Here is a 288,358-nt window from a genome sequence, read left to right on the forward strand (position 1 = left end):
TCGAGTCCACACTGATTCAAATTGCATTGAGCAGATGGACAATCGTTGCCTATCAAAGCAGCATACAATCTGTGTGCTTAATCCTTCCTCCACTGTTAATCTCTCAGATTCTGTTTCTCTTTCAAAATTATTTTTAACACAATATCAATTTGTAAACCATTTAAAAGCCATCAACGAGTTAATCGGTACCTAATCGTAAATTAATTTTAGGAAAATTCCTAATTGTGAGGAGAAAAGAAGGGAGAGATGAACATGTTTTCCCACTCTTTCAATTTATCTTCTTGCTCCAACCCCCTTCTTTTGTACTTGCAGGTCAGACATAGCTGACACCCTGTTGGGAGAGTTTTATGGGTAGGGACAATTTCTTTGGTGCCATGACATCACTTCCTGCACAAAACCAGAAGTGACATCATCAGCTGGGGTGCTACCCTAGGATTTACCCTTGAGTGACTCTCAAAGCATCATGCCAACGCAATGACATCACTCCTAGGTTTGCACTGAAAATGACATTGTGAGCTGGTGCAATGCTGAAGAGACCCCCATTTTCTCTCCACTGTCTTGCCCAGTGATGGTAGGGAATAGTAGGCTTGGGACCAGAAGTCCTCCTGCTAGAGTGGGAGGCCTGCCCCCCATAAGATGCCCAGCATAGCCTTTTGGTGGTCCAGTAGACTCATCCTATCATTTTCAGCAAAAAAATAAGTTGGGTGGACCCAACCCCATGGGTCCATTTCTGTGTTCCCTGAAGGAACATGGTGGATACAGAGATGAGTCACTGCTCCTTGAATATTCCTAGGCTTTTGTGACTTCCATTTCTAGGCCTTTGTACTTCTTTCTTCCACTGAGGAGAATGCTGAGAGGACTCATCCCACAGGTACAGGAGATGATGACCTTGTTGAAATAGCTGTGAGGGGCTAAGATGTTTATTATTTCCGAGAGCTCCTGGTCAATCAATGGGGCTAATTCTTCTGGCTTACATTGATGGGAAAGCTGCCATTTTGCAGCACGCCTAGTCAAAGATTTAGTGCAAGTGCCTTCAAGTGACATGTCCTGACCTTATGTGGATGTTTATGTCTATTGTACATGTGGGATTTACAACATAAAAGTCATTTATAGACAAGGAGGTTGTCAGAGCGGATCGAAGGATGGATTTCATTCATTTCTGTTCATTATAAAATGCCCAATTCATCCATAGATGGGGTGGAGGATTATAAAACAGCGGGGCTTAGCTGCTGCTTTTCCTACTGGATGTTTGCATTTTGGATGTTGACTGAGCTTTGCTCTAGTTCATTTCTTAAACCCCTTTCGCTGACATTTTCATCAAGCTGTTTGGCAATTCATGTCACTGGAGAGGTGCTTCTTCGCTCTTTTGTGAGGTTCAATGTATGTGAGAGCAGAATTGCAGTGGGAGCAGACAGACTGGGGGCGGAGGGGGGCAATGGAAAGGGGTGTCACTTCAAGTATCCTTAAAGAGGGGAAAGTGGTGAGGAGAAAGGCTACAGCCCTGTTCTATGGGGGGGGGAGGTCCCTGGAAGGGCAGGGCCCATAGCATGTGCTTCATGGATAAAAGGGTTGTGCAATTCGGCTGCCAAATCGTTGCATTGAACTATTACAGTTAACATATTGTAGTGGTTAAGTGTTGGTGTGGTTAATTGTTGGTGTGGTTAAGTGGTGATCAGGATAACTGGGCATGATTCCCCACTCCTCCTTCATAGGAAGCCTGCTGGGTGACCTTGGATCAGTCACAGCTCTCTTAGACCTCCCTCAGCCTCAACTGCCCCACAAAGTGCCTGTTCAGGAGACTGGGAGAGAGAAAAAATGTAAGCCACTTTGAGAGCCCTTGCTAGGGAAAAGCAGTGTATAAAAAACCCTGGTCATCTTCTTCTTCTGCAGTAAAACCTGGCATATATATTGGTTGCAGGGATGGGCTCGAACCACATTTTTGCCATCCAGTTCATGGCTCAACCAGGAGCCAAACTACAAACTGATGTGCCAGTTCATGGCCCAAACTGGGGTTAAGATTTGCACCTGACTTGATGTCAGTTGCATTGAGTTGTCGTAGAAATGTTCCAAAGGCAGCCACCAAACTGCCTAACCCAGCCGTGATGTCACTGCCGTATGCCTCCTGCCTTTCTGAATATGTTGTTACATTGGTGCCCAACCTGAGTTGACAGGTAGGCCCAGGAACCAGCCAAAACATTTTATCTTGTCTTCTAGCAGCTCAGAATAAAAATAAAACCAGAGGCTTTGCTGCAGCCCTGGACTCAGCTGCCAGAGACGACATCATACTGACATTCCCATCTGTTAGCTGCCAAAGTGCTTGTAGCTTGCCAAAGGAATTGCTGTTTCTGGTGGACCCAGAAGACTAGCAGGGTGAGATATCACTACCATACCATTCTCGGGAAATACGCTGCCAGAGCAGTTCTGCAAATCAAGCAGCTGAAGTACCTGGTTGTTGATGGCTGCAGTTTCCTCTCTTCTGATCCAAGTTTGATGTGTCTCAGTGCTCTAGAAGTTAATTCAATTGGTCCCTGCCTGACCTCAGGCCCTTATCAGGATGGGGCCAGTATAGCCAGACAGTCCCCTACATGCAATTTAGATCAATACCCCAATTCTTAAAAATAGGATTTTAAAATTTATGGCATAACAGCTATCATTTTTTTAAAAAGATTTTTTAAAAACTGGGGGAACTTTCTGATTTTAGGCAGTAAAATGGCTTCACAAAATTAGTATCGCTCCCATCTCTAAGTGGTACAGCTCCCGTCTCTATATATCTATTACAGGTTTAGTTCAGTTTTTTCATCTCAGCCTTGCTCCAGAAAGCTCAGATCTGCACGCTTGGTTCTTTTCCAGGTTCTTTTGGTATAGTGTTTTACTCATGGGGCCCTGTGAATTCCTAAAATACTATGCAAAAAGAGTTTTAGTATAATCTCGTTATGATTTCCCTTTTCAAACCTTTCAACAGTGTTTGTATGCACATGAAGAGTACATGTGGAAGAGTCACCAAGGGAGTAAAGAGAGTGGAAAGCATATGTGTGGGATCAACAGGGTCTCTTGCCCTTTAAGGCGTCTAGAAAGTCTGGGGGTTTTAGCTTCTGAGGTTGTTGCCTGATGGAGCCCCTGGGATCTCTTGAAGGCTTTGTGCAACTTGATAACAGGTCTGCGTGGAGTCAAGAGGGAAGTTCAGTGGTTCGTTTTGTATGGGTCATCTAGTGGTTGTATTCTTTGTTGCACGCTTGTATGTTGTATGTCGCCTTGAAAGGGAGAGGATCCCACGCTAGAGTTTCCCCTCCATTACAGCGGAAGTTTCACCAAAAGATAGTAGAGAGTGTAAGAATGAGGAATTTGAGTTATATAGGTTAGGCGATTCATGGAGATCTGGAGTTGGAGTCTTAGGAGGAGAGAGACCTAAGCGTGATATAATTCAACAGAGTCCAATCTCCATCTTCTTCGAAGGGACTGATTCCTGTAGTGCGGCGATCAGCTGCAATTCTGGGACTTCTCCAGGCCCCACCCAATGATTAGCAACCATATACTTAGTACTCTAAGTCATACTTTTATATGTGGGCATATAAATATACTGTTCTCTGTCTAATTGGATCTTTAAGTCCCTAAGAGTACTGATAAGGACACATATATCAGTAGAGGTTACACATACCAGAACTAGGAAAATCAGCAATTCAGATCAAATGCATAACTTCCACTTGAAAAACAGAACCCATTAACTCAGTACTCCAAAATGTGGGAAGAAAAGTGTGCAAGGAGAATTGTGTACAGAACTTCAGTCTCCCCTGAGTTCATGAGAAGGACACTGTTGGCAAAGTGCACTCATAGAGCACTTCAAGGGAGTAAGAGCATTTTAACACATGACAGCCCAGCTATCCATCAGTTTATCTAACAAAGAGTCAAGATACTGCAGAAATCTTTTTATAATGGTTTGTGGGGGATATGAATGGTTTCCTGATCAAGCATATTGTGCTTCCGCTCAGCCCACCCCACAGGGTTGTTGTGATAATAAAATGCAGAGACGGCTGTTTGCCCTGCTCTGAATCCCTGCAGATGAAGGGTAGGATATGTAATAAATAAATCTCTATTTTTTACTTATGGTTCCTGCTTTTAGTATCCCTTAAATAGCCTGCTTTGGCAGTGAGACGGCTCAGTGAAACCCAGAACTCCCTTTGGGCATGTTTGACAAAGGATTTTGTAGAGTCAGCTTTTTGGTCAATAATACCGGATCTAAGAGGAGGCAGCTTAACGCTATTTCCAAGGCTAGATTTAAGTTCTCCTGGCCCAGGTCAAGGACAGAAGACCTTTGAAATTCCCTTGTTCTGCAGACAGTATCCTGGCAAGGTCTCTTAGTCAACAGTTAAACTATAAGGATGTCTATGACAGCATGAGGAGAGAGCTATGTCTCCCTCTCTTTTCAAGTATCTTTATTTATAGCAGCTATGGCCAACAGCTAGAGCTGAGTCCAGATCCTTAGTCTTTACATGCCACTTTTCTCTACTCAAAGTCGCTCACAATCACCTTCCCTTTCCTCTCCCCACAACAGACACCCTGTGAGGTAGGTGACGCTGAGAGAGCCCTGATATTACTGCTTGGTCAGAACAGCTCTATCAGCGCTGTGACCAGCCCAAGGTCACCCAACTGGCTGTATGTGGAGGAGCAGAGAGTCAAAGCTAGCTCGCCGAATTAGAAGTGGTTCTCCTAACCTCTACACCAAGCTCTTAACCACTAACCCCAGATATTGTGGGTCCTCTCCTACAGGTCCTCTTGCAGAGATGTTTCATGCTCCCTTCTCTTACTTGCCTGTCCTGCCACAATAAATTAACTCTCCTTCTTTGCCAATTCCATTATGAGGCTTGGCATGATGGACTTCTTAATAAAGTGAATATTACGGGCGGGAGGTTGATAAAAGATGTGCCATGTCTAATCACGGTTAATGAAGATGAAAGCTTTTGGGCTTTGGTGTCCTGCCCGCCACTTAAGTGCAGTGTTGCTTCCTCTCCATCGCTCATGATGTCAGCCCAAACGGTGTGGGTGTGGGGGGGGATTATATATTTGGTGCAGAAGACGATGCAAAGGTTGCCATGTACAAAATCCACCAAGCTATGAATGTTGCCTCTGCAGGCCAGGCAGAACAGAATTCAAGCCAGGGGTCAGTCACAAGTTCCTAGGAGACAGGAAGAACAATATTATGGCCAGGAGAAAGATCAGTATCCTTGGATGGGAAGGCTTAGGCTGCCCAGAAGCATGGTTGATATGAGAACTTACAAGGCAGCCCAGGTGAGAAGCCAAGAGCAAGACTATCCATCGTTAACACAGCCTTCATACTACACACAAGTTGTGTGTCCTAAAAAGCTCAGCATGAAGGCACTAGCTTTATAGCGCCAGCCTAGCACATATTGGGCCCTTCCATCAGCTCGTTGGATCCCTCCATGTAGTGTGGGCATTTTCCATTGGCCATCTTTGGGAGGGTTGTGTGGTTCAGAGGGGGCTGGGCCAGCCGCTCTTCCTGTAAGTGGGCAGATGACAAACAAACCTTGGTGCAAGTGAACCCAAATGTGGGGAGCTGAGTTCCCATGGGGCCGGACAAACCCGTGCTACCTCCTCCCCCCAAAAAGTTCACGTTGTAGCTGTTGTCTGCACAGGCCAAATGGAAGGCACCACCAAAGCTAGTCTGCCAGGAAGCCGAAGCACTTCCCCTCATACACTCATTGTCCGTGTCTAGAAAAATATTTTGGTAGAAGTGCATTTAATCTTGCAAGGCTTCATGGGGGATGAGGGTTCCGGCTCACTTTTATTAGTGAGCAGAATGTTCTTGTCTTCCTCCTTCCACTCCGTCCCTTTGATCCCCCCCCCCCGCAAGGCTCCTCCTGGGGGACAGGAACAGAATAGGAGGCAAGTCAGGGAGAGGTGAAAGGGTGCAGGGGTAGTCAAACTGCGGCCCTCCAGATGTCCATGGACTACAATTCCCAGAAGCCCCTGCCAGCGAATGCTGGCATGGACATCTGGAGGGCCGCAGTTTCACTACCCCTGGGTTAGGGCAACGATTAGTTTGAACCAACCCTTCATGTAGTCACAGGCGGGTTCCCTGCCTCATTGAGAACAAATCCTTAGTCCCTGCTAGGTACACGCCCCTGAGCTTTGCACTGCAAACCAAAAACTGGGAGTTATAACGTATCGTATGCTCAGATATTCTCATAATAATAGTAATAGTCGCTGTGGTGATTACCATGTTCTGCCATTTTTCTAATTTTTAAGGCATTCCCGCTTTCTCGTGTTTCCTCCACTACAGATGCTTAGCTCGGTCGGTCTCTTGCGGTGATCTGCACACTTGTACTTATTGAAACCCAGCCCACCAAGGCCATTGTTCTGCTCCATAGCTGATTGGCAATTAAGTGGCAAGATGAAAGCGCTCAGACAGGTTTATTGCTGGTTGCCAATCTTATTTCTTTTCTTTTTTCCAGGAGAAAATTAGATATCCCCCTAATTGAAAATAAGCACAGCGTTTAAAAAAAAAAAAAAAGAGGTTTCCTTGAACAAATGAAGCATGATTTACACATCAGGTTTCACATGACTGAACTGTAAAGGAAACTCTAAATGCCTCTCAAAGGGGAAATGAAGGAATAAAATAAATGAGTCTGTGTAATGAAAAGTAAGACACTTCGACAGCCCCTGGTGTGAAGCCCTGGGGGGAGGGGGCGGAGTCCTCACAGCACACCCTTGCGACATGCACAGCCACACCATATGCGCATCACTTCACTGTATGTACATAGAATTTGACTTCCCTTCTCAAAAGCTGTACTATCCATTTTTGTGGGTGAATGGTGCATGCAATATGACTCTTGTGCAAGCCGAAAAAGCACTGGATTTAATTCAAAAGACTGGCCATTTTTAATTGCTTGTTCTGGATGGGGAGCCATGTTAGTCGGTAGCAGCAAAATGAGGTCTTAAATGCTTGTAATGTTTATTTATCGAATAACTGGATGGTTTAATTGTTATAGAATGGTGTTCATTTATAGTTTAAGGTTGTACACCACCGCGGGACGACTGGCTTGAGAGGGGCGGTATATAAATATATAAATCAATCCCAGGAGCATCTAACAAAGATTCTTCTAGCACGAGTTTTTCTGCATCAGGGGTTACTTCATCAGATGCACTGAAGAGCATCTAAAGGTATCACTCTAGTGCATCTGCTGAAGCAATTCGTAACTTATGAAAGGTTTTCTTTCTTTAATTCATTTTTCCTTCATTTTTTGGTGGGGTGGGATGTGGGACTTCTTAGTTCAAAGATTTGTTACACCAAGGGTGGAATGTGCCTGTGTTTCTAAAGCACCCAGCTTTTTGGCTTCTTTGGGTTGGGTTTTTCCCTGTTCCTTTGTCAGGACCACAGCCACAGTTCACATTAAGACTGGGGGAAGGGGGGGGTCTGATCAGAGATCCATGCTGCAACAACATGAACATTGATTTTGTTGTGGTTGTTGCTTTGTGTTTGACAAAAGCTTTGTCCTGCTGGAACTGAAACAAAGGGAGGATCCATTAATCTGCTTTAAAGATGTGTAACAATGTAGAATTTTCATGTTCACAGCACACCAGTGCGGTGTTAATGTTAGCGTGTCAGACTTGGACCCCAGTTCAGATTTTCACTTCTGCACCCAGATGCAGAGAGCTGTTTTTCTCCTCTCTGTGTGCCAGCTGACCTTCCACAGCTCCCATGTGCAGAAATGCTTGCGCACAGCACATTTTTGGCACGTGAGCATCTGTGCAATGGTGGGACAATCTGATTATGTTTCTTTTCTATGCACACTGCTGTTTCCTCATAAAACTGAAGGTCACCCTGAATGGAAAGGTGATTTGGCTGGCTTATTTCAATAGTAATGCCTTGCCTTTCCCCAAGATCACAGATCCGTCAGTCTTTTGCAGTTGCACCAGGACTGTTCTGGGACAGGAGAGAGAAGGTTCAGCCCCTTGACTGCCACATGGCTTTGCAAATCGAAATGAGCCACTCCCTCCCACATACTGTTGTTGATCCTTCAAAAGAAAAAAAGAAGACGTTAGGTGTTTTGCATCCAGGTTTTTACTACCCAAAGGAGTCTCAAAGCAGCTTACAATCACGTACCCTGCCTCTCCCCACAACAGACACCCTGTGGGGTAGGTGGGGCAGAGAGAGTTCTGAGAGAACTGTGTGACTGGCCCAAGGTCACCCAGCTGGCTGCATGTGGAGGAGGAGTGGGGAATCAAACCTGGTTCTCCAGTTTGGAGACTGCCACTCTTGCCCACTACTATGCCAAACTGGCAGCTTGGTGTAGTGGTTGGGAGTGCGGACTTCTAATCTGGCGAACCGAGTTTGATTCCCCGCTCGACTGTGAGAGTCAAATCAGTTAGAAATACAATGCTGGTAGTTACTCAAGACACATTTCTACTACTTTGGACTCTCATATTTATTAATTAAGAACATTTTCACACAGCCTCTCCAGCTTGGTGTAGTGGTTCGGAGCGCCAACTTCTAATCTGTAGTGGTTCGGAGCGCCTCTTCCACACTGCTGCCACTGCAGCCCAGTCGAACTCTTCAGGGAACCAAGACCTTTTTAGCCAGTGCTGGTTCAGGCCATGTGGAGTTTGGACGAGGCCCAGTGAACAGAAATTTCAGGGCAATCTTAAGCAGAGCTGCACTGTTCTAAGGCCTCTTATATCACTGAACTCAGCATGGGGCAAACCCTGCTCAGGACCGCATAGTTAGAAAGGTTGTTTGCATCCCTTTGTAATTTACTTGCTTGGCACCTGAAAAACCATGAGCTCCCTTACCCAAGCGAGCAAGCAGGCACACAAAAGCGGTTCCACTCTTCGACCTCAGAGCCTCACGGTTTACGATGGGATACTTCTCTGGAATCTGTCTGCCTGCTCTGCAGACAGCTTGGCAGGGCGTCTGCATTGTATTCTCTTTTGTTCCAGGAGCGGCCTGCCGAATACTCTCTGCAGCATTATTTTTGGCACCCATCCTCGGATGCAGCACTCCGTCTCCTCCCTGCATGCGTAAGCGGGAGCTCACACACGGGGTTGGGGATTGGCTGGCAGCATCCCTGTAAGGTTTAGGCCAAGTCTCCGGGGGCTTGATCTGGGGGTGGAGGGAAGAAGGGAAAATGTGTCCCCCATTTGTCATTTTAACTCTAGGTCTTGTGTAGCCCAACAGTCGATAACTCCAGCTAAAACGCTTTGCTTGCCTTCAATTAAGCTTCATCACACAGGCAGAAAATGAAGATGGTAGAACTAGAACCCTTTCGTGTTTAAGCCCAAGCCATTACGTCAGAATGCAGTTTTTACAAAAAATCATTGCAAACTTGAGTTTGTAAGAAGAGTTAGATTCCCTCAGTTTTAGAAGGAGCTTGAAGTCCTTAATCCTAAATACATACTTGGGAGTAGAATAAAGCCAGGGTTCAGTAGCACCATAAAGACGGACAGAATTTGTGGCAGGGGTTGACCACTCATGTGTCCCTACTCACCACTGCTATTTGAAGACCTGAGCTCCTCCCCTGTCACAAATTTGATTCGTCTTAAAGGTGCTACTGGACTCTTTCTCTCTTCTGCTACCAAGTATGGGTTTAGGATTGGGGTCTTTAAGCTCCTTCTGTAGCTGAAGGCGATCTCACATGGTTACTATGCCTGGGATAGAGGGCAAAGTCTGGATTCAAACTCCTGCCTCAAAGCAGGGGTAGTCAACCTGCGGTCCTCCAGATGTCCCTGGACTACAATTCCCATGAGCCCCTGCCAGCGTCTGCTGGCAGGGGCTCATGGGAATTGTAGTCCAGGGACATCTGGAGAACCACAGGTCGACTACCCCTGCCTCAAAGCACCTCTTTTCTCCCCCCCCCCCATCCTCTTTGTGTGTCACAGAGCAGCACGGCCAGCTGACATCACTTCTGGCCCAGTTCCAGGGCTCCTTGAAGCCTGAAAAATATTTCAGGGGCTCCTCACAGTCAAAAGGTTGGAAAGGCAAGATTAGAGGATCATGTCCCCGTCCCCACCCAGTCATGAAGCTCATTGACTGGCTCCAGATTGGTCAGTCGCTCCCTCATCCTCACCTACCTCACAGGGTTGTTGTGAGACTAAACGGGAGGCCGAGAGAATGTCGTGTGTTTCCCTGAGTTCCTGCAGAGGGGGTGAGGATGAAAAAAACAATAGATAAGCAAGTCCAGTCGAGGTACTGATTCCTAGTCAGCCGTCCTGATCTCAACACGGAAGCGGTTTGCATACACATCCCCAGCTGCATGATGGGAACGCACATAGGTGCATCCCGGGATCAGTGCTCAGAAAACTAGAGTTAGTGTCATGTAGTTCTTCTGAGAAGGGGGAAGAGAAAACCAAAGAGCTGATTGAGGCAATTGCCAGTTGCTTGACAGTTCAGTTCCCCCCTCCCACACACAGCCGCCCTCTCTGCATTCAGCTAATTGCTGCTATTACCAGTGTATTTGCATAAAGCACCGTCTCCTGCAAATAGGCATCACCAGAGTGGGGGAATGGAGCTATTTTTAGCTGGGAGTTAGTGAGACTGGCCCTGTTTGACAGGACAAAACACAGTGACCTTGCACAGGCTGACACGGAGGGAAGCTCTACTGACCTGCAGTTCTGTGTAGCCCTATGTAGGGTGGACAGGGGCCCTTCCCTTGGAAACCCTTCAGTGGAAGTTGAAGGACTCCCTCTAGAGGCAAAGTGGTGGAAAGACGAGGTGCTTTGAGCGGTTTGTATAGGGAGCTTCTTGCTGGGAATAAGGAGAAAGGTATTTTTAATTTCTCCAGATGAAGCATAGAAGCCTAGCAAAATGCAGTAGGCTCAGAATGAGTCGTGCAGCTGAGCATTTGATAATTTTATTCCTTTGTACATCTGCACCAGCTCACGTGGGAGGAGAGACCTGCAGCCAAAGTAAGATTGCTTGTTGTTGTTGTTAGGTACGAAGTCGTGTCTGACCCCTCACGGCCCCATGGACAACAATCCTCCAGGCCTTCCTGTCCTCTACCATTCCCCGGAGTCCATTTAAGTTTGCACCTACTGCTTCAGTGACTCCATCCAGCCACCTCATTCTCTGTCGTCCCCTTCTTCTTTTGCCCTCAATCGCTCCCAGCAGCAGGCTCTTCTCCAGGGAGTCCTTCCTTCTCATGAGGTGGCCAAAGTATCTGAGTTTCAAAGATTGATTGCTTATCTCACATTACAGTACAATTCCTCACCTCTGCAGGCCCCAGCTATGATATGCACCTCTCCTTTGCCCTTTCTCTTGCTCTATTTTCCTTCTCTTCTCCACCCACTCCCCTCTAGGCCATTTGCTACTCCTCTTGTTCCTCTGGACTACTCATTGTCTCAACTCACAACCACCCAAAGCCCCCATGTTCATTGCACCTGTTGTCTAGGCATGCCCCCATACATCACAACTTCACCATTTCTACTCAAAAATTCCTGCTGTTTTTGTGCTCCTCCCTTGTCTGAATTGCTCTCAAGGCTCTTTATTTTTGCAGTTTTCTCCTTCTTGGTACTGAATTTTCACATTCACATTTTTCAGTGTTTGGAAAACACAGTAAACCAGTAAATGCAAGGTTTCCCAGCGTACTTAACTTTAACTAGGTGCCACTGTAAAAATAATGAATTTATCACAAAAATTACCTCACAGCCCTTCATAGATACTGCCACATGCTTCCAATATTAACTCTATTGTTCCCCTTATTTCAAATTATTTTTATTATATCCTAGAAAGTAATGGACCAGAGTAGACATCATCTTTATTGATCTGTAATTCAATTGAGCTTTAATGATATGTAACTTCCTCATGTTATCTCTTTGCTAGCAAAGCTGCGATTTTGTTCCTCATTAAAGCTGTTCCGACCGAGTGGTGATCTCAGGGCTCTCTCAGCCTCACCCACCTCACAAGGTGTCTGTTGTGGGGAGAGGAAGGGGAAGGCGACTGTAAGCCACTTTGAGACTCCTTCGGGTAGAGAAAAGCAGCATATAAAAACCAACTCTTCTTCTCCAGTACAACCCTATGAGATAAGTTAGGCTGAGACCGAATGATGGCTCCAAATTCATACAGTGAATTCAGGGGAAATGTGAACCCAAGAATTCCAGGTCCAACATTCCAGCGTCTTGTTCAGTTCTTTAAGAGACAGTCACCCACAAGAAGCAGCTTCAGTGCTCAGTTGCTTTAGTCCAGCGATGGCCAAACGGCATCTCTCCAGAAGTCCATAGGCTACGATAACCATGAGCACATGGTGTAGTCCATGGGCACTTGGAGATACACAATTTTGACAATTTTGCTTAGTAATCCCAGAGCCCATTCCGCACACATAGGATAATACTCTTTCATTGTGCTTTGGCAGCTGGATTTTCCTATGCAGAACAAGATAATCTACTTCTAAAGTGCATTGAAAGTGTATTATCTATTGTGTGCAGAATAGGACCATGTTGGAATAATTGCTTCAGTTAAGGGAGGGATCATTTCCAGACAGAGCACAAGAACTTGCAGCTTTCTTGCTGGTTCTGGACCTGCTCAGTAAATCAAGGGAAGCCTTTGACACAGAAAGGAGGAGGATTGTTGACTTTCCCCTCCCTGCCAAGTCATCCTAAAGCCCAGGAGGGAACGACACCCACCTGGCCAGGAGAATTTGAAGCATAGACCTCTGGCTAGTCAGAGTGTCTTTGATGTAAAGGCAAATACCAGAGCATTAGACCTTCTTCCCTCCAAGCTGAAGGACTTCGATCCAGCAGGGGTGGTATGTCTTCCCCCCTGCTGAGTTGTAGTGAATCATCAGCAGCCCACTCACAAAGCAGAAAGAAATCTGCTCTCTGTAAACGTACAAGAGAGGAAGCTGGATGTTCCGCATTCCTGTGAAAATGTCAGGGTCCCGATGCCATAAGGAGGAGCTGCCCCACTCCATAACGTGAAAGAGAAGGTATGCAGAGTAGGGATATGCAAACAGCACTTTCGTACCCAGACCTCTAAGTGCGTCAGACTAGTAAAGTGCAGACAGTCATCCCACCCACCCCCACAAAGGGAGAGCTGAGTGTCCAAGCAAGATTCCGACACTCAATGAATGTAGCATCACATCTGACTGCATACGTGTATGTTCATGTCACACTACATCTCTGGCTGTTGCCACCTTCTCTGGATGCCTCTTTGGATGCAGAAAGAGGCATGCAACAACTAGTTGTTTTTCTTCTTGCCACTATATTACGCTTCATAGAATCATAGAATAATAGAGTTGGGAGGGACCTCCTGGGTCATCTAGTCCAACCCCCTGTACTGAGGCTATTAATTTATTTAATGTGTTTTAATCTCTCTCTTCCTTAATAGCGCATGGTTTAGTAGACCATTTTCCTGGCTGCTTTTATCTGCTGCTGTGCACATTGTTTCCCCTGCAGCGTTAGATCTGTGCTTGACTGCTGCTTTCCTTGCTTGCCTCTGTTGCTGATGTCTGAACTTGTAAGACACTTTGAATACTTGTTATGGGAAATTCAGCAAATAAACACCTCCATTTGACAAAGGATCAAGACAGAATTGTGCAGCTACAGCTGAATCGAGGCCAGCTTGCTTTTTTAAAAAAAGAGGTGCAGCACTGGGGGGGGGGAAGAGTCTACCCCCTGCCCCCTTACCGGAAATCATACCCCAAAGTACCATTTCCATGGCTCACAAGTCCGAGCCCCACTTTCCTTCCTGTTTCCATTAAAATAATTATTTGCAGTTCTAAGAACAGATGAGACATTCTTGCAAGGGGGGATCATTTGCAGGGGCCGCAGAATGGGAATTGGATGGTCTATTCTTTCTCTGTCCTCCCAGGTGGCTTTTATAGCCAAAGGGCTGAAATACATCTCAGAAAAATCCATTCTCCTTTCCATCTTCTAAATAAGTAATGAGAAGCTTCCATTCCCTTGCTTGCATTCCTGCTATACAGGGCAGCGATTGCAAGCTATGTTTGAATGTGGATTTCAAATTGGATGGAGCAGATGAAGAAATGGAACAAAGGGCTGTTGGAAGGGGAGGACGCTGAAGATGACAAAAAGGATTCTCCCTGTTCAGAGCCAGTTTCCCACTGAACACCAGTTGTTGGTGGCCTTTGAGCCTTTGAGCCTTTGAGCCACCCAGTTCACCACTCTGTGAAATGGACCATTGTTCACAACACTTTTCTTACCTTTGCTAAGAAAAGGCAATCAAGTTACAGGGGGTGTGCATATTCATTGTTTTCTGGTGTTATTGGGAGCCTTATTTACGCCAATGGCATTGTGTTAGACCCATTATTATCCCCACAGTTGCTGCTTCTGACTCCCTCCTAGGAAAATCAGAAGTGATTTGTGTCAAATCAGGGATTGACCCATCGGATGTGTAGTGTAGCCTGTAGATCCAAGGGATGTTTGGCAGCCAGGCAAGGGATGTCTGGCAGTGGTTTGGCATTGCCTGCCTCTGTGTCTTCATGCAATCAAATGTCCAACGCCATCAAGGTTCCTTTTGGGCAGTGTTTTATCAGAAATGTAAGGGGGCTGCACCTTAGTTTTTAGTATGGAAAGCTGCAGTATGCCATCCCTGCTCCAATTCCAAAATACATTCTACAAATTGCCCTAGACTGGTGAAACCAGGACCTGAAGGAGACTGCAGTGCAGAGGAAACCAGGGATGCTTGATCAGGCTTCTGTTCCAATTGCAATTGTGTCCCAAATTGTAAACCACACCCATGGGGGGTGGGGGGGGATATTGCCTGTTGAGCAGTAGAAATCAGATCTTGGATGTTTTTACACATCACATTCTTGCTTTCCCCCTCCCTGACCAGTTGCTCCCTGCACCAGACAGGGGAAAAACATTATGTATGTGTAAAGGGCCATCAACTTGCAGCTGACTTATGGTGAACCCCCAGCAAGGGGCTTTCAAGGCAAGGGGGAAGCAGAGGTGGTTAGCCATAGCCAACCACTTTGGTGGTCTCCCTTACACATTCCATGATCTGATGAGCTCAGGCTCTACAAAGATACCTTCTCTCCCCGCCTCCAAAATATTAACTTGTGGTGGGTGGGAAGGCACTTTAATTATCTCAGTCTTGTTTTGGGTGGTGGTGGGGAGACAGCTTGTCCCCCTAGCACACGGGGGTTTGTTTGTTTGTTTGTTTGTTTGTTTATTTATTTGGGTTTATATACCGCCATTCCCAATTGGGCTCACGGTGGTTTACAACAACAAAAGAATAAAAGCTTAATAAAAGTTCCCTTAATTACAATACTAAAACTAATAGCTAATAAGATGGCAGGTGGAAAAAAAACATGATTTTATCGTGCTTTTCTCCAAGAAACATAGAGCAGCATCCCTGGAACTTCTCACAACTCTGTGGGTTAGATAGTCTGGGAGAGAATAACTGTCCCGATGTCACCCAGAGAGCTTTGCGGCCGTGGTCCCCAACCTGCGGGCCGCTGCCCAGTGCGGGGCCGCGAAGGCGGGCGCGGCCCGATGCACAGGCGTGGTCCGCGCGGACGCGGCCCGATGCCCTGCCAGTCCCCAGCCTCAGAAAGATTGGGGACCACTGCTTTGCGGCACAGTAACAATGAGAACCCAGATCTCCCCAGTTCTATCCCAAGTCCATAACCGCTATGCTACAGTGGTCCTCATATGTCTCTCTCATATTCCAGCCATGCTAATGTTGGCTTCCTGGCTTGATTGACAAAGCCAAACACGTTTGCATTCATTTATTTGCTGTTCTTGGATTTACGCATTCTTGCCGTGCTAGCTGGGCACTGCAGCGTGAGCCCCTGAGAAGGCCCCGGCATTAGGAATGCTGCTGACTGATGAATGGAACCCCCCACAGAGGTGCATAAACAGCACCTGAGCTCTCAAAGCAAGCTGATCCCAAACCCTGAAATGTTTTCTCACACGGGCGCCTGTGAACTGAAGTCTGATCAAGTAAATTCGGAGCATGCGTCAGCATGATTAATGCCTCCAGCTGTGCAGGCACAGCATCGCCCCATTCATTCTGATGTGAAATGATACAGAACTTGCCCAGGGCTATACATCATCCAAGCATGCCAGCCATTGGGAGCATGCCTCGCCAGCCCCAAAGTGGCCAGCCACCACGCTATATGCTGCCACGTTTCCACAGCTGGATTTTTCATTGGCTGCAGAGATCTTCCAGAAAGAATACAGGGCAGAAATGCCCTCTGGCTCAGTTTAATCTCTCCTGCCACTAACTGGCTAGGGTCTTAATCATCATTATGGATTTTCTCCAGAAAACTCTACAAGAATTGCAAGAAATCGGCTGCTCGGTGGTGTGATGTCTTGACATTTCATCTTTGCTATCCATTGAAAAACAAATGATCAAAGATTTCTGTTGGTTCTTTCAAAGAGAGAAGGACAAGCCCCACGGAAATGCCTCTTCTCTCTCCCCACCCCCTCACAGTTGCTATAGATGCTACTGATCAATACCCCGTCTTTGTATTCCTCCCCACAGACCCTTAGAAAGGGGAGGTCATGCATTACAGGGAATTATTTATGGGTCTCATGTCAGTTACAACGTGTCAATTTCCTGGTCGGTCTTCTGAGAATTGCTCTAAAAGCATGTTGTGGGGGGGGGGGTGTTCCTTGCCTTTTGCTGCCTGTGTCCCAGTGCGATCCCTCACCATGCTGCCTTGGAGCGCATCAGTCTCCGCATGGAGATGGTGGTATCCATTAAGCCACACAAGAGATGCTGCCAATAAGCCAGCAATTAGCTATGAAGGCCCTTTGCCTACAAGCCATAAGCAGCTAAATATGCCAGGAGGCAAGACAATAGAATACTGGGAGGGATCGTGACCCTTCCGGCTTCTGCAGGAATTTTCAAGGGGCATAGGATTTTGAGTGTACATTTCATAATTCCCCTACCTTCGTTTCTCATTCAGCATTGCGTAATGGACAGTGCTGAATTTAGTCAAATCCTCACTCTGCCAAAAAAATACACTGACCCCCTTCCTTCAAAAAAACCCGAAACCCTAGAGCTACTCTATAAGAAGTACGAGGGTGACATACCGCCAATCGTACTGTACTTTGAGAAAGTAACTTGACAAACAGGTTCAAATTATTTGCGGACAGCTGAACTGATCGATGAAATATTGGGCGGGAGGTACCGGAAACCACACCTGGGTCTCCATTCCCAAGAATGGCTGGCCTTCTGCTGGGTGTGCAAACCAAGCCAAGGGTGCAGTTACATGACCCTGCCATATACATGTCCTTCACCTCTGACAGCCCCGGTAGGGATGGGCAGCCACACCTATGCTTGTTAAGACTACACAATTCCTGTTGTAAAGAGCAAGCAGGGTGTAGTGGTTACTTTAACAGACTAGTGTCAGGGATACCCAGGTCTGAATCTCTGCTCTGTCGTGCAATCTCCCTGGGTGACCTTGGGCCAGTTCTCTCTCTCTCTCTCTCTGCCCAGTCTACCTCACAGGGTTGTTGTTGGGTAGATAATACAGAGGACAGGGAAATGATATTGTAAGCCACCAGGGAGAAAAGTGGGGTATAAAAATAAATACAAAACCACAATAAAACTGCCGTTGCTGCATTCCTACATTTGAAGAACAGAATCTCACGCTGCAGAGTGAGAGAAGCAGGGCAGGCTGCAGTTCCCACTTTACCTGCACAGCAAGCCTGAGATCAGCCAGAAATAGACACCAAATGCAACACATTTAACTGATGGTCTGTTATCTGGTGGATTTGTCCTGCCTATTGGCTTTCCCACCTTGAGCATCAGAATGTCTCTGGCCACCCCAGCCTTTGCTTCTGGCCACCTTGCTCCTAATGTTGCAACTAACAGGAAGTTTGGAGTCCAATTTTACTTTAGCAATAGCTCGGAATTGTGAAATGAATCCCTCTTTTACACACACTGGTCTTGAACCTCTGATTTCTGTGGCGATGCATTACTGGAAGAGCTGGCCTTCCCGCATTGATTGGTTTGGGCGCCAGACTGTCTAAGGCTTTCGGGGGCTGCTAGGTTAAAGCTGCCGTGGTTAATGTATGTGTCTGAATCAGGAAATGGACTGAGATTCACAATTAGTTAGGGATAAGTGAAGCCTGTAAGGAAAAGTCAACCTGAAACCATAATGTAATATTGAGTGCTGTTTTTCCTTGCGTACTGAACCAGAATCTTCCTCTTGCTCCCCCATGTGGATATATCATAGAATGCAGAAAAAGTTTTACTATAGCTGGGGGGGGGGGTCCATATTTATCCAGCCCTTCTTCCCGAGAGTTCACAATGTCATGATTCAGAATCACAGAATCACACAGAGCTGGAAGAGACCACATAGGGCCATCCAGTTCAGCCCCCCACTTTACTGGGGACTTAAAAAATCACACACTCCTTCTGCCACTGCTCAGATGGTAACTGTCTCCTCCTATAAGCTCCACATCATAGGCTACCTCTGGCTACAGGGTCTGCTCATGAGCTTATTTTCCAGGGTTTAACTCTAGAATAGCAGAAAAGCCTTGAACTTCATAAGGAATTTTATAGCAGATTTGTTTGTAGTACACATAATCTGTGGTTTTAAATCTTTTTTCCTTTTAATTAATTCCTATAAACCCCTTCCCCCCCCCAAAAAAAATAACCCCAGAACTACTCTAAAAGAATGCATGTGCATGACATACTGCCAATTGTACTGTACTGTGAAAAGGGAACTTGACAAACAGGTTCAAATTATTTGCAAACAACTGAACTGAGCAATAAAATACTGGCTCCTTGTGCATGACTGGAGAACAGAATGGAAACTGATCTGGCAGGTACTTGAGCATCCAACAACATATTTGTCGGGACCAGCACAGCATACAACAGGCACATGAAAATGTTCAGTAATATGTACCATATTTAGTCAAAAAGTAGGCAATTTTGAATGCAAGAAGACTCTCTTTAAACGTTCTACATTTTTTAAATTGAACATAATTTCAACTTGTATGTAAATGTAAGCTGACTCTGGGGGGAAGGTGTTTATTTATTTGTAATTTGATGGCATACCCATAAAACCCTACTCTTGCTTTTAGAGTAAATCTGTAACTTAAATAAAGTGCAACTTGGGTGATGGGAGGAGTTTCAGCAGCCGAGTCCTACACAGAGTCTTCATGTCCATTCATCTCTTTGCACAAGCATGCACTAAGAGCAAAATATGTCCCCTTCCCACTCTGATATTTCACTGCTTAACACTCTAGAGAGGGAGCTGTAACTGGACAAATGACAATTCCAGCAGCTTTTGTTAACAAAGCATCCTCAAAATACAAAACTAGGAACAAAACTAATTACCAGAAAACAGGGAACACTCAGTGAGTTACAACGGGGTTGCATTTGACCAGAATGATGAACTCTTTTTGGCTTGTCTGTTCCATTGCCCTGAAGAGAGAGCCTCTGAACAAAGCAGGTTTACTCTGTGCTTTGTGCTCAGAAGGAAATGCACTATAAAAAAGAGCGGTGCAGTTGAGGCTGTTTAACAGGAGATGTCAGGTTTGCATCACAGATATGGAGAGTCAGATCAGGGTGGACTGCGATGGCAAACCTGTTCCCATCTGGAAAATACCTTGATGGCTGCTGGGCATCGTAAGTTGTATTGGCCTGTACACACTATATACAATATGCCTGTTCCATGTTAATCATGCATTGTGTGCAAAGGGGGATATCAAATAAAAGGGGGCAGCAGAAAAGAAGAATTTTCCTGATAGCATTTGTGGCCCATCTGCTCCAACCATAGACCACACTGGGAGGGCTCCATTCCCAGGCTGGGTGGACTCATGTTTGCTCTGGGGTCCTCAGTCCTCCAGATGTTCATAGAAAGAATCATAGAATCATAGAGTTGGAAGGGGCCATACAGGCCATCTAGTCCAACCCCCTGCTCAACGCAGGATCAGCCCAAAACATCCTAAAGCATCCAAGAAAAGTGTGTATTCAACCTTTGCTAGAAGACTGCCATGTTGCAGCCTATATACATCCAGGAGGTATATATAAACAGGAAAGACAAACTAATGCTTTTTTATCCAGGAAAAGTCTGGACTTTATATAAGAACATTTTAAATACAGGTACCTTTGCAAATATATATTTTCCATACATAATAAAAATAATGTTTTAAATGTCCATTCGCCAAATGCACACTCTCTTATATTAAAAATAACGTCTCTAAAGGAAAAAACAGAGTGGAGAAGAAACAATCATTTGGAGCATTGGTATTCCAGTGGAAAGGCACGATCCAACAGGAGCTGGCCTGCATGGGCCCAGTGGAAGGAGGCGCCACGCGCAAGCAGGCACACAGCCTGTACGCCTTTGGTTGCATGAATAATTCTGCATTTGCCCCTGATTTGCATCTTTATGGAAGAGGAGAAAGGCATGAGAAGGAAAGTGCTTAGGTATTTGCTGAAAGCATTTCTGATCCACCAAACACTTCTGCCTGGCAACCCAAATCAGTATTTCTCTCATCTGATCCAGGACTCAGGGGGCCAGTGAAATGGGAAGAGAGGGCTGAGAGAGAAAAGCTGAATGGGGGTGGGGGAAGAGTTGAGCACCCTTGACAAAGTTCTTCATCCCTGACTCTTTTGCATGGCAGAGCCAAACACAGGTTAGGGATGTTCTGTATTCGTGTCTGTAGGATGAGCAGATTCTGTTCCGGAAGTACAAAATAGCATCTTTGTGCCGCTAGTCATGTGGGCTGAGAAGAGCAGTTCATCCAGAATGGAGCTCCGCTATAGAAATACTTTGAGGGCCATAGCAAAGGTACACAAGTCAGGTATACAACATAAGCCATGAATGCCAGGCCAGGAATAGGTATGTGTTACGCACACTTTGGACCATGTCTTGCATGACATTCTCATTGCTGCATTTCGGTTGCTACGTTTACCGTCCTTTCCGATATTTCATACCTTTGCATCCTTCATTCAAGGGGATTTTTCAAAATAACCATGGATATGTGAAAAAATGCATCAAAATATGAGAAAAAAATGTATCTTCCTTTCTAGGTGAAAAATACATTAAATATAAATCTTTAGTACTTTCCCCTGTGCTACTAAGGCTTTCCCATGACTGGATTTTCTTACCTGTGCCCCCCCCCCCCAATGCATTAAAAAGTGCATCTGATTCCACAAGCCCTGCACCAATTTTCTACATTAAAACACACCAAAGAAGATATAGATTGCTCTTTGGGATTATGCCCATTGTGATGCATTACCATTCCATGTGCGGATCAGAGGATTCACGGATCAAGTGAAAGAGGTCTTTGGGGAGTAGTGTTTTCAGGGGACACCCTCTCAATAGATAGGCCACTAAAAAGGAGCCTCAGTGAAATCCCGGACCCTTCAAGTGCTAACAAGGATGCCCTTTACCAGGTAAAGTTTGCCAGCTGGTGTGAGCCAGACCTGCTCCCCAACCAGCGGCTACTGTGGAAGCTGCAGACATCTGCAAGCAACCTTTTTTCACAGTGTAGAGGAAAGTATGATCCCCTGCAAAAAGCTGGAGGTCCAACCTGTAAAAAATGCATGGGAGCAGGGGTAGGTCAAAAGGGTGGCCACCATGACACTCTGTGGCAGCCCCTTGGCAACAATCAAGGCACAAGAGGATCAGAATCTGGACTTTGTTTCTGCGCTTCCTGAAAGCGAGAGAGCGAGAGAGGTGTCTTGGAGAAGGCAGAATGTGAGGAGGAGGCTCAAGAAAGAGGACACTTCCCCTCTAATTCAAGCAACCTGCATTCCTGGAGTCGTGGTGAAGGGCAAGGTCACACTCTTGATCCATGGCAATGCAAAAGCAAGTCCACTAGTTAGGAAGGATTTGTTTCCAGTAGCATTCAGCTTGGAGAAGCTCTTGGAAAACCCATGGTCTGGTCCATGGGAAGTATACAGACCAGGCATAGGCCATTGCTAAAGGACCACCGAAGCTTTCAGACCTTAAAACTACATGGCTCAGTTCCGCACTTCACAAAAAGCTCCCGATGTGCCAGGATCAATCTGGTCATGATTCCGTCACTATGGATGTAACAGAAGCGGGCTGAAGAAGTTCTGTCCCCCTACCCCTGAGAGTCAGGATTCCAGATGGCAGCTAGGAAACGCCACCATTTCTTTTGCCGGAAAAAAGCATTAGAACCGTAGAAAGGTCAGCCGTTCTGTTTCCTTCGCAGATGGAGGAACCGTGGGCAAAGAAAAGCCTCCTTGACATACGAGAACAGTATTTGGTCCGGTCCTTCATACTTTGGGGTTAACTGGGGGTTTCAAAGCCTATGGGAGAAACAAATGGTCAAAATCAAACCAGGTTGCAAGGGATTATGGCACTCTAAAGGTACAATCCTAAAAAGGGTTCAAGCATGCTGGGGGACTGAGCTTTATTTGAGGTCTAGGAGGACCCAGACCAGGAAGGATCCATTACTAGGGTTCCCAGCATCCAAGTGGTAGCTGGAGATCTCCTGGGATTACAACTGATCTCCAGGTTACAGAGATCAGTTCACTTTGGAAGGTGGCCCCTGGAATTATAGGTTAGACCAGGGGTAGTCAACCTGTGGTCCTCCAGATGTTCATGGACTACAATTCTTATGAGCCTCTGCCAGCAAATGCTGGCAGGGGCTCATGGGAAGTGTAGTCCATGGACATCTGGAGGACCACAGGTTGACTACCCCTGGGTTAGACTACAGAAATCAGTTCCCCTGGAGAAAATGGCTGCTTTGGAGGGCAGACTCCATAGCATTATACAACGTTGAGGTCCCACCCCCATCCCAAATCCTGCCCACTCCCGGCTCCACCCCCAAAGTCTCCAGGTATTTCCCAACCCAGAGCTGGCAACCCTACAAATATCCCTTACCGGAGGTGGAGGTGGAGGAGCTGGTTTACTCTTGAAGGCAGGATAGGGAACTGGCTTAACTGCAGCTGCCTGTAAGAGAAAGGTCATATTGCTCTAGTTAGAAACCTGTATGTCAAATGACTTTAATTATATTGGCCTAACCAGAAGTAGAAGAGTCTTCAGGCCAGGACTTATTCTCCTCCCTGCTCCCGAGGGGAGTAATTTCTTACAAAGCGCCTTCCATAAAGACTACATCCCACATGACAAAGGAGGCTTTGACTCTTAGGTGTGGCACCTTCTACAGCAGTGGTCCCCAACCTTTTTATCACTGGGGACCGGTCAATGCTTGACAATTTTAATGAAGCCCTGGGGGAGTAGTCATTTGCCGAGGGATGCTGATGCCAGCGCTTGAGCCCCTGCTCCACTTGCTTTCTCGCCAGTGCCCCTAACTTCCCGCCGCCTGTTGGGGGCGCTGCCAGCAGCAGCTGCGCAGTGCCATGCCGAGGGGAAGCCCCAACCATGGCAGCTGCTGGAGAGCACCAAAGGTGAGCCAGCAGCAGAGTGGCAGGGCAGCCCCTGAGGCAGCAGCCAGGGAGGAGGATGAGGAAGAGCTGCATCCCGGTACCGACTGATATACGGACCGGTCCCGGTCCCTAGACCGGGGGTTGGGGACCACTGGAGCGGATTTCTCCTGTTCCAATCCAGTATCATTCCAAAATCTTTCGCTGTCATGTTTCTCTCCTCCTTCATTCCAGTCCAACTAGGAACATTTTCCAAAATCTATGCCAGATCTGGAATATGTGCCATTGGCTTTCTCAGATTCTTTTTCTGTGGTGTTTTGCATTCACTGCTCTTTTGCATTAGTATTCACAGAATTCGAATGCATGACACAATGACATCACAAGGTTGCTTTCTGCATTGTTGCACAGGTATTATCCGGGGAAGAGAGATGCCCTGTTAGCGGAAGGGATGGAAGAAGCTGCAACAAACTGCACATGCTCAGCATTCTGGAGGATTTCTAAAGCTTGGGGCTCCACTCCAGAAATGTGGTGTCCCTGCAAAGTTTGGAAGGCAAGAGACAAACCGACGTAGCTTGCCTTTGCCTGCCCAGAACTATAGCAACTCTGGACATCCTTTGTTGGTTCCCATCCAAGCACTAACCAGGGCTGACCCTGCTTATCTTCTGAGACATCCAAGAGCAGGCTAGAGTAGCTCAATCCAAAAGGGACTAGAAGCTACAACCCAGAGCAAAGCTTAAGCCCAGTGGCACCTTTAACACCAACAAAGTTATATTCAAGCTGTAACCTAGGAAGGCAACATTTTATGAGTTCCAGGCTAACTAGGAAATCCTGCAAAGAAGACCACAATAACCCACTTCTGACTTTAAATAAGATCTGAGATGTTGGGGTTATTGTGTCGCTCCTGTCCCCTTGTCTTTTGCAGGATTTCCCTTGACCCCAGAAATATTTGTGTGTAGGGAGGATTTCAGGACTATTCAGAAGTCGACTTACTGAACTGCCTGTAACAGGAGAGAAAGCCGGCTTGGCAGTTGGAACAGGAGGAGGTGGAATATTTGGTTTTGTGATGGGCTGGAAAAAAAGAAAGAAATACATGGACTTACACAACTACACTCGCACCTGATTTAGGAGACGACAGCAAGCGTTATCTGGGCTCAGCCTCCGTCTTAGAAGGCCTGAAAGCGGTCAGCTCCTTGAGAAAGGTGAGGCCCTGAATTCTTCTCCTCCCATTCCAAAGAACACATCTGCAGCGGCCTTCAGCTAGCAATCCTCACTTTCCAGCCATATCTACATCCCAGACTTCACTTGGTTTAGCAGCCAAGTGTATCTTCATGGGTTTCTCTAGTGGAGCTACCAACACTATCTCCAGGTCAGGAAAACAGTACAAGGGGAAAGCTGATGTCCTTTCTCCTACAATCATGACTTCAATCGTGTCACAAGGTGGACTTTATTAACTATTCATATATAACTTACAATGCAGCATCTGAAGGAACAAGATGACCTGCTGCTTTAGCCGTGATGCTGCTTATCTGCCCCAACCGTCTAGGACAGGGGTAGTCAACCTGTGGTCCTCCAGATGTTCGTGGACTACAATTCCCATGAGCCCCTGCCAGCAACTGCTGGCAGGGGCTCATGGGAATTGTAGTCCATGAACATCTGGAGGACCACAAGTTGACTACCCCGGGTCTAGGGTCTACATTATGTTAATCGCCACCCATTTAAAGTTATACTGTCCTCATGCTCTACACATGAGAAAGGAGTAGATCCTGCACAAGATCTGGAACCTTAGCCCAAACTGCGTCCCAAGGAATCCTGGGCATTGTAGTTCTGTGAGGAAGGGTTAAGGGTTTCTAACCGCGGGTGCTGAACTAGATGGGCCCATGGTCTAATCCAGCCGGGCTCTTTCTATGTTCTTTGATCACACTCAGATTCTTCATGTTCTTACCAGTTTTGTATTCTGGTAGCCCCCCAAACGGTGCTGGGATTCTTTGTCTGGAATTTTCTAAGGGATGATAACAAGAGGAATTAGAGTTATTGAATAGGAAGATTCATGCCAACAAATCCAAACACACACCAACACATCCTTGCATGGGGAAACATAGCATGTCAGGAAGAAGGGCTATACATAGTTGACCTTTCCTGTGACATGTACTCTTTTTAATCTGCAGGGGCTGATTATAAACCGCCCTGAGCCTCCGGGAAGGGCGGTATAGAAGTATGATAAATAAATAAATAAATAAATAAATAAATAAATAAATAAATAAATAAATAAATAAATAAATAATGTGGCCGTATTCTTCCTCGCTTGAATTTTAAGACTAGGGTTCAGTAGTGTCAATATACAGACCGACAGGTTGCACATCTCTTTTATCTTTTATTTCACTTATTCTATTACATTAGCAATATTTGTTACAGTTGACTGTAATGTAAGTGATGAAGATTCAATCCACTTTCTACTTACCACACAAAGCGGTGGTTTATTTGCTTGCGGTGGAGGCGGTGGAATCAGTAAACAGGTAGGGTTGACCTGAAAACAAGACACAATGGGGATATTTTTACTTGTTTCTTTACTCTTTCACCCACCAGCTATTTAAACAGCGTGCTGTTTCTTACCCCTGGGGGAGCAGGTGCAGGACTCAGATGCGGCCTTCTCTTCTGCTCTGGTCCTGAGAAGCCAAGGTTCGCAGACCCATTCATGGTCTTGTGGACGCTGTCAGAAGAACTCGAAATATTAGCAGGGCATAAGGAAGATCTTGTGGTTCAGTGACAGAGAAGAAGAAGAAGAAGAAGAAGAAGAAGAAGAAGAAGAAGAAGAAGAAGAAGAAGAAGAAGAAGAAGAAGAAGAAGAAGAAGAAGAAGAAGAAGAAAAGTTGGTTTTTATATGCCGCTTTTCTCTAACTGAAGGAGTCTCAAAGCCTTCCCTTTCCCCTCCCCTGTGAGGTGGGTGAGGCTGAGAGAGCCCTGATATTCCTGCTCGGTCCGAACAGCTTTATCAGTGCTGTGGCGAGCCCAAGGTCACCCAGCTGGTTGCATGTGAGGAGGCGTGGAATCAAACCCAACTCACCAGATTAGAAGTCTACCTAACCACTACACCAAGCTGTTTCCCACCTTTACACATGGAAATCTGGACTGAGGAAGTCTAGATATGTTGTGGCAACACTTAGAAGAAGAAGAGTTGATTCTTATATGCTGCTTTTCTCTACCCAAAAGTGCATCTGCTTCACTGGAGTTGCAGGGCTTCAAAATATGGTTGATTTGCAATGCAAACAGACAGGTTCCTTTTCTAATGCAAACTGTCCAAGGTCACCCAGCTGGTTGCATGTGGGGGAGCGCAGAATCGAACCCAGCTCGCAAGATTAGAAGTCCGCACTCCTAACCACTACACCAAACTGGCCATAGCATGTGCTATGGGCCTCACGGTTCCAGGGGAACCACGCAGTGCCTGGATTAGCGCAGCCAGAGCCAAGAGCTGTGACCCATCTTAACTGTGACTGCCACAACCAAACCACGTATGGCACGGCCCTTTTGGCCCCCAGCCACCCACTGGGGGCCTGTTTATGCCAGCCACAAGCTGATTTTGAGGCATTGTCCATGGACTACAATTCCATATATGCCTGCATGTGCTGGCAGGGTTTCATGGGAACTGTAGTCTATGGACATCTGTAGAGCCAAAGTTTGCCCCCCCCCCGCCTTACTGCAATGAAGCTTTGTCTTGTGACTGCAAATGTCAAGGTTTTGAGTCAGCATTAAATGTGCGCATTTTAAAATAGGCCATCACAGCTGTTGCATCACCATCCTGAGGTCTGACTTCCCAGACAGTTCCTGCTTGAAGAGTGCTTTGTGGAGGTGGCCTCTAGAGAATCAGTTGCTGAGCAACTCTACCTTTGGCTTTGTTTTTTCTTCAAAATCTGGTGATGGTACAAGACAAAACCGATGACTCCTGAGGCAGCAAGGGTTACCAACACAGCCACAATGATGATGATATCTGCAAGGGGGGCGGGGGGGAGATGAAGAGTTCTTAGTTAATTCAGGAACAGTTATATGAACAATATGTCCAGCATTCCTCCTTAAGAATTTAAATTGCAGGTTTTCATCTTGGACATATAAGATGTAATATCGAATCAACCACTAGAGGGAGCAAAATAAAAGTGCAGAACAGGAAACAGATCTGCCATATTAGGTGTAGGCTAAGGCCTGAAACAGTCTAGCCTGCCAACAGGACCATTGAGAGGGTGGCGGTGGGGGGGTTCATGCACACAGTAATGAGATTTTTGAACAAGGATGGAATTAAAAATGGAAACTCTTCCCATATGAGGCACCATCCTTGATTCTCTTTTCAAAACGAACCATCTCTCATGTCAAAGTTATGACTCACAAGGCATGCACCTTCAAACATAAACCGTTCCCACCAATTGCAAAAAGGGGGAGTTTATCTTCTCAACAGCCATTTGGGAGCTAAGTGAGAGTTCAACAGGATTGCATCCAACTGGTCTGGACTGAGTACCCTTGTTTTGATCCCTGATTCCTGGGTTGCCTTTCTTACACAACCTCGTGCTTTTCTGTAATCCCTAACAATGATTCCCCCCTCCCCCCCCCCCCCCGACAACAACCACAAAAGATTCTCCTGCAGAAGAAATAAGTTGAAGAAGAAGAAGAAGAAGAAGAAGAAGAAGAAGAAGAAGAAGAAGAGTTGGTTCTTATATGCCGCTTTTCCCTACCCGAAGGAGGCTCAAAGCGGCTTACAGTCGCCTTCCCATTCCTCTCCCCACAACAGACACCCTGTGGGGTGGGTGAGGCTGAGAGAGCCCTGATATCACTGCTCGGTCAGAACAGTTTTATCAGTGCCATGGCGAGCCCAAGGTCACCCAGCTGGTTGCATGTGGGGGAGTGCAGAATCGAACCTGGCATGCCAGATTAGAAGTCCACACTCCTAACCACTACACCAAACTGGTCTTGGGAATTGAACCAACCCTTAAAGATGGGACTTTGGTACAGTCCAAGAATGTTTTACACTACAAGTAAACTACGATCCCCACCCCACCCCACCCCACACCCCACAGACATTCAATGAAGAGAAAAATGAGATCTAGAAAAAACTTATTTTATTTACTTCAAAATTATCCACACAAACTTAAACATTGACATTTGGTTGTTTTTTTTTTTAATCACTGCTCCAAACAAAATCACACTGCATGAAGAAAACAGCCAGCAACTGACACTAAATTTTTTGAGCCAACTTATGGCAAACCTACAGGGTTTACAAGACAAGAGATGTCCAGAGGAGGTTCGCCATTGCCTTCCTCTGCATGGTGACCCTGGAGTTCCTTTGTGGTCTCCCATCCAAACACTAGGCTGACCCCGTATAGCTTCCGAGAGCTGATGAGAACAGGCTACCCAGGTCAGGACACCTTAAGCCTAGCGCCATGGGCGACCCCCTGGTTTGTGTGCCTTGTCAGGCTGGCCCTGATGCAGTAAGAAACAAAGGACTGTCGCTAAAAATAGCAACCCCAAGGAGAAGTCCTCTCCCCACAGGTTAGTACAAATTTGGCCCCTTCCCTGTCCGGCCATCGGCACACCCCACGTTTTCCCTGTGTTTTCCCTTTAGCAGTAGCCAATTACACGGGTCAGGGAAACATTTAGCGTAATCAGGTCAGGACACAGGTCAAGTAGCCCTGCATTGTTTTTAAACTCACATTTGTTTGTGGTGGGGCCGTCACAGTTTGGCGGTGCCCATCCTTCTTCACATTGGCATTGCAATTCGTGGTCACAGACCTAAGGAAGTACAAATCTCACATTAGTCTTCATGATGGAAACAACAATAGCTTCTCGCATCAGTTCTGAGCTCCTAGCTCCTTGCTTGAGCAACTTGAAACTTTGTCCAGATATCTCCTTCCATTGGGCTGGGGGTTTTGGAAACACATCCTGGTTCAGGGGATTTTTCCTCTCTCGTACCCATGACTCTATAGCCTGCAGGCCTCGGATGCAAGTCAGATTACAAAACGTAAAACAATGCAATAGGGGCCAGTATTAGGCATAGAATAAACCACATCATAAGATTAGATTACAAAATTAGATATTGACATTGTGCCTTTCAAGCATTTGGTTTTAAAGTGGCTAACATATTTCTCAAAAACACAGTAGCCAAACAACCAATGCAGTATTCATAACAGTTGCACCAGCAGCTGTGAACTACTTGTACTACCATATCCAAATGATTTATTTTCTGATTATTAGATTTTTACCCTGCCATTCACTAAAGGTCTCATGGTGGCTTAACGGCAGAGTAAAAATACACAGTAATTAAATATAATTCTGTTTTAAACATCTAAAATTCCATTTTGAAAATGCTGGCAAATTGTAATGCTGAAATTAAAAAATATATATTACAATACTATTTTTGTGTTATATGCATTCTAGGAAACTTTTTGTTGCTCCATATAGACCAAATCAAGACCCCCCCCCCCCCCCCGGTCAATGGTGTCCCGCTTTGCCAATGTTAAAATCTGGTCACCTTACTATATGGGGGCCTTGGTATACAGGTATACTTGGTATACTGTTTGCAGGTGGCCCTTTGAACAGGGAGGCCAGCGTCTTCTTGATGTTGTTTCTGACCTTAACGACAAGCCTCTGGTGGAACTTTCCTGTCTTCCAGGCCCTGCTGATCTGGTTCCGGTCCCACAGGGCCCTGATCTCATTAGACAGAGAGTTCCACCAATTCATATTTCCTGGCCTCAGAATATAAGCCCAATACAAAGGTAAATGTTACTGTTCCCAAATCATGAGCCATTCATCTCTAACATTAGTATATAAAAAGCCTTTTGGTGTCCATTTTGCTAAACGTCTTGTATTTATTTAGTCCCATGGTGAGGAAACGGACACGCCAAGTGCCTCTTCCCTTAGCAGCAGTCTGAATGCACGAGTCCTGTGGGTACCAAGCTGGATGTCATTTTGGGCTGGGATGGAGGAAGATGGCGGTGAGGACCAGAAAAGCCAGAAGCTGAGTCAGTGAGGCTTCATAACCCACTGTGGAACCTGACAAATTCAGCTACATCATGCGGTGCTAATGAGGGGATGGATCAAGGCCTTGGGATGTCAATAAACCTCGTCAAAAATCCATGGGCATCATTAATCTCCTTATCTGGATGGATAATAAATACGTAACTCTTACCGCGTGTCCTTGGCACTGGGCAGAACAGTTGGTGGATCTGTAGGCTCTCTCAATCTCCATGCATTGTCCCATGCTGCAGACCTGAAAGTCAAAGACCAGGTGATAAAATTAATTGCATATAACATTTTAGAAAAGAGCAAGCTCTTTTGGTGTAGTGGTTAGGAGTGCGGACTTCTAGGAGTGCGGAGCCAGTTTGGTGTAGTGGTGCGGACTTCTAATCTGGCATGCCAGGTTCGAATCTGCGCATCCCCACATGCAACCAGCTGGGTGACCTTGGGCTCACCACGGCACTGATAAAACTGTTCTGACCGGGCAGTGATATCAGGGCTCTCTCAGCCTCACCCACCCCACAGGGTGTCTGTTGTGGGGGGAGGAATGGGAAGGCAACTGTAAGCTGCTTTGAGCCTCCTTCGGGTAGGGAAAAGTGGCATATAAGAACCAACTCTTCTTCTTCTTCTTCTTCCTTCCAGGGCCCAACACCAGGGTGCTAAAAAATCTTGCATACAGCTACAAAAATTTTCTCCTTTATAGTTCCTAACTTTCTTTGCCCTGCGTTTCAGTCCTCCTAAATTCTGGTTTACATAAGGAAATTTTTGATTCCTGATCTAGGTCATTTATAAGTTGACAGAGTTTCCAGTTTTTATATGTTTTGCCCTCCACTCTGTACATTATAATGTGGAATAAAGCACCAAACAAAAATAATCTCAATAAGCCATATGAATGAGTACATCATTTATTTTCTTGGATGCTTTAGGATGCTTTGGGCTGATCCTGCGTTGAGTAGGGGGTTGGACTAGATGGCCTGTATGGCCCCTTCCAACTCTATGATTCTATGATTCTATGATCAAGATTTGCAGTCATTCTTTCATAAGGTCACCATAAGTTGGAAGTGTCTTGGCAGTACATAACACACTCTCACACACACATTATAGAGATGGCATACTAGGCAGCAGTAGCCCCCAGGCGGCACATCTGAGCTAGGTCTTTCAGAGGGAGTCATGGATGACGCTTTACTAACCATGTCTTCTCCACATTTGGTCCCCTGGGCAACCATTCCATTATCTTCTTCACCGTGGCTTGGGAAAGTGCCTTTACAGGAATCAAACGCCACGAGGCTTCCCATCGTAGGCATTCGGGAGCCTCCCGTGCAGTATAATTTGCCACACTTAAGGTCTCTGGAGGGGAGATGAGAAGTCATCACTAATTTGAAGCAAGAGCAGAAGAGCAAAGGCAGGCCGACATTTTCATTTGCTTGGAATCGCTTTCTATCAGATTAGCCTTTATCAAGAAGCCCACAGTTCCAGGTGGTAAAGAAAATAAGAAAACCTCTCATTGCTTACTTTTTTCCGCAGGGAATGTAGGTGCCGTTTGCTTTCCTGCAGTGTCCATAATACACGCCATTCTGGTTTATGTTGTAACAAAAATCGGCAGCTACTGTGGCCCCTGGGAGGAAAAACATTCATTTATCAGGGAAAAGAATTAGATTTGTATGAATTGCATTTGTGTATTGATCAGAAAAATATGTTTGCCACTATGGTGTCCAACAGCACCCGGAGCAGCTTACAGAAATCACATTACACAGTCGATAAAACACATACTAATTACCGTCCATGATAGCACCTGCAGCTCTTGGATTCAGTCTTATATTTCAGGGGTAGTCAACCTGTGGTCCTCCAGATGTCCATGGACTACAATTCCCATGAGCCCCTGCCAGCATTTGCTGGCAGGGGCTCATGGGAATTGTAGTCCATGGACATCTGGAGGACCACAGGTCGACTACCCTCTATCTTTGGAGATAGAGGAATTTCCTTGATATCTATGGTTTTAATTATAGAGCTTCAGGAAAACTGCTTAGCTTATTTAGTTGATGATTTTTTTTTATTTATTCAATTTATATACCACCCGGCTGTGACATATGCTCTACAACCCTGCTTGAGGCAGCTCACAATTAAGAACAGTACCATAAAACATCATAAACTGTCAATACAAAAATTTTAAAAAATTGCTAGAAGCCATTAAAAATCAATTAGGGGGCAGAAATACAGTATAAAGCAACCATTGAACACCCATAAAACAGATCTTGGGTCAGAAGCAGACCATAAAATAGACCGTAAAAGTTATAAACCACTTAGTTAAAACCTTGGGTAAAAAGAAAAGTTTTGGCCTGGCACTTAAAGGACAGTATGTCAGGCACCAGGCAAGCCTCATTTTGAAGGGTATAGCGAGGTGCTACCTTTGAAAAACCCTAGCTGCTAGCTCTGAGGGTGGGGACATAGGGAGCAAGGCTCAGGAAGCAGGTCTTCATGAGATTTCTCAGCAGCTTTCAAAAAATTCAAAGTGGTAGAATTCTGCAACTTTAGAAATCTCTCACCTGGTCCCCAAAGAGCAATGCATTGGCTTTCCAGGATAGGACACTGCCCCATGTAGCAGTAACCTTGGCTGTTTCTGCACGGGTGTCCATTCACACGGAAACGATCCACTGGACATTGATGGGAGAGGCCTGTACACAGTTCTGGCAGGTCACAGTCATGCTTCGCTGCCCGGCATACTGCTCCTGCTCTCCTGATCTGTTGGACAAAGACAAACGTCCTCCATTCACTCGTTACTTGTTACATTTATCTCTAGATGGAAAACAGAGACTAACATTCAAGGCTTCTGCTGATAGGTCAAGTAAAGAAAGATGAGCATCCCTGTACTTTGGCCTGGGAAATTCCTGTGGGAGGTGCCTGGGGGGAGGTGGACATTGTACAAGGGAAGGAGTAAGGATGTAATGCATAGAGTCCATCCTCTGAAGCAGCCATTACCTCTAAGGGAATGTATCTTTGTAGTCTGGAGATTAGTTGTAACTCTGGGAGAACTCCAGGTCCATATGCCCTTGGTTCCAGTTCCCCACTCACAAGAAACTGAGAAAAATAATGTCCAGGAAACTGCCTCCATAGTGACCCTCTAGAAATTTATCTATCTCTCTATGGTTTACCGTAGAAACTAGGGAAATTCCTAGGGCAACACTTGGAAGTGACATCACATCCTTTCTAAACTCCATTCTCCCCAGACACCATTTTCAAAATGTCCCTGCGTTTGCTGAGGCTATACTAGAGTCATTTCCTCATCTATACATTGTTTATAGATAGTTGGGGGATGAAATGTAGGATTCATTCCTAATGAGGAAAACCAAGGCAAAAACTTGAAGGGCCCCTTTTCATTCGTGAACATCAGTCCCTGCTGTGCTGCAGTAATATAATAGATATATGCCAGGACCTGATCTAAATAAATTTTGAACCAGAAACATCCTATCCGAACTGCACAGGTATGGATTTTCCAAATCCAGGTTTGGTGGAATTCACTGAAGTCTCTGTTACAGGCAGGACCACATGGTGTCAGTACAAGTACAGTGCAGTTCCTAAAGATTACTTTATATTCTGCATCAGCAGATCAAGACATAGCAAAATATCAGTTTTTATGGAATCAGAAGAGAAGATTAACAAACATGTTTCACAATACTTGTGGTTACCATAGGTCTCAGAGATATGCAAAAATTCCCAATCCTCATCTGTTTGAATTTCCTAAACAACAGGGTCGAGATGGACTCTAGACAGTGTTTTTTGTAAATTCTAGCACGGGCAAGAATTCCCAAGTTCATTATGAGTTGAACCAAACCCCTTTTGAAAATCAGGGACTGCTCATAATGGGTTTCCTGCCAACCACCTCTCTCTCCCCCTGTGAACCTCATTTTCAATGATTGGAAGGAAAAAGATAGTCATAGGAAAAGAAGGTCATAGGAGAAGCTCTGCAGGAATCATCGTTATGGGGTGGGCCCTCTTGTGCGTATTCCAGACCATGTATGACCTTTATCGTTTCCAGCGCTCTTCCTGTCTATGAGAAAGCCCACACAAGAGAGGACTATAAAGCCAAGACTCACCTGGCAATTTTCACAGCATTCCCCATAGCCACACTTAGCACCTGGCTTCAGTTTACATGTAGCCGCATCACAGCAGCTGTTTGAACATTCCTTAAAAGCAAAAATGGCAATAGTATCAGCACAGTACAATGCTCTTTGCCTGGCCTGTTCCAAACAGAGTTCTTTTATAGCATATGCACAAACAATGTATTGCTATAACACCTACCATCATATATGGTTTCTTAACACCAATCATTTACAAGCTGATGTATTTATAGTCTACTTTTCTCACCAAGACTCAAAGCAGCAATACAGTGTAAGCTGATAAGTCCCCTGGGCTAGAACAAGAGCATGTATGTACAAAATGTTGTTAGATGATTTAGGGCTCTTGATAAACAGCCAGCACAGCTGCCATCTGTGATCAGAGATTTACATAGTTGACTGTGAACTGTTAATTTGATCTCCAGGAACAAGCTGTAGTGATAAAATAGGATTCAAAGAGAAGTCACAACTTCCAAGATATCAAGGGGAGTTGGCAAGGTGTAATACAAAACTGGATTCTTTATGGAAAAGTCCCACATGGACTTTTCTAAACAGGACTAATCAAATCCCTATAACAATTAATAATTAGCCCACTGGCATCCTTGGTTTCAAGGTGATACTTTAGCTTAAGGCAATGGCCAAACAGGACCTTAGCTTAAAAAGCTGACATCATTGTGGCCTGCACCAACACTGGGTCAAATTCTCATGGGTGTTAATTGAAGAAAGCTGAGCACCTTATCTCCAAATACTCAACCCGCCACTAGCTCCTAAGCTTCAAGGGCACAGATGCAAGATTCCCCAAGGACAATTCACTTTAGGGCTTAACTGGAGGCACATACTTTGACAAGGAGATCAACTTGAGGCCTGCTCAAAGCTCAGGCCTGAACCAAAGTTTTAGAGACAGCAGAAGCAAGCAGGTTGGCTACGTTAGTTCAAAAGCATACAGATACACTATGCAACAGCCAATTGTCAACAATGGCTTCCCACTTCAGGAATGAGAAGATTCTAAAAGAATATCACCTCTTGGTATCTTCCTTTCATAGCATACCTCAGGAGACCCACAGTCACACTCTTCTCCCTCCTCCACAAAGTTGTTTCCACAAACTGGTGTTGCAATGATATCTTTTGGTGATGGCATATTGCTTATACATGCTGGTGTCCGATCCATAATGTACTTCTGGAAATCCTGGAAGCTACAGGAGCTGAAATCCCGGGGAGTTTGGTAGCTGGTAAGATGAACACATGTATAATATGTTATATGGACTCCTCAAGGCAGCAAAACTGCATGGGTAGAGCTACAATGCAAAAGAACGTGATCGGCAAATCAGCCCAGTTCATTCAACATGTTAACTGCATTTCAGAAAACACTGCAGATAACTGTTTAGATCGAAGTCCTGCAAGGTTTTTTCGAAGACGTGCATGTGTTTGCTACCTCCTTCCTGTGTTCCTGTGTTACGAACCTTCAGTCTCTCCACATGTCATATATAATCAGTTCAAAACCACCTCTTGTGCACTACGGTTTTGAATATTATCATGAAAGGCAAAATCCAAAAGGCCAAAGGACTGGTTTCTCTAGGCTTAGCCCAAAGATTCAGGGCCCAGCCGAGATTAATATCAATAAGAAGCCATAATGCTGAGGTTTCTGACACCATTTTTCCATGAGCATTCAGAAACTCACTTACAATGCACCACTAAAAGCACTTTCCTAAGAGCAGGCTCCATTGAAGAACTCCCTGAGCCACTGGCATTCGGCAGATCCCCTTCAGATGTGGCTCAGGGTTAACAATGTGACCTGGTGAACTTGGTGACCAATGTTCATTCGCTAGAAAGCTGCACATACCCTAAGGCAGGGGTAGTCAACCTGTGGTCCTCCAGATGTCCATGGACTACAATTCCCAGGAGCCCCTGCCAGCAAATGCTGGCAGGGGCTCATGGGAATTGTATTCCATGGACATCTGGAGGACCACAGGTTGACTACCCCTGCCCTAAAGGGCCACCACTCTACGCTCTGCAAATTCCAACTGGAAGATAGTCCCTGGCCCCAAGGAAGTACATCTGGCCTCAGCCAGGGCCAGGATGCTTTGAGTCCTGGCCCCTGCTTGGTGGAATGATCTCCCGGAGGAGACTCATGCCCTGATGGAGTTGATACAGTTCCACAGGGCAGGCCATGATGGAGCTCTCCTGCCAAGCATTTGATTGGGGCCAGTGATCCTCCACCATCAATTGCCCCCCCTATAAAAAAACACTCCCACATCTGAACTGAGATCATACAAGAAACATATTTAATTTGACACTGCGGCTAACTTACGGGATGTGGTTTTAAAATCATTTTATACAGTTTTAATGTAATAATATTCTTAATTTTAATCTCCCTTATTGTTACTACCATTGTTGTTCACTGCCCTGAGTTGGTTTGTTGGGAGGGCAGAATACAAATCAGACAAATAAATACAATAACATGAGAGGCCAAATCCAAAACTGTCCTGATTGGTGACTGAAGCCTGTATCCCCCAGAGCGGAGACTTGCATTGCAAAACACCGTCCATCCCCTCTTTCCCCCTGGTTGATTCCATTGCAAATAGCAAAGGAACGCTGAGTCACTACACAGTATGTTACACTTCAAACACATCAGCTAGAATTTTCTCTTTCATCTAAGCACCCTTTAAAATTGGAGAGAGCAGACAAATGGTGAAGTGGAAGGTGCTGTGATAATGGAAGAAAGCCACATAGGCACGCAAATTCATCTGGACACATACGGAGAGCTCAAACTACCAGCCTCCCAATCGTGTCCAGCAAGCAAGATGTGAGACAAATTGAATGCGTTTTCAAGCATGATATATCGCACTGTTTTATTCTGTGCACACATGGCACAGTAAAAACAGACAGAATGGAGAAAATATGCTCCTTCGTGATGGGAAATCAAACTAGCGTGAAATAAATTATTCAAATTATTGTTGCATTATATTACCATGGGAAATATGAGCGACAAAAACCCATTCGAACACTGCCCTATTGTTTATCAGATTTGCAACACAACAAAAAGCAATCAAAATGAACCGTGGTCACCCGGCCACACAGTGAAACATAAGCAAAAAAGCACAATGAACCTGCAAAGCACTACAGGTTAGCAGAAGTGAGTTTCTCAAAAGGTCAGTCAAACTTGCGCCAGAATCCGCAGCACCTGTTGCTTCTGAAAGGAGATGCTCCATTAGCAACATCTTCCATGTGAAATACTAACTAAAGGATGTAGAAGTACATACCACAAGTTCAGTTTAATCAATCATGCCCTGGGACTTGAGAAAGTTACAAACCCATTGCAGAAGCATTCTCAAGGAACTTTCTTAAAGCAGGAAGCCATGGCCATTGTGCAAAGCCACAGAGCACACAAGACCATCAAGACATTACATGTTGCTCAAAGGCTGAAGGATTCTTGCATAAAAGATCACAGAGATTTCCAATGCCTGAAGAGCTCTTGGGTGTTCAGGCAACCATGAGTCAGAGAATGAACATTTCGCGGTTTGCTGGCTTAGATGATGGGGGGATGGAGGAACAGCCTCCCAGTGCAAAATGTCTTCACAGTGTAGCTTGGCATTCCTGACAGCATTCCCAATGTATAGCAATGAAAAAACAAACACAGAACTAAATGAATGACATTCAGCCATTCTTTCTCAAGGTCCATAACCTGCTCCATGCATAAGTTCAAGCCTGCTACATAACTATGATGGACAGAAGAGTTAGGATGCTGGGAGATCTACAACTGGATCTCTCAAATATTTTCCCTTGAAACCAGGGGAGAGGTAGAGGTTCAGACTGCAGCAACAGTGCAGGAGAAGGGAAGGTTAAACCCCTTCCCCCAAAACAATGTTTGGACTTCAAGTTCCTCCCAATAGCTGCAGTTTTCCCCTACTGGGGGGATCAAATAAGTATCTGAAATCAGGATTATAACATTTGGGGTGGGGGGGTTAAACCTGCCTGCCATGCTTTGGCTCTGATCAAAATACCCCTGAAGCTACTTCCGACAGAAGACATCAAGTATCTCATTCCACTTGTCCCTAGTAATAAAGTCAGAATACTTTTACCCTCTGCACAGATAACAAGGCCCCGTCTGAGTTTGTGTCCTCTGCTGCAGCTCCCTGTGAAGCTTGATTAAGTCAGCCCCTTCTTAGAAAACAAGCAGGTTTTCTGGCAGACTCCTTTTGCCTGTCCCCTGCCAAGCACCTCACCTGAGCTGGGCCGCCATGATGCAGGAGCCTGAACCGCACGTACAGAAACTGCTGTCGTGATTCATGCCAAAGTTATGGCCCATTTCATGGGCCATGGTGGCACCGATAGCAATTGGGTTTGTGTTGTGATCCTGCAGAAAGGAGAACAGGGAAACTATTGTTAGATTCCCTGGAAACTGAAAAGGGCTGTTATTTATCAGTGACACATACCCACAAGAGATAATATTCTGGCCCACGTTTAGCTGTTTGTATTTGACAAGGTTCCATGCCTCTCTCGGGTGAAAGCATCCAGGCAAAGCAAAATGAAAGGGAACAGGTAATAAACAGCCAAATAAATGCATTGGAGGAAGATCAGTCACATTTCTTTCCCAGGAAGTTTCATTATGAGGAAGAATTGCAGCTACCAAGTGCCAGCGCTGAGGCCAAGCAAGGGAAGCAAGGCAGTAACTGAGCACCCCCTGAATCGTTTCTGGACCCAGGGATGATGGAAAACCCACTTCCTGAAAGCATTTGTGTGACATTTTAACTTGAACTTTGTACTGGATGTCAAGTTGGCCAAGCTTCTTTTGAGAGTCACTTTTTGACCGAAAAGTTAGCTCAAAATGCCTTCCCCGTGTGAACCTGAGACCTGCAGCAGATACCTTTCTCTAGGCCCCCCCATCAACAGAGGCAAGTTGGGTGATGAGCAAAGAAAGGGCCCTTTCTGCTGTTGACCCATAATTTTGGAATGCCTTCCTGCAGGAGATCCCCTTATCATTGGCACTGGAGTATCTGTGTCCTTTCTGTGTCCTTGGGAGATTCTGATTCCGAGTCCCCCATCATTGTGTTTTAGAATTACTTTTGAGTTGATTACTTACTGCCTCATCTCTATGCTATCAATTTTTAACTTGACAACTGGAATTTGGTCCGACTGATTCTTTAGTACAGGTGCTATGGCGCCCACAGACATCTTTCCTGGTGCCCACCAAGAGTTTTTAGACAGTGGGAGGGGCTTGGTGGGCCTTTTGCCCAGCAGGGTTTCTGATAGGCTGTAGAATTTTAAAAAATATTTGCTTTGGCAGAAGCTGCTACCACGGCCCAAGGATCTTCACCGTGGCTCCCACTCCTGTGGCCACCACTTGGTGACTTTGCAAACCACCCTAGGCTCAAAACACCTATGGGTCATAACAATTTATCAGAAAGGCAGGATATAAATCAGTTAAGTGTATCAATTAAAAATGCAACAAGCAACCAACTGTGACCTAAGCCAAATATAGCCCACCAAAGTAAGAGCTGTAGCCATGGTTCAATAAACCTACTTTGGCTGCCAATCAGAGATTGCAAAAGGAGTGCTTGTCAAATGTCTGACATACATTGCAGTACCTGGCTGGTAGGCTGCATTTGTCTTGGTTTATCACAAATTTTGCCAGGCTGATCAAGATTCAGAGACCATTATGCAATGCCAGAATCCAGAACAAAGGGAAATGCCACATAGCCAATTACAAAATGGCTATAACATATACAACTTCAAACTGAATTTACAGAACTCAATAATGTGGGGCATTTGGCCATCCCTCCCCTTTTGTAAATGTCCATCATCCACGAGGGAAAGCCATGTATAATACTTTATTATTTTAATAAAATAAACAAGCCGGCAGAATCTAGTTCCCATATCCAGGGGTAGTCAACCTGTGGTACTCAAGATGTTCATGGACTACTATTCCCATGAACCCCTGCCAGTGTTTGCTGGCAGGGGCTCATGAGAATTGTAGTCCATGGACATCTGGAGGGCCACAGGTTGACTACCCCTGCCCATATCTATGCTACACACTAATTCTCTGTCAACATCAACTTGAGAATTCAAGTTTTGCAAGGAAGAGAAGATTGAGGATTATGTTACATTCTCATGCCCAATGAGGCATGCACCCTCATCCACCAACATGCAAACTAAACTTCCCATGGTTTTGCGGGAAGATGGAGCCATGGCAGTTGATTTGCTTTAGGCTGGTGATACAGATGTGCCTTCTTAGTCAAGTTCTTGTGCACTAGCCTGCGAGAACCGACCTGGCCACTGAACTTTCCCATTCCAAAATCAAAACCAACCTGAACAACCCCTGCGGAGTGGGCATCACTGCAAATGGTTCCCACATAGGCCAGCCCTACTGTTGGTCCTTCAAAGTCAATCCCCCTGGAAGGAAAAAAGGGTGGAAATCAGATTTGGGGGACCTGTGACAGCCATCTCGATTCTTATATTACTTGTAAAACCCATGAGTGCCACCGGTTCTCTACTACTTAAGATGTAGAATATCTCTATCTCTATCTCTATCTCTATCTCTATCTCTATCTCTATCTCTATCTCTATCTCTATCTCTATCTCTATCTCTATCTCTATCTCCTATCTCCTATCTCTATCTCTATCTCTATCTCTATGTATATAGTTATTGCTAGTGTCATTTCTCTCATAATTATGTGACATTAAATGATGATCACAAAGAAAGAGAAGGGAAGAGTCAATATTTTGCCTGTTTCCCCCTACTTTCATTTCATGCTTATGAGCGAAGCAGGAATTCTGTTCTATTGTTTGGGAAGTCCTGTTAATTAAGCTCAGGGTTGCCTGAGTTGTGAAATCCAAGTTGTGAAATTCCTGGAGATTTCGGGTTGGAGCCTGAGGAAGGTGGGGTGTGGGGAGGGGAGGATGCTCGTGGGGTATAATGCCGTTGAGTCCCTCCTCTAAAGCAGCCTCTTCCCCCAGGGGACCTAATCTCTGTATCCTGAGCTCAGTTGCTATTCCAGATCTCCAGGCCCTATTGGGGGATTGGCAATCCTAATAGTTCCCGAGTTCCGTCATCAGATGCATGATATCATTCTGCAACTGGCCACTCCCACCCCCTGTGACTGCCGTGAGACATACGTGAGTAACTGGGCATTGTCATTCCTCTTCCGCTTGAGCAGAACCTCCTTCCTCCACTCCGAAAATCGGTCTAAAGTGGTCCCGGCAGAAACGTCCACAACAATCTTGTCCCCATCGGACCAAATTTCTAAGCCAATCAAAGCTACGTGAATGTTTAAAGCTTTGTAAACCTGTCGGAGCACAGAACATGAAAATCATCCGTGTTGTTTAGATGCATATGAAATCGCACACCTTTCCAAATAATGGTGTTAGTTTTCTAATTTAAACTGTATCAGCCAGCTATGCTTGAAGGGGTGCATTTCCTGGCTATACCTCTCATGGGAACTTAGCCTGAGACATCATTCCCACCTGTGTCCCCTTCAGGCACAGAGTTTTTGGAACAATTTTGAGAGCGAACTGATATTCCCAAAGCATACAGAGACAACTGCCCTGACCTGGATAGCCCAGGCTAGCCCAATCTCATCAAATCTTGGAAGATCTTGGCAGTTATTTGGATGGGAGACTTCCAAGAAATGCCAGAGTCATGATTCAGAGGTGAGCAATGGCAAACCACCTCTGAACACTTCTTGCCTTGAAAACCCCATAAGGGGTCACTATAAGTCAGCTGTGACTCAATGGTACTTTCCACCATCACAAAGGCAGCTAGATCTAGCTTTGTTCTACTCTTTGTGTAGGCTGAGTTCTCACCCAGATGGTCAGCCAGTACTTGCCACAGTACTTCAGAATGCAGGTAGAAGCTCATAATGGGGGAAAAAATGAAATTAGCATGTCAGGGAGAAAGCTAGGCTAGAACCTTCCTCCCTGGGCATCCTGGCGTTTGACATGGTGGGATATTTTGCTTATCTGGGAAAGCATTCAGTTACGTCAGCCTCTACTTGTCATTGGAAAGTCCAGTAAATACACAGGTCATGTTTCCGCTGTACCAGTGTGTGGTTTAAGAAGCGGTGCTGGGGAACATTTTAATCAATTTGCTACTGCAGTTTGTTGGCACCACAGGGATATTAGATAGCAGGCTGAGAAAAGACTTGGTTCAATTTCTCAGGGGATTACAGCCACTCAGAATAAGAAGACGGGTTGGTTCTTCTATGCCTCCTTTCTCTACCCGAAGGAGTCTCAAAGCAGCTTACATTCGCCTTCCCTTTCCTCTCCCCACAACAGAGACCCTGCGAGGTGGGTGAGGCTGAGAAAGCCCTGATGTTCCTGCTCGGTCAGAACAGCTTTCTCAGTGCTGTGGCGAGCCCAAGGTCACCCAGCTGATTGCATGTGGGGGAGCCGGGAATCAAGCCTGGCTTGCCAGATTAAAAGTCCACACTCCTAAACAATAAACCAAGCTGGCTCTCAGCATAGATGGTAGTGAACTTCCAGCCCCCTTTATTCAGTACTGCTGAGTTCTGCTTACATAACAATAAAAAACCCCAATCTTTCTGTTTATTGTAAGCGTGGACAATGTTGCCCTTCCCCATAGCTGATGTTCACTGAATGGTCATCTGTGCAACAAAGGAGCTGCACATACACAGTACTCATCTCAGACTACACAGAGTTAATAACAAGGAACATTAAATACTTCTTAAGTAGTTCTCCTTTTAACACAATGGTGGCAAAGTGACAGGCTGGATACAGCCCCTGAGCATTAGTCCTAGCAAAGGCATTAAATTCATAATAATACTCGCCATCTCACCCTATTTATGTAATTGAATATTTCACATAAACCCAACACACAACGATAACGTTCTGAAATAATAATAAATGAATCATCCAAAAGCCATCTTACCGTGTTAATATAATTGACTATTTCAAATACTCTCATCCGTACCCCAGTAATGTTGCGGCTGTATTTCCGGAACTGCAAAAGCAAGCATTAAGAGATGCCAAGAGAGAGAGAGAGAAATAGGCTTAATGATGAGAGAATCTCATTGAGCAACCACATTCCTTACAAGGGGACATCCAGACTTAGGCATGGTATTTTTCAGGGTGCTATTTGTGCAGCTTTCTTCGTTACCTCAAAATTAGGACTAAGTTTGCATCCAGTGGCAACTTTAAAACCAACAAAGTCAACTTTGTTGGTCTTAAGCTTCCCAAGGCCTCTGTGAGTTTACGTAATATGTTTATACAAAAGGAAACTGGATTCATAGACCCAACTGAGTCTGCTTCAAAGATCACAGCAGTCTTTAAGCTTCTTTGAACACCTCTGGGAAAAGAAACAGGTGATCTTGTGAAAATTATTTTAAAGAGAATTGGTTTGGGGTTAGATGCCATTTCCACTTCAGGCAATCATTTAAGGGTTAGTCGCTTCCTTTTGACAGCTCTGATCACAAGGCCAACCCACAGTCATATATAGCTACATTCTTGTCTTGCGGGGGGAAAGCTGCTGAACACAATTAAAAAGCGAAAGATAAAGTTTAATGTGCACCTCTCAGTTATTCAGCCCAATGTACTTATAATGTGACCGAAACCAACTCATCCAACTGGTTTCAGAATAACGGATAGCATTATAATCAAGCATAAGCAATGACTTTCTAGCAATATACAACAGGAATTAGCCCTGAATTTAAAAAGGGAAAGGTATCCCCTGTGCAAGCACCGGGTCATTTCTGACCCTTGGGGTGACGCCCTCCAGCGTTTTCATGGCAGACTCAATACGGGGTGGTTTGCCAGTGCCTTCCCCAGTCATTACCGGTTCACCCCCCAGCAAGCTGGGTACTCATTTTACTGACCTCAGAAGGATGGAAGGCTGAGTCAACCTTGAGCCGGCTGCTGGGATCGAACTCCCAGCCTCATGGGCAGAGCTTTCAGACTGCATGACTGCTGCCTTACCACTCTGCACCACAAGAGGCTCTTCAGCCCTGAATCAAACAGTTGTAAATTACAGTGCAATTGTAAAGTTATATCCTTCTAAATCTCAAACCAAAATCCCTGTTACGTCTTGGGATTCCCATTGTAGAGGACAGGGATGTTGGTTTCTTGTCTCACCAGGTATGCTTAACCTCATTCAGTCCTTACATCTGTATTACCATGAATCCCCCTGAAGGGCCGTACACCCTCTTTATTTTATTACTTATTTGGAACAGTAGATTGTAAGCTAATGTAATGAGTAGTCAAATGTAATGTAATTAGGAAGGATAGACTGGAATGGATTTCTCTGGTCTGGGGACAGAAGAGATACACTACACAGCCAATCACCCCACCTGAAAGATGAGGATGCTATGAAGTCACACACATGCTTGAAAGGAAATGGTTGGAGTGTAATTGCAGAGTCTCAATTAATTACTCTCAGCATTCCACAATTAAGGATACATCTGATCAACCTCCAATTTTGATATATTTATTTCCTTCACTTTGTTTCCCCCCAGATTTAAACCCAAACAAATGGCAGCCATGTAAACAAAGTTTGTTCCTCCTGTTTGGTCCCTGAATCTGTTAAACGTCTTCAATATATTGAATGCTAATTTGCTGCTCACCCTCTACCTCTTTGTGTGGACTGGTCACTTCCATTTCAATGTCTCTGAAGAAGTGTGCTTGCACATGCAAGCGTATACCTTGGATAAGACTTTGTTGGTCTTAAAGATGCCACGGACCTGAAGTTTGTTCATTTTTTTAAAGTAATAAAGACAGAAACGGTGCCTATCTATTAACCAGATCAAGGGAACCTCGATGTAAAGAAAAAGTGAGACAGCACAGGAGGGAAGGGTGTTGGACTAAAATTTGGGAGACCCATCTTCAAATCCCTACCCTGCCAGGAAAGCTTGCAGACAGGCCATGGGCCAGTCATTCTCTCCTTAAAGGTAAAGGTAAAGGTATCCCCTGTGCAAGCACCGAGTCATGTCTGACCCTTGGGGTGACGCCCTCTAGCGTTTTCATGGCAGACTCAATACGGGGTGGTTTGCCAGTGCCTTCCCCAGTCATGACCGTTTACCCCCCAGCAAGCTGGGTACTCATTTTACCGACCTCGGAAGGATGGAAGGCTGAGTCAACCTTGAGCCGGCTGCTGGGATTGAACTCCCAGCCTTATGGGCAAAGCTTTCAGACGGCTGCCTTACCACTCTGCGCCACAAGAGGCTCATTCTCTCCTTACTAACCTACTATCCTACTGCTGCGAGGGAAAAACAACAGACAATGTACACCCTCCTGGGTTTCTGAGATGAAGGACAGAATAGAAATGTACCCAATAAATAATCCTAGAGGCTAAGTTAAAAAGCAGCAAAAGAAGGCAGAATCTGGGATGAAATGGTCTGATCCAGCTGGTAATTCTTACATTGAGATATCCTCCCCATTAAAAATGGCAACCCACTAATAAAGAAAAAAAAGAAACTATTCAACAAAATCTTTACCACGGTGTTGTCCACTGCTATGTAAAGTTCCACATACTTTCTGGCCTTCAGGTACTCTTGCTTCTAGAGAAAAATACAAAGCAATGATTGTTGACAGGTGTGCCATTGCCCCCCCCCCCCTCGCCAAACTAACAAGGAATGCTGAATTGTCAGAGAATCAAAAGATTATTGTTTTACAGCCTGTTCAAAACACATGAACATGGAACCACTGGATTGTTCTATTTATAAGGTTGGAGCTTGTTAACGGTATAGAATGTAAAGAGTGTTAAAGTTTTCACTTCTCATTGCTGAATGAATAATGCAACGGAGCACAGGAAATGCATGGTGACTAGCAAGATGATCCCCCCCCCACTAACATTATGCCCAAATAAGGTGTTTTTTTCTAGTGAATCACGTGGAGCATGTGTAAAATTACATCATGTTTAAATATTGCAAATTCTGTCCAGTTTTATGCAAATACAGAGAGGTCTCAGAGACTTCTGTATATATATATATAGACAAGCATAACTCTGTGTGTCACTGTAAGCCGGGAAATGATATTTTGCGTGAGGAAGTATCGTCTGAAACAGTGGTCCCCAACCTTTCTGAGGCTGGGGACCTGCAGGGCAACTGCCCCGCCCACGCATCGCGCATGCGCAGGCCGCGCCTGCGCATCGCACATGCGTGGCCCTGATTCCCTCTCCCCGCCCTCCCGCAGTAAGAAGCTTCCCGGGCCGCAAGCTTGCGGCCTGGGAAGTTTTTTACTGCAGGGGGGGCGGGGAGAGGGAGCCGCGGCCCGGCGCCATGGCCTTCGTGGCCCGGCACCGGGCTGCGGGCCACAGGTTGGGGACCACTGGTCTGAAAGAAAACTTGTCATTTGGGGGGGGCTAGTCCTCAGCTTTCTGCAGCCATTGTTTCAACTCTCTGCTGCTGCTTTGGTGTGGTTGTTCCTCCCACTGCAGACTGATCCCTGCTGCAACACTGCCAATGAGATCCAGCTACCTGATCCAGCTACCCTAAGAGTAAACAAAGCTAGCTGAGGAAGCCTTGCTATAAGGAGGCAATGCTGTAATGCTTCCTTCCTGTATTGCTTTGACCACGCTCCGAACGCATGAATACCCTTTTCCCATTTTTCAATGCAATGCCACAAACGCTACTAGTTTGGTGTAGTGGTTAGAAGTCTGGTGCCAGCTTGGTGTAGTGGTTAGGAGTGTGGACTTCTAATCTGGCAAGCCGGGTTTGATTCTGCGCTCCCCCACATGCAGCCAGCTGGGTGACCTTGGGCTTGCCACGGCACTGATGAACCTGTTCTGACTAAGCAGTGATAGCAGGGTTTTCTCACCTCAGAGGGCGTCTGTTGTGGGGAGAGGAAAGGGAAGGTGAATGTAAGCCACCTTGAGACTTTTCCGGGTAGAGAAAAGCGGCATATAAGAACCAACTCTTCTTCTTCTTCAGTAATATCAGGGCTCTCTCAGCCTCACCTCCCCCATATGCTCCTTTTCTCGACCCAAAGGAGGCTCAAAGCGGCTTACAGTCGCATTCACTTTCCACAACAGACACCCTGTGGGGTGGGTAAGGCTAAGAGAGCCCTGATATTACTGCGCAGTCAGAGCAGTTTTATCAGTGCTGTGGCAAGCCCAAGGTCACCCAGCTGGCTGCATGTGGGGGGGGGGGGAGCAGGGAATCAAACCCAGTTTGCCAGATTAGAAATCGGTGCTCCCACCCAACACCCCAAGCTGGTGTATAATTTGTTCCACTCCCCCCAAATATCATTTGGAAACAAACTGTGCTGATATTACAGTGCAGGCATGACTCTCAAACCATGTCCCACGTTTGAAGCTGTGCGGCAAGACTTACTTCCACGCTGCTACTCATCCTGGAGGTCTTTTTGAGGGGACCTTCCAATTCCCAAGTAGTGTTGGTAACCCCACAAATCTTGGGGGTCTCATCATTTTCGAGATTTTCATATTTGTAGACTGCATGTGCTTCACTATCTGTGGACTTCAAGGGTTCGATGAGATACCTCTTGCCGCGGATCTTGAAATACCCTCTGCAAAGCAACATCGTAGGCGTTTCTGTCTAATTGATCTAATTGGTCTAATTTATATAAGTACATTAAATATAATTTACACAGTACAGCATGCAGTAAAAAAAAGTAAAAGGGCTTACAATGTGGAGATTATCTGATCCACACACTGTGATAAAAATTACAATGGCTTTTACAAAGCGCATGTTGTATGCGTCACTTTGTATTTTTATGTTTCAGTAGGTCAGGCACGTTGCCAGATTTCCAGCAAATAAGTTATCTATCCTTCTACCCTCTGATTCATATAACAGCTGCTAATCTGACCCTGGAGGCAACATCCTACACTCCTCTAGTCCAATGGGAAGGACCCCCCAACAGCACTGTGAATCAAAACACATGATACAGGAATATAAAACTATCAAGTTATCACCTCTATCTAATGATCTCAGGATTGCATACCCAAAGTGGCAGCATCTCTCCAGGATGACAAAAAAGGCTCCTACTTTCCTTCTACCTGCTACCTGAGATACTTTGGAAACCAGAGAACTTTGGCATGCAATGCTTATGTGTATCGCCAAGCCATGGCCCCATGTCAGATCATGTAATTCCTGTTTTGTTTTGTGCAGGTTGCATATATCCTGGTTCAATATTTAAATTAAAGAATCTAGGGCAGCAGTGCTAGGAACGGTCTTCTGCTAGTCAAAGATGTCAGTCCTTGCCTGCCTAGTCTGACTCACACTAAAGCACCGCCATGTTTCCTTGCTCCTCAGTTTTATTAGCCAAGCCCTCTCCCTCTCCTCTTCTGCTCTACTTTTATGCTCCACCCCCTTTGACCTCCAAAACAAGGAGGTACTCTCAAGGTCATCCAAAAATGCTCTCGGGCCTATTATTCACGGCCACTGAAACAGCGGCATGGAAAACGCGGAGGAAATAGAAGCGAAGCAAACTGCTTACGCACGGGACAGAACGCAACGGCAGCAAAACCCAGAGTATCCTATTATGCACGCAGCTACTCCGGAGCCACTTCTGGTTGCGCCCTGGTGCGGGAAGCTCCACTTTCTTCCGCATCTCACTAACTCAGCCTTTTCGGCGGCATACATTGACTCTGCGCCCGGTTACCGCCTGCAGCGTGCATAATTGGTGATTTTAGCCGCCGCCATTCCACCCCCAATGCGGACCTTCGTGCATAATGGGCCTTGGAGCTGCTGCTGTGTATTTCCTGTTTTAAGTTGTATATCTCACCAAACTTGGCTCTTTTGAGCTAACGACCCATACAAAACGATGAAAATACTTTCTAGTAAGCCTTGGACACATCTTACCTTAAACCACTGCACACGCTGATGCTCACAGTAGAGCCACTATCATTTGGGATGTGGCCTTTATAATAGCAATGGTCCTATAGGAAGAAAAAGGAGAACAATGTTAGACTAGAATTGATTGCTTTTCGGGGATCATCAGCACAGTTCCACTCTACAATATAATGCTATTGGCCCATGCCATGTCAGATTCAACCCAAATCTTTACCATTAGTCTAGCCAGCTCCCCTTTGTATACCATGTTCACACCATTTTATGCCATGTATGTGAACAGGCAGCACTTTAGTACCCAATCACAGGATATGGGTTGGAAGAACAATCTCAACTTCATCATACTAAAGTCAACCACTCAGGACAAAGGTCTACTAGTCTGAGCATCCTTGTCTTTGCCCCCTCCCTTCCCTATTGGGTAGCCCTGTTGGTCTGAAGTGGGATAGCAAAATCAGATTCCAGTAGCATCTTTAAGACCAACAAAGATTTATTCAAGCCATAAGCTTTCGAGTGCATGCACTCTTCCTCAGACTGTCTGAGGAAGACTGCGTGCACTCGAAAGCTGATGCCTTGAATACATCTTTGTTTCTCTCTATACAGTTGACTAGAACAGAATTAGCAGTTAGAATAGCTGAAGAGTCCTGTTTTTTAAAAAAAAAAATCTGCAAGGGATGGGTGGAGGATGGCTGATCACCCATATATGCACTCCCATCCCATTAAAAAATTTCTGGGTCAGGGTGTGTGTGTGGCTTGAGTCCTGCTTCCCCTATAATTTCTACCCATTGTATGCCAATAAAGGTTTTCTGAGTCTTTCTACCCCGGTAGGAAGCTTGTAAAGGCCAGAAGGTTAAGGATCCAGCTTCCAAGGCAGAGCACCAGGGAAACAGGCAAATCCAGATGGTGCAGCTCTCTCTCCGCATATCTGGCTCTTTGTGTTTGCTCATTAAAGCTTGGCTGTTATGCGGCATTTCAGCTCTTTTCGCAACGAGCTATATCTAAAGAAGGCTGTTTCTGCACAACGAAATGTCAGATCTCTGTTTGTTTCCAATGACTTCTTACGACACAGAACCAAACAATGGTGAGAAAGAAAAGAAAAAGAATGAGAAGGCCATGAATGATCCGCGATCCATGTGAAAAGCCACACCTTTGCCCCTGTGGAAAAGTATCCCAAACAGGCAGCAGACTGGGGAATGGCATCTCCAGAGTCATACAGTGACCCCAAGTAGGGTGGCCAGCTCTGGGGTGGGAACATCTGGAGACTTTGGGGGTGGAGCCAAGAGTGGGTGGATTTGGGGGAGGGAGGGACCTCAGTGGAGTATACTGCTATGGGGTCCACCCTCCACAGCAGCCATTTTCTGCAGGGGACTGGCCTCTGAAGGGGTCATAGCTTTTCCGTATCTCACCACCCTTCGTGAAACAAATTTCCTCCCACCTCCATACCTCAATATTTGGCTAAACATTGCTGTTTGGGTTTTGATCATGTGAAATTGTTCGAGTAGGAACTGCTAACGACAACGAAAACAGTGGTAAGACAGGCAAATGTGGTCAAAAATAAAGAACAAAAACAGCGCAATTATTGCTTAATTTGTGGAAGGACAGAGAATGTTGTTTTTCATGGGATTTCCCTCAGAGTCACAATCCCTGGTTCACAGACCGTATGAGTGGGAAATGAACTGTTCATTTCCCATATTTCATGTGGCTGGATTTTTTAGTATGGTATTTGCTAATACTAGTCAAAATCTATTTGTTTGTTTGTTTGTGTAAGGACTGTGCTGCCTCTTCAGAAGCCTGTTCCAATTTAAAAACTGGGCTTTCTTTTAGGGTTCATAAACACCAACTGAAATTGCAGTGATCCTTTTACCAGCAAAAATAATGAACATTGATAGTAATGCAAGCTAACAGAGCATAGGAGAGAAAGCAAGAGGCAGGAAACAGGAAAACAAATAAACACTTATAGTGCCATTATAGAAATTAAAAAAAAACAATAGTGTAAGCCTGTCAAAATTAAGCATTTGACCAAGTTCTACTGATGCTAAGGCCAGAACTAGCATCAGCTTTAACCACAAAGAACTAACAAAGACCCTCTTAAACAGCACACAGAGGAACACTAGAAAGGAAGGGTCCAAACAGACCTCTGCTGAGAAAGCATTCCTCAGATGAGGTACAGCAACTGAAAACAGCCTTGAGGTTGCCCAGCTGTAACTTTAACCAGGGGGCCCCAGGAAGAAAAGGACCTACAGTGATCACAGGGGACTCAGGTATGGATGAAGGTGATCCTTGAGATGTAATCCCATATGGTCACAAACAGCTCTTTAAATTAACTAGCAGGTGAACAACTAATAAGGTCAAAAACAGCCCTTTGAATGAACTAACAGGCAACCACTCCAGTTGAAATAAGATGGGAGTAACAAACTCCTGCCTTGCCTAGGATAGTCCAGATCTCCTCAGATCTCATCAGATCTCCAAAGCTAAGCATATCTTGGTCCAGGTCAGTATTTGGAAGGAAGACTACCAAGGAATATCAAGGTTGATGTGCAGAACATCTCTTGCCTTGAAAACTCCAAAGGATTGCCATGTCAGCTGGGACTGGACAAGAACAACAACAAAAAGAACCTCCTGGTAACTAGCTCCTACCTGAAATCTTGCATCTGCATTTTTAACCAATTGTAGCTTTGCAGTCTTTAAAATCAGCCCCACGTTGTGCAGGTTCTCACAGCCTGACCTGAATGTGGCTAATTTGACTCGATGATGTCATACATTTTTAAAAGGATTTATGGATTATTTTAGGGAAGGTAATGGCTGAAATAAATGCTTAAAGCAGAATCTGTCCTCCAGCATGCCAAGAAGAGAGGAATCACTGGAGGCCTGCAGCTAATTTTTTTAAAAAGGAACTTGACACGGTGGCTGCTTTTATACTGTGTAACCAATTCTAACTGTGTAACCGATTTTAACTGTGTAACCGATTTTTATGGGCCAAGGAAACCACCCGGAATTACCCGCAAAGCATCTGCTGTGGGGGGTACCCCCAGGGGCTGAATATCTTATTTTAGAGTGTTGTGTGGGTTTCTGCAGCAATATTTAGTCATAATCGATTCCCTGGCCTTTCTTCAAGGAATTCTAACTGCAAATAAACATGGTGATTGGCAGCCTCTGAGCAGGAAATGTCTCTTTTGACGAAGGACGATTTCTTTTTAGCTAGCCAGTTTATATCAGTTAATTGGCCTTCAGCTTGATAAGGGATTAGGAAATAATGCAGAAGCTACATGGCCCAGCTTGCTTGCTGGGGGGTAAACGGTCATGACTGGGGAAGGCACTGGCAAACCACCCCGTGTTGAGTCTGCCATGAAAACGCTAGAGGGCGTCACCCCAAGGGTCAGACATGACTCGGTGCTTGCACAAGGGATGCCTTTACCTTTACATGGCCCAACTCAGTACTCATGAGTTACACTTGGGCCGTGCGGAAATCAATAGTACTGACTCCTAAGCCATTTGTCCCATCAACCCCAGTGGGGCTTAGTTGCTCTGGACTGGGGCTAAGGCGATGGGAATGCAATTAATATTTTCAAGACCAGCAGGACTCATATCTTGAGTATTCTTGTATTCGTCCCATCTCAGATTTGACACAAGGTTGTAACTTGCATGAAGCTCAGCCTACTGAGTCATGAGCCCCTATAGAGCTGCCGCCCTTTTTTGGAAAGAGAAAGTCTTCCCTGCCTCCTCCTTGCCTTGGCAAAGAGCTAGGCAAGGTCACTTCTCCCTTGCGTCCTAGGCAGAGGTAACCTTTAGCACAGGGAGGAATGGAAAGCCTCTTGGCTTCTCCCTAGTTCCCTCCCCCAATCTGACCATCCACCTAACTCCCGCAAATAGGGTTGCCAGGTCCACCAGCACTGCCAGCCAAGTGATCAGGGGCACTTTCCAGGAATGAGGAGGAGCTATATGATGTGGTGAGATCACACAGAGGTAACATCAGGGGGCGACACTCTGGCTTTTAGGCAAAACTTTATGGTTTAATTTGCTTCTAACCATGGTGTTTTGCCCAAAAACCAGAGTGTCCCCACCTGGAGTGTCACCTCAAGGTGATGTCAGCATGTTGTGTTAAAATATGGCCTTCTTCCAACTTGGGGTAAATTTGGGGGGAGTTTGAGAGGGCTGAGGTGTGTCTGGAAAGTGGAGGACCCTTGCCCAGGCTGCAGGACCTGGCAAACCTGCCTGCAAATCAGGCCTTCAAGTAGCCCATCCATGTCCTTGCAGTGGAACACTCGCTCTCTTCAAGAAACCTAACCCATTGCAGGAAGTCTGTGTGTCTCTGAACCTGTAAATACTGGCTTGTTCCTCATTACAGCGCACTGTTTAGTGTTTCACTTATGCTTTCAGGAATTCTGGTTTCTCTTCTTTCTGGCATGTGTCTGATGTCACATAGGGTTACCAGCCCTGTGTTATGTCATTTGACAGTAGGGAGAGGACAAAGGGATTATAATTACAATGCTAAAGAATGGGAGCAAGAACAAAAGACATTTGAGTTTGGTTCGAGATGCCCTTCCAAGTTGTAAGACCAACCCAGTTTCCATATCCTCCGGGAGATGAAGACACATCCTGATGATGAACATACACATACTTGCACATACATCAGTCTATGTCTAGCTGAATCAGAATTGGTCTAAACCAGCAAGGGACCGAATAGAAACTAAAACAAACATTCGATATGTAGAGGCCAAGGGACATTATTTATATATGGTTTCAATTTATTGTTACACCTCATAGCCAGCGGTTATGTAGAAGAACAGATTATCCATGAGGAGAGAATATGACCAACAGAGAGCCACCTGAGGCAAACTGTCCAGTTATTAGCGAAGGGCAGGAGATCAAAGAGGAGGGAGTGTACAACGTTCCCTTCAGCTAAAACAAACCGTTCTTATCACCAGACTAGTCTCCCTGGAGATCAGCAACATCTCAGTATCACATGACCCTTGGGAGAAATTTTCAGACATGCTTCACCCACACAATGATACCCTGTTTAGGAGGACATAAAACAGAGCCTCCATATTCATCCGCCTATTCCATGTCATGATTTTTCTAAAGCCCCCTTTAGAAAGGTTTACACACACACACCCAAAGCTGTAGTTAAAGCAATAACTATAGAACAAAAAGAATATCGAAGGCACAACTGTACCACCGTGTCCAACTAAGAGAAAAATGGGACATGCCAGGAGCAATTTTGAGGTAAATTATGTATGCAGATGCGAGGTAAAATGTTTGGCCTTTCTGTAGGGATGCATTTTAAATTCCAAATGCTCTAATTTCAACCCTCAAACACCCATTTTCTTCCAAACACACCAATTGCACATAATTTGTTCTCCCAAAACCCCAAATTATTATACATGTATTAAATATATAAGTAAAAAAAAAATGGTGTGCTAAAAAGATGCAACACGCAAACATACAAGAAAGGAACCGACACATTTAACGGCAACAAGCTGCAAAAAAAACCCCAACAAATCAAAACAGGAAACAGTTGCTCACCCATACACATCAGCTGCGAGTGAGCAACAAAACGTGTGACAAAGGAACCATTTGGATCCATCAAGCTGAGGACAGGAAATGCTCGAGGGAATGGAACATACGACCCAAGGGAGAAACTGGGATAAGCATTTTCATATTAAAACATCAAGGTCAAGAAATGCAGAAATCATCTTTAATGTGCACACACATGACTTCCTTGGTAGAAAACCTTCTGGACTTTACCTCGATTTGAGGGCTGGTTGTAATTTCTGTGCCATCGGAGGAGTAATGAGTCTCAGTGTAATCTTTGGAAAAAAGATCCCTGGAAAGAATACAAGGGTTTTGTTATTCAAGGCAAAATTAAGCTGAATCAAAGATAATTACATGTCAGGTCAGCAGTCATCCTTTGCCAATAATACTGTCCTTCTGTATTTAGCCAAAAAATAAAGAAGAGGGGCAGGCATTAAAGTTTCTGCATGACATACAATGAAGCGTAAAGAGAAGCAACTAACAGATTTAAAACGCACACTGATACCTTGTGGGCTTGTTACTTGGTGGTTTACCACTAGCAATAATTTGTAGTATCTTTAAGGTCCACATGCATCTAACCTTTATAGGAGCACCTTTAAGACCAACAAAGTTTTATTCAAGGTCTTAAAAGGGGCCACTGGACCCAAACTTCGTTCTGTTGCTTCAGAGCAACATAGCTACATGCCAGGATTTATCAAAGCAGTGAGACCTTTCTAAAATTGTACTCATCACATTCAGATTCTTCTTCATGGCTTATCGGGGGGGGGGAGGGGGAATGCTTCTGCAAACATCAAGCAGAAGCACTGATTGGCTAGCTCACATAACGTCATCAAAGCACCTCCTTCCCACAATCCCCAGAGCAGTTTGTTTGGCTTTTTACCAAATCCTCTTCTTAAAAACTTGATAGTGGCAAATATACAGGTAAGTTTAGAGATGTCCAGGTGGTTCTTGTCGTCAATAAAAATAAAAAGCTGCAAGAGACCACCTGACTAAAACACGGTGGGTACAGTGGCACTGGTGTGGGCTGAACCAACTACTTCCCAATTTCTTGTAAGCAAGATTCTCTCGGCCAGGTTGCTAATCTTGCAGCTGAAAACAAGGCTTCCGTTTTGACCACAACAGAGCAAGGTGGCCAAATAAGACAAGCTTGATTGTATCCAAGACATTACTTCAGGGCATGCCTGTTCTTTGAATCTAAATTACTTAATAAATTACTTAATACAATGAGACGCCCTGGCCAATCTAAGGGACCAAGAAAGCCTGTTTAGCTGGTTAATTATTACACAAAAATACTGGCCAAGCAGCAATTGTATTTCTCATTCTCATATTTATATCTGAGTTCACCCTATCAGATTATAAATACTCTGCTGGGAGTCGGGGATTATTTAGGCAATTGGCAATGCTGCTTTTCACACAGCCCTGAGTAAACCGGCAGAGTTAACCTGCCTACATTCTGTACATCTTTCCAATCACCAAATTTCTGTATTTCCCCTTCCCCCAAAGACAACATACATGACTCTCCCTCTTCCATTTGATCCTCAAAACAACCCTGTGAGGTAGGTTAGGTTAGAGGCCTTGTAAAAAAGTGTGAAATTATATTTGAAGCAAATTCCGGTCACGGTTTTCCAAAATAATCTGTGAACTCTTTGGACAGCAAATACAACACCATGTCTAGATAAGCTTGACAGCTCTTGGTTGGGAAATACCTGGAGGTTTTGGGAGTGGAGTCTGGGAAGGGTGGGGTTTGGGAAGGGGAGGGGTATAATGTCATACAAGCCACTCTCCAGAAGAGAAGTCATTGCTGGAGTCTGGTAACACTCTGGAATTCTGGGAGATCTCCAGCCACCACATAGAGGTTGGCAACCCTGGGTTGACTCACACCAGAAAGCAATTATCTGGAATAGTTCTTGACCATCTGGAGTGAATGCCCCAGCTCTCCTTAATTACCAGAAGCAATCCCTACTTTCTGCTCATCCTCGGTGTGTCATTGTCCCTATTTGTCCCCCATGTGAGGGATACTTCATTACAATAGGCTAACCCTGGCAGTGTTCCGCTTTTTTTTCTTCAGGAAGCGTCTAGAAATTAAATTTCTGAACAAGTAGCAAATGTTCCTCATCTCTGCTGCAGATATACAAAAAATGAATGGATACACACAGATATACAAATGAATGGATGCTAAAATGTCACATGATGGGAGCACGACCAATATCGTAGGGCAGTTATGTGCCTCTTAAATATGTTTCCCACACTTGCTTTTTTGGTTTTTGACTCAATTGCAGACAGGCTGGCACAGAGCTAATGAAAAGCATTATTCTACTCAAATGAAAGGTAAAAAATGAAAGCCTCTTTACAGTAACCATATCAGTAGAAAAGAGATATTAGCATAGGAATGAGATTAATAAGCCTATTTTCTGCCAGCAAAAATTTGTAATCTTAGAACTTACTTATTTTTTTCTAGGTGAAGGACCACTTTTGTCCCGTTCACTTTAATCTCATACTGTACAGCATCTTCATACTTGGCCTGTATGTAAGAGTATTAATGTGAATGAGTAACAGTTGCTTACATGTGTAAAATAAGAGAAAGAAACCAAACAAATAGAAATAATTACTATGTATTCTGAACAATTTAACCGCTGTGCAGATGTCACAACCAGACAGATGGAAAGAATGCATGTGGAAGAGGGGAAAGGACTGAGCTTGTTCTCTCCTAGCCTGTGGTCTCTCACCCAACATACCTCATAGGGTTCTTATGAGGTTCAAATGGAGACCCAATTGTGCAGTGTTGTGAGGTCCTTGGAGGAAGCATGGTATAAAATACAGTTGTTAGAAAGATGAACAAATTAAATGGGCTGCTGCTGCAATTTGCACCAAATCATCCTTGAGTACAGTTGCAGGATCTTTGCGTACAATCCTAAGTGATGTCACTCTAGGAATCTCTCCAAATGTCTGGTAAGAATCATAGAGACTTGGAGGGGGGAGGGAGAATCCTAGAGCATATCCTATAAATTATGCACTTCAGGATCAGATGACTTCTCCATTTTTTTCCACCCATTGCGAACATCATGGCGAGTGCAGCAGTAGGGGAACCGCCTGCTGGAAGTGGGCATGTGGTAAGCCTACCCTTTAGGGTGGTCTCCTTTGAAGAAATTAACTATTCCCCAGAACCTCCACCCTCCTCAGGTTCCACCCCAAAAATCTCCAGGTAGAATCTTTCCTGGCGTTGTCAACCCTCTGAGTCCCAAACTCAGGGTCAAAACTTAGCAATCCTAATGACTGCCCCAAAACCTAGTGGAATGGCTGATGAAGAAGAAAATAACTATTAACCCTGCTGGGTACACAAAGTAGGTAGTAATTCATTTCCCTGGACTGTGGCCCAAAAGCCTGAGTATAAACTTTCAAGGAGGAGGTCAGTTTTCGATCTCAGAAATTTTGTTTTGAAAAGTTTTAAAAAAAACATTAGCTCCCACGTGCGCCTTGACCAGACCTATCAAAAATAAAGGGATGGGATGGGAGGAAAAGGCAGCCTTTTCTTACCTTATGGTGGGAATTCTGACTTCCTCCGACACTCCTTTTCTGCAATGCATGAATTTTTTGTGGATATACTACTTCATAGTCCTTTGCCCCAGGCAGTTTCCTCATCGAGCTCCCTTTATAAAGACATTTTTAAAAATGAATTGTTTGCTTTGTTATGAAACGCTGCACTTTCTAACGTGCAGTAGGGCTGGGTCTAATTGCAATTCAATCAGCAATGCCACAGGAATCCGATTTCAAAAGGAAGCCTAACTGTTCTCTGAAGGTTTTGGAATCACTTGCCTGAAGCTGGGAGCTCAGTGGCTTTCGTGGCTGGCTGAGGAAAGGTCTAGCAGCCAGCGAAAGCAAGCCAAATCCCCATTTTGCATCTGTTTGATAGGACATCAAGCTTCCTGGGCCCAGCATCTCAAGGATCCTGATGGGTCAGAATTCACGCCAGCTGATGCTGCAACCATTCTGTGAAATGGAAGCGCTTCAGAGAAGGTGCCCAGCAAACTGGACGGATCAGATCTCAGTTCCATCCCAAGATTGGTTCGCTCTGATTCGCCCATCCTGTCTTCTGCACTAGGAAGACCAGCTCCATGCAAAGTTGTGAACCTCCATGGAAAGCCTCGAGATAACACAGAGTTCAGTTTCCTGGTAGGAAATGGCTGCTTTGGAGGGTGGACTCTATGGCATTATACTGCATTGGGGGTCATCCCTTGGCTCCATTTCCAAATATCCAGAATTTCCCAACCTAGAACTGGCATCCCCCGGCTTCTAATCTTATGGGAAAACACTAGCATGGACAGACACAGACACAACTTCAGCTTTGGACGCTAATTTTTGCATTTTTCACCTTTATATTTTTCTTACTTCCCATTCTCAGGTCTGACAGGTCAAGCTTGCATTTTCTTTCTCCATTCCTGCCTTCTACACATAGAGCAAGTGAAAGTTCTCTGAGCAAGGATATATGATACTGGGTCTCTCAGGATATATGATACTGGGTCTCTCATTTCACACTGGAAAATTCAGTTGCCAACAACTGCTCTTTAGTGCACCAAACGTTACCCAAGGATCATCTGGGGCCTCAGCCAGTCTTAATTCCACCCTGCCTGGGGTTGCCCTCCTCCAGGTAGTTATTATTGTGTTTATTTATTTGTTTCTTAAATGCTATCTTCCCTGCACTGGAAATAATTAAATCCAGGTGACAAAGATCAGTTCAGCTGGAGAAAACTGCTACTTTGGAAGGTGTAATCTATGACATTATTCCCTCTGCAGTCCCTCTCCTCCCTAAATCCTGCCCTCTTCAGGCTCCACCCCCAAAATCTCCAGGTAGTCCCCAACTTGGGGCTAACAACCCTAATTCCGCCCATGGGAATGGATTGACTCACTTCTATGATTTGTCCAGCATCTTACACAATATTATCAAAGTAGATGTTTGGCACTTGGATTAACCTTTGTTGCATTTGGACCCTAGGATGCTGTCATTTTTGACAGACAGAGGCATGAGATCTTTTTTATTAGCTTGGTGTTGGAGCCAGTTTGGTGTACTGGTTAATGTGGCAAGCTGGGTTTGATTTCCCAGTCCTCCTCATGCAACCAGCTGGGTGACCTAGGGCTAGTCATAGTCCTGTTAGAGCTGTTCTTGTAGAGTAAAGGTAAAGGTATCCCCTGTGCAAGCACCGGGTCATGTCTGACCCTTGGGGTGACGCCCTCTAACGTTTTCATGGCAGACTCAATCCGGGGTGGTTTGCCAGTGCCTTCCCCAGTCATTACCGTTTACCCCCCAGCAAGCTGGGTACTCATTTTACCGACCTCGGAAGGATGGAAGGTTGAGTCAACCTTGAGCTGGCTGCTGGGATTGCCCAGCCTCATGGGCAGAGCTTTCAGACTGCATGTCTGCTGCCTTACCACTCTGTGCCACAAGAGGCTCTACTCTTGTAGAGTAGACCCTCTCAAAGATCTCCCAGAGGAAGGAAGGCAGTAAGACACTTGGGGAAGTAAAAAATGGGGTATAAAAACCAACTCTTTGGGCCTTTTCGCACGGGGATCTTTGTTGCAAATTGTTTGCGGAATGAAAAATCGCCATTTAAAATAGTGGAATTCGTCGTTATGCATACCTGCCTTTGTAGTGGAATCAGTTGCGTTTTTTAGCGTTTCCCACAGGCTTCCGGTCTCGGCAGAAATCGCTAGAAAGGAAGCGCTATTGCCAAGCTCGTCCCGCCCCTGGCCGTCAAGCAGCCAATGGGCAGCCGTTAGCATGCTCCCAAACAGCCCCTTTCCCTTTAAGAAAGGTTTAAAAAAAAAAAAAACAGACCCATAGCAACGAATCTAGGTAGATTCGTTGCAACGGAGAGACCCATCCAGCTGCCTAATGTGAGCTGTCGTTTGATTGTATGATCGTTGGCACGCTGCCTCGAGTGATAAAAAAAAATCCCCCCCCTTCTCACGGGCCCGATTTTCGGCTGAATTAATGTGTAAAAAATAAAGGGACTTTATTTCAGCAAACGGGCTTTTATGTGGTTTGTGCTTAGTGACTAAAGGTGAAGGACTGAAGCCAGGGAAGCCTCTAAACAGAAAGAGGCTCGCTGGTGCGTTTATCCCCACTCGCTCGGAGAAAAAAAAATGGCGATCGCTTCGCCGGAAGTTTGGAGGACAGGCTCAGGAGGAGGGACTTTGAAGAACCCGCAACAATGGTAACGCACAGGTCTTTAGCGCTAGTGTTGCAGATTGGTTGCAGGAGTGTATCGCTATCCGGAGGGTGAATCCACTTTTCTGGATTCCCCTGAAAGCGCTACAACGAAGCGCTTTTTGCTGATTGGTTTCAGGAGTGTTGCAGATTGTCTGCGACGTCGTGCGTTAAGGCAAATTAGTAGCGTTTTCAGTTAGCAACCATTGTGCTATTTTGAAGCCGTGCAAAATGGCCCTTTTTCTTCTTCTATTGGAAAACAAGCTCTGGCTAAGTTAAGTGAAGGACTTGTAAAGTTAATGATCTTCAGGCTTTGTCACCCAAATCATGTGCCCCAATGCTTTGTGGCTGCTTCCAGCTCTGTTAAGTGATCCCACGGTAATTACTGTTTGCCTGCAGGTAATCTCAGATTGTGCCTTGAAAAGAATTTTAACTCATTCTTCTACCAAAGGATGATCTGTTCTAACTGCGCATTCTCCTGGTTTTTGTCGATATTTCATTACTGACCTCCTCATTAGAACAAGTCTAGATTCATTGTAGCTTTTGAAGTTTATTCCCCCAGTTGCCGTTTTAGGACCAAATAAGAGAAAATGAAGGAATCAGAACCTTCAACATATTTCTGATAGCCAAATGGCAACAATAGGATAATTTGGCACTAAATGGTGGGATAGGTGAAGGCAGGATTAGCCTTTCCCACCTCCTTTCTTCTCACCTTGTTCATTCTTCCTCCCAAGGCACTACTTATCTTGTTGGGTGAAACAGAAAGGTGACCTTAGGTTGCCTGTGTGCCTTCCCCCTCCCAGCCTGTATCAGCCAGCAGGTTGGCTGGCTCTTGGGCCTAATCCAACTACCTTCCTGGATTTCACTTTCTTTCGACATTTTCTTACCACAAAATTATTTAACAACTTCTTACCTAATGATGCAAAGTTCTTTTGACTATGAATTTTTTTTTAAACAGGCTATATACGTCAATAATAGCTAGGCTGTAAAAGTCCTGAGCTGGGTAGCCCAGGCTAGCCTGATCTTATCAAATCTCACAAGCTAAGTAGGGTTCTTCCCCACCTGGTATTTAGATGAAAGACCACCAAAGAATACCAGGGTAGGCAGTGGCAAACTACCTCTCCCACTTGAAGGCAAAAAACAAGGCTCTGAAAAGCTGCTTTAAGGTGTGCCCAAAGGCTAAGGTGTGCCCCGTGGACTTTCTGATGGCACATTGCCATTCCATGTTTCTATTTCTTGGCTCCATCATCAACCAAAAGGGACATTGCAACCTAGAAATCAGAAGGAGACTAAGGCTGAGAAGAGCAGCCACATAAGAACTAGAAAAGATTCTGAAGTATATGGAAGTGTCACTGGATACCAAGATCAAGATAGTCCATGCTATGATATCTCCTAATGTATGGATTTAAAAGCAGGACAAGAAAGAAAACTGATTCATTTGAAATATGGTATAATTTTGTGGATACCACGGACCACCAAAAAGACAAATAAGTAAATCCTAGATCAAATCAACACTGAATTCTCCCTTGAAGCTAAGCTGACTAAAATGAGAAGATGAGACTCATCAGAAATGACATTAGTTCTAGGATAAATTGAAGGCAGTAGGAAAAGAAGAAGACCCATCATGAGTTAGATTGACTCCATAAGGAAGCCATGGCCTTCAGTTTACAAGTTCTGAGCAAGGCTGCTGATGACAGAACATTTTAGAGGTCATTCATAGAGTCACCATAAGTCATAAGCAATTTGGAAGGCACATAATACACACAAAAATCAGTATTGGCAAACCAACATTCAAGTTGGCAACTTAGCTAACAGACATACAGAGCCCTTGTTCTAGGTCCCCTTCATAGATATTTTCAAGCATACGGATCATCTTTTATCCATGTAACATCAATAAAAATATTAAAACAGATATGAGAAACTGACAGTTAATCATAAGACCAGTAGCAGAAAACCCCTAAAACAGAAGAACCCAGCAATCTTAGGGGGTAAAACCAAACAAAGGACCTCCAAAGTAAGGCAGTTTCAAAAATATCTGGAAAGCCAAAAGTGAACAATACAATGAACTTTGTGAAGTGGAAAATTACACAGAAGGGGTCTATGACCAAAAGAGCCCTGTCCCACATATCCAGTAACCACAACTCTAACAATAAAGGTACAGAGACACACAGTTAGTTACAGAGAGCTCCTACATGGCCAGAAGTGGTGTGCTTTTAATTCCCTTTGTTATGGAACCATGGCATCACTTGACCTGAGTGTACATGTGAGCACCCCTTTTAATGGATGGATCATGAAAAGAAAATTGCACTGCCTCCAGCTTTGGTAAAAGATGGGATTGGCCAAGGTTTACTGAGGGTTGAGTTATGGGTGAATAAAGGCTGGCTTAGAAAGGGCTGGCTGAACAGCGAATGATGAATCATCTTCTCCTGATATAGCATTAATAATATTATGTGTGATTATGTTTTACACTCTTTTAGATTAATTCACCCTTTCCACAGTCGTGTTCTAACAAGGACAGCAAAAGAGCCCTACATTCTCAGTGAGTTTGTGCATGACACAAGGTTTAAACATTCCAAGCTGATTCACTAGACCACACTGAAAGAATCCCATATAGAGAAGAGAACAGCTGTCCCATGACCTTAATTTTGAATTACAGCTGAGTATATAAAGAAGCAATCACAAGAAAGGGGCTTAGCAAAACTAACTGGTTTTGTGGTATTCTGGGATAGTCTGAGTTTTTGTTCAGGCTTGCTGGGTTACACATATATGCATAAACAGATTATTCTGGTATCTAGGCTGCTAATTGGTTTGCTTGATCCCATTTGACAGCTGTTCTCTGTGCATTTATGAACAGACGGAACCACTGTATGCAGCCCAAGCCTGAAGGGCAGCTCCAATAAGACCTCCCGTCCCATTTTTCTGGTGTCATTCCAATATGGGTAAATGGAATTTAAACAGAATATCCTCAGATGTATACACCTTGGGGGGGACACACTACACAATAGATTTGATCCCACCTAGGTTTTTGTGGACCCAAGAAGGAGAAATAATTTTCACCAATCTTCCCTCCTGCAGGAGAAGCTATTCTTACCAGTCCCCTGTCTAGCAGGAGGAAAGGGGAGGGATGTTTTACCTTCCTTCCTTGTACCCACAGGAATCTAGGCAGGATCCAACCCATGAACTGGGCAATACTGACTATAGCAGCACCAAGGACAAAGACACCACAGATCCTTATGGAATTCTTCTCCCAGAAAGACTGATATATCAGCTTTACCTTTGAAAAGACCTTTCTCTTCCAGAAAGCTTTTAGAATACAGAGGGTTGTTAGATCCTAGTCATTAGTTGTGGCATTTTCAATTTTGGGGGTGTTGTTGTTGTTGTTGTTGTTGTTGTTGTTGTTGTTGTTTCAATTTATTGCCTGCCACTCCCAATTGGATTGTGGCGGGTTACAAAGGTCTGAATAAAAACCCCAGACATAAAACACAAGTCCATACACAATCAAGGAAAGATACGGCGGAAAAAACAATGCAAACTACAATCCATTCCCCCCACTAAAAATCCCATAGGGGGAGGAGGGAAGAGGGGGCAGATTATATGTTTATGGTTTTACTGATTGATTTGGGTAGCCTGGGGAGATCTTATTTGTAGCTGCTATGGGAGCCAGATAAAAGCATAGCAACCATGAGAAAAATGTCTACCAAATGGAGAGACTGTGTATAGTTCAGCGGAGATGGTATATTTCTCACCTTTGTCCATGTAGCTTGATTCACAGCCCATAGCTTTCAGGTTTACTAAGGTTGCCAATCTTTGCCTTTCTCCATAGTATGACTGAAAATGGTTCTTGAATTTCCAAGAGATTGGGAGTTTCCTTCTCATTTCATATATCTGGCAAAGCAGGCCTATCAATACTTTTCCCCTTTATCTCACCCTGCCTCCCAAGAGATTATCTACCTGGCTGAAGCCTAGATTTCAGAAGTGATTTATGGGGGGGATGGGACTGGTGTGGTTTCTTCATTCCAAATTATGGCTCAGTTTAAGACACTACTTTATTAAGTAGGACATGCATACACATGTCTGGCAGGTAGATATGCCGGGAGGCACCTGTATATTTACAGCTCTCTAGACATAACACCAGCTTGAGGCTATGCAATGTTATTAATGACTCGTTTACAATCACACCCTTGCAGTGGAAACAGATAGGCCGTGAACTTCCATCTCCTGCTTGAAGAAAACTAATTGGAGAGCAGAAGGGTTTACACAATTAGTCAACAAATAGGAATGCCAGATAACAATGCACTCACATCCTTCATTGGCTCTTGTAGGACTCCTACACAGAAACTGTTTAACTTGTAGAAAGAGGGCAAAGTGTACCTGGTCATTTCTGTCTTCTGCTGTTCAGTGGCTAATAATGGACTGTTTCAGTTGTCCAAGTGAGGATACAAGGTACAGGCTTCAACAGGTCTTAAACTTTCTTCACGGAATTGTATTGTTATGAAGGAGAGTTTTGTGACTTGCTTGCAAAACTACAGTTCCACAGTCTTCCTTGAGGGTTGCCATCACCATTTCCAATGGTCAATTGGTTGTCTCGGTCTGGCATCCCCCATTACCCTGAGCTGGTTGCATCTGATGTGACAAGCAGTGTTGTTGTGAGAGACATCCTGGGTCCTGAGGAAGTGGCAGCATATGAACTAACCATAATGTACATTGCAACAAATATTAACTTTCCATCATGGGTTTTACTTAAGATTCAATGGGAAGGGGGGCAGGATTCCCAAGAAGACTGAACTCCCAATTTCTGGATATAGTCAACAATGTACCAGGGAAAAAAGCAGTCTTTAAAGTCAATGGCTGCATACCCAAGAACACTTTCCTGGGAGCAAGCCCACTGAATAAAATGGAACTTGCTTCTGAGTTGACTCGCTTGGAATTGTTTCCTTTGTTGCTCATAAGAATTGCTGTGAATGCTTGTCATTTTATTCAAGCAAGGGCAAGTGTACTTCTAAGATGCATAGCTAGTACCTGGGTCCATCCAATTGTTTAGAAATTTAACAGTTTGTGGAACTAGTGAGTTGCCTAGAAATATAGCTGCTCTTGAGGAAAGGTCACATGGTCTAAAGCAGGGGTAGTCAACCTGTGGTGCTCCAGATGTTCATGGACTACAATTCCCATGAGCCCCTGCCAGCATTTGCTGGCAGAGGCTCATGGGAATTGTAGTCCATGAACATCTGGAGCACCACAGGTTGACTACCCCTGGTCTAAAGAACAGAGGTGTGGTAACCTCTTATCCTCTCTAAATAATGTTGGGGTTTTGTGTATTTTTAAAGTTATGATTATAGTAGTAAGCCAATTCAACTTCGTTTTTAGTAATAAGCAAACACCCAAAATACATTAAAATGTACAATATTCATCATTTCAGAGAGATCCAGTACGGCATTCCAAATTTCCAAGGTTCTTACTCTCTGCACAGCCTAGCTTCACACAATTACCATCAGTGCGGACGTGGCGAAACATCACGCAACGAGATTGCACCACGCAATGTGTTAGATTATCCACCGCTAGGAAGAGGGGAGAAAGAAATGCAAAGCAGTAGCCGTACATTTCTTGTGACATCCTGTTCCACTTCAAGATTTGTGATGCAATGCTACGGTCTTCTCCCTTTCATAGGTCAGCAGCTTGGCATTGCCAAAGCCGGTCAAGAGGATGCAAGGCAAACAGGATCTGCGGTTTCTTGTCTCTTTTTCTGGCTGTGAAGTTGCTGAGAAGCAACTACCAGAGGGACGAGCGGGTTTCTCTGCCTCTCCTGTGGACCTCTTGGGAGGACTTTTTAAAAGCTCCTTGTTATGCACCTGCTCTTTTGCTACATGAAGAAAAGGATGGGCTCCATATAGCCTGTGGATGGTTTGCGGAGACAACCAACCATTCGGAACTTTCATACAGCAGCCATAACAGGGAGCTCCAGTGTGCTGTTGCCCGAGAGCATTTGTGAGGCTTTCGCTGTTGTGCACGGGAAATCCACCTCTGAAAAGACTCAACCACAAGCTAGCCTTTAGGAGCTTTAGGAGCTAAGGGCTTTCTTTCCCTCCAGGTCTTTCAGTGGTTCTTTTCATGGCTTGTTTTTTAGTATGTTGGTTATACTGATCCTTGTCAAGTGCTTGCAACGTTTATCAAGAAATTATGGACTGGATGGGTAGGTTATGCATGTCAAAAATAAATTTTAAAAATCAACCTTCATAGGGTTGAATGCAAACTACAAGGTTAGATCCAATGATGCTCTTCTGCTTGCAGAAGAAGTCTTTCTGTTCACACAAGGATTAATGATTCCATGAACAGAAGGACTTCTCCCATGAGTGGAAGGGCATTTTTGGATCCAATCCAATTGCTGACTCCCTAGAGTTGTAGAATCCAATAGCATCTTTAAGACCAACAAAGATTTATTCAAGGTGTGAGCTTTCTAGTGCATGGACTCTTCCTCAGACTAGTGCACGCACTCGGAAGCTCACCCCTTGAATAAATCTTTGTTGATCTTAAAGGTGCTATTGGACTTTTGTTGTGCTACTTCAGACCAACACAGCTACCCACTTCAATCTATCCCTACAGTTGTGTTTCTGGTCTGAATCTTTTCATTGCTGAACTGAATGTGTTAAATATTTGTTACATGAAATGATCACCTACATCTCTCAGGCTTCTTCCCCTTTCTTTCGTTATTTCACAAAATGAGAGTCAGAACAATGACTTCACACAGTTGCCTTTTACGAAATCACCTGGCTGAGTCAATGCACATTAACAGTTCTTAACACTTGCACATTCTCCATAAATGCTCCATTGTGATCCTTAAACTTCTGAAGATTCTGGACATGGCTCTTCCTTACTTGGTGGTCTCTGTTCAATGCCAACCTGGCCAGTGTTCTGTAAATAACTTCCTGTGGTTATACCAGGCTTTGTTTTTTCACATTGTTTTTTTTCCCTAGCAGCATGCTTAACTTTATATTGCTGCTCAGTGCTGTGTCCTTCAGAGGAAGGAAGGAAACGCAAAAGCAAAACAGATGGCACGGAATGACTGCAAGTTATATGAAGATCCCCCCCCCCTAATGTATCCCCTCTCAGGGCCCAAACGTCAAGCTCAAAGTTGCCCTCAAATTCAGACATGTTTCTTTTCTTTCTTTTCTTTTCTTTTCCTTTCTTCTTTCTTTTGGTAAGATTTGGCAGCTTGTATTTTCTGCAGTGACCTGGATCTCTGTGGATTTCTGAGAGGGCCTGTTCCCTTTTCTTGCAAACCGCTAACAGTTCATTGCAATTCCAAACCAGGCCATGCATGTGCATGCACACATAAACACACAGTATGAAAACTGGGGCAGGGGGAGGGCAGGGAATCTTCTGCATCATCTCAGTGGAAGAGAATGGGAACAGAGCTGGCACATGACAATGCAAGAACATGGACTTGAACAGAAGAATAGCTCCGTGAGACCTTTTATGCACTGGGAATTTTTCTGCCCCAGCTCCCATGCAGGAGCACAAATCAGGGGCGGATGAAGTGCACTGGGCCAAATTCTCCCCCATGTGAGTGCAGGCAGAGGTGGGGCAACCTGCCATGACTAAAACTCCAGCCTGCAGCCTGGCATGAAACCTCCAGTGCATAAACGGTCTGAATGGCACTTTTCCGTTGCAATCCAACACACACTTGGAAGACAGCTCTCAAATTCCAACTTGATGCTGTGGATAGTTCTGAGAGCAAGATTCCACTCACACAGATGACCCTAGGTAGGAATTATGCACACAAACAACCCCTGTATGCATCATTTCCCAGCCTTAGCCAGCAGCTGGTTTGGATCACAAGCGGGGAGGGGGCTTAATCTTGTGCCATCTTCTCCATGCAGTTCTCAATGACCCACGTAGAAGTGCTCTTTGCCCCATACATACGGACACCTGTATGCTTTCTCCTTTGAGGCAAAGAGCTTTCCCTACAGCTCCACCTTCATCCAAACCAACTGCTGGATGATGCTGAGATATGGTGTGTACAGTGACCAGTTGTATACCCAGTTTCCCATCCTGGCCAGGATATGTGTGTGAGGAGGATTATTAGGGGTGTAAGGTGTAACCCTCCCCTCCATACACCATTTTCCATACAGTCACCTAAAAAGGGCAGAGAAGGGTTAATCACTCTCGGACTACAACTCAGATTCAGATCAGGTTCTGTAGTTGCTATGAATACTTCTACAAAACCCATGTACAGAAATCCACCTTTAATGTGACCTTTGATAAAGGGAATTGATTATCTCAGGAGTGAGATTTTAATCCCTTTCCTACTAAGAATGATCATTTGAACTTAAACTTTTCATACTTGGGTATGAGTTCACTCTCTTTTATCAAGACCCAAAAGATTTACTCTTAAATAACTTAGGGGCTGGGGTACAGAGTTAGGTTTTTTAAGAACACACACACGCATGAAGGTTGAAACCGTACACAATAATCAGATAAAGGTTCCTCCCTTGGTTTCCTCTCCCCTCCTTCAAACCAGCTGCCCAGACTACAATCTTCAATAGGATATTGGAAGGGGAGGGAAGAGAGACATCCTAGCAGTTTCTTCCCTGCTAGGTTACCAATTCCAACTTGGTTCCCTGCTCACAAATTTGTGCCTCATGAAGGGAAAGACCCAGGTCATACGTATGTTTCCTCCTACAGTTAACAATGGTTAACAATGGCTTAGATCACAATCATATTGTGCCGTGGGAAAAAGGACCCATCCAAATATTGATTAACTGTCTTGGTCTCCTGGCAAAAAAAAAATGTTAACGTTTGCATTCAAAAAAGACAAGTGGCTGTTGCACAACATCTTAAATGAGGTGTGATCCATTCGACAGGGGTAATTCCATTACAATTCACTTGCTGCATCAATCCTATGTATGGCTATTCCAGTGGGGACTTGACTATCCCCGGCCAATTTTCTAACTTCACATTTGACTCTTTTCCCTTCCTGTTGTCATTCGGCCACAAAGCAGCCACCGACGCAACTTTCCGACCAGTCGTCACCAAGTCATTAAAATCTTTCCTTTATCCTGAAATGCCCAGAACCACTTTAATACCAAGCTTCTGGAAATAGTTTTCAAAGGCATCCCTTCACCCTTACGAAGCAACCTTGGCATTGGCTCGTTAATCATTACACAACTCACAAAAGCTATAGAAACTGATCCGAAGCCGCTCTTTGCAGGTGCTGATAGAGGCTAACGGGAAGGGGGGGTGGAAATACAGCCCTTACCTTGGTGCTGAAAGAGAAGCAGGCAGGTAGTAACACAGAGGGCTTTAATCATTTTGGACCGAGGGTGACAGCAGCGTAGCCCTCCGGCTTGAGAATGTCAGTACCGACTTGAGCCGGTCTTGGCGCTGACTGTGAGAGGCGAGGAAGGGGTTCTCCGGCTTTATTCTTGTTCCTGCATGAGGAAGTGTTTACCAAAGGTGTTGCACAACTCTTTAAGTTGCAACAGTGCCACTGCCGGCAGAACTTCAGGCTGATTTTGGGAGCGTCGCTCCGAGCATGACATAGGAATAGCCTCTTTGGCGGCTTTGCCCAAAGTGGAATTGAAGGCGGCTGGTCGGTTTGGCTGTCGTGGGACGTGGGGAGGCGGGGAAGAGGCTGGGTGTTGGTAAAGATGAGGATTTTGTGTGGGTGGCTTTTTGCCCCTCAGTGGAGGGAGTTTTGAAATATATTTTTCAAAACAGGAGAGAGCAGGGAGGTTTGATTCCAGTTTCGTTCAGACAGCGCCACATGCTTTCCTGGAAGTGCACACCTCTGGATGCGTTCAACGAAGTTAGGAACAAGTGCTAGGTGACGTGTCATCTGGACATCCTAAACAGCATCAGGGTGGAAAGGAGCAGTTTGGATCAGGGCTAAGGAGCTGGCAAAGAGGGGGATTGTTTTTTCCAACCCACGCTGTTTCACCCACCGTAGCTTGACTCCAGCTGCTTGAAGTCCCACGAGGAAAAAAGACAGAGACTGTACAAGTGACTGTCTTTTTTCCTACCCAGGCTTAAAGTGGCTCCAGAGGGAGGGCATTTTTTTTGTCAGAAAATGGCACAACTTTCACCGGGCAGAGTCCACTCATCCATCTCCTGACAGGCTAGTTCCCAGCACATTTTTAGGATGCCACAAAGCACTGTTGTTTTGGCTGTCTGTTGTGGCTATTTCTCTTTAAAAATGCCAGAGGGGTAATAGTGTCAGTCTGCTGTAGCAAAACAAAACAAAAATCCAGGGGCACCTAAAAGCTTAGCACCCTTTATTCCGGCATAATCTTGCATGAGTCAGTGCTCACCTGAGCCCTGAAGGTTCCACTCGGCTTCTCTTCCTTTCCTCCCCCCTCCCCCCTTGAAATAGCCTGTGCCTTACTCAGAATGAGTGTGAGTTTCAGTTTCTGTTGATTTTTGCTAGCAGTAGCAAAGAAAGGGGAAGGCCCTGAGCTATCGGCCTGGGGTGAGGGGCGAAGACGCAGGTGAATCATCTACATCAAGTATTAAATCTGCGGGTCCGGTAAACTCGGATTCCCAAGTTCTTCGAGAACAATGGCTCTTTATTCAACGCCAACTCCAAACACCAAACAGAGAACCTAGGAACAACATTCTGCTTTTTTCTCCTCTGTGTTTTTACATTTGAGACACAGACATAGAAGATTTATTACGGTACTTGATCAGAGTCAATTCCTAGAAATCCCAGATCTGAATACTTTTCCAGTATTGGAATCTGGGTTTTTTTGAGAACCCTGAAATTTTTTCAGGCCCAATAAACCTGAACCAAAAAATACCGAGAAGAAAAAATTGCACATCTCTACTGGAGACCCCCAGGAATTACAACTGACCTCTGGACGACAAAGATTAGTTTCTCTGGACAAATGGCTGCTTGGGAGGCTGGACTCTATGCTGGAGTTCCTCCCCTCCCCTCCCCTCCCCAGGCTCCACCCCTAAACTTCCAGAACATTCCTCATTCAGAGCTGGCAACTTTACCTATGACTCAGTATGAGGCACCTTTGCTTTATCAGCTCGGAATACTTTACTCAGTATAAGAGAGAGATTGCTCGGGGTTTAGGTGTTACATTTTCTGATAAGCAAACATGGCTGCTGAAACAAGAGTATTGTCACCCGTTCTATTAGTCTCAAAAGATAAATCCACAGATCACAGATTTCAAATGACTGGGAAATCTAAGGTGACCAGATTTCAACATTGGTAAAGTGGGACACCATTGACGGGGGGGGGGGGGGTTCTTGATTAAAATTTTGGTCTATATGAAGCAACAAAAAGTTTCATAGAACACATAGAACACAAAAATAGTATTGTAATATATATATTTTAATTTCAACATAAGTACAATTTGCCAGGTGCCCCCAGATGTCCCTCCAAAAGTGGGACAATCTGGTCACCCCTTAAATCCCAGTATGAAATTTAACAGCAAGACCTGGGGGGGGGGGTGAAGTGAGGTCACCTGGTAGAGGAAGATATCTAGAGCCTGGCTTCCACCAACACCAGCATAAAAACTGCTTAAAACAAGCAACCTGGCCTCAGGGACGATTTGAACTCAAAGCAAATCTGCAGAGGAAGCCTGCAGGCAGCGGCATCTCAGAATGGCTTTTAAAAGCTTTCCCCCTGGTGCTCCAAGGACCCTTCAGTGACCTCAGGCAAAAAGGAGGGAAACAATCTGGCTACTAGAGAGGACCTTAAGAAAGGCTAGAAAGAAAGCTTCAGGTGACTAGTCAAGTTGGTCTGAAGGGGTAGTCAAACTGCGGCCCTCCAGATGTCCATGGACTACAATTCCCAGGAGCCCTTGCCAGCATTCGCTGGCGAATGCTGGCAAGGGCTCCTGGGAATTGTAGTCCATGGACAACTGGAGGGCCGCAGTTTGACTACCCCTGAGCTAAACCAAGTGTGAGTCCAGTGGGATGCTTAAGCATCAGCCCTGATGAGTATTTGGGTGGGATAACTCCAAGGAATATCAGGGGCGTGGCACAGAGGCAGGCAATAGCAAGCAACTTCTGAATGTCGCTTGCCCTGATAGCTCTGCAAGGTCATCACATGTCAGCTGTGACTGGACAGCACATCCCACCACCAGAGTGGATATCAGCCTAACCCAGGAAGTTCTGCGTATCTCTCAGTTCTCTCTTTAAAATGCATTTTGCTCACATTTATTTATATTATTTGTGTAAGCTACTTGGTTCCCCATTGGGGAGAAAAGGGGATTAGAAACACGCTAAGAAAATAAATGAAAAACTGCACTACTGGTTAAAAAGAGTTAAAATATACTTTAAAATAATAAGCTGACCCAAAAAAGCCACACTTCTCTCTTTCTCTCTATCTCCCATTCAGCCAGGGAAGAGCCAGAAATGGGAATCTTCTCCCCAGAATACCAAGATTTCTGAGGACACTCTACTGAAGTTCCTGACAGTTCCAAACCAAGGACTTTCCTGCTTCTTACGCCTTACACCGGAGCCCTTCCCAATATTAGAATCTCCTGGTCCCAGAAGGCTCCAAGGAATTCAATGAATACACAAAATTTTGCTCCAGTATCTGAATGGCTGGGACACTCACCCTTATGAATTGCTCTTCTCCTAGCCAGGCAGGTTGGAAGGTTCTACAGATGGAAAGGTGATGCTAAATTAGCATCTGATCACCACCAAAGTAAAAAAAAAAATTGTGACAAGCATTTGCATTTGCCATCATAATTTATGAAAACCACTGCCCAGAGGGATCATCCAAACAAGTTTTAGCTGACAAAATAATCTTTCATTGCACATAAGTTATGTACAATAAATTCCAATATCTAACTGACAAGACAAGCTGTGTTTGTGTTATTTCGGGCAACACTTCATCCAGCCTAACGTCTGATAGCAAAAGCACTGTGTCATTTGAGGTAGTTCTTGCATGTGAAGGTGGAGAGAAGCATTTCTTTTCTTTCCTCCTTGGTGTTCATGCCTTGGCATGCTTGCCACATTGGAAACTACTTGCTCAGTGGTGGATTGTCTGCAGCATATCTCCTCTCTGGTGTGGCATGCTGCATTCCATACTTCGCAGGTTATCTGATCTTGCGATGGCCTATGATCTAGTGCAATAAAGTTTGACTTGACTTGACATACTTCACAGGCTGATCTGTGAGGGATGTGAACCATAGATGATCCTTCTACTCAATCGGATGACTATTGGTGGCTGGTCCCCCCCCCCAAACAGGCATCCTAAATGCTTCATCATCAACTCTGTCAAGCCATTCAAGCCTTTCTCATCTTCTGAACCTGCACAAGATATTCTCATCTGCCTGCCACCAGTTCCACCAGCCAATTTCTTTGCATGTTTTTGAAAACATATTCCAAATTATTTCCAACAAGCTCTACACAAGGATGTCCTACCTTCTAGAGACCAATAGTCACAGGCTGGGGCCTCGTTTCAGATCCAAGAAGTAAGTTCTTGATATCCTTCCAATCCTATTCTTAGGTTGATGTCTTGGGGTAACGTTCTGTGCCCAAAAATAATGCCTCAATGTGACCTTTGCTTAAAGATCGTAGATAACTGCGGTGTCACTTAAAAATCAATATATGCACAATCCATGCAGACCTGGCCACTCTCATGTCCATCCTGGCCTCATAATTCTTTTCTGTAATTTAAAATGACAACAAACTGTCCTTTGTGAAGTTAAATGAATAACAAAACACAAACTTGAAAGGCAATTTGGGGCACTGATAAAACAGAGCAGGCCCAGAAACCACAAAAAGGAACATGTTGCAACGAAGAGCTTTGATGCGATGGAATGTTGTTTAGATATCACCCTTTTACCTAGAACAAGGCATTAGCAAAACTTAAATGAAAGCCTTTGAACGCACATGAAATGCTTTGCTATGCACTCTGTCTAAGGCAAGCAAACCATGGATTTGTATTCTGCTCGCCAGTCAAATTGTTTGTGGGTTCCTATTTCCCTTCTCAATCCTTTCTCCTGCAAGAGGCCCTTCCAACTTCCCCAAAGGGGTGCCAGTTTGGGTCAAAGATGCAGCAAAATATTAGCTTGTAAATTTAGTAGAAGAAGAAGAAGAAGAAGAAGAAGAAGAAGAAGAAGAAGAAGAAGAAGAAGAAGAAGAAGAAGAAGAAGAAGAAGAAGAAGAAGAAGAAGAAGAAGAAGAAGAAGAAGAGCCAAGAGATGACCATTGCATCACCATGATGTCATAACTAGGTGCTGGTGCAGAGCCAAGAGGAAGGGCCAGTTACACATTCAGTTGCCCAGAAGCAACCTGCAGCAGCCACACAGTGATGGCCTTCTGACCAACTATAATGCCATTGTCAAGGCCATGCTGTTCCATGACCAGGCATTTAAGGCAGGCTGGGTAGGGGCAGAGGAGGTCCAAGATGTATGAGGAAAAGTTGAGGCACCTTGGTCTGTATAGCCTGGAGAGAAGATGACTAAGAGGTGATAGGATAGCTATCTTCAAGTACTTGAAGGGCTGTGACATAGAGGATGGAGAAGAGTTGTTTTCTGTTGCCCCAGAGGGTGAGACCAGAACAAATGGGTTAAAATTAAATCAAAAGAATTTTCCGCTAAGCAACTCCTCATAGACAGGAGCGAGTCAGGAAGCTGAAAACTGAACAACAACAACAAAAAAATACAAATATTTATGACACAGCATGCATAATTATATAATTAAAAGTCACACACAAAGATACCATTTAAAATCTCGGGTATACAGCAACAAGATTTCAAAGAATCATAACAATGGTTACACATGGCAAGAATAATGACTATGTGCTCTTCCCTCCGCGATTGATATTTATTGTACAGGATCTCAGAAGATGTCCTGAGAGCACATGATGCAGCAACCTTGTTTAAGCTAGGCAAGCCTGACTCTGGTCACCGCCTGGATCAGAGACCCCCTGGGGAATACTGATGCGGGGAGTGAGAAAGAGAGAACATTTCGTGTAAATGTCACTTTATAACAGGGGTAGTCAACCTGTGGTCCTCCAGAGGTTCATGGACTACAAATCCCATGAGCCCCTGCCAACATTTGATGGCAGGGGCTCATGGGAATTGTAGTCCATGAACCTCTGGATGACCACAGGTTGACTACCCCTGCTTTATAACCTTCACTGGAAACTTGGTTTCCCACATCCTAGCCTGAAACGTTCACCATGACACTGCACAGCAGATATAGCTCAACAGAGAATAAAGGTAGAAGGCTCAACATTGGCCACCAACTTCAGGTCGATGGTGGGTATTCCAGGGCCACCATGGAAAGGCATGGGGAAATCCTGGCCCAGGGAGGACAAACCACAATCACTCCATGCTATTTGCAATGGAAGCTAAAGGGTCTCGGTGTGTGGCAGGCATAATTCAGAAAAGAATTCTACATGTTTGAAAACTGGCCACCAACCCCAGAATGATGATGGAAGTTGCCGTGCCAAAAATGAAGGGAATTGAAACACACGACCTGAACCTGGTTATCTTTAAATGCACTTCATGATAGTACGTTTTGTTGCTCAGCAGGATAGGAATGAGAAGGATCTGAGACTAAGAATGGGGGAGAAATGGGGGGGGGGGAGATACACAAGTAAAATAGGTGGAGGGAACTATAGAAAAGAATTAAGAGAAAGAGAGGCAACGGTTGCTGGATCTGGCTGAGCTGGGTGGAAGGAAAGGAGAGAGACAGGCTAGACTATAGGGGAAATGTCTGCAGGTAGCAGTTACTGTATCTGCCATCAGTGTGCTGTCTTGTCTCACTCTAGTGCTGGATTGGTTGACAGTTGTGTTAGCGTGAACTGTTAAGCAAATTTGCTGCTGTCTTGGAGAAAGGCAACTGTAGCCGATTGTAGAGTGCATTTTCCTGTGCTCATTTCCCTGAGCTCCTATTGGCTGCAGCATTAAAGAAATTGAAAGATATTCAACTGGCTTAACCATGATGCTGGCTTTGATGGCCATATCTGGAGCCTTGGGGGGGAGGCAGAAACAGGAGTGGGTGGGATTTGTGTCAGAGTGGAACCTCAGTGTTGTATGATGCTATGGAGCCTACCCTCCACGGCAGCTATTTTCTCCAGGATTACTCATCTCTTTAGTCTGGAGATGACCTGTAATTCTGGAGGATCCCCAGATACCACATGGGGGCATAATGATGGGGAGAGAACCTTCTCTGGCAAAATGCCACAAAGTCTGCAACCATTTTTCTTTGGTTGAGTCTTTGTTTTTGACAATTGGGCAGTCAGTCGATAGAATATTTTTAATACCAGGGCCCTTTCTGCATATATTGGATAATGTACTTTCAATGTGCTTTTCCAGCTGGATTTTCCTGTGTAGAACAAGAAAATCTATTGTTAGTGCATTGAAAGAGCATTATCTAACTCGCGCAGAATGAACCCAGTATTTTTATATGTGTTGGAAGTTACTTTGAGTCTAGGTAAAAGCAGGGCCCAAATTTTGAAAGCACCTAAATCAATAAAGTAATGGATACACAAGGAAATAACAACTACTGTAAACTGGCAGGCAGAAAAAACAACTTTCCAGGAAGTGTATCAGAGATGATGATAAGGAACTGGGCAACGATCCTTGACAAGAGCACAGGAGTGTAAGCTAAGAAGAGAGTTTCTATTTTCAGCTTCTAAATTCCAGAGGACATGGCATTTTCTGCTATTAGCATTTTTCCCATGCCCAGTTCCTCCCATTTTACCTTCTGTCCCATTCTTGCAAATCTATGTACTCTACTGAACAAGGTACTGGGGAAGCCAGCAATAGCAGGTGTTGATTCACCCTTCAGAAAGCCAAGCAAACATTTCAATTTTCCCACACCCACCTTAGACACCTGCTTTCCTTCTTGCATGTGCCAAGTCACAGGGGCTACCTGCCAGCCTCATTGCCCTCCTGTTCTCCAGTAGCAAACTCAGCAGGAACAGCAGGTATATGATGAATGGAAGAAGAGCTTATTCGAAATCTAAATCTCACAGGCTCTCCCTTCCTAGCATTATTATATAGTTGGTAGCTTCACATTTTATGATTCTTATACCACCCAACAGGTCTTATTGTATTATTGTATCATTATATGTGTGCACATGCTTTATTTGGCCACTGATAGAGTATCTCTGGGTTGAAACGTGTTTGGTCTATGGTCATACCTGTCTATGGACAGGTAGGTTAGGATGAGTGGGTGACTGGCTTCAGATCATACTGGCAGCTGCATGGCTCTACAAGGATATTAAACCAGGTATCCCCAGACTTAAAATGACCCTATACTGCACTGGTCAGATCAGACCTAAGTCCAGAAAATATAATGCACAAAAATTGGCATCTGTCCCTTGAGCAGGGAAAAAAATCTAGAAATATGTTTCTTATCATACTCCACCCCACACCTGCATGTCCTTCTGAAACTTTGCTTCAGGTCCTTCTGTCGAGATTCTGTGTTGGTACAGAGTTGCCGTGCTGCTGTCCCCGTCAGTGCCTGCGTCATCAGTGGAAGGAACAAAGGGCAAGACTTCTTTATAAGATGCTGCCGGTTATACCTGAAGACTCCAGGAAGGTCCAAGCTGCATAAGTGGATGACGTCTTACAGCTATTAGGAATGAATTTCTTCCTCTCCAAACCACAGGATTCCGGAACTGATGGTGCCAGCTTGATGTAGCGGTTGAGAGTGACGACCTCTCATCTGGAGAGCTTGGTCTGATTCCCCGCACGCAGCCAGCTGGGTGACCTCGGGTCAGTTACAGTCCTGTTAGAGCTGTGCTCACAGAGCAATTCTGTCAGAGCTCTCTCAGCCCTGCCTACCTCACATGGTATCTATTATGGGGAGAGGAAGGGAAGGCAATGGCAAGCCACTCTGAGACTCCTTCAGGTAGTGAAAAGCCAGACATAAAACCCAACTCTTCTTCTTCTGCTTTACTATTTTCTGACATGTAACATGGAAGTAGGAAAGTGCTTCGAAAATAAATAAGTAAAGAAAGTTCTAAGGGAAATGCACTCACAACTCTCTTGTTGGGTAGGGTCCATTTGTACCAGCAGCAACTTCAGATGCTGAGGGCATGTACAAAGCAAGGACTTCTGCCTTTCCCCTGCATATCCTGGGTACAGTCACACCTCTCACTAAATGAAAGAAACGTGTGGAGTTACATGTCCTTCCACAAGGCTGACTATAGAAGTAATTTCCCCTGAGGGAGGGATTTTCTCATCAGCAGAATGTGTCTTTCATACCCAGTCTTGCTGTAGCCTGAAATGCCCCGTGAAATGCTGCTCCTTTGGGGACAAGGGACACGCCAAGAACAGTAAATATCCAGGCAGTCTCCAATCTGGGTTTGGTGACCCTAGCACCATGGCTTCGTGATAGACCATCCCAGGATAAGTGCTGGGGATTTCCAGTTCAAAGGATCAAGTAGCAGCCAATGTGAAAGAGTTCTTCTGGAAACTCAAGTACAGTATTTGAAAGGACCAGGATCGATTTCAGTTTCCAGTGAAAGCCGCTTTATGTGTTCATGCATCTGTGTAAAGTTACACACGTATAAAACAAAGCTCCTGAAGGGGGGGGGACGCATACTTCATTGGGATTGTTTTGATGATGCCTGCCAAGGCACATGTGCAACAAAGTTTGAGTCCAATAGCACCTTTAGGACCAGTCAAGATTTATTCAAGGTGTGAGCTTCCGGGTGCAGGCACTCTTCCTCAGACATGCACATGGAAGCTCACACCTTGGATGAATCCTGGTTGGTCTTAAAGGTGTTATGGGACTCAAACTTTGTTGTGCTCCTTCAGACCAACACGGCTACCCACTCTAAAGTCACATGACCTCCTTCTCCTCCACCCCCCCTTTTTTAGGAATGGGGGTAGGAAGGGGATCTTATTATTGTGCCGCCATGTTGTGACATTTTAAAGTCTTTTAATGGGAGTTTTAATGGGGTTTTTAAGACACTGTAACCCGCCACGAGCCATCTGGGATTGGCGGGAAATAAATCGAAATAATAATAATAATAATAATGTAGGTATTGTTGCAAGAGGTGTTGTCTCATCTGTGCAAGAGAAAAGATGAAAGTCCTCTCCCAATATGTGTCCTACCATACAGGTTTTGTAACCGTTTGTTGTTATGTTAAAGTCCAATTCAATGGAAAGGGGATCACGTTTTGGGGTTAATCGAAAGGAGAGGTCTGACATCAAAGCGCATGAACTGCTTGTCAAGTAAATGTTGCAGCTCTATAAGTAATTAATTCCCTTGTTACAGTTCTTGAGACTGGCCAGAATAGCACAGGAAATCCATCTACCACCACACAGGATACATAGCAAACCTGAAGCTGCTTTTTATAGTTGTTTACAGCTGGGCAGGGTGGTAGATTGTGAGAATAAAGAGTTCAGATCTCTGCTCAGTCATAACCTTTGCCTAGAGATGTACAAATATGTCCTTTGCTCCTTCCCTCCCCCCCCCCTCCTTTTTGGTACATTGTCATTCTGAATTTCTTTTCAGTACCTGGAGTACTGTGTGCAGTTCTGGAGGCCTCACTTCGAGAAGGACGTAGGTAAAATTTAAAGGGTACAGAGGAGAGCGACGAGGATGATCTGGGGCCAAGGGACCAAGCCCTATGAAGATAGGTTGAGGGACTTGGAAATGTTCAACCTGGAGAAAAGGAGGTTGAGAGGGGACATGATAGCCCTCTTTAAGTATTTGAAAGGTTGTCACTAGGAGGAGGGCAGGATGCTGTTTCCGTTGGCTGCAGAAGAGAGGACACGCAATAATGGGTTTAAACTTCAAGTACAACGATATAGGCTAGATATTAGGAAAAAGTTTTTCACAGTCAGAGTAGTTCAGCAGTGGAATAGGCTGCCTAAGGAGGTGGTGAGCTCCCCCTCACTGGCAGTCTTCAAGCAAAGGTTGGATACACACTTTTCTTGGATGCTTTAGGATGCTTAGGGCGGATCCTGCGTTGAGCAGGGGGTTGGACTAGATGGCCTGTATGGCCCCTTCCAACTCTATGATTCTATGATTCTATGATTCTTTCTGTTGCTGACATTTCAAATCTGTTTTCTTTTTCTTCTTCTGTGGGTTATGCCATCTTTTTCCATTTGAACACACAAAGCTGCCTTCTGCTGAGTCAGCCTTCTGATCCATCAAGGTCAGCCTCCTTGACGTTGCCTGGAGGCATCTCTATGAGGTCTCTTTTGCACCATCTTCTCCTGGATCCTTTCAACTGAAGATGCTAGGGCAGCCTTTCTCAACTTTCCTACTGTTGTGAAACGTCTGAAACAGATGGTGTGTTGGAACAGGCAATGTCTGGTGTACAAAGAACAAGAGAAGACACTGCAGGGGGGGGGCGACAAGAAGACTGTTAGATAGGATAGTGAGATCAGGACCTTCTCTCCCGTTAAGTGTCATTCCTTGTCTATCTACAGATTGCTACTCTTAGGGCAACATCCTGCTTCTTCTCGGAAGCCACAGATTATCTCTCTTAAGCAGTTTCCACAAGGGGAACTTTGCTGCCCTGGTTCCCATGCAAGAGCACAAATCCAGGGCGGACGAGGTGCACCAGGCCAAATGCTCCCCCGTGTGGGAGCAGGAAGAGGTGGGGCAACCTGTCCTGGCTGAAACTCCAGCCTGCAGCCTGGCACAAAGCCTCCAGTGTGGAAACGGTCTTAGGCATGTAGTCAGCTCCTATCTCTGTCTCTCCTCTGTAATATCAAGTATGGTAATTCCTGTATAAACTTTTACCTACTCTTAAATCAGAGTGCAACCTCACTGCCTTATTTACTCTGCTAACAGAAACATTCTTCAGGCTTCAAGAAACGCCAGAAATGGCACGATTGTGCAGAATATGGTTGAGAAGCATGGCCATGTACTCGCTTGCCTGTGTCCTTTCCCTTCCCACCTCCTCCAGGCCCATCATTGGCCATTAGGAGGGCAGGACCACATGACCATACGTGATCATTTCCCCTGATAAATGTTTAACAAATTTTTAAAAATGCAAAAAAAATAACTCTCATCCATTCATGAAACCTTTCCAGGGACATCAAGAAACCCCAGGATTTCACGAAACCCTGGATGAGAAAGCCTGAGTTACTGATATAACCCGGGACCTTCTGAATGCAAAACAGGTGTTTCACCACTAGCCACAAACCTACATTTCTATTTTACAAGTAGGGGACCCCCAAGGACTTGCAGGAGGCATCTCATTTTTCCATCCCTCATTAATTTCCCCAGCCCTCCCCTAAAAGCCTCCATGGAATTTCCCCATTTCCTGCTTCCTTCTCTCCATCCCAGCTATTAGTCAATCTATCTGTGTCTGCCATCTTCTTCAACTTTCCCTCTTCCCCTCCTTCTGACAGCCTCTACCTGAAGAAATATGGCCTAGTGGAGCGATGCCAGCTGCCATGGCACAATGGAGAGCCTTCAAGGACTCATGGGGGGGGGGGGGATCTCATTTTCCCCTCTATCAACATCACATTTGCTTTCAAGGGCGGCTGCGGTTGAACACTATTAAACACCCATTTCTGGGGGAAAGTCACATGGTAGCAAGTAGCCTGCTGGTTGCTGGAGAGTTGGGGACAAAGGAGGGGAGGAGAGAGAGCATATCAGGAATGGGATGCCTTAGAGCAGGGGTAGTCAACCTGTGGTCCTCCAGACATTCATGGACTACAATTCCCATGAGCCCCTGCCAGCAAATGCTGGCAGGGGCTCATGGGAATTGTAGCCCATGAACGTCTGGAGGACCACAGGTTGACTACCCCTACCTTAGAGCAAGGGTGGCCAACTTGTGGCTCTCTAGGTACTGGCAGAGAGCACGTGCTGGCAGAAGCTCAGGGGAATTATAGTCCATGGGCATCTGGAGAACCCCAGTTTGGCCACCCCTGCCTTAGAGTCTACCCACCAAAATGGCCATTTCCCCCCCCCCCCCAGGAGCATTGATCCCTGCAGCCAGGAAATCAGTTGTAATTCCAGGAGAACGCCAAGTGCCGCCTGGAGGGTGGCCACCTTATTCACAGAGTGCTTGAGAAGATAAAAAGGGGGTTGAGGGAATTGTGCAAACTGCTCTGGACTCCTTACCGGAATGGATGGAGAGATTAAAATACAGTCAAGCTAAGCTGTGAATAAGTCAGCCATACGTGCTAGGGAATGAACTCCAGTGCAACCAAAGGAGGAAGAGAAAGAAGGACAAACAAACCTTAACTTAAAGCCTGAGAAAACCTGCCCGTTTCCTGACATTCGAGAGCCCAGGCATTCCATAACAGCAGCACCTCAGCTAAGGTCATCTGCCTCGGCTCAGGAGGTAGGGGCCCATTCAGCAGATCTTAGCTGGCAGGCAGGTTCATGCAGGAGAAGGCAGTCAAGTATCTGGGACCTGGGCCATCTTTCTTGTAATAACTTCGTGTTGAGCCCAGAAGTGAATCAGCAATCTATGTGGAGCCTTTATATCATCTATACTTTCTGTGTTTAACGAATGTAATTCCTTCTCCTCGTTCCTTTGTCTTGTGTCTCAGTGTTCAACTGGACTGCTCTAGGCTAGCCTTGAAGGGCCCCAGGAGCCAAATACAAGAGGCCAGGGCAACCGAGAAGAGACTTAACCCCAGGACATAGCAAACTAGACCTTTCTTGGTGTAGAGCCAGTTTGGTCTACTGGTTAGGAGTGCAAACTTCTAATCTGGCATGCCAGGTTCGATTCTGCGCTCGCCCACATTCAACCAGCTGGGTGACCTTGGGCTTGCCACAGCACTGATAAAACTGTTCTGACCGAGCAGTGATATCAGGGCTCTCTCAGCCTCACCCACCCCACAGGGTGTCTGTTTTGGGGAGAGGAAAGGGTAGCTGCTTTGAGCCTCCTTCGGGTAAAGAAAAGCGGCATATAAGAACCGACTCTTCTTCTTCTAGATGGTGGCAAGCCACTCCTCTCTACAAAACATTGTCACACTCTCCTCCACATGTTCAAGCCCAAGGGTTTTCATAGCCAGGCTATGACAAGTCACCCTCAGTGAATGGATGTAGTGTACAACAAATGGAAAAGATCTTTCAACAGTAGGTACCGATGGCAGATCTTGGGTGGCTATGCTTTGTTTTTAAAGAGAGATGTTACAAGCATGTGAATAGATTCAAGTGTGTGGTCTTGTCAGTCTGAAGCAGCAGAACAAAGTTTGCTTTCAGTGGCACCTTTAAGACCAACAAAACTTTATACACGGTAGAAACTTCCATGCGTATCTGACAAAGTGTGCATGCCCATGAAAGCTTATCTGTCCCACTATATATTTCTGGTAAGACCCTGGAGGAGGAGTGTGTCTCATGGCTTAAGTGCCACACACCCACTCGAGGTGGTTGTCCCGCCCCTGAGTGCCTCCTCCTCCTCCAACCGGCTGACCTGTTTGTCCAGTGGCCAGCCAATCACCTAACCACCCACCCCTAACCACCCCTAACCACCCCCTCCTCCTTCCACTTCCATCTGAGGCTCGGAGGCTGAAGATCCCTGCTGCGCAAGAGCTGCCCCTGCCGGTGAGTTCCCTAACAGCTGCCTGCAGCCTTTCCAGGTCCTAAGGGGAGGGGGAGGCCGTCTGCAGAGTTCTTCCAATCTAGCACCCGTTGTATTCCTGAATGTAATGGGCTGGGCCCCTAGCACCTTGAATAAAGCTTTGTTGGTCTTAAAGGTGCCACTGAACTTTGTCCTACATGCATGTGAAACATTGGAGCACAGGCTTTAGCTTAATTGGGACCTAGGAAGCTTATTCAGCCGGCTGAATCTAAGATCGATAGTGTGTAAGACTCGGGTTCCATTCCATGGAAAGGGCATCTGAAACAAGCTAAGACATGAGAGAGGAGTGCATAAACTCATTCCTGGAACACAGTTTCAAGGATTCCTCACATTACACACAAAAATCCACTTGGCCTGCCACTCCTTTTGTCTGCTTCTTTGCATTCAGAGCCAGATTCTGGCAACAGACCAAACACAACAATTATTAAACAGTTATCAAGCTCTCAGCATCAGGTAGAGGCACCTCCTTCTCCAAGGACACAAACCTACTAGTCAAAAAGCTATTGTATGAAGACGGTGCTGAAATCACCACCTTCAGTTAATGCTTCCCACTCACACGCACCCAGAGACGGCTGGAAATGCAGATAGATCCTTGAGCATGGGCCACTCTGCCAGCTCCTTTTGGTTATACTTGATGAGTAAGGCAAGCTGGTTTGCATTCCATTTATATCTGCCAGGACCAAAACAGGCACAAAACAGTGGGGAATTTGTAGTTCCTCCTACCAAGTAGTGGGAGATTGCCCCCAAAGACCTCTTTAGGTTCCAGGGGACCCTGGAATGAGCTCCTAGTTCCTGGTCAGAGGGATGTCTAGAGGAGATAGCATAGCACATGGATTCCTTCACTGCCTCCAGGCACTTAGGCTGGCTCTGCACCTGCAGCTGACAATGCAGGTACCCTATCTTGCTGTCCCTTGAAATCAGCCCTTTACACACACACACACACACAGGACTGAAGGATTGAAGGAGAAAGGGAAATAGAAAAGGACACATAAGAAGAGCCCTGCTTCATCAGACCAGCAGCCCATCTTTGTCTACACATTGGCTAACCAGTTACTAACCAGTTACTCTAGAGGGCCAATAACATGGCATAGAGGCCAAGTCAGAGATTTAATGCATCTGCATATGGAGGTTTTGTTTACTCACCAGGCCCACTGATAGACTTATCCTCCATGGATCTGTCCAATCCCCTTTTAAAGCAATCTATGTCTGTGACCATCATCTTATCTTCTGCTAGTGAATTCCATATTTTAATCATTTATTGAGTAAAGAAGTACTTTGTTCATCCTGAATTTACTGCCTGTCAACTTTGCTGGATGCCCCCAAATTCTATATTTTGGGAGAGGGAGAAAAAATATCTCTGCTCACTCTCCTTAAGAAAGGAGAGGCATTGTGACTTTATTTTGATTTTTTTGCTCTGTTTCTCTTTCACTTTTCCTTTCTGCTCAAAGCACTTTGCAGTAAAATTCAGTCGATTTATTACCATCCCAAACCCAACACATTAAAAAAATAACCAAAATATACAGTTCAATTTAGGCAAGTTCCCAACATTGTGACCTTGATCCAAACTGAGCTCCCATGGGGCTACTCTTATTGTTTTGTTTAAATACACTAGTACAGGGATAGTCAACCTGTGGTCCTCCAGATGTTCATGGACTACAATTCCCATGAACCTCTGCCAGCGTTTTCTGGCAGGGGCTCATGGGAATTGTAGTCCATGAACATTTGGAGGACCACAGGTTGACTACCCCTGCACTAGGAGATCTTCTAACGGCTCTGTTTTGTCCAGGGGCACCCTTAACATGCTGGGTAACATCTTTTAATTTTTGTTTATAATGTTAGTCCTCAGGGTAATAATTTCATGAGACCTGGCTCTGGGAAACAGGGTTTCACATTTTGTGTCCACTGTTATGTAGCCAATCTGCTTAGAAGCAAGATCTGTCCACTCATCTCCCGTTTGCATCCCCTGGCAAACCTAGAACACCTTCCAATGTGTGTATATTCCATATATAACTTACTGTGGTACTGCATTACAGGATACTATGACTATGAATTCAGGAGACGGAAAGCTAATGCCGCTTTGCAAACACGATAATCTCCAGCAGTCATTTAGTAACAGGAAAAAAACATAAGAAAGGAACATACTTGCCTTTGATCTCTTGACAGATTAACTTCTTTTACACAGTTCATATCAGCTGTTCTTACAATGTGAGATCTGTATCGGTTTTTGCAGTGTAATTACTTCATGCGACAACATGTAAGGTGACATTCAGGGATGGCTGCAAATGTTTGTGGGCCCTTGGCAGGAGACCCAAGGTGACCCCACCCATGACACTGCGGATAAACAGTCCTGAACGTTTTTCTATTGTGAATGCTGAGTGTGGGTTTGGAATGAGTGAAATGCCTAAGCCTTGCTGAACACCCCTATTAGCATTCCGTTTCTCCGCCGTGTGACACCATTCCTTTATTTTTGCAATATTATCTGCCTCCTCTCCTCCCATCAGACTCTCCCTATAAAACGTACATTTTCCCCAGTGTTCTTTGTGTATCAATAAATCATTTTACAGATTATGAAATAGCCTAAGGACAGCCCCCATGCAGATCACAAAGTCTGCACAATAGGGTCAATCAGGGCTAAGATGTTTGCAGAAAAATCTGTCTCTTTGCAATGGAAAGCACTCCCTTAAAGCAACAAATAATGCAACAGTCTTCTCTCCTTGCAGAAACTGGCAAACCAAAATCAAAAGTGAGTATCAAAAAGAATGCACTACTCCTCCCAATTTGGTGTCATCTACATATTTAATACACAATCCTTCCACCCCCTCATCAGAAGAAGTAGAGCTCTGGGATAAAATCTACAGCAGGGGTAGTCAACCTGTGGTCCTCCAGATGTTCATGGACTACAATTCCCACGAGCCCCTGCCAGCATTTGCTGGCAGGGGCTCATGGGAATTGTAGTCCATGAACATCTGGAGGACCACAAGTTGAGTACCCCTGATCTACAGCACCTAAAGACTGGTATTTGAGCTTCGTACTTACTCAAGTTGGTAGCATTCACACATGGCTTCTGAATGACTGAATCTTCCATTCTTCATGTTGTTAATTATTGTGATGTGCCCTGTAGAAACAAATAATGCAATGTTCTTTGCTTCTTGCTTTGTTTTCGGCTTGGGTTTGTTTGTTTTTTACTGTTTCAACCCTGTCACTCTCAGACAGGATATCGTAAGTAGAGGAGAATACTCGGCATCCCCATGTTCTTTTCTATAGGAATAAGAGAAAGTACTTTTCAAGTGTTGTTGAAAGGGACCAACAACTGGGACCAGCTTTAGGGGCTGGCAATCTTGGGCAGCTGCTCTGGGAAGGCCACCGACCAGCTGCCTGAGTTTGGGAACTATCGTTGCCAAGCATTCCTGGGCCGAAGCAATGATAATTTGTGTCCACTTTCTCAGCTATGCATATATTTTTATATATATACCATTCGTACAAAAAGGACTCAAAAGAATGCGAAAAAGTGCATGTTCCTTAGGGAAAATTCAAGACAAGGACACAGAAAACAGATTGAAAAGAGAAGATTCCAGGCTTCAATGATACAAGGGAGAATTTTTGAGCCAAAGCAATGCAAAGTGTGGCAGCATTCCTATTTTGAATCCTGTGCTTGCTTAAGTTCCTGGAAACTCTTGGTCCTCTCTAGATGTTTAGCTTGATGATGCTTTTGCCATAGGAATCATGCACTGAGGCTTACTTATCCTCATTGGCCCTCATCAGTCACCTGAAAGTACCTTGAAGCCTTTAAATCAGCCACCTGCTTGCTCTTTTGCTCACTGGAGAAAACCAGAACATCTGTACCTGAACATTGTGGTTGTTTACTTCCCACACTGTCCCTTCATTTACTGGATCCTCTTAAAATTTCTAGGTTGCGTCACTAGACACGGACAGCCCACACTCAGTGCAGCGAACCAGAAATGGATAAAAGATGACATCGCTGTTACTGAACTGTCTTCGCCGCTTGGCCTCATCAGCAGCTGACATCCTCCTTTGCTGTTTGTGCAAACAGTTGCGCCTAGCACTGCCCTACTGTTACTCTGCTGAAAGCATGCATGCTCTGGTGCTCGAATGCCTGCCCTCAGCACTAGTCCTTTCCTCTTCCTTTGTCAAGTGTAAGGAGAGGCACAAAAAGGATGCATGCATTCTTACTTCTCATCTGTCAGGCTCTTCTTCTTCTTTACCTACTCTCTGTCCAGGCACCAAAGCTCTCTTCTTGGGTCCCTTCTTTCTTTCCTGGACCCTTCTATCTGCTCTGAACATATGGAAACAGCTTGGGTAAGGGGACCAGATTGTCCCACTTTTGAAGGGACATCTGAGGGCACCTGGCAAATTGTACTTATGCTGAAATTTAATATATATATATACTAAAAACACAAAAATAGTATTGTAATATATATATATATATATATATATATATATATATATATATATATATATATATATATATATATATATATATATATATATATATATATATATATATATATATATATATATATATATATATATATATATATATATATATATATATATATATATATATATATATATATATATTACAATACTATTTTTGTGTTTTTGTTGCTCCATATAGACCAAAGTTTTAATCAGTGGTGTCCCACTTTACCAATGTTAAAATCTGGTCACCTTCAGTTTGGGAAATAAATGATTCTGAGTTACCTTATCACTTCACAATTACCCATAAACTACATACATGACAAGAACTGGTATAGTGTAGTTAGTGGCCTTCGTAATTGAGCTCTAGCTCTGCTGGTATGGTTTGTTCTCCCACACCCTTCCTCTCAGCAGTTCTTTCTGTCCCTGGAAACATTCTCAGATTCAGAATAATCCATGTGGCCTTTAAAACCTCATGGTTTAGATCAGATGTATGGAGGAAAGGGAAGGGACCGAATTATCCCTCTTTCCCCTTTTACAAGCCCCAGATCTGCTGATGCAACAGGCAGGTGCGGGATTTCACCTGTTTCCCTTTCTCCCTTTCTCAGTTCAGCCTCTGACGCATCTGGCTAATCACGTGGATCCCATGATTCTGCAACTCAACTTTCCCAGAGTAAAAAGGGCTGGTGGGGCAAAATCTGCAGACATCAAATACTTTCTGAAGATAGATAGCTGAATCCAGCCCTGAAAGTCTGCAATTCAAACCCTCTAGCCGGTCTTACACAAACCATACAGTCTCAGCTCTTCATCAGCCACCAATGAGTACTAAGTATTGATCAGCATATCAGAGTTTTCCTCGCCAAGATTTTAAGAACATACAAATCCTTTGAAAATTTGAAAACTCTATACAGAATAATTTATATATCACTATCAGTATTCATGGCAAGAGCCTCTTGTGGCGCAGAGTGATAAGGCAGCCGTCTGAAAGCTTTGCCCATGAGGTTGGGAGTTCAATCCCAGCAGCCGGCTCAAGGTTGACTCAGCCTTCCATCCTTCCGAGGTCGGTAAAATGAGTACCCAGCTTGCTGGGGGGTAAATGGTGATGACTGGGGAAGGCACTGGCAAACCACCCCGTATTGAGTCTGCCATGAAAACGCTGGAGGGCGTCACCCCAAGGGTCAGACATGACTCGGTGCTTGCACAGGGGATACCTTTACCTTTACCTTTATTCATGGCAATTCACACACAGTATTGCGGTGTAATTACCTCTAGCATTATTATACCTATATTGCAAAGGGGGAGTGGGGACTTTGAAGAACCCGCAACAATGGTAACGCACAAGTCTTTAGCGCTATTGTCGCAGATTGGTTGCAGGAGTGTATCGCTATCCGGAGGGTGAATCCACTTTTCTGGATTCCCCTAGAAGCGCTACAACGAAGTGCTTTTTGCGGGTTGGTTTCAGGACTGTTGCAGATTGTCTACGACGTCGTGGGTTATGGCAAATTAGTAGCGTTTCCAATTAGCAACCATTGTGCTATTTTGAAGCCGTGCGAAATGGCCCTAAGAGTTACCTGTCAAGCTCACCTAGTGATTTCATGGCAAAAGCTAGATTTTAATATGGGCCTCCCAAATCCCAGTTCCAGCTCTTAGCCAACCATCTAAACCTGCCTCACTTGTGCCTCAAAACAGTCCTGCGCAGTAGATAAGGCTGAATGTGTGATTTGCCCAAGATGGCTGAGTAAGGACATGACTCCATCTTTTGTCAGTCCAAATTCAACATGGTGTCCTTGTCACCACATCAGCTGTGGTGCTTTAGTGCTGCATTTGCCCCACATTTCATATTGAATGAGGATTTGAGAGATTTTCATTGCAGCTTTGATTTTTTGTTATCATGCATTTCAGAATCGGTTGTTTAGAATTCAGAAGTGTGCCACGTTTGGTCGCCTTTAAATCCACATTGGGGATGGTTCTCAGAACAGTTAAGAGATCGTGACTTGACTGAAAACCTCATGAGAGGAACAGTTCAGCTTAAGAGGTCCTGTTCCCCTTTCAGTGGTGCAACACATTCAAAGGTCAGCAATGCGGTAAAGCTGAACTTCTTTTATGTCTGCTCTCTCTCTTTTTTAATCAAGAGAAAGCTACTTGGGTTAGGGCAATATTTGGATATGTGATACAAAGAAAAGAAGGTATACATAGGACATAGGAAATTTGTTTCATAGAGCTGGGGTAGTCAACCTGTGGTGCTCCAGATGTCCATTGCTGGCAGGGGCTCATGGGAATTGTAGTCCATGGACATCTGGAGCACCACAGGTTGACTACCCCTGTCATAGAGAATAGGACATATGAGCATAAAACAGAGACAGATCCCTGGTTCATATCTATCTCTACCAGTATTTGTTCATATTTTTGTCATCTGGATAAGTTTTCAGCTTTAGTGTTTGCTGTAAAATTTCTTTTGAAGATTCATTTTTGATGTGTCAACACTTGGTGCTGAATTTATCTATTAGATGCATTTCTACCCTGCTCTTCTTCCAAGGAGCTCAGAGTGGCACATGTGGTTCTCTCTTCCACAATGCAAGAGAACAGCATACGACAAAGATGATAGACAGATCAACAGGGTTTCAACAGTGTTTCCAAGGCTGGAGAATTCTGACCCCTGTTGCTTTGGAGCGGAGATAGCCTATCTCGAAATGTATCCATTCGCCAACCAGCACAAATCTCCACAACCTGCTTGAAAGTTCATGGAAAGTTCATGCCAGTTGACCTGCCACATTTGTCATAAAGTTTAGTTGGCTACCTGGTTCGGGCCCATTCCACTCTGATTTAGCTGCCAGTCAGAAGAGAGGAAACGCAGTAATGCCCATAGACAACCGACCAATTGGCAGTCCATCCCCCAAACTCATTTGCCTACTCTGAAAACCGACCTCAACCACAGTAATTTTTGCTGCACCACTGCATTATGTAACATTAAAATGTGGATATCATTGTCACAAACTTGTTTTTCCATCTCCTTTTCAGCTCTTGAACAGCCAAGGTTTTCAACAGCAGGACAACCCTAATCCTAGAAGAATGGATGGGATAATCTACCAACATAAATCCCATCTTTGTTAAATAGCTTCAATGAATAACTATCCAGTATGACCTATAGAGTTTCCCATAGTGCACACTGGAACTTCCATTTCTCTGAAACTCTATGCTAGGCTGTAGAGCAGGGGTAGTCAAACTGCGGCCCTCCAGATGTCCATGGACTACAATTCCCATGAGCCCCTGCCAGCATTTGCTGGCAGGGGCTCCTGGGAATTGTAGTCCACAGACATCTGGAGGGCCGCAGTTTGACTACCCCTGCTGTAGAGTCTTCACTCTGAAACTGACATTTCCTCCTGATGACCCCATTGCTGTAATCTGTAGATCAGTTGTAATTCTGGGACAACTCAAACAAAGTATGCAAGGGATGGCTTTCCAATCTCCCCAGGATCTGGGACTCAGGGACACACACCAACTCTTCACAGAGGTTCCGTTTGGTTATTCCCCAGGCCAGGGATAGTCAACCTGTGGTCCTCCAGATGTTCATGGACTACAATTCCCATGAGCCCCTGCCAGCAAACATCTGGCAGGGGCTCGTGGGAATTGTAGTCCATGAACATCTGGAGGACCACACGTTGACTACCCCTATCCCAGGCAATATTTATTTATTTCTCCAATGTCTACACCTGTTGACATACATTCCAGCATTTCACAGGCAAAACAAAGACACATGTTTGTAATCCCTCAATTCTCATCCCAAGCAGCACTGCCTGCTTGTTCCCCCCTTCTTTTCCAAGGATGAAACTTCTGCACTGCATGATTCAAATGAGTAGCCAAAGAGTGCTTGCACTCGAAAGCTCATGCCTTGAATAAACCTTTGTTGGTCTTAAAGGTGCTGCTGGACTCTGATTTTATTCTGCACTGCATGGTTCACATTGTATTCGTTGACTTTGCAATCATCGCCCTTGGTACATGACTGGAAAGCCTAAAGAGGAATTACTTAATTGGTAACAAAGATCTGCAAAAATGGCACTTGTCTGAGGATATGAACGCACCTCATCATTTGCAGGGCGCAACCTGTGAAATGGCAGACTGTGTATATCGCATGATGTTTTCGTGTTCATATGGACACATTTGTAGTGTAGGCATGGTGTGGCTGAAGGTTTGACTTCAACAGATTGTGCCTAACAACTGCAGCATCTTCCTATAAAAGTGTTACTAAGGCACCCCTTAAAATATAAGGACGGGGATTTTCCAGTGATAGAAATGAGAGCCCCTCCCTGCTAATACAAATGGATGTGTGTTTTTAATCCAGGCCTTCTCAACCAGGCTTTCGTGAAACTGTGGCGTTTCTTGATGGTCCTGGAAGGGTTTCCTGAAGGGGTGGGAGTTAATTATTTTTTAATATATTTTTAACATTAGTCGAACACTTAGCAAGTGATATGACCATATCGACACCCTCCTCAATGGCCCATGATGGGCCTGGAAGGGGTGGGAAAGGGAGGGTCCCTGGGTGGGTGTGTTCACAGCTGTGCTTCCCAACCACATTTTGCACAATCATGCCACTTCTGGGGTTTCTTGAAGCCCGAGAAATATTTCAGGAGTTTCTCAGTGGTAAAAAAGCTGAGAACGGCTGGTGTAATCTAACCACGGGTAATTTTTTTCTGTGGTTTAAAAGCCAGTCTGTGGCCTGCAGCTTTCTGTTAGCAAGCAGTTTCATCCACTGGTGATGTCATATTACAGATCTCTTTATCTTAGTGTGTGTGTTACTTTAACCACCTCATAAAACCAAGGCGGATGAGTGTATGCATGAAAAGCAAAGGAGAAGTTTCATAGATAAGGGCTAATTCAGTTCACTTGTTCACTCGGAAATGCAAGAGCCCTGAATCATTTGACTTCTGACTTGTGATCACAGGAATAGTTCTAAAACGAGTAGTGGTTCACAAGAAGTTATGCTTAACTCTTTCAAGTGCAAACAGTCTTTGTTCATGTGTTCAAAACTGCATGTGTACAGGATAATCGGATAACACCATGTGAATATAGCTGTATTCTGCTATATATATGTTCAGCAGGTATAGCTGAACATTGACAGCAAACCTCTATGTTGGGCTTTCTCAACCATCCCAGAAGATTTTTGCCGACTGGGTGGGAGTTAGTTAATTTTAAATATATATATTACATTTAAAATAAATTATTGGGTAAGATGACCATATTTTGTCATATCAACCCTCCTCCCAAAATGACCAATTATGGCCCTAGAGGGGTTGGGAAAAGGATGGGACCCAGCCGTACAAATCCTTGCTACTCAACGCTTCTCGCATGTGGTAGTGACTGGAGTCCAGAGAGGCAAGGACTCTCATTTTAATGTAATTGTTGTTAAGCTGTTGTTAAGCTGTTTAGGCAGCCAAGCTGTATCTGTATGCTCACTAGTGGCATCAAGTGGTCATAGGTGAGCTTGCAGGGATGAGGAGTGAAAAATCCCTAGCAAATGCTCAGGGAAATCTCCTTTGTTTAAGGTAGGCTCCTGCCCACTTTCTGCTTTTTCAAGAAGAGCAGCACAGCGTGCCCTTTTGCTGAAGCAGGCAAGCAATCTCCTTTTAGGCTCAGCTCTCTCCATCTGCTGATATGTGGGATGTAGTCTGCCTGCAGCCAAGCCATAGGTGTTTGAAATGTGCTGCTTTTGTAACTACTCTTTAAGCTTTTGTACTCTACTTCCATAAGGAGACTGAAGCAGGTGAATATGATATATATTTGTAAATCATCTTTTCTAGTAAAGATTTTCTGTTTTAAATGTCAAAGCACTGTGAGTCTGGATCTGTGCCTCATCTCCAAGGGTAACTAATAACTGTATACTTTCAAAATGCTCTGTTACTCTGCAGCTCTATTTCTCTGGAGGGCCTCAGGACCCAGCCAAGTTTGAAAGTCTCAACACCAGGTTTGGAACACCAGCCTGATCTCATACCCTTGACTACTTTTAGACTATACTATTATACATTTTAATTATACATTTTACTTGAGGGTTAACCCTTACATGAGACCAGATAAATTCATTTTTTTATTACCAGTCAATTAAGAATTTGCTATTTGATAGCCTTTCTGTTATTCTTTTGTCAGTGGCTTGTTGACATTTCATCAGTTCTATATCTACAGTCTCAGGTCTGATCAGGAAAGCTTACATATCACATAACTTTCAGGCTTTGTAATGAGATTTTTATTAACTCTGTATATCCCCATATCAGCATTTGTCTCACCTTCTTGGTCAGTTAATCTATTGCAGGGGTAGTCAAACTGCGGCCCTCCAGATGTCCATGGACTACAATTCCCAGGAGCCCCCTGCCAGCATTCGCTGGCAGGGGCTTCTGGGAATTGTAGTCCATGGACATCTGGAGGGCCGCAGTTTGACTACCCCTGATCTATTGTCTGGGGTTAAGTTTTCTTCCCTAGATTTGGTTTCAGTCTGCCACCGAATCTAACAATATAGTTTCATACCACTTAAGTGCTTTGCATAGCTTTGTCTAAAATCAAAACAGATTCACCTCCATAGGTGTAGAATGTACAAACATTAAAAAAAGAAATGAAGAATGTTCTCATTGCTACATTTTGAAGTGATTTACCTTCACAACAGGTTCTTCATCCGCAGTGTGAACCTGATTTCAGTCTGCACTTTCACCTTGCTCTGCATGTTATCAGTAAATAGTAATATTCAGTCTTGGCGCTCTTGAATGCTTCAGAGGGGCTGTGCAACTGTATTTTTTAAAGAGGTACATACACCTTTATCCCTTTATCAGTCGTTTTATTAAGCCAAACATACTGCCAGGTTTTTGAAAAACCTAGCCCTCTATCTGAAGAGCTTAGAACTTCAAATATGGTTCACCGAGGAAAAGTGACTGACCCAAGATCGCCCAACATGTATCACAGCAGCTGGGGGTTCCTACCCAGATACCTCCAGCTCCTAGTTCAATACAGCAACCACTTCTCCATTGGCTGGTGACTTTACTGTCAAGTGTGTGCAAAGGATGAAAGACCTTCTCTTGAAGTAAGCTTTTAACCTGAAAAGGATAAGGGACGTGAAGGGAGTGACACATTATTTATAGCAAGCATTTAAGGACTGTTAATGTTGGTTTGGGAAGCATGCATGTTCACCAGTGGCTTAGTTCTACACTGTTGAATTGTTATCGGTTTATCTTTATTATATGAGATCCCCGGAGTGCAAGGAAAGGGGGCAGGGCATAAATCCATAAATAGAATCTGACACTAAAGAAAGTGACACAAGTTTCTTAGGAAAACCAAATCCCCCTTTCTTGCATACCCTAATGGCGTTCACACACAGTGGTTGCAACATTCTGCAAATGTGTTTGGCACAAGGCAACATCATTGCTGGGTGTAGGGGGTTTTGTATGCGGTTAATCGCAAAATCAGACTGCATACAGAAGACAGGAAGAATAGGATGTGAATACTGTGGACATAAAACCACCGTCTCGCTGAATGGCAACTTTAGTTTCAGCCTTTCTTTCATTTTGCTGACAAGTCCCATGACTATCTGTTGAGGTCACCTGGTCAGTCAGAGGATGCATTGCTCACAGCCCGGAACTGAATCTACAGGAGGTCTGGAGGGTAACTGGAAAAGGGGAGAGGAGAAGGTGGTGGTTGAGGGAGGAAGAAGCTTCTGGCTTGCTCTAGGTCTGGCAGGGGCTCATGGGAATTGTAGTCCATGAACATCTGGAGGACCACAGGTTGACTACCCCTGCTCTAGGATATGTTTTTTTAAAATAAAGAAGTATAAAGTGGACAGAAGCCCTCTGCAAAGCAGAATCCTTCCTGTAGTTCAAGTTAGGTTTTATTTCAATACAAAATCATCTGTGGAGAGTCATTATTAACAAAGAAGAGAACAAGCACAAAAAACAAAGAAAGCAGATTAAGAGAGGGGACAGAGAAGCCAATACCCTCTTCCAATGGACAGGCAAAGTTACTGGGTCTAACAAACTGCCTCATCCCTCCCCAGATGGTGGCACAAATTGCAGTGGGTCCCCCCAGAAGGACTACTTCTGCCCATCCCTGAAACTGACCTCCCTTGGCATGTATGTCTCCACCACAGGTAAAGGTGATAACACCCTCTCTCTTTCCTAGCCGCTGATCAAGGAACAACTAGAAGCATCTACAGATGCCACTGAGAGTTGCTTGTGTCTACTTGCATCCTTGCTTCACATTTTTGGCCATGATGCATAGCTGGACTTGGTGCAGAAGACTGCAGAAGTACCCACTCCTGTCTGCCATGAAGGAAAATAAGAGGAAATAATCTTAGTCTACCTTTCTTTTTGGCAGTTTTGCAAAGGCCACCCTACTCTCAATTGTGCCTTCTCCTGTCAGATCCCCGTGAATCACTGAATAAATTCAGAAGGATCAGTTCCCACTGTGATTAACAAAGGGAAGAAGAAGGGGAAAATAACCATACATGGACTTTTCTTCACCAAAGACAGCTACACCGGAATGTTGGTTGCCCTGTCCATCTGCCAATGCCACTTGGCCCAAATGAGGAGACATTAAAAAAAAACATTAAATCAATAAAATACATTTAATATTGAATAGGTCATGTTTGCATAGCTTTCCTTTTATTTTAAAAAATAATGTTTCTATTCCTGTGTAATTAATCAACTCCCATCCATTCCGGAAACCCTTCCAGTGCTGTCAAGAAATCCAGGGTTTCACAAAACCCTGGTTGGGAAAGCCTGCCCTAGGTGCTCAGATTTCCCATGGCAACGTTCAGGAACATCCAGTGGAGAGGTGGAACTAGACGTCACCTGTATGCTGCAGCCTCACTCACTATGTAAGGTAGTGAGGAAGTGCGTGTGCACATGAATGATTATGCCTCAAATAAAACTTTGTTGGTCTTGAAGATGCCACTGGACTCAAACTTTGCTCTGTGCCCTGTGCCACACACAAACACCTGCCATGCATCAGTAGTTTGACAAAAAATAACACTCTCTACTTCAAGGAAATGCAAAAGAACAGCAAGCGAATCTCCTTCCACTTAGCATATGTATTTGCAGCTCTGTATTTGCAGTTCTCAAGCATGATGGGACAGAATGAGTGGACACAAGGGCACGTAGCTTGAGGGGGTGATTCCTACCAGCCAGTATTAAGTAAGAGCTTAGAAGTAACTAAGCCGTTGCAGAACCAGTTTTAAAAGCAGAACCAGAGTATATCCTGAAAGGTCACCCATTCATTAGACAGGAAGATGTTCCTCAAGTTCACCTGGGTACACAAACATGCACTCAACCAACAGCCCCAAACTATTGCCAGCTGTGTAACTGCTGTGCCATCACACACAGAACATTCAAAGTATTTCTCCAGTGTTGGAAGGGAACAGCCTTCCAAGGACAAAAACATAACGAGAACAAAATGTCCTGAAATGGCAGGGATGTCAAATGTCCTGCTGCAGGAAGAGATAGCTCCAAATTTATTCTCCAAATTTACTTCTTAAGTACTTTGCACATTACAGCAGGGACTGCTAGTTTCTCTGTTCTCAAGAACCATTCCCCAGCCACTAATCTGTCAGGTCCCCCTTGGTCACCGATGGGGATGTGGTAGTGGGATTGCCAGATACAGATTGGGAAATGCCTCAAGATTTGAGGATGGAGCCTGGGGAGAGCAGGGATTTCAGTGAAGTACAATGCCACACGCTCCACCTTCCACAGCACCCATTCTCTCCAGGGGTACTGTTCTCTTTAGTCTGGACGTGAGCTGTAATTCCAGGAGATCCCCAGGCCCCACCTGGAGGCTGGCATCCCTATCATTCAGCCTGTGTCCCTCACATGCATTAATCAAGCTGGCACCACGGAGTAGTAAGCAGAACTGGTAATGCCTCCCATGAAATAAGTCAGGGCCAAAATGGTGGGTGAGGGTGTGGGCCATTAAATGTCCTCTTGGGGAAAGAAACCCAAACTATTCCTCCATATGCTTTTTCTTTGACTGTTCTCAGCCATATGGATCCACGTCTCTACTGTTCATGTGATGGCTTGTCTTGTCCCTCACTGCATGAAACAGCTTAATTCAGGATCATCTAATGAGTGATGATGTCATGCAGTTGTGTTAAAGATTTGTTGAGGGATATGACTATATATGGTCATGTCAACCCACCCACTCCTCTCCAGATGGCCAATGATGGGCCTGGAGGGGGTGGGAATGGGCGGGGCCACGGGTGGGCCTGTACTCAGCTGTTTCCCCAACCATATTCTGCACCATCATGCCACTTTGGGGGTTTCTCAAAGCCTGAAGAATGTTTCAGGGGTTTCTCAATGTAAAAAAGTTGAGAAAGCTGGACTACAGAGATCAGTTCCCTTGGAGAACATGGATGCTTTGCAGGGAGGACTCTGTGGCACTGTTCCCCACTGAGTTTCTTCTCCTCCCCAGGTTTCACCCCCAAATCATGAGGCTGTCCAAAACTACAAAAGCCAATGCATGTTTAAGGATACTGAAAAGCATGTCATAATTCATCATTAACATAATCTTGCAGGTCATTTAACATAAACCTTTTGGAAGCCATAAACCTAAGAATGCTGCCATCTAGAGGGACTGGAGAGATTTTGAGGACAGCGGCAGCAACATTTAATGATTGGTTCCCTCTGAAGGAGAAAGAGTGAAGGGACCTGGGGGGGGGGCGTCTGCTGAGGGGCCGTCTGTTCTTTGAGGAGCTGCCATTTGGTGTGGAAGTCCCTATGGAAGTGTGGTTCATATTCTGATGTGAACCATTCTTTCCCATCATCTTGCTACAGTCACCACTGACTAGAACAGGGGTAGTCAAACTGCGGCCCTCCAGATGTCCATGGACTACAATTCCCAGGAGCATTTGCTGGCAGGGGCTCCTGGGAATTGTAGTCCATGGACATCTGGAGGGCCGCAGTTTGACTACCCCTGGACTAGAACAATGGTTGAACTGCAGAACTCCTCAGAGCAGAAGGATCTCTGACTACACACCAGACCATACTCTATCCATAGAGACAATATATTCAATTTGTGTTAGCCCAAACAGGGCCATTTGTGTTAGCCCAAACAGCCAGGACCATTGTTTCATTTTTCTCAGTATATACAAGTTAAATTCTAAATGACCATTCCCTTTCTCATATTTAAATTAAGCTTTAGGCATTATATTTTGGGTTTGGAAATGGGGTTACCAACAGCCTTGTGACCACCCTTATGTACCAAGAGCGCTCCATGCTGGCTGCCACATAAAATCAAGAAATAAGTACAATATGTCAGCCCACCATTCTGAAACGTCATGGGTTCAGATGACTCTAAGGCTAGAGATTTGCAATTGTTCTCAGGCAAGTTGAAAACGATTTGAGAGCATTGTCTCATTGTTCCCTTTGGCCAGACAACAGGAAACCTTGCAAGATCTGTTTACGCAAAGCTAAAGAAAGAGAAATGCACATAGCAAATGCTTTTTCACATCGCTTTCTGCGCTCAATAGCCACCTGTCTCCAAACTCACTCTGTTAACTGTATATATGCACACCGCTGGCTTCACTTTCTGTTTCTTTTTATTAATGCAAACTGGTTTTGTAATCGGTTTGATCAGAAAACCAGCGCACGTTGGCTCAAATCCTAATTACCATCGTATCAATGCAGCAGCAGTTCCACCCAAGGCATTTCTCCCGTTGGAGCAGGGAAGGGCAATTTCTACTGATTTCTCCCTCCTACAGCAGTCCTTTATTTTGCTGCCAACAATGATGATCATTCACCGCCTTTTCTCCACATTCAGCACGCCACCTGTGTGCGAATACGTCTTACCCTGATCCAAAACTTTAGCACAATTTGGAAGCAAATAAACCATAAGATTCTTCCTAAAGAAATCGCAACCAACCAGGGATCAAGTAGCCAACTTAACAATATCATGTTATGTCACAGCCGATCAGGTATGGTTACAAGATGACATCACAAAGCAAAGCCGGAGGGCAGAAAGAACTGCCATCACCCATCCTATGAAGTGCTCCTCTGCCAGGCATTTGGTTGAGGCTGACCGAACCAGCAGCATCCACTGGGGGCCCCAGAAACCCCTCCCCATGATCTGAATTCAAATGGACAACCTAGAGCAGAGCTGGCAGGGGCTCATGGGAATTGTCGTCCATGGACATCTGGAGGACCACAGGTTGCCCACCCCTGCCCTAGAGGATCGGGGTTAGAAGTTCATGTGGTTGATGCTGTTATTATGGAATGTTATAACTCTTGTTGTCTTCAGTTATATTATCGTTGTTCTGATGTTATGGGATTATACTATGAATTTACACTGTGATATCTCTACATTTTATGCAAGCCGCACTGAGCCTCAGGGGAGGGCGGTATAGAAATATAAGTAATAAATAAAATAAATAAATATGCAGTCAGTGCACATTTTCCCATGCGCTGACTGCTGTGAATGAGAGCAGGGAAAGCCATTTCCTCTTAGCAAGGTCTGACAATTTATTGCGATGAACCGGCAAGAAGAAGACAGCTTGGCTGAGACAGAGATCAAATTATCAATAAATTAAAGATCTGATCAGGTCCCAGATCAATATGGGGTAAGAATAATGAATCTCTTTGATATGGGTAGCCTTAGCCTACTAACTAATAAATTGTGGTGGGCTCAAAAATCTAGGATTCCAGAGCCCAGGCAATAATCTGTGTGCATTCATACATCGATGGCTATTGCCCCATGGCAATCATTCACCTTCTGGGTTGTCTTGTTGTCAACAAAGGAACCCCCCTGTTGTGAATTACTGTTATTGGGTAATGATAACATAATATCCACTGATGTTTGGATCCAGCCCTAGTTGGGAATTTCCATTGTACTGAGTTGTTGACAAAATAAATACCATTCTTGAAGGTGCTGCCAAGAAGGTGGGGAGGGAGTCGTTGCAAGCCTCTCCCTTATCCAAACGTCCTTCTACCCCAGCCTATCAGCCATGTCGTAGAAATGGGCCTCCACATTCGGAGGCAGTATACTTTGAAATGCCAAATATGCAGGAGAGAGCAGCATCGTCTTATTGTTGGAGGCTTCCCCGACACATCTGAATGTGCTCCACTGGAAACAGAACAACACACTCCCTGCACACAAGCGACTTGCCTAAAGCCACAAACTGCACCAAGCAGAGGCAACGTCTGCAAACTACGCCTCCAGACTTCAAAAGCATTTCCTTTCATTAATTTCCTGCAACATTCACTGGCCATACCAATTCTTCCAGACCAATTTCCCTTGGAATTCACAACCCAGCATTTGTGTTCTAGCTAAATTTGTGCTTCTGGAAATTAATTTCCCACTGAGATTCCCCCTCCCCCTGCTTCTTCCCCCCCAAGATTGTCCTCACTTTCTCTTCTCAGGCACTGGTGTCCTGTCAGGTTTATTTTCTTAATAGCTGGAAAGATTGAAAGATCTAAGCTAGTGTGGCCCTAAGAAAGCATCTATTCCTGGCCAAGTTTGCGCTTTCTCAGGGGCTGCCTCTGAGCTGTGGAACGGCCTCCCCAAGAACGTGAGAAAGGCCTCAACCATGCAAAGATTCCAGATGGCTGGTGTGCGCAGATTGTGGTCTTCCTTCTCCTTTTCAGAGCCAGTGTAGTGTAGTGGTTAGTGCTGGACTGTGATCTCAGAGATCCAGGTTCAAATCCCCCCTTGTACCATGAAAGCTTGTTGGGTGACCTTGGCCCAATCACAATACTTTCAGCCTAGCCTACCTCACAGGGTTGTTGTAAGGATAAAACAGAGGAGAGGCAAATGGAGGTCACTGTGAAACGGAGAATCTGACAAAGAAGCCATTCTGCTCTAATGGAGCACATGCTCTCTCTTGGCACCAGGGGTAGCATTCTGTATTTTGCTTGCTGTTGCGTATGTTTCCATAATCTTTGTCAGGGAATAGCTGTAACAGTAATACCTGAACTTGGCTGTAAATGAGTGGGCTCAAATTCTCGGTGGGTGAGAGCAGACTTCAAGAATCTCCCCCAGGGTCAAGGCTTCTAATAGAAGGGGATCCCAGTTACACCTGCTGAGAAACTGCCTCCAAGTTCCTGCAGTGTTACTGTGCCCCCCAGTGGTCACTGGTAGCCATGCACAAAGAATAACCTTTGGGTAGAGATTGAGAACATTTGCCTCCTGCTAGTCAAACAGCCAGTGATTTTCTTGAGATGGTTTCTGTTTCCTTCCCCCTCTCCAAAGCAATAGAGTATTGGAGGCTGCGACTAAGAGCTGGAAGGTGCTGGGGAGAGGGGAGGGCAATCTCTTTAACTCTTTTTCTCTTGGTGCCCTTTGACAGTTCAGAATGATCATCTCCCCAGGCTACGTTCCCAATCACGAACAAAAAGATATGCTCAGTAGTAGCAAGCTCCAAACAGACTGCTGGGGGGAGAGAATCACACAGTTGCCTCCGTATATTGGTTGTGCCAGTTTTGGACAAGAGAATTAATAAAACATCATGAGTGAAGTTAACAGAATTCCGAAATCTGAGGAAGATGATGATATGGGTTTGTGGGTATGTCTACCTGTGAAGGTGTACCTTGCAAATGAGCACCATAATAAGATCATGTGGCATCAAGACCTAGCAGGATCAGACCAGCAGCATCTGTTACAGGATCCTACCTCCCATGGCCAATAGGGACTATGTGGGCCCAGAAACCAAGAAGAAGAAGAAGAAGAAGAAGAAGAAGAAGAAGAAGAAGAAGAAGAAGAAGAGTTGGTTCTTATATGCTGCTTTTCTTTACCGCAAGGAGTCTCAAAGTGGCTTACATTCACCTTCCCTTTCCTCTCCCCCAACAGACACCCTGTGAGGTAGGTGAGGCTGAGAGAGCCCTGATATTACTGCTCGGTCAGAACAGCATTATCAGTGCTGTAATGAGCCCAAGGTCACCCAGCTGGCTGCATGTGGAGCAGTGTGGAACTAGCTTTTCCACCATGGAAAAAGGGAGGAAATAATCCACTTCAACCATCACAAAGCTAGGGATGCCAGTTCCCAGGAAGGACCTGGGGATACCCTGGAATTATAGTTCATCTCCAAGCAACAGAGATCAGTTTGCCAGGAGGAAATGGCTCCACTGAGATCCCTCCCTACCCCAAAACCTGCCCACTCCAGCTCCACCACACCACCCCCTACCCCGAGTCTCCAGACCCACAGAAACCAAAGCCAAGTGGGATGGCAATCTGGAGCAAGGAAAGGAACTAGCTCAGAGTGAATTGAAAGGCTGGCTGGATCCAAGCCATATCATCCAAAACCTACATCTATATCTGTATCTCTGTGTGAGTGTGTCTATGTGTGCTATCTGTATAAATGTACTATTTCAATTTCCTTTTTTGGTACATGGGATTTGTGAAAATCACAAAGAGAGACTAGCCACAGGAGGGCACCAAATCCATTGCACAGGCCTGGCTTTGGAAAGAGGACCAAGCCTACACAAGAAAAATGTCAGGATGCTATTGAATTCCTTAAGCTTCCAGGATCCATTTGAGGCTACTTTTGAATGTGTTCGAATCGAACCCACCAGTGTTTGCTTTTGTGTCCCCTTCCACTGAGTGACCCCCACCCCCATGTACTGGCATTTTCAATGCTATTTGTGCATCAATATATTTGCATTGTGCATTATGAATATACATCATCCGTGCTCATTTCTATATCATTTATCCCAATGAATAAAACAAACAGAAGAATCCTTGGGGCTCCCAATAGGAGGGCCAAAACCACAACATAGAGAAAAAACAATATCAGTGCGGCATAGTGGCTAGAGTAGTTTATGGCCCGGGTTCAAATCCTTGCATGCTGTGAAGTCCAGTAATGAGTGGGCCTTGTTCCACCCATTCTCTCTCAGCTTAACCTTCCTTGCTTAGTTGTTTTGGATTTCTATGTAAATGTTCTGAAATGTTTTATGTAAACCGCCCAGAACCGTAGGGAAGGGCGGTGGCATAAAAATCGAAAGAAAGAAAGAAAGAAAGAAAGAAAGAAAGAAAAGAAAAGAAAAGAAAAGAAAAGAAAAGAAAAAAGAAAAGAAAAAAGAAAAGAAAAGAAAAAGAAAGAGGTACAAACCAGGTATGCCACATACTCTTATTGGATTAAAATGCACTAAATAAAAACAAGAATGCATTTGTTCTTCTCTAGAAAAGATCACTTCGGCAAAGAGGAGCCTTCAGCGAAGGGCCGTTCCGGATCATCCAGTGATCTTTGTGGCTAAGCAGGGACTCAGGTCTTCCCTAGCTCAGTCTGACAATGCTAACAATCACACCAGCCTCGCTTCATGGTATTTTGACACCTGGATATTTCAATTCTTCCCTCTCTGTTTACAGATCCAGGATACAAAGCCGTTCTTCATTATGACAAATTGGTTTAGAATGGTTTTTCATTAGGGTAACGAAGTTTGAGGCCAGTGGCACCTTTAAGACCAATACAGTTTTATTCTGGGCATAAGCTCTCATGCACATTTCTTCAGAGACATGGAAGGTTATGGCCAGAATAAAGCGTCTCTAGTTCTCAAGTTGCCGCAGGACTTCCGCCGTTTCAGACCAACATGGCTCCCCACCTGAATCTTTTTCAATTAGCATCTAGTAATCTTATCCATTTGGTGCCTCTTAATAATTATGAAATAGCCTTGGGGGACAGACTGTCCGGCCTCTGCAGGGCCAATCAGGGTGCAACCAGACAAACTGATTTCATCTATTGGGGAGAAGAGACTTGGAGATGGTCCTCTTCGGAAGAGGACCTTATTAGACAAGAGAGATGTCAGAGGGGCAGGTGCTCTCCAAAAACGCAAGCCACAGGTCTATTCAGCAGTTCATTGCTGTCAGTAGAGCCAACAGCAGAACCCGAAGGTGACAGCTGAGCCAACTTCAGAACAATTTTGTCGAAGGAAACACACGTGAGGTAGAGGAGTCAATATGATGACATTTCTGGGCATTTATTGTGAGTTCTAATAATACTGCTTAGACTTTATATAGTGCTTTCAGCACTATATATAGTGCTTTTTTTTTTTATATAGTGCTTTTAGGAGAGTTGAGCTAGGATCTGGGAGAGCCAGGTTTCAATCCCCACCCAGTCATGAAAGCTTACTGGGTGACCTTGGGCCAGTCTGACACCCTTTAGGTCCCCATTGGGGGTAAAGCCAGGGAATAAATGACCACATAACTATAAATGCACATTGTTTTGTTGACATCCTTATGGCAGACCTGTGTGGTAGACCAACACAATTGCCATATAGGGGAGGCGGGCTGAGAGGGGATTGTCTGAGGCTACCTAGTGAAATCCCAGCAAAACTGAGATTTGAAAGAGGGGCCTTCAGAATCGCAGTGAATTCACAGCTTGGTGTCGTGCTTAAGAGCAGTGGCCTCTGATCTAGAGAGCCGGATATGATTCCCCACTTCTTCTCCACATGCAGTCAGCAGGGTGACCTTTGGCCAGTCACAGTCCTCATTGAGCTGTTCTCATAGTGCTGTCCTGTCAGAGCTCTCTTAGCCCCACCTACCTCACAGGGTCTATTGTAGGGAAAGGGAGGGAAGGTGATTATAAGCCGCTTTGAGACTCCTTCAGGCAGTGAAAAGCAGGATACAAAAAACAACTCTTCTTCTTTGGACTGATCCTGTGTTGAGCAGGGGGTTGGACTAGATGGCCTGTATGGCCCCTTCCAACTCTATGATTCTATGATTCTATGATTCTTCTTCTTCCTCTTAGCTGTTACTACCCTATTAGCTTTGGTCATTCACAAGCCTTGGTGAAATGTATCATAGCACTACAGAATACAGGTACATTATAGGATAGGTCCTATGCAGAATTTTCCTGTGCAGAACTGGAAAGCCTACTTTTAAAGTGCATTGAAAGTGCATTATCTAACGTGTGTGGAACGGGCCAGAGCTCAGTTCCCCTGGGTGAAATGGCCCTTTTGGCTCCACCCTCAAAGTCTCCAGATATTTCATAACTCCTAGCTGGCAACCCTACTTGATACCCAACAGGTATCACAACAAAACAGCAGTGAAGTGGGAAATTCCTGGAGACTGCATTCATCCTAGGAGGAGAAACAGACATACCGAAAGAGAATGTCGTGTGAAAACGAAGAGAGGCTTGTTCCCTTCTCATTAGGGACAGACTGCATTAAAAGGGGCTATTCCAATCAAACCAGCTTTTGAAAATCTGTCTTGTCCTCAGCAGGAATCCTCCCCTGCCCTTTTCAGGAGCCTTGTCCAGGGCAAGATTGCAGCCACGGAACTGTCTAGACCTCTCTGGCTGGAGGCCCTGCCTCCTTTGCAAGAACCACAGGCCTTCTTAGTAAAGTGCTCTTGAAGTGGAAGAAGCCACGTGAATGGAAAACGTTTCCCCTCATCTCTCTCATCCCCACCAACAGTGCGTAGGAGCACACTGACAGTGGCATTTAAATGACAAAACAAATGCTCTCTCACACAATTATTTGATCAGCAAGAGGGATTTTTTTCTTTAAGGGGTAAAGAGCTCCACTGAGACACCCACATGCCTAAGAACAAGCGACAAATTTACGGTATATAATTCAGAACAGCTCCGAGACAAAAGGAAAAACAAAGGCATTCCAGACAAAATGTTACGATATTTTCCCTTGGTTTTTTTTTTTGTTTTTTGTTTTTTTAAGGATATGAATTCCTTTCCTCCTGTGCTGTGAGTTAACGCATTTGCCCAGGCTCACGTTTTTCTCCTTATGATTGCTCACTTTTTAAAGGTCATCAGGACTTTGACATTTGGCCGGGTTTCCCGCCTCCCTCTCCTGAATCCAGCTAATAAATGTTATTCCTACAGCCAATTTACTTGAGCTCCTAGCCAGAGGAATGTGTCTTCAACCTGCCAGCCCAAACGTCGATGTTTCAGAGATCACCCAGAAACAGGCTAAGGGCACAGTCCACTAAGTACCTACCTGGCCCAAGCCCCCATTGCAATGCCTGGCAGCTGAGCAAGAGCCCTGCTTTCACGCTGGTATTCTTCAATGGCTTGCAATGAACAGCAGTGGCTAGGCAGCGCTGCCTAGGAAGAAAAGAGAAGATGGGATGCTTGCTTTCCCCAGTCAAAAAGAAGGGAGAAAAAAACCTAACACAGGAGCATGAATTAAAAACCCAAGGGTTAAAGAAATCAAAATATAATAAAGGCATAATAATTCACATTCACCACATAGAAAGTTAAGGACGAAGAAGAAAAGCTGGAGGACAGCCTGCATGGTGTTGTGATTTAGAACAACAGCTTCTAATCTGGAGAGCTGGGTTTAATTCCCCACTCCTCCACATGCAGTCAGATGGTTGACCTTGTGCTAGTCACAGTTCTGTTAGAGGTATTCTCCCAGAGCTCTCTCAGCCCCATCTACCTCACAGGGTGTCAGTTGTGGGGAGAGGAAGGGAAAGGTCCTCTGGGTAGTGAAAAATGGGGCATTAAAGAAACAGCTCTTCTTTAAAGTTAAAATGATCAATTATAAGAAATATATATATATATATATATATATATATATATATATATATATATATATATATATATATATATATATATATTACAAAACGATTAAAAACAATATATAGGCTCAAAAGAGCAGAATGAAATTGTTTCATATTATTTAAAAAAGGACCATATGCAAGCCTGAGCAAATACGTTTCAGCCCAGTGGCTTTCTTCAGTGGTCAAATATACAAATTACACATTACACATTGACTCCAGAGATTAAGAACAAATGCACAAGTTTTTAAAAGTTGAACTGAACTTGCTTTAAAATAAATAAATGTGACTCACGTCAGAGATATAATGTAGATATAATGTAGATATAATGTAGAGGCCTATTTATTTATTCATTCATTCATTCATTTAATCTATATGCCACCCTCCCCGAAGGCTCAGGGCAGTTATAAATAACTTTCTGCCCTGGTTAAGGATGGTAAATGTATAATGTACCTTCCTATCAGGCTCCAAAGACAGGGAACCCCAGATGCAGTAGGGAGCCAGCAGTATATAATGGTATACAAATTTGCAAGCTCTCCAGAACTTCTCAACAAGTTACAAGGAGCAGAAAGGACAGAAAGGTGCTTCAGGCCTTCTGTCTGTATCTTGAGCAGGATGTGATGCAGACCTGATTAGACTGTGATGCTTGGGAGGGCTGGTTCTACTTTAGCCTGGAAGAGAGAAAAGAAAATGGGAGTCTCTAGTTAAACTAGCAGCGAACCAAGTGTCTCTCCAGCACCAAACAGAAAGGGCAGATTCGTTAAAAGGTCAGTATTAAGACAAAAACATGATGCTCCTGTTTCCCTAATGTGGTGTGAAACAGCAGTTTCAGACTTCAGGTTTCAGTTGGGATATTTTTTCTCTTGGTCCACAACACAAAAATGCTTCCCAGACATTGGCTGGAGAGGTTTTCTGCCTTAGCCGTTCTTTTTTACTCTACAGGCACAAATTCAAAGTTCCTCTGACATCCTCAGCCCACAAGATTCCAAAAGGAGGGGGAAAAAAAGGATATGAGGCCTGGCTTAATATTTGGCTTCACTAAGGATGCTTCCAATTAACCCTCCTCAACTCACTTTGCACATATTTTTCCAGGGAGTGCTTCCTCCAGAATCCTGTACGGCTGGTTTCAATGGCCTCCAATCAACAGCCCACATCCCAGCTGGATTCGTCCAAGCAAAACCCCCAAAGTTATTGCTTGGGATGGGCAGGAACTGAGGTGGTTCAGTTCGTGATTCACAGCCTGCCAGGTTTGCAGACCACGAACCATCACAGATTTTATGCACCAAATGAACCAGTTCAGTGTGTGAATTGGTAGAACTCACCCCCCCCCCCCACACACACACACACATGCTGGAGACACCAAACTCACAAGGGGTTTTCAGCAGATTACCTGCCTTCCAACTCTGGTAAGGATTAGATGTACAGGGTCTGAGTTCTGACCCCCTGAAAGAAGGAGCTCATAGAAAAGTACTTTCTGGGGAAATAACAGGTGCAATTTCTGGGGGGTTCAGGAATATGTATAACAGTTTCAAGTTAGAGACATCAAAGACACAGAGGACTTCCTTAGGATGCTCCTCTACGTGCCTTCCAGGTTCTGCTTCCCTGTTGCCATGACGTTTGGTAAATATTTAGGCTGAGAAGAGAGTCTGTTTGGAAATGCATCCATTCATGAACCGTCACAGAACCACCTTGAAGTGTCTGAAAGTTCAGGGAAAGTACGTGCCGGTTGACCCACCACAAACTTGAGTTCGTGAACCACGAACCAGCAAAAATTCATTAGAACTTTTGTTTTGGAGGATGGAAGGAATAAAGGAAGAAAAGAGAGCTCAATACAAGCAGCTTGCTTTGGCTTCAGTTTTCTCTCTCGGGCTAACATTCAATGCTGGAACACTGTCATGCGTTCACTCGCATCAGGAATGGACTGCCACCAATTCAGGTTCCATTGGTATCCTAAGTGGATCCTTGCCAGTTCCTCCTAGCAAGGCAGCTAGAAGAAAATGTGTGAGGGTGGGGGGGCGTTTGCCATCCCAAAGTAGCAAATGCCTCCCTAGGAAAGAGAGGCTGGCAGATCTTCCTCATCTTGTTAGGGTTTACATTCCAGCATGCTTGAAAAACATTCACTCCAAGAGTTGTTTGTACAAATGGGGACTGGAAGAGAAGATGTTTGTTATTTGGAGAGGACAACAGCCTATGCTTCAATTCATTCTTTAAAAAAAAAGATAAAAAGCAAACACTTACCCTCTCCTGTAAGGAGAAAGGAATGGGGAAGTATTAAAATACATGCTGCGAGATAAAGCGTGATCATTCTAACAAACCACATAAACCCATTTCATGTTCAATTGCATTTACAGTATCTTTGCATGACCATTCAGCGTGAAGGTGGTACTGGCTGCCCTAAATACTGACCGATGCTCCTTCATGCATCCTCCATATATGTGGGAATTCAAATTCAGAAGAACAATGGCGGTAAGGCCAACAGGTACACACACACACACACACACACACACACACACACACACATACATATGATGCAGGCATTTTGGTAGTGGTTGAACTCCTGGTCTCACAGCGACTTGTATCATTAGGCTATTGATCTTGAGTCATGGTGAATGTTGTAATATGAAGGGTCCACTGGACTGCGTGGAAGGTCAAAATAAGAAGGGTCCATTGGACCATAGTGAAATTTGGATAATAATATTGCACCAAAGAAGGTCTAGGACTGAAATGTCGGCATCGTTTCTTCATTTTGTCATCGTGAGCTTCAAACAGTTATTTCAGTCTTCTATGCTGCAAGTAGGATCTCCAAGCAAAAATTTTAAAAAGACTTGAGTTTGGAAATAAGCACGTTATTTTATGTATATCATAAGGATAAAGATTGTGGTAGACTACACAGGCTACATCCCTTGTTGAATTCTCTCTGCTGTATTATTACTTTCTTTGTTGCTAGCGACTAGGAGGTAGGCAGTCTGACTCCTGAACTGAAAACGAACAGCAGAGAAAAGGAAAAGCAGCCCCAATGCTCTCCCCTCCACCACAACTCCAATTTCTTTTTATTTTAAAATAAGTTCAGACTTCATTGTGTTTAGATGCTCTGTGCTCTTCTCTGGGTCCCGGCCAGCACCAGTAACACATTTTGTTCTTCTTCATGTACTTGCAAAGAATGGCAGCACACAGCCAGCCGATGGAGCTAGCAGCACCCTTCAGTGGCCAAGACATCCCCGTCCATCCTGCTGCAACTGCTGCTTAAGTTACAATCCCATTGTCCCAACACCATTCAATATATCAAATGCTGGATTCAACCAGAAAAACACAGATTCCATATTACTGAATATTCAGTCTAATACCCCATTCTCTCGTAGCACAACAGAGAGGATCCTGACATGCGTGGCTGCCTACTGTCAATCCCCAAGCAGTCAGACATTCCACTGCAGCAATACTAAGGTTAATTGCCTCCGGAAGAAGGAAAGGAAGACTTGCAGTGTCTCCGTCAGATCGTCTTTATTTACAAACATACAAATCAGCACCTTTCGGAAGCTGATTTCCAAAAGACTTCCAAAAGCAGGCAGCAAAAACTCACAAAAGCCAGGGGATAACTAGCAAGGTGAAGTGCAATACATTTGACATTCGGCAAATTGTTGCGGAAAAGGAGTTCCGCAGTGAAGGCGCTCCGGCAGAAAAGGCCTGTCTCCAGTACTTAGCAACCTTATTCATGCAGGAAGTAGAGCTGACAGCTCCTGAATGGGCCTGGAGATCTCCTGACATTACAATTGACCTTCAGAGGACAGAGGAGAAGAAGAAGAAGAAGAAGAAGAAGAAGAAGAAGAAGAAGAAGAAGAAGAAGAAGAAGAAGAAGAAGAAGAAGAAGAAGAAGAAGAAGAAGAAGAGCTGGTTCTTATATGCCACTTTTCTTTACCTGAAGGAGTCTCTAAGCAGCTTACATTCGCATTCCCTTTCCTCTCCCCACATCAGGCACCCTGTGAGGTGGGTGAGGCTGAGAGAGCCTTGATATTACTGCTCAGTCAGAACAGAAAAAGAGTTGGTTCTTACATGCCGCTTTTCTCTACCCGAAGGAGCCTCAAAGCAGCTTACATTCACCTTCCCTTTCCTCTCCCCACAACCTCTCCCGGTCTTCGCTGCTTTTATATAGTACTTTAATAATTATTTTACTTATTATTGGATTTTTATACTGCCACTCCTAGGCCAGCCATTATGGTTCACAGCATAATGATAAAACCATTAACCTCATAAGACAGCAAGCTATGCCCTCTTGCCAACAATGAAATCGGAGTCCAGTAGCACGTTTAAGACCAACAAAGATTTATTCAAGGCGTGAGCTTTCGAGTGCAAGCACCCTTCCTCACTTGCCCTCGAAAGCTCATGCCTTGAATAAATCTTTGTTGGTCTTAAACGTGCTACTGGACTCCGATTTCATTGTGCGACTTCAGACCAACATGGCTACCCATTTGAATCTATCCTCTTGCCAACAGTACAACATACTAAATAGAAATAGAAAAGACTTGTATTGCTTAATTTTAGTTTAATCAATAAGATAAAGATAAAAGTATCCCCTGTGCAAGCACCGGGTCATGTCTGACCCTTGGGGTGACGCCCTCCAGCGTTTTCATGGCAGACTCAATACGGGGTGGTTTGCCATTCCCTTCCCCAGTCATTACTGTTTACCCCCCAGCAAGCTGGGTACTCATTTTACCGACCTTGGAAGAATGGAAGGCTGAGTCAACCTTCAGCCGGCTGCTGGGATTGAACTCCCAGCCTCATGGTCAGAGCTTCAGACAGCATTTCTGCTACCTTACCACCCTGTGCCACAAGAGGCTCTAGTTCAGGGGTAGTCAAACTGCGGCCCTCCAGATGTCCATGGACTACAATTCCCAGAAGCCCCTGCCAGCATTCGCTGGCAGGGGCTCCTGGGAATTGTAGTCCATGGACATCTGGAAGGCCGCAGTTTGACTACCCCTGCTCTAGTTTAATCAATACGTTTAGATTAATTGGGAGATGGGGGAGTTTGTTGGCTGAAATTACCCATCCTGCCGCTAGCCATTCCTGCAGAAAAACAAAGCCATCCCCACAACGCACATTCTGTTGCACAACCCTTCCACAAGCTTGGGGGAATGAAATCTACCATGCTACAATTTCTATGATCAAGAACTAAGTGCTCTCCAAGGTCACTCTCAATACAAAGAAGGAACATTTGTAGCGGGGGAAAACTCAGTCCTCACAATTGAGGATTCAAAATGAAACACTAACAACTAGCCAAGAGGCCGTAAGCAGGACTCTCAGGAGAGGCTGGAATTGTCATCCTCCGCAAAGGCCTCTTGCGCAGAAGTAATTATGCCCAGGGTCTTTCAAGGACAGGTAGCAAGTAGCAAGGCGCATGAACATTTGATTAGGTGTGATTGCGGTAGGAGAAGCTTGCCAGTGGAACTTTTCACTGCTTGTAAGGGGCCGCTTTAATAGAAATGATTGTCGTTCCATGAAGCCGGCTTGGAAAATGTAAGATGCTCACACATACTTGTCACTGGATGGTTTCACGTGAAACAGAAAATACATTAACCTTAGTGGTATATGGCAGTGGGGGGTGTTTCAACCATGCTTGTGTTTCTTTGGGGTTTCACTCGGCAACACCCCTGACAACTACCATGCAAGGGCCGTGCAGCTGAGAGAGACTGACTAGCCTAAAATCATCCAGTAAGGATAGATTCAAATGGGTAGCCGTGTTGGTCTGAAGTAGTACCATAAAATCAGAGTCCAGTGGCACCTTTAAGACCAACAAAGATTTATTCAGGGCGTGAGTTTTCGAGTGTCTGAGGAAAAGTACTTGCACTTGAAAGCTCACACCTTGAATAAATATTTGTTGGTCTTAAAGGTGCCACTGGATTCTGATTTTATCATCCAATAAGGTTCCTGGGCAAACCAAGATTGGGTTTTCCCTGTGCTAGTTCGATCATCTAATTCAGGACTGCCCAGCCTTTCTGAGCCTGTGAATACCTTTTGAATTATGATGCAGTGTGGTGGCACAGCCACAAAATGGCTGCCATAGGAGGCAGAACCAGCTGCAAAATGGCTGCCACGGCTTACTTGCAGTCACACAATGAAGATCCTTGTCCTGCGGTAGCAACTGCTGCCAAGCAACGTTTTTAAAGATCTGGCCCGCCAATCAACTCTCCAATGGCCAATCAGAAGCCTTGCTGGGCATCAGCCTCACCTGCTTTCAAAAAGCAGGAAAGGTATCAGCAGGCTTCATGGCGCCCAAGGGCACGATGCTGGGGATCCCTGATTGAATTGCCACACTGCACCCAAGCCATTATAAGTAGCTCATCTGCATATTGTTATGCAAGAACAGGAAAGGTCGTTTCTGCTGCTCCAAACATCTGTTGTTTCACCTGTCAGCTGTAGGACCAAAACTGCTCTCACCTTAGATCATAGTGACATCAACAACAACTTTGTTCATCGCCCACCGTTCCCTGGTAGGCTCAGGGTGGGTAACAATGCAGTTGGGACATTCAAATACAACATTCCAATAAAGAAAGAAACATAAAACAATAATTAAATAAATCTAACTCGGTTAGAAGAAGAAGGGGACGACAGAGAATGAGGTGGCTGGATGGAGTCACTGAAGCAGTCGGTGCAAACTTAAATGGACTCCGGGGAATGGTAGAGGACAGGAAGGCCTGGAGGATCATTGTCCATGGGGTCGCAATGGGTCGGACACGACTTCGCACCCAACAACAACTAGGTTTTCAAAATTAGTTCAATTGTTTAAAAACAGGTACAAATCCTTCTGAGGGGAGGGGCTTGGTTGGTGTTAGGCCAGATTTCTGTGGATGGTTCTTAAGTTTCCAGATAATAACCAGATATTACCGCCCACAGGGTCCTTGTGCCACTTTCCATGTGGAAAGACAAGCATCAGGGAGGAAAATCACCCTCTAAGAAAGCATACAAGTCCCCTGGGCTTCCCCTAAGCCACAGCCAGCAGGCAGTATAAAGACAAAGGGTAACAGCTTTGCAGAATGAGCTTACAGAATTCGTGGCTACCAGACAGTTCTCTATTTTACCTGTCTTTGAAAGGCATTCAAAAAAGGACAGCCTGGCTATGAACGTTAAAGGGGACCTCTGCTCAGAGGCAGTGTTCTGCCCCATGCTTATTGCTAGGGGGCAGCAGTGGGAGGAATTCATCACACGTCTGGCTTGGAAAAATCCCTGGCCTAATCCGGCATTGCTTGTCTCAAACGATGTTCCCTGAGCCATAACCAACACAGCCCCACCCCTTCTAGGTTATCACTGATACTGTGTGGCTCAGAGACAAACATGCGTCTAAGGAGTGCCTCAAAGGAACCCTGGGTGTGGGATCCGAGCCCCGACGGCACCGTTCTCACTGACTGAAACACGAACCCCGGCAGCCGCTGCTGTTCCAAGCAGAGCTAGCTAGCCAATCTCGGGCTGCCAATGCACCAGGGCTGACCTGCTCTCGGGCTTTCAGAGCACCTCGCGGTGCCGACAGCAGCACATACAGCCGTCCCCAGCATGAAGACAAACATGAAGTCCTGCAAATGGGCTCCTGTTGAAAGCACAACATCTACACGGGTCGCTTGAGAAATCAGCAGCCTCCGCATGACCCAAAGAATCTGTCCTGCAGTCTCCATTTCTTTTCTTGGAAAACAGACCCCCGAAGCGTCAGCTTTACAGATTCTTCAGTGATTGCTTTGACCTCGTTGTCATCAGGCAGCTTCCAATGTCACCTTGGGCTGGGCCAGGGATGGAGGCCTTGGGCAGGATCAGGGCCCACAACATACCAAGTCAAAGGACAGTCAGCCAGAGAGTATAGTTGGAACAAGCCAGAAGTTAAAGCCAGAGATCAGACAGTTCTTGGCATTGGACTTGGAGCCAAGATTTGTATGCCAGAGGAAAGAATCCAGTGGTAGCAGACAGGAACAGACAAAAGAAGCAAAAGGCTGGAGCCGGCAATGGGAAAGGCTCATGGAGCGAAACAGAATTCTCCCTATCCCTCTCCCCCCCCCCACTCCTGCCCAACACAGCTGGAATGTAGCAGCAGCTTTTCCAAGAGCTCCAGCATGGCTAAGTGGTCGGAGTCTCTCACGGGAGACCTGCAATGAAACCCTCTCTTTGCTCACTGCTAAACCTCCACATGTGAACTTAGCCTAGGCATCCTTAGCCTCACCCGCCTCACAGGGCTGTTGTGAGCTCCTTGAGGAAAAGTGGGGTTTTTCAATTCTTTAAAAGAAGAGCTTCTTTACCTAAGTGCTGCATGACAGACAAACATTTAGCAGAGGCGAAGTTTCCCCCATCACTTCACAGCCTGCAGCATAACCTACCAGAATCCAAGCCAGCAAATCAGAGAGCCAGTGGCATAGGCTGTGAACTAGAAAGTGAGTCACTGGTTCGAATCTAGCCTTCGGCCCTGAACTCTCTAGTGCTCTCTTAGCGTTCCACCTTCAAGGAGCAGATAATAATGTTGACCTAGCCAGTTTGGTGTAGTGGTTAGGAGTGCGGACTTTTAATCTGGCATGCCGGGTTCGATTCTGCATTCCCCCATATGCAACTAGCTGGGTGACCTTGGGCTCGCCACGGCACTGATAAAACTGTTCTGACCGGGCAGTGATATCAGGGCTCTCTCAGCCTCACCCACCCCACAGGGTGTCCGTTGTGGGGAGAGGAAAGGGAAGGCGACTGTAAGCCGCTTTGAGCCTCCTTCGGGTAGAGAAAAGTGGCATATAAGAACCAACTCTTCTTCTTGTTCTACCTTACTGTTCTAAGACAAGAAGGGAATGTGGTGTGTTATCCTTTCCACACTAAAACGTTATCTAAACACGTAGTGGTATCCTGCAGACAAGCCAGAGAGAGCACACAGAGCACCACAGAGGTGAGGATGAGCAAAGGCAGTCGGGCCAGGGAGATAAAGCAACTGAGGTCTTGAAGGACGGCATGTTAACAGCCATGGGATTTCCAAAACACTTGGGGCTGAAAGGCCACTCTCACTATCAGGTCTAAGTGGAAAGGCTCCTGTAGCCTCTATTCCATCCCCACTTCAACTCCAGGCTAGCTCAATCAAATGGAGAAATGCATCAAAGGAGAGCCCCCCAGAAACTGGTGGAAGTTTTTTGTATTCTGCAATTCTGAGTCTGGTCTCAGTAAAGCAGGCCCCAGGAAACCAAGGACTTGCCTCCCTAACCTTACTCTTCCACCTCTTCGCCCTTCAGATTTTGGGTACCTGATAGCAATACCCCCATTGTATAACCCCAGACCTGCTGGCCTCTAGGCTTCTCATAAAGTCCAACTCCTACTTGTCCTCTGACCTGGATGGAAAAGTTGGGTATATCTATCTTAAGATGGCAACCAACCCACCCTTTTGGATCCCTGCAAGTCTTCTGGTTACGTGTCTCTGCTGATCTGAAGAGTCCTCATTTTTCCCCCTCTGCTCATAAAAGATAATTTATTTGTCAGTTTCTTGGTCAACAGACTTTTGATTGTTTTCCTTGTTGGTATTTGACTTTTTTTTAATGAGGTTGTGCTTTATTCTTTACTTAATGCCATAACTATTCATAATTTCTCTGGTTTGCTGCCTTGGGAGTCAGGTAGCGATTCAGCAGGATAGGATTTTTAAAAATACTGAGCTGTAGGGGGTATGTATTCGGCATAAACCAAGCTGAAAAAATACCTGAAAAATACCAGTAAAGTATTGGGGAGGGGAACTATTTAAATTGAATGCAGATCAGAGAATCTTATCAGCTCCCAGTATAGCCGAGAGAGTGGAGCTTTAGTCCAGGGGTAGTCATCCTGTGGTCCTCCAGGTGCCCATGGGCTACAATTCCCATGAGCCCCTGCCAGAAAACACTGGCAAGGGCTCATGGGAATTGTAGTCCATGGACATCTGGAGGGCCGCAGTTTGACTACCCCTGGTGTAGGGGTTAGGAGAGGTGGGCTCTCATCTGGAGAACCAGATTTGATTCCCCACTCCTTCACATGAAGCTAGTTGGGTGACCTTGGGCTAGTCACAACTTTCTCAGAGCTCTCTCAAGTCCCACCTACCTCTCAAGAGGCTTGTTGTGGGGAGGCAAGTACAATTCCACAGGGCCTGAAAGACAGAGCTCTTGTGCCAGGCCTACAGTTAAGGCCGGCCCACAAGTTGGGGGGGGCATAATTAACACCATATGTGCTTCCCCTGCAGGTACACCATCTCCCACTGGTCCCTCCCTTGACTGAGAGACCTAACAGGTAATTAGCTGTGTATAAACACTAATTAGTGACTGTGAGCTGCCAGTTTAACTACTGAATATATTGGAATATTTAATAAAATTGTAAACTATTTATTGTTTGTTTTATACTGCATTAATATTGTCTAGATGTACCCCACCCTGAGATGGCAGGACCAAGAAGGGCAGGCTATAATTGTAATTATAAATAAATAAGTAATCTGCTTTGAGACGTCTTAAGGTAGAGAAAAGTGAGATATAAAAAATGTTCTCTTCATCTCCATTATCTTATTTCCATCACCCTGTACTGACCCATCCGTTCCAACTATTTATAATACTTTGTTTAAACCCTTTGACTGATTCTCCAGCTGCAGTTACTTTAGTCTGTTCCAGCATTCATTTCATTCATTCATTCATTTATTCATTCAAGCAAAAGAAGTTGCTGGCATAGAAAATGATTACCAATAGGTTCTTTAAAACAATAACCATAACTAATACATAAGGCAGGCTAACTGGATCAGCAGCAAACTTGAATTAGCAGTAAAGTTCACTCTTTATGTCCAGGATAAAAAATGAGTCCATTGAGCAGTACCCATTTAATTTCATATAGTCACAGCTGACCTATTTTCTGTCCTGACAGAATCACAGACATGCATCCGACAAACAACAATAAACTTTATTAACGGTCATTTAGACCAATACAAACTGTAGTATAGTGTTGTGTCACCACACATGGTATAAAATACTAGCACAAAATCCCATTGTATAAAAAATACAATATGTTCTAGGCTCCAACCTCCCCCCCCCCCGGCCCAGCAGCTCTGCCAAGGCTGTGGCAAGGCTGGTTGGGACGGGGGGTGAGTGCTCCCTGCCTCCCCACCCACCCAGGCAGCCCCGCTGAGGCCTCACCAGGCCACGGCAAAGCTGGTCGGGGCGGAGGCCTTGCCTCCCTCCCCACTCACTCACCCAGGCAGCCCTGCTGAGACCTGGCAAGGCTACAGCGGGGTTGCTCAGGCTGGGGGCGCCTTATCTGACTGCCACCTCTTTGTGCAGGCGGAAGGCGGTGGGGGAGGCAGTTGGGGACAGTGTGTCCCCTGCCTGATTGGTTCCTTGGGGGAGCAAGTGCCCTCCCAGGGGGCCAATCATGGAGGTGGAGGCAGTTATGGGCAGGCCATCTGCTGCCTGGTTGGTGCTCCAGGGCAAGTGATTCCCCAGGGGCCCAATCAGGTAGGTGATGAGTCCCAACTCCTCCCACCATCCTTCTCCAGCTTTATTTATGGTACAGATATAGATACACACACATACACGCATACACACACAAGATGTACATCAAGATAAATTATTTAAAAGTTGCTAGAACATACAGGCAGCCGGCTCAAGGTTGACTCAGCCTTCCATCCTTCCGAGGTCGGTAAAATGAGTACCCAGCTTGCTGGCGAGTAAACGGTAACGACTGGGGAAGGCACTGGCAAACCACCCCATATTGAGTCTGCCATGGAAATGCTAGAGGGAGTCACCCCAAGGGTCAGACATGACTCAGTGTTTGCACAAGGGATGCCTTTACCTTTACCTTAGAACATACAAGCAATAAAACAGAGACCATAAAACCACATCACTATGTGTACAAATATTTTCTTATCCTCTGAGTTTAATGCATAACTTAATACTGGCCACACACAATTTAGCAGTATAAACTGTAATTTGAAGTTTCTCATCACTCTTTCCTACTGAGGACAGGCCTGAAAATCGTTCCAATGCTGGTTGACAAACAGACAAAAATTCCAGGTGTGGCATAGCACAATCTGGATATTCTAATCTTCAGCTATTTGGGTTCGCATACACCATACTAAATGAAGGATTCAAATGTTGGTCTGAAGTAGCACAATAAAATCAGAGTCCAGTAGCACCTTTAAGACCAACAAAAATTTATTCAAGGCGTGCGCTTTTGAGTACAAGCACTCTTCGTCAGACAAAGAGTTTTGCACTCGAAAGCTCACGCCTTGAATAAATCTTTGTTGGTCTTAAAAGTGCTACTGGACTCTGATTTTATCAAACTAAATGAAAAGTAGGGAGTGCCAGGAAAGGCTCTTCCGAGCTACTTGGATCAGCAGAGCATCTGCAGGGTCTCCCACTTCGGAGTGAGGCTGCAACTCAAGGGGAAGGGACTTTTAACTCTGGAAGGGCAGAGTAGTGGTAAGAGCTTCGTATCTGAGGGGTTCTAGGGCCAGTTTGGTATAGTGGCTAGGGGTGTGGACTTCTAATCTGGCATGCCGGGTTCGATTCTGCATTCTCCCACATGCAACCAGCTGGGCGACCTTGGGCTCGCCATGGCACTGATAAAACTGTTCTGACTGGGCAGTGATATCAGGGCTCTCTCAGCCTCCCCCACCTCACAGGGTGTCTGTTGTGTGGAGAGGAAAAGGAAGGCGACTGAAAGCCGCTTTGAGCCTCCTTCGGGTAGGGAAAAGCGGCATATAAGAACCAACTCTTCTTCTTCTTCTTCTTCTTCTTAGGTTCAAGTCTTCATTTGTATGAAGCCCACTGGGGAACTTGGGGTCAGTCATTCTCAGCCTAGCCTACTTCAGAAGGCTGTTGTAAGAGTAAAATAGGGAAGAGAGAACAATGTACTCCACACCCAGTTAATTGGAAGGAGGTGGAATAGATATGCTTTAGAGATAGATTTTCTTTATGCCGTTTTCCTGACCAATCCTAGGGCTGTTATTTGTCCCGTTGAGGAAAATGTACACATTGCCTTATTTGTTTATGTTTATCCCAATATGGCAAATAGCTCCAAAGGGCCATATGTGCTTAGTCATAATAATCCTTGTAATGTGGCTCCGATCTGAACCAGTGTCTCCTGTGGAAGCTATTTACCAATATGGAAGTTTATCATCCAGTCTGGCCCATGAGAAGCATTTGAAAATGTGAATTCTAGACTTACATCTTTTTTTTTTTAAGGATGAATCCCTATTTTTTTTAAGGATTAAATTAAATTTTTTTAAGGATGAATCCCTTTAAGGATGAATCCCATAAACCAGGGGGGGAAAAATAAATGCAAATAGGAATTCCCATGCTTGCACAGTATAGTCCATATTTAGTGAAGGAAACATGTGTTCAAAACCACAAAGGATTATGTAAAGGGAATTCTTGCATGTGTGAAACTTGGACAAAAATTAAACGTCCTTATGCATATTTTCAAATTCTTGCAAGCCACAATGTTTTGTACAGCAGTGGACGTGGATATTATTTATTATTATGTGTTCTGTATCAAGGATTTAAGCACCAAAGGAAACCGTAAACTCTCTTTAGATGGAGTTAGGCAAAGTACATATATTTGCATAGTATGCTTCTTTTGCATAATTTCACAGTATTTTTCCCTTACATTTAGGTGCTATTTGGGTGCTATGGATGTGGAAATCTGCTATGACCTGGAACTAACAGAAATTCCACCCTACACTTGTTTAGAATCCATGCAAACAGGCAATTTTAATTTCCCCTGTATCTGAAGGACCAGATGCTCATATCTGGGTAATCATAGTCTTTCTGTTACATTTCTTATCTCACTATTCTTCCAAACAGCACAGGGAGGCACATCTGTCTCCTTTCCTTTATGCATCCTCACAACAACCCTGTGAGGTAGGTTAAGTTGAGAAAAAGTGACTTAACTGAAAGCTAACAAACAAGTTTCATGGCAGAGGGGCATTTTCAACCTGGGTAGTTCAACCTCCTAGTTCAAAATGCCAACAACTACATCACACTGGCTCTCTTTTGAAAAATACATGTCAGGAAGAAGAAGATTATTGCTTAGCCATCTCCCTGAGGGCTGACATTCTAATGTGATATTAAAACTACATCGCATTAGAGCATCTTGTAATCCACACTGGAGAATCTCAGTGTATCCCCGAGTGCACTTTTCCAGAGATGTTTTAATCATGAAAATGCACACTTAGGGTATCCCGGTGGCAGGGTTGGTGTGTGTGTGTGGGGGGGGGGGGGACCCATGCTCTGCAGTCTCCAGGGAACTATACAGATGTTTTTGTTATGTCCGCTAAATTAAGGGAACACAGAACTGTATGAGAAAAGCACTTAAAAATTCAGCAGTTTCCCAACCACTGCAGACACTGGAGGTGATGAGTAATTTAAAAGAACAGTGCAGCAAAGGGAGACGGAGTCTGGTCCTCTCCCATTCCTCAGTTCACAAACTCGGATGGAAGTTCATCACAGCAAACCTAGAGAGAAGGGAATCAAACACTAAATGAGAAGGAGCTGGAGGAATCCACCCATCCCATGTTTTCCATGCGCAAGGGTTGTTCTTCTTACACGGAAGAACATAAAGTCCAGGAAGACTTCATCTGCAGTCTGAAGCAGTTCCGTTCAGCTGCCACTTTACCATCTCACTGATAACTGGGCCAGAATAACAAAAATGTATTGGTTTTATACCAGTTTAATTCTCATGGTTTCTCCCCCCCCCCCAAAAAAAAAAAAACAAACATCCTGGGGATTTTACTTGGATTAGGAGCTGCCAGCAATTCCTCACAGGAGAACAGTGACCTCGGAAAAAGGAAAGGCTGTTCTAAAATGTGCTAGGTGGGTTCCAATAAGAAGACACCTCTTAGTTGTCTTCCTTCCAGGCTAAACAGACCAAACTTCCTCAGCCTTTCCTCATACGACTTGGTCTCCAAACCGCCCCACTATTTTTGCTGCCCTCCTCTGGACACATTCCAGTTTGTCTACATCCTTCTTGCGGTGCCCAAAACTGAATACAGTACTCCAACGTAACACAAATGCAGCAGTGTAGGACACTGTAGCTTCATGGGGCCACTGTACCTGTCCATCTGGATCGCATAAACCATCAGAGGGGGATATGACTTATGGTCGTGGTGTCAACAGAAGGAAAGGATGGCAGCACAAAGAACAAGAGATGTTTGTTCTAAGGGGAGCTTGGAAGTTCCAAAGTGACACTGGGCCTGCTGACTCTCCCGGAACAATGAAATTCCAAATAGTCTCCATTTTTGATAACTGGATGTAAACTGAAACTTTGAGCAGGACAGAACAGAAAATGCTTAGATCGGGTACATATCCACTGGGTTTGCTCCTGGATGGTGTCGTTCTCCTTTCCCCAGCAGCAATGGCTTCTGCTGCCGCCATTTTGCTCTCACACAGGAAGTACCACTGAGTCAGGAATCACACACTGAACATGGTGACAAGACAGCATCCGGTAGCCAATAAGAGTTGGTTATGTGATGGCATCCCCAAAGACAATGAGGAGGGGGGCATGTCAACAAAGACGCAAGCTTCTCTCAAAGGATGCCAAATAGTCCTTAGTAGTCCCAGCCTCCTAAGCATAGATAAACCCTTCTGAGTCCATGGAAGTCAGCAGGTTTAGGAGGTTGTGCAACTCTGCTCAGGATGGCACTGTCAAAGGGGATAGCTTTTGTGAGGCCATAAAGACCTGTGAACTCATGGATATATGACCCTTGTTTGGGGACCCAGTCATTCATATATGGCATAACTATCATAAATTAATGAGCTGTTTACTGCAAGGGTTTATTACTGCTTGTGGCCCCTCCCGCACGTGTGCTGCTGGTTCCTTTCCTAAACATACTCCAGATGACAACTTTATGACACATTTTCAATAATTTATCAATGAATCTTTCACTTGACAAGTAACCACAATTCTCTGTAGCCCAAATGTCCATCTGGAATATCTCAGATGACATGTTGGATCACTCTGCTCTGTCAGACCAAGCTTATAAAAATTGTTCCTCTTCCCGTTGGCCGTGAAACAGGAAGTTATAAATTTGATTTTCAACTTGTTCGGCCCTGGAGCCTTTAAAACACTGTATTTGGGAACAGGAAAAAAATGTCTTTCTGCAACGCCCTTTTGACGGTTTTCCCGCATTCCCCATTAAGTGTCCCTTTTCTTCAAGGGACAGGGAAGCTTTATATACCATTCACAATAGTAATATTAATTCCCAGACTATGCCTGCAAGATTTTTTTTTAAACTTTGTAAATATTAGCTCCTTTATGTTATACCTAGCGAAAAGAAAGCCAAGGTGGGAAAACTATGAGTGGTTTCCATCCATTCATGTTCCAACATTTAATTTTTCAATCATTACCTTCTATCGCCGCATTTACTTCCTTCCGATTGTCCACTGGCATTTAAATGAAGCCTAAAAATAACTCCCGTCTACTAAAAATAGCAATCAGCAACAGTGGAAATGCCACTTATTAGCAAAGGGCAGCTGAGCAGGTGAGTGAGATGATGCCATTGATAACTGAAGGGTCTTCAAGTTCTTGAGGCAATAAATATTTACACGCCGTGGGCAATAGCTCTTGTTACAACCCTGGAACTGTTCTGTGTTTTCAAGGTGCCTAAGAGAATTTAGAAAATGGATCCCGTGGGAAGGAAAGCAAATGCTGGTGTTTAACTTGGACCATTTTTAGAATCTCTGTGTGATTTTTTTTAAATCCAGTTCTTCCCAAGTGATACCCAAGAACCTCAAGGTGTGCTACGCCCTTTTAGCCCAACAATAACCTTGAAAGACAGTTTAGGCTGAAAGAGAAGGACTTACCCAAAATCATAGAATCAGAGTTGGAAGGAGCCATACAGATCAGGTCATCTAGTCCGATGCCCTGCTCAATGCAGGATCAGCCTAAAGCAACTATAATAAGTATCTGCCCAGCCATTGCTTGAAGAATGACAATGATGGGGAGCTCACCACCTCCTTAGGTAGCTGATTCCACTGCTGAACTACTCTGACTGTGAAAATATTTTCCTGATATATAGATGTTCATGGACTACAGATGTTCATGGACTACAATTCACATGAGCCCCTGCCAGCAAATGCTGGCAGGGGCTCATGGGAATTGTAGTCCATGAACATCCGGAGGACCACAGGTTGACTACCCCTAGTTTAGACCACTGTCCCTAATAATTTGTCCAAATCATTTTGTGAATGATTTTGTATAACCCATTTTCTGTATAGAGAAGCCCTCTTTTGATTAATTCAGTGTTAAATAGGTTGCAAAATGCTAGGAGACTGGGAGCCTTCCTGAATTTCTCCAGGCAGGGCATACCATAGGTTGGGGGTCAGAACAGAGAAGGCCCATGTACACGACAGCCGATTGATTTTGCCCGCCTGCATGGTGGCACTCACAGAAGGCCCTGCTCAGATGAGAGAAGCTGTTGTGGCAGAACATTAGGGGAGAGATTGTCTCACGGATATGGGCCCTCAAGGCTATGGGCAGTTAGGGCCAATATTCAGAATTGAGCCCAGCAACCAATGGGCAGCCATAGGAATGACTGCAAAATCCAATAGCGTCCCCCATGTTCCTGCCCCCCCCCAGTTCTCCCCCTCCCCCAGCAGGTAGAGGCAACCCTACCTTGAGATCATTTCAAACTGGGAAAACAGCACAAGGGAGATGGTTAAACACTCTTTCCCTGCCCCCCAAACTCCAATCAGGCCCCTATGAACCTGAGAGATGCCACCTTCCAGAACATAACACAGGGGGACATACCTGAGAAAAATGTATCAGGTTCTTAGGCCCCGAGTGTGGGTTTGGATCTAGTTCTCCCCTATCTTCATCTGACATACTTAATGATCTGATTTACCCAAAGTGGCGTTTACACTGCTTTTTGCATGTCTTGCACTGCGATTAGATCCAACAGTAACGATGCTACTGAATATGAAAGGCTACAGAGACCAAACAAGAGAATGTAGTGAAACATCCATAGAATATTTCCCTCGGCAGGGTTTTTACTAGGTGCGGATGGCCAACAAAATCACATATTTTCTGGTTTAATCTTTTAAAAATAGCTCTTTGATTTCGTTTTACAGCCTGTTGGAGGAAGCTCCCATCAGCCTGACGGCCCACTCTGCTCCAAGGGCTTGATATGCTTTTCATTTATGACTGTAATGCTTTGCAGCCACTTGGCTTCTGTTGAGCTAACTCTGAATCAGAGGTTGGTTATGGGAAAGGGAGGATACCGAGCACGGTCTGGAAAGGGAAGAGGAAAATCCAAAGAAGCTCAGGTATTTAGTCAAGTATATATGGGCTTTGCTCTCTTGAACGAAAGGAAAGCAGCTTCCAAACAATTAAAAAACATGACATGCAAAATCCAATAAATCAATAGAGCAGCATAATGTTTTGTTGATTTATTTAGGGGATTTACATGCCTCCCCTCCAGAGTCTTGCTCCAGCTGGCTTGCAAGTAAAAACAATGCCATAAAATCATAAAGAACGTTATAAATCATCAATATCAAAACAAAAGCCTGGGCATAAAAACAACATAAAACCACCATTCCGTATGCCCCGAATCCATAAAACAGACCTCAGATCAGAAGCTAAAGTGTGGCTACAAAGAAAAGTTTTGGCCTGGCACCTGAAAGACAGCATGGTAGGTACTGGCAGAGCTTCAAGGTGATGGGCCACCACTATAAACATCCTTGCCCCAGGCAGAGGCACAGAAAGTAGGGCTGGGAGGCAGCCCTTAACAACACCATAGGGCCAGCAATTAAACCACAGTCAGCCAAAAAGAGAACCTCAACAGTGAAGTCCCAGTCGCCATTATTTCCCAAACAGACCAATCTTCCCCTGCCTCATCAGTTAAAATATTAAAATATTTATTCTTCAAAGCGCCACCCTTATTGAAGCCCTCTCTCAGCCTGAATGTATTCCCATGTGTCTCATAAGAATAAATATGTTAAGGGCAGGGGCTCCAAGAGATATATTTAGATACGTTTCATTAGTGTGGGAGCCTCTCCATTCATATTGTATACCACCTTATAGTCCCCATTATTACATCACATGCGTGTATTTAAATACTAGACCACTGAAGAAGACCCCAAGGGGGGATTGAAACGTGTTTGGTTTTTTGGTTTCTTGCTATTTACCCATGTATCAAAAGGTTTTGGATTTTTTGCAATAATTCGTGATACACGTTGAAATTTTTAAGTTTTTCATGTGCACGTGAATTGAAATTAATATTTGCATTTTAATATTTAATATATATATATTCTGCTACTGCTCAACCTTTCTGGTTCCTAGCTAGTGTATGCAGGTTGGGTTATCTTGTTCCCTCTTTTGTTGCTTCAATCTTGTAAAGAGGGCCAGGATTCATTTTGTAATGCAGCTACAAGTGGGGCTATGGCAGAGACGTTGGCTTATCCGAGAAACACCCCCCTCCCCCCAATTTCAGTGGACAAATTATGATTTGAACCAGGGACTCACGACCTCACTCTTGTCGACTTTCCCCATTAAGAGTTTCCAATTAGTTTAAGTACATTCTAATTTATTTTTAATTTAGCTTTACTTACTCCTCAAGTACTACTGGTAACAGACCAAATATTAAAAGCTGTAAAACTTGTTTCAAGAGCCTCACTGGGCAGCCGATGACAAGACATCTTTCCCCCTTTTCTGCCCTGTGCAAAGAGCAACATTTTCCCTTAAGCGCAGAGGGCACATTATGTTCTAAGAGCAGTCTGAAGTTTATAAATGCCACTAATTTTTTATGGATTTCTCTGAAAGCAAGAAAGCTTTGAATTGACTCCAGGAGTTAGTTAATGGGTAAGAAGCATGCATGCAACCCAACTATCCCTGCTAATCACAAGCAGGCCTCAGAGATGGGGAGGCATAGGACTCCTTAGGAAGGACTCCAACCACCCACCTCAAAAGGTGCAGATGTCAGTTGCATCACAGAAGCCACAGGATTGGGCAAGGTTGCATTTTGAAGAGCACAAACTCCTGCGGTACAAGCACTGGAAGAAAAATGGCTTTGAATTGTGGAGCTTTTCCTGGTGGGAATGGCCTGTTTAGCAACATGCAATCCCTCCTGCTTGAATCTTGCGGGGAAAGTGCAGCTTTTACTGAGTGCTCAACAGGGGTAGTCCAACTGCAGCCCTCCAGATGTCCATGGACTACAATTCCCAGGAGCCCCTGCCAGCAAATGCTGGCAGGGGCTCCTGGGAATTATAGTCCATGGACATCTGGAGGGCCGCAGTTTGACTACCCCTAAATTGTACTGCAAGTGTTCTGCACGCATGCACTCTCATACTGCTTTGCAGTGACTGTCCCCTATCCAGACGGGGCGGGGGGGGGGGGACATGCTTACTTACACAGCACGTGCTTTCTTTGGTTATCCCTGCCATACAGCAGTAGAGTGCTGGAGTTCTATAGCTTGCCTCCCCAGACTCCGAGACTTGCTTATTTTGCCTCCCTGACTTCTAAAGCTGAGTTTGATTCGCTTGGCATCCTAAATTGGCCACAAACAGTTTGTGCATTTTCTCACTGCTTCCCGGGGAAGATCATTCAATCCACTAAGTTGTAAACATGTCCTAAATGATGAATCATGACGACTGAGGGGTGCAGGTGCAAAAGGAGTCTAGACGCTGCAACCACAGCTGGACTGGCGGCAGCAGCTGGGATCTGAGGCTAAACCGCTGCAATTCTCAAGAACCCTCTTATTGCCCTGCCGACCTAGAAAATAATGCTATGGAAAGTTGAAGGCAGCAGCGGGAGCAGGAGGAGGAGCAAGAGGAGGAGCAAGAGGAGGAGGAGACAAAGAAGACTGAGACATCCAAAAAGAAGAGCTTGCTTTTACCCAAAGGAATCTCAAATTGGCTTACAATCAACCACCTTTCCTCTCCCCACTACAGACACCCTGTAAGGTAGGTGAGGCTGAGAGAGTTCTAAGAGAAATGTGATGGGCCCAGGGTTACCCATGTGGCTGCATGTGGAGGAGTGGGAAATCAAACCCAGTTCTCCAGATTAGAGGCCACCACTCTTAACCATGACACCACACTGGCTAAACCCCAGGATGGGTTGACTCAATCAAGGAAGCCATAGCCCTCAAGTTTGCAACACCTGAACAAGGTCACTTTGGAGGTCATTCATTCATAGGGTTGACCACAAGTAAATAAGTTAAAAGTGACAGCATTTATCACACACATCCCTCAATAAATTTACAACGCGGCATATAGCTTGGGCCAATGAGGCTCCCCAATTCCTATAAAAGCTTCTGGGTCAAGTGTTCCTGCTGATCTGAGTGTGCAGGAGACCTGCTTTTGCTGATCAGACTACCTTCTCATGGGTACAGAAGAAGGGGGCCTGCCAGTCAGGCACTAAATTGCAGTGTTTCTATCTGCAACTGGAAAGGAGTAGGTATGGTCTAAGTAATTCATCCTTTTGAAAAGCCTTTGGAGGGGATAGATGAGATTTAGCCTGGGAACAAACTAAGTAATGCTTGCATCATGGAATGTGTGTTGAAGCTAAAGGGTGGCATGCCAGCATCCATCTGGATGACATTTGTTGCCACTGATTTTAAAAAGTCCAAGCTATGTAGACGGGATGAAGGTAGGACACATCCCTTGGAGTTGCAAATGCGGTTCCGTTGCAGTCGTTGCATGTCTCTGCAGGTTGTCCTTCCTAGAAATGCTTCTAACTAGTCCACAAGATCTACATCCCAGGAAGAACATCTACATAGAAGCACGTTGTATGAAGCCTTGTACGAGTTGATGTTGCTTTTGGGGGTGGAAGTAGGAGACGTCAATGTCTACAACCTGGTTTGGCAAGAAAACCAGCGAGTTCCTATGAACCTACTCCTAGTTTCAGAATAAAGTCCCAGAAGTTAAGAAGGGATGAAGAAATAGAAGAAAGGAAACAGGCCATAAAAGGAGAACACAAACAAGCCATGAATGGGGAGAGGGGCTAGGAACATTTCCACACTTTGTACAACTATAAGCATTAATTTTGCTGCAAACAAATTAAATAATAAAGTTGGTGATATCACAACTGGGAAGGCGATGGTGCAAATAGCCCTGTTATGAGCCACTCTATCAGCTCCTCCTTCCCAAGCCAGCTAACTTTGCAACTGGGAAGGAGGGAATGACAAATGCAGAGGAGGGAATGACAAATGCTGCCAGGAGAGCATTGATAGGCCTTATCAATAAACCCAGCAGTCTTCTGCATTATCTGTTGAAGAGCCAATACAAACAGCTTCTTGTCATACTAGGATTGCCAGATCTCTCCTGGCAACTGGCAGGGGATGGGAGGACTTACAGGGAGCAGCAGGGAGGCCATCCAACATACAGCAACATGTCTATGTCATTGACCATGTGACTCAGAAGTGATGTCATCACAACCAGGACATTGGGGCAACGTTCTGGCAATTGGGCAAAAATTCTATGGTAAATTTGGTTTCTATCATAGAGGTTGTTTGCCAAATACCAGAGTGTCACCCTGATGACCTGGACATGACATCACATCCCAGTCACATGGGCAGCGACACAGACAAATCTCTGCATAGCTGATGGATGGGGCCTGACAGCATGGGACCCCTGCCTCAACCAGGGATCTGGCTACCCTTTGTCATACATATACAGTCCCCTGGCATGCTTACAAGGAAAAATTCACTTCCCTACCCCTTGTGTTAAGAGCCTCTTGTGGCGCAGAGTGGTAAGGCAGCCGTCTGAAAGCTTTGCCCATGAGGTTGGGAGTTCAATCCCAGCAGCCGGCTGACTCAGGTTGACTCAGCCTTCCATCCTTCCGAGGTCGGTAAAATGAGTACCCAGCTTGCTGGGGGGTAAACGGTAATGACTGGGGAAGGCACTGGCAAACCATCCCATATTGAGTCTGCCATGAAAACGCTAGAGGGCGTCACCCCAAGGGTCAGACATGACTCGGTGCTTGCACAGGGGATGCCTTTACCTTTTACCTTCTACCCCTTGTGTTTGCCATCTTTATTTGTCATGTGCTCCCAAGGAAAAGGAGAAGGAAAAGAATAAGAGAGGATCCAAAAATAGCTGAGGGTGATTTTCAGATGTAGCCATTAAGCAGCTGGATACAGATGGCAGCTTCTCAGCTTTGCAGCCCTCCATAGCATCTTTATGTTCCCTGCTTGGTCTGGGTAGAAACCACTATTGCAACCAGTCATAGCATTTCAAACCACACTTTGGAAAAGCCAAAAAAAAAAAGAATCCTGACAGAATGTGAACAATGCTGCTGCCATTTATTTATCTGTTTATTTCCCTCCACTCCCGGACCCTGCTGGCTCATGGCGGTTTGCGACAAAATGCATAAAACAAATAAAACTATAACAGTTATGACGGCACAATCCAATTCAATAACCTCCTCCCACCCCCTCCATGCCCGGCAACAACAACACACCACCGCCCTCAGGAGAGGTAGTCCCTGCCCAGATGTCCGGCATATGGGGCATATGGGGCTTCTATAGGGAGGGACCCAATCTTCCTTAGCCTGGCATCAATGAAATGCCTGGTGGAAGAGCTCCGTATTACAGATATATATCTATATTACAAAAACATATATGCTGTTATTATGATTCACATGCAATGCTCTGCAGAGTTAATCCAGTCTTAGCTATTAATTTCAACAAGCTTAGACTAAAGTAACCAACTGTGTACACCAGGGGTAGTCAACCTGTGGTCCTCCAGATGTCCATGGACTACAATTCCCATGAGCCAACTGTGTACAGCAGGGGGAGTCAACCTGTGGTCCTCCAGATGTCCATGGACTACAATTCCCATGAGCCAACTGTGTACAGCAGGGGGAGTCAACCTGTGGTCCTCCAGATGTCCATGGACTACAATTCCCATGAGCCCCTGCCAGCATTTGCTGGCAGGGGCTCATGGGAATTGTAGTCCATGGACATCTGGAGGACCACAGGTTGACTGCTCCTGGTGTACAGGACAGCACTGTCAGGCACTTCACATCACGGCTCCAGCATTGCCAGATCTGCCTCTGACCATGGAGGTTCTATTAGAGCCATTAATGGACGTGTCTTCCATGAACTGGACTAATCCTCTTTTTAAAGCCAGCTGACCTAATGGCCGTCATTACCTCCTGCAGCAGTGAACTCAAAGAGTGAGACAGTGTTGATTAAAATCCAAAAGAAAAACAACCATGCCCTCCCAAAGAGCAGAAGCATGCCTCAGCTGTTGTCCTTCTATTTCATTTTGCATTTAAAAATTGTAAGTTGGCAAGACATACTGCCCAAAATCCAGCTTTTATGCAACTGCAGTCCAAATTGGCTGATCTAACAACCAAATGAGCTCCAAAAACGACAGAGAATTTTGGATGCCTCACTATATCCTTTCTCCACATATTTATGTCTCATCACTTGGGTGACCCCCTGCCCCACAAACTATTCATCACTGTTACACATAGTGCTCTAAAAAGGGGTTTTAAAATATGTATATTTAAAAAAAATATTTACAGAACATTCATGGAACCAAGGCATGGGATTTGATTTCACAGTTACCTACTTGCAACCAGATCACTTCAGTTTAGAGCCATACTGCTTCAGACCCTAGGAAGAGACAGTCATAATCTGCCCATCTGTCCTGACTTCCGTGGGACACTGACGCCTTCCAGGACATTGTCCCGCATCCCGCTCAGGCCCTTTAAAGTCCTGCTTCTGCCTCCTTGAGCCAGTTTGGTGTAGTGGTTAGGAGTGGGGACTGCTAATCTGGCATGCCGGGTTCGATTCTGCGTTCCCCCCATGCAGCCAGCTGGGTGACCTTGGGCTCGCCACGGCACTAATAAAACTAGTGATATAACTTACAGTGCAATCCTAAACCAAGTTACACCCTTCACAGTCCATTGAAGTCAGTGGGCACAGAAAGGTGCAATATGGCTTAGGATGGCATCTTTTTCCCGTTTCATAGAGGCTGGCTTACAGCAAGCACAAGAAAGGAAAGCAACCACTGCTCCCTAATGTAAACAGGACTCCTCCTGTTTTCTTTGTCACCTGCTTCCAATGGCACCTGAAATATGACACCAGGAAGCATTCATACATCACATCTGGCTATAACTATAAAAACACAGTGGAATAAGAGTTCCAGGAACTTTGTACCCTTTTTGCTCTGGTTTGAACCCAAACGTGATGTGGAAAGCTGTTAGAGAAAACAAAATGCTAATTATACTGTTTCGTTTTGGCTTCACCTCACTTTGGCGCCAAGCTTTCTGGCTGACCCAATGCCATGGTAATAGCAACTGATGTTTGACATTCACAAGAGACATCTCCGGGGCATTGCAAAACAGTCACTGAACTCAATGGGAGGTTGGCTGAGCAGGAAAGTTCTCTGGCTTCAAAGATCTTCGAGTGGAACGTAAGTTATTTTAAACCCATAGACATCAAATGACCTCTTGCTTTCTATACAAGTCATGTGATCCAGATGGTGACACATCTGTTCAGCAACTAAACACAGAGGGAAAATCCCATCTGTGGAATACACAGCAAGTCCCTTTTCACTTCAGGCATTCTGGAGCATATTTCGAGAGGCGGTTATGCAATGAAGACGGTGGGCCAAGAGACGGTTCATCCCTTCCATGCTCCAAGAATGGCTTTGGCCTTTGGACATCTGAAGCAACTCAGAAGGAGGCAACTGGCAGAAACCATATCCTTCTCCAAAATAACAAGAGCACATTCCTGCTGACAGCACTGGAGTCTAAAGTTCTCCATTTACCCAAGGCCAACTCTGGTAACCTTTACACACTTCTCGGTTGGCTTTGATCTTCTAAAAGCTCCCAGCAATACATACAGAGACTGAAGCCTGGTCTCCAACTCTGTCTTCTAAATTTTGTGCCCAGGTTTCACCATAGTTATTAGGTGAAGGGAAATGTCAGCAAGTTACGTTCATAGAAGAGGAGCAGGTAGGGTTGTCAACCTCTATTACAAACTGATCTCCAGGTGACAGTGATGAGTTGACCTGGAGAAAACAGCCATTTTAGAAGGTGGCCTCCATGGTATTGTACCACACTAAAGCCCCTCCTCTCCCCAAATTCTTCTCTCCTCAGGCTGTACTCCCAAAATCTTCTGGCATTTCCCCATCCAGAACTGGCAGTCCTATGAGTAGGTGAAGTATAAATTAACAGACATGGAGCATACAGGATATGGTGAGAAGGTGTAAGGCACATCAACCTTGCAGATGTTGCTAAGGTAAGTGACCCCCATTGGAACCTTTTGTGTGCTACTTTGAGTTCCAAGATGGGTTTCCAATGCAATTATCAATAAATAACATTATTTATATGCCTTATTATCCATGCACATTATATATACATCAATAAATAACATTATTCATAGGGGGTTGGACTAGCTGACCCTGGAAGTCAGCTCAATTATTCTGTGATTCTATGACCTTCTCAAAATGAATTCCTCACTTAGTGAGAGGAGCAAAGGAAACCCAGTACATGTGATTTGTTTACATATGATGTTTAGGCTGGGACAGTGGTAACGTTTTAGCTTTTAGCTCCCCTTGCTATGCACCTTCCCAGGATGAAACTCTAACATGCAGAGAGTTTATTGCACAGTGCAGGCATCCTGCAAACATGCCTTCACAACCGTGTTGGTACAGAAAGAAGCCTGCTGTTTAAAGGGCAATGATCTAAATAAAAAAAACTTTACAAATCTATCTCAATAGAATTTGTTCTATAGAAATAGATTTGTAAAGTTTTTTATTTGGACCATTGCCCTTTAAAGAGTAGGCTTTTTTTCCTGTACCAGTGCTGGCTTTCCCTGCTGTTTCCCTATTGTTCTGCTCTTGCCTCTTCACAACAGAACTGGACAGGCAAGCAGGGAGAATCTGTCATCCAGGTGTATTAGGGTTGCCAGCTACATGTTGGGAAATTCCTGGAGGTTTTATTTATTTATTATTTATTATTATATTTTGTGGGGGAAGTAATGATTAAGAGGGGTGAGAAGGGATTTAAGCCATGTGCCATCATGTCATATGATAAATAGGGGTCTATTTTACATTTTGATTTGCTGATCGCAAATGGATCTTGTGAAACACCCTGTTACCATCAATGATGCTACTTCCTCCATAGTCCCTGTGTTGATTGCAGCCTTCTTCCACCTGAAATTTAATTTCTTTGCAAGGTGCTATGCCGAGAGTGGGTAAAACTGCAGTCACAGGCACCATTGGCAGAATATGAAGAGGAAAGAAAGAGGAGCATCATATGGGGGGCTAATCCTGTTCCTGTGTCTCAGACCACATGTTCTCCTGTTCCTATAGACCAGGGGTAGTCAACCTGTGGTCCTCCAGAGGTCCATGGACTACAATTACCATGAGCCCCTGCCAGCAGGGGCTCATGGGAATTGTAGTCCATGGACCTCTGGAGGACCACAGATTGACTATCCCTGCTATAGACCACATGTTCTCTCATATATTCAGATTATTATGGAACAAAAATAACAAATGCTCTTAAAGTATCCTGCATATTTTGCTGTTAAAGAAAGCACTCTTACCCAAGTTAGATTGGAATCAGAAATTTAGCCTGCAAAAGAGGTAAGCTGGATCCTCCACCTGTGCATACCAGGATCCTCAACCAGAGACTTGTTTAGAATAAAACAAAAAATATTTTTATTGAAAAGCAAATTAAAAATAAAACGTGCCAACTTAACACACAAATTATATTAAGCATTTGCACAAGAGAAAGAAAACAGGTGAGATGATGATAAAAAACAGCAAAAATGGGCAGTGCTTCAGGCGTATGTGGGATATCCAGAAGACATACATATTTGGAGGAAAAGTGGGCCCTCGCATACTTGGGGGGTGAGCAGAACCCCAGAGAACATAAACATACAGGGACTCTGGCATGTGCCTTAAGTAGCTAGGTTTGTATCCCTAGGCTAAGGTTGACACTGTGGCCCCTAGAACATGGACTTGATGAGATGGCATGTGTAAAATAAAGAACTCTACAAGGCAGGTGATGTTCTCGTCCAGTGGGGACAAAACATGAAGTAAAGTTCTGAAGGTTTCCCAGTACAGAGATAATACCTGTGATTGCCCGGGGGGGGGGGGGGGGCTCTTGATAGGTTTCCCAGTCAAAAGACACATGTGGTTCCATTGACTGAAATAGGCAAAAATGCCAGTAGTGCCTTGATGACCCTGGGATTAGAAGACAGGAAATGTGTTTACCTATGGTGGAGATCTTAATCTTGGCAAATGGGGTTCCAGAGGTGAAGGGGGAAGGAAGAAGCACTTAAGGGGTGACAAGATGAGTAACATTCCTAGGTGTGCTATTGACCTGCAAATACAGTATTGTTTCTGTAGCATCTGGCTGGAGAGGGCACTTCCCTGTTTCTACATGAGTGAAGACGTTCGTGGTCACTTCTCTGGTGAAAATGACACACATGTGTACATTGCTAGCACAGGGATGGCATTGCAGGGGAATATAATAGCGAGGGGCAAGCAACATTGGCGAAGAGTGTTTGTGGTCAGACTTCTCCCCAAAGCAAGTAAGAGTCTGACTGCTAACACTCTGCCCTTTTTACTAAAATCTTCCTCATACGCATACACCGAGCCAGCTTGGTGTAGTGGTTAGGAGTGCGGACTTCTAATCTGGCATGCTGGGTTCGATTCTGCACTCCACATGCAGCCAGCTGGGTGACCTTGGGCTCGCCACGGCACTGATAAAACTATTCTGATCGAGCAGTGATGTCAGGGCTCTCTCAGCCTCACCCACCTCACAGGGTGTCTGTTGTGGGGAGAGGAAAGGGAAGGCGACTGTAAGCCGCTTTGAGGCTCCTTCAGGTAGAGAAAAGCGGCATATAAGAACCAACTCTTCTTCTTCTTCTACATACACAAGGCACACAGTGAGTTGGGGAAATGTAACCGCTGGGAAGACACCCCAAGGGATGGCATGAAGAACAGATTGGCATAAGGGAAAGTAGTCCAAAAAATCTCTTTTTTATAAATTTCTCCAAATGGTCACTGGCAGAAAATTGCTCAGATTTCAGAAAAGCTCCAAAATGTAATAACACTCTGAAACACATCACTTCCTGTGATTCACTGAAAACAACCCACTAATTTCACTCATAGATGGTGTTTACTTAAACTTTTCGAGAGCAAACTGCTAAAACTGTCAGAGAGAAATACATTGGGTATTATGCATGCCAATTTCCTTTCGAAAGGTCCATCCAAACACTCCTCTGCTAGTACCCAGTCCCCAACTACAACACACGCATCCATCCGTTGGGTCTCCCCCATTAAGAGGTGAGGGGCCTCTTCTGCATCCCTCAAAGATAATTTTATTTATTAAACGTATATCCAACTTTTCAACCAACAGGTCTTCAAAGCAATGCTGACTCAAGGTACTTTTGTCACCTCAGCAAGGTACAATTTTACCTGCTCCCCACCCCCTGAAAAATTGTATTGTTGGGATAAAAATATTTTATTTATTTTTATTTATTATTAGACTTGTATCCTGCAGTGGCTCACAACATGAAACCCCAATAAAACTCACCTGAAATTCATTATCCCCAGGACTCTAAGCCCTCTATAAAGACAAAAAGATTGGTGACCTAAATTCCCTCCCCTGAGCAGATCTCCCAAGAGGTGGGGGTACAGATGTAACAAGTAAGTCCGAGGAGGGGCCAGGCTGTTCCAAAGACCTGGTGGAGGAGCTCCATTTTACAGGCCCTGCAATTCTGTGACAGCTCCATCAGGGCCGTCAGCTCTTCTGGGAGCTCATTCCACCAGGTTGGGGCCAGGACTGAAAAGGCCTCGGTCCTGGTCGAGGCCAGGTGCACTTGCTTAGAGCCAAGTATCTTCAAGAGGAAAGTGTTCTGTGGGGGACATAAGCAGGCAAGTGGTCCATCAGATAGGCAGGGACCAAGCCACAAATGGCCTTCAAGGTCAGAACCAAAACCACTTTCTTTTACAGGATTGTTGATAGGATCGTTGAGATTGTGTCTATGAATAGTTAGAAGCTAATATATTATCAAAGGACTCACGGTAATTGTTTGAATACATTTATAGAAAATTGGGCAATCTTTACTACCCTTCTTGTTCGAATTTGCCTGCCCAATGATTCCAGACTTCCTACAGAAGTGAGGTGAGAGTGACAGGCCTTTGTGATAGCTGCATTACTTGCTACCATAGCATTTCATGTGTCTATTTTTGCAAGATATTTATGAGATACTAAAGCCACTGGTAACTTGGGAGCCTATTAAAAGAGAAACCAAGTGCCTCCTTTAAGATTATCCAAGTTTATTACGTTGAGCAATCTTTATAATGTTTTGAAATGATAAGGTTAGCAAGACGGGATCTCAATATGTTTTTATGAGTCATTATAAATAGTTTTATTATCCCTTTTCTTCGTTTCAATCAACTGTATATCGTATTTTGAAAACCAATTAGAATAAGGAAAAGAAATCTAGATTATCAGGTTCAGTGGTTTTACAGGGCATCACTGTTTTCTGTTCCCAAGCCAATTTTATGGAATAATTTTCACCATGCCAGAATTTAATTCATTCCAAATGCTCACATTATGCCCGCTGCTCTCAAACAATGGGATTAAACACCCTGTTTTCTATAAAGTGGATGATGATCTTAGCATCAGCCATGAGAAGCCATCAAATTATTCTTCTCTCCCTCAACTCAGTATGAAATGAAGGTAATAGCGTGTTCATAAATCTATATTGAAGACAAAATGTGAAAACACAAATCAACCGAAATTCTGTTTTTGCACTGTCACTAGCCAGCGCAAGGACAGACAGGAGATTACAAACAATTTCCTTTTCAGGCAAGTCATTTGAGAAATTGCAAGAGATGCCAATAAAGTTTCAACAAGACTAGTTGTTACATGAGTGAGTTTGTGTGTGTGTGTGTGTGTGTGTGTGTGTGTGTGTGTGTGTGTGTGTGTGTGTGTGTCCAGCTTATTCCTCAGTTGTCACTGGAATTCACCTGCAATGAAATTCAAAAAGTATTGATTTAGATTTTGGTCACTGCTCACCGAAGGGGTCTCGTAGAACCTTAACAACTTAAAAATCCAATACGGTAAAACTAATGCAAAAATATAATAAAAATTATTAACATTAAAATGTTAAATTATGACAGTATGTGGCTATCACCACACCATCAATAAAAGCAGCCCAAACATTGGCAATTACCCTCCAACCTAAACCATCCGGGCCTTCATACCCTGAAGAAGCCAAGAACGTTCAGCAGGCATGGGGGTAATCTGAGAGTGCATTCCACAGGGTAGGGCCACAACTGAGGAGGCCTTTCCCCTGGTGACAGATACCTGAGACATCCTAGAGCCAGGCACCTGCAAGAGGCCCCTAAAACAGGGGTAGTCAACCTGTGGTCCTCCAGATGTCCATGGACTACAATTCCCATGAGCCCCTGCCAGCAAATGCTGGCAGGGGCTCATGGGAATTGTAGTCCATGGACATCTGGAGGACCACAGGTTGACTACCCCTGCCCTAGAAGATGACCAAAGGGAACGGTGGTCCTGTAGATAAAGGTTAGCGACAGCGCCTTGAATTGGATCTGGAGACTAACTGGTAGCCAGTGCAGCTGCTGTTGAATTGGAGTAATATGAGTTGACCAGTCAGATGTTCCTGTCAGCAACCTGACAGCCGCATTCTCGGCCACCTGCAGTCTCTGAGGCAATTTCAACAGTAGTCCTGTTAAGGTAGTTTCTCCTCAGGTGAAATTAATGAAATGTCTTATGGGGGAGGGGGAGGTGTTGTCTGTGCATTCACTGGAATTTCTTCTGGATGTGAGAAGAGGAAATGACAGGGCAATGCTCATGTCCATCTCCAAATTTCTCCGGTCTGTATGAGGTATATGGCTTACTCTGAGCTAACTCTGGGGCAGTTTCCCACACTGACTAATCCTCTTCTTTTGCTCTATCCTGGAGGTCTAAAACAAACCTCTCTTTCTTTTCTCTCCAGCAGCTTCCTCTAATCGAGTCATCTATTACTAATAAGGATGACCAAATAAAATGCTACCTTTCAACCCAGCCCCGCTGAATCACAAGAGGTCATTTCTCATGCAAATGCTCCCCCTTCCTCCCTGCCCTGTGCTATCTGGTGCTCCGGACCATGCCAGGGCTCAAAGGACCACATCAAAATGTAAGACAACAATCATATTTTGGACTCAAAATATTTCAGGTACTTTATTATTCCATCTTGAACAACTTTAACATCAGGCGCGAGAGATGGTTTAACTGATGGGGTGACCATAGTAGTATTTTAGTTGCATTATAAGATTTTGAGTGTTTTATTGTACAAGATTATTCCTCTCATTGTAAGCCACTTTGAGACCTTTTTGGAGAGGGGCGGCCTAGAAATCCAAGGAAGGAAGGAAGGAAGGGAGAACTGTATGTCTTCTCTCCCTTTACTGCAACCCTTTCAAATCGGTCAGTTTTATTATCCTCAGAGAGTGTCCAGCAGATCTGAATCAGAGGGGTTTGCCTAAGGCCACCTACTGAGGTTGTAGTAGAGTTGGGATTCAGTTCTGCAACTTCCTGCATGATAGCTTAGTCCCTGAGGTACCCCAGCTCCAAACAGTGGAGGAAATACAAAGTGCAAACAAGGCAACGCTGGCTCTAGCAGGCCCCCCTCCTTGCTTCATTCCTACTGTCTTACATATTAGTAATAACCAAAGCAAATCCAAGACTCTGGGATTGGAAGCCATCTCTGGCAGAGAGCATTACCGGCTTTTCTCTTTAAGGGCGCCAGCCATAAATCAAGTTCCCACAGAATGAAGGATGAAGGGTGAGATAACATCTCTGAGGCACATTCAGTGAAGTAGCTTCCAGTTTCATGCTGAAAGGCACTCATCAACTAACTCAGCAGCATCATGTATCAGCAAGGTGCTAGTCAAGGGATTGAGGGCAAGTTGGATAATCCATGAAAAAGAATGAAGTGGAGCCATAATGGTTTAAAAAAATAAAATAAATAAGGGTCATTCCGCACATCAGCAAATGTGGCCATAAGTTCATGGGTTGCAAAATCGCTATAGTCAATAGCGATTCTTCGTTACTCCGCACGAGTGTAATTTTCGTGGAATTTTTTGTCCTCAATAGCATTTTTTCAGTTCCCCACATGTTTCCAGTTTCTCCGTAATCACAACAAAGTACTGCACTCTTTTTTGTGCTTCTGCCCGCCCCTTAATGTCAATCAAATTATGGTTAGAGGCATAATTGCCCATTTTACTTTTGTCCCACTATGGTCAAAGAGGCTTGCAGGCTTATGAAATTATGCTAGTAACCTGCAAAACCTGTTTACCAGTGTTTGCAGAATGGAAACAATGTTTCTCTCATGCCATTTTCAGAGAAGTGAAAAATTTCTTCTTCATTTCCTTATGCCAAACACAAAGCAGGGGAAATAGACGGAAAGAATTACAGTATTTGCTGGCGTATAAGACTACTTTTTCCCCCTGAAAAACATGCCTCCAAGTGGGGGGGGGGGTCGTCCTATAGGCCGGGTGCACTTCAGTTGGGATAGACATAGCTGCCCATAGTGGCCCATAGTACTGTAATGTAATGTAACAAACTCTATATTTTGAGTGGAAATGTTGGGGGGTCGTCTTATACGCCCAGTCGTCTTATACGCCAGCAAATACGGTACATGACTTGTTCCCCACCGGTCACTCAAACTGCATACACTTGATGCATATGGAGGGAGCAGGATGACATCCAGTGGCTCTACCCCCCCCCCACTCCCACATATGGAGAAGAATCTGCAGAAAGCCTTACAGCATGTGAAGCGCATACACCTGTCCACTTAGAACAGTGCTTTTGCATCCATACATTGTAAATGTGTAGGGCTGCTTCAGACTTCATCTGTGTGAAAAGATGCTGGTTGGGGGGAGACAGTGCTTTGAATAATTGATTCGCTATCAGGTGACATTCTGGTGAGTTTGAGGGCAATTCCAAACTTACCTGACCCTCTAGTGGCAGGTAAGCCTTGATAATCCCAGAAGCACAGGTGTGATCAAACAATCCCATCCTTTGAGCTTGTGTTGCCATGGAAGGCTTGAGAAAAATTACATAGATTTATGGCCAGGTTAGATGTGATGGGGGGGAGCAATGGGATGGGGGAAACTATGTATATTATTCATGTGCCTGCATTAAACTGGGTGGAGTGGCTATTTTTACACTTTCCCCTGCTTTACCTGGCTGGGCTTCATTGCCTTTTTCCTTCCCAACTCTGGGAAAATACAATTCAAATAGTAGAGATGAGGGAAAAGAAGTGGGTTTGGTAGGACTGAAGAGATGGGAGGCTTTAATGTTTAAAAAAACCCAGAGACATGCCTTCATCCACATAGAACAGACCAGATACAGAAATAAAAATGTCTGTGTTTCCTCTGTCCTTTCTCATTTAATCCTTCTTAAGGAACCTTATTCTACATCTTAAGGATCCTTATTCGGGAACCTTATTTTCCCTTCTGAACAGATTACCTTCAGATCAGATTCCGAATGCTATTCAGACCCAATATCACAAACTACAACAAATAATGCCCTTGGGATTTTGTTTCTGCATTTCCTTCCAGTTTCTGAAATACTTTGTCACACTTCCCAAGTTTGTGTTTTTATAACTACAAGGGCTAGAAACATTTTACAGCAGAACTTGAAACTGAAATCCTAACAAAGGCCTGCAGAGCCACGTAAAAACTCTTTCAGAGCATGGGGGACACACCTTTTCTGTAGGTTTATGTTTAGGACTGCCAACCTGAACAGTTCCGCAGGGCCTGCAAAAGGGAGCTCCTCCACCAGGCATTTGGTTGAGGTCGACCTGTGCCATCACTTCCCAAGGGCCCTCCTCCTGAGCCCCCTCCTATGGCACCCACTGCAGTTCCGCCCAACCCATTGGACTATCAGTAGGAGTTACTTTAATGTTTAATTTTTCTCTACGGTTCCATGTTGCTTGTTGCTTCATTTCATTCATCATTGTTAATCTAAGTTATCAGTACTGTTTCTGTTCTGTTTCCTGTGAACTGCCATGAGCCTTCGGGGAGGGTGGTATACAAATATAATAGATAGATTAGATAGATAGATAGATAGATAGATAGATAGATAGATAGATAGATAGATAGATAGATAGATAGATAGATGATAGATGATAGATGATAGATGATAGATGATAGATGATAGATGATAGATGATAGATGATAGATGATAGATGATAGATAGATAGATAGATAGATAGATAGATAGATAGATAGATAGATAGATAGATAGATAGATAGATAGATAGATAGATAGATAGATAGATAGATAGATAGATAGATAGATAGATAGATAGATAGATAGATAGATAGATAGATGCTTTGGAAGGTGGGCTCATTATACCCTATTGAAGTCCTTCCCTTCCCCATACCCAACCTTCCTAAAGTTCTAACCTCAAGATCTCCAGGTATTTCCCAACTCAGAGTTGGAAACCCTATTTATATACTGTTCTGAGTTACAATAAACATGCCCATTGTGAGGAGTCTGAAACGATCCCTTATACATCTGACAGACCCACACAATAGCAAACACATTAATGTGTCCTCCCCACCCCCCAAATTGTCAGTCATTGCTTGAGTTAAACATTTTAATGCCTGTTCTCCTTTCCCCTGAAGGGGTGTTTATTGTTACAGCTAAGTAGTGAGTTTTCTAACGGGCTTTTTATACATCCTTGGAAATCTCATCTAAGATAACCAAATAAACTTTCTCATAAAATGCTCCACAGTGGAAAAAATCTAAGAGGCACGATTCCATTCGAAAATTAAAATGGCTCTTGAAGGTCTGCCATTGTATATGTTTTACAGCATATTTTACTAATAAAACACCAAAAGAAAAGGAACGGGGGTAAAACTATAAACCAAACCCAAAGATTTCTGTTTGGCACTTCAACATCCCTGTATCAGTTGGGTGAAAATCTGACTTGACGCATGTTTAAAAGCAGGGCTTGATTAAAGAAATCCTTGTCAATTAATCTTATGCTGTAGAATTAATTACTTGGCTAAACCGATGAAGGTTAAAAGCTTGTGTTCACTTATCCAATGAATAACTTGGGGTTTAATTCTTAGTAAAGAAGTATAGGACTGCACTTTAAATCTGTGCACATTTGTGTATAAATTAAATAAGTTCCAAAGAAAATACCTTCTTCATTCTTGGATTATTTATGTATGCATGACACCAAACAAAATATCCAAAGGGGCATTCCAGCCTGAGTTAGAGAAGAGGGGGCATGCCTCTTCTATTAAGTCAAGGTGGTGGAATGGATTTAGAGCACCCCTATACAAATTCAGTTCAATTCTGGGAGACCACAGTTCATATCCTCACTCTGCCATGAAGATTGCTGGATGACATTGGCCAGTAATTCTTTTTCAGCCTTGTACAAGGTTGCTGTGAGGATGAAAGAAATCTATGCCACCCTAAGTTCCTTGGAGGAAAGGTTCGGATAAAAATGAAATAAATAAAATGTCTTCTTCTGCGCAGATTAAGAAGAAGAAGAAGAAGAGTTGGTTCTTATATGTCGCTTTTCCCTACCTGAAGGAGGCTCAAAGCGGCTTACAGTCACCTTCCCTTTCCTCTCCCTACAACAGACACCCTGTGGGGTGGGTGAGGCTGAGAGAGCCCTGATATCACTGCTCGGTCAGAACAGTTTTATCAGTGCCGTGGCAAGCCCAAGGTCACCAGTTGGGTGCATGTGGGGGAATGCAGAATCGAACCTGGCATGCCAGATTAGAAGTCCGCACTCCTAGCCACTACACCAAACTGGCTCTACACTACACCAAACCACTACACCAAAGAAATAACAAAGGGACAGGAAGTTTCTTCCAAATCCCTACCCCTCGTGTAAATGTAGAATGGCAGGTACCTATCTCCAATATATTGGTTAGCAAATATATTGATTAGCAAATAGAACTTCCCCTTCCTGGTGAAAAATATCTACTCGACACCTAATTGGCCCTGTGCTAACTAGCTAACTAGGTTTACTGAAGGGTTGACATTTGCAAAATCCAACACTTTCACCTGATGAGGGGCCATCAGAGCTTATGCCATTCCTCTCTTCTCCGTTTTATCTTCATAACAACCCTATGAGGTAGATTAGGCTGAGATTGTGACTGGCCCAAGATCACCCAACAAGCTTGCATGGCATGAGTGGGAATTCTGACTTAGATTTTCCAGATACTGGTCTGTCTCTCTTAACCATGACACCATACTGGCTCTCTGCAGCCTATTTGTTCTCAGAATTCCTCAGTGCTTCCTTGGATGAGCCTTTAAATTGTTCATGCCCTAAATCTGATAAATGGGTCCCCTCTTGCATGTAGGAAACACCCACCCCAGTTGTAGGGGACCCCAGGCAGAGCTGCAGGGGTTCATCGCAGAGAGTGACTGTCAATTTACCTTGTATAAATGACAAGTAGCAGTTAATTTACAGATCTTCATAACCTGGCAGAATGGTTGGAAAATCTGATAATGCTAATGCAATTTTCATCTACATTTTTATTTATGCAATGGATATTGTAAAGCAAGCAATATTTGCCAAAAAAAGGGGAAATGATGCTGAAAGCGTAACAATCTATTCCTGCATTGTAATTGCAAACCACTTTTGAAACTTTCTGCAAGCTATTTTGCAGTGATAGCTGCAAAAAAAATGGTATTTTAAATTATTTCTTTATAGCACCTATTCATAACCTCCCCCATCCCAAGAAAGAGCCTGCTTGTTGGTTTGTAATGCTAAAAATTGGTTGGTTCTTATGCTAAAAATAGGCGACCATATTTAAGGCGTAGGAGGAAATATAAGGCGTAGGAGGAAATATAAGTGGTCAAAAGGGGGAATAGCAAAAATTAAGAGGATGAAACTATCTCCCCTTCCTAGATAGCCCATTGGCAGAAATAGGAGGTACAGTTGCCAGTTTATGCTGTGAAGAAGCTTGGAATATAGGGGCAGTGAGCCACTGAGAACCCATAACTAAAGATGATTTCAAATTTGTAATCCCTGCTGTTCTAAGTCAAAATTTGTGCTTTTCCCTTTTCTGAAGCCATTACTGTTTTTTGTAAATAGCGCCATTTTGTTTCATTCCACCAATCTTCCCAACAAACTATGCACATTTTTAATCATTATGTATAATCACCATTATATATGTATTGAACACATATACGATGTCCACTCGACTATGAATAAAGCATGTAAAAACCACCTCCATGATGCAGACAAATCCAACAATAACCAATAATTGAACAGACCAGTAAAAATATAAACAATCATTATAAAAGTCATTAAAAAGGGAAGTATTCTATTCTGTTGACCTCTCTGATGAATGAAAAACGGTGTTGACAAGGGAGAAGCCATGCTTTTTAATTACTTTGTAAAAATTATAAACTGCTTTCCCCATTATGCACAGTGTAGCATATAATAACCACATTTGCCAATATCCTATAGCCATAATGCATGAACAACCATAGATTCCAGAAAATGCCTATTTGATGCAGGCATGAGCCAGTACCAGACACCCACCCCCCGCAGAAAAAGGTATGCCAAGGTATTTTCTTGTTGACCTTTGATAGCTAGAAAGGAAAAGAAAGAAAAGCTGGAGGGGAAATAACTTCTTCCTTATAAATGTGAAGCCCTGAAGAGTTGTGTCTACCAAAAAGCCTTTCCACTGTTCCCACTGAAGACTGTCTTCCTTCCTTCGGAAAATCCGCCTGTCTGCCGGCCTGAGATCCTTGTTTTTTTATTGGGCTCTGATCCTGGTTAGCAACCCCACACATACTCTTGCACACACACACAGAGACACTTGCAAGAGGAAAAGCCAGTTGCTACGGAAACTTTTCTTGCAGAGAAGACAAACAAAAGCAACTTAAAAAGAAAGAGGACAAAGGCGAGGGCTGTCTCATGTGCATCTTTAGCCAAGTATCCAACTATACATAACATATGCTCCCACTGTCTCGATTTACCAGGACCAGTCCTTCTTTTCTGGTACCTGTCTCCGATAAATCACCATCTCTATTATTTCCTTTTGAAAACGCCTTGCTGCATATTTTTATCATGAGTTGCTGCAGTTGCTGTTTGACAGGATTTGGTTTCCTTCCCTGAGTGCCTGGAAGCTGATTTTAGACAGAGGAATGGGCACATTTTGTGAACATATAAATGCATGCACATGGACGCTAAGGCATCATGACGTGAACAACTTCCAACATATGCTGAGAAACTGTTTTAGGGAAATAATGTTCCTCTGCAAAGGGGCACAATCAACAACTGCCTGTACACAAGTCTTCTCTGTTGCGGCCCCCACTTTATGAACAGCCCACCCCAGAAGGTCAGGAGGGCTGCCACTCTCCAGGCAAACTATGCAGAACTGAATTATTCAACTATATTTGAGTCCAGAGAGGGCCACTGGGAGGGGGACAGAGTTCGGGGGGGGGGGATCATCTGAAGCAGGCGTTCATGGGAATTGTAGCGTTCATGGGAATTGTAGTCCATGGACATATGGAGGGCCGTAGTTTGACTACCCCTGATCTGATTGGGGGTTTATTGGTCTTTATTATATGGATTGTTTTGTGTGACCCGCTTTCGAGATCAACAGGCTATAAATCCGATATAAATAAGGAGGTCCCTTCCAACTCTATGATTCTATGAAATGGATGATGCTGCATCCAACTAATTGCCTTTCCATTTATTTTACTAAATGATGCTGATCTAGCTGTTGCCACTAGGGGCAAAGGGAACTCTGAGCACTCACTGTGAGCTAGAGCAGCCTTTTTCAACCTTTTGGCTGTGGAGGAGCCCCTGAAATAATTTTTCAGACTTCAAGGAGCCCAAGAAGTGGTGAGCTGGCTACTGAATTTCTTGTATTTCAGATATGTTGTTCACCACACCCTTCACAATAGTGTGCTTGTGACTGCCTGTTTCACAACCACCCTATGACTAGGACCAGTTGTCCACCAAGCCACAATGAGAAACCCATCGCTGTAGCTTGGCTTGCTCCCAGCTAACAACAGAGTGGAATTCTATAGCTGGGTATAGGTGCGACCCTTACTTTACTGCCAGACCCATGTTGCTGCCACCATCATCCATGCTGTTCCCCTGCAGTGCTGCCAATCTGACACCTTGTACCTTGCAAAATATCTTGAACCAGCCCCATCAATAACTAGGGCTTTTCCACACATTGGGCATTGTAGCATGAAGCCCGCTGTATTGCAAAGCACAAGAAATAATCACGACTCACTGGCACTCCACACTTCTCGAGCTGTCTTGCATGGCTGCTTTTCCCGTTTTAGTCTTGTTGTGTTTTGGCCTGCCTACCAGTGTCAATCACTTTGGCCACCCAATCCCCTCCTGGCATGGCTGATTGACATATGAACTTCCGGCGATTGCCAGGTTTTTTTTTAATAGACTTATTCGTTTAAATGCCTATTCGAATCTTCATATTCAAATCAATCTCAGCCAAGGCACGTGTCCACCTATTCGTTGCTCCAGGCGGTTCTCCATTTTTAAAAAGCACTTCCCATTCCCCAGAAGAAGGGAGAGGGGGGCAGGTGCAAGGGCAGGACATTAGAGGCAGATGTAGCGCTTCTTCACCTCCATACCTTTCTTTTGCTGGTTGGTCTGCTAGTTGTCCGCTGGAGGAAAGCACTTTTAGTTTGGTAAATCCACTTTATGCAATCCCCCAACTCGCAGATGTAGCAAGCAGTTTGCTGGCCAGATACAGGAGGTTGGCAACGTCATGCAGAGTGGCTGGAATATAGCGTCTTTGCAAGGTAAGTATTTCACTATATTTATCATGTGCAGAAAAGTCCCTAGGGCTGGACTGGGAACATACAATAGCTTATGAGCAAATCATCCTTTCTTTATGAGCTAACTCAACAAAGTCACTGAGCTCCAATCAGTGGTGCCAACAATGGGTGTTGGCTTTCCCATGGCCCTCACAAACTGGCAGCAATCTTAGAGCAGATAGTTAGTCAGCCAGAATCAGTTATTGTTGTCACTGAAGAGTAAGTTGGAGTGACTTGCCCAAGCTTAACTAGTGAGCATCATTGGTCAAGTGGAGATCTCAAACTATGTCTCCCTGGTACTACTCCAATACACTGATTATTGCTACACCTGTGGCTCACAATGTGGCCTTTCCTGTCCACCATTATTGCCTGCAACTTGGGAGTGGGGGGATGGGGGGAGGGCAGGATTTGCCTGCATGGGAACAATTCCATTTTGTCCTAGGCAGTCTCCTAATAGAAACATCATAGCTGTGATATAAACAACTCAGGAGTCTGCAAAGCGGAAAACCAGCAGCCAGCTGTGGAGAATTGCAAATCTGATTTGAATAAGTGCAAGCCAACTGCAAGAACTTTAAACAGAAGGAAGTCTAATACAATTTTTTTTAGAGGTCCAGGGTGCATTAAAGGCCATTAATAGTCAAAAAGGAAACTGTTAAACACATCAGCTGCCCATATATACAGACCCTGAGGGGAAGTGCCCTACTAAAGCCCTTATTCCGTAGTAGGGCAATGGGTTCAGAGCATGCCAAGAGGAAAGCAACTGAGAGAATACAAAGGAGAAGTGGAAAGTTTGCTGCCTTATCGTTCGCATGGATTTAACTGAGCAAATGACTGTTCACACAACAGAGTCACTATGTTTTTTTCCCACAGGTACACTGATACTATGAGCATGTGATTCATACTTGGTAACGAGAAAAAACAAGCAATCTGCCGCATTGAAAAGGCTTGTAGCCATTTCAGCCTGACAGTGGGGCCTGCAGGCCTCTCAGCTGTCAGGCCAAAAAGGCTGTAAGACTTTTCAGCACACCAGATCGCTTCCCTCCCTTTGAAGGGGCGGGGCATTGACCTGGTGCACTGAAAAGGCTTGCAGCTGTTTTGGCCTGATGGCCAAGAGGCCTGTGCACCCTGCTGTTAGGGAGCTTCCCATTCTGTTCTCATCTTATTGATGGCCAGAGCTGTCTGTCAGCTCTGGAAGACCGTTACTGGCTGCAGAAGTTGACCCAAACACGCCCCTTTCTTGAACAGAAATTAGCACGCTAGCAAGTTTGTTGAGCTGCATGCTGACTCGGACGCAGCAAACACACGTAGCCCACCACAAACGAGCAAACCTGGAAGTCAGGTAAAGGGTCATTGGAGGACCATGTCAGCAGATCATACGACCCCCCCCCAATTCATGAGCCACAGCCCAGGCTATTTTTGTGAGGGTTTGGGGGTCATGCTCTGGGTCGTGCCCATCCCTACTCACAAATATAGGACTCATATAGTTATTGTAATGCTGGCTGCCTTCTGTCATGGCCTGAGTGAAAAGCTAAATTTAAAAATACTAAGTAAAATGCTTTTCTACATTTAAATTCAAAGTAAAGTTAGAAATGAACTGAATATAGATAACTATATCTATCCATCTATATCTGTCGGCCTATAAATAGGCAGCTAAACGGCACTTCAAGAAAGTAAGTCAAGTTCCTCGAAGGATGCAGTCAGACGCTAAATGATCGTGTATGTAAATAAATGACACAACATTAACTTAAAACATCAATTTACAGCACAATGCTTCGTTCTCATCTAATCCATTTCCTCATTTGCAGCTGTTGTTCTCCTGAGAATTAGATCCTCCATGTCCCGAACTTTGTCAGCTTGGCTCCCAGTCCTTCATTCACTCTTACTGAAGAAGGTGGAAGCTCAGACATTTCACTGAATACTTTAACCCACCTCTCTGCTTTGTCATTAATATGTGGGAGTGACACTATGAGCGTGGCCCTTTCTTAATCAGCTCCTTCAGCTGCAAGTTTGTCCAGTGAGTAGTGCCTGCCTGCATCCTCCTCTCTCCTTTGCAAATCAGGCCATGAAGATGGGAAAGCCATGTTCTCTTGGCAATGACAGTATTTTAGGGATCCCCTCCTATCCATGTTGGGTGGAATGGTGCAGGGAATCCTAGTGCATATTTCTGCCCTTGGCATGATGTCATTCTCTTACAATGGTAGAGAGGAGAGTAATTAAAGGTCCACTAACCCTCCCTGCTCCAAGGAGCACAGAGATAGGGATGCCAGTCCACAGGTGTGTGCAACCTGGGGATCCCCTGGAGGTATAGCTCATCTCCAGATGACAAAGATCAGTTCTCTTGGAGAAAATGGACACTTTGGAGGATGGACACCCTGGCATTATTCTCCACTGAGGTCCCTCCCTGCCCCAAATCCCATCCACTCCTGGCTCCACCACCCAAAGTCTCCATGTGCTTTCCAACCCAGAGCTGGCAAGCCTATCTGGAGATCTGGTGTGTAGGATCAAGCCTACCTATCCAGTTAGCACACAGAAGAAACTAGCAGCTTCACCGACTGGCTTTTTAATCATTGCTTCATGGACACTAAAACTGTAACCGACACACACAGAACTAGAGCTAAGGGAGGACCCTCCCATACAGGCCTTAATGGGGCAACAGAAACAGAAACTAGTTTGTGGGGGCACACTTAAAAGTATACTCATATATCCATCACAACAGTGACGTTTGTTGGAATTATTCTAATGCGTAGCAATGTTGGTCTGAAGTAGCACAATAAAATCAGAGTCCAGTAGCACTTTTTAAGACCAACAAAGATTTATTCAGGGCGTGAGCTTTCGAGTGCAAGCACCCTTCATCAGACGAAGAGTCTGACGAAGAGTGCTTGCACTCGAAAGCTCACGTCCTGAATAAATCTTTGTTGGTCTTAAAGGTGCTCCTGGACTCGGATGTTGGATTGATTTTTTTTGCGGCACACCGGTGTGGACTGCCATAGGGGCCAGGAAAGACCTGCGTAGCTGCAATTCATCCTTTTTTTTTTTTTTTTTACTGTGTCTGTGAAATTGCCGTTAAAAGATAACAATGACAATATCTAACAAAGCACGGAGGTAATCCTTGAAACACCTGTCTTTACTGTAGGCACTGGCAGGCTGTGGAGGGGGCTGAGATGAAGACGTAGGTAAACAGGGGAAACAGACCACACACACACACGCTAGCAACCAGGCTTAACAAAGGCTTTCGAAGTTCTCACAGGAAATGTTCATGGGCATATGTTTAACAGATTAACATTTTAGGACAAGATATCCCACCTATAGGAATCTGTGCTGATTTCCAGCTCTCCAAACGGAAAGCTCTGCTTGACACAATCCGGTTGCATTTAAGCAAATAAGCCTGTGCGAGCCCAGCCCTTTGGTCCCCATTCACCGCAGGTTGAGAACTCTCTGTTGAACAGAGTGTTCTCTGCTAAGTGACCAGTTCTTCTCGTCTGTGGCTCCAAAACAATCACACAAAATCTGAGGATGGGATTGGAGGTACATTTTGGTCACAATTTCAACATTAAGAGGTATTTAATTACCCCCTCCCCCTTCCAAGGTGAATTTATGCAATTTAAACCCCTAACAGCTCCCTTAAAACCTAAGATAATGTAGTGCGGGCTTTCTCCACCAGGATTTTGTGAAACCCTGGGGTTTCTTGATGGCCCTGGAAGGGTTTCCCAAATGGGTGGGAGTTAATTAGTTTCTTATATATATTTTTTAAATGTGTTAAGTATTTATCAGGTGGTATGACCATATATGATCAGATTAATCTGCCCCCCTCTCTCAAAATGGCCAATGATGGGGTGGGAAGGGGAGGGGCCCCAGGTGGGTTTGTACACAGCTATGCTTCTCAGCCATATTCTGCACCATCATGCCACTTTTGGGGTTTCCTCAAAGCCTCAAGAATGTTTCAGGGGTTTCTCAATAGTAAACATGTTGAAAAAGGTTAATATAGTATATGCACAGTGGCCACTAAGAATCACAACTTGGTTCTCTCATATTTTGGTTCCCATTTCAAAGGAGTTTGTGAAAGAGAAATTCTTGGTGAATTGTGTCCTGAGTTAACTTGTAGAATGGGTGCCATTTAGATTTTCTGATCCAAGCACCAGGATATCTTGGACCAGCACTATTAACACTTCCTACCTTACCTGAAAGTATGTATGAGCTAATAGCATTTCCATATTGCAGAAATTCGTGCCCTATGCAGACCATTGCTTTCTATGTGCTGTGTAGGACTGGGATCATGCTAGGGTTTCTTTTAACTTGCAGCTGGACAGATTTTATACAGTCAGGGAAAATGTGTTGCATTAATACTAAGCTTTTGTACAATTAGACATTCGGACTGTAATTAAGGAGCTGGGTTGTTTCTTTAAAATGGAGAGACGGCAAAAAAGGAAAACAAAAGATAAAAAGAAATAAAAATTGATGGATGTTTCTTCTCTTTCATTTATCCTTTCATACAGTTACATAAAAAGTTCTTTGGAGATGAGAGAGCTCCACACTGGCTGCTTATGCAATGGGTGGGGGGGAGAAACTTGAAATGTGTCAGCCGGCCCTGCACTGTCGGGGCATCTGCCACCATGCGTTAGATTTCACACCGGCACAGAGGCATATATGCACAGACCTAAGCCATACAGTCTCTAGCCTCCAATCTGTACAGATGGCACAGCACTAGGGTTGTTAATCTGATGATGCCCTGTGATTGGAAATGATCTCTAGGCGACAGAGATCAGTTCACCTGAAGAAGGTGGCCGCTTTGGAAGGTGGACATTATGAAGTCCCTCCCCTTCCTAAACCCTATCCTCCTTAGGCTCCACCCCCACCCCCAATCCCCAGCTATTTCCCAACTTGGAACTAGCAACCGTAAACAGCACACATGCTAGACTCTGTTCCAACAGGCAAACTTGATATCAGGAACGGAGAGGAGAGGTCTTGAGGCTAGACCACACTTTTGTGATACCCTTCCGTGTGATCAGAAGAGTGGCTGCTCGTTCAATCCACCGGTGCCTAAGTTCTTCCTGCTTTTGAATGGCACTGCCCTGCTTACCAGAAGGCTGCTGAATGTCCAAGCTCTGCAGTGCTGAAAATCTAAGCTCCCTTCAAAACGCATGCTCTCCTCAGAAGTCTCTCACCAATCTAAATAAACAAGAACATAAACATAGAAAATGTGCATGCATTCTACTCCCCTCCTAAATATTTACGTTAGACTAGTTTGAAAGAACTCTGGTTTCAGCCCCCAGAATATTAAAAGAGCTGATCCTCTGGGAGACGATGTGGTGTCAGGGGCAACAGTTGTCTATAAAGGACTTATTTTGAAAAGCCTGGCTACGTGCCCTGCTCCAGGAACATGTGGCAACCATTTGGTTGCTTGGGAGGTGGGGGTGCTATGCAAAGAAATCCTGCCTCCCAGGTTAACATGGTGACTGGATAAGGCCGCGCAAAGAAATTCAGGAGCATCAGGGCAGAGATCTCAAATGTAGGTGGTCAAGTGCCTTCAAATAGACCTGTTTTGTACATTTGTGTGGGTGGGAACAAGAGGAACATGGTCCCTACTCAATTTGGGCTCTGTGGGGCTTTTTCAAGGATGACAGTCATGAAAAGATAAAGTACAGTAGCCAAGCAGCCTGGCAAACAGGTGGCAGAGAAGCCAGTTTGGGAGAGTCCAACATTCTGTTTATCCAGCTACACATTTTTATATTCTATCCTGACCTGGATCTAGTCTGCACATCTGCACACAATAAATAATACACTTTCAATGCACTTTAGAAGAAGATTTTCCTGTTCTGCACAGGAAAATCTAGCTGCCAAAGCACATTGAAAGTGCATTATCCTATGTGTGCAGACTAGGCCCTGGATGGCCCAAGCTAGCCTAATCTTGTCAGATCTTGGAAGCTAAAAAGGCCTGGCCTTGACCAGTATTGGGATGGGAGAACACCAAGGAAGTCCAGGGCCCCTATGAAGAGCCAGGCAACGCCAACCACCTCTGAATATCTCCTGCCCTGAAGACTCTATGGCAGGCTTCTCAATGGCCTTGGGAGGGTTTCCTGAATGGGTGGGAGTTAATTAAGTGTTAATGTTACCCAACATGCCCATTCATCAGTAAAGCTGTATATTTTCTGTTTTTGAAATAGCCTTTCTTACTTTGCCTCTTTGTTGAGCCCTTGGTCTGAATGCTGACACAGCAACCCTGAGGGGGAGATTTTGAAGGGTGGAATTTCCAGAATGCCCACCTGGAGATGGTCCTGCCATCTTTTAAATATCTTTTCTTCAGCCAAATTTGGGTTCCCACAGCTACTCAAAAGAATCAAAATCTAATACAAGTGACTCGTCAAGGTACACACAAGCACTATGAAGGGGAGTCCAGGAGCTTCTGGCCCCAAAGGTGAAAGTTGCTCGCCAAAGGAAATAATATTCATTCATTCATTCATTCATTCATTCATTCATTCATTCATTCATTCTTAAATTTATACCCTGCTTCTCATGACAATGTTGCCTCAAGGCGGATTACAGGAAAAAAAACATAGTATATATCCCATAAAACCCCATTAACACAACAATAACATTGATCACAACATCCCAGAATTATAAGATGGGAGAAAAACAAGAAGGAAGAAAACCAAACGGAGCGAGCCTCTGGTCCCCCTGCCCATCTTGTGTCTACACCAGCCAATTTATTCTGCAGACAAGTGCGGACGAGCTTTTCAAGATTCTTCCTCCTGTTCCCTTATGTGTTCCCGTTCTGTTCTTTGGTTGTGTACAGCCTACACGTAAACCATACAGCACTATGCCAGCTTCAGCTGCTGTTTTTATTGTAAGCGCCTCTGTCCCTGTGTGTATAATTACAGCAGTCAAATCAATTTTCTGCCTCTCTTCAAATGCTTCCTAGTAAATCATATTGGTTTCCATTCTCCCCTCCTCCCCCCAAAGTATTTTACATTTTAAACAGGTACCAGGTCTGGTTAGCGCAACCGAGGAGCATCAACAGCATGTTCATCCAACCGCCCTCAGATCATCGTCCATTACTACAAACTGTCTCATCGCATAATTTACAGTACAATTACGTCAATGCCATGTGGTTGCCAACCTCCAGATGGTGGCTGGAGATCTCCAGAGGATGCAAATGAACTCCAGGTGATAGAAATCAGTTCACCCGGAGAAAATGGACACTTTGGAAGGTGAACTTAATGGTATTTATTATGTTTCAATTTCCATGCCGCCGTTCTTGACAAGAGCTGTCTCATGGTGGTTTACAAAATACAAAATCAATAAAATTGAGGTCCCTTCCCTCTCCAAACCTCACCTTCTCAGGCTCCACCCCCAAAATATCCAGGTATTTCCCAACCTGGAACTGGTGTCCTTTTATGTTGACAAAACTTTGTGGATTCTTTTAGGATTTCCCTTTGCTTAAACAAAATCTTAAACAAAAGCTTAAACAAAATTGAGCCTCCTATTTACAGTACATTTTACGCCACCCAACCCCTTAAGAGCACAGAGTTCCACAAAAGGGTCTTCCCTCTTCCATTTTATTCTACCAATATGCTTCCAAGTGGGCAAGCGTGATTAGCTACTGGTGATTTGAACTCAGATCTTTCCAGCTCTAGTCCCCAGGAGGTGGGGGGGGGTGCACTGAGTCACACTAGTAATGCTGCCAACTGCTTTCTCAGCTGATCTCCAGGGCTGATTCTGCACTTACTTTGTTTATTCCATTGTGGATCCTGCTGAATCCAGATCGATTTGAACTCGGGTCTGCCTCTCCCCCCCCATTGAAACAGAAAAGTGTTCTGCATGTGGTTAGGGAAGTTCAGAAGGAGAGGGGGAGCCAAGAACAGCAGGAGCCACTTTCTTTCTTTTCTTGAAGTGTGTGGGGAGGATTGGAAACAGCAGAGGAGGGAGAGAAAAACCAAGAGACAAATCTCTACTGAGAGACGTTAGGGTTTCTGGAGCCTCTGCTGAGAGGAGTTAGGGCTTCCCCTTTAAGGCAAGCTTGCAGCCTGGGAACGAGGAACTGAAGCTTGGCCAATCAGGGCTTCTCTACCACGGAGCTCAGCAGTGAGCTCAGAACACATAGAGCTCTGCATGCTTTCTCATGCTTTCTCACACCTATTTTTCAAATATTGAAGGTTATACCCACTCTAGGATATTGCAGGGAAAAGGTAGGGTCACTCCAGATCAATCATGTTTGTTGCAGAGGGAAAATTTAAATCGGTCAAAATCAAAATGGAAATCGCATTCAGTGGAGATGGCAGGGACTGAATCGACCTGGGATTGGAATAAAAGCTCCGTGCAGTTTCAGCCCAGGTGACAGAGACCAGTTCAACTAGAGAATATGGCCACTGTGGAAGATGAACTCTCTGGCATTATACCCCATTGAAGTCTCCCCCCTCCCCAAACCCTGCCTTTCTCAGGCTCCACCCCCAAAATCTCCAGGTGTTTTCCAACCCAGTGCTGGCAACCTTACACACAGAGCTTTAGCCACCATCTAAAATCAATACCGAAATCCCAAATACTAGCATTAACATGTTTGTGCACATGCCAGCTATGATTTATCTATTCCATATAAAAACAGTTTTTTAAAAAAATTCACCTATGGAAAGGCTGATGCTTCAAAACTGACATTTGAAGCTTGACAACTTTGGGGTTCCAAAGCCCCTGCAGAAACAGTTTTCTGGATTAAATCTTCCATAGTAGCAATACACATTTGATCCTGTCTTAGAAAGCTCACCTGTTTGGCCTTCTGTCTCTTCAACCCTCAATTAAAAAAAAAAAAGCAACAGCTCTTGTCTTGCACTGCTGAAAATGGGAACGGCAATGAAACTCTTCCCCTTCGGACAACTCAGGGGAAGGATGCATTTGGGGAACTGAATCTAAAGCTATGACCCAAATTCACAAAAGCTGAAATAGACAGGGAGAGGGAGTCAAATGGGGACCATTTCACACAATTGATAAAGTGTAAGTCATCATGCTAAATAAAAGGAGTGATTCTATCCTAATGGCTAAGGGATGCTGGTTTTGTCTCTAGAATGCTTGGACTGGGGGATTATCACTTTTCAGATTAAAAAAAAAAAAGTGACCCTGAAGTTTTTATGGTATATCTTTCAGAGGATTTATGGGCTCATAAAACACATTTTTAGCCAAGCTCTAAATGCTGCCTTTCAGAGTCCCTCGTATGTGAAAGGTTCCAATCCTCGGCCCACTAACTCCGCAAGAGCCCCACTGGAACTGCTGCCTAGAGATAACAACAGGCTAATTTCAGGCCTAAGATTTCAGCCTATTCATGCTCTTTAAATAAGAGGACTTGGTTTGTCACGGTTCTTTCCTTTCTTTTTTCTCCCAGGGCGAAATGCAGCAAGTGCCAAATGGATTCTTCAGGGAGAAGAAACCATTTCGATTTACTGGGGAATGAATTTGCTTTATATGGTAACCAAAGCCAGCCAAAGGAGATTGCCCTTATTAAAGTTTTTCATTAAGCTGAATGTGACTCTTAGTCCCCTTCCTGCTTTTATGTTGCACCAAATGGAGTGTTTCGTTTTAAAGAGCTAGATCCATCAGCTGGTACCGATTGGAAGGCCACTCAGGCAAAGGGATTTTCTGTTGCAAGGGAAGGCCAAAACCACCACACTGCGTTGTGCTGAATAAGGACAAAAAGTAAGCCTGTTCTCAAAGTTGCTTGCTAAAAATAGAGGATCCAGAAGTTTTCGGTTCAGTCTGGAAGAGATATTTTCATCTCATATGCCTGCTGAGAATTGTATAGGCCAGTTTTATTGTCTGCAAATCAACTTAAGGTCGGTATGACTAGTGGATGTACTACGTCAGGAAGGAGCCATGGCTTAGTGATAGAGCATCTACTTGACTTGCAGAAAGTCCTAAATCTAATCCCCAGCTTCTCACATTGAGAGGATCAGATAGTTGGTGACGTAGACCTTTATCCAAGATGCTGAAGAGCTATCGTGCGTAAGAATAGACGTTACTGGTCTGACTCACCTATGAGAAGAGTGCAAAGAAGGGTCGGGCAATGCAGGTGCAGGTAGATACCTAAACTCCTGGCATGTCTTGCATTTAAATGCTGGGCATGTCATGCAACTAGTACCTGGATGCTTGGACACAGTATCTGAAGGACAGTCTCCTAACATATCAACCAGCCAATTAATTCACATCTCATTCTGGAGTCCTTTAGATTATGCAACACATTAGGGTTTATGTTTATTAAATTTCTATACCGCCTACTCCCGAGCCAGCTGGCTCGTGGCGGTATACAACAAGATAAAACATTAGACAGCAAGAACACCCTTTCACTGTTAATAAATTTAAAATCCCATATCCCAATTTAAATAGCAAGTCAAATAACAAGATGGCAGGCAAAATCAATCCCTAACTAGACCCATATTCCTCACTCCTCCGTTCCCAGCAGCATCGATCTGAAGTTGTATTATTCAATAGTAGGCCCCGTCACAAGGGTAGGGGGACCTGATCTACTTTGCCCGGCGATCCACCCAGCCTCAACCAAAAGCCTGGCAGAAAAACTCCATCTTGTAGGCCCTGCGGAACCCAGAGAATTCCAACAGGGTCCTTAGCTCTTCTGGGAGGTCATTCCACCAGATGGGGGCCAGGACTGAAAAAACCCTGGCCTTGGTTGAGGCCAGCCGCGCTTCCCGGAGACCCAGGATTCATACCCACAGAACATAGTGTCCTGGGGGGAGAGGGCATAAGGTTTCCAGGTCCCCCCTGGCCACCAATGGGGGATAGGAAGTAGGAATGCTATATTCAGGTTGGGAATCTCCTGGAGATCTGGGGATGGAGTCTGTGGAGGACAGGGACCTCAGTAGGGCAGGGTGCCATATTAGTTCTTTTTGTAACTATGGATGCTCAGAATACTTTGTGCTAAGGGTGGTTCTTCATCAGGGCTATTTGCCATAAACAAATTGTTGCGGTTCTGTCACTACCTGCATGCTGGCTACAGAACAGATGACCCACAAGGCCTCTACCACTGAAATCATCCATCTTCCATATTTTGCCAGAGATGTGTTACATAATAATCATGATTCCATTTCCTTTTTCATTCACTAACATTGTTGGAGTTATGATATTATCACAGAATATTACTACTCTGCTACTACTACCTGCGCACAGAGATTCAGGGGCAGACTGAGTGGCCAAATCAGCCTTCCCCCCCCCCTTTATGGTTTTTCTAAATTCTCTTTTTAAAACATTCTCTTTCCTTCTCCTCTCCTTTGCACTCTCCCCCCACCCTCCTTCCCACTCGTCCTTCTCCCGCCCTCTACAATGATCTCCCACACCACCTCTGGTTCCTAAAAGGCCATCCCTTTATCCATCCTCAGATATGTTTCCCGATCTTATCACCCCTCGTCCTGATCCGTCTTCGTCATAATTGTTTTACATATTTGTCATATATTCTTATATTAAAAGATTTTTTTTAAAGATTTTAAAAAGAAACCAGGGACACTGATCTGTCCAATCATTATCAGCTGGCTAGATCTAGAAATTTTCAATGTTAACACAGTCTTTTAGTCATTATACTGGAGCAGGTGCAAAAGAGGAAACTGATGTAGAAAGCCATCTTTTACATTTTGACACTTTTATTGTTCACAGGGTTGAGAGAAGAGCCTTCATTTCTCCCCTGTGAATTGGAGGACTATTTATCTATTACTTCCCGTGTGGTTAAGGAGAAAGCTTTGGGTTAAATGTAAGAGTTCAAAAAATGTTGTCCTCCTCTAAACTTTGTGCTGGAATCCTTGTTTATGAGCTGTCTGGAGAGGATCGGGGAATCAATGGGACTTTGTTTAATAAATAAAAAGCCAGATGCATCTTGTTTCAATTTTATATGTTAGGCTCTGCCTATAACGGATGATACATAACACCTTGCAGAATATAGGAAATATATCCACTGCTACTTCCTACATCATTTTGCTCTTCAAAAGTAGTTAAAACTTTAACACTGTCACCTAAGTAATTTGTACGTGACATTTTTGTAAAAATTAACCATTTTGGCAAAACCTTCCTGTCTTTTAATGATCCCTGAAAACGCATCACAACCAAAGTGGATGTGCTGCCATTCTGTTGATAACCTAACACCACACCAGGTTAATCAGAGTTGAATTAAAAATCAGGCTTTGTGGAATAAGGACCTAGCCATATTATCACATCCTCTATGGCAGGGGTAGTGAACCTGTGGTCTTCAAGATGTCCATGGACTACAATTCCCATGAGCCCCTGCCAGCGTTTGCTGGCAGGGGCTCATGGGAATTGTAGTCCATGGCCATCTGGAGGACCACAGGTTCACTACCCCTGCTCTTTGGAATATTCACAAGGCTTTTTGGCCCTGGATCTCCCATAATCATCCTGAAGTTGGTGGCCATTATGAGATTCCTAGTTCTGTTTTCTGATAAACTATGCCTGCCACAAATGTACAGATGGACATGTGGATCCTTTTATTAGTACAGAAGATGTGAAGAAAGAGCCAGGGAAGTCATGCTCCATCCCCCTGATCATTTTGATTGCCCTCTTCTTGACTTTTTCAAACTCTGCAATGTCCTTTTTTGGGAAAGTTATCTCCTCCTCCAATCTTTGCCCTTTTTCAAGAATATCCTAAACCCAGCTTGCAGCCGCCTCTCCTTTTCTTTTTGCATCTTCTGTGGATTTCCTTTTCAGATCTGTGAAATTCACGTAGACTAATCCAAGGCACAGGGCTAAAAACTGCTGCCGTGTATTTAGCTGCATTCAAGAACAAGGCTGAGAAACAAGATCTTGGACGCAAGCCATTGTCTTATTACTTATTAACTTATTCTTTTTTTTTTCCCTCATAGCCCTTGGCATAGCAAGGAGACTTGCTTTAATTATAAACAGGATTGAAGAAGCCACGAGGGGGAAATCGTACCGTATTGGAGCCAGCTAACGGCTGCTTTGCTGATTACACAGGCACTCTTATCAAAGCCGGCACAAAACGAGGGCTGCAAAGAGATTGGGCTGGAAGCTACCGGCAATGCAGTCAGTGCGTGGGAGACAGCTTGGAAACGGACGTAATTCTGCCGAATTGAATTCTCCACGGAGAACCTCTCCCTCCTTTCCAGGCCTGCCAATCAAGGAAACAGGAGACAAATATGAAACATATCCCAGGAGACTGTGAAATGAAATAAAATGTGCAACCTCCTGGCTTTTAATTTCAATGTCAGGAAAGGGAAAAACTTTTATCATAACACAACACCTCATTATTTGCAAAGTCCGGACAGAAAGAATTTTTTTAAAAAAAAAAGAAAAAGAAAAACCTCCTGACTTTTATCTTCAAGTCTCCCAGTAGCTGATGACTACTGCTTGGTCATCGTGCCAACCGTGAAGAGGCCTTGGCTGCACTCACTCATCTGAAAGGGTCATGACAAAATCTTCCCAGCAGGGTGGCTGGACGTGCAGACTGACCTATGCTACGCCAAGCTGTGTTGGAAGCCTTTTACTTCTCTTCAGTAATGGTGGGATAAGCAAGCTATCACAGTATTCAATCAGGGCTCCATTTCAGATTCCAGCTAAGAGAGAGGAAGGTCAGGTGGAGTCAAAAGATTTATTGTAACCGTTGATGGGGCATTTTTTAAAAAAAATTAAAAGGAAAAAGTGTATTTAAGAGCCTTTGGGTCAGATTAAACAAGACAGAGACCACAGATCTTTCCCTCCCAACATCTTCATATAATTACAGCTGCATGGGTGGCCAGTTTTGATCAGGGCTCTGCAGAGAGGGGTATTAACCATTCCATTCCTGCATAGCTTTGCTGACCGAAAATGGCCTTTTTTCAAGCTGTTGTTAGCTGTTTCATCCATTCCTACCCTGCTTATTCACCTGTACCCCCAGGTGGCTTATACTGTTCTGTCTGCCTCCATTTTATCCTCAAAATGCTGTGAAGTACTTTAAACTGTGAGTCTGTGACTGGCCCAGGGGAGGGATGCCAGTCCCCAGGTAGGGCCTGGGGATCCCACAAAACTTCTCCAGTTCCCCTGGAGAAATGGATGCTTTGGGGGGTGGAGTCTATGGCACTGTACCCCACCAAGGTCCCTGTCCACCCAGGTTCCGGACCCCAGATCTCTAGGATTTTCCCAACCTGGAGCCGGCAACTCTACCCCCCGACTCCCTACTGATGATGGGAGAGGACCCGACAATCCTAGGCCAGGTTACCCAGCAAGGTTCCATGGCAGAGTGGAGGTTTGATCTTTTGCCTGTCTCTACCTCTTCCCATGTGAGCCTCTTGTGGGGCAGAGTGGTAAGGCAGCCATCTGAAAGCTTTGCCCATGAGACTGGGAATTCGATCCCAGCAGCCGGCTCAAGGTTGACTCAGCTAGAGGGCGTCACCCCAAGGGTCAGACATGACCTGGTGCTTGCACAGGGGATACCTTTACTTTACCTTTACCTCTTCCCACAAAAAAACCTAAAATTGTTTACAGACCCAGGTATCAGTTTGTAAAACCACAAAACCTTTTCCTTTCCCATGTGGGCCTGTTCTGAAATGGGCCCTTATGTAGCTGTAACGGCATTTGCTGGAAGATCCACGCTCAAATCTCCCAGCCTCCCATCTGTTTTTCTCTCTTGTTGAAGTTGTATTTTTGTCCCTCGTGGCCATCTAAGGATGAATTATCACATGTGGTTGGCCTTCCAGAGGTGTGAGAAAAGAACAAGTACACATTCATCCTACCCTCCACGAATAACATTCCTGGACCCAAATCCTTAGTTCTGGTCTCAAATCCTGCCAGATATTGGTTTCATTAAAAACGCTGCAAAAATAGGTTAAAACAATTTTTGAAATCTGCATATTTGTCTAATTTAGTTTACATAAAAATAAATCCTTAGCACTTAAAAAAGGATACAGCAGCTGCCATGTAAAATGTCTCCCTGTTTCTTTAGGTCTTGGACCCTTTGGCTAATTATTTATTGGCCGGTTGCTTTAAGGCATCCATTGGCCTTAAAATAAAAGGGGCATGAATCTACGGACAGAGATAAAAAGAATTAAAAAGCAGACACCAGAAGATTATTCATCCATTCAGCATGCAATAAAACCATCTTGACCATCTGCCTGGAAGTTAGAAGAGATGGTGCAAAATTAAGGTGACCAGATTGTCCCACTGTTGGAGGGACATCTGTGGGTACCTGGCAAATTGTACTTATGTTGAAATTTATATATATATATATATATATATGTATATATATATATATGTATATATATATATATATATATATATGTATGTATGTATATGTATATATATATGTATATATATATGTATATATATATATATATATATATATATATATATATATATATATATATATATATATATATATATATATATATATATATATATTACAATACTATTTTTGTGTTCGATGCATTCTATGAAACTTTTTGTTACTCCATATAGACCAAATTTTTAATCAAGAACCCCCTCCCCCCGGTCAATGGTGTCCTGCTTTACCAATGTTAAAATCTGGTCACCTTATGCAAAATGGGACTCCCAGTAGACAGAGAGCCCCACACAGCTAAGAGACTGCTACCCAGAATTCTCCACTTCCCCTCTAATGGCTGACTCCTCTTCTGCAGACCTAGCAGTGCAGAGAAGTTCAGAAGGCAACAGGTGATGTTTTCTGACCCCAGAGACCATTCAAAGCTAATCATCCAATTGATCTGGGGATTCCCTTGGGCTTGCAGAACCTTAAATTGCAGACATCACTGGCTGCATTGTGCAGATTTCTTTTTTCCACTACATGAGAGCCAGCCATTGGCTATTTGATAGGAGGACATTAAAATTTGAGACACACATTATGTTCACTTATTGTTTATTTTAATTGTGTGTGTGTTTTTTTTTATCCAGACCATCAGCCAAAAAGCACAGGTGGCTGGATGTGGGTGGATGTACATATTTTAAAATGTTATTTGGGGAAAAAAACACAATAATAATAAAAGGGCATGATCCAGTCCTCCTTCCTGAGACAATCTAACCTCACTTAGCACAGTAATGGGCTGACGAATTGAGGAAGCCACCCATCCTTTGGCTGTGTCACTATTTATTCAAGATCCTCTTGCGTCATAAAGCTGAGCACACACACTGCAGTGATGGGAAACTGAATAAAGGGACCCTCCGCAGTCTACAGCAGAGATCTGAACCAGCGGAAAGAGCTCAAGTCATCAGCTGTACATGACATTATGTGTTTTGAGTTTCCTTGTGATCCAGCCAAACAAGGAAGCTGGGTGGCGGCTGCATTGTTCTTTCAGGCAGATGGGGGAAAGATAGCTTGTGAGCCACAAGAAAATTTCTTAGCCAGCTAGAAGGGAGCTGTATCATTCAAATCCCTTCTAATCTCCTATCAAAGCCCCTTGTTGTGACTGATAACTAAGCCATAAAATCACTTTTTTTTTAAACTAGCAGGCGTCTGGTGACCATTTCATGCCTAGTAAATCTGTGCCCAAGCAGCAGAGCTTCAATGGCAAATGTGGGTACAGGTTCCATGTTCCTTTAGTTTTTGTTTGTGTGTTTTTTAACCGATGCAACTTGGCATAGAAAATTAGCATGGCAGGGCAAAGACCGTTTATGCACTGGGAACTTGTGCAGGAGCACAAATTGGGGGCAGATGAGGTGCACCAGTCCAAATGCTCCCCCGTGTGGGTGCAGGAAGAGGTGGGGCAACCTGCTACGACTAAAACTCCAGCCTGCAGCCCGGCATGAAACCTCCAGTGCATAAACGGTCAAAGAGTTCTTGACTTAACCTTTTCCCTGATACCCCTGCATGCATGAAATTTTTACTGTAGAGAGGAGCATTCATATATGTCAGTCTCCACCTGCATTCTGAAGAGGCACAGCCGAAACATATGCTTACCACTACACGGAGAACAAGGCTTTGTACATACAGGGGAGTGACATGGCATTGAGTGGAAGATTAGCCAATCTCCCCCTCATGGCTACAGAAGGTGATGGAGCCAGAGTGAGAGGGATGGTAGAGGCCACCAGCTGTGGCACTGGAGGTAAGGCATGAGGACCATACCGTATAGAAAGAAGATCAGCCTCATACAATATCAGGGAAGAAGATGATGCATGTGAAATCCACTCAGAGCTATTTGAACCCCGGGTGGCTAACTTATCTGGCATTCCCTGAGAGATTTTGCACCAAGAAGTGGAGGAGAAGCTCAAGGATGTCTAAGCCCTTCCCTCTGAGTTTAAGGGGGTTTAAGAGAAAAGGGCTTGAGGTGTGCACCAGAGGCACAGCAGACCTGCACCTGTAAATTGCAATGTTTTAGTTGAAAAGAAAATGTCCTCGCAGCCATTATTATCAAGGTGTGTCAGATCAAAAGTAAACATCATTACCTTCTAAAGCTATTCTCTTGATCCTTTTCTTAAAACTGGGAGACTGGATAAACTGGAGTTTTGAGATCCATTTGCAACACCAAAGCAGTAGCAATCAGGTTCAAAGCTCGTTGCAGCATCAGGTAGAATGCCATCCCTCTATTTCTGCACCAGCCCTTGGTGAATGCATGGATCGACGCTGTGACCAGTGTCCTGAGGCCTACACATGAAGCTGCCATATACTGAATCCGACCATTGGCCCATCACGGTCAGCACTGTCTGGATCTCTAGGCTCCCAGGAAGACATCTTTCCTATCACTCGTCCTTTTAACTGGAGGTGCCAGGGACTGAACCTGCGACTTTCTGCATGCAAAGCAGGGGGTTCTTCCACTGAGCTACATCCTCTCCAAGATTCCACTGAGCCATGGGCTCAAACCACGTGACACAAATTTCCCCACAAACTTCTTAAACCAGGAGTCTGTGAGTTTGAAAAGGATGCTTAACCCTTTTCCTTTAGCTAGCTGCTTTCCAACTTTAAAAATCACTTACCATCACCTAAAATTTACTGCTCTACTTAGACAATGGGGTAAGGAAGGACGTGTACTTACAACTTTCTCTATACAAGGAGAAAAGCAGTTTAGGAGGTAGAATTTTGAGCCGAAAAATAGGGTGAAGGGGAAAGACTCCACAGCCCTCTTCCTTTACTGTGTCTTTGCGTGAACCCAAACGCTTGGGGATGCTTTAGGCTTAGATTAAACTCATTAATCCATCTGCACACGATGTCTTGTTTGAGCCTAAAACACAAGTCAAGGACTACAAATTTCCATAGAGAACTAAAAATGCCACCTTAAGCACAGTTACATCCTTAAAAGTCTATTGAAGTCAGTGGACTTAGAAGGGCAACTCTGCTTAGGAGGGCACTGTTAATTTCATGACGGACAGGTCCTTAACCTCCAGGTGAGAACCAGAGATCTCCCAGAATTATGACTCATCCCCAGCTGGCAGTGGTCCATTCCCCTAGAGCAGGGGTAGTCAACCTGTGGTCCTCCAGATGTTCATGGACTACAATTCCCCTGAGCCCCTGCCAGCGTTTGCCCTAGAGAAAATGGCTGCTTTGGAGGGTGGACTTGATGGCATTACGCCCTGTTGAGTCCCCTCTACTCCATTCTTTTCTACCCCAAAAACCACCAGGAATTTCCATGGATCATGGATATAGATTTTCTAGCCATTACACCAGGCTGTTTTCCTTGCAGTTAACAAACAAGCAGCTAATGAATGTATTAATCTTCTCTTCTGCCCAATAACAGACTCTGACTTTCAGCAACACGGAGGGTATTGGGCTTGATGGCCATTCTGTTTAATGGAAAAATCATCTCTTTCCATCATACAGAATTCATGCCACTCCGTAATTAACACTCGCCCACAAAAGCACTGCCCCTGGCTTGGATTCAAAGTCAACTTGTGTTTGTAACGGAACACGCAGAGCATCAAAAGCGACAGGACTAATTGATTAAAAATCAATATTTAAGAAAAGAAAGCTCCAGTGCAATTGTGCCGGAGGGGAAATTTGCCTTCTTCACACTAATATAAATTATAATTAAAGGTTTGATGAATAAAACATGATGAGGCTAATTTTAAAACCCTTTGTGGTATCACCCCGGCCGAAGAATTTTCCACTGTCTTTGTGCAATAAAGTAAGGATGTTGGGTTTGTTGTTTTTTTAAGCCTATAAATAACCCCTCCATGCACGACTGAGAAACAACAAGTCTCTTTTATTATTTAGGCACGCTCATAAGTCCGAGAAAGCCGACTCACGGCAGACTGAGAGAGTGTGCAAACATTTGGGGCTGTCCGTAATTAAGCAAAGCACATGGACTCCAAATGCTTGGGCAAGGGGGGGGGGGAGGGGGCAAGGGGGCCCAATGCTGATGGGTGCCAGGTGGTGAAACCCCATTGAGACCAAGGAGGACTGCAGACATGTAATCGGGAACAGATTTTGAAATTTGGCAGAGGAAACTGCAGCTTAAAACAAGAAGGCTTCTCCCAAGGTGCAAGTCCCCATTCCAGAGTCATGTTTTTCATTACCCCTCCTCCAGTTCTCCAAATCCTGTCATTAATAAAGTTTACCATGCCTTTCCTCCCATGCAGCAAGTGGATCGTGCCCCCTGTTTATAATTAATTTTATTTTACAGAGCTTGGTTTCAAACACTAATTATTGCCAGGATTCCATAACAAGCTGTAGGCTAACAAAGACGCTCAAGGCTTGGCTAAGCTTCCAGTATGAAAATGTGTATGCTATATATTAATTAGAGACACTAAAGGAAGACGAAGGGCGGAGCTGAGGGGAAGTGGCAGGTGCACCGCTGAGCAAATGCTTGTGGGGTACAGCGAAGGCTGAGGGCAACCTCCCCTCCCTGCCACTCCAAGCTAGCCGGAATACATGAATGGCCGATGAAGGGAAGGGAGCGGATGAAATAGTCAATTTTACGGGTTTTTTTTACCTTTCGTGAAATGGTATGAATGCAAGGTGGGGTGCAGGGGAAGGGGTGTTACACGTGTGTACCCAGCTCAGAAAAACAATGCTCAGGCCCCGAATGAGCTGCCTCCAGAGCTGTCATTTCCATCGCCTTTCATTCTTCTGCCCCTGAGAAAGAAGCTGATGGGTGCAGCTGATCTCTGTCTCCTCCACTCAGGGCAGGAGAAGGAACAAAGGAAGGCAAGGGCCCCATCCTTAGATTTGCATCCGCCAATTTGCCAGGTGCCTTAAGCTTTTCCTTGGGAGCACAAGACAGCTCCGCTGGATCAGCCCAATGGTCCACATTGTCCAGCATCCTTTTTCACAGAGTGACCAACCAGTTGCCCTACAAGGTCAACGAAGGGCACAGAGCCTCAGACTTTCCCCATCATGTTGCCTCCTAGTATTGGGCCATGGAGACTGAACACAAAAGGTAAGATATCAAATAAGGAAGAGAAATAGCTCACTTCTTGTCCTTCACCTCAGTGGTCCCCAAACCTTTTATCACCGGGGACCGGTCAACGCTTGACAATTTTACTGAGGCCCGAGGGGAGGGGTAGCCTTTTGCTGAGGGACGTCGGCGCTGCCTGATCCCCTGCTCCGCTTGCTTTCCCACCAGTGCCCCTGACTTCCTGTTGCCCGCTGGGGGGTGCTGCCAGCAGCAGCTGTGCAGTACCATGCCGAGGGGGAGCCCCAGCCATGGCGACCGCCTGAAAGCACCATAGGTGAGCCAGTGGCAGAGTGGCAGGGCAGCTCCCAAGGAAGCAGCCGGGGAGAAGGACAAGGAGGAGTCACGGCCCTGTACCAACTGATCCACAGACTGGTACCAGTCCCTGGACTGGGGGTTAGGGACAGCTGCTGTACAATACCTGCTCTCTGTGTTAAAGGTATAAATCCCATTGAAGCGCACTGGATGTATCCCTGCATACATCCGGCAAGGAACGGCACTACTGTAAGGCTGCAATGTTATGCACACATAACATAAGCCTAGGGGTAACACCCATGTTTTCAAAAAGGGTAACAAATGGCATGAGGCTCCCCACACACACACACACACACACACACAGTTTCTTGTTAGGGCTGCCAGGTGGCCCCTGGCCACCAGCTGTGGGTGGGGTTTCAGAGCCAGGTTGGGAAGCTCCTGAAGATTTCGGGATGGACAGGGGCCATCCCCAGGTCGAGGGGATCCCCAGGTCCCTCCTGGAGGCTGGCATCCCTATTTTCTGTAAATAGCACTAGGATCAATTCTAGGGTGGCAGCACTAGGAACAATTCTCAAGTATTTGGAAAGTGGAGGGAACTGGTGCTCTCCTCCGCCTTCCCAGTTTCTCAAAAATGATCATCCGTGCTCAGTCTGGAATGCCCACAATCATATGCCTATTTAAAGCAGCCAGATGATTGCAAAAATTCCTGGGGAGAGAAAAGAAGTATAAATATCTCCAAAAGCACTATCAATACTGACCACAATTCCAAACAGCATTCAGCTCCCTTCTCTATTTTTTAAGTGTCAAATGTTTCCGTATAGTTTTGGAAACTCTCGGGCAGAATGAAATTAGAAGGCGATGGATTTATGGCCGCGTGCATGGGCAGGATTCAGCTGAGACCCCACCCGTTTTTCTCAATTCAGAAAGCTGCCCGCAGTTATTCTACCGAGTCCTCCCCCTTTTCAATTGCCTTAACAGTTAAAGGTCTCAATTGTGGGCTGATCGAGCCTGACTCTCTTTTCTCCATGCTCGGTCACAGGCATATATAAGTATCAGAGCAATCTGAAGTCCCACCAGGATTGGGACCAGAGGTAAGTAGAGTGCAGGGGCACAGTCAAGAAAAATAAACAATATAGAGGAAGAAACATCACTTGTAAAGTCTGGAGAAGATTGTCCCCAACAGGTTGTACCAATGGTGGATGTTGGTATAATAACAGATAAGAATTCTAGCAGAGTGCGATGCTAGTTTGCACAGGTGAGTTTGTGCTGTATTACTTCAGAAGCTCAGACACAGTTGTATAGTAATAATCCCTGCATCCTGGAAGACATATCCCTGATGTATTGGTATTCTATGTGATTTTTTTTTTCAGTGGATGAGCACTTAATCTTTTGTCTTACTGCTTGTTGTGTTACAGAGGATCAAGTCAGGGGAGATTATGGGAGATCTATGATTAGATTGCTTGCTTTTCTGAGGGAAGAGGGGCGTGACTTGGATGACGAGGACGATGGGAAGGAGCTCCAGACCCCTCCTAAGAAAATAAGAGGGACCTGATGGATTGGAACAAGGGTTCATCTAGCCCAGAATTTTGTTTCCTACAGTCAACAACCAGGATGTACCTGGAAGTTTACAAGTGGGGTAACAAGAACAGTAGCCCTTTCCCACTACTTGCCTTCTCCAGACACTGGTGCACTGTCTTGGAACATGGAGGTTCTATTTAGCTATTGAATGACTTCTTTTTGAACATGGCTAATCCCTTTTAAAGCCAGACCCAGTGATCATCACCACACTTTGAGGGCAGTAAATTCCCCAATTGATTATGCATCATGTGACAAAGTAGTGTTGCTGGACTTCTTGCTTATCTCCCTATTCCAGTAAATATTTCACCTGTTCTTTGCAACCTGGACCGTTCAGTATTTTCCAGGAATCGATAAAGTGGCCAGTTGACTGGACGGGGGGTGGGAATCACCCTGTCCCTTTAACAGAGGCTTAATGTGTAGAAATGGAGAGCTGAAGCATTTCATAGCATGAAGCCAATTGCATCCCATGATAAATAACAGACAGGATGCTTTTCTCCAGGCCAGCAATTTTACTCTAGGATTCCAAGCTGTCCTTAGTGGTACCACTTACCATTTGGAAAGAATATGATTTGCTCCATGGTCATCTCTAGAAAACAGATTTACAGCTCCTCAGCATTGAAGGTGGCACAACCAAGGACACATCATGTACACACAGGCCTGATTACTGTATGTATTCACAGGTTTAAAACATATTTTAGCATTCCAACCATTGGCCAGTATCACTAGCCATAAATGAGAAACTAGAGTGCGGGATGGTAGCTATCTTGGGAAACCTTGTGACTGATGAAACCTGGGCTCCAATCTGATTGGCTCTGAAGCTCATTCGGTGAATTTAGGCTACTCACACTGTCTCTCAGCCTACCCTACCTCGCAGGGTTGTACGAGGGAGGAAAGAACCCTGTAGGCTACTCTGAGTTCCTTGGAGGAAACGTGAGTTAAAAATATACAATCGACAGAAATGAACAGAAGCAGCGCAACCCCCAGAATGAGTTACAAGAATCTGGGTTATCTGGTGTATTAATACATTGACTTATGGTGTGCATGTTTGAAGAGACAAGTATGTTGATGTTCATGGGGAATCCTTTTGTTTATTCAAGAATGCCTTCAAATAGCACAAGATTATATTTAAATACTAATGCCTTTTTAAAAAATGCAACGCTCTTCTTAGTAGAAATAAGTGATAGGAGAGATAGGGGGTACATCATAGATATATGCTTCTTCTATCTTATAAAAAAACTCTCTTAAAACTCTCTGGCCAGGAAACAGGTTGAAAGAATTTGACAGGGAAATTGTGCAATCTGCTCTCTGGCACCACCACATGATGGGAAGGTGTAACTGCGGCCCTCCAGATGTCCATGGACTACAATTCCCATGAGCCCCTGCCAGCGTTCGCGGCCATCTGGAGGACCACAGCTTGACCACCCCTGGTGTAAAATGCACAGTCATCGAGGGTACTGAATTAGAGACACAACAGAGCAGGAGGGAGGGGACTTTCCCCAAAACAGAATGTACTTGTATGGCAGAATCAGGGGAGGGGGGATTGCTCAAAGTAACTTCTGTCTTGAAGAGATGGAACTTTTTACCACCCGAAGAAGTCATGCCTTACAAAGTAACTTCCGTTCTACAGCTATGTGATGCAGTAGAAGACCATTAGGTTTCCTTTTATCTTAGAGGATGGGCAGTCTTAACATTCATCTGTTTAAGATCTCCCTTTGGCTTAATTTGCAGTGCCTTACAACTGATTGTAGTTGGGAGTTCCTACACTGCGCAGAGGGTTGGACTAGATGACCCTGGAGGTCCCTTCCAACTCTATGATTCTATGGTATTATTTCACGGCACCAAAATCCTGCCACTGAGTTTCAGATGCCAATGACAGAGATGGTGGAATGGAATGCACCACTTTAGGAGGGGGGCATTCTGGAATGATCTCTTCCACGGGGGGGAGGGGGGACATTTTACAAGTAGAATGCTACCTGGAGTTGCCAGCTCTGGGTTAGGAAGGCCTAGGGAAGATAGTGAGACATGGCCATCAAGTCTTCCCTCCAAAGCAGCTGTTTTCTCCAAGTCTGATCTCTGTCCCCTGAACAGCGGTTGTAATTCTGGGAGATCTCCATCCCCCACCTGGAGACTGCCAACCTACCAAATCCACAGTACCTTTCCTTTGCTTGTAGTTTGCAATGCAGAGAGGAAAGGAGGCCCACAAATGCTCTCCTTACTTCCCTGTTAAGATGATGCAGCTGATCCTCCATGCATCCCCATCCCAGTGAATGTTCATCAGCTCTGCTTCACGTATCTGCCAAACCAAAACCAAATTGCTACTGCTATTGTGCTTATGTATTTACATTCTCACTCCCACAATTCAGATAACTGGCTCATATCAAGAGACTGGAGACCCTGCCCTCAGGCTTACAAACTGGGGGAGGGGAGGACTGACCAGATGCATAAGAGGACGTCAGTCTGACATTATCTTAAATTATATGCAGTGGGGCAGGCAACCTGATTTTCTTTTGCAGGTGTTGTACCTGGGAACGGAAAGGTGCAACCTTCTACCGGCCCTTGAAGCACTGCCTGGTACCAAACACCAAAAGGGCCTGTGTAACGGGCATTCTGAGCACAGCTCTTGCTGGCAGAGAAAGGCCCAACGTCTGGCTGCTAATTCTCTAGCTGATGGCTTGGGGTGTCTTCTTGAGACGGTGTTCTTCCAGGCAAGGAGGCCCAGGACTAAGTGCAGTCTACCAGTTCCCAGGAAAGCTGACTCAACAGTGCTTTAAGGGCAATGATAAGGTGGGAACATCTGTGATGTACCCTCCGGCCACTGGTAGAGATGCTGCTGCAATGCATCACTTATCAGGCTAGCCATTGCTTGCAAACTGATGCAGGGAGTGAAGCACTGCGAGAGGCCCTGGCCTCAGACTCTGGGCACCATACAGGCATTTTCAAAGGAGGAGGTAAGCTGGGCAAAGAGGGTTCCACAGTAGAGGATCTGCTGGGCATGCAGAAAGTCCTGTTTCAGTCCCTGCCATCTCCAGTTCAAAGGACCAAGCTATGGGTGATACGAAAGGCCTCTGCCTGGAGACCTCCGAGAGCCACTACTGGTCTGAGCAGACAATAGTGACCAAGGGTCTGGCTCAATCAAAGGTAGCTTCATGAGTTCACTGGTACTTGTACAGTGGCAGCTGCAGCTGTCTTGCAGAATTCGGTTGGGCCATGGAAGTAGGGTTAACATAGGCTTAATGGGATCTTATCAACTCCCATGCCATGAAAAGTTTCAGCTGACATTTCGACTCAATAAGCATCTAGTAAAGGAACATGTTTCCAGGCCTGGGGGCAACCTACACAGAAGACAAGTTAAGAACATGCCCCTGGATTTTTGTTAAATCAGAGAGGGTAATTGGATAAAGAAGAATTGTTTGCAATTGGGGAGGGCGGGGGGATCAGCCAGAACTAGCCAGTGTTCAATGCTGCCTGGGCTTTTCCTCCTGAAATACCTGGTTTCAATCTGGGGATTCAAAGGCTGCCTCCCAAAGGGAACTTGGCTTGGGAATGATGTGGCCTAGGGTGCCTCACCACAGGGCCTGATTGATCCTTTTGCTTAAGGGAGGCAGACAGCTAGGCTACCCAGCTCCGCCTTGTAATCCCTTGATGCCGACTCTCGCTGGCGGAGCAAAGAAGCCAGGACCACAGAGGCCGTTCTGTGGCAGGCTCGTGGCTTCGCTCCCACTTAAGCCTCTTTGCTAACGAAATAAGATGTGGCTTTTTTAAGTCCTCTCTTTGCGCACAGCCCACAGCTTGCCGCTGCCAAAATGCAGATGAGAATAGCTCTGTTATAATGTGTCACCCAAGATGGTTTTGGAGTTGATTCGGCTGAGGCAGCTGGCTCCGCTCGGAGAAGGCACTATAGATTTGCTGCTCATTAGCCAATATTTCAGATCGTGTGTTAGAGGGGTGTGAGTGTGTGTGAGCAACAAAGAGAGAGAATGTGTGAGTGTGTGTATGTGTGTGAGAGAGAGGGAGAGAGAACCATGAACAAATACACTATCATCCACTAGGCACTATCCAATATCATCCACTAGCCAGGAATAAATTCTGAGGGGAAGGACAATGAGAGAGTGGCAGTCAGCATCCCTGTCATCTGGTTCTAGACAGTAGCTATACCTAGGCCTAGTGCGGAACAGGAAAATCTACTTCGAAAGTGCATTGAAAGTGCATTATCTATTGTATGCAGACTAGGTCCTGATCTCTAGACCAGGGCCTAGTCTGCACGCAAGAGATAATGCAGTTTCAATGCACTTTAGAAGTAGATTTTCCTGTTCCGCACAGGAAAATCCAGCCGTGAAAGCACATTGAAAGCACACTGAAAGTGCTCCATGAGAGCTCCCTGACCTTTCTCCTATACCCTGCCTTACTGGTCTCAGCTACAAGCTATTCCCAGCATTACTGTGAAAGCCAGCAACTGGTAGCTTCCATTGACCCAGGGATGGCGTTCTCACGTGGTTATTGTGCCTGGGGAAGGCTAAACAGGGCACAGAGGCTAAGGCTTTCTTCTGATGTTGCCTCCTAGTTCTGGGATTCAGAGGCTTAGCTCCTATGAACGTGGAAGTTCCCCTCAGTCACAATGGCTAGTAGCCACTGATAGACCTCTCATCCATGAATCTATGTAACCCATTTGGAGATCAGTTGTAATAGCAGGCAACCCTAACCTGCTAGGCCCACTCAGCACAATTGGATAATGCACTTTCAATGTGCTTCTTCAGCTGGATTTTCCCAAGCAGAACAGGAAAATCTGCTTCTAAAGGGCATTGAAAGTGCATTATCTAATGTGTGCGGAATGGTAATAAGCTCCATTGAATAAAATGAAAGGTGCTTTTGACTAGACAGGCATTGAAAAGCAAGCTGTGTATGAATGAAGGCAGCCCTGTAACATCCAGCAAGAGCATGAAACCAGCCTGAATATCTCTCTACGAAGGGAACAAGAAGAAACTTCACACCTATTGGTAACCAGAATTTTGGGACCATAAGGCGGGACGGCGGTGCTGCAGCAGCGGCGCGGTGGCCTCCCTCCCTCTGACTGGGCTCATCTCGCCTCCCGCACGCTTCTCCCACAAGCCCGTCTTGTGTGCCTGCGTGACATCGGTGCAGGTCAGGTGGGGGCTCAGGGCGGGCCTCTGTCTGGCCTCTGTCATGCTGGCCCGGGGGCAGGGAGGGAGGGAGGGAGGCAGGCAGGGAGGGAGGGGGCTCCTGCTGGAGGTACTTTTAAGCACCCGAGTGGGACCCAGGACAAAGACCAAGAAAGCATTAATGTCCCGTGGGAGTCGGGACGGATGGGCAGCTTAATAATACATGCATCTTAAGTAGCCACCTTGCCTATTATTGAAAAAGTACTTTTTACATTTACAAACAGCAAATATAAATTTCTCATGGTATCAGATTCTCCTCTTGAATCTTCTGCTGCTCATAATGTTCAAACTATGTCAGCTCTATCCATTTCTTACTACAGCTATTCATAAATAACTTCATAAATTCAAATAACTTCATAAATTCAGGTCTTTCCGGTCCTGGCGCTGACCTGGTAGAATGAGCTCCCGGAAAAGCTGATCAGGGCCCTGATGGAGCTAGCATAGTTCCGCATGGCCTGTAAAACAGAGCTCTTCCACCAGGAATTTGGTTGAGGCCAGGCTAGGAAGATTGGGTCCCTCCCTGTATGGGCCCCATAGGCCGGACATTGCCAGAAGCCCCCCCCCCCCCCGGGGTTGTGGCGGTTGTTATTGTAGGACATGGGCGGGTGTGAGAGGGGGAGGTTCACAGATTGGTTTTTAATGCCATTTTGTATTGTATTTTGTCTTTTACTGTATGTTTTATTGTGTAGGGTTTTTTTAATTCTTCTGTAAACCACCACTAGTTGGCTGGGTCTGAGAGTGGTGGTATATAAATGTGAATGAATGAATGAATGAATGAATGAATGAATGAATGAATGAATGAATGAATGAATGAATGAATGAATGAATGAATGAATGAATGAATGAATTTGCCGTTTCTCCCACATAAGTGTGCATTGGCTTACAGTTTATGGAAGCAATCCTAAATGACTGTACTCAAAAGTAAGGTTCATTGGATTCAATGGACCACAGGCTCTCAAAAAAAGTGTTCTTAGGGTTGCAGCATCTACTACCACTGACCTCACTGACCTCAAGGTCTCACAAGTTCGGGTACAACCACGATACAGCATTCACTGCCTCTTTCGCTCTACAAAATGATAGAATTCTGCTTTTCCAGCCCTTCAGCCCTTTTGTTCTAGTTTTGAATGACAACATTTTATTGATTTTGTTGTTTCTCAGTCTTATAATCAGCTTCTCGGTCAAAACTCCCAAGGTAGCTAACAAAACATTACTGTGTACAAAATGCGATAAAATGCATCATATAATTAATGATACAATTAACAATAAAACAAGTAGAAAATTCTAGGCAGGCACCCTCTCAAGATCTTTCGTTTTTTAAAGTTGTCTTTAACTCCTGTTTGACTTGGCATATTTCCACAAGCATCTGGCTGCATTGCAGCTGTCGGTGTCTGCAGCCATGTGTTTGAAGTGGAATCTCACTTATGGTGGCACATGTTAGCCGTAGGGTCAAGCCACCGGGAGACAACTTTCCTAAGCTACCATAGGAAACCCAAACTGACCAACCTACGGGATCATGGTCAGAAAGTGATTGTTGTTTTGAGAAATGTTACAATACTTGTTGCCTTCAGTTCTGGAGCCCACTATTATTGTTGATGTTATGAATTGTGCTGAATTATCCCTACATTTTGTGTAAGCCACCCTGAGCCTCGTGGGAAGGCAGTGAAAGAAAGAAAGAAAGAAAGAAAGAAAGAAAGAAAGAAAGAAAGAAAGAAAGAAAGAAAGAAAGAAAGAAAGAAAGAAAGAAAGAAAGATTCCCAGATGCTCCCTCTTCTGTCCCTGATTATCAAAATGTAAATGGTAAACTCCTTGCAGAAGGGATCTGTTTCCCCCCACACACACACACAAAATGTCACATCATTTGCCACAAAGCTTGAGTCCAGCGGCACCTTTAAGACCAGCAAAGTTTAATTCTGTGGTTAAGCTTTCTGAAGAATTGTGCATGAAAGCTTATACCCAGAATTAAACTTTGTTGGTCTTAAAGGTGCCGCTGGACTCAAGCTTTGTTCTGCTGGTACATACCTACCCACCCACCCACCTGAATTGACTCCCATTGCCAGTTTTTCATAAGATCATACTCACAGTGTGAATAAGCCCTGCATGGACTATTTTTACAGGACAAAAATTCTATTTTCCAGCCAGTCCTAATCCAAACCATGCAAAGTATTTTCCAGACTGTTGGATATAACCCTGCATCCATTTTCTCTCTCCATTTTCAATTAAGAGCTGGCCTCCAGGCTACCAGTCTGCTGATTCACTCCCCCACAGTTATACAGCTGATGGCTCATAAAGACTTTGTGTTAATCTGATTCCCTAAATAGCTCTGGGCTACATCACAGTCACAGTGGTGATTTCGCTTCCAAATCCGAACTTTATTCTTTTAGCCTCTGAAAGTTCTTAAAGGAAGTGTCTGCAGCATCAGAGATTTCCGGGGGGGGGGGGGGGAGACTTACCGTAGTTTCTAATGCAATGGGCTCTGAAATGAGGAAAGATGCTGAGTCAAGGCCTACCAAGGACAACATGGTTCTGAAAGTGAAGACTTGGAGCTTGAGCTGCAGGATTGTTTGGGATCTGCCTAAAGATAAAGGTAAAGGTATCCCCTGTGCAAGCACTGGATCATGTCTGACCCTTGGGGTGACGCCCTCTAGCGTTTTCATGGCAGACTCAATACGGGGTGGTTTGCCAGTGCCTTCCCCAATCATTAACGTTTTATCCTCCCAGCAAGCTGGGTACTCATTTTACCGACCTCAGAAGGATGGAAGGCTGAGTCAACCTTGAGCCGGCTGCTGGAATCGAACTCCCAGCCTCATGGGCAGATCTTTCAGACTCCATGTCTGCTGCCTTACCACTCTGAGTAAGAGCCACAAGAGGATCTGTCTACTGCAAACCTATTGTCAGTGGGGAAACAGGGATACGACGATCCCCTTCTACAGTGTATTCCTACACAAAATAGGGGAGGGTAACTTGTCCCTTGATGGCCAAATGTAGTTCCAGAGCAAGGATAACAACTCTTTGGGTTGGAAAAGGTCTGCAACATTTGGGGTGGAGCCTCAGGAGGACAGAGTTTAAGAAGGAACCTCAGTGGTCATTTTCTCCAAGCTCCACCTAGAGGTTGGCAACGCTACCCCAGAGCAACGTTATTTTGCTTCCTAGAGGCCTTATTCATGAATGTAGAGGATTCTCTTTTGCATTAAAAATGCAGGTGTTTATCCATGTAAGAAACTGCAACACAGACAGCATAACATAGTACCTTGTTACAAGCCCTGATTGACCTGTCCTCCTTGCAAAGGTGAATACATGACTAAACCTATCAATACCTAGCCTCTGTTTAAAAATGTCCAAAGATGGTGAACCCACCACCTCCTGTTCCACTGAGAAACCGCTCTAACCCTGAGCATGAGTAGTACAATTTATCTTGTTGCTGTCTCACCCACACAACAAAAAGGCAAACAATATCATTATCCATCTACCTCTTGAAGGAATACCATTTTTCCTTACCATCCTCTGAAATCTCACCCCACGCAAGAACACATTCTCCATACCACTATCACTAAGTGAAGCCAACTCTATGACACAGACCTCCATGCCCTGAGGGGGCTGGTCTGGTCCTTGGACTAGTACCCAGAGAACAGAGTTTCCCCAGTTAATCCAGAATTTAGCCATCCCTGTACTAGGCACTCTACTAAGCATGCCTTCCTGAATAGGTATGGGGTAGTTGTTAGAGCAGCCTTTCTAAATCAGGGTTTCATGAAACCCTGGAGTTTCTCGATAGCCCTGGAAGGGTTCCATGAATGGTTAGGAATTAATTTATATATATATATTATTTTAAATTTGTTAAACATTTATTGTTATGAGCACATCCCACCCCTCCCATAATGGCCTGTGATGGGTCTGGAGGGTGTGGGAAAGGGGAGGGGCCTCGGGTGGGTGTGTCCACAGCTATGTTTCTCAACCATGTTCTGCATGATTGCGCCACTTCTGGGATTTCTCGAAGCCTGAAGAACGTTTCAGGGGTTTCTCAATGGTAAAAACGTGGAGAAAGTCTGAGTGACAGTATCGGATTGGAATCTGAAAGCCCTAGATTCAAAACCTCACTTTGCTATGGAAGCTCACTGGGTAACCTTGGGCTGGTCACACATTCTCACAGGGTTGTTGTGAGGATAAAATGGAAGAGAACAATATAAGTTGCTGGGAGAGAAAAGCAAGGTATAAATGAAGTTCATTTGGCCCAGCATCCCGCTTCTAACAATAGCAAGGAATTCCACAAGTAACAGCAATTCCCTACTTTTGCTGTAGGCGTTAAGTAGTAGGGATGAGAGAACATTTCCTGATTAATTGCTTTTTATATTCATTGGTCTTTTCCCCGGTGATTTCTACTTTCCGTTTTTACCTTAGTTCCATAGATTTGTCGGTCTATATTTTACGGAGCTTAAATTTATAACTTTATGCTCTTATGTCCCTAGCTTTTAAAACGTCTTATATTGGTTTTTACATTGGTAATTTATTATGCTTCTATTTGTAAGCCACATTGAGCCGGACCCCCGAGAGGCGTCATCAACCCTCTGAATGGGTAATTGTGCAGTACATAAACATATGAGATAAGTGCTGATTTATTGGTGCCTGTTTTTTTTTTTTTTAATGTGCACGTTTTAAGGAAAATTCCATGTGAGGAAACCAAAAATAATCATGCGTTTGAGTCACTCAGTGGAGAAGCAATATCCAAATGAGGATTTGTGTGGTCAAAATAACTGGGACAAAAAAAAATCAGAAATAATCTCTTTTTGGAAGTATGCTGGCTGGGAAGGGAAGCCTTCCATTTAGCTATTACAACTAAGACCCATTAAGAGGTGGTGTGAAAAGGCCTTTTGTTTGTCCTGAACATCCTGCCAGATCCGTTTCATTGGACATTTCTGAGGTCTAGCAATCTGAAAGAGAGAGCCGTGTCCCAGTGCAATAGAGTTCCACACCAGTGTCTCCTTTGCTCACGAAGGTTGCAAAAGTCATCTTTGTCTTATAGGAAGAAATGCTTTGAAGAACCGCTAGTAAGGAACAGCGACACCTGTGGACAAATGCAATGCTCACGGCAGTGACGTTTCAACAGTGGCTTCTCATGCATAAAGATGAGAGAAATGCATGAGGTGGTTTTCTGGGTACTCTAATACTCGCATGGGGGGAAAGGGAAATATCTGATAAGGTTAAGTTGGAATCAAGCAGATTCAAATGGGTAGCCGTGTTGGTCTGAAGTAGCACAATAAAATCAGAGTCCAGTAGCACGTTTAAGACCAGCAAAGATTTATTCAGGGCGTGAGATTTCGAATGCACTCGAGTGCTACTGGACTCTGATTTTATTGGAATCAGGCAGTATTTGTTTCTGTTTCAGTAAAACAAGAGAGATTATCAAAAGATGCCTTGGTTAAGAACTAAATGACCTCCTGCGATGAAGTTGGTAAAAAGCTTTTCAAAGCTATATTAATCTTCTCAGGATTAGGTATTCATTAGCCAGCCGGGGTCTCCTATTACAATGCTCACGATTGCACAATTGTCTTCAGTTTGCAGATTCTGGCCAGCAGCCGAATTATTCTGTTGCCTCATTCAGAAATTCACAACCCAAGAAAATCGAGATTCCTAAAGCATTGTCATAAAGTTGAAAGCACGTTGACTGTAGCAAGTGAAACTTTTTTTTCAATTTGCTGGCTAGAAAGTCATGGAAAAATGTTTGGGGCGGGGGTCATATAATCCTTCACTCCAGCAGGCCAAGAGTGTATGCTTCCTAGGGCTTTGTCCAATCTAAGTATTAAATATCACAAGCAATGAAGCTTCAAATTGCTCTGGCATTTTTTGTCTGGCCAAATCTTTTCAAGTACTGTGCATTTTTAAAGAGGCAGTCAAGCCTTAGAAGGAAATATCACAAGAGAGAAACCCAGCATTTACACCTTCATGAGATCTTAGAGGGCAATCAATGTTTCTTAATATATATGGTTGCTGGAAACTTAATTATTAACAAATTAATTATTAATCTAGATCTCCTTCGATTAAGTAACCTGTTGACCTTAGAAGAGATGTGGCTGCTCTAATCCATTCTGATGGTTCCCCTACATTTGATGTCAAATTACTTGTCTGAAGGCACCCAAAATGGTGCACCAGTTTCTTTGCTTGGATTCCTGAGACCTCTAGGATCAGTTGCTGGGAAAGGCAGTGTCAGAAGGGACTGCTCAGATCACCAGACTGTGAAATGTCCAGTGCAAGGGCCAGTGGCCTAACACAAGGGGGCATGAGTCCAAATAGCATGCCTCTGTGTCATGGGTGGTTTCAACCAAATGACATTGGTCAGAGCTGGCCATTGCCACCACTGTGCAGAAGATCACATCAGTGTGAATAGCCATGTGCTGATCATCATGTTAACCTGCAGCCCAAGTCCTGTCTGCTGAAAATAGCCAACCTAGCTGGATGAACCTACTCCAACTCTTGCTATCATGCTGAGGGCTGTGGTGGATGGCCAGCCCCCTCACAGAATATGTCACTCCAAGCATGAGTACCAGCAGACATTATCACTGGTGACGAGGGAGGCCTGAGAGCCTTGAGAGAGCCCACTGCTGTGAGATGCTGTCAGTCCAGAATAAGCTGAAAGCAAACACAGCATGCCTCAATTCAGAATCAACTAACCTGAAATTGGGGGGAAGGGGGGATGAAACGCACCAGAGTCCTTCACAGCAACTTGCCTAGATCCAGCCTTCAGATAGTCCTAACTAAATACCTGGCCCAGAACTACGTCATACAGTCGACATCTTAATGGTAAAGCTGCCAGCCCCTGACACATACCACGGCATGGCAGCAACAACCTCCCTGCCTGTCCTCTTCCTGGGCTACTCCTGCCACTCACTTCCTTTCTCTCTTTCTGTGTGGGGCCATTGCTACTCCTGGCAACCTCCGCTTGTTTACTTTTTGATCTGTGAGCAAGCAGCAAGAGTCACCTGCTGTCCATCCCCGCCTGAACAAGATGGGTTGAGAGAAGGAGGATTGTGGTCAGTCAGTTGTTTATTATGGTCATAAACCAGTAGTATTGATGATAGCGGTGGTAGTGCCTTGAGAGCTTTATGCCTTCTGGGAGCTACTGTAAAGCCCAGAGTCCCCAAAACCAGAGTTAACTGCGATGTTGCTCTGGGGGGAAACTGTATCTAGTGAGCGTACTGCAGTCCACTGAGCATTCTGGTCCTACTCTGAGCAGAGGGTTGGACTAGATGGTCTGTACGATCCCTTCCAACTCTGATTCTATGTAACCAATGACTGGCAAGTGGGAAAGTTCTTAACAGTGCTTCAGGGGGCTTTCTCTCACATAGAATAATAGAGTTGGAAGGGACATCATGGGTCATCTAGTCCAACCCCCTGCACTATGCAGGACACTCACAACCCTATCGCTCATCCACTGTAACCTGCCACCCCCTTGAGCCTTCACAGAATCAGCCTCTCTGTCACATGGCTACCCAGCCTCTGTTTAAAGATTTTCAAAGATTGAGAACCCACCACCTCCCGGGGAAGCCTGTTCCACTGAGAAACCATTCTGACTGTCAGGAACTTCTTCCGGATGTTGAGACGGAATTTCTTTTGAATTAATTTCATCCCATTGGTTCTGGTCCGTCCCTCCGGGGCATGTTCCTTCCCATACAGTTGCTTTGGATATACATGTATCTTCTACAGTGTTTGACTAATTGAAGTACAGTCTTGTCACCCCAACACTCTGTCCTTTGTTTAGAGTCTTCTTTTCAGGGGTGTCCAATCGATATCTACCATACAGTCTACTGTTCACAGTGGGACTCCAGGTGATTACAGAGTCATTGTTTTACAATAGTTCTTCCACTGAGCATGGTTAGAGTGTCAGACTGCTAATGTCTGGGAGTCCCAGGTTCAAATCTCTGATCTGCCATGGAATCCTGCCGGGTGACTTTGGGCCTGTCATTCTCATTCTCATTCTCATTCTCATTCTCATTCTCATTCTCTCTCTCTCTCTAACCTCTCTCATAGAAACTGTGAAGATAAAATGGAGGAGGGGAGAATGAGGTTGGGGCTTATTTCGGGTCTCCCTTGCAGAGGAGAGCAGGCTATAAATATCTAAACAAATAAAGGAACTTGGGAAAATAGGGGAGGGGGGTCATTGTATCAAAGTGGCCTCAGCCAATCTGCCATCTAATGCAAACTTCCAAAAAGATCTGCATTGACCCTGGCTGCAAAATCAAACACCTGCAAATTAAAGAACGCCAGATATAGTTACATGGGCAACTATATTTAGTTCAGCCACTTTGGGCAAAAATTATAAAAGAGGCTTGCCTTTCTTAAAATATATTTAACCTGATCCCATGAGCTGTTGAGCACTAAGTCCGGGCAAAAACCAGTGGGTGGGTGACAGTAAGAAGAAGCCGGGCAGAAATAATGTCCCAGTTCGTAGGGGTACAGTAGAATCACAAGCTCTGCTAGCTTTTTCTTTATTTCACTTTTTGCATACACAACAGTACTGAGTCCCAGTTATGCCACTGGACGTGTCCCATGTCCCTGGTTGCTACTCTGCTGCCAGTTTGTGACCTCTCCACTGATCTTCAGCGGGCAGCCAGGGACTCCGTGGTTAGCTGAGAAGGAACCCCTAAAGGGATGAAGCCAGCACAGAGCAGCTGGAATGACATCTCAGAGATTCATGGTTGTGACACGAGAACACCAGTGCCACCTGAGGGCAGACATGGCTTCTCTTTGGCTTTGCAGCAGCAGGCACACTGCCCTAAGAAGTGGGGCAGGATGCCAGACATGATGGCAGTGGGGACACCAACTAGGGTTGTCAGCCTCCAGAGGAAGCCTGGAGATGTCCCAGAATTTCCGTGGAAAATTTTCCCTTGGAAAACATGGTTGGGAAACAGCGGTAGTCAACCTGTGATCCTCCAGATGTTCATGGACTACAATTCCCATGAGCCCCTGCCAGCAAACGCTTTAGAACACAGACTCTAAATAGGTTGCCACTTACCAGGTGGTACCTGGAGATCTCCCACTATTACAAGATCAGTTCCCCTGGAGAAAATGGTTGCTCTGGAGGGTGGACTCCATGCTGCGATTCCACCCCCTCACCCTGCCCTCCTCAGGCTCCAGCCCCTGAACCTCCAGGAATTTCCCAAGCCAGAGTTGGCCAATCTAATATTGAAGTGGCCTGAAGACACAACTGAAGAAAGCATGTGCAGGTGGACCTCAGCCATAAGGGGAGAAGCAAGATGGAAAGTGAGAGATAGAATAGAGCAATAGAACAGGGTAACCAAGGGCCTGAGTCGGGCCAGCGCCAACATCATCTGGAAGTGGACATTACCCCCACAACTGGACGAATGCTGGCCCAGGCCTCCATCGTCCATGTCACACCAATGTGTTTTTTTTCCTTTCCTTTTTTTGGGTGATGCTTTAAGCAAATAGTGTCTGAGGGAAAAACAGAATGGAAGAGAGACTGGAGAAAGATAGACATTGCAGAAGCAAAACGGAAGACAGCAAGTGCACTCAATACGGTCAAAAATAGACGCCAACTAAAAAGAACCTCCATTTTTTATTTTTAAATCTCATGAGTTTCTCCGCCAGGCTCAAAGAAAGAGAGAGGGATTAGAAGCAGAAATGCACATACTGTACATAGCTGCTCTGATAGTCTCAGGCTAAGAAAAGCGGTCCTTTCAGATTTTCAGTTCAGCTTGGCCAAGAAGAACCCTGCTTGGCCTGGAGAATGTGGCTGAGAGTGCAACTAACAGATATATCCGAGACCTAAGTGAAATAAATAAGGCCCTGCATAGCCTGAATGGAACATCCTAAAGGGAGAAGCTGTTTTCCTCTCGTAACTCACTCTCAGATGAACATCAGCCATTTCTGATAGTACAAGAAAGAGGACAGAAGAAACGTGTCTGCTGTAGGGTATGAAGTTTGAGAATGTTGTTTCCCTAGTCCCGATTTTCATTTAGAGCAAAAGCTGAGAAAAGCTGAGCTGAGCCTCTCTGACCACTCCAGAACTTCTTCCTCCCTTTCCCTTTCTTTTCTCCCAGATAGGGATGCTTCTAGCATTGGAATTCAGTGGAAGAAGAAAATAATTCATGGGGGCTAGGGGTGCGGTAGAAAACAAGCCCCAGGCTTCTGGAGAATTCAGCTCCCCTTCAAGCATGCATCACTTTTGTCCCAAAATATTGCAGACATCCCCCATCCCCTGCTTTTATGCATGGTTGGAGGAAGATCCAGGTTTAAACAAACAGCTCCTCTGATGATACTTGTAAAGTTATGACTTACGAGGGCCTAGTCTGCATACAACAGATAATTCACTTTCAATGCACTTTAGAAGTAGATTTTCCTGTTCTGCACAGGAAAACCCAGCTGCCAAAGCACACTGAAAGTGCATTATCTTATGTGTGCGGAATGGGCCTAGGAAAGGACAAAGTCAGAAAAACAAACAAAATGTGCTCCAGCAGCATCCAAAAGCAATACTGAGGCATCCACCTTTCTGTGAGGAACCATGACTCAGTGGTACAACACCTGTTTTCCACACAGGTCCCGGGTCCAAGCCTGGCATCTCCCGTTGCAGGATCTCCTATTGGAAAAGCCCCTCTTTGCCTGCAGAGCCACTGTCAGCAAGATCAGACCGTACTGACCAAATAGGACCCTTCATTCTCCCACCCACAACTCCTCATTGAGCCTCATAAACCTATCAGAATGTCAGATTTTGACACAGAGACACAGAAGCTCACCAGCAGTATATATAGCTCAGCCAGACCACATGGCTCATGTGCAGTTAATCCATCCTGCATCTTCTAGAGACCTATCGTTACAGCCACGGAAGATGGATACCTTTGGAGAAAGGGCCCTCAGCACTGCGGAAGCACATCTACACAAACAGGCAACAGCCAGGAGAGACAACATGAAATAAGAACAAGGGAATAATATCTTCACAGAATTGCTCTGCATACTCAACTTCAGGAGTATGAACTCCACTCCTGCAACAGAAGATTCAAACAGCCATGGACACAAAGCATTTTCCCTGCACTCATCTAAACATATTATTTTTAAAATGATGGCTTAATAACCCCTACTCAACAGATTGAAAATATCCCTTGCAGAGAAGACACAGGCATCATATAGGGATTTTTTAAAAAAACATACCCTGAATGCAAATATGAGAGAGAGATGGGGGTTTTTACCTCTCTTATCTCGTTCCCACCACCCCCTTACCCCACCCATCCAAGATAGGGGATCAATCGGGAGGCATAGTGGGTAACTAATGGCAGCCTGGGATCATTCAAGGGCAGGAAACCTGGAAGGTCATGGGAGGAATTTTTCCAGTCCCTTAAAAGAAACTTCTAAACAAGAATAATTCTCTCCCTGCCCATCCCCTTAAAGTTTTGGTGAGGATGGGGGTGGGAATCCAGACCAGGTTGTGAGGCTATGCATATTCTGAACCAAGTGTACTTCACAGAAGGAACCCATTCACTTGGCCCACACCTGGACGGCTCTGCCAAGTCTTTTCCAGGTGCACCTGCTGTCCAGAGAAGCCATTTATATTTTGATGTAACCTTGCACTTAAGGGGGGAAAGCCATCATAGCAACTTAGAACATTAAAACCCAAGACAAACACCGAATTAAAATAGAATTTAGAAAACTGTTTGGGGAGGAAGAAGAAGGGATGGTTTTTATACCCTGCTTTTCACTAACCAGAGGAGTCTCAAAGCAGCTTACAATCACCTTCCCTTCCTCTCCCCACAACAGACACCCTGTGAGGTAGGGGGGGGCAAGAGAGCATCAGAGAACTACTCTGCAAGAATTGCTCTCAGAGAACTGTGACTGGCCCAAGGTCACCCAGCTGGCTGCATGTGGAAGAGTGCAGAATCAGGCCCAGCCACTGTACCACATTGGCTCTCCCAGCAGGCTTCCGTGAAAGCAACAAGAAGCAGAATGGTCTTTGTTCCACTAATTGTCAGTTTTGCCTCTGCTGGCTTCTTATCCCTTTTTCCTGAATAAGGGCAGAGAATACTGAGCAGGATCTGCATCGTAGCCACAGTCTGGACAGGAGCACTGAGTAGGTTGAGGGGAAAAGATCCAGCAGTTCAGTGTTCTCCAGACTTCTGCTTCCCACTACTACTGGTGCAGGGATGCACTCGGCAGCTCAAATGTAAGCGAAGACAAAGCTGGAAAAGAGAAGCAAAAATTTCTGGGAGACACTGACTTCCACTCATCCCAGTGAGCATGGCAGAAGGGATGGAGGAGGCCAGGCAAATAGAATACGTCCTGAGGTGTGAATGGTCTAGGCAGCTACCTGATCAAGTGCATCTGTTAGTAATTTTCCTATATTATCATAGGTACTATCAAGACCTTGCAGATCCTTTTGCTTGAAGAACCACAATCTGGTGCTGTGGCTCTATGTGTATCGTACAAGTATGCACAGTAGCCCTTTAATAGCCCCAGTAGCTCACTGTGTCTGAGATGCCTAGCCCCACACATGGTACTGAGTAAGAGGGATGTCCTGGGGGAAAGGCTGCAGGACTAGAACCCAGATCGCCCATTCCAAACAGCCACACCATAAATGCATAGGAAACGGCACAGCCAGAAGGGAGACACATGGTAATTGATGAATAAGATAGGCAAGTTGTGTATTTTGTGGTTTCAACAGGAGAGCATTCAAGACATGCTTAACTGGACCATGGGAGGTTTAGTTTAAAATGCTTCGTTGTGGCTGGATCCTCCTCACAGTATCAGCTGAGCCTGAAGACTTAGAGTATAATGTAAATATAATCCACTTATGCCAGAATTCATTAGAGAATCTTCAAAAGCCTCCAGTTCTAGCTTGGAGCATCCAGCAGCTGTCCTCTTAGAAATCTTCCGCATGCCATTGTTCCATCGCCTCGCCTCTGCTCTACCAGGGTGACTTTTTTCCCATTCTTTCTGTAATAACTTTCTCAAGATTATTTCCATCTCAACACCAAACATGGACAAAGTACTTAAATGTGTGTGAACTAATTTCCAAGAAGAAGATCCGGATTTCTGCAGAAACATTTCCAACAGACCGTGTTGGTCTCCAGTCTCTGCTCCCCTCCTCTGCTTAGTGTCAGCAGCCAAAGCCCTTGGAATAAATATTGGGGAGGGGGGGATGTTAACTAATCTTGTAATTATTTGCCAAGTACATACAAATGACCTTTGTGTGGCCAGGCCGTACCATTTATCTGACAAACAGTCTGGAGGAGAATGTTGGCTTCTAAATGGAAATTGCAGACAGCCAACTCCACTTGACAGTAGCTTTAAGAGTGATAAGTTGACATATTCACCAATCCTGCAGTGCACCATTGTGCTAGTCGTCTCCAGTACATATAGATATGCAAAATTAAACATGTTCTTGTCAAATGTAGTTGGGTGATTAGGCCAAAATTCAGAAGTTACAGGCTCATGATGAGGGAAGAGCTGCGTTTTTTTTCAAACTGCAAACAGCAGGACCCATGGCATGAGGGATTTAACTCTTTCCCCTTGCATGTCCCCATAATCTTAATCACCTCCTCTGGGGCTGTTATTCACTGAGTATCTGTATATTTTTTCTCTGTGGGGCATACATTTATTTACTTCATTTATACTCATTCATAACTTTCTTGTTGGCACTTAAGGAAGATTACAAATTTAGAAAAGATTGCAATAAAGGTGTGCATAAGACATGCAATGGACAGTGCAATAAAACTGGGTTAAAAGATTAGAGGGAAATAAATTGAAATCATAAATATGGCACAGGAGAAATGGTTAAACACCCTCTCCTCCAATACTGCAGCCCCAATTTAAAGCAAGGTACCCCTGAGCTAATATTCATGGTTCTAAAACAGTAGGAGATTCACTGATACATTTTCCAAGTTCATTATCGCATTACACCCTAAAAATCACAGTATATTTTTGCATCTTTTATATGTGCTATTCATCAATGAAGAGTCATTTCAAGTGTAATATGAAAAGCAAGAGAAGGACATGCTGACCTGAGTCACCAGCCAGAGACCAAGAATTGCTAGGCTGATGCAACTCCCCTCCCCTCAGCCCCAAGAGCATGAATCAAAAGCAATGAGAACCACTCAGGGACTTAGGTATGCAAAGTATAATTTACATAGCATTTAATTTGCAAAAAAACCTCTAAAAATGGTAAAAGGTATACATGTACATTTACGTGTACAACCATTCCTACATGGACTGGTGCCAGATATATACCCAGGCAGTGTCTAAAAATTTGCACGCATTTCCCAAAACTGAGGCAAGCACATCATATTTCAAATTGTTCATATTGACTAAAGGTAAAGGTAAAGGTATCCCCTGTGCAAGCACTGGGTCATGTGACCCTTGGGGTGACGCCCTCTAGCGTTTTCATGGCAGACTCAATACGGAGTGGTTTGCCAGTGCCTTCCCCAGTCATTACCATTTACCCCCCAGCAAGCTGGGTACTCATTTTACGGACCTCGGAAGGATGGAAGGCTGAGTCAACCTCGAGCCGGCTGCTGGGATCGAACTCCCAGCCTCATGGTCAGAGATTCAGACAGCATGTCGCTGCCTTACCAATCTGCGCCACAAGAGGCTCTATTCATATTGGCTAGATATCCCAAAAGAACTGTAGACAGCTCAGGGCTTGCTTTCAGCCATCACCCCCATCGCAGACTTCCTACAGCCACCAACACAGCCCACTGAGCTGAAGCTTCCCAATAGACTGAAAATGTGCCATTAGAACTGACTAACTAGTGTTCCCTCATTCTATGGGAGCAATATACAACTCTTGGGAGGCATTCTGATTTTATAAGCGGGGAATCCCATCCTTCCAACGCCTTCCCACGCCATTTGCCGGCATCCTCCCCTTCCTCTTCCCTCTCTAACCAAGAGACTCACTGGGGAGAATTTTGTTCAGCTGTCCAGCTCCCCAACAGCCTTTTCGGATTTCGTGACTTAAGAACATAAGGAAAGCCATGTTGGATCAGGCCAATGGTCCATTCCATTCAACAGAACTCCAGAAGCCCCTCAGTGGAGGGTGGGAGAAGAGGAGGCAGCCCCTAGGAGAAGGTTGTATGCTTTTTTTTTTGGGGGGGGGGTTGAACCACAAACACACCCGTTGTAAGATTTACAGATTTTTCTATGAACTGAGGGGAGGATCCTCAGATATGAGGGGGGGTCTCTTTTCTGTCAACTCCACAGATGGGCCATGTTGAGAATGAGATATACTGGTGAGACTAATATTTTAGCCAGCTCCTACTTTCCACTTGCAATAGCTTGTGGCAATCAGCAGAGGAGAATTTTTCTATACAGCTCACTCTCACTCTCAGAATAAAATCACAACCTGTGATTAATAAAATCACAGATTTTATTCTTTAGGATGCTTAGGGCTGATTCTCCGTTGAGCAGGGGGTTGGACTAGATGGCCTGTATGGCCCCTTCCAACTCTATGATTCTATGATTCTCAGAGATCTCTGCTCCAGGTCATTAAAAAACTGATACACAGCAAAGAAGAATCAAATCCAGCAATAACGGTGGCCACAAAGCACACAGGACTTATTGAATGTATGCCTAAAGATCTGCAGGCCTTCTGCATGCACCATGACATTGCAATATCTAGAATGGTGGTCCCCAACCACCGGGCTGCGGCCCGGTGCCAGGCCGCGAAGGCCCTGGCACCAGGCCGCGGCTCCCTCTCCCCCCCCCCTGCAGTAAGAAACTTCCCAGGCCACAAGCAAATCGGCCACAAAAGCAGCCGATTAGCTTGCAGCCTGGCAAGCTTCTTTTTGTGGGAGGGGAGGGAGAGGGAAGCAGGGCGGGGCATGTGCATTTGTGCAATGCGCGGCCGCAAATGCGCATGCGCGGGAGTGGGGCACGTGCGCGTTTGCGGCCGCGAATGGCGCAAACGCGCATCGCTCTCGCCACCACTGCTGGTCCACAGCCTTAAAAAGGTTGCGGACCACTGATCTAGAATACTGTTAACGTATCCTGTGGCTTAGAGAGAGGGGGCGAGTCCATGGTAATGTTTTATAATGATGTGCGGTAATGAATTAAAGGTTAAAAACCACTGTTCTAGCCAACACGAGGAAGACAATCCATCAGGAAGAGCAATACAAAGGATGCTGATTCAAATCAAGTACCTGTGAATGGCTGGAACCCTCAGTTAGATGGAGTCAGGTTACCTATTTAGGGGGAAGAATAAGAAACATGCCATCAACCAGACATTTAAGCAAGGCAGGAATTTATAGCCTGGCTGTGTTCCTATAGGAAAGAAAGACTCCACGCACAGGTTTTCTGACAAGAAGATAGAAAAAGGCTTCAGACAAGAGGAAATTGGACCATCCTGACCAATTTTAAATGTCAGCCACTAAGGGCAGGGTTCAAAGCACAGGTCCAGCAAGGGCTCTTCTGCACTTACTAGAACAGACTGAGCTTCAAACAAATGGGTCACTCACTCCCGTGTTATCATTTGAACTTCAATGTTCCCTTTTTAAAGGAAGTGTTATGCAGCTCAAGTTGCAATGAACAAGATTTAAAAGAGACTTCAATTTCTAAAAAAACAGAAAAGATGGGGGCTTCAGGCATTCTGATAGTGCATGTAATGGTGCTTAAAGTAGCTAAGGAGTAATTTATAAAAGCTATTTGTTGTAATAAATGTGTTAAAAAGCCAGTTCTGAGCTTTAAATTACTGGTTCTCATTCATCATACATGCTTGACTCTCCTGTTTGACAAAAAGAATCTTTGCTTATGAGTGTATCAGTGATTTTTCCATTCATTTCTTTGGATTGCCACCTCCGGGAAGGCCAGACATTTTTATTCCACCCTTCCTCAAATGAGCTCATGGTGATGTACATGGAAGCAGTGCCCTAGCATCGCTTCAGCCTCACTAGTGCAAGTCACTGGGCTGCCAACTCCAAGCGGGTGGCAAGTTACAGTGGATGAGCGATAGGGTTGTGAGTGTCCTGCATAGTGCAGGGGGTTGGACTAGATGACCCAGGAGGTCCCTTCCAACTCTATTATTCTATGATTCTATGATTCTAAGTCATGAAATTCTGGGGGGTGGAGTTTAAAGAAAGGAAGGGCTCTAGCAGGCATTAATGCCATAGTGTCCATGCTCCAAAGCAGCCATCTTCTCCAGAACTAATCTCTGTAGCATGGAGATCAGCTGTAATTCTGAGTGGTCTTTAGACTCCATCTTTATCTGGCAGTCCTGGGCCTTAGGTCATACCACCATGTTTACAGAGCAGCCTTTCTCAACTTTTTTACCACCAAGAAACCGCTGAAACATTCTTCAGGCTTCAAGAAACCCCAGAAGTTGCATAATCATGCAGAATATGGTTGAGAAGGCCAGCTGTTTACACACCCACCCAGGGCCCCTCCCCAGCCCACCCCCTCCAGACCCATCAGTGACCATTCTGGGAGGGGGAGGCAGGTCAACATGACCATATATGGTCATATTCCCTCATCAATTATCTCCCACTCAATTGGGAAACCCTTCTGGGGCTGTCACGAAACCCTGGTTGATAAAGCATGTACTAGGGTTGCCCACTGAAATTTGACATCCACTCCTCATCCTGCTTCCTCTTTACTACTTTTTCCCATAGTTAAGCTTCAAAGTAGGATTATGCATGGCGGCGTCCGAATCGGCCTGGAATGGCCATGCACAAGAGCCTCTTGTGGCGCAGAGCCTCTTGTGGCGCAGAGTGGTAAGGCAGCAGTCTGAAAGCTTTGCCCATGAGGCTGGGAGTTCGATCCCAGCAGCCGGCTCAAGGTTGACTCAGCCTTCCATCCTTCCGAGGTCGGTAAAATGAGTACCCAGCTTGCTGGGGGGTAAACGGTGATGACTGGGGAAGGCACTGGCAAACCACCCCGTATTGAGTCTGCCATGAAAACGCTCGAGGGCGTCACCCCAAGGGTCAGACATGACCCAGTGCTTGCACAGGGGATACCTTTACCTTTACCTTTACCTCATCCTGCTTCCTCTTTACTACTTTTTCCCATAGTTAAGCTTCAAAGTAGGATTATGCATGGCGGCGTCCGAATCGGCCTGGAATGGCCATGCACAATGGCCATGCACAATTCGCCATGCAGAACCCTACTTCAAAGCATAATAGGTGGGAAATGGACAATCATCTAATGGGGACATACCTTACGCGAATCAGAATGTAGGGCTTCTGTGGGCAAGAGTCCAGAACTAGCTTCTCCCCTTCCCCCATCAAGGGTTGCCACAGTCAAGTTGACTTGGCAAGACTTGCCCTAGTGAGGCTTCCCGATGGAGCTTGCAATTCAAATGTGAAAATGAGAGTCAGAGCCTGCTAACACTGTGGTATTTGCATTGCAGTCCCAGCAGCCTCCAAGGGACAGGAGTATATGGAAAGATGAAGGCATATTTCTGAGTCAGAGCCCTCTGACTATAGATCTTTATGAAGAAATGTTTGGCAGCTCAGCTGAGAAGCTGGGTTTTATTTTAACCTTTAAGAATGACACCAATTTCACAGCTGTTAATGGTATGTGGATCTGACACTTTCTGATGCAAATTATCCATCAAGGGCTAACCGGCTCGGATAAATGGATTGCGGGAGAAAGACCTCCATATTAATGTGCTAATAGCTTTGTTCAGAAGTATCTAATTTTATGCTTAATCAGATCACCTCCTTTTTGACTGAAATGTTCTTTTTAAAAAACATGTTAAGATTTTCAAAAGCCAGGACATTGCTATGCAAGCTGAAGAGAAATTTTGCCAGTCCATCAGTGTTCAAAGCACTCCCAGAGTCAGCATGGGGCTGCAGTTTGGGAGAACAAATATGCTGAATCATTTACAAGAATTCATTCTACTTCTCTCATTCTTTAAATATTGCTTATTACATTTATACCCTAAATTTCCTCCATGCTACACACAGTGCTCCCACAAGGTCTTCTACACAGATACTGGCTACATATACACTTGCTTAGCAGCAGCAAAGTCACTGCAATGCCTCTCACCTTGCCAGGATCATACATATGAAGCTGCCTTAGACGGTATCAGACTATGGTTCCCTCAAATCATAATCATAGAATCATAGAGTTGGAAGGGGCCATATAGGCCATCTAGTCCAACCCCCTGCTCAACGCAGGATCAGCCCTAAAGCACCCAGGATCATCCTAAAGCATCCAAGAAAAGTGTATATCCAACCTTTGCTTGAAGACTGCCAGTGAGGGGGAACTCACCACCTCCTTAGGCAGTCTATTCCACTGCTGAACTACTCTGACCGTGGAAAAATTTTTCCTGATATCTAGCCTATATTGTTGTACTTGTAGTTTAAACCCATTACTGCGTGTCCTCTCCTCTGCAGCCAATGGAAACAGCATCCTGCCCTCCTCCAAGTGACAACCTTTCAAATACTTAAAGAGGGCTATCATGTCCCCTGTCAACCTCCTTTTCTCCAGGCTGAACATTCCCAAGTCCCTCAACCTATCTTCATAGGGCTTGGTCCCTTGGTCGTCTCTTCTCACTGGCAACAATTCTCCAGGGTCTCAAGAACAGTCTTTCCCAGCACCTATTACCTGTGATGGAGATGCCGGGGATGTGGGGATAGAGTAAGTGAACCAGAAATTCTCTATACTTAAATTGTTCTGGGGGGAAAGCCAAGAAGTCACCTTCCTTATTTTGCTTCAGCAACAACCAGAAATCTCTCTAGGAATTCATATTGGCTCCTCTTAACCTTTTGCTTGATTTGAAATCATAGCAAGAGAGTACTTAGCTATGTCTTCAAGTTAAGCAACAGGAAATGAGTAATTATCAATTCCTACAGACGCTTTCCCCTCCTTTTATAAAAATTGAGGGCTGATAATTAACTTTTCTTCCGTATTTAGGAGTGGTGGTCTTTTCCCATGGCTTTGTGTTGTGCTTGATTATGTTGATTATAATTGGTGATTGCAATCTTTAGCTGTATTTTTGTTGGCTGCTTTGGAGACATGCAGTAGAAAGGTGGCTTAAAAGTACTTTAAACATACTAATCTAATATAAACTTGCTTTTTAAATTATTATCTTAGATTTGCTTTCTAAATTGTGGATAGCCCTTGCTCATTCTGTTAAGGCCACAATTTGACTGGCTTGCATGCATGCTTGAATAAAAGTTTCCTATCCCTGTGCAATGCTTTCATATGGGGTGCGTTCCCAAAACAAAGTCAAAATTATGTGTTGACAAATACATGCAGTCTGCTAAAAAAAATAGCAGCCCTGTAGCTTGCTCTCTTCTCCTCTATTATGTCTGATAATGATCTTGGATGCTCATCAGAGGGGCCCTTGTTGGTTATTGGATGAGGGACCATCAAGGAGCTCCAGGTTTGCTGTGAAGAGCAAGGCAATAGCAAACCACCTCTCTTCATCTCTTGCCTTGAAAACCATAAGGGGCTGCTATAAGCTGGATGTGACTTGATGGCACTTTGCACCAATGATCTTGTAACATTTTCCCACCAACATTTGGTATGATTGCCTGGAAGAGATAGGGAAATATAGAGCACTATGACATCAAGAGGTAGGTAAGCTCTCCTACATGTTGAAAGGAGACCAGAGCATTATCATTGGAAGACTCATAATGAAGTTTCATATCCAGTTTGACCCTCAACTGGTAGTCATTCAGTGTAGAATAACTATAGGATGCATATGTGTAACCTATGTCATTTTTGTTTTAATAATTTCCATCAGTTTAGGATTTGGGCCTAGGGAGCCAAAGGTTACTGAGCATGAGCAGTAAAGTTCAGTTGCTCATATATTAGTTGCAAAAGCCCCACTCCTCAGTCAATCTGGCCCTGCAACAGGAGAGAGGAGGCCCAGAGCTTGACTGAGGGAACTGCTAACTCTTTTGCAAGTACTTGGTGGGCATAATGGCCAGGGGGGAGGTTGCATCTTATAATTTCCTCTGTGTGAGAATAAGGCTTTTCCCCTCTCAGTGAGTGCGTCTGGCCCTGCAGCAGCAGGAGAGAGAAGGCCCAGAGCTTGACTGAGGGAACTGCTAATTCTTTTGCAGGCCCAAGCCAGAGAGTGATTTTCTGAGCAGCAGCACCAGCAAGGCAACCCCTGAAGTGGAAGAGAAGAAGCAGCAGCCATGCACTTCTATAATTTCAAGTTTGCACTTTCTTCTTCCAGTATGTTAGGATTGTTTCTGTTCTGAGTGCCCTTTTTGAAGGACACTGAAGATTTTGTTCCCATTAATGTTGCTATGATCATAGCCATTGTGATTTTGTTATATATCTAGTTTTACAGTTCTGGGGCTGATGATAAATATTGTTATAGTTAAAATTATTCAATGTCTGAAATAGCTTATTTTCTTTTGAAACAATTTCCCATTTTGTCAAGCCATAAAGGTGCTGTCATTTATTGATTTGAACCCTCCCCATTAGAAAGGGTTGCATATGCATGCATGAACTTGCCAGGAAACAAAAACACTTGTCAAAGGTGAAGCAAACAGTTTCAGCAGCACAGGTAAAAGTTTGAGTCCACTGGCACCTTTGAGACCAACAATGTTTTATTCAAGGTATAAGCTTTTGTGTGCATGCACGGTTCTTCAGAGACAATGAAAAGGAAATGACCAGTCCATATATATAGTAAATTAGCATACAGCATAATGAAGATATTTAATAGATTCAATGACCAAACAGAAATAACAAGCGTAATGTATATGTTACCACTTCTTTGGGTTAGTGCTGTGGAGAAACATAATGAAAGAAAGAAATATGTCACAATTGGAAATTGACGGGCAGATGTAATTATGGAATGCTGAGAGTTTATGGAATTATGAGAATTATGGAAAACTGAGATCCTGCCATTATGTTCCATCTGTCTCCTCTCAAACATGGAGGCAACTTTACAGCAATGTCTATGAAGTGGGGAGATTGGCTGCGTAAAGGTATCTCCCCTGACCCAAAACAACAGAGATACATTCCAATCTATAATTGTTGTTATTTATGTTGTGTTATAAATTGTTACTTGGTTATTGTGATGTTGTATTGAACCTTGTATGTTATAGATTATTATAATGTTCCATGTAAAATTACATAAATGTTCCATGTAAACCGCCCAGAGCTGTAAAGAATGGGCAGTATAAAAATCCAAATAAATAAATAAATCTACCATACCAAATTACATTTTACTATTCATTATGGTGCATTACAATCTACTGTTCTAATATATTATTCCAAATAAGCTATAAAATAAAGAGAATGTATGGCCCCTCTGGGGAATTGGTGAAAAAACTGCACTGTTGCTATGGAGGGTTGAATGAGCATTTTAACAGCCCCCCCCCCTTCCCTCTGGGCAGGAGATAAAGAAGTTAGTAAATGGCTTTGCAGGCTCAGCTCACATTTATACAAATGAAGATGAGTCTAGCTAAAGGCAATGAGATGGTTAACCCTACCGCCTTTCCAAGCAGGGATCAGAGATTTGGAAGCTTTAAATGCTAGACTCCAGGAAGGAGACCTAGCCTGGCCAGGTCAGTGGGTAGAGAAAGAGAGATGATTTTTAAAAACTAGTAGCAAGAGGGAGTTCTCTTTTACATGGAGTCCAGCAGGAGCCATTTCCAAAAGACTACACAGCTTGGTGTGGTTAGGAGTGCCAATTTCTAACCTGGCAAACCGGGCTCGACTTCCCACTCCTCCACATGCAGCCAGCTGGGTGACCTTGGCCTTGCCACAGCACTCATAAAGCTCTTCTGACCAAGCAGCAATAACAGGCTCTCCAAGCCTCACCCAGCTCACAGGGTGTCTGTTGCGGGAAGACGAAAGGGAAGGCAATTGTGAGCTGCACTGAGACTCCTTCTGGTAGAGAAAAGCAATATATAAGAATCAACTCATCTTTTTCTTCTTCTAAATAAAAGTTTGCATAATCAATTTGGGTGGTGCAGTTTATAAAACACTTTTTATAATTTTGACTTTTGCAGGAGACTCCAAGACAGGGAACTTCAAAATCCATAATCATTCATTTAAAAAATCCCAATAAAGGTAGGTTTAAAGTCACAAAGAATCAATAATAAATCAACCCATAAGGTAGATGTGAAATTTATAATCTGTTACATGCTATATGATTTTGACAGCTTGACTGAGTTGTAATGCAATGAACTGCCATTTAAACTTAACAGCCTGATCAGGTGTAGGGTTAAATGGCTGCAAGCCATTTCACAAACTGTTTCACTTGTAACAGACCAGTAAAATGGCTACCAGCCATTTAAGCCTAACTGTGGGGCGGGTCCACCCACCAACTCTTAGGTTTAAATGACTGTGAGCCATTAAACACTTTTCACTCTCCACCCACTTCAAAGTGAGGCGAAACTAAATGAATGGGTTTATTTGCTATCAGCCGTTTAATCCTTCCCAGTCTTTCACCCAGCCACAGAAAGGGAATCCAAAATGGCTGATTCAGGTCAGGAAAATTCCAGCTCATTTGGCTTCAAGGTTCTGGGGCTACCCTGAACCCCAGACCAGATGACGCTGCTTATCTCTATCCGAAGGAGTCTCAAAGCGGCTTACAGTCACCCTCCCCAGCTTTATCAGTGCTGTGGCGAGCCCAAGGTCACCCAGCTGGTTGAATGTGGGGGAGCGGGAAATCAAACCCAACTCGCCAGATTACAAGTCTGCACTCCTAACCACTACACCAAGCTGGCTCTTTATAATAACAATAGGAGACAAGATGTATCTATCCATTTCTTGTGTATCTATTGTACATTTTAATCCCATCCTTCCTTTGGGAGCACAATGCACCGTTCTCCCATCTCCCATTTTATCATAACTCTGTGAGGGAAGTTGTACTGAGAAAGGGAAGCTGGCCCAAGGCCAATCAATAAGCTTCATGGATGAATGGGGATCTGATCCTGAGTCTCCCGCTCGGAAAACTCTACCAGGCGAAAATAACGTCTCAGAGACTCAGGGAAAGGGGATTGACCCTGGAGAATAACCATTTTACAATCGATCTCCAGACTGCAGAAAAGAGTTCCCCTGAAGAAAATCTGCAGGGTTTTGGTTGGAATGTTAACCGTTAAACAATGAATTGTGTTAATGTTGCTGTTTTGTTGTGTATCTGTCATATGGTTTTCATATTTCCTGTAAACTGCCCTGAGGGCGGGAGGGTGGTATATACATGTAAATAAGTAAATAGGTGGTTTGGGATGCTGGACTCTATGGCATTATACCCCAATGAGGTCCCACTCCTTCCCAAACCCCCCATCTCCAGGCTCTACCCCTAAAATATCCGATATTTCCCAACCCAGAGCTAGCAAACCTCAGATAAGGATTGCCCTAATAAACTGCTACAACTGGAGAATATGCTATTACCCAGTAATGCAGAACAGTTTTGATAAGGTGGTTATCACATTTGGAATCCCACTTTCCTGCAGGAAGCTCATGAATTAAATCCTCTTTTTTCCTCCTTCCAGGTTGACAACAACCTGTAGGCCATTTCTGAATGGGAGGGAAAGCACCAACCATGAATTTCCAGAGCTAGACAAACCTGGTTTTGCTGCTATGAATACATTTTAAAATAAAGAGGGTTAAGAACACATTCTTTAAAAAAAAAAAAAAAGCCTGAAGGAGTTGGAGCTTTTTAGTCTTTGAAAGAAGAAAAAAAAAAAACAGCAAGAAGCCCCAAGGCAATTTCAATAATTATGAATGATGAATGACGTGGAGAAAGCCGATGATCAGTCTGCAGTTGGTTGCCATCTTTAGGTTAGAAAATACATGGAGATTTGGGGACGGCAGCCATTTTTTTCCAGAAGAATTGGAGATCTGGAGATCAATTGTAGAACTGGTCATCTGGAGATCAGTTGTAACCATGGAAGATCTTCAGATACCTCCTGGACGTGGGCAACTCTCAGCAGGTTCCCTCCCCAACCCATCCTTCTCATTACTGTAGAATGGTAGGTGGGTGGCATAGCTAAGGGCCATATCGTTTTTTGTGTTTTGTGCAGTGCCTAGCACCCTGAAGAAGGTAAACAAATCCTCTGTCCTAGCGGCCGTAACAACAGCAATGGCAAACCGTGAGTTCAGCAGGCCCTCCTGCAAGACCCAAAGTTCCCTTGTTGCTATGAAAGGACACCAGCACGAACAGAGCATTTGTGCAGGAAGGAGCCCTAAATCCCTAAGCAAAGAAACAGATCTTATATTATGCAGAGAAAGCCCAAGTCATTGTGTCCTGACGGTTTCTGCCGGTCCCGTTTGCGTTCCCCGCTTCTTGTTACTATCAACTCTCCGGGCACATTTATGTAGCGTCCAAGCAGGCAGGCATTACAAAGAGTGCGGAGCAGAGCAGGGAGGCAGGAGAGAGTGTCTCAGGTCCTGTTTGTTTAAATGGGACTGACGTGCTGGGAATTACGTGGGGAACAAATCGGTGAAGCACGGCTAACTTGTGAAGCAATGCAGTTGCTCACGTCCATCCTCCTTGGAGAGAACTGGTGTTCAGAGCTGGGGGAAGGGGATAAAATCGACAGTGATGTTGCTGCACCAGGGATGAGAGCTACCCCGTTTTTTTTCCCGTCAACATGTGGCAATTTCCTCAGCGTCTTCTGCTGATAAAGACTGGATTTCCAAACTTTAAAAACTTGGAGATTTAGGAGGGCTAGGGAAGCCATGTCATTCCTTCAGATCTGAATATTATGGAAGCGAAAAATCAGATCACAAAAGGTACTGTTTGGTAGTTGCTGTTGGCAGTTGCAATTTCAGATATATCCAAAAGCAGACAAGAAGAATTGCCTGGGCCTATTCTCCCCACTCATTATCACCATAGGGAGTCGCAGGGGGCCATTAGGAGCAGTGGAATTCCTTCTGCCCCTTAGTCACTTGCTGTTCTGGTTGCATCGTCCTCTGGCTTCCAACAATTCACCTGCCAAGACTGAGGGGCTTTTGCACCAGACTGCAAACAGGGATGCCATCCTCCAGGCAGGACCCGGGGGTTTCCTGGAATTATAGCTTATCTCCAGACAACATAGATCCGTTGCCCTGGAGTAAACGGATGAATGGAGGGTGGACTGACAGAAATACTGATTTTATGAACTTAGGCAGATTGTGAATGGGTGGGCAGGAAGGGATGTGCCAGTGTTTGGAAATGAAGACCTTTGACACCTGTTACATAGAATACTGACCAAGGAATGGTACAAGAGGGATGAGAAAAGCTGCATGTGCCCAAATTCCATCTTCTGCATAACTATTCAAGGTAACAAACAGTACAGGAGCCTTCCTTTATTGCACCTGATTATTCCAGTCACAGTGCATATGCAGCCATCTAGTGAATATGTGGACTACCAGGGGTAGTCAACCTGTGGTCAACCTGCGTTTGCTGGCAGGGGCTCATGGGAATTGTAGTCCATGAACATCTGGAGGACCACAGGTTGACTACCCCTGGACTACACTATTCATCTTCTCAGACTGAGCTGTTACCTGTAGTTTTCTCACAGTCCTGTCTAAGATGGCTCACGCAAGAGTGTCACTGCCAGGTTTCGGAAAGGGTGGTGGTATATTTGTTTTTGGTTTAAGGATTTGAGTGAAAAGGATGGGCATTCATTTACTGAATCATTTTCAATGCCACCTCACAGCCAAGACTTTTGATGCAGTGTGCCCATTAACATCTCTTCCACATAATATATTTCTGGTAAGGCCATGGAGGAGGAGCGTGTCTCATGGCTTAAGTGCCACTCAGCGCTTAACACCCACTCAGGGTGGCTGTCCCGCCTCTGAGTGCCTCCTCCAACCAGCTTGCCTGTCTGTCCAGTGGCCAGCCAATAGCCTTCCGTCTCCCACTCCTGACCAGCCCCTCCTTGGCTGGGAGGCTAGGGTTCTGCGATTCGGCCGCTGAAGCAGCTGTTCCCGCCTGTTGCAGCCAGCGCCGCACCATGGAAAGGGAGGTGCCATGCGCCAGTTGACACACGGACACAGGCATGCCTGCATGCGTGGACTGGCGTGCCTACATGCGTGGACTGCTTGCCTGTGCCGCCCCCCCCCCCCCCCCACGGCACAGTGCTGGCTGTGACAGGTGGGAATGGCTGCTTCGGTGGCCGAATCGTACAACCCTGTGTGCAGATTCCTGCCATGTTAGAGTTGCCCCTACCAGTGAGTTCCCTAACAGCTGCCTGCAGCATTTCCAGGTCCTGGGGGGGAGGGGAAGGGGGAAGCTGTCCACAGAGTTCTTCCACTCCACCCCCCTAATCTAGCGCCCATTGTATTCCGGAATGCAACAGGCTTGGCCCCTGGTACACAATAAAAGCCTACAATGATCAATACAAAACTAAAAACAATCCAAGTGGCCGCAATAGAAATCTAAACTGCAAGCAGATATACTAAGTCCCAAGATTCAAGTTGCTGAGCGGCATACCTTTGATATTAATTCAGCCTCTGAATCTGCTTCCAGCGGCTTCCCCCATTCCCCTGTCCAAATCGCCTGGGACTGTTTATGAAATGATTACCATGGGAACAAAATCAGAATCAAGATAGGAGCATATTGAATCACACTTTTCGCTACTCTGGAATGTGAATAACACTGGGATGGATGCTCCACAGTTAACTCTCCATTGATTTTGAAACTAATGGCTTAGTCACTTGACTGTATGCAGGATGCAATGAATACTGGGCAGAGCCCTTAAGGTACTCTCAAGTTCATGCAGCACAATTTCAGGAAAAGTAACCCTCGCTCACTGGCCATATTAACTGGCTCACTATTCCGTTCAAAACAACCAACAGCAAGGCTTGTGCGTCGAGCAAAAAGGGAAATGAATTCCTAATTTTTTACAGAATTCAACACAACATAATAGTCAGAGAATAGAAGCCAATCATATTCTGAATCATGCACAGTTGTATTTTTTTTTAAGGCCAGTACACTGTGGTGCTTAGCGCGTCAGACTAGAATCTGGGTTCGAATCCCCATTCTGCCACGGGTGCTCTGTGAGTAGTCCTGACCAATCACTGTCTTTCAGCCTTCCTCACAGAATAAGGAGCTATTTCCTCTTTCTGCTCTTGCACGGTACAGATAAATCAAATGAATCCGCAGGGCGTGTATGAACACAGCACATGCTCCGAGCATAAAGTGAGTATGATGAGTGTGGCTATATAATATCCACACAACCAGGGGGGAAAGAATGGAAAAACTGAACAGAGAGAGACTTTCGTCAGGGATAGTAGTGACAGGATGATGTGTCACCGCTACATCCTTCTTTGCCTTTCTTATATGCTATTGTTATATGCTATTGTTACAAGTACCCCACTTCCCCAGACAGTAAGAAATTCCAGGGGTAGCGCTTATCCGGATTGGTTCCTTTTAAAGGAGACAGTGCTGGAAATTATGGCATTAATATTTGCTTTATTTTTAAAATGTATTCGAGCATAGGTGAAGACAAAAAGACCCTCCTAATGGCAACAGATCCCCATCAGATCTAGAGGAAGAGAGGAAGAGATCCTGGCCCCCAAAGGTGCTTCAGCTGGCCAAGAGTAGCCTCTCTCTCACTCTTGCTCTCTCTCTGTACACATAATTCATTTGCACATCTAAACACCATGTGCAGAATAGGGATGGGTTTGCACTGGTGTTGCTGGGAGGTGTGGGGTATAAATCGAAAAATAAAGATAAAAATATCTACATGATCACCAGTTTATAAGCACAACTCCTAACTGTATATAGTCCCTCTCTGTGATTGGAGTATGTGTGTTATTTTCAAACGTTTCTCATCAGAGGGTGGAAGTGTTAAAAGTACAGTTCCTATGCTCATAGGCAGAATATCCAGATGCTGGCAATTTCATGCTGACAGGGAATGGGGATCGTACCCTTGTGCCCTTCTCCAGCATTGATGGAATCCATCAATAGATCGTGGGTAGATAACTTCTAGCTGTTCATGAAGCAAAAAACAATGCTTACTTTTTCTATAGGCCTGTCAGTAATGATGATGATGTTATCTGTTCAGTCGTGTCCGACCCTCGGTGATTCTATAGGAAAATCTTCACCATGCACCCCTGTCTCTCACTGCTTTTTACTGAAAGGGAACCATTTCCCAATACTTAAGGCTCACTAAAAGTCTATATACCGTTGTTAAGACCTGTTGTCAGTTCCTTTGTCATGGAGGGCAGACTAAGCGAGCGTTCGGAAGCCAAGCTCCCCACATTATTGAAGGGAAATCATCAATTGTAACTTACAAGAAGTACAAAAAACAAGAATATATAACAGTGAAGTGTAGTGGGTTGGATCCTGATAGCCATTTTATTTGCCCAGTTTACCTCCCACCTGGCTTTTGTACATGCAGGTCCCATCATCCCTTGTTGTTGTTAGTTGTGAAGTCATGTCTGACCCATCACGACCCCATGGACCATGATCCTCCAGGCCTTCCTGACCTCTACCATTCCCCGGAGTCCATTTAAGTTTGCACCGACTGCTTCAGTGACTCCATCCAGCCACCTCATTCTCTGTCGTCCCCTTCTTCTTTTGCCCTCAATCGCTCCCAGCATTAGGCTCTTCTCCAGGGAGTCCTTCCTTCTCATGAGGTGGCCAAAGTATTTGAGCTTCATCTTCAGGATCTGGCCTTCTAAGGGGCAGTCAGGGCTGATCTCCTCTAGGACTGACAGGTTTGTTCGCCCTGCAGTCCAAGGGACTCGCAAGAGTCTTCTCCAGCACCAGAGGTCAAAAGCCTTAATTCTTTGACGCTCGGCCTTCACAGCCATACATTGCAACATGATCCCTAGCATAGGCTGTTTGAGTGGTTAAATGAGATACTACTTCTTCCTTTCACCTGAAGAAAAAACTAGTTAATCCAAGAACCAGCTTGGTGTTGTGCTTAAGAGCCATAGCCTCTTATCTGGGGAGCCGTCTTTGATTCCCTGCTCCTCCTCATGCAGCCAGCTGGGTGACCTTGGGCTCGTCACATTCCTGTTAGGAGCTGCTCTGACTGAGCAGTTGTCACATCTCTTTCATCCTCATGTACCTCAGAGGGCATCGGTTGTGGGGAAAGGAAGGGAAGGCAATCATAAGCTGCTTTGAGATGCCTTTGGGTAGTAAAAAGCAAGGTCTAAAAACCAACCTTCCTTCTTCTTCGGCCACTCCAAAGACCTTTCTAAATTCTATTTTAATTTGGTGTTTGTGTTGGGTTTTAATACTTCAAGTGGCTATGGATCCCTCCCCCCCCCCTCCAGCGTGAATATAAATGGCTTCTCTGGACAGCAGGTGCACCTGGAAAAGACTTGGCACAGCCATCCAGGTGTGGGCCAAGTGAATGGGTTCCTACTGTGAAATACACTTGGTTCAGAATACGCATAGCCTCACAACCTGGTCTGGATCCCCCCGTCCCCACCAAAACCTAACGTTCCGGGGGGAGGGGGCGGGGGAGAGAGAATTGTTCTTGTTAAGAAGTTTCTTTTAATGGGCTGGAAAAAATTCTTCCCGTGGACTTCCAGGCTTCCTGCGCTTGAATGATCCCAGGCTGCCATTGGTCGCCCACCCCGCCTCCCGATTGGTCCCCGCTCTCGGATGGGTGGGGTGAGGGGGTGGTGGGCACGAGATAAGAGCGGCTATAAAAGCGCCCGGGTGGCCACCTGCGCCGAGCAGCGGCCGCGGGGACCGAGGTGTGGCAGAGGCGGCGTTGCAGCAGCGCCCGCTCCAATCGCGCTCCTTCAGCATCCAGCTCCGCGTCTTCGCTGAAGCCCACGAGGTGGGGAGGGAGAGCGAGCGAGCGAGCCACAGAAAAAGGAGCACGCCGGAGCCAGCGGGGAACGCAGCACAAAACTTAGCGGAAACTTCCCGGAGAATGCTACGAAAGTCCGCGCTTCTCCTGCTGCTCGCGGTCGGCGCTTCGGCATCCTACGAAGCGGAGCAGAATGACTCGGTCAGCCCCAGGAGTTACAGGCCGGTCACTCAGACCTCAGGTAAAGCTCTGCCCGGCTTCACGCAGGCTGTGAGCTGCGGCCGCGCTTGCTCCGGCTCCTGCCGCCGGCGCCGCGCCTGGGCATCGATCCTCGGGAGAGCGGAGCTGCCCCTTTGCAAGGCGCCGGAGCCGCGCGGGAGAACTTCCCGGCGCCTTTGCACATCTTTCGCCTCTTCCTTCTCCCCATCCTTCCCCTCCCCCGGACGCCCTCGTGGCTGGCAGCTGGAATCTGCCGTGTAATTAGAGGTCTCGGGAAAGCCTTTTATTGCCGTTTCGTAGCCCGTTCTGGGGCGGCGGGAGCCCGCGCTTCAGAAGCCGGTTTGTAATTTAGCCTGCAGTCGCTTTTCTGATTTAGATGCCATTCTGGACCTTATTGCATACGCTCCGTTGCACCTTTAATTGCCTTCTTTCTCCCCCCCCCCCCCCTTTCTGCTCTCTTACAGATGAAAGTTTGCCCTTTGCTTCACTTGTATTTTAAAAATAGTTCATCTTCTAGAAATAGGATTACTTTATACCTGAACAGACATGTGGGGTGGGTGGGAGAGAGAGAGAGAGAGAGAGAGCCACTCCTTATATATACCTGTGCCCCTGAGGAGGTGTGTAAAACATCCTTTAAGATGTGCCTCCATAGATGGGGCCATCTTGGTCTGGTTTCTAACTTCTTTTAAATATGTGAATCACCCCCTCCAGCTAGCAGTGCATTCTTAGCAACATGCAACCTTGCAGGCCATTTCCATATGCGAATTGGATTCTGGACTGCAAGCTAGCCTTCTCGGTAAGAGAAAACATGAAAACTGAATTACTTGCAGTTTCCCTGACTTTCAGCACTGTAGGTATAGCTGGAATCTGGACACCCTTTCAAATAAAAGCTAATACACTCTCCTAATTTGACACTTACCAAGAGAGGTTTTTTATTTCAGAGCTGCAGGGCTCTGCAGCACAGTACTAGGGTATTTGCTCAATTTCCTTTTGTACTTGGTTGCTATAGAAACATAGGGTCTTGGTTATTCCACCATGCCTAAAACAATAAGGAACCTTAATGCATATTAAACCTGCTGAATGCAAAGTTATAACTTGAATCCATGGAAACATATCCTCATCAAAATGAGTTATAAGAATAGTGAGGGATGAATTGTGGGGAATTAATTGTAGCATAAGATCTATCTTATAGGCAACAGTCTCTTTCTTAAAAGGAGCCTCTCCCCATCAAGATAATGGGTGGAGTGTCTGGGGGTTTTAAATGTGGATTTCTGAACTGCCGCTGCTCTCCTAGAAAAGTAGTATCTTCATTTCATGTAGTAATCCACTTTTACGTTTTTAATCCATAATGCCTGTAACATGATCGGGTAAAGGTGAGGCATGACAGAGTAGAAATGCAGCTCAGGTGTGGTTAATGCTAGTTAACCTAAAGGAAATATGCCAGGAGAGAATTTTCATGTTGACTTTGATTTAAATATAGTTCCATTTTGCATAGCTCGGAGAAAAACTATCATGGCTTTATCTTAGTGATGCTCCAATAGCAACCATAGCTCCAGCAGTAGGGTTTTTTTCCCCCATGGAATCTAAATTGAGGCTTTGCACACCACTTAAGTCAGAATTGGAAACCCTATATTAATTACTGTCTATCCAATATGATCTTCTCTGAGCAAAATGAAAAAGGTACTTTTTTCAAGGGCACAGCCACACATTGCTTATTTGAACAGGACACACTCTATTTCACACACACACACATGCGTATCTACACAGCAGATGGGATGAGACCTGGGATGTCCCATGTCATGCATCACCTGCCTGTTCTGTGCTGCGGTGCCCAGCCAAGTGCCCCCACAGTGGCTCCTTCCTGTGAATGTGGCTGTGGTTCATTGGCTGACCCTGTCAAAGATTCAACTCTCAGCATCTCCAGTTAATGGATCCAATAGCAGGTGATGAGACAGAACTTTGCCTCACAGCTGCCATCCAAATTCACAGTGGTGATTTAGATGGACCCATTCGGCATAGGGCAATTTCATATTTTCATCAGGTGAACAATGCAACTTATCCAGAATACAACATCGGTAGCTATATTACTTAGGACTGCAGGTTTCTGCTAGATAAGTGTAATACTTTGGTCTAAGAACACTAGAATATGCTTGGCCCTTGGAAATAAGCTATACTTGCAGAATGCTGACCCCATTCTACAGTGACTTTAAAATCCTAATCAGTAGAGGCAGCCCTACCATAACCCAAGGTGAGATTGCTGTCTGGGGGGCAGCTCCTCAAACCCTGCTCATGAGACCTTGACATCAGAGTCAGCTTCAGGGTTTTTTTTTTGGGGGGGGGGGAGGCCCTGGGCAAAATGCTCTCTAGGCACTCCCTCCAACAAACTTCATCCTCTTGCAGCCCAATTCTTCCAAGCTGCATGAAAGTACTATGTCACTTTTCCCAGGTACTAGGATCCTCCCAGACCCCCCCACCGCCCTGAAAAAGCATTGGCTTCTGGGGCCATCTTCCATCCTGGTGGGATGGCAGATAGCTCAACTGGCCTTAGTCATTTCTCACATTCCACCAGAGAAGACACTTGTACTTAATTGACATTGCCATTCATTTCAATGGGACTTGCTCTGAAGCCTTTCTTAGTGACCTGTACCCTAATAAAATAAACAGTGCTGCATGCCTTTGTACAGGGGTGGGCAAACTGTGGCCCTCCAGAATGCTGGCAGGGGCTCATGGGACTTGTAGTCCATCGACATCTGGAGGGCCACAGTTTGCCCACCCCTGCCTTCGTATCTGCCCCCCAGACAGCAATCTCACCAGCTAGGGAAAAGCCAGAAGATGCTTGAGGCCATAATGATCTGTTAGAAGAAGGGGGGAAAGGCTGCTTGTCAGCAACAAAGCTGGACCAGTATGGAAGCAGACATAGTTACATGATGTGCCTGAACAAAAGGGGAGGGAGTACAACCCCAGAAACTGAAAGGACCTTGGGTAGCTGGCACTGGAATCCAAGAATCCTTTCCCGTGAGCCACTCCAATTGAGCAATCCCAGAACACCACTAGTTCAAGTTGATATAAGTGTTAACTGTGATTTGGCCACTGCACCTGAACTATGCAAGTGTCTGACTGCGTGAATAACTTGCAGCAAATTGCCTCTACCTTAGTGGAACTGTATTAGAAGAAGAAGAGTTGGTTCTTATATGCCGCTTTTCTCTACGTGGAGTTTCCACTCCCCACGACATACAACCTGTGAGGCAGGTGAGGCAGAGAGAGAGAACTCTGTTGTGCAGCATTAACTGTAACCCAATGCCTCTGCCACTTTGGTGGTCCGTAAAAAGAATGGCTACAGTACTTGTGAGCAGTACCCTCTAATGGAGACTCGCCAACACCAGAAGGAGGAGGAGGCTGTGGTGAAAGTCTTTCAGCACATGTTCAAGGCATTAGAATTACCAGCTGCAATTTAGGAAATTCCTGGAGAATTGGGGACTGTGCCAGGGGAAGACAGAGTTTAGGGAAGGGAAGGTGATCAGCAGGAGTGTAATTTCTATGGTACACCCTAGAATTCACCCTCCAAAGTGGTCATTCATTCCAAGAGAAGCTCTGAAGTCTGTCATTCTGGGAGGACTCTAGGGCCTGCCAGGAAGTGAATAACCCTATCAGCAGTGCTTTCCATGCCAGCCTGCAGATACACGAAATGCAAGCATAGTAAAAACAGTGGGATGGCTAATGATTTTGTCCTATGTGCCATCAAATCCTTGCATGATCATTCTGTTTGGCACAAGCCATAGTTTGCTAGTCCAGATGCCCCCCACGCATACACATTGTAGTTGAATTCCCTTCCAAACCATGATTATAAACTAGCTCCCAGTAGCGCGTCAATCTAACCCTACAAACGTCTGCTTGCCAGATTCAAAGCAATGGCAAATTGGAGTTTGCTGAAAAATGGAATTTACTCGAAGCGTGAAAGGGAAGAAGGTACCTTCGCCTTGCACACGCTGCAGTGCTGAAAAGATGGCAAGGCATTACCTTCAGAAATGGATGTCTATATAAGATCTTCATTTGTAAGGCAGCTACCAGATTCAGGTCTGGTAGTACCTTAGATCAATAAGATTTTCAGGGTATTTTGAGAATTTGTGCTCATACCTTGATAATCTTATTGGTCTGAGTTGCTACGGGACCTGACTCTAGCTGATCTATTGCTGACTATTAGAGCTACCCCCTGACACGATCTCTGATGCAGTAAAACAGCTTCTTGAGATCCAGTCATTAAGTACTAAGATACTTAATTTAAAATATTTGTGATACAGTCTCCATATCCATGGACTGCACAAAAGAAGTGTACTGACCAGGGGTAGTCAACCTGTGGTCCTCCAGGTGTTCATGGACTACAATTCCCATGATCTCCTGCCAGCATTTGCTGGCAGGGCTCATGGGAATTGTAGTCCACGAACACCTGGAGGACCACAGGTTGACTACCCCTGCTTCTGATGATACGGGCTTGCAAGGAATGCTTATTAAAGATTGGTGTGCGAATGACTGGTAATTTCTGGTTGATGGCTGGTCTCAAATGATTCAGTATTCAGTTTATACACCACCCTCCCAGCAAGCTGCCTCAGGGTGGTGTGCATTCATACAATCAACAAAATTGTTAAAACACTTAATAGCATAATAAAAGCATTTAAAACCGCATCTATAACCAATGGCAGCATACATTGTTATCACTGATTTCAGTTTGATCTTTATCAGTAAATCTCTTCCAGGTTAGAATGTTTCTGTGGGAACATGAAGACTGGTAGAAGTCTAAATTAAGATTTTCTCTTTCTAGTGGATGTGCTTCGATGTTTAAATGGTGCCCTTCAGGTAGGATGTGGTGCATTTGCCTGCCTGGAAAACGCCACATGTGACACAGATGGCACATATGACATCTGCAGAGCCTTCCTCTACAGCGCTGCTAAATTTGACACTCAGGTATGATTTCCACATGCAACATCTAACCACTTGCTTTATCCCCTATAGATGTAATCCTATCACTGATGAGCTGCATACATAGGGCTGAACTCTGCATATTCTGCTTTTTATATTATACTAGTAGTAAAGCCTGTTGCACCCTAAAAGGTGACGGGCTAGCCACAGGTCTGGTGTGGGTTTTGCCAAGTGAACTAGGCTATCGCGTTACAACACTGCTGCATTGTAACATGCAGGACTGCTTTTAAAAAATACTTAGAAGCAGGAGGAGGCTGCTGCTGGGGTTATGACCTTTCTGAACAAAATTTGAGTTTAGTGGTTGCTTCCTACCAACATGGCTACACACTGAGATTGCTTTATCTTACACCCTGCTTCAGACCAACCCGGCTACCCACCTTGAATGTACCTTTCTGAGACTGCTTTATCTTACACACTGCAAACCTGAGAGCTAGAGACTTGTTCTCTCTTTGCACACTTACTTGAGAGTAAGTCCTACTGAACTCTGGGACTTGCTTCCAAGAAACCATGCATAGGACTGCAAGGTAGGTTGCAGCCCTAACAATAACTGTGTGATTAAAATGACTTGCAGTGACTCCTGTTCAAAGCATTTGCTTCATAGATCGCTGTTGGGGGGGCTGTTCTAGCCTGTGACAGGACATTTTCCACATGCTTGGCAGAGGATGTCTTGTGGAGTGAAGAATGATGTTTCCCCTTCAAGAGGAAACAAACGTTCTTCTCACAGAGCCACTCCTACTGAGAAAACTGGCAAAGAGCTGGGAACTTGGTGTTAGGAAGGTGCCACTGGTGCTATACAAAGCCAGACTGGCCTTATGCACTCACACTGCAAGGGCATAGAAACTGTATATCGAAGGTAATGCCAGAGCCAGTTCTACCCCCAGACAAAACGGCCCTTAAATCTTGACACTAGTTCAAAGGACAGCAGACCACTGGCATAATTTACACTTCTCTGTCCCTTTTTTTTTAATCACCAGAGGGTGAGGAGGCACTTTGTTGTCTCCCCCCCCCCCCAATAATTCCTGGTTTGCGCCCACAGTGATGTACAGGGTAAAACTCAACCTGATTGGCCCTCAGTGGGGGTGCATCCCACCAATAGGAAAAAGGCACACTGAGGGCTCTGCCTGGCAACTGCTGAGCACCCGGATTGCCTTTTTTGCTATTGGCAGAAAACACCCTTTGCCAGCAGAGGGCCATGCAGCTGTGCCACTCTCTCTGGGCAACCTACTTTGCAGGGCTGCCCCCAAGGCTGGCCTCATAGGTCACTCCTCCCCAGAGGGATTACCAAAGGAGGCTAGCTGAGGCACTGAGGTAGGCCAAAGAAGCCTGGCTGGCTGCAACGTGTCCTCAGAATGGCTGACTGGCTCACCAGGGAAGACAATGCAGCCAGCCACCTTTTTGGAGCCTGAGGGGGTGGCCAGCTGCCTCCTGGAGCCATTGCCATATCAAAGAAGCCAACTGGAGTGACAGCCGCAGTGTTCTCCCAGTTAGACCATGGCCAGCCACTCTGGAGACAAGCCACAGGCAGCAGAACCCCACCATGCTGCACCTGTTCCAGCATCGCCAACAGCATGGGGAGCCCCCATCTGCTTTGCTGCGCACAGTAATAGACCTACCCACCCCCAAAACAAATGTCAGCCAGGACAGGGGCAGCCCTGTGGCCGGCTGCTTCCACCAATCCACCCACTGCCTTGCCTTCTGCCTGCCAGCCTCCGGGAAACTGGGGACATTGCCCTAGCTTTCTCCATCTCATTGTCACAGTGAGCCTTGATAACTAGTACTAAATAAGTCTGGCACCTTCCATGTTGCTGCCTGAAAAGACTGACAAGGACTTTGAGCTGTATACAAAGTGCTTAAAAGTGAATGTAGAGATGTGGCAGAATTAGCTTTGACGTGCACTTGTTATGTTCTAATGTCTGTTGTGCAGCAGCAATTGTGTGCAGTCCAATAGCCATGTGAAGTAGGCCAGTAGTGTTCCATATTCGTCTGCTTTGCTGCAACTCCTGTTCAGTGAAATTTATTTTTATTTTTTGGAAAACTGCAATGAGCATCGTTGGCTGTCATGTGGATGGGAAGGTGTTTTTTTCCAGTTCCCGGCGCTATCAGTGCCATTTCCCTTGTTCAGCCATAATAACTGCTATTCCCCCTCTAGCCTGTGACAGGACATTTTCCACATGCAAGTCAGTCTTTTGTGACAATGTACGTTTCATTGCAGAGTTATAAAGGGAAAGGTGCAGGATGCACATTTCTAATTAACTCCTTACTGAAAAGAGTTACAGACCTTTTAAAGCTGTAGGGATTCAGCAATTTCTAGAGATATAAAAAAGCTCTTTTGTGGAAGGAATAGAAATGGTGATTGAGACAATCCAAGTCTTGGGGACAACTGTGTGTGGATATCTCTTTGCCAGTATGAATACTTTCACATTCACAAAAATTACACCAAGAATCATAACAATGTAGAAGCGCTGTGGATACTGGTTGATTATTCCATTTTCTTACATAGTGGTCCCTCTGCCACTGGGGCATTTCTCAATTTCTCACACGTAGGAATCAACTATGAAAAACAATGCTGCTTAAAACATGAACATGGGTCAGTGTTGCAACAGACTTGATATGTGCAGGTTCTCTAGTACTTGCTAGCTAATATGGCCAGCCCAAAAATGCATTGCCCACTATAAAGACGTGTGTTTGTGTTGCTTTAATCCCTGTGTATGTTTCATGCTAACCTGCAGCTTTATCCACAGGGGAAAGCCTTTGTTAAGGAGAGCTTGAAATGTATTGCAAGTGGCATCACGTCGAAGATTTTCCTTTCTGTTCGGAGGTGCTCCGTATTCCAGCGAATGATCGCTGAGGTGCAGGAGGAATGTTACAAGAAACAGGACATATGTAGTGCTGCTAGGAGAAATCCAGAAGCTATCGGAGAAGTGGTCCAGCATACAAACCAGTTCACAAACAGGTAGGCTCCTTGTATTTTTCAAAACCTTTGAGTCCAGTGGCACCTTTAAGACCCACAAAGTTTTATTCAGGGTGTGGACATTAAAGTTTATACCTTAAATCAGGGGTAGTCAAACTGTGGCCCTCCAGATGTCCATGGACTATAATTCCCAGAAGCCCCTGCCAGCGAATGCTGGCAGGGGCTTCTGGGAATTGTAGTCCATGGACATCTGGAGGGCCGCAGTTTGCCTACCCCTGCCTTAAATAAACCTTTGTTGGTCTGAAAGATGTCACTGGATTCAAATTTCATTCTACTGTGTCAGACCAACAGAGCTATTCATTTGAAGGTATCTTTCAATTATAGGTACAGTTCATTGCAAGGATATGTTCACATGCCTGGGAAACTGACCTTGCCCCTGAGAGATGTGGGAGTAGAATAAGTCTCCTTTGCCTGCATCATAGGGAGTCAGATGGGGATGGGGATGTCAATCTATCAGTGTAAATAAGTGTAGCCATATGGCACATGAGGCTAGTTAGACCAGTGATCCCTCTCAGTGTCACCTATACTGACTGCTTTTCCAAGGACTGGGGCAGAGACAGGCCTTTCCTGGTGCCTACTATCCCAGGCCAGGCCTGACTCAGGCCCTTGTTTGCCCCCGTGGGAAGAGAACATGGATAATTCCACATTTGCTTTTTTGCCCCGGGCAACAACAGGGCTTATGTTGAGCCCGGGCCATTGGGAAGGGAAGAGTTGGGCCATCCTAGCCCAGCTCCTCTGCACCCATGGTTGAAATTACAGCATCCCAGAAGGGACAAAAAATTCCCCAGGTGGCTCCGCTGCACGGTGCAGCTGCCAGGAGCATTTCCTTTTTATTTTTAAGAAGCTGGGATTACATTGTAAAGACAAGCCCCCAGTGGCTCTGCTGCACAGTGGAAACTCACCGCTGCCTCGACCCAAGGCATAAATCCGGGGCGGACCAGATACAGCAGTGAAAATGCTCTCCCATCTGGAACCCAGAGGGACTGGGGCAACCTGCCCCAGGTCAGACACCCAGTGGTGGCGTGACACTTCCAGGGCGGAATAGGTCTGAGAGGCAGAGTAGCTAGAGTCAAACCAGGACTTTGGGCTCAATCTTAGGTGTTGAGATAAAATGGAGGACAGAACCATATATGCTGCTCTGCGCTCCTTGGAGGAAAGATGGGGAGATGGTGTAATAGAGGTAAGCTACCTTTAAAAGGAGGCAAACATAACCCTGCTGGAAGAAAGGAGGGAATTAGAAGGGAAATAGACACAAGGAATGGGAAATGTAAAACCTTGCCTTTCTGACATTTCTGAGGACACCGCTCAAGGAAAGTGGCCCTCTGTACCTATGCCCGCCTGATGTATCAACATTCTTTTAGTGCTGCTCTCCTTTAAACTTTGGGCAAATTAGCAACTGCTGAAAGGTAAAGGGTGTCATTTAGCTCTTTGGGGGGCTGCCCCTACGGTGATAGAGCCACCTCTCTTTGAAAAACTGCAACGCTGCAGAGAAATACTGCGGCGACTCTGCAGCAAATAATCCCCAGCACTCATTCTGCTTTTTGCTAAGGTTAGGCGGGAGCACAGAACATGAATGGTGAGAGCTATTTCCACAGAGGGGGATTAAGTAGCAGAGGAGTCTTGAACGTGCGATATTGGAGGGACCAAAGCAAAAGGGCTCAAGTGTTGCTGAAAACAAATTCAAGAGGATTCCCCAGCTGATACATTTTCACTGAAGCTCTCTCTCTCTCTCTCACACACACACACACACACACACACACACACACAGCATGCTGCTTCTTCATCTTTCTTCGACAAAAGTTCAAAGTGTACCAATTGGCACCAGTTCAAACAGGAAGTCATTAAAAGGCCAGAGCACCTTCCTGTGATTTACTCTTTAATAATGGCTCTGGGGAAGGGGGATCCCACGGAACTGAAGCTTCCTGTGTGATTTGTTACTGGCAGTCTTCAAACAAAGGTTGGATACACACTTTTCTTGGATGCTTAGGGCTGATCCTGCGCTGAGCAGGGGGTTGGACTAGATGGCCTGTGTGGCCCCTTCCAACTCTGTGATTCTATGATTTGAACTTTGATCTGAAGCAATGGCTTCTGTATGAGGGAAAGGACCTAGATGAGTTGATGTGTATGTCCTGCAGTGGGTAATGTGTCTCAGTATAGCAGCATAGCCAAGATATTTCCTTATCTAATGACAGAAGAGCTAAGGACTTTATTTAGGGAATACTCTGGAATACCAGAGGGCAGGCCCAAGAACCACTCACTACCATCTTGGCCTATAACCAGCTATTGGTGCAGATCATATATGTAATGGAAAGGATCCTTAAGGCAGAACAGCACTTGGGTATTCTATTATCCTTTTGATTTCTTCGGCCAAAGGGAATAGTCAAATATTTTCCTCCATCCTGAGTATCAGATTAGGATTTGGGAGACAGGGGTATGAATGCACTGTCTGAGTGACCTTCACCCAGTCACGTTCTCCACCTTCTTTGGGTCAACACTGGGGAGAAAGGTGGGGTAAAAATGAACTAAAAAGAAAGGAAATTTCTGTCCTATCAGTTTTCCACTGGGGCAACTGGATACTTTTTGTCTCCATGTTCTGATATTTCAGTAAAGTTAAATACGTCTTGCACACTAGTTTCCTTTCCTGAGAACAATAAGTTCACCATCTCACACCTCGCTAGAATGAGCACAGTAGCCAAATGGTAGACAGTAATTTCTTCATCTTGTGGCTGGAAGATCAGAACCACCCCAGGGGAGGAACTCTCAAAGGTGAGAGTACAAATTATCTTGTCAAGATAAAAGCTTTCATCCATCTTGCTCTTTTTAGATAGGTGTAAAGATTAAGGAACATCTTATCTGTGTGGCCAAGGACCATGAGGGAAGGCCCAACATTGATTATTAATTATTGGCTTTTAAATGTGGCAACTTCAGAATTGTTAATGTATCCTAGCTAAGCATCATTTAGGTTGAGTACTGAGAAGATTGCGCATTCTCACATTATACTGTTGCTCAGCCTGTATACTTTTATTTTCTTATTAAACTTCCTTGTTTTGAATTATCTAAGCCACCTCTGTAAATACGCCATGCCCGTTCGGTCTGGTAAAGGGGAGGGGCAGTGGGTAAGCTTGCCATCCTTTGAGCATAAGAGCTTGAAATTGCAAAAACACAATAGGTGGGAGATGCAGAAGCTAGAAGGAGCCTCTGAATAACAACACAGGTGAGCATGAGTGGGCAAAACAGTCTAGCATGAGAGGTATTGAGATTTGCTAACAGCACCAGTTACTACCCAGTTTGCTTTTGGCACCTGCCCCCAAGAAGAAGGGAAAGTGATACCAAATATAGATGTGGAACTGCCCCAAGATCACCGAGTAAGTTTCCATGGCACAGTGGGGATTTGAACCAGAGTCTTCCATATCCTACCTAAACTGCAACTAACCACTACACAACATTGGGGAGGGGAGGGAGCCGTGCTTGGTAACAAGCAGCCTGCCCTGGTTGAGTCTTGCAAGTGGTGCAGTCTCAAGAGGTCTGCTGGTTGTTGCCAAGCCTGACAACTCCTTCCTCAAAGGTCAAAACAACCATGGGAAAAAGGGTCCTTTCCCTGCCTGTTATTTACAAAAACCTCGGCTGGCAATCCCGTGGAGCTGCTTAGCAACAGTCACTGATGGTATCGCTTCCATTTGGGGGGGGTTAATGCCCCAATATATTTTTATATTTCAGATTTTTCTGCAAACCTGGGGCATTTTTCAGGGTTGCAGAAGGCTCTCTCTGTACATGGCTCTGATTTCCAGATGCAAGAATGCATATATTTGGCCGTTTTGAGAATTCTATATATAATTCCCTACTAACAAAGAAACATTAGCCATTTTCAGATAACAAAGTAGGCCTTAGACTGAAGTATAAATGGATATCTATGCTAGAGGCTAAAGCTGATTTAATAATTTCTCTTCCCCAAGGAATGAGGAATTCTGGCTCTGTGCAGTAAGTTTTAGGTGCATTCTTAACAACATCAACTAACTACAGTTCCTCCGACTATTTGAAAGGAGCCTAATAAAGTAATATAAAACAACTATCTGTAAGCCTGTGTCTAACAATTCCTTGCACAGATTCAGATACCTGCCTCTAAAGCAGTTGAACCCTTCAGGGGGATGTGCATTCTCTCAGCACTTGATCTAGATCAGGGGTAGTCAAACTGCGGCCCTCCAGATGTCCATGGACTACAATTCCCAGGAGCCCCTGCCAGCATTCGCTGGCAGGAGCTCCTGGGAATTGTAGTCCATGGACATCTGGAGGGCCGCAGTTTGACTACCCCTGATCTAGAGTTTAGCGTTTCTGGAAATATGAAATTCTCTTTCCTGGTTAGCCAGGGATTCTCTGAGTATAGCGTGTGCTAGAACATGAGTGTCATTGGCTATTGCCGTGATATTGCTGATAAGGAGCGGCAGCTTCATTGTTCCACCTTTTCACCCTTCTGCATTATATTAAGATTGGAGCATGGGTGCTGTATTCTCCTGAGTGGGCTGTCAAGGCTGCTGGTAAGATCTGAAGGCTTCTCTTATGAAGTTTCACCTTCAACAGCCAGTCCTCCTGCTCAAAATGGATAAAGGCATTCTTGAATGGGCGAACTGCATAAGCCCTTAAGTGGCCTTTTGCATTTCCTGTGCCTGTAACGGAATGAAAAAGCTGCATTCACTAAGAGATAATTTGATTTGAAGTTGGCCATCTTCCACATTCTGATTTCCACTGCTATTCAAAATTCAAGCATTCCATACTAAAAGGGGTTTTAGCATCTCTTGTAAAAACACCATCCTTTACATGAAATATGTCTTTACAATTCTGGGGCCTGGGAAATCTTTGTGCTTTGGGACTATATGTAGGATGTTTTAATACCACTAAGCTCCAAATAAAGTCTCCATTGGACCAAGCTGAGCGCAAGCTGTTCCGTTAAGTAGACCTATGCAGCTGGGAGCTGCAGGTGCCAGGTCTGTTGGGAAACCCACAAATGCTGGCCCATCCACTTGGCTGCATCATTGATGTCTAGCTTCAAGTTACAGCAGATGCCTTGTGGGACACGGACTTCACTATTGTGGCATCTGAAAGCCACCCATATTTAGGAAGTTTCTAAGTGGCTGCAAAATGTTTCTCTTTCAGCTGCATTTCTTGATATATAATTATCTGCACGGCTCCATCTGTCAATCAGAACAGAAGGTCTGAAGAGGGGTGGCCTAAAAGTCAAATAATATATGGAAACTTAAAATGAAGTGGGGGATAAACTTCCTCTAAAAGGGAAGAACATGCCAGTGATTGCATGGACAGTGCTCCTCTGCCGGCCCTGCAGCATCCATCCCACTTGGCATGTGTGGGGATGCTAGAAGAGGGAGCTGCTGCTTCATCAGCTAGGTAGGCAGAGGTAGCACACAGAAGTTGCCACCACCATTCCCCAAGTGGGCTGAGTGGTAGGGACAGATGGGGGAACATTAAACTCAGAACACAGTACCTCTTCTACTGTACACAAGAGGTCTTAACCATTTTGGTTGGTGTCCATAGCCTGCTGCTTCCTGGTGGCCCAGCTCCAGGGTCCTGGATAGGCCACAGGTCCCTGTTTGCTAGAACTTCCCTGAGTCAATACTCCAGGCCTAATTGCTGCCACTTGTGAGTCTGTCCTCTGCAAACAGTGCGGGATCCACAGCACACCCCAACCTAGGGCCAGAGTCCCCTGCAGGGCATGCTGATGCTGCTTTGTTCAGAAGCTGCAGCACACTGCAAAAGCCTGCTGCTGCACCACTGAGGCAGTTGTTGCATCAGGCATAGACAGAGGTGAAGATCCAGGGTTCAGCAGAGGGGCCATAACAGCAGGCATGAGGACATTTTTGAAGCATACATCATCATCTAATGCAGGGGTAGTCAACCTATGATCCTCCAGATGTTCATGGACTAGAATTCCCATGAGCCCCTGCCAGTAAACGCTGGCAGGGGCTCATGGGGATTCTAGTCCATGAACATCTGGAGGACCACAGGTTGACTACCCCTGATCTAATGGTCAGGTGCTATAAACCCATTAAGCTTGGGGTCTAAAATTATCTAAACTCTCTATTTCTCCGGGGTGGGGACTCCACACACTCGTCTTCCTCTCTGAGTGCTGTACAAGTGTCTCCCAGACCAGGCTGATCAGGGATTCTGTTTTTTTGGGAGCAGGGGCATCATCTGGAAATGGAATTGCGGTCTCTATGGGTGGGCAGGTAGCTGTGAATTTCCTGTATACTGCCGTGGATTAGGCTGAGTGTATAACAGTCCATGGTCACCCAGAAGGCTCCCATGGTAGAATGGCTCTCCCAAATCCTAGTCTGATATTCTACACCCAGGTTTCCCAACCATGGAGAGCCCTCCCACCCTGTGCCTGCCACTTCTGGCTCTGAGTGAAGATGAAAGAAAAAGGGGGGTTAAGTTAAAAAAAATCTACCCTTATTTGGGCAGGCTGACCTGCCTCCTCCCAAAGTGGCCAATGATGAGCCGGGAGGGGCCCCAATTATTTTGCCAGTCAAGGCTGTTCTCACTTCTGGGGGGTATGGCAGGGAAGTGTGGCCAGCTAACATCACTTCCTGGTACCTGCAGCCTGAAAAAAATATTTAAATGGTACCTTTGTGGTTTAAAGCAGGGGTAGTCAACCTGTGGTCCTCCAGATGTCCATGGACTACAATTCCCATGAGCCCCTGCCAGCAAACACTGGCAGGGTGTTGTAGTCCATGGACATCTGGAGGACCACAGGTTGACTACCCCAGGTCTAAAGGTTGGAAAAGGCTGCCCTACACTATGCTGGCTCTTACCTCTGGCCTGAATTCACTCGGTGGCCTTGGGTGAATCCTTTTCTCCCTCCCGCCAGTATAATGGGTGTAATACTTCTCTTATCGAACTACTGCTAAGATTACTATAAAATGCTTTGAGTACCCTGGGGTGCTATATTAATACAGACTCTTTGTTCGCATGTGTACCTTTCAGTGGTAGGAAGAAATACGGATGCTAACTGTGATGTCTTAACACAGGTATTACAACAGGCTCATCAGAAGCCTATTGGGATGCGACGATGAGACTGTGGGTAATATCAAAGGCAGCTTGATGGCAAAAATAGGACCGAACATGGCCGGCCTTTTCCACCTACTGCAAACGGACCACTGTGCCCAACTCCATCAAAGATCAGACTTCAACCAACGACGCGTTATGGAGCCTCAGAAGCTAAAAATCTACTTAAGGAATCTCCGGGGTGAGGGACCTGCTCCATCCCATATGAAACGTATTTCAGCAGAAAGCGTGTAATGTTCTGTGATATGCAGAGAGATTATGAGAGCATAGGGAATCCAAGCTCTACCAAAGTAGGAAATTACTCTGTTTTTCTTTATCATTCAATACACATCAGAAATGTACTGTAACTGATTTTAAAGGACACTGAGCCAACCTACACATTCAAGAAAAAAAAGCATCTGGTATATCCCTTGTGGAGTTGTACCATATCACTGTGCAGGTGGGGAAAATATCATCTCTTGCATAGCACATATGCATATACTCCTGCACACAGAATACACTAGTTGTTATTAGAGAAAGCTAGATTGGAACTCTTTTTCCTTGACATGCTAGCTTTCTGCAAGCAGAGAATTTTTGAAATGGGGAGGGAAAATTCACTTGTGAAGTCTGCCCGCCTGCATTCCAAAAGTGGTACAGTCCTACATGCTTCATATGAATGTATAGATAGATTGGCCCTTGGAAACTGGCTTTAGATTTTGGTCCTTAATATTGTCACCTTCTTTGGATAAGCTGCATGTATCTAGGTTGCTGGTGATGGGGAGAATCCCCCACCATCCCAGCTTCCTTGAACAGAACCACAGTCTCCTTCACCTTTTCTCTTCTCAGCACACCTCCCCCCCCCCCCCCGCCACTTCCCCCCAAAGAAATCCAATGAAGCTGGAGGCTTCAAAAGCAATCTTAACAGCACCTTCAGCAAACACCAAACTATCACTGTACTGTAGCTCAGGGGAAGTCAACCTGTGGTCCTCCAGATGTTCATGGACTACAATTCCCATGAGCCCCTGCCAGCGTTTGCTGGCAGGGGCTCATGGGAATTGCAGTCCATGAACATCTGGAGGACCACAGGTTGACTTCCCCTGCTGTAGCTGAAACACCTTTGCAATTGGGAGAGAATGAAACCAGCTCGATTAAATTCTGCTTTTATTAGGTGGGTAGCCCAATGACAATGCACTGCAATGCACCGGTTGCACATTTGTATAGATGGCAGTGGAACTTGTGTGAAGAGTGATGCTAGCCATGTACAAACATGAACATCGCATCTGGCCTCCTGAACTCAGTTTTGTGATCTTAATGCTTTCAAGCCTGAGGGTTTCTTAAGTACCCAATTATACCAAAATGTAGTTCTCTGTCTGCATGACTGTAACGATATCACAGTTGTTGCTGCACACAAGCCCTTTGCAACATGTGACACACAAGCTGAATATGGCTTGCCAGATTCCTAAAAACTGGCTGATTTTATAGCCCCGGGCAGGCTGATAAAGCAGGAAGCCTTGTCAAGGCCCTGCTAGGTCACCATGTTTCACGTTTGTGGGTCACGTTCATGCCTGCTGTATGTCATAAGACCACTAGCACTTATCTGTGGCCGAAGTTCCCACTGGGGTGGTTAAAACCTGGTCTGGACTTTACTTCTTCAGGTGGGAGCTGCCTACCAAAAGGGGGGGGGGAGTAATCCTATAGGAAAGGTGGCATATCAGGAAGAAGTTTAGGCTGGATCTCTTCTTGCTGAAATGCTAGTTTTTCAGATGCAAGCACTCTTTTTTTGTATGAAGAAGCATTTGCTTCTTTCAGTTACCACCTGCTGTCTGAAGCGATGCAATCCAGACAGAGGTGCTATTCTGTGGTAAAGGGAAATACTCCACAGAGCTTAAACAATTATCACTGCAAACTAGTTCTAGTGGTCAGCTGGCTCTTGCATTGCTTAAAAGAAAGCTAATAACCTTCTGTACTGTATCTTCATTCAAAGCTTTAAAGGAATCTTTATCAAAAAGAAATTGTCTTAAGAATAGAGTATAATCGAACCTTGTTGAGTTGTGATACGAACTAAGACAAAACTTTTCCTGTACTGTAATTTCCAGAGGAGTCTGCTTTTTTTTAAAAAAGCAGAATTTAATAACTTTGTAAACATACGGTTTTGTTTTGTAGTTATAGCTTTTGTTTCCTAGACAATGGTAGCTTTAGAAAACACCATTTTTGTTTAGAAGCATGGCAACTCGCTAGCAAGTCACTGGAAATTACTGGTTCCAGTGGCCATTGTGTGACTAAATATTTCTACGAAAGTTACCATGCTTTTAAAAACAACTTGGCTTTAGGAAATCTGCTTTTAAAAAAAATGAAAGGTTGAATGGGAAGAGAAATTTGGCTTACGCTTCATTCTTAGGGCAACTCCTCAAGTAAGGTGACTTCTTCAGAAAACTTAGCCATGTGTGGTGTGCCTAAAGATAGTTCAATAACGCAGTCCTGAGCAGAGTGACACCCTGCTAAGCTTATTGAAGTAAATCTACTTAGAAAAGTGTAAGCTTGCTTAGGATTGCTTTGTAAATCATGCAGCTGTGGCTTGCCTTAACTCTGTACACACATAGGTTTTGCAACCTTTGAAATAACAACTGGATTCACACGTGCCACAAAGCTCTTTTCTGTCCTTCTCCCTGCATTAGTATGCATACGCTGGGCTGGCTCCTGGTTTGAAGGAGGACCCTGTGCAACGGCCCTCCGATATTCCCCTTACCAAGCACACTTCCCCCCTCGTGCACGTATGCTCTTCTTCCGGTAGGAAGAAAGTGGGCATGACTCCTTTGCACTCATTGAAGCTCTATCCGGTGCCAGTAGGCTCAAAGACAGAGCTCACGTTGACAGAGCTCAAAAGGAGCTCACAAGAATCACATCCCCCTTTCCTCCTTCCTGGAAGTACCATTGTCAGCAGCAAATAGGAGATATCCCCAGAGGCTCAGCAATCACCCATTTCTGGCAGAGGCACATGGGCTCAATTGGGTCTAGCCAGCTTTGGGCCCTCTGCCAGGCCACCAGTCTCAGCAGTGCCTCGTCACATTGACCCTGCATACCTGTGAAAAATACAGGCAATTTTAAATGCACTTGTGTTAGGTGTCTGAACCCATTGATACCCATGCAGGAAGGCTGCTCTGTAATCCCATTTCAGACTTCCTTTGCTTTCAAGGCATGCTTAAATATTGTGCTGTTTGTCTTGAAGGTGCCACTGGACTTCTGTTTGTGTTGGAGGTCCAGCCTAGACAGACAACTCCTCTATATGATAAAACTGTCCCTCAAATATACCACTTCGGATGGGGCTTACATACTGGCAGAAAACTAACTGGTGTGTCGGGGTGAAGGTCAGGTTCACTGGGAACTTTCTCCAGACCATCTAGATTTCACTGAGCAAACAGAATATTTACATACAGGAAGTGGTTATTCAAGTGGTTTCAACATCGCCTGTAGTCTGAACTGGTGCATTCTATGGACAGTTTTATCTCTGCTAAACTGCCTTTCTTTCAACCTACATGCATAGAAAACCTGCATAAGGGAATCTGAACGGCACTTTACATATTGTACTTGCCAGGTAAGAACTTCTCCATTCTATTTAGGGCACAGTCAGTGCAAAAGATGAGAAACAGGCAAAACCAATAAGGTATATTCCATGTACATTCCAAGCCTGCTCTATTGGGAAAGTTATGTATGTTAGAGCATGGGTAGTCAACCTGTGGTCCTCCAGATGTCCATGGACTACAATTCCCATGGGGCTCATGGGAACTGTAGTCCATGAACATCTGGAGGACCACAGGTTGACTACCCCTGTGTTAGAGGGATGCCTGCCTGCCAGCTAAGGAGTGACTGGTGAGAAGTGAACCTATCGAAAAGTACAATCTCTCATGGAAAACTTAATAAAAAGCAATAGAACGTTTTACCACGAAGCCTTTAAACAGTAACTTGCTGCTAATATATTTCAAGTGAGGGGCAGGACTTCAATAGTTGCTGTCCTTATTTAAATGTATGTAGCCCAAAAAGTGCTGTTATAGGATCACAAGCAGCAAAAAAAGAAAAATAATAATAATAATGTTGCTGATGGCAGGATTTTTATACTCTATATTATGCAGTCCAGCTCAACCTAGATGTGATGCTGCAGAATATACTCTTAACACTTTTTCAGGTATATTAGGACTCCTATTTTGCAGGATTGTATCCTTTCCAAGGTGCTTGAAAATTATTGTGTGTGTGTGGGAGATGGGATGTGTGAAGGGTACTTGTCCCCTTGTGGATTTTGGGCCTCTGGAGGTACTTAGCACACTGTGGAACCAAACCTGTATTGCTCAGTACAGGTCATTGGGGTAAGAAGCTTGTTATAGGGCAGATTTCAAGTACAGGGGGGAGCATACAACCTCTTTGACCAGAATATTTCACCATGTTATGGAGTCTTGCTTCCCATGTGAGACTATCTTCAGTTACAGCAGCCCTAAGAACTGTGTTGGTGCATGAAATGTAATGTGCAAGAAACTGTGGCTCCGTTGAAATCCCAAAGATTCTTGCTATTTAGCTTGGGGGGAAATGGGGATTTTTCACTTGACATTGTGCGACATTAACGCACCCCAGTAAGGGAAACTAGGGGCAGCCCAACTCAGTGGGCATCGCAGGCACGGCCCGAGGGGGCAAAATTTCAGGGGCTCTCAGCTAATTGGAAAAATTGTTCAGGGGGAATACAGACTCTCCCCATCCCAGACACTTGGGGTAGCATAATCTAATGCATGGAGGCAATTATCTATTTTTTCCCTCCATTGAAGTGAATGGAATGAAAAGATCTGTGCACCTGTATGCAGCAAGAAAAGGGGCTGCAACTGGGAAAAAGTCTTAAGGAAAGTACAGTTCTTCCCACACACAATCCAGGATGCAAGGGGGTGGGGAGAGCAAAACAAATTGAGTTAGCCCTGGAGACCAAGCAGAGATTAAAACTGCTCTCATACTTAAGAACTGCCTGGTAGACCCATAACTACAATTCAAATTAACACTACAATTAATAGAATAAATCCATAGAACTTTGATGGGAAATCATGGTCACTTAGTGTAAAATATAATTGAAGCCTATTCATCCACTATGAATTATGTTTGGCCTTATAATACCTGCAGAGTCCCACTCCAGAATGGGGGTTGGCTTATCTTTTGAAAAATATTTGCATGATTTTCATTGTGATTTTTTTCGCACTTTAGATATTTTTGTGCCATTTATATATATATACACACACACACATATATATATAAAAGTATGTATTTATAATTTAATTTTTTGCCAAGTACTGGAATAAACAGTGAGCATATCTGGTATATGTCATTATTTATTTATAAAACTCTGGGGGGTTTGTTTTTAAAAAACAAAAAACCCACCTCCATTTGTTCATATAAAGATTATTTGAAACATATTGCAGCAAACAAGAAAAATGCAAGTTATTTTCTCTGCTTATTTTTATAATTAAAAAGATGCATAACATTATGAAGCCTATGGTGGATTCCTTATAAAAGAAAATTAAAAGAAAATGGCTGATTTAAGTGTCTGCCTTCTTTTTTGGGGGGGTGGGGATGTTTCTTGTCAAAGTTCAGTAGTGATTTTCCTTTGAATGTTGCAGAAGAACAGAACAATCCTCCTTGAATGGCATGATTTTAGGAAGCATGTATTCTATCCAGCCAGACCATGGTCCATCTACCTAGTATTGTCTGCCTAGCTACAAATCTGAACAGCTATCGGGCAGAAAGGGATTTCCCCCAGCTGCAGCTACCTGAGGTTCTTTACCTGGAAATGCCAGGGATGGACCTTGAGCATTCTTCATGTGTAAAGCATGTGGTCTGTCATTTGAGCCACAACCCCTCCCCACTAGGGAATGGAGACTATTTTGCGGGAATGCGGTATGTTCATGTGGTCTTCTTAAATACCTTAAATTCATTGAAGGTCATTGACAAAACATCTGCCCCAGTTTGAGCATTGCAACAGCCTTAGATCCTGGTCCTTTTTTCCTCATTGGTACATCTATCTCAGTACTGTCTGCTCTGGCAGCTGCTTTGCGGAGTCTCAGGCCAGAGGTCTTTCTTGGCTCTGCTATTTGCAATCCTTTAACTTGATTCTGGGATCTTCTGCATGCAAAGCATGTGTTAAGAATTACCCATTTCAGTTTAACCAACAGAGACTGAGTAGCCAATTAGCAATTATACATCCTAATAATAATGCTTCAGGGCAATAGCCATAAGACCTTCTTGCCTCTAGCTTATCTGAATATGTTTTGACTATATAAAATCATAGAGTTGGAAGGGACCTCCAGGATCCTTTAGTCCAACCCCCTGCAGAATACAGGAAATCTGCAACTACTTGCCCACCACAGTGACCCCAATTCCATGCCCACACGATATCCCACCTAAACCAGAATGCCTGGCCACTCTGGCCTGGAAGAAATTTGCCTTCTGATCCCATGGTATCAATCAGCATTCCCCTAGGCATGCAAGGAAAGGCCACAAGAGCCAAGCACCAACACAATCACTTCTGCCCACCCACTTACAATCTGCTGAAATCCACAGAATCAGCATTTCTGTCAGATGGCTATCTAGACTCTGCTTCAAAACTTCCAAAGAAGGAAAACCCACCAGCACGGAGGAACTGTCCAGAACTTCCGGATGTTTAGCCAAAATTCTTTTGAATTAATTTCAACCTACTGGTTCTGGTCCAACCCTCTGGGGCAACAGAAAACAACTCCACTGCATCCTCTATGACAGCCCTTCAAGTACTTGAAGATGGCTATTAGGGTTGGGCACTTCGGCGGCTGTTCGTGCGTGAATCAGCCAGTGGCACGGGGGGAGGGGAGGCACCAGCGCACGCACACATACCTGTGCCCACGCCTCCCCTCCCCCGCCACAGTCCTGGCTGCTTCGGGTGCAAATGGCCACTTTAGACGGCAAAGCACCAACCCTAATGGCTATCATATCACCTCTTAGTCGTCTTCTTTCCAGGCTAAACAGACAAAGTGCCCAGTTAAGATTATAGTCTTCTGTCAGCTGTCTTTGTGAATTTAAGATACTTCTAAGCCCATGCTTTAATAAGAACATCAGATTATGTGCCCACCTAGCTCAGTATTGTCTATTCTGATTGATAGTAACTTCCCAGGTTCTCAGGGACTGGAAGGACTTTACCAGGTTCTGCTGCTTAGAGATGCCAATGACTGAAGCAGGAGTGGTTACTGTATCAAAGAACCTGTAATTACAGAACTGTAGTCCCATCAGAAATTACAGTACTTGGACTAGAATGGATTCTAGGCCTCAGGTCTTATACTGTGATGTTTGAATTATCACCTATAAGGTGTGCTCAGGGATAAACTGGAAATATAAGTCCACTCTGAATAAATATATGCTTTTGAACTTTCAAAGGCTTTAGGAAAGGGAAGGCAAATGTTACTGGTTCATCTTTGACAGGTGTGTGTAGGAGCTTTAATGAAGAGTTGAGATAAGATCTGACATGAAAGAACAGCACGCCAAAGATAAAAGTATCTTCCTTAAAAAGTTACCTATTTGAAATGGCGCTCTAGGGAAAAGAACTTATCGTGATTTCTCATGGACAGGTTTCTATCATCCTGTCCAATGAACCTCTAAGCAAGGGAGTTGGTTAGCTATAACTGACTCCTTCCTGTAGATCCCCTCAACATCAAGCAAAAGAACACCCAAAGCTGAATTGTTGATGGAGAAAGCAATGCACAGAACCTGGCTTGAACAGTTATTCAGAAGAACAAAGACTGTAGTCTAATAAAGTTCTGCTTTTTATTCCATGATCACATGATGCCTACTGAAATCATTCAGCTCATTGGAAGAAAAATGCACTCTTTATTTATGTTTCAATTTATATGCCACCACTTTCAGCACCACTCATCTTATGGCAGTTTACAAGTATAAAATCGATAAAATCACAATATAACCCATAAATGCCACAACCACAGTTACAATAAAATGGCGGCATAAACTTCTTTAATTCTCTCAATCACAGCTTTGCTGTTCCAGCCTTGGGACCAATGCAAGTCGCCCTGGATGATATAAAGCCAGGGGTTCTGATCGTAAAGCATAAATAGGGTACGACCCACAGTTAGAAACTCCAGTCACACACTCAACCCAGCCTCAACCAAACGCCTGGCGGAAGAGCTCCGTCTTGCAGGCCCTGCGGAACCTAGATAGCTTTTCAGGTTAAGGATAGAAAAGGAACAAATATATAGAAAGCTATGCTACCCATTATTTTCATATGAGAGGTCAGTATGGGTATCAATGTTTTCCAGCACAATCCACAGCTGGGCTCTGGATCAACCTTCACAGTTAACCCAGGCGATCCCCCATACTGACCTTCCCATCTCTAGGGATGGTTCATTACCACAAAGCAGCTGGAGAATGTGAAGATAGTTAACCCTTCCCGCCCATACCTGTTTTTGCAAATCAAAACTGAGACCACATCACAGAAAGCCTAAACAGAGCTCCCTTCCCACCCACCCACCTAATTAACTCTGGGAGGAGGGATTGGTTTAAATTACAAAACCATGCAAAGGTGGAAGGATAAAAGCTCTTCACTTCATTAAAGTTCTTCACTCACCTCCATGCCGTTGTCCTGACTGCAGCCGCTATTCGAGGTTTTGGGTTTTTTTTTTTACAAATGCTGGGAAGAGCCAAATCACAAGACTCTCATTGCTTTTCATCTATTTAGGCTTTTAGTCATCTGGCTAAACTGAACATCTGAACATGAATAATCTTGCTAGCTAGCCCCTGAACACTAATTAGCTACAAGAAGGGGGGGGAGTGTAGGAGTGATGTGCAAAATCCCAGCATTGCGAATGCAAGGTGTGCAAATCTGCCAACAGGACAAAAAGGCCACGGGACTATAAGAAAACCACACACTGCAGGACTTAGTTAAGAAAAACTGTCAAGAAACTAGAAAGCAATCTGGGAAGCATCCTGCATTTCCCCCCTTGTCAAATGTATGACTATCTACCTGCAGGGCAGAGGCAATGAGCTTGTACACAATGCTGTATCTCCTGGCCCTTAGGGAACAAGTTTGTTCCCATGAGGCTCAAATGCTTGACTCAGAGAAGCAGAAATCTTTGCAGATCAGTCCATCAAGGATGTGGTAGAGGCGCCTCCACCCCATTCCCAGGCTGACACCTCCCCTGAAGAATACATGTTTCAGGGCAAAAGGGGATCCCAAACTAAATACGGGGTGTAACAGACATACCCCTTCATTACATTTATACAGTGCTTCCAGTGTTCAAAATTAGAAATTTATGCACATTATCTCCTTGTAACCCCTGAAAAAGCTAAGTAAGGAGGTTCACTATTACCCTCAACTTGCAAATGGGAAGGTAGCTTTTTTTTTTCTGACGCACATGAGATACACTCTCAGCACAGAATTATATAATAGCAAAGAGTGGTGAGTCTAGGCGTATGACATAGGAGGTGGTCTCCAAAAAGTCTAAAATGTACATATATTAGTTGGAATCATAATTTACAGATCCCATTCAACCACTCAGCTACACTTTATAATGAGTTTAGATATTTTATTGTCACAGTTCTGACCACTGAGGAAGACCCAGTAGGGTCGAAACATGTTTGGTCTTATGTGAAGTTAGTTCTGTATAGTTTTTATGTACTGTAATTTTTATTCTGTTTTTAATTGTGCATTACAATAAATAATCAACGTTTTTACATTATTTTATTGTACAGCTCAACTTCTGAGTTCCTAGCTGTGAGCTATAAACCAGTTGTTTCTTAGATTCTGTTACGCTATACTATCTCCATGTCTTCGTGATATATAGCACAGAGTCGTTTTTCACCCAGAACTAGGTCTACAATCCTACTCTATGCGATGCTATGCTGGGTTGTTGCACATGTGTCTTTCAGATGAAAAAAATGCCCGCCTGAACAATGGGGCTATGCACATACAGTTCCCATCACAGTATATCAGGAAGAGCATCAAGCAGGATGGAGGGCCAGAAGGTTGGATAATACTCTACATATGGATACAAGCAATTGCACACATGCATTCCCGGCTACGGGACAGAGCTTTACAACACAGGGAAAACAAACTCATCTGTACACATATTTCCTCATTTAGCTAGAAGAGCCTCCCTGCCATGCACACATGGGTCTTCACTAGAACACGGCAACAAGACACGTACTTCTGTTTGCATGTGGTTAAAGATAACAAAACACTAAAGCATTTTATTGTATTGCAATTTGCCTTTAACAGCTTTACAAACTAGTAGTTGCGGGTGGTTCACCGCAAGGGAACACATTTGAAATACAACCTGTCTCCCTAAAGCCTGCGGGTTGAATTATTTAAACACTATTGGCTTGTGTGCCCTGTAGAAACACAAGCCAAGCTAATGAATGACACCTGATAACCAGAGGCCTGCCTCTTTGCTGCAAATCAGTTACAAGAATGATATCATGTATAGGGTGCCGATGTCAAGAAGTGTTCCTGGTTCAGTAAATCCTGTCTCTGCTAAGGCTGAAAACTTATTCTGGTAGGGTTAAAACAAACAACCTTGAAGATATACCAGGGGGAGCAGGAGACCTACCTCACTGGTCATGCATCAACCTGCTTTATAGTATTTCACAAATGGAAATAAGGACATGAACTCTCATGTAACACCTGTACTCTCATACTAAGGATCACTATTGATTTGTTTCAGGAATTCATACACTGCCAGAGTCCTGCATCACTACCTAAGACCTCACATATATACTGCTGAAAGCTCAAAATGTTGCATTTGTTCATTCTGCAAAAGTAGAATTTTTAAAATCCCTATAGTGGTTCTGTTCTTCTGCTTGAAAACACTTGCAGAAGCACAATCTTTATTCACAGTTCAAAGCATATCTCAACAGCCGCAATTGTGTGAAACAGGCTATGCACATGGCGCAACCGTGTTCACATACACAGAATTAGTTGCAGACAAGATGCATCCTGCACATCGAGAAAAGCTGCAAATGGATCCAAACCCTAAAAAGTGAGAGCACTAGCACTTCACACTCACAAAATCATAAAGCATCCCCAAAAGGCAAAGATGAGGACAAAACAGGGGCGATGATTTAGCAGGGACAGGAACCAGAAAATATGAACCACGTGGATCACAATGCATTCCAATTCTGCTTTCAGCTCTGTGAAGATTCCGCCTGGACTGGAATTTCTACTGCTTTATCCTCCAGTTTCCCTCTCAACCAACTCACACAGGCAGAAACCTGGTCTCAGAACACACTGGTCAGTAGGTGTGTGTTTTAATGAGTAGCTACCAACCTATAAAAAACACTGAAGAACCATCTACCAATCCATACCCAGTGAGGAAACAAAAGGCAAGGGAAAAGGTCATCTTCATACTTGTATACATAACAGTGTGTATATATTTTTACATAATAATATCAGACACACTGTCCTTTGATTTTATGACCTTTCAACCTTGTGGCTTACAATTTTTAACCATAACAATTTTTATTCATATCTGAAAGCTTGACTCACAATAAAAACCTATTATTCTTTATGGGACAACAAGACTTCTGTTTGTTTTTTATCTTCCCCGTTGGAGGACAATGCAATATTTGGCCTCCAGACCACCTCTGCATTTTCGTGACCCTCCTGAAGATGCTGCCATCCTCTTGCAGGAGCCAAGGGATTGGGCAGGAATAGAGATGTGTGACTGCCACTGAAAACAGCAACCCCGTGTCTCCTCCTTGCTCTCCTTTGTGATACCTAATAACGCATAATCATAGAATCATAGAATCAAAGAGTTGGAAGGGGCCATACAGGCCATCTAGTCCAACCCCCTGCCCAACGCAGGATCAGCCCCAAGCATCCTAAAGCATCCAAGAAAAGTGTGTATCCAACCTTTGCTTGAAGACTGCCAGTGAGGGGGAGCTCACCACCTCCTTAGGCAGCCTATTCCACTGCTGAACTACTCTGACTGTGAAAAATGTTTTCCTGATATCTAGCCTATATCGTTGTACTTGAAGTTTAAACCCATTACTGCGTGTCCTCTCCTCTGCAGCCAATAATGCACTATGTGACTGCACCACACTAAAAGTTCCCCACTGGCACCCCATTTTATCAGCTGCTGCTTGCAGGGGTATAAAATCTTGCAGCATGGTAATATCATTTCATGCCTCACAAACACTAATGAGAAAAGAAGAAGTTGCTAGGCTGCTAATTTCAGCAGCAGCCAAACATCTCCTATCACGTTTATGCCTTTGATCTACTCTATCACACCTTTGATCTACTCTTAGAATACAGAGCACCATAAAAGAATCTGGGCTATTTCCCCTAATCCTAAAATTTCCTTAATTTCAAGATGCTTAACTTTTATAACGGCCCTCCTTCACATCAGAAGCAACAAACAATGTGAAGAGTCAAGTCACTGATCTCCATCGGGGCTGAGATGGCACCAGCAGATCGTTTTGATATGGCTCCGAACCAGAGGCTGACCCTATTCCTGCCTTCTTTAGCTCTGTTATGTGACAAAGAAAAAAAAAACACTGAAAATTTTCCTGGCCCTCACCCTTCCTGCTTCTCCTTTTTCCCTCCCCCCCCCCCACCCCCCCTAAGGCTAAGGAAGGAAAGGAACAAGAAACCTTTTGGCACTTATAATGACTTTGTGTAAAATGACTGGGTGTGAAACTTAGTTCCTTCTCTTCCCATAGCTGGGAAACTTTTTTTTAACTTCTGGTTCTTCCTTGTGCCCCAAATGTGACTGGAAGCTTTGGAGTATAATAGCAAAAGCTATTTTTATATGTAAATTTCATTCTTTTCCTACCTTCATTCTAGTCTGTTTTACTTTTACCATAAATCAGGCTGAGAGAAGAGAATAACTGGGCCAAGAATTCTATTGCGAGCAGTGATTTAAACTTAACCATTTGACCATTACAAGTGGCCCACCACTAATTTTATGGAATGAAAGCAGTTTAACAATGATTCAGAACAACTGCAGCTACAAGAGGAGGGGGGATGTCATTTCAGGAACTGGATTCCCTCAAGAAGAACCACGTAATCAGGCTTAGGGGTACTTCTGCACTGAACGGGACTGACTGCCATTCCAGAGTCAGGCGTGTCAGGTAGCCACCAATGAGCTCAGGGCCATTCTGTCCGCAATGGAATATAATGACACTTGTGGGCTTTCCATTTCGGCTTTCCTGTGACTCTAGTGCAGGGGTAGTCAAACTGCGGCCCTCCAGATGCCCATGGACTACAATTCCCATGAGCCCCTGCTCTAGTGTTTCCCTTCCTTCATGACCCTTCCCTACAACTTCAGTGTGCCACAAGGGCACACCCAGTTCTTTTTTCCTCACAGCACCCTTGTGATGCAGGTGAGGCTGACAGAGAGAAAAGCTCACACAAAGTCAATCAGTGAGCTCCATGGTGATTTTTCCAGCCTGCTCTAAGCACCACCTAATAGTGGCCCTCTGCTACAGCCTCAGCTGCAAAACCTTCCATAGCCCGCCTAGTCTGGATTTCCTGTTGTCTGTTAACTAACTCGCTCCAACATTCATTATCCACAAGCATGTATTACAGCCAGTCTCAAAAGGGGTCCCCTCCCATCTGCAACCCCTACCTTAAAGGCATACCTCTACAAGAGGCCATGGAAAAAAACAGGCCTTCCTTGCTTCCTCATACCTTGTGAACTTCCACATACTCCTCTGTTCCATTCATTGTCATGCCCCTTGTTTTGAGACCCTCAGATGGCATCACTCAGGCCTCTTTTCTTCATTTCTGTCAGAACCATTTCCCCCTGCTTAGCTGACATCCGTAACATGTTTATAAACCGATGTTGTAAGAAACAACTATGTCTCCTCAGCTGTGTAAGCTCAGATATAGAGGCCCTGTGGCCTGGCATGTTATTGGGCCCCACAAACCCATAATACAGCACGTTCCCAATTATATACAAAATGGAACAGCAACTCTTACCCTTTTTGGTTAGCAGATCTATCCTGCAGATCCTGACAACCTGTCTCTAAGGTCCTGGATAAGCCACACTGCTACTTTTGAGACTTAGCTCTCTGAGACAACCAGGGCAAAAACTCCAGGGCCAAAGTAACTGCAAAACAGGTGGAGGCTGCTTTGTGTTCAGGCACTGCAGCAGACTGCAAACGTCTGCAGCTGTTGTTCCTAGGGCTTTTACCTGGAGATTTGGGGAGGCGGAACCTGGGAAGGGACCTCTGCAGAGTATAAAGCCATAGAGTTCGCCTTCCAAAGTAGCTGTTTTCCCTAGATGAATAAATCATTGTCTGGCGATGAGCTGTAATTCTGGGAGGTGACCAGGACTGGCCACCCTAGCTGCACCAATGAGGAAGTCGTAACATCAGGACTAGACAGGCAGAGCTCCCTCCACCATTGAACCCAGCCACCTACTTATTTATTTGTTTATTTCATTTATACCCTCTCTAGTGGAGACCCAAAACATCATACCCTACTCCTCCATTTTATCCTCACACAACCCTATAAGGTAGGTTATAGACTGAGAAATGGTGACTGACCAAAGGTCACCAAGCAAGCTTCCACAGCAGAGCGGGGTTTTAAACTTCCAAATCCTACTCTGACACTAGGATATCACACCAATTTTATAGGCACATTTAAGAGACACCTGAGAGGGTTTTAAAATGTTTATTTAGTTGTTGTTGCCATACAAGAGTGTGTTGGTTGGAAGGTAACTGAATGGGAGACCCTGTTTGGAATCTTGAAGCAAAGAAGCAGGGTTTGACCGCTGGAAAACAATAGTTGGGAAAGGATGGCTGAAAATGACAGACGAAATCGAATAACTAGGGTTGCCAGCTCTGGGTTCAGAAACACCTGGAAACTTTGGGGGCAGAGCAAAGAGTGGGTAGGATTTGGGGCAGGGAGGGACCTCAGTGGACTATAATGCTGTGGAGTCCACCCTCCAGAGCAGCCATTTTCTCCAAGGGGAACTGATCTCTTTAGTCTGGACATGAGCCATAATTCCAGGGATTCCCCAGGTCCCACCTGGGGAGTGGCATTGCTTCTAGTGATGGAATCTGGGAAGTTTTGAGGTTACAGTTAACCGTTTAGAATTTGTTAGGATCTAACTATATGAGCAGGGGCTTGGAGTAGATGGCCTGTATGGCCCCTTCCAACTCTATGATTCTATGACACAGTTGCTGTGTGACACATAGTTTTCCCTGCTCTTGTTTAAGAAATATGCCCTGGCAGTTCCACGCTCAGAACTTAATTCCTAGGCACATGGGGCCCAAATGAGTTCTCAGGCCATCTAATATGGCAGGAGACCTCTCACTAACAACTCTTGTTACCAAGCAGTGGCAGGAGAAAAATAATTATTTTAAAAGCTGGTGCTTTACCATAGCGTTTCTGCAGTCTCCTAGAAAGACATGACATCACTGCCATTTTTTCCAGAACTGATGTCATGGCTTACTTGGCTCTGATGCCCCTCCACAAGTCCCCACCTCTAAGTTCTCATGCCTGACAATTCTAAACCCAGTTCAGGTTGGGACTACGGTGCATGAGCTTTAAAGCCAGGGGTGGCAGGGGTTCATGGGAATTGTAGTCCATGGACATCCAGAGAACCACAGTTTGGCCATCCCCGGCTTAAGCATTCCTACTCGGACATGTGCTGTTTTACAAATCAGGAAGTCCCTGGTTGCTCAATTGAGCATTCCTTCTGAGGAAAATCTTGCTCTGTTTAGATTTTTGTTCACAGTGACCTCCTCCCATCTCAGGAGTCAGCACATATTACTACAAAAACAATATTTTTATTTTTTTTAGTCACTGTTTTGATTGGAAACATTACCAGTCTACTTGAGAAAAGCATCAAAGCTGTTGCCAATCACGCTGAAATTCTAGCAACTCCAATGTATAGCAGAGGTATACAGAGTTGCAATTGATGGCCAAAACAGACATGACATTTAAAAAATATGTTAATACCAGCCATTACAGGGGAGATTTGGATTGGGGCTTTGGAGAGGAAACACAATCTACCCTCCAAAACTGCCCTTTCTCCAGTGGGACTGATTTCTGTAGTCTGGAGATTGGTTGTAATTCTGGAATGTCTCCAGGCTCCACATGGAGGATGGCAACCCTGCCCAGGCCCCATGCTGTGTAGGGAGCAACAGCCAACAACCTGCTCCTCACTGAAGGAGGGGAGAACAGAAGGAGAGCAGGCTCCTCCCTCCCCATCAGGGTTTAAGTAGCTGACTTCTAGCAGTGGTTGCTTGCTAGGTTATTTTTCTGCATTCAGGGAGTCTTCCATATGCAGTGGAAATCTGCATGTTCTGTACTCAGAAGCAGATAGCAGCCAATGTAGAATCTCTGTGAGTCCCAACGAGGCCTTCACTGTGCTATGCACCCTCTCCCCAACAATACAGGACTACAGTTCTCTCCATAGGAACAATAGTAACTATCGTTTCAGATTTTCTCTCTGTGAAACTTTGATTTAACTTACAAAAGTTTAATTAATTATGAAATCTGAAACTGTCACAGCACTCAGTTCAATTATTAATTTGCATCTTCCATCCCCATGAATGGACGTGCATTGATAAAACACTGCAAGAAAGCAATCTTGATGTACTCATACTTAGGATTAGAACTAGATTCTTTGTTCCTGGGTTTTATTGATGGCATGCATGCAGTATTGAAATACCACACAGACAACGTGATGTATATTCGTGTAGAGCAGTGGTCCGCAACCTTTTCTAGGCTGCGGACCGCCGGCGGCGGGGAGGGCAATCACCCGGCCGCCCATGCCATGCATGCGCAGCCGGTTGCACATGTGTGTTTGTAGCCGTGCATGGCGCAAATGTGCATGCGCGGCCGGGCGCAGCCCTGCGGAGGCAGGGAGCCGCGGCCCAGTGCCAGGGCCTTCACGGCCCAGTGGTTGGGGGCCACCGGTGTAGAGTACTGCTTTTTTAAAAAGTGTTTTGCACATGCACATTATTGGGGAGGAGAAAACAAATGAACCAAAGAAACTGAAGGATCTGAAAAAGGCATAGAGTTTTGTGCAAAATTCAGAGAGAAAGTCAATAATTTCTAATGCATCAGCTCAGCACTGAGGCCAGGCATGGTAATTCAGAACATCAAATTTCAGTGTGAACTATGGATGACAATAATTTTACAAGCATCCTCTTGTAGAAGGAGAACTGAGTTAAAAAGGGGGGGGGGGTTTCACTTGCACAATGAAATGCTTTCAAATAAAGCTTTCTCAAATTTTTCTTCATTAAATTATAGGCCACATCAATTAGTGTTTTAAGTCACAGCACACTTGCTGGTATGACATGGTTAAACCTCAGTGAAATAAGATTTAAGATGACAAATGCTTTATCGCCCCATCAGAGGAAGAGACAGGGCAGATCCACCCTTCAAACCTCTTTAGGGACATGCTAAAGCGGTGCCCTGGGGTCAAAGAGCAAGCTTCCCTTAAGGAGGGGGAATGGAACTTCATGTATGAGAATGAGTTTAACAGAAAAAACAATATTGCTAGCATTGGACAAACCCATAATACAAATATTATGCAGCTTCTCCTTCACAATACTGCCAAATAGTGAGTTCACAGGAGATTACAAAATGGGACCAGAAGGTTATCATATTCATATTAGTCATCCCACATTTATCTAATCTAGATTAGATTTCCATGCCTGTTGATCACTTAAAAATCTTTGCAACGGTAGCTTGGATTTGAGACTTAAGCATAATAAATCTGTTTGCCTGTCAAGTGCTTTAAGGCTCTGTGATGTTTTTGTTGCAACAGCTTAATATGGCTTCTCCTCTGGAATCTGGAATCACTTGCAAGTAAAATAAGGTGACCAGATTTTAACATTGGTAAAGCGGGACACCATTGACCAGGGGGAGGGGGTACCTCCAGATGTCCCTCCAAAAGTGAGACAATCTGGTCATTTTACAGTAAAATCACTTACAGTTAAAATCCTCAATCAATTAGGAAAAAATAAATATAGCTGGAAAGCAAGCTTCAAATAGAAGGAGAAGCCTCAAAGAGGCTGGACATGGTAGGGCACTTTATGAGGGCCATGAACCTAGAACCGTCCAGAGATGCCTGATTCATCTGCATCAAGAAGAAGAGGAGGAGGAGGTGATTTTTGTACCCTGCCTTTTACTACCTGAAAGAGTCTCAAATTGGCTTACAATCACCTGCTCTTCCTCTCCCCACAACAGAAACCCTGTGAGGTAGGTGTGGCCGAGAGAGCTCTGAGAGAACTGTGATGGGCCCAAGGTCACCAGCTGGCTGCATGTGGAGGAATGCAGAATCAAACCCAATTCTCCAAATTAGAGGTCATTGCTCTTAACCACTACGTCAAGCTGAGAAGTTTGCCCCAGATAGAACATCACAGAACCTGCAGGATGTTCTACCATTTTCTGATGGGAATGGTACTTTGAGGATGAAGTGGGATGTAGTTTTCTCATGTAAAAGCTAGGCTCTGTTTCCTCTGGGCAACTTTTCAACCAAGAAAAAAAAAGACTTTGATGTCATAGGGGCCTCTGAGATGAGCTCTCATTTCCTTTGGGGGCAATGGCAAGGAGAAAGCAGCAAATAAATCATCCATGTTCCCCTGCCTCCTGCAAGCTTCTCCAGCCAGGAATCTGAGTTTTTCCTAGGAGCTCCTATGACATCAAAGATCTCTAAAACAGTATCACACTTCAAGGCTGGAAAGACACTGCAGGGAGCACAGCAACTCTCTGGCTCATGTCACTCCTGCTTCAGCTATCCCAGAAGGGTAGGAAATATAGGATATGTATGAGGAGAGCAGATGGAATGGGGGGAAATAAAGCACAGCTGAGCTGGGTATAGATGTCTTTGGAGGGCATCTTGTCCAAAGTCCTCAAAACCTGGAGTCAGCCTTGTGGACTATTCTCCTCAAAATATGTCATTTTCTGGATTTCTGCTGGTGTAGTAAAAAGCCAGGATAAATTTTATTCCAACTGGGATCATATTTCATTCTGGACTAAAATTTAAATGAACGTTGGAATCCGAGCTGTGAAATATTTTTCCCCTTATATAAGCAGTACTGCTATTTACCATAAGACAGAAGTTCTCATGATAGCAAAACACTGTCACTTCAGGATCATCACCTGAGTATCAAGATTTGTCTTTAATGTGCCCCAGATGTTGGCCAAAATGACATAACGCTGTAGTGTTATAATAACCATAATCTGAATTCCACATGATCTTCTGGTTTGGCCAGATGAGAATATTTTTTGGTGTTGTTCTGAACATACCCTTTCTGTCCTGACCATTTCCTGTTGGGATAATAATATTATTTCCATGTAGTAATAAGTAGCCTCTGTCCTTGAGAATATGATGATCATACATAACTCTTGTATTCAATTGAAGTGGAGTTCTCTTTACCACAATGGGAAAGGTGAAAAGTTATTCCTTCACTAAAGTCAAGCTACATGTGATGCACAGAATCTGTGGCAGAGAGCAAAGTTAGCTGCAAAAATTGCCACCAGGTGTGGATTGGGGCATGAGCATCAGATGAGGGAGCATTTAATATTTTTCCCAAAGATAAAAGCAATGAGGGGCGTTTCTGATCACAGAAAAGGCATTTAAAGATATTTATAACCCACCTTTCTCCTATGTTTTGGTAGTTAACCAAGTGTCTGTACAACCAGACTAAAGGACCAAACCCCCAGTATAGCAAGAATATACAAAATACAGCTATCAGATAATTATGCCATCCCCTTGGCGGACTCAAATATGCTCCTCCAATGGAAATTTGACAACATTCTCTGCATAAGTAACTGCCCTGATAGGCAACTTTCAAGCCTTGCTCTGTTTCCAGAGACTCACGTTTGTCCTGCTTCTATTTACTTTCTGTTGCTGAGCTTTCCTATTTAATAGGATCAGTGTTGTCCTTGAGGACTAAAAAAATTCTGCTGCATTTTATCCATATTTCTATTTATCTGCTTTAAAGCATTTGGCTCAGAGCAGAGCTCTAGCCACTTATCCAAGCAGTAGGGTATCCAAACTGGGGAGACAGCCTTCAGCCATTCCAAGAGGAAGCCATGCAAAATTTGCATAGCCATACCTGAGCAAGCGGAGGCGTGACCTTTGACTAAAAAAAGATATCTGCCAAACAGAAGATGAACACACAGCTCTGTGAGCCAGCATTGTAAGTAGATCTTGGCCAGAGGAGCATAATTCAAGCATGGGTCCTTCAGACATGTGGGTCCCAGGTTATGAAAAGCTTAAGCTGAGTCTAGAAGCAAACAGACAGCTGATGCAATTGTTTCAGAACAGGAGTTTCATGTTCAAAGCAGCTTGCTTCAGTTAAAATGCATTTTTCACATATTACAGCTTGTGAGTTGACCTTAAGGGCAACCCAGAGAAGCAGAGCACATTATAATATTCCAATGCTGAGGCTACAGTAGCATGGCTCAACTGGAAGAGTCCAAGTTGGGAGATAAGTTGTAAAATGCAAATGAAAGAGGATGTTCTTATCAATAGCACAGATCTAAGGCTGCATCCAACAACACTTCCTAATTTGCTAAAGATACTGACCTTTATCTAGGGTTGTCCTTATCAGGACATAAGCTTCCCAACTTGCATCGTCTCCATCTTGTCTGGATTCAGTTTCAACTCGTTCCCCATAAGCCATTTTTTGAAACATGCACAGCAGCATTTGGAGATTAGGCAAAAGATACAAAAAGGGTTGTGATCTGTACAGTAGTAACAGCCAAGCACAAAGCTATAGATTCAGATCATTCAGCATTCAGCAGCTTGACATAACTAGGAAATAGCAAAGATGTGAGAGCCTTGACCCTAGAGAGTCTCCACAAAACAAATGCCAGAAAGGACAAATCTGGTTCTCAAATTAAAACTTTCTGGAGGACCATCCCCTTAATTCCCACTTCCATCTCCAAATGTGACAACAATAGATCATGACTGTGTTCAAAACTACTGGACAATCCAAATGAATCAAGCAAGAGACAGTTTATCTTTGTACATCTACAAACATCAACCTTCAGCGCTATTAAAGCTGTTTCGGTCCCCCAAACCAGGTCTGAGCCCAGCTGAAATGAGCCAAGGGCAGATGTCTTGTCCTCGTAAGTCTGAACTTGCCCTGCCTCCGTCTGGTCTATCATGTTTGAAGAATGACACTCAGAAAAATAATTAAGTCCATTCTCAGAATAATAAGCAGCATTCTTACTCCTTAATGCCATTTCTGGAATATTGCCCTTTTCTTTGTCCGGTGCTTTCAGGGCAATGGTAATTCCCCTGTATTTATTAATAGCTGCAAGGCTGCATCTGAGATTCATGGTATTTCCTTATTTCCTTACTTCTTTCCTTGATATTAGGTGTATACTGGTATGAAGGTATACAGACAGTCAGTATTGTGCAGGATGCCCTGCTCCAAATGGCATAGCATTTAGATTTAGTGAAATCTTGCCAAGAAGTGTGACTGAAAGGCATGAAAAAAGGAAGGAGCGCCATACAGGGCAAAGCAACTTGGGACTGCTGAACCTGTTTGTGAATCACAGTATGCTACAGAAGTGACACTGCTGTGACTGGTCAACAATCCTGTTGTGCGTGTTGATACTCCATGGAGATACTGTCCTTTCCAGCTGAGGTCGTCAACCTGTGGTCTTCCAGATGTTCATGGACTACAATTCCCATGAGCCCCTACCAGCATTTGCATTTGCTGGCAGGGGCTCGAGGGAATTGCAGTCCATGAACATCTGGAGGACCACAGGCTTACTACCCCTGCTTCCCAGCATAAGACTGGCCACACAGCTTTTTTTTTAAAGCCATGAGCACAATAAAAGTTAGAAACCTTTCAAAAGTTAAATGCATGTTTACATTTTTAAAAAAAATTTTGCACCAGCCAAAAGATTCTAATAAAATTGACCTTGCTGGCGACCACAGAAGACAAATCCATCTTCAAAGCTTTCTAGCACATATGCAGAACAAGTCAAGTCTTTTGTTTTCATTCTTTTCTTCTTGCGCCTTTCCTCTCCTCTCCCACCAGAAGTAGTACCATTTTGTGTTCTCAGCTGTTTTGGCCCAGATCTCATCAAATGACTGCACTAGCCTTTGCTCTATACCTCCACATCTGCACATTTACTGGCAGCACTGTAACCAGAGAGGAGGCCATAATGAACTATCTCCAAATTGCATTAATAAAAGGCAGCTGCTCTGGAAGCTAATAACGTAAAGAATCTTAGTCATGTTTTGGAGACCTTAATAAACTGAGTCCTCTCCGTCACCCACCTATCACACGTATCTCATGTCCATTTAGATGTGAATGCGCTCACCCGCTCTCATGCGCTGCACTACTTTCTTTCCACCCACTCTAGTAAGATACAACGCGCTGTTTTTCACTGCTCGTGGTGAGCTTTAGCCTGGAGGTGTCAACTGAAGCCACAGCTTCTTGCCCTGTATAAATAGATTCCTTCCTCCCCCAGCATATACTGCTTCCTATGAAAGCTATTTGGGACAGAGCTCTGCGCAGCATTGCATGTAACCTCTGTTGTATCTTGCTGCTATTTCCGCAGTTGCTTTCCAACAGCTTTGCAGCAGTCGCCATACTGAGATCCAGCAGACACAGATCGCTTTCAGTTTGGACACAACAGAGTGAAAGGACTCTGGAGGAGCTTAACACCCTGTCAAGGTGGGCCTAGGTAAGTGTTGGACTCCCTTTACATGTTCTCAGTGTTGCCTGGATCTTGTTGGCAGCTTCCTTTGGCAATTATCGTTTTATGGTTAACAACTGTCTATTATTGCGTTGTTGCCATCAATGCAATAACATTCAGGTTTCTCTTGCCCAATCCACTGCAGGCAAGACTCCCTCAACTTGGACCATTCCCAGTACATCTGGTACCTTCTACAATCCAATTATTTCTGAATAATTTCTTACATGCTAAACTGGTCACGTGACTGTCTCAACGCACATCCAGATTGCAAGTCGGTGCATTCCCAGTCCACGCTGCAAGTCAGCAAGTTCTCACTTGAAACAATGACAGCTGGCTCACCACAGCCAAACTGAGCCAAGAAAGGTCACATGAACAGGTTGCTCAAGACCTCCCAGGAAGGAGGCTTTAAAGTTTCCTTGAACAGATATTCTTTGAGATAGGAACTCGTTCCCAGTATCCAACTTAAAAGCTTTGCTGCAACTTGAACCCACATCTTTGAGCAACTTTCCACATTAATTTTGGAGACCAGACACACCCAGATTCTGATGAATAAAGAGAAGAGCTACCAGTCAATTAAAAAAGAATAAGACATTTAAAAAGAATAAGACATTAAAATAACTTCAGGGTATTTCAACAGCTGCTTTGAGTACAGAAGGCCCCAGGTTCTATTCCTGGCATCTCCAGTTAAAAGAATCCTCAGGTATTAAAGATGCTACAGCACCTGCTTTGAAGATCCCAGGTTCGGTCCTTGGCACCTTCAGCTAAAGAACCACAGGTAGCAGGTTTTGGGGAAGGACCCTTCTCTGATGAAGATCCTAGAGTTACTACTAGGCAGAGTACACAGTGCTGGCCTGGCTGCTTCAGAGACTGGCCATGTAGAAAGCGGCTTCTGAAAGTCTAAACTAGCTCCAGTTCAATGGAGTATTTAGCAGATTAAATATCCCAGTATTTAGCAGATTAAAACTGATGACCTTGTTTTTGAGTTATATGGTTTTATTTATTTTACATTTATTATTGCATTTGTTAACCACACTCAGCCAGCTAACTGCAGATCATACTGTATAAAAGAGATTTCATACGAATTTCAGAAAATGTTCTAGAAGACATCTTAGGTTTCCGTAAATATCAACAATTAAAGTGACTGTCTTCCCCAACTTCCAAAGTATTCCCTATTCATATTTTTCATTGCAAAGTACTCCTATGTGCTATAAATAAGAAAGGGGCTTGCTGTACAATTCAATAAAGTCTGTCTGGCTCCTAAAAGTATGCATGGAGGACATTAGGAGAACTTCAGGAAGGAAATTATTCCACAGACATGGTACCAACCCTGAGAAGGCCCTGGCTCTAGTCACCACTGCTTGGGATTCTCTGGAAAATCTCAGTGGACAAACCAATTTATATCTGGGATAAGAAATTTAAAGATCAAAACCAGCATTTTGAAAGTGCGCCCAGCAAGTAAAAATAATATCGTTAACTGGGCTCCCCTGTGTCCTTTATAAAGTTTATATCTCCAGTACATGGCATGATCTTCTATGGCACCCACAGCCTGGCTGGACCAGGTGACATTTATGTCAGATCCAGCCCATGTAACAAACGAGTTTAATACCTTTGCCCTTAGATAGTCATTGCCATGCAAGGCAAACAATGCTGTAAGGGCACCTTTAAGGTTCTGTTAGTATGACCGGTTATAGTACAAACTCCTGCTCAGGAGCTCTAGAAACTAAATCTCTGAAGGTCAAATAATACATAATACTGGAGCTTCACGATGGGAAACTCCAAACATACCAAAATTAAAAATTGCCTCAGGGAGCCTTCTGGATCATGGCTGTAGGGTTTTTTTCCCCAACAATTCCCTAATCCCCATGTTGTTTCCCTAATCAAAATTGCCCCCCCACCACCACCACCACCATCTTCATGTAGCCCAAGTAAGGGGGAAAAACAGGTATCTACATTGGCTGGAAAGGAACAGTTTTGACTGGAAAAGTATGCCAATGGAGGAGCTGTTCCCTCTTTCCCAGCACCACAGCCTTTCTCCCTATCTTCCCAGCAGAACCAATCATAGATTCCCAACATCACACATAGTATGGCCAGGAGCAGGTAGGTGGTACTCCATAATTATCCATCCGCTCCCTTCTGCTCATCCAATAGGCCTGTATGGGAATAGTTTTTTCTTAAGCGCCATCATTATGCCCGTGTTATTGTTTTAATGGGGAAATTTGATGGTTTTTAATGTACTGTATTTGTATTGAAATATTGTGAACCGCCGTGAGCCAGATTCTGAGAGCGATGGTCATTCAAATCAAATCAAATCAAATCAAATCAATCAATAAAATAATGCCGTTTCTTATTTCACATGCTGGTGAGGCTCCTTTTGAACTGCTGTGGGTGGAAATAGGTGTGAATTAAAAGGCTGACTTTCACCTATGAATTCAAAATTGCCAGTCCATATCTTTGGCTGCAATTCTCTTGCAAATTTTTATTTTGTATGTGTATGTATGTATATATATATATCTATGCATATAGCAGCTGCTAGCTGAAAAGCATGTGATGCTGGTATGCTTTTTATAGCAAATCAGTTGTAGTTTTTTCAGTCAACCAAGCATTACTGACTGTCGTAAATTGGGCAGCCTCTCCTTCTGATCAAAGGGGGAAACTAAGTTTTCAGCCGGAGATGGAATAGATCTCAATGGTAGGAGTCCCTTGTGACTTACTGTAGCAAGATGCCACCAAAACCCAATGATGATTATCTTGGGGATTACCGAAAAAAAACTTCTAAGAGAGTCTAAAGTTCTCTGTTGGACCAAGATGCACAAAGCCCCAGCACATTTTGTGTATTCCAGATCCATCCAACATTTCTGTCTTTCAAGGCAGAAAGGGGTAAAATTATTATGAAAATCTTTTTGTGGAAATCAGATCGGCAGACTCAAGATGTTACTGGCAAGACAAAATAGGAGGCTTGCGGTTAAACTCTGGGCCATAAAAGATGCAGATTCGGTTCCCATCTGTGTCCCACACATTGCTCCATGAGCCTTTGAATGCACTGCCTGGTCTTTCCTTGCCTCAATTTCTCTGTTGCACAATAGAAAAGGAATACTCCACACAGATTTATTACACGCTATGCTAAGATCAAGCCAAATGAAATCCCACAGTCACATGGGGAAGGACTGAAGCTCAGGAACTGAGCACATGCGTTGTGTGCAGAAAGACACAGGTTCAATCTGTGAAATCTTTTAAAAGCAAGTTGAGGAACCAGTGCTAGGATAGTCCCTGGCCTGAGAACTTGGAGATAACAAATTGTCAAGTTAGACTTGTTATAAGGCAGCTTCCTATGTACTTTCTTGGTTGAGGTATAAACATACACCATCAACCTGAAGGCCTCCCAACAAAAAACAAAGAACACCTGGACGCAACCAGTACTTTGTTGATGTTCTAACAACGTACTTTATTCTCCTCCCTCTCTGAACAGAGAAATAGCAGCGAATCCCTGAATGTTTAAGATTGTTCTAAATGTTGGAATTTTATATATATTGGTAGCATAAACTGTCCTGAGCCCCCAGGGAAGGGCCGCCTATAAATCTGAGAAATGAATAAAAATCAACTTGCCAACAGCCTCATGGTCACCAGTCTTCCCCTCAAAGTAAACTGCAGCCTTTGATTTCTTATTTCTCAAAGCAGATCCTTTCAAATCTCTTCCCAGAATGCACATCACAGACTTTCCTACATCTCCGCAGCCAGAGCACACTCCCAGAACTGGCCTACACTGCCAGGGTTCAGTGTGGAGACACGTAAAGAAACAATGGAGAACCCTCTGAGCATACGCACAGTGCAGTTTTCCACCCTGCAGAGTAGCCACATCCTATCTGCACACATCTGTCTTTCTTGGCACTCCAAAGAGTTACCCAAACATTTGGACCTGACAATTCCACACAGACCTGCTTCTTTTTTTAAAAGTTTACTGCATCACCAAGCTTTAGAAATCACCTTTAACCTCAGCCTTATTTTTTGTGCCTCAGCTGCTGCCCTTAACATTTCCCCTATCTTTTGGAATACTGCAGGCATCATGGGGTAGATGTAGAGGAACTTGCCTATTGCAATTTTTTCCCTGCATTTATCAGCAGTTTCCAGCCTCTTTGTCCTGCTACAAGTAAGGCGGACTGCACTGGGCTGCATATGACTCTGTAATCCAGTCTAGCCTCTTCACAATGCCACTATGACTTAATAACTTTCTCTGAATGGTGTAACTGAATAATATATTGAAACCTGAGCTGTTCTGTCCTATGCTGGGGGGGGGGGGGTAGGGGACACACCACTGCAATAGTCTTGCAGGCTCTTTCACATGTTGAGGGTCAACGTGGATGGCAGAACTGGTGAAGAGGCTTCCAAATTCTGCCCTTAAAGTATGGGCCAGTTCATACATCCTCTGTGCTGCGATCACAAACTGCTCTGGGATGCCACAGATTGAAAGCAATTTTACCAGCACTTTCTCCTGAGACAAATTCAAGACTGAAAGATGCTCCAAGCATGTCTGATGCACGATTGGTACATGAGATTTATAATCTAAGAAGGTACACATGTATGCTAGAATCTGAAAAACTACATTTTTCATACCACTTATATCATGAAAAAGAATTTTGTTTTCTCTAAATTTACTGAAGAATTACTCTAAAAAGAACTCTAATGCACTAACATCAAGAACTGGAAATGTGCATCCAAATTTGGTGTATACGCAACAGCCTGGAAACATTACCCCAAATCTTGAACCTGGCATGCTGGATGAGCTGCTAAATGACAGCTTTGGAATGTTAACCCATCCCAATCCAAGTAAGGACTCACTTTGCGCGACTCCATTCGCCACCAACAACACAGGTTGAGGATGTGGTAGAACCTCAGCCAGCAAGCATTTGAATGGCCAGAGCCCTTTGACTTCCCACCACCTCCAGGCCCATCATTGGCCACTGGGAGGGTGTCAGGTGACCTGCCCTTATAAAGGAGGATTTTTAAAAATAAATAATAATAATTGTGAAATGTTCCAGGATGCCACAGTGTAGTTGAGAATTGCTGCTCTAATGACTATATAGTACTCGATCCCAGTTTGTGAACTGCCAAGTTCATTATGCATTTTTATAGCTAGGTTGCTGTACACCAAGCACCATTTTCTTCTCTTGCAACAGCAAAATGGTCGCATCCGTCAATTATACTGATGGAACTTGCCCTTGATCTGGTCTTCATCGTGACACAAAAATGAGATAGTAGCACTACGGGTGACATTATTTACCCAGTCTGATCACTTATGTAACAAAATGCCACCCTGCCCAGGTCCCCATTGACCTCACTTCCTCCTCCTTTCACAAGAGTTAGATATCTTGCAGCTCTCTATTCTTGCTAGAACTGAAGCAAAGAGGGTTAACTGTGCCATAACCCAGTCCTTCAAAGGGGTAGGAAAGCCCACTTCCTGTAGCCTAACCCCTCCGGCAGCCCAACCTCATACTCCCCCCCCCAAAAAAAATCACCCCTAAAAAACCTGGAGTAATGTGCTGGCAAAACTTTGCGGAGTGCCATGGGTTACGATTCTTAACATGATTCCTTTCTCTATGATTGAAGCCTTTTATATTAATCGGAAGTCAAAAGTGAACCTCCGTTTTGTGTTAGCCCAGAAGTAGCAACCATGATATAATTTTTTTCTAAGTATTGCTCTGCTTGTTACTGACACTGTGCAGTAGCTGCTTTGAGTGTTTCTGCAGGTCCAGGGTATGCAGCAATGATGATGCCAGCTTGGTGTAGTGGTTAGGAGCGCCAACTTCTAATCTGGTGAGCCGGGTTTGATTCTCCGCTCCTCCACATGCAGCCAGCTGGGTGACCTTGGGCTTGCCACAGCACTGATAAAGCTGTTCTGACCGAGCAGTGATATCAGGGCTCTCTCAGCCTCACCCACCTCACGGGGTGTCTGTTGTGGGGAGAGGAAAGGCGATTGTAAGCCTCTGTAAGACTCCTTTGGGTAGAGAAAAGCGGCATATAAGAATCAACTCTTCTTCTTCCTCCTCCTGGCCATCAGTGGCCCTCCAGAGTGACAGGAACTTTCCCAGGAAGTTGAAGAGGCAGCCCCCCTCTGCTGCCAGATCAATCAGACATTGGTCCGGAACAGAATTCAGCCATGACACTATTGTCCTTGGGTTTCCCATGATCCATCACGAAACAAGTAGAAGTGAAAGAAATGGTACCACCTGCTGGCAACTAGAGCTATAGCTACGTTGGTCATCCTTAACCTGAGCCCTAAGTGGCTTCCACATGAAGACAGTCTGTGTAGCTCATTGCTTTAGGGAATGTCCCTGCATTTGCTGTGGCAATGAAGCACCCACACAAGAGTTTTCCTAGCACTTATCTTGCCCTCAGCACGACACGGCAACAGTCCCCCGTCCTTCCACCAGCGAACTTGTGTTGAAAATGGCTATTGGCTTGATCACAATGATAGCATTGTAATGGTCAAATGACCTGTTGCCACGGTCTCAGCTTTCATGTTTTCAAAAAGCCTTGAGCCTATTTGTTTTTTTTATTCTGGAGTTATCCAAAGTAATGTACACAATGCCTGCAAAAATGTGCACTTTTCTGTCCATATAGTGAAAGATTGTCCCAAACCAGGTTTGGGAAAGATTGCATCAAACCCAAAAATAGAATGTACAGAAGATGGCATTGGGGGAATGCTCCTGAAAACAGTTGTGCTGTAAGAAAACCGAGGCGGAGCAAAACATCCATGTAGAAACAGCCCCGGCTTCAGCCTCAAAGTCACCATGCGGCCTACTTCCCTAGCCCAGTCTTAAGGTATGTTTACTTGGCTCCAAGTCCCTTAATGTTCCATGAAGATTCCCAAGTAATTCTTTGGCTTTTCTTCTTAATTGTCATTCCTCACCACAAACAAGTTCTAAGGCTATGTGATGGCACCATTCCAGTTATCCTTCCCGGCCTTCTCTTTTGTTTTCTTTGTTGTCTGTTTTAGATTGTTGTCTATGTTACATTGTAAGCTCCTTGCGGGCAGAGACTGCCTCCTAAACCGGTGCTTGCCACTGGAGTTTTTAAAACATATGCTGCATTAGTTTAATTTTTTTATACAACTACTTGGTAAAACTGCAGGTGGCACAAGCCATCTTGGAAGATGCATGGAGAAGGGGGAATATTTAGGGATCTGCTTATTAAGATGGCTGTGTGGAGCCATTGAAAAGAATAGTGTGATTTGGTTCTTTACACTGAGCATTGCTACTGAGATAGGAAAGTATGCAGATGTAGTCTCTTACTCAACAATGAAAGTCCACACAATTAATACGGCCCTCTGTTTATTAGACTACTATTATTATTATTTAAATGATATTTGTAATTTTTTTCTCCAAAACTCACAGTCATACATTGTTCCAGAATATGTGCAAAGTCTTCTCCTTGGCATGCTAGTTCTCTCTGTGGAAAGAATTTCTTTTGGACGGAATCTTTTTGTATGAAAGAATAAAGACAGCTTGAAGTGGCAGAGCCATAATACCTGGAGGTATTCTGCATGGAGCCAAATAAAATAGTTTAAAAAACAACCAGTTTAGACTGCTTTATTATATTACAGTCATTGTTCTGCATTGAATATAGTCTGTTGGAAAACTACATTGTAATGCTCTCTGCATGAAACAATTCATAGCCCTGCCCCCCTGTAGTTTTGCCAACTCTGCTTTGTTCTCTAATGCAGTCTCTAATCTGCATAACTAAAGAGCTTCTCTGCATGGCTAATAGATCATTTCAGGCAGGCAAGAGAGAAATGAATCGGTGAAAAGCATCTTTAAGAAACAACGCTTAAAAGATGCTTAAAGCACCAAAGAGGCAGTTCACCATGCAGAGCAAAATCAGTTTTGCGGAGTAAATTCACTCTTCTATGCAGAGATCAGAAAAACAACGATGTATTTAGTGAGTTTTCATCAGCTTAGCCATCATGTAGAAGAGGCCCAGTTTACCATGTCGGTGAGAGTTAGGCAAAAGAAAGTATTTTTTGACCAGCATCTGGGGGGTTCCAGATGCTGCTTTCTTGCTCTCTCCCCACCTCCATTTTAATTGATCCATAAGAAACTGGTCTAGCATGCCTCCTTGCTGGCATGTTCTAAAAGGCAGGCATGTCATTATTTGGAAGTCTTTACATACCGCACAATCTGTAAGACTAAACCCAATTTCTTTGAGGGGTGGGTTGTGGACCTCCATGGTTGTAAATATGAGTGAGGGCACAAGAAGGATGTGTCCCCTCGGCCTTTGAAATGTAGGGAGAGAGTTTGCTTTCTATTTGCTTTATTCCCTTCTCCTCGCTAGTTTGGAGAGTTAATGGTCACCACAAACTAAACCTCCTTGGGAAAGTAGCTGCTCCTAACCAGAGGTTTGCTTTGTTTGAAAATGTCTACCCGGGGAGGGGAGGGGTGGTGACGGTACCACCCAAGACTGACTTGACGTTTTTAAACCATTAAACCCATACTTACAGAACAATAAACTTCCATTTGTCAAAATAACATCTAAGCTTTTTGCGGGCTTCTGAGGATGAAGGGCCCTTCTGTTTTGGGGCAGAGTTTTTGCCCACAGCCCAAAGACCCCAGAGATGTACGAGAAACAACCACACAGACTACAGCTGAACACCCACACAGCAAAGCTATATATAAAAAGCTCTTCATCCCACCCTTTCTTCCTTTCTTTTTCTGTTTGTTTGATTTAACAATTCTTTATTTTCTAGGAAACTTTCTCATTTTTAGCTGCGTTTGAGGATCAAAGTCCCAAGCGTCTGGAACCAGCCACCACGATGAATTCTTTTGCGATGTCATTCTCAACTCCCCAAGTATTCCCAAGTCGATTCTCCTGGAATGCCAGCTCCTAATCACTTGCTCATGCTTTGCATACCTCCCTGGGGTACTGGGTTGACATGGAAGATGTTGCTCATTTCCAGCATGTGCATCTTAGTGGAGGGAAGGGGGCCTGACAAATGGAAATCTATGGAATTTAATCATTCCTAATGAATGATGCATTCCCTCCCCCCCCCCCCAACCAGCCCTGCTAATTCTTTGAGGTTGTGTTTTATTTAGATCCTATCATGCAGATGAGCACAGTGCACGCACCCCACAAAGGACGTCAGGGAGAAATTAAGCAATTTCCTTGCTCTTTGGAGTCCACATATTTGAGATCATTATTCCTCCCTAAGTCATCTGTGTTCAAAATTAAATAAATGCCACCAATTAAAAAAGAAAACAAAGGCACAGACATATGTTACATATTCCTGATGTTCCAAAGCAGATTGTTGCGTTTTTTTTTACATAAATAAAAACGCCATCCTTCACCCACTCACTCTGGCAAGTGTTCTCTGAAGCTAAAAAATAGCCCAAACCAAATAATCAGGAAAAACCACCAGGGGAGGGGGGGGAGGAGTTTCAAAGCTTTGCTGTCAGGCCATGTAACCAGACCAATACAGGAATGTGGCACTGGACACTCTGCTGAGAGTGTCCATCAGTAAGCGTAGCCAAAGCTTCTGCGTGTGCACAAGAGGGCATTTTGGCAGGTGCAGCTTGCTGAGTCACAGAATTGTTCCTGCCAAAATTCCCTCTACACTATAGTTAAGCGCAGAAGCCTGTTCACTGTTGCATCTGGGGGTTTGCATTTGTTTTTAAAATCTGTGTGTGTGTTTTTTTTTTCCTGTACCTCTTCCTAGAGCAGCTCAGAAATCAGGTCAGGATCGGCCACTCTACAGGGCCAGATCTGTCGTGTCTTGTGAGTCCCTGGCGAAGTGACAGCTGCAATATCCCCCTCTGCCAATCTGTTAGGGTGGAACTGCAGTGCAGCAAGGAGGTCTGCAGTCCTTTCCTCGAGCAAAGCTGCCATGACGGGGCAAAGGATGGCCTCTAAATTGAACTGCTGGTATCGCGGTTTCCTAACCCCTGGTGGTCGGGGCCTGAAATAAGAGTACGAATGCATGCCTGTTCTGACTGTTTTGAAAGAAGATTGCCCTGCCTCCAAGGAGTGGCTCCATTTTATCCTCACAACCACCTTGAGCTGCTGGAAACCACTGAGTAAGGGAGGGGGGCAGAGGAAATGGTGTTGCACCAGTAGCACAACATCACTTCCAGTGACAGCACCATGGTGGCATGATGCTACAGGAGCCCCAACAGAGGACCCCAGAGCATCACACTAGTGTGGTGACATCACTTCCATGTCTATGCTGGTAACGACATCATGGCTCCTCCCATTTTCCCCACACACACTGCCTTGCTGATTGACAGCGGAGACAGTGGGCACCCGGTTGGCTGCATGTAGAAGAGGATTGGGAATCAACCCCAGTTCTCCAGATTAGAGACTGCCGCCCTTCACCACCGCATCAAACTGGCTCTCCGCACTATATCTATTTTTATCCTGCCCTTCTTCCAGAAGTCTTGAAGGAGGCATGCATGATTCTTGCCCAGGTTATCCCAGCAACAACCCTACACAACTGAGTGTGACAGTTATAAGATAGTGTAGTGTTTGGCATGTTAGGTCCAATTCTCACCCTGCTATGAAATTCACTGGGGCTCCCTGCCCCGCTGCCCAGTATGCTGAACGCTACACTCAATTGGCACAATCAAATCAGAGTCCAGTAGCACCTTTAAGACCAACAAAGATTTATGCAAGGTGTGAGCTTTCGAGTGCAAGCACTCTTCGTCCCCAATTTTTTTGAGTCTCTGACGAAGGGTGCTTGCACTCGAACACTCAGGCCTTGAATAAATCTTTGTTGGTCTTTGATTGTGCTACTTCAGACCAACACGACTACCCATTTGAATCTACACTCAATTGGCTTCACTTCAACTTATGGAGAGGGGCTGCCACCGAACATTCAAAATTTGGGGAAACACTGCAGTCAGAACACGAACAGACTGGATGGAAATAAATTTGAATTAATGGCGATTGAAATGAAATTATGAGGTTGCCTGGATTAGGACAGCATTTCTCCACAGATGCTGTTTTATAGCGAGACCAAATTTAGTTCAAAGGCTTCCCGTTTCCCCTCTGTCTTTCCCACTAAGTTCACCGACAGTCAGACACACCAGTTCTGAAGCATGATTCAAACAGTATTTCCAGAGCAACTTCCTGCATTGTCTCCAGGACAGATATATTCAGTTAGGATCAAAGGGGGAGGGGGAAGAAGAGAAATGTGCTTGAGAATACTCCACAGAGGACAGGATGCAACGGCCAAGCAAACAAAACCTTTGTGTCCAGGTTGCAATCTTTTCTTTTAATCTGAAGTTCACAACACAGTGAAGAATCCCAAAGTAACATGTGGAAAGCTGCAAGGCAAGGAATAGTCTACCATTGTCTTTCAAAAAAATCAGAAATACCAATATGAATGAGATGGAATTATACAATGCATCCCTCTTCCACCATCTACTGGCCAGTCTGAGATCTTCTCTTGTGTTTTGCCGAAAGGATTTTTCTCATTACCCGGTCTTTTACTGAAGAGAAACCTCCTTCCCTCCTTCCAGGAGGAGACTTAGCTTTGTTTACCGCAGGGCAAGCATTATTTTTCACTGCGTCTGTGCTCATGTCCAGACATATTGCTGCATCAGACTAGGGAAGTCAGAATGATATGCACCACTTTTAGACTGTCAAAGAACCAAAATCTTACTAGTCTTTCTATTTTTCATTTATTTTACTTATTTATTTAGATTTGTATACCACTTTTCCATATGGCTCTGGACGGTTTACATAAAACATTGTAGAACATTTACATAGAATATATAACAATATAACAGATAGCAATCATGATATAACATGCCAACCAGAACAGTATTTTAACAGAACAATAACACTGACAATCCCTGGGTAGGTTCGATTTTTCAGTGGGTGGGGGAGACCTGCAGATGTTTTGAGTCAGTCGGCCTCAAGCAAATGCCTGGTGGAGGAGCTCCCTTTTGCAGGCGAAATTGTGGAAGTTCATCCAACTGCATTGGGCCTTAAGATGCACAGCACTTCCAAAGCCACATTTCCAGGTCCTACCAAGCTTATGATGCACAGCACTTCCAAAGCCACATTTCCAGGTCCTACCAAGCTTTACTCAAACTCAGCAAGTTCTACCCCAGTTTCTCCCTATCCCAATCCTTGTTTCCAGTCAGGAGGCCCCGGTTTTTGAAAGCGAGCCATTCCTTTGTCTCAGAGGGTCACTTAGGTATGGAGAGATTGCCCTGGCGAGGAAGCTATTGGAAAGCAGAGTTTTTTTTTCAGCTTTAGCACACCATTGTAGTTCTTCCCAGATTTCCCCTTCTTTCCTGCAATCCTCCCCAAACTTACTTTGCTGTCTTGTTTTGGGAATGATGCAGCAAAGCAGGAAGGCTGGCAGGTGGCAGGGAGGTCCAGATCGGGGGTCCCCAATCTTTTTGAGTCTGTGGGCACGTTTGGAATTCTGACACAGCATAGTGAGCACAGCACAAAATGACTACCACAGGAGGCAGAACCAACCGCACATTGACTCCCACAGCTTAACTTCAGTAGCACACCACAGAGTCTTATGCTACAAAGGCAGAGGCAGCCAAAGCAACATTTAAAAAATCTGCACAGCCCATCAAATCTCCAATAGCCCATCAGAAGCCTTGCTGGGCAAAAGCCACCCCCAGCCTCCCCACCCTCTCCAAAATACTTGGTGGGCTCCAGAAAAAGGGTCAGTGGGCACCATGTTAGTGGGGGCTGGTTTAGATTTTCCCAGCGTCACCCACACCAGTGGCATTCCCAGTTCCAGTATCTAGGTACAGGAGTAGCCAAACTGTGGTTCCCCAGATGTCCATGGACTACAATTCCCATGAGCCTCGCCAGCTCTCCGTGGACATCTGGAGACCCACAGTTTGTCCACCCGTGGCAGGACATGAGATGTGAAAGCGCCACTATAATATTGCACTAGTCAGAGTCCTCTGGCAGTAATGTCTCTAGTTCCAGAGGACTTTTATACAGGAAGAACTTAGAACCTTTAGAGCAGGTGCCGAAGAGAGTGACAAGGACTCTTCAGTGTTCAGAGATTGAGCCTTACCAAGAAAGGCAGTGGGAGTAGGGAATGTTCAGACTGGAAAAGAGGTGAGGGTGATATGAAGGGTTGTCACTGAGAGGAGGGTAGACTGGCCAAAATTTCAGGGGATTCTGATCAGTGCTGGAAATATGGCAATAACTTTTGTTACGAGGGATATTTGGTTACGATAAGATGCCACGACCTGTGTGTTCATATCACTGGTCTCTTTAAAGCAGGGGTAGTCAACCTGTGGTCCTCCAGATGTTCATGGACTACAATTCCCATGAGCCCCTGCCAGCAGGGGCTCATGGGAATTGAAGTCCATGAACATCTGGAGGACCACAGGTTGACTACCCCTGCTTTAAAGGAAATAATTGCGCTGTACACTCACTGAATCACATCCCCCAGGGTGCCGTGTGGTGCAGGAAAGCCTTCACAGCAAAGCAGGATTTTAGCTGTCGTATAAATACAATATCTGGCTGCAGCTAACTCGTGCTGCATCCTCTTTAGTAATCAGCTTCCTCTGTGCTGCACAAACTGGTCCCTCCTTGCGTCACGGCTGTGGGTCTTTAACTCACTGACATCTGGATTCTGTCATGTGAAGCTGTTCTTCAGCACTGACAACAGCCTGAGTGGTTCCAGTAGACTTGGGGAGCTTTCTCGGCAATTACCCACTTCTCTTTTGCGGTCCCGGCCAAAACGCTTAAAGGGAAGGGCTGACTTTGGACGGAAGAGTTTTCCTTAAGTGCCCTGTGACACTCAGGCTGTGTGTGCTGCTACAGGCTTGTCAGACTAGCCTTTATCTGCAGCCCAGGAAAGAACATGGTCTGCGCACGGTTCTGCCAAGCTGATCCTTGATATGCTTGTTAAGAACTGAAATAGCACCAGCCTTCACCTGAAAGAGGGGAGCTGAAAAATGTGGAGTCATTCCCCATAGAGCCAAAGCCAACTGGATCCCAGATTTCCTTTGGAAGTCTCCTTTGTGACTGTGGGCGTGTTGAATAACCACCAGAGAGTGCTTTCTGAATAGGCCAACATTTCCTGAGCCCTCATTAAATGTTCAGGGAGGGGCTGCAGTTCAGGAGCAGAGCACATGTTTTGCACCTGGGAGGTTCCAGGGTTGAGTCTCTTGGTTAATTCATCTGCTCAGGACCCTTTTCGGTCTGATTTCAGGCTGGGCTACGGGACAGAGATTGCCCTGGTTGTCTAAATGTAGACAAAGGCCAAGATTCTCTGATGCCCCTGCTGTTTCACCATGACAGTGTCATCAGAGCAGGGATTTCTGCAGGAAATCCTATTTACCCTGCAAATAGGTAAGATCAGCACCTGCCAGTACACCTGCTCTCCCTGTTATGCTCTCCACACACACACACACCTTATGGAATGGCCTGCTGGATGAAATCAGGAAGACTATCCAAGACATTGACTTCATTGGACTTAAGATGGTATGATGAGGCTTATGATTGTACTGTAAACATCTAGAGTTTAAGAGGAGCAGGTGCTGGGGGAAACCTCACTGCCTGAGCTTCTGTCAGTCAGAAAAAGAATGCGCCACTATTCTCTTCCCATCATACAACAAGATGCCTTTTTATCCCCTGCCTGCTGGAAACAACTTGGGAAGAAAGCCGCTCATTTACATCACTAAATAAGGTGGACAGCCTTACTGTATTTTTAGGCAGAATGAGTCAGATTTGGAAGAAATCAGCCTTGGCTCACAAATCCCCAGGACTTGGTTGAAATGCAGATTACAGAGGTGAGAAACCTGACACGCTTGGACCAACGTTAGGCATAATATTGTCATAATTGCCTCGGCCTCCTGAGATGAGGACTGGCTTTATTCTGACTTCATCGCCTTCCCTGACCGTGCAGAGTAATGTCTTCTGGAAATCAAAATAGTCTGCTGGCTATAAACAAGGGAAGGTACAGACTGTCACTTGTGCTTTAGCTGGGCTGGGAAAGCTGTTTTACTTCTCTCTCCAAGTCACTTTGATATCCACTTGTCACTGAGGAAACCCCTACACATCTGTGAGTACACCTGGAAATAGGTCAATGGCCACAGGTCAACACACTGCAGTGAATCTCTCAAGGAAGCCAGCCTGTAATGACTAATCTGCATATTCAGTTCTAATATTTATTTATCCCGTGGTTGCAATGATAACAGCAGAATGACAATAAAGTAAGTAATAAATATCAACCAATCAATTCAAAAACCATTAATATAAAACGTTTACAAAACAGTAGTGCAACCCAGAGCGGGGGGGGGGGCGGTATTTTGGTGTAGTGGTTAGGAGTGAGGACTTCTAATCTCGCATACCGGGTTCGATTCTGCACTCCCCCACATGCAGCCAGCTGGGTGACCTTGGGCTCGCCACAGCACTGATAAAGATGTTCTGACCAAGCAGTGATATCAGGGCTCTCTCAGCCTCACCCACCTCACAGGGTGTCTGTTGTGGGGAGAGGAAAGGGAAGGCGACTGTAAGCCGCTTTGAGCCTCCTTGGGGTAGAGAAAAGTGGCATATAAGAACCAACTCTCCTTCTCTTCTTCTCCTCCTCCTCCTCAAAACATTTGAATGCTGCCTTTCCCCTGAAGCTGATCAGGAATAGTACAGAGAGGATTATCTTTTTTAAGTGCTGAACATCCAAATACCCAAATCAAGCAAAATACATTAAAAACAAAATCACTACAAGGAAAAGTTAAGGAGGACTTTGGGACTCTCATTTTACAGAAGACGGTAAGAAGGGAGGATATGAAAGAGTTTTATGCAATTATACATGGGGCTGAGAAAATGGACAGCATTTTCCCGTCCCTAATAGTAGAACTTGGGAGATGTCCAGTAAAGTTATTGGGCAGTAGGCTCAAGGCAAATACAAGGAAATGTTTTTATTTAATTATTATTCCATTGCTAGGCTGCCGCTCCTGGATCTGCCAGCTGTGGCGGCTTACAACAGCAATTTATAATAATGAAATAAAAATGTCTAAACCCCACCACCACACCAGTCCTCACCATCCCAACCCCATTCTGCCCCCCAATTCCCATATCTCTAGGGGCGCTGTTTCAGTTGGACACTCAGAGGAGGGGCAAGATCTTCTTCCACCTGGCCTCAATCAAGCGCCTGGAGGAAGAGCTCCATCTTGCAGGCCCTGTAGAACTTTATTAGCTCCATCAGGACCCTTAGCTCTCCTGGGAACTCCTCTTCATTCAATCAGCAATTGACTTTTAGAATTCACTTCCACAAATGGTACTCATGCCTACATTTGTGGAGGTTTAGCTGCAATGAATAAATAGAGTCTCCATGTTCAAAGGGAATAATCTTCTAGATTCCAGACCGGGGGGGGGGGGGTCAACAAGGACTCTACATGCTGCTGGCAGGCCTTCCAAGATGGCCAGCATATGAAACGAGATCCTGGAATAGATGAACTACTGATCCAACCCATGTGTGTAACAGTTGATCGCTGATGGCCACAAGCTGTTGCAGTTTCAGCATAACCCACCTCGAAGGGTAGTTGTAAGGAAAAAATGGAGGAGAGGAAAAAAGCGTAAGCCACTTTGTTGGGGCATAATTAAATGAATAAATTATATATACAGATTTCTTTTTAAAAGAAAAGAACTACAAGAAGCTTAGGAAAGACTAGTCCTGAAACAGAGAAAATATATAATAGACACAAACAGTCAGATTTCCTCCTTACAAAAACAAATTAAAAATTCCAACAAAGTGGTGCAATTTATTACCTTAGCAGCCCAGTGCATAGAGAGACCATTTATGTCGTGTAAAGGCCTATATCAGATAATAGGTTATTTTCTCCATCACTGAGCTCAAATTTAAACAAACTAATGGTCACAAGAAATTTATGTTTAAGTTCAGCATATAAAGAACCTTATAAAACGTAGTGCAGAAAATATTGGGATGTTTGGTTAATATAGCAGAGTTTGCCCAGGCATAGAAGTAGAATCTTGAGTGCAGTAAATAACTCTCCCGAGAAATATGTTGCAAAAAAGATTAAATTTACATTTATTGAAGTAGATCCAGTTTACGTTCAGGTTGCAGTCAAAGGAAGAGAGAGAAGTCTAATCTAAAGAGAGCTTTCCCTGTCACAAATGGCCAGCTTGTCTGGCATCATGTGTGTGGGAGTACGAGGGCATTGTCTCTATAGGACAGTTTATGCACTGGGAATTTCACTGCCCCACCCCCCTGTCAAGAGCACAGATTCGGGGCTGATAAGGTGCACTAGGCCAAATGCTCCCCTTTGTGGGTGCAGGAAGAGGTGGGGTAACCTGCCGTGACTAAAACTCCAGCCTGCAGCCCAGCATGAAACCTCTAGTGCATAAACAGTCTACGAGAGACCTGCGGAGATGTGTGTCTCCATGAAAGGCCATGAGGAGTGACAGAGAGGACAAAGCGAGAGAGCAGGAGTCAGACGGCAGCTCCCAGTTTAAGACAAAAAGAGTTGTCTCATTCGAGGAGATAATATCTGCATACACTTAGGAAGAAGGAGTACCCCCACAATACCCAAGCATGTTGAGTCGCTTACTCCAGCAGAAGACCCTCTGATTCTAGGAATTTACAGACACATTTGCACTGAACCGTAAGTATATAATGTTATATAACCGTAAGTATATAAGTATATAATATACTGAGGGCTGGATTTAGCTGATTGCTCTGATTATGCTGACACAGTTTACAACTGGTAAACAGTATTTCCCCAATCACATCCTTTTCACTCCCAAGTCAGCATGCATACAGTTGCATTCCCAAGAACAAGGGCTATACATGGGATTGTGCATGGGTTTCTTCTTCCAAATACATGTTGCACACAGGACTGACCCAAAACAAGGACATGGGCCTTGCCACCACATGGCATTCATCATCATTCTCCCCGTTCCCATCCAGCTATAAGATGAAACCCAGATAGGAAAAGCTCCGAGCTTTCCCATTAATCTCCACACCCATTAAGGGTGGATAAAGCGACTTCCCCCAATTCCTTCCTGCTTGTCTCAATGGCAGCCAAGCATTTTACATTGGCGCCGGCTGCTTCTTGCCATCAACAACCCAAAGGTGTAAAGTTACTGTTTGCTGTTGCCAGTTGAGTGTTTTGTGTCGCAAACCAGTCTTTTAGACGTGTGGAGCAGGAGAGGAAACATCGGTGACGCTCCCTGCCAGTAACTCATGCCTGTGGATATGGAGAAGAGTGCAAAGTCTGCTGTCATTATAACTGGGTTTCATTATAAGTGCTGAACAGCCAGGAGGTGCTTATGGATGTTTATGCTCATGCCATAAGATAGCACAGGTAAAAAGCAGGTGGGAGAAAAGAAGTTCCGCAGAACCTGCAATACAGAGATCTTCTGCCAGGTTTTTGGTTGAAGCTAGGGCAAAGGAGATGAGGGGGACACTGAGTGGTGAGGTCATCAGGCTCCCCCTGGGATGGTCCCCCTGAGGCACTGCATTAGACTGTCTGTTGAATGATGTAGGGGGGAGAGAGAGTCTTTTGCCCCTTTCACCAAGGGGTGTTTGTAACTGGGGGTTTTAATGACTGTTTTATGGGGTTTTATTGTAGGGAGAACTTTGTTAACTGCTATGAGCCATTTTGGGAGTGGTGATATAGAAATTGAAATACAAATAGTAAGTATGTTGTGGGAGTGTAAAGACAGGATGGGGGGATGGAAGAACAAAAGGAAGAAAAGGATTATTACAAATTTCCAGAAGGCATATACTCCAACAGATAATTGCTGAGCTTTGACTTCAGAGACCTAGTCCTGCTTCTGATATCTATTCAATGACAAACTGACTGTGAGGTCATACACACAGCACTTTTAATCCAAGAAATGTAGGAATCAGTTTCAGAAGACACATCAGACCAGCATGTCCCCCTTTGGCTCATCTGCCTTTTCCAGCACCCACTTTGAAACTTCCTTTCCCACAGCTCATTTTTACAAAATCAAAATTTTAGAAGTCAGTACCTGAGGAACGAAGGAGCAACGTGCTGAGCAGAATTTGCATGCCAGCATCTTTTATCTCTGTGCACCTGCTATGCACTTCTTGCAATATTCAGTATCTGCAAAGAAAACAAGCTGCAGATCGGTGTGGGTGGCTGATGGCCAGTAGAACTCAAGCACATGGAAAATTAACACGTCTGAAATGCAGTTTTAAATACAATGTACACAGATCCTTTCCCAAACTCATTCCTAGTCTCCCATCCGAAGTGAAGAACCCTCTTCCCTCAAGAGTAATTCTTTGAACAAGAGAGAAGGACTTACCAGGGCTATTTCAGATCAGGAAAACAGTACAGTGGGGAGGCACCGTAGTCACTATTTGAATTGGCCCCCCATGCATCTGGTTTTTAGAGAAAAGGAAATACTAGGGATTCCTAGTATCCCTGTTCAATCCCATCAGTTAGGATTGGGTCCCAAATCTTCCATACCAGCATTCTATACACTCAGGGGTGAGCAGTTGAAGGGGCAGAGTCCAAGGAGAACAATTATACAAAATAATAAGGCCTTGGCTACTTACTAAAAGCTCTGACCCTAGAGTTCCTGGTGATTTCTAGACCGACGCTTGTCACTTCTGGATAACTCTAGGAATAACCTGGAACTCTAGGGTTAGAACCTCTATTAAACATTCACAGGTCTTATTTTTCCTTTTAATTTTAGTCCCCAGAATGATCACACACACCCTTTGGTCCCTCGTTTTCACCTGCCACTCAGCGGAGTATCAGTAGGCATGGGCTGAAATTGCCTGGAGGTCTCAAGCTACAAATGGGCAAATTGTAACGCAATATCCACTGGTTATATTTAATTAATGCAAAAGACCAACATGTTATTCAGAAAGCCATAGTGCGTAACGTGAGGCGTTCCGCACAGGGCCCCCAACAATCACTTGGGAAGTAATGACAAGCATGCAGGATTTCCAGGCGCATGGAGAGTGGTTTTCTTTACCATTAAATAATCATAATTAGATATTATGTATTTGGAATTATGATGGCAATGAAACTTTAAGCCAAGTCTGTGGAACCGCCGTTTGGAAATTCATCTAAGATCATAATAAATTATTGGTTTCAAAACATGAAGCATTAATTGATTCTGCAATTCTTCAAATGCCTTTTATTTGAACATTCAGCAGTTGTAAAAGTTGTTCCTGGCAGCAATGAGGTTAAATCAGAAATGAGCGTGGAAATGCTCTCTTTCGTCGGCATTATATGCCAGGGAGGCAACAGGAGATCGGATGTAAGGATTATATTCAGACTAGGAAATAAGGATCAAGGAGCATTGTTTGAGAGAGATTAGTAGCAGGAGGTCTGAGCTGATCACTGCCAATTCAATCATAAGTAAATATACATTTTTGAGTTTGCATGAATACCTGAAATAAAACAAAAGGTGACATGGGAAAAATATACATACTTAGCCAGGTGTGGCCAAACTGTGGCTTTCCAGATGTCCATGGACTACAATTACCATACAGGCCATCTAGTCCAACCCCCTGCTCAATGTAGGATCAGCCTAAAGCAGTGGTCCCCAACCTTTTTGAGGCTGGGGACCGGCAGGGCAACCGCCCGCCTGTGCATGCCGCGCATGCACGGCTGGGCCCGCGCATCGCGCATTCGTGGCCAAAATCACGCATGCACGGCACTTTCGCCGTGGCCCTGATTCCCTCTCCCCCCCTCCTGCAGTAAGAAGCTTCCCGGGCCGCAAGTTTGCGGCCTGGGAAGTTTTTTACTGCGGGGGGGGGGGGGGCGGGGAAAGGGATCTGCGGCCCGGTGCCATGGCCTTCACGGCCCGGCACCAGGCCGCGGCCCGCGGGTTGGGAACCACTGGCCTAAAGCATCCAGGATAAGTATCTGACCAGCCATTGCTTGAAGACCACCAGTGAGGGGGAGTTCATTATCTCTGAAGGTAGCCAGTCCCACTGCAGAACTACTCTACTGTGGATTCCCCGAAAATCGCTACAGCGAAGCAATTTTTGCGGGAGTGTTGCAGGAGTGTTGTAGATTGTCTACGACGTCGTGAATAACGAAGAATAAATAGCGATACACAATGGTAACACTTCAGCAACATGAATGGCCTTCAGAAAACCATGAGCAACCAGCTCCTGAGCGCCCAGGGAAGGGCATGAGCCGCAGAATCATGAGACCTGCATGCCTCCTCCCAGGGTCCCTCAGCCATTGTGTTTATTTCATCTCTAATGGCTTCCTCCAGCCCGCGTTGCCTTTGTTCGAGTGGTTTATTTATTTAGCTTTCTCTAGTAGTCCAATTTAGCTATTTTGGTGGCGCGCAGAGATACAGGCCTAAGGAAGAAGAAAGAAGACCTAGCTCTGGTCTGTCAGGCCTATCAGCAAACACCAGGCTTCTGAAACCAGCCTGGAATTTTAATTGAAATGGATGTTTGGCCTCAGCTAAGCAAAGGCAATGAATGGCCGAGATAAGGAGACGTGAGATCAAACTTTACATTTATCGGCCTATTACCTCACAGCTCAGCAAGTTAACTAAATGTGATCTACCACGCTTTATAGTCAAAAGTCACCGGAATCTAAACATGGGACAGCAGCCATACAGCCCTCCATGGGAGACTCCAGTACTAAACAGAGTTAAAAGGTAAAGGTAAAGGTATCCCCTGTGCAAGCACCGAGTCATGTCTGACCCTTGGGGTGACGCCCTCTAGCGTTTTCATGGCGGACTCAATACAGGGTGGTTTGCCATTCCCTTCCCCAGTCATTACCGTTTACCCCCCAACAAGCTGGGTACTCATTTTACCGACCTCGGAAGGATGGAAGGCTGAGTCAACCTTGAGCTGGCTGCTGGGATCAAACTCCCAGCCTCATGAGTAGAGGTTCAGGTAGCATGTCTGCTGCCTTACCACTCTGCGCCACAAGAGGCTCTTCTAAACAGAGTTACACCCTTCTAAATCCATTGAAGTCAAGGGGCGTAATGCGGATTACAATTCTCTTTAACTGTACATTCTCAAAAATACTTCTCTATAATCCTGTACCCAAGGCTGGCAGGTTTTTTACTAGGCCTGCAATGTTCAGCACAAGCTCTAAGTGTCACTCCCTAGGGTCTAAATTCTGCAAAATCAACCCCACAACAGTGCAGAAAGTGGAACTCAGAGAGGAAAGTTGCCCATGGCCATCATATGGCTAAGCAACTTGGATCAGGGAATGTATCCTAACTTTTATAACTACCACCCACCTCGCCAGTGCCAACATTTCCTTGCAATTCTCCCAACATGATAACACTGCGCAAGGAGGGAGGAAGCAACACGATAACGCTCCGCAAGTTTTTCTTTCTTTTATTCCCCTTTTAAGATCCTTCTAGGCTTATCAAGCTGTTGTTGGCTTTGAGTTAACAATATATTATAGCTAGGGGAGTTGAACAGCTGGGGCCGGCGGCAGTCTGATAACTAAATGGGCCAGAAAAAACGCCAGAGGGAGGATAAAGGGGTCACGATACACTTGCCAGCTAGCAAGCAAACAAGCCATTTTCCCTACATTCTCCCAGGATATTGGAAAACCCACTCAACACTTTGCTTGAGTGCAACTAAAGCACTCCTTGGACTCCTAAGTAACATGAAAGAGTTCCACCTAACAATGTGCCAAGCCCTTGGAAGTCATTGTATCTGAGGAAGTGAGCATGCACACAAAAGCTCATACCTTCAATAACACTTGGTTGGTCTTAAAGGTGCCCCTGGACTCTAAATTTGTTCTGTTGCTTCAGACCAACATGGCTACCCATCTGAATCTCCCTGCAGGCAGCTTGTAAGAGCATAACAAGAATCTTGTAGATCAGTGGTTCTCAGCCTTCCTAATGCCGCGACCCTTTAATACAGATCCTCATGTTGTGGTGACTTCCCCAACCATAAAATTAGGCAAGTGTTCTTTCACAGAAATTAAACCAAAACTGACCAATGGCGTCAAGATCCATTGTTCCTGATTGTATATAAATTGGCTATAAATTGTATATAAATTGGCATGCACCTTCAGGAGGAACAGCAACAGTGGTGCCCCCCCTCCCCCGGCCAAGCTGCTTGCCCTGCTATGACCCCTGCAAAAGGGTTGTTCGACCCCCAAAGGGGTCCCGAACGCCTGGTTGAAAACCACTGTTATAGATTAGCGCTAAAGTCCCATATTCTGTTTCCCACAGACAATGATGCCTCAAGGATACTCAGAAGCAAGGCAGGAAGGCAACTGCTATCGAGAAGCATCTTGAGCCTGAACATCAGCTATCATGGCTAATAGCCCAAAGACCTCTCCTCCATGAATTTGCCCTGTCTCCTCCTTAAGCCACCTGGGCTGGTGGTCAACACGTGTGGCAATGATTTCCTTATGCTAATCCTACTTCCTGCTGCTTGTTGATCAATCTTGATTGTGTTAGTCAAAAGAAATCCCCAGCAACATCACAAAGTAAAATGGAAAGGTCCAACAAGATATAAAATTTAAAATAATAATAAAGAATTGGACGTTTTTACAGAAAGCATCAAAATACAAGGTCGTCGTTAAAAAAAGATGACTGGTTCTCAGAAAGAAAGACCACATAGCCCAAAGACAAATTACAGTTGATGAGGGACCCAGAGTGCCCCAGTCACAGGCCAGACCCACTTTCTCCGCACACCCCGTCATCTTTTTATCTTTTACGATGGCAGCAGGAAACCCGGCCATTGGGAAAACAGTGCATTTGTCCTGGACCTCCTTCCCATTAACACATACCCCCTCCCCTTCATGCTCTATGATAGGAGAGAAAGAAAACATATTCTCTCTCTCTCTTCCCCCCTCCCCCTCACACACATAATGAAAGGATTAATAATTGCCTGGTATGGGGAGAAGAGAAGCAGCCTCTATGCAGGGGTGGGGGAAAGCACCTCTCATGGGAAGCAGCAGAAGCAAGGGAAATGGAAACAGGCGCATGCCCCATGCCACTCACCTCCGGACGGCCCATGAACAAGGGTATCTCTTACCCACTGGGTGCTGCTGGGTCCAGCGCTTGTGGCGGCCTAGCCCACCTCTCCTCAGGCTTTACCAAGTGGGGAAAGAGTGCCAAGAAGGAAGGGGAAAGTGGACAAATGGTTTCTTTAAATCTGATTTGAAGCTATTTGATGCTAAAGAGCTTTTTATAAAGAAGACAAGCAAACCCAAAGGGTCTGTCTGAACCATGGAAAGGAATCAAGAGAGCAAACCTCAAGGAAGACAGAAAAGGATGCTATTGACTGAGAGATGCTCTCCAGTAATGTAATTCGCGCATAAGAAAGTCCTCTGTTAACAGACTTGGTGTAAGAATTCCATGCTCGGAGCTTAATGCCCAGGTTCCCATTGAACAGGGAGGAGGGGGCTTAAGCCACTGGCCCACCTGCTGCTTTCCTGGCATGAAAGAGCCCCAGGCAAGCTGCTGGTTGCTCCACTGGGAAATGGGCAGCTGTATGCCATTTTGGAACTGTAAGCTCCTGGGAACAACATGATGTCATTTTGCAAGCTAATAAAGCACCATGCGTATTAATGACCAATCTTGTTTGACTTAGAATTCTAGCTATGGAACAGTTTTATGCCCTACTTTTTACTACCGGAAGGAGTTTCAAAGCGGCTTACAATTGCTTTCCCCTCCTTTCCCCACAATAGAAACCCTGTGAAGTAAGCAGGGTTGAGAGATCTGTGAGAGAACTCTGAGTAGCTCAAGGTCACCCAGCTAGTTGCATGTGGAGGAGGAGTGGGGAATCAAGCCCAGTTCCCTAGGTTAGAGGCTGCTGCTTTTAACCGGGACACAAAACTGGCTCTCACCTGTACCAAACCTTCACAATGATTATATCTTCATGATTAAATATCAGAAAGCTTAAAGATTAGAAGGGCAGGTGGCAGCCTAGGTACAGCCTGATCTTGTTGGGGCCTGGAAACTAAACAAGGGCAACCCTGGTTAGAACGGGGCAGCAATGGCAAACCATAGGGCACGGAGAAACACAGTGCCCATGCAAGTCAGGCTTAGCCATCTGCCAGTAGCAAACTTTGTCCCCAGACCACTCTTCTTGGTCTCGGGACCCCTTCAGGAAAGTTACCAAAGGCATTATCAGAAGCCTGGGAAAGGTTATCACGTGACCCTTAAAGGAGCCGATAGGGCTCAGGAATGTCCCCTATCGTCTCATTCATTTCAGTAGCCCAGCCGATGGCAAAACGCTTCAAGCTGCAAGTTCGAGCCCCCTGACAGGGCACCGCATGTCTTCCATCATCAAATGGAATGAAGTGCGCCAGTTATCCCGAAAAGCCAGAGCCGGACTCTGGAGGGCCCATTCGGGCTGCCTGCCGCTGGGAAGGGTCGACGATGCTGCCCAGCCGCGTCCTTTCTTCACCCACCCCTTTCTCGGTCCAAGACATTTTAAGGCTGAAACAGCGAGCCAGAGTCCTGCCGGCAGAGCCGCCCGAGGCCCCAGGCCTACGCGCAGCCTTTGCGCTCGAAGAGCCGTCGCTTGCCCCCCGCTCCTTCGCACGGAGGGACGCGTCCCGGCGGGGCAGAGGCAAAAGGGGCGCAGCGGAGAAGGAGACCCCGCGGAGCGACGGAGACGCGGACCCAAGTAAGTGTGGGGCGACTGGGGGCAGCACGGGCGCCCTGGAGGGAGGGGCGCTTCTGCACTTTCGTCTGTTCGCCCCAAGGGCTGCAACAGGGCGGCTCGCTTTAAGAGCAGTGCAAACGGAGCCGCCGTCTTCAGAGCGCTCGATCCGGATTAGCCTCGTCGATCGAGGCAGGCAGATCTGTGCGGCACTGAAGGCAGCGTGGATTACGATTGGGCAGAATTGCGGCTTCGTTGGCTAGAAGGCGGCTAGCCCGCTTCGGAATAGTCTTGCACCCCGCATGCAACGCTCGGCTTGCCCTGGAGACGGGAGTTCACCCGGTCGAGCGCCTCGGTGGCCGCCGTGTGATCCCCCGGAGGGCAGAGCCCGTTGATTCCCGAAGGCTGCGGTCCTGCTGACCCAACTTCACGGGAAAGCCCGTCCTGCTGCAAGGAAAGCAGCGCTCGCTCGATAAAGCCACAACGGCCCTGAGCAGCGCCGAGCTGGGCCAAGGAGCCGTTGTAAATGGGGCTTAAACCTCCGTTTGGCTAGAGCTTCCGAGGGAATGCGTGCACAATTCCTTTGTCAAAACCCCAAATCATCCCACTGTTTTAAACAATCCATTTAGTTTCCCTCTGGAACTTACCCCGAATCGCCTCTATTTGATTTTAAACAGCTCAGCTTTGCGGAGGTCGCTTGCATTGCAAGTCGCTGGCTCTGCCGTCGTCAAAGTAGAACGAAGTTGGAGACCCGGGCCGCCAGCGGAGTTTTCTGCAAGGCGTGAGCTTTCGGGTGCAGGCACGCTGTTTCAGCCAATCACCTGGCTACATATATAAGGAGAGAGGAAATTAGCAGGAAATCTCTCCTCATAAAAGTAGTGAGCGCCGCTAGTCCTGGGAACATTTTAGATTCGCGATTAAATCTTTGATGAAAGGGGTTTTCTTTGCTGAAACCGACTCTGGGGGCTTCAGCCTGAATCGAAACATGTTACGCTGGACTTGACGTGTTTCTGGAATCCACAAGACTTCGGTCTTAAATGCGCACTTTGGACGCAGGACCAGTGAGACGCCTCCAAGTAAACAGGAACATGATTTGGGGGCTGCAGTCTTAAGATCGCACTGAACTGGGAAATGAGTTCGAGCCAAAGATTTACTCCCTCGATAAATTAAGGAAGAGGGGGAGCGGCCGACTTCTTTTAGAATCCAGTTCAACAAATCTGGAGACCTGGGGGTAAGTGAATCAAAATCTCAGGACACTCGGCCCTTACCGGAGCGTGGAATGCAATCGGTGGCAACACCATTCATTCATTCATTCATTCATTCATTCATTCATTCATTCATTCATTCATTCATTCATTCATTCATTCATTCATTCATTCTCTCGCAGATGCACGTTCTCAAATGAGTTGTGGTCTGAATTGCCACCAGGAAGCCGTCTGCAATCGAATCTGCTCCATAAGAACGTTTCCAAACTTCATTCTTACGAATCTGAGAGTTGATGGATTTTCCACTTTTAGGCCCGATCTCCGATTTGTTTCCCGTCCCGCTGAGATGTGCGAGGGGGCAATCGCTTGGAAGGGGAGGGTGGCCTTGGTACATAATCCAGATCGCAAAAGCCGCAGAAACCCTTTCGCTTCCGCTCTTCCGTTCGCTCGAAGCGGCATCTTCTGTCCCGCACGCCGTTGCTCCTGGGCCCAGGCGACTCCCGAAGGAGCACATAAGAGCGCGGCCGGCCGCCCGTGTGCCTGCTTCGAGGCGCAGAAAGAGTTCACACACGCACCCCAGCCCTGCCCGGCGGGTCGGAGCTGGCCCCCGCGGCTGCTTCTCGCTGCCTCCGGGCTCAGGGACTCGCTAGGAAGAGGCAGCCCTTAAGGCCAGCTCACGTCTGCCGAAGGACCGGCGCCCTCCACGGTGCCAACCTCGACGCTTCCCTGGCAGCAGGCAGATGCATGTTGGAGTGGCAAGGCGCCACTCCCACCCCCCTGGCTTTCCAGCCACGGGGTGCCATCCTGAGTGGGTAGGATCCCTGCAGCAGGGTAAGGGAAGTGAGCCTCCAGTCTTGGTCCATATAGAGAGGAGGGAGCAATGAGGGCTGACCTGACGCTGCCATGAAGTTCATTTCAAAACTTAGAGACTTATTCCAAATCCCTAGGCTTTACAGAGATTGGGACTGGCCGGCTCACTGCAGAAATGTATTGTACCGCCTTACATTTAATTTTCTCCCATTCACAAGCAGTTGAAAATGATCCACAACCCTTCTCAATGGATCCTTTATTTCTTGCACATAGAGCTCGTTTTCATCTGCAGGGTGCTGTTGATGTCTTGGAATCTCACACCTTCTGTCTCCCCCTTTCTTCTCCTTGCAGCCTCTTGTGCATTTCTCCATGCTGGGTGAGTACCACACTGAATGCATTTGATGAAGCAGACCCTGGGTCAGGAAAGTTCATGGCTGCAATAATGTTGTTAGACATCAAGGTGCCACAGGACTCTTGTTCTGGCTGAAACTTGGGGTGCCAAGTGCCTGCAGGAAAAAAGTGTCCTGTCCCTTTAACACCAGGAATCTATTTCCACGTATTAAGGCTATTTTAAAGGGAAAGGATATTTTCCTCCAGGCTTGTTGGCAACTGCAGCGGTCACAGAAGAACAAAGTTCCCCTTCCTCCCCACAAAATTCATATTTATTTCAGTGGAATACTTTTTACATAAAGGCTTCTCTGCATCTTGTTTATATTTCCCCCCCATGATGGATTTCTGAGAATGTACCATTGGGTTTTAGGCTAGACCAGTACCTATGTGGTCACAGTTTATGTACAGTCATTAAAATGAAGCACAAGTTCCCACAATTGCACAGTCAATCCAAATAATTATGAGAAAGATTAATCCAAAGTTAGCCAATTTGAAATCCTGTTTACATTATTGTGAAAGTGAACCATAAACATAGTTGGGGGTGATTTGTCTGAAATGAACATACACTTCTTCAGATTCTTCAGTGTGTGCACACATGGAGGCTTATACCCAGAAAACAAATTGTTGGTCCTGAAGGTGCCACTGGACTCAAACCTTGTCTTGTTGCTTCAGACCAATACAGCTGCCCACCTGAATTGGTCTGACATGAGCATGGGTACAGACGGAGTGGAGGGATGTGGTCAGCTGCACCTGAACAGGACTGTAGCCCTTACTGTCACTGCTCTTCCTTAGAAACCACCCTCTGGGATGGCACAAAACACAGGGCCTCCAACACTGTGGAACCTTCTCTAAAACTTTAAGTGTTTTAGGTCTTGTCTGTCCTAAACTCAAGGCAGTTCACTCTTCCCTAATGACACTGTTATGCTGCTTAAAAGGGCTTTTGTTTTAGTCTTTATTAACATTTGTTTTGTTTTTTTTCCTCATCTGGCTGTTTTCCCCGTTATTCATATTGGATCTCTGCTGATGATTATGTGTCTATAGGTTTTATAATTCCTTTAACCTCACGAGTTGGGTCAGGCAAAAAGCCAGAGCCCAAATCTTTCGATAAATGCAATAAAACCCTCACCGTGCAGCCCCACAAGGCCTTCTGTGCATTTTTGACTCTGCCTTGCCTCTTTCTAGGTAGCCAGCTGACCGTAGGATCACCAGAAGGCAGCCGTTCACAGGGCCTCCCAGACGGCCCGGGGCCAGGGCGGCACAGGAGGCCCCGGGTTTTGTTTTCCCGGATGCAGATATTGGAGCTAGAAAGGCACTTCAAGCAACAGAAGTACTTGTCTGCCCCGGAGAGGGACCGTCTGGCCAGTCTCTTGAAACTCACCTCCACCCAAGTCAAGATCTGGTTCCAAAACAAGAGATACAAGAACAAGAGGCAGGGCCAGGACAGAATCTGGATGCTCTCAGCTCCTCCTCATTCCCTCCCACTCCGAAGGGTGGCTGTCCCTGTGCTGGTCAGGGATGGCAGGCCGTGCCTTGGGGGTTGCTCAGCCCCCTACAGACTGCCAATCAGTCCTTACGCCACCTACCTGAATCCCTGCAGCAGTCTGCCGTGCAGTGCTAACTGTGGCTCCAGCTGTCCCATGGGAATCTGTGCTGCAGCCGGCATCAGCCCAGCCACTCACATAATGGACATGAGTTTTATGACGGCTAGGAGTGTTCAAGATCGCCAGAGCCATGTCCAGACTGCAACACTGCAGGCTTGGTAAGGCCACGCCTTGTGCAACGCAACAGTGACCAGTCGTGACCAACAATCACAGCAGTAGGCTATCGCACGTCTCCTGCTAGGGTTCTGCTCTGGAACCAGGGACCTAGGTCCATTCTTCCTGGGCTCACGCTGAGCCCCGGGACTTAGCTACTGGGTATCTTTCTCCCCCCCCCCCTCTGGCTAGTAGTGACTGCTGTGACTGTCACAGACGTTGTCCAAGGAGCCTTTCCAGTCTACATTACAGGAGTTGCTGCCCCTTCTCCCATTGTGTGATATTTTGTGCCTGTAAGTAGGCAGCAGCCAAGTGGAGGAAGAGGGCTGCAGTATAGCTGTGCCGTGGTATTTCCCTGTACCAGCAGCACCCTCCTTTTGCACACCCATTGCAGGGGCAGGGAACACAGAGCGCCAGCGGATTGGAATGTCTGCACTCATAATGTGCTGGCCTCCATGCGCACCCCTCAATTACTTCAGCAGAGGAAGACTAGTTTCCTGGTAAACAGGCTAGACTTAGGTGGCCCAGGTTAGCATGGTCTTGGCAGATTTCAGGCATTAAGCTGGTTAGCGCTTGGATAGGAGACCACCGAGAAAGTCCAGAGTTGCTGTGTGGAGGCCGGCAATGAAAACCCACCTCTGAACATCTCACCAGAAGCCAGCTGTGATTTGAGAGCACTTTGCACCAGCAACAACCGTTGTTTGTGATTGGACAGGGAGGGGGATTGTGACTCTGTTTTAAAAGTCTGTTAACATGCCATAAGCAGGGGACAAACATTTCCTGCGGTCTAGCAACTTTTCTGGACTTATTTTGCCAGTACACTAGAGGGTATTGTAACCCATTCTTGTATTAGACTGCTTTGCATTGCCTCTCTAAGCCCTCCATGTAGCCCAAGGTCTGGATTGTTCAGAACATCCTGTTTGTTGTCAGCTGTTTCCTTTGGGTCCTTGGCTGAACTGGCAAGATCCTTCTGGTGATGTTTTCACAGCGAGTTTGGAGTTACACAAAAGAACTTTTGTACACTGGGAAAGTTCTGGGCAGTCCAAAAACGTGTAACTTTGACAGTTTTGACACCTGTAACCTGAGCCACTCTTGTCTTATTTGCTAATATTCATCCATTCAGGGTTTCCTGAATGAGGTGAGCAGAAAGGCACACAAGTCCTGGCAAAACAAACGTAAGCTGACAAGAAAGCAAGCAAAAAGAGAATTTGAGGAGCAGATGGCTAAAACATTAAGACAAACAGTAAGCATTTCTTCAGGTATGTCAGGAACCGGAAGGCAAGGCCTGCATGGCAAAGGACTGCTTAAGGGTGATGAAGAGATAGCAGAAGGACTGAATGGATACTTTGCTTTCATGGTGGGAAAAGTGGGTGCACTTAACCGTGCCAGAGCTGGTGATTTGGAGAAGGACAGCTGAAGAACTGGCTCAAAGAGAGGTGAAGGGAGATAAAGTTCTAGGCCTGCTAGGCAAACTGGAAACCATTAAGTCTGTAGAGCCGAACAGCCTGCACGTGGGAGGTCTTACAAAATCCAAATGTCAGTGTTGATCCACTAACCAGCTGCTTAAATCAGCATCTGCATTTGGGGGGACTGAAAATGTGCAAATGTGACGCTGATTTTTAAAAAGGGGTCCAGACAGGATCCAGGAAGCTGCTAGCCAGTAAACCCTGTCCCGGATAAATCAGAGGCTAGCTATATCATACATTTGGTACTACCAGTTTGGTGTAGTGGTTAGGAGTGCGGACTTCTAATCTGGCATGCCGGGTTCGATTCTGCACTCCCCCACATGCAGCCAGCTGGGTGACCTTGGGCTCACCACAGCACTGATAAAACTGTTCTGACCGGGCAGTGATATCAGTGCTCTCTCAGCCTCACCCACCCCACAGGGTGTCTGTTGTGGGGAGAGGAAAGGGAAGGCGCTTTGAGCTTCCTTCGGGTAGGGAAAAGCGGCATATAAGAACCAACTCTTCTTCTTCTTCTTCTCCTGAATGGCTGTGGGGGAAGAGAGTCAGGCCAGGCATTTCCCAGTCTAAACTGGGTCCCTGTGGTACCCGAGGACTGAGCTCCCAGGACAGAGGGTGCAGGTGTTGTTTGAATGATGATGATGTTATCCATTCAGTCATGTCCGACCCTCGGCAATTCTATAGGAAAGCCTTCAGCATGCGCCCCTGTCTCTGACTGCTTCTTTTAGTTGGTTCATGGTCATCTCTGTATCGGCTTTGATCGTGTTGAACTTTGACTGTAATATCTCAAAGACAGTTTATATAATGATCTCCAGTACAGACCAGGAGGGAAGCATTCTGATGTGAGAATTATAAATAGTAAGTATTTTAAATATATCATTTTCAGGAAGTGGAGGTTTGTTGAACTATGGCTATTTCATTGTGGGGGGGGGGAGATTTCAAAGTGAAGATAATGATGAGCCAAGAAAGGTTAAAATGATTTGATGCACTAAGTAAATCAGTTTCCCGTTGGCAAAATGTCTATTTGGAGGGGCCTGCCTGTTGCTTTGTTACGATATTCAAACAGTGAAAGCCAGGAAACGCATTTCTAGTGGAAATAATGTTGATCCAGTTTTCACTGGTGCTGCAGTTGTTGCCTTTGTCATGCTTCTGTGTATGACTTTGTGTTGAATTGGTTGGATACAATAGTATTGGTTATTGAGGAACTGCATATATGATGCACCTAAAACACCCAAAGGTATTATATAAATTCGAAAAGTTCCTTATCTTAGAAGATTCCATAAATGAGTGACCATTATATGCAGTAATTTACCCAGGGATATCTACTCCTAAAGCTTGAGAAGCAAATCAGGCAGCACTTACCAGGGTCAGATTTCAAGTGACAGCTCTTCCATAAGGATGCAATCCACCTGCAGGCCACTAAGAGGCAGTCTTGCAAATAATCTTGCCTACCTGACCCAGAAAGAAGGAATGGCTAGATTCCAGCCCAGTAGCACCATAGAGAACAAGATTTTGGAGGATATAAACTATCGAGAGTCGAAGCTCCCTTCGTCAGATACTTTCCTGTGGGATACGTGCAGTTCATATTAAATTGGGCTGGGCATCAGTGCTGGTTCCAGAGTAGTACAACAGGCATTCCTTTGACGACAATGACAAAAACCCCTTTTGAAATATGCACACGACCTTTATCCTCCCCCTCCCCCCATGCTTCAGTGATCTGGACAATTCTGAACAAAGCCCCCTCCCCGCACACACACACACACACACACCTATTTCTGCTCTGTGGTGATCATAGCTAAAGGAAGAAGAGGTGGGTGCTGAAGATAGGCACATAAGGTTGGGAACTTTAGGTTGGGAAATTCTTGGAGATTTGGGGGTGGGAGCCTGGGGAGGATGACGTGAGAAGGGACCTCAGCTAAGTGTCATGCCACAGAGTCCTGCTTCTAAAGCAGCTGTTTTCTACAGAGGGACTAACCTCTGTAATCTGGAGATCAGTTAATTCCATGAGGTTTCCAGGCACCAGCTGGAGGCTGCAAGCCTGTGTGCTGGCTTTGGAGACTGACAGGTCTTCGTTTTTCCCCCACCTAGAGGTTAGCAACCCTTGGTCTACCATACAAGCCTACATAGTTTGTGTACTAGCTGAACAGTAATAGCTCCCCCCTCCCCTGAGAAATTTGGGAACTGAAAGTGGTGGATGCAGCCGTGAAATCAAACGGCGAATAACACTGGGCTGGAACACAATGTTAAGCATGAAGTGAATATGGAAAAGTAAAGATATCAGCCTTAATACAAAATGCTGGCTAGTCAATGCCATTGTCTTCCCCATAACAAGCTATGAATGCGAAAGCTGAACCCTGAAGAAGGAAGACAGGAGGAGAATAGATGCTTTCGAATTATGGTGTTGGAGACGAATGCCACAAAAACCATGGACAGCCAAAGTTACCAATGAGGTAGTTTTAGAGAGGAGCAAACCAACGATGTCATTAGAAGGCAAGATATTACGGCTAAAGCGCACTTACTTTGGACACATCATGCGATCAAACTCGTTAGAAAAATCATTAATGCTCGGCATGGTCAGCGGCAAAAGGAAATGTGGTCACCAAAGGACCCGCCGGCTTGACACGATCAAAGCCGACACAGGGATGACCATGAACCAGCTAAAAGGAGCGGTCATTGACAGAGATGCATGGTGGAGACTTTCCTATAGAATCGGCAAGGGTCAGACACGACTGAACGGATGACATCGTCATCAGCATGTTGGACAGATGTGTCCATTATGGCCATCCCTCTCTTCTCTGGAGGCACTTGCTCCTTGGTTAATCTCTTTACAAGAGAACTGCCTAGGATTTTAGCCTTCTGCCCTGAGAATTCTGCCCCCACCTCAGTAACATGCCTACGGTTTCTGGGCCCTGAGACAAAATGCATTATTTGGCCCTAGCTGTGCATTCTCCCCTTCCCCTTTGTATGCATGCAAATCAAATGCATTGGGCCAAGTCCTAACAAGGCAAGCACACCTCCATTAGCTGAGCACAGTTAGCAGATAATTATTTCAAAATCATGACCAAAGTTAACTGCACACCCAGTGTTTCCTACCCCCGCCTCCCATCAATATTTCAATAAATGTACCTTTTCAAAATCATATGTGTATTTAACATTATTTACATTAATTTGCAGTGCTCTCAGCTCTTTTGCCTTATTCAGTATAAAAGATCAGAGATTTTTAAAACTTTCCCCCACCCCTGCATAGAGGCTGCTTCTCTTCTCTCCATTTTGTTGTTGTTAGGTGCAAAGTCGTGTCTGACCCAGAAGACAAGAGGCATTCCTTCAGCCGCTTTCCTACTGGCATCCGGTGCCAGCTTTGCTCCTTCCCTAGAACAGAGCCACCCTGGGCAACAAGTAATTCTAGCACCCTTGTTTCATTCCGCCAGCGTTGGATAGATGGCGGTAGCTGCTGGGCGCCTCCCGTCACTCCCCTCAGCTTCCCAAGTCCCAAGCTCACCATCCTGGCAGGGTGTGAGAAGGTCACTTCCCCCAGCCCTAAAGCAAACATTCCCAATGTGCATTACAGGTGAAGGAGTGCAGTTAAGCTATTGAGCACATTGGGGAGAGGACATTGTGTGGCCCACCCAGTTTGTGCACCATCTAATCGTTTTGGCAGCCAGCAACGGGTCTTAATTTGCTCTCCAGAAGTGGGGGAGGGGTGGGGCGGAGAGCTGGGGCGGCTTGTTGGGAGGGCGGTGGTGAAGTCCTCTCCGAATAATACTGTGGGTTTCCTATTGCTTCATAAATCTTCCCTTGGTGGCTGCGAAGGGGGCAACAGGGTCAAAGTTACTATTCGGGATTGATGTCTCTGAAACATGCTGCTCAGGATACAGAACGGTTAAGGAGACAGCTCATCTCAGAAACTCAGATGAACCTGAAAAAGTCAGAGTGGGGCCGAAGAAGAGGAAGAGATGGGTTTTATACCCGGCTTTTCACTACCTGATAGTATCTCAAAGCAGCTTACAATCACCTTCCCTTCCTCTCCCCACAACAGATGCCCTGTGGGGCAAGTGAGGATGAGGTTTGATTCCCCACTCCTCCACATGCAGCCAGTTGGATAACCTTGGGCTTGTCACAGCACTGATAATGCTGTTCTGACTGAACAGTGATATCAGGGCTCTCTCAGCCTCACCGACAACACAGGGTGTCTGTTGTGGGGAGAGGAATGGGAAGGCGACTGTAAGCCACTTTGAAACGCCTTCTGGTAGAGAAAAGTGGCATATAAGAACCAACTCTTCTTTTTCTGAGAGAACTCTGACTGGCCTAAGGTCAACCAGCTGTCTGCATGTGGAGGAGGAGTGGGGAATCAAACCCAGCTCTCCAGATTTGGAGCTCTTAACCACTATACTGTGCTGGCCTTGAGTATAACCCTGTAAATTAGCGATCCCCAACCGGTGGGCAGCGGACCACATGTGGTCCTTCGATTAATTGGAGGTGGGCCCCGAAGGACGCCTTCTCCCCCCGGCCCTTTTCTTCATCCCCCCCCAGCCCTTTACAACACACTTCATTGTTGTGGCGTGTCTGTATCTTATTTTTAAGGGATGTTTAAACATTACCATAGCAATCAGAGAGCGTTAGGGCAGTGGTTGAGAGTAGAGGAGTAAACTACCCCCCCTACCAGGCCTCAGTAAAAGGTGTTGAGTGGTCCCCAGTGAGTGGTCTCTGGCGTTGAGTGGTCCCCGGTGATAAAAAGGTTGGGGACCACTGCTGTAAATGATAGACTAGGATAGACTATGAAATCCTTGCTCCACCACAGTAGCTTGCTGGGTGACACTGGCCCAGTCATGCACTCTTGGCCCAGCCCCCCCCCCATATTATCACATGTATCACAAGTTGCTTCCCAACTTTTTAGTATTTGGCAAAAAGAAAGAAAGCCCAAAGCACGGTTTAAAATAAAATCATCTCCTACAGCACTTCACCCGTCATATTAGCAGCCGGCTCCCACATCTGCACATCAGTGTATTTGGGTTCCAAAAAGGTAAGAAACAGCAGTAGATTCCCCTCCCCAGCTCTTAGTAATCCGACCTTTGCTATTACTATTATGATTCTACAACCATTTATAAAGTGGACAACATTCAAAAGGGACTCGTTCTCAAAAGGCAGGCGCTATTATCTGACAGTGACAGAATGGAACTTCCACTTTTGACTGGTCCAGTCTCTACTGGTTCAAAACTCAAAGAGAAAAACGAAAGTGGTGGCAAAATTCAACCACTGCTTTTTGCAGCTCTGGCTGCTCCACATGAAAATCACCCCCCCCCCCATATACAACGGAAGCAGCAAGTGGACAGAAGCAGTGGGACATAGTGCTCACAGGTACCATGGGGGAGGGGAGGGGGGTAATGATAAGAAGGTAATGCGTGGAGAAGTGCTTTGAAGGTTGCAAGTGCTGTGTAAATACTGAGCAAGCCTTTCACTACCGATAGGGCTGTCAGATTGCCCCTGGCCACCAGCAAGGGGAACAGTTGCCAGCTCCAGGTCGGGAAACTCCTGGAGATTTGGGGGCAGGGCCTGGGGAGGACAGGGGCCTTGGTGGCTTCCACCCTGCAAAGCATCCATTTTTCTCCAGGGGAACTGATCCGTCTCTGTAGGCTGCAGATGAGCAGTCATTCCGGGAATCAGCAGGTCCCACAATTTCTGCGTTGGCAGCAGGTTCTGGGCTTTTGCTACGGCACATTTGACAAGAGGGTTGAACAAGAGTCTGCCATCACAGAGACTATTCCCAGCCTTCCGGCTTTGAAAGTTTTGTTTGTTTTTAAGCAGACTTTTTGGGGGGCAAGTGCCCCACCTGCTCTCATCTAAAGAAACAAATTAGTACCGGCTGATCCATCGTGGGCGGGGGGAATATGCACCTGTGGCATTCCAAAGGCCGAGCACGGGCCATTTTGCCCAACGGGGCTTACTCGCAAGTAGCGGCCCTCCCAAACTTGCAGCCCCGAGCGTTCTGCATCCAGTGCGGAAAGACGCCAGAGCCAGGCCGGCTTTGCGGGAGGCCCGGGAGGCGTTCCCCGGCTCCCGAGGCACCAATGCAGAAGAAGGGGCCAGCCTGCCCCTCCGCCAGGCTTTATATGCCTAGCGGCGCCCTCCGAAGAAGCAAAAAGCCGCTCCGAAGTCCGGCGGAGCGTCAGGCGCACGGGGCGCCCCCTCCTGGGAAAGCTGCGCAGACCCACCCTGCTGTCGCCCATGCAGGCGGCCGGCAGCAGCCCGCGGCGGAACCTGTGGCCCAACCCCGCCGCCGCCGCCGCCGCCTCCAAGCGGCTGACCTCGTTTCTCATCCAAGACATTCTGCGCCCCGGTGGCGCTGGCGAGGGGCGCGCTGGCGAGGGGGCTCCCGCCTCCCGCCTGGACGGGGCGAGAAGTGCGGAGCAGCAGCAGCAGCAGCAGCAGCAGGGGGCTTCGCTCTCGGACGCAGCCCACAGGGCCATCCTGCCTGCCGGACCCCACCCATCTCCTGAGAAGCCCCGCGAGGTGGAGGCAGCAGGTAAGGGGGAATGGGCGCGTGGTTGGCTGGCTGGCCCGCTTGCTGCCTGCTGTAATGCACACACACACGCACACCAAAAAAGAGAGAGAAACTTCCCCCGCACTAACACGTGGAGGATTCAGTGATCTGAACCTGCCAGCGCAACGAAATTCTGGTCCCTGCGGCCGGCAGGCGGAGGAGGTTGAATGGGCTGCACCGATGCAGGTGGCAGATTTTTTAAAGACTCGGTGCAGATAGCAGAAAGCAGGGGGGGGGTGGAGGACGTTGCACAAATCACACTCCCGCAGCATCTCGTTTAAACTGGACTTTGGGATCGGGTGGCGCTTTGTGGTCGGACAGCTGAGCCGCTCCTTGGTGGTGCTCTCATGGGACAGCTGAGCCACCTGACCTGGAAGCTGGAGCAAAGCCAGCCGACTCAAAATGATGCTCCACTTTGTTAAATGGAATTCAGTGGGCAGCTCCTTGAAAGCAGAGGGACAGCTCCTTGAAAGCTCCTGACAGGGGCTTTTGCCCTCGGATGGTCACTACCACTACTACCACTCCCCACAGCAGACTTCCTGTGAGGTAGGTGAGGCTGAGAGAGCTCTAAGAGAACTGGGATTGGCTCAATGTCAGTTCAGCTGGCTGCATGTGGAGGAGGTGGGGGAACAAAACTGGTTTTCCAGATTAGAGGCCACCGCTCCTATAACCACTATACCAAGCTGGCTCTCATTTGCACACAAAGTATGCAGTCTACTACTTCATGAGCTTAGCCTAAATTCTGCTGTTCCCCACAGCAGGGTTCAGACTCTCATCTCCTTCTAAGCCAGTGGTTCTCAGCCTGGGGGTTGGGACCTCTTTGGGGGTCAAGCAACCCTTTCACAGGGTCACAGGAGGGCAAGCAGCTTGGTGGGGGGACGCCATCTATACAACAGCCTTGCGGGGTAGATCGAGATAGAGCATTTGTCTGCCTGAAACAGCGGAAAAGCACGAGATCGGCATGGTGGGACAAGAGGCAGAGCAGAACTGAAAACCCCCAGGAAAAAAGCAATGTATAGACAATCTTGAACAATGGATCTTCACACCATTGATCAGTTTCGGTTTAATTTCTGTGAAAGAACACTTGCCTAATTTTATGGTTGGGGGTTCACCACAACATGAGGAACTTCATTAAAGGGTCATGACATTAGGAAGGTTGAGAACCAGTGCACTAAGCTATGGGAGGAGTCACAGTAAGGGGCATTTCTAAAGACAGGAATACACAGGATGTTGGCATCCCCTGATTCGAACTCTGATTTTGTAAACTGACTCCCAAAGCAGTCCCAGGTGTGGGCAGCAATCTGGATCAGGGCCATCATGCAAGGTCTCATCCTTCCCTGGGGGAGGGAGACAAGAACAGTACACTTTCATTTGTTTCTCCCTTCCATGCTGAGCTCAGTCAGCTTTTCAGGCCAAGAAACTTGGGGCAAGTACCCTGGGATTCCCCCACTCACACAATTTTGATTTCCTCCTCTTTCGCTTTCCTTTGGGACACCTACAAAAGCAAGCATGCCGGGTGGCGAGGAGTCACGCCTAAAATATTTCCTTTGAGAGCGGCTCTTTTCACGGTCAAAAGCCCAAATGCCATGTTTGATTTTCAAGGAGACATTCTGGCTACCGGTAGTCAGGGGCCGGGGTGGGGTGTTGCTTCATAGAATCATAGAGTTGGAAGGGGCCATACAGGCCATCTAGTCCAACCCCCTGCTCAACGCAGGATCAGCCCAGAGCATCCTAAAGCATGGATCAGCCCAGAGCATCCTAAAGCATGGTGCATGCCTCCCTTAATAATGGGTGCCTAGCCTTACTTGGTGGCAGTCATTTGGGGAGAGAGTTTATTTGCTTATTGGCAGCGATCTTCGTGGCCCTTTCCAGAATCCAAGGCAGATCCTTACTTCAAGGAGCTTGCAACTAAAAACTGAGACAAGGGCAGGGAGAAGATTGGGGGGGGGGGTAGATGGAGGGAAGATAGGTGCACTTGGCAAGTTTGACATAGAAGAGGGGGGTCCAGGAGCTTGATCTGCCCGACCTCTTGTGCTCATCAGACAGCTTTTAGCTGGACAGGAGCTTTCCCAGGGTGGGGAAAGGACAACCAGGGTTCAGATCCCCATACTGAAGAAGAAGAGTTGGTCCTTATATGCTGCTTTTCTCTACCCAAAGGAGGCTCAAAGCGGCTTACAGTCACCTTCCCTTTCCTCTCCCCACAACAGACACCCTGTGAGGTAGGTGAGGGAAAGAGAGCCCTGATATTACTGTTCGGTCAGAACAGCTTTATCAGTGCTGTGGCCAGCCCAAGGTCACCCAGCTGGCTACATGTGGGGGAGTGCAGAACCCGGCTCACCAGATTAGAAGTCCGCAATCCTAAGCACTACACCAAACTGGCTCTAACTGGCAAACTCCAAACTGGAGTTTGCTGGGTCACCTTGAGCTCTGGCTCTGCCTACCCTACCTTACAGGGTTGTTGTGAGGCTAAAAAGAGGAGGATATTCTAGGAATACCAGTGTGTGAGACAGGTACATGGACTAGTCTTTCCAAAGCCTCTGCTGCTCTGGGGTCTCTGAAACAATTGGCGATGTTGTTGTTAAGAATGTTGCTTTTACTTTTTCTGCTTCCTAGACCCAGCTGCTGAGACCTGCCTGTCGAACTGTGAGAGCCCTTCCAAATCCTTCCCAAACCACCCGAGGCCTCTGAAGCAGCAGAAGCGCTCCCGTGCGGCCTTTTCTCACACTCAGGTCATAGAGCTGGAAAGGAAGTTCAGTCACCAGAAGTACCTGTCTGCCCCAGAGCGAGCCCACCTGGCCAAGAACCTGAAGCTGACCGAAACCCAGGTAAAAATCTGGTTCCAGAACCGCCGGTACAAGACGAAGAGGAAGCAGCTGACCTCTGAACTCAGTGGACTAGATAAGGGCTCAATGATGTCTGCCTTCAAAGACCATGACTTGGCCCGGGCTTCCCTGGCCCTCTCTGTCTATCACAGCTACCAGTCCAGCCCGTATCTGTATTACTTGAATGGCTGGAGTCCCATCTTGTGGTGACTGGCTGGATGGTGCATGCTGTGTGCACCAGGGCCAAAGGACTGGCTGAGCTACAGTGGAAGAGTTTGCCCCCCTGATCTTGCCAGAGGGCATTTCCCTACTCTGTGCCTTTGCACATACAAGGGGATATACCTGGTGCTCTAGATCTCTGAAGATTTGGCTTCTGTTATGGTTCGTTTTAGGTACAAGGAATTTCCGCATCATAATTTTTAATGCAAATAGCTGTACAGCCATTAGGCGAGTACAGGCCAACCAACTTGTGCTTCTGGCAGGACTGTGGTCTTTGTTACAGCCATATCCCCCCCCCCAGGGGCTTTGACTGACAATCGTCTCTCTTTTAAGTGACTGATCGACAACATTTCAATAAATGCGTGCATTTCTAAAATGTTAAGTGTTTTTTTATTACTGAAGGAAGTGTGTGAGTGAAAATCCTTAATTCGATAAATACCGTATGCTAAAGGTCAGCTTCATTATTTCCCCTTTCATTGCTTAATTGGAGTACACATCAGAATTAAACCTGCCATCAAAAAGAATAAAGCGTCCGCCCTTATGCTCATTAAATCTTTTGCCTTTTCATTCCATCCTTCCTCGGAGGAGTTCAGCGTGGCTTCATTTTAGCCTCTGTGGGGCAGGCTAGGCTCAGAGAAAGAGAGGCTGACCCAAGTCACCTAATGAGCTTCAGTTGTGAATAAATATCCAAAAGTGGGAGAGGGGTCTTACTGAGAAGGTCATTAGGGGCAGGGACAATGTGCAATCATTGAGCGGTTGTTCTGTATTCATGCATGAAGTTGGCTTATAACAAGGCAGATCATTGGTCCATTGAGTCTACTCAGGTTTCTAAAAGTCCTGCCCATTATCTATCCATCCATCCATCCATCCATCCATCCATCCATCCATCCATCCATCCATCCGATTTATTTCCCGCCACTTCCGAAGCCAGCTCATGGCGGGTTACGGTGTCCAATATAAAACCCCAATTAAACCCCCGTTAAAAGACATAAAAATACATCTGTGATGTGAGGTCTTTTAACCAATGATACCATATTGAACTCAGGACTCTGTATCTAAATCATTCACTTAGCTCTGTGACAGGGCCCTTCCTCAGTTCATGGTGGGAGGGAGAGGCTTGGCTACTTTCTTGCATGCAAACATAGAATCATAGAGTTGGAAGGGATCTCCAGGGTCATCCAACCCCCTGCACAATGCAGGAACTCACAAATTAACACGCATGCCAAGAGCATTACCTCTACCACATGCCGAGATACATCAGAAAGTATGAAAATGGTTCTTTGAAGGCAGAAAGTATGAAAACCATTGAACTAAAGTTTCAGTGGCTTGACAGTACAATTATAAGCAGCAGTATGCATTTAAGGTTCCACTGTTAGTTACCAGCCTTGAGCCCCAGTTATCTGGGAGAAAGGAGATTTATAAAAGTTTGTAGCCTAATTCCTGCTCTGTTTTATGTCATTTTCAAATGCAGGGCTAGTTTAAGGGCCAAGTTTGTGTGATGTAGAGCAGGGATAGTCAAACTGCGGCCCTCCAAGTGTCCATGGACTACAATTCCCATGAGCCCCTGCTAGTGAATGCACACACCTTAAGGGAAGCCAAGCATAGTAATGGTAACAAAGGTGGTAGCCATGATAGTCTGCCATAGCAAAATATACCAGTAGCACCTTAAAGATGAACAGCATTTATTTTAATATCAGCTTTCATGAGTTGAACTTCTGAGACAATAAGGGTGCCTTTCTTTTTCCATGAAGGAACTCAAATCAGTGTTGGGGACCATGTTTGACTGGGAAAATTGGGGGCAAAAAGCACTCCCCCCATCCTAGTTTTGCAGCTGCCTGTCAACATTGAATCAGCTTCTTTTGCAGCTGACACAGTTAAGCTTACATTATTCGGATTAAACTTTCTTGGAAGTTCTAGGCAAAAGCATTAGTTGTCCCCTTCTTCCCTTTACTCTTAGCTGCAAAGTCTCCTTCCTACTTCTGGATGGTTTGTTCCTCAATCAGTAGTTTGAATTTTAAAGGATACACTCCATGCTTGTACCCATGTGGCTGGAAATGACAATAATGGGCGATTAAAATTATTAGGGGGCTAACGTCTTCCCAGCAAAGAAAGGTTAGAGTGCTCACGGGTTGTTGTTTTTTGGGGTGGGGTGAGTGGGGCAGTTTCTCATTATTGTAGACTTCAGCAATACCCCATGAAATGACTGATTGGCAGATGGTTCAGGGCAGAAAACAAAAATGTTTTCATGCAGCACATGAGCAAGTGACTTCTACAAGACATGGCAATACAACAAGCTCTAGAAAATATTGGACATCTTCAGAGGACCCCATTCACACATTACTTGATTTAAAAAATATATATATACCTAAAAATGTGACATGCAAATAAGTGCACATGCCTAGTATACATGTCCTTGTCATGCCTAAAAGAAGTTAAGCCCTGTGCTTCCTCCCTCATCTTACCTTGTGCTGTGCTGTTGCCTTAATTTTCTCCTTGCTTAGCTACAAAATGATCAAGACTAGATTGCCAAAGAAAGCAGAGGCTTTTAAACTTCCTCTCTTGTATATTCCATTTTTACTTAAACTACACACATAGTTATCGTTATATATAAACAGGATCTTACCAACATATCCTACTTGACCCAGGTTTTCTTTTTTGTTCTTATGAGTTATGACATGTATAGAATCCCCATGTACAGAAACAGCCTACCTCTAAAAACCGGATGATGAGCATAAATAAAAGAGAGGGCCCTTGTATTGATGTTTCACTTATAAA

The 288,358-nt window shown here is 45.1% G+C and overlaps 3 protein-coding genes and 2 long non-coding RNA genes across 6 annotated transcripts; 3 read left to right on the top strand and 2 right to left on the bottom strand.

The window, feature by feature from the left end:
• Window positions 1-19,981: 19,981 nt before the first annotated feature.
• Window positions 19,982-70,422, bottom strand: LOC143822208 (zinc metalloproteinase-disintegrin-like NaMP). The gene is made up of 25 exons (XM_077307114.1): window positions 70,133-70,422; window positions 58,212-58,324; window positions 57,122-57,198; window positions 54,891-54,969; window positions 49,161-49,237; window positions 47,673-47,865; window positions 45,837-45,899; window positions 43,280-43,351; window positions 41,509-41,678; window positions 40,701-40,785; window positions 38,619-38,749; window positions 35,444-35,621; window positions 34,375-34,464; window positions 32,827-33,022; window positions 31,796-31,898; window positions 31,474-31,630; window positions 30,456-30,536; window positions 28,981-29,059; window positions 27,170-27,272; window positions 25,901-25,997; window positions 25,749-25,814; window positions 25,233-25,289; window positions 24,281-24,358; window positions 22,791-22,859; window positions 19,982-22,213 (listed from the first exon to the last, which is right to left on the bottom strand). Exons 1-25 carry the CDS (start codon window positions 70,182-70,184, stop codon window positions 22,181-22,183), a joined length of 2,499 nt encoding a protein of 832 aa, XP_077163229.1. The 5' UTR covers window positions 70,185-70,422; the 3' UTR covers window positions 19,982-22,180.
• A 38,195-nt stretch (window positions 70,423-108,617) lies between these two features.
• On the bottom strand, window positions 108,618-236,308 carry LOC143821796 (uncharacterized). Of its 2 annotated transcripts, none has more exons than XR_013225911.1 (4): window positions 236,143-236,308; window positions 161,937-162,131; window positions 154,092-154,180; window positions 108,618-108,930 (listed from the first exon to the last, which is right to left on the bottom strand). It is a non-coding gene; the product is annotated as an uncharacterized LOC143821796 (long non-coding RNA). The 2 variants fall into 2 exon arrangements; XR_013225912.1 differs by lacking the exon at window positions 236,143-236,308 and adding an exon at window positions 178,422-178,613.
• STC1 (stanniocalcin 1) lies at window positions 206,861-223,146 on the top strand. Its single transcript, XM_077305636.1, has 4 exons — window positions 206,861-207,185; window positions 211,980-212,122; window positions 214,879-215,090; window positions 222,146-223,146. Exons 1-4 carry the CDS (start codon window positions 207,068-207,070, stop codon window positions 222,414-222,416), a joined length of 744 nt encoding a protein of 247 aa, XP_077161751.1. The 5' UTR covers window positions 206,861-207,067; the 3' UTR covers window positions 222,417-223,146.
• LOC143821536 (uncharacterized) lies at window positions 223,494-227,724 on the top strand. Its single transcript, XR_013225834.1, has 2 exons — window positions 223,494-225,883; window positions 225,976-227,724. It is a non-coding gene; the product is annotated as an uncharacterized LOC143821536 (long non-coding RNA).
• Window positions 236,309-282,131: 45,823 nt separating the features above from the next.
• NKX3-1 (NK3 homeobox 1) lies at window positions 282,132-285,992 on the top strand. Its single transcript, XM_077305650.1, has 2 exons — window positions 282,132-282,524; window positions 285,156-285,992. The coding sequence occupies exons 1-2, from the start codon at window positions 282,227-282,229 to the stop codon at window positions 285,572-285,574; spliced, it is 717 nt and encodes a 238-aa protein (XP_077161765.1). The 5' UTR covers window positions 282,132-282,226; the 3' UTR covers window positions 285,575-285,992.
• The last annotated feature ends 2,366 nt before the right edge of the window (window positions 285,993-288,358 follow it).

The sequence above is a fragment of the Paroedura picta genome, chromosome 12 (assembly GCF_049243985.1).
Source record: "Paroedura picta isolate Pp20150507F chromosome 12, Ppicta_v3.0, whole genome shotgun sequence".
NCBI classification, from domain to species: Eukaryota; Metazoa; Chordata; class Lepidosauria; order Squamata; family Gekkonidae; genus Paroedura; species Paroedura picta.

Excerpts from the sequence above, each read along its gene's own strand:
- LOC143822208 (XM_077307114.1), bottom strand. The coding sequence starts at position 70,184 with ATGATTAAAGCCCTCTGTGTTACTACCTGCCTGCTTCTCTTTCAGCAC. Across the intron at positions 54,970-57,121 it reads CTTCACCTAGAAAAAAATAA|GGATCTTTTTTCCAAAGATT; the intron begins GTAAGTTCTAAG and ends TATTCTTTCCAG. Across the intron at positions 27,273-28,980 it reads CGGCCCCACCACAAACAAAT|ATATCATCATCATTGTGGCT; the intron begins GTGAGTTTAAAA and ends CCCCCCTTGCAG.
- STC1 (XM_077305636.1), top strand. The coding sequence starts at position 207,068 with ATGCTACGAAAGTCCGCGCTTCTCCTGCTGCTCGCGGTCGGCGCTTCG. Across the intron at positions 212,123-214,878 it reads CTGCTAAATTTGACACTCAG|GGGAAAGCCTTTGTTAAGGA; the intron begins GTATGATTTCCA and ends CTTTATCCACAG. Across the intron at positions 215,091-222,145 it reads ACAAACCAGTTCACAAACAG|GTATTACAACAGGCTCATCA; the intron begins GTAGGCTCCTTG and ends GTCTTAACACAG.
- NKX3-1 (XM_077305650.1), top strand. The coding sequence starts at position 282,227 with ATGCAGGCGGCCGGCAGCAGCCCGCGGCGGAACCTGTGGCCCAACCCC. Across the intron at positions 282,525-285,155 it reads CCGCGAGGTGGAGGCAGCAG|ACCCAGCTGCTGAGACCTGC; the intron begins GTAAGGGGGAAT and ends TCTGCTTCCTAG.